General features: G+C 44.1%; 4 protein-coding genes across 16 annotated transcripts; 2 read left to right on the top strand and 2 right to left on the bottom strand.

The window, feature by feature from the left end:
* Nucleotides 1-17470: 17470 nt before the first annotated feature.
* On the bottom strand, nucleotides 17471-76149 carry gra (granulito). 3 transcript variants are annotated; one of them, XM_055633618.1, is made up of 7 exons: nucleotides 71811-71837; nucleotides 49671-49769; nucleotides 48897-48994; nucleotides 38466-38536; nucleotides 31279-31414; nucleotides 29777-29889; nucleotides 17471-17887 (listed from the first exon to the last, which is right to left on the bottom strand). In XM_055633618.1, exons 3-7 carry the CDS (start codon nucleotides 48976-48978, stop codon nucleotides 17804-17806), a joined length of 486 nt encoding a protein of 161 aa, XP_055489593.1. In that variant the 5' UTR covers nucleotides 48979-48994; nucleotides 49671-49769; nucleotides 71811-71837; the 3' UTR covers nucleotides 17471-17803. The 3 variants fall into 3 exon arrangements, with proteins under 3 accessions (XP_055489593.1, XP_055489594.1, XP_055489592.1); XM_055633619.1 differs by lacking the exons at nucleotides 49671-49769; nucleotides 71811-71837 and adding an exon at nucleotides 76027-76149; XM_055633617.1 differs by lacking the exons at nucleotides 49671-49769; nucleotides 71811-71837 and adding an exon at nucleotides 64822-64877.
* Nucleotides 76150-90622: 14473 nt separating this feature from the next.
* Nucleotides 90623-155273, bottom strand: pip4p2 (phosphatidylinositol-4,5-bisphosphate 4-phosphatase 2). Of its 2 annotated transcripts, none has more exons than XM_055633615.1 (7): nucleotides 155012-155267; nucleotides 123772-123920; nucleotides 116130-116236; nucleotides 113201-113324; nucleotides 111570-111622; nucleotides 101840-101930; nucleotides 90623-93237 (listed from the first exon to the last, which is right to left on the bottom strand). In XM_055633615.1, exons 1-7 carry the CDS (start codon nucleotides 155118-155120, stop codon nucleotides 93094-93096), a joined length of 777 nt encoding a protein of 258 aa, XP_055489590.1. In that variant the 5' UTR covers nucleotides 155121-155267; the 3' UTR covers nucleotides 90623-93093. The 2 variants fall into 2 exon arrangements, with proteins under 2 accessions (XP_055489590.1, XP_055489591.1); XM_055633616.1 differs by lacking the exon at nucleotides 90623-93237 and adding an exon at nucleotides 97852-99109 and having other exon boundaries at nucleotides 155012-155273.
* Nucleotides 155274-175126: 19853 nt separating this feature from the next.
* Nucleotides 175127-192124, top strand: otud6b (OTU deubiquitinase 6B). Its single transcript, XM_055633614.1, is given in 8 exon segments — nucleotides 175127-175289; nucleotides 176410-176564; nucleotides 179438-179536; nucleotides 182960-183112; nucleotides 183114-183273; nucleotides 188824-188885; nucleotides 191096-191202; nucleotides 191756-192124. Coding segments are annotated over 8 exon segments (900 nt in total). The 5' UTR covers nucleotides 175127-175210; the 3' UTR covers nucleotides 191841-192124.
* A 2792-nt stretch (nucleotides 192125-194916) lies between these two features.
* lrrc69 (leucine rich repeat containing 69) lies at nucleotides 194917-232663 on the top strand. 10 transcript variants are annotated; one of them, XM_055633605.1, is made up of 8 exons: nucleotides 194917-195140; nucleotides 198222-198348; nucleotides 210724-210796; nucleotides 219091-219286; nucleotides 221496-221567; nucleotides 225697-225798; nucleotides 229473-229583; nucleotides 230785-232641. In XM_055633605.1, the coding sequence occupies exons 1-8, from the start codon at nucleotides 194964-194966 to the stop codon at nucleotides 230893-230895; spliced, it is 969 nt and encodes a 322-aa protein (XP_055489580.1). In that variant the 5' UTR covers nucleotides 194917-194963; the 3' UTR covers nucleotides 230896-232641. The 10 variants fall into 10 exon arrangements, with proteins under 10 accessions (XP_055489580.1, XP_055489579.1, XP_055489578.1 ...); XM_055633604.1 differs by having other exon boundaries at nucleotides 229476-229646; nucleotides 230785-232607; XM_055633603.1 differs by having other exon boundaries at nucleotides 229473-229646; nucleotides 230785-232605.
* The last annotated feature ends 556 nt before the right edge of the window (nucleotides 232664-233219 follow it).

Raw genomic sequence — 233219 nt, 5'->3', positions numbered from 1 at the left:
TAATTGTCCTTCTCATCAGAAACTCCATCATTGCCATCCTCATCAATGTCCTGATTGTCATCACACTGATTACTCACCAGGTCTCAGTCATTGTCTTCCTGGATAGGGCTATTCATAATCTCTTTTAAGAGGTCCATCTGTTTCGAAATGTTCAGCTTCTCTCTCTCTAGACCCTTGGTCATACGATAGAGCTCAAAATGCTTCAAGATTGTTGATCAAATGTGGTTTGTCTTTCTGAAGTTGTGACCAAAGGCTTTGCACTTCCTCCTGATCTGTAAGATGTTCTTTCTTCTGTATGGATCAGCTTTACATGGCGCTGCAGGTAGCGATCAATCAGAAACACCTTGTTACATCCTGGGTGGGGCAAGGTCTTTCACGCACCTCTTCACGCTGCTCTTTCGTGTGTTTCTTAAGTCCGTCAACTCCCCTGTAAACGACACAGCAATCCTTATACTGACATCGATACACGGTGGGGAAATCTTCCCTATCCAAGTTTGAATTTGGTTTCCGGTCACGTTTTTGTCCAGATTATTTCTTCACATCCTTAATATTGCACTTCTTAACTGGTAACTTGCTCTTCTTCTTCCAATATGGTTGAAAAGACTCATCTGAATAGCCATTCTGAGCTTTTATTTTTCTGTCATCTTCACTTGATAAATACCTTTCAGAAAGTTCACTGGACTCCAATCCATCCACAACATAATTTCTTATAGAACAAAATGCTTCATTGCAGTTAACTGTTTTTTTTTTCACATTAAAAGGTTGAGATGCATCTTGTACCTGAACTTTTTCCCAAAAGCATTCTGTATATTCAGGATCTGAGCACAATAACATATCCTTCTTCACTGGGGATTCCCAGTTGTCCACATCCATTGACTGCGAAGTGGCTCCATTGTATGTACAAGGCTGAAAGTCTGCCAACACTGGGACAGGTTGATGCTTCGCAACATTATCATCTTCACCATTTTCAGTCACTGTTCCATTCTGAGGTGAAAGGGTTATTGAACCATCCAGAACTTCCTCCATTGAGTGCTGGATGGGCACAGTCCCTCATTCAAAACAACGCTGTGACTTGAATGCACGTCCAGGATGTAACTGTGGCCCTCTGTTATCAGAGTTCTGAACAGTCCTTCCAATAGCTAGGATTCTGCCTGATTCACCTCTACCCCATTGCAGACATTGGTCTTTGTCTCTGGAACTGGTGTGCTATGATGATCTCGCTGATGACTTCACAATGGCTCTGCTCCCCACGGCCTGCTGCCCTATGTTCCATGCGCAGCGAGTGACGTCACCCCTCTTCCCCATCCCCCCGCTTCTTCAAAAGACGCTTAAAGAACGAGCAAGTGGGCTCTGTACTGCAGCTCCGGAGAGCTTCTGAACGCTCGCGAAATCCCCAAGCGCTGCGCGCTCGCGCATCGGGTTTCCCTGGGAACTCCTGAGCTTTCTCTCTCCCCCCCAACTCTCCCCCCTCTTCTCTCTCCCCAGCCGTTCTCTTCCTCCCCCGGCATCCCTTTTCCTCCCCCCCTCCCATTGAGGGGACGGGACCCGTTGGGTCCCTCTTGATCTAGTGTATATAGATAGATATAGATTAAAGTTCTTTTTTTGGTTGTTTATTATGATATTTACAGAGCATTATGTTTAAATATTGGTTGTGCTGCTGCAAGTAAGCATTTCATTGTTCCCTTTCAGGCCACATGACAATAAAACACTCTTGACTCTCACAACATGCAACTACTGCCTAAAACAAATAAACATTTCTACCAAAATCAATTTATGCATACATTGTTCACCATGTAGGAAGACGACCCTGAAGTTACTTCTAAACTTGGTCTTTTCAATCCCTTTATCTCTCATTGATGCCCACCTCATGCCTGGGGTTGAATCACACATTAAGGAATCTTTCTGCAACAGCTGCAGGCTCCAAACATTTTTCTGTGGCTAAATCTGGAAAATTGAGTTTTTAGCATGTTCATGTTTTACTCAAATGTTTCGACTCTTTGGTTCAGTCTCTTCTTTTTAGTTAAGTTGATACATATAATACATGATTACAATCAAGATGTTCACAGTGTACAGATACAAGAGAAAGCGATAGGCGGACAGTACAAGCTAAAGTCTGATTAAAGATAGTCTGAGGGTCTTCAACGAGGTAGACGGCCACTCAGGACTGGTCTCTGGTTGTTGATAGGATGGTTCAGTTGCCTGATGACAGCTGGGAAGAGACTGTCCCTGACTCTGGAGGCATGTGTTTTCATACTTCTGTACTCTTGCCTGATGGGAGAGGGAGTGATCAGGATGAGACTCACCTTTGATTATGCTGATGGCCTTGCCGAGGGAGCATGAAGTGTAGATGGAGTCAATGGAAGGGAGGTTGGTTTTTGTTATGGTCTGGGTTATATCTCTGCAATTTCTTGTGGTATTGCTGTTTCTCAACCATGCTATAATGCATCCCAACCATCTTCCATCATCTCTTTATGACATCGACATTTTTGACATTGTATTGTATGCTTGAACATTTTAAGGACTAACCCTACACCTGTGTCCTATTTTGGGCTTATTACTCCAAGGCTAGCCAGCAATTATGAGTCAATGTGATTATAATCATGGCTATGATTACACCCACCAATTTTAGGTCCTTCACCCAAATGTCAAGCAGCACTTTCAGTTCACTCTGACTGGGCAATCCCTGCTGGAATATTTGTAGATTTTACATTATTCAACACCCCAAACAAAATGATGCGGCATAATCTCATTAAAACCTTTGATTTTATTAATGAGAGATTGTGGAACCCATTCTCAAATGTGGCTGCACTGAAAAATGCATCTCAATTTTGCAGTTAGCTCCTCAATGACTTTTAACCCATGATATTCATGGATTTACCACAGCACTATTGTTCATTAATATAATGTTAAACAAAGCTGCATCAGTGCCTCAATTTTTTAATTTTCAATTTTTCTTGCTGTAATGGTACATCTCATCTGAAATGCCGAGTGAATGATCCCAATCCCTATCTTCCTGTGGCCTCAGACATCAGTCTGCAGCTCCTTTACTTCATGAAGTAATTTCAGGAACCGTCTGACAGGAATGGGTACTACAAATACAATGGTCTCCAATATTCCAGTTCATGAAATGAAGGTTTGCTCGGGAACAGATTGCACTTCCAACCAAAAAATCTCAGTATAGCATCAATACTGGCAAGACCCCAAAATAATAAAATTGCCCAAGCTGATCCTAAACAATAAAATGGAAAAAAATAACAATGTTAATTTTGGAAGAGAAGGCAAAAGAACATAAATATTTAAGTGGATATAAATTCCAGGAAAGGGAACAATAGTGTTTATGATCCTCATGCACGAAACACAGAAAAGCAGCAGGAACTAGAGAAAGCTAATGGAATGCTGGACGATATTTCAAGGGAGTAAGAGAATAAAGTGAGGGAGTCTGATTAAGTAACATTATTATGTTATTGAGGGTGGTCCAGGAAAGGTTCATTTAAGATGATCATGGGTATGGAGTGGTTCTCTTCAGAAAAGTAAGTTTCGGTCTCTGGTCATTAAAATTAAGGAGAGGGAAGATTATTGAAACATCGTACTGGATGAGATTGGTTCTAGAAGCTCCGTTAAGAGGAAACAACCTAAGGCATGATGCCAGAATAGGAAGGTACCCATTTAAAACTAAGATGAGGAAACATTTTCTTTCTCAGTGTTGTGAATCTAGAGAGCTGTAGAGGCAAAGTCCTGGTCATTTAAGGCTGAGGTAGAGAGGTGTCTAATCAGTAAAGTAATCAATGATTATAGGGAAAGCATGGAAAGTGGACTAGAGGAATTTTAGATCAGCCACAAATCAATCCTAATTGTGTGGAGCAGACTCAAGAGGCTGAATGACCCAATGTTACTATTTATGATCTTAATTCTTTTAGAGTCATTACTGCCGACCAGAAATTTCACTTGGCCACCTAGATAAATATCATGGCTATAAGAACAAGTCACAGGTTGCATATTTTAAGATGGATGATTCACCACCTGGTTCTCCAGAGTATTTTTACCTTCTATTAGGTACATCAGGAATATTTTGGAATACTTTCCATATGCTTGGATGAGTGCAACTGCAAAATGACTCAAGAAAAGTGAGAACATCAAGGATAAAAGCAGCCAATTTGACTGGCATGTGATTGAATATTCTTTCTACTCCAGTGTTGCGTGCACCATCTGGAAGCTGCACATTACAAGGTTTCTTTAAGTACTTTCCAAATCCCAAATCTCAACGATCATGATGATAAAGGGAAAAGACGCATGGGAAAAATCAGTATTTCTAAGTTTCCCTTCAAGGTCACACATCGTCCTCAGCGTTCCTTATTGCTAGGTCAAATCCACAATTAACAGTACCATATAACCACATACATTACAGTAGTTCAAGAAGATGACTTCAGCAATACCTTCTATGGACCAATTAATGCTACAAATGCTCGCCCTACCATCGACATTACAATCTGTAAACAAACATTAGATTTGGTGTACAATTTCTAAACAGAAAAAGATTCAAATCAACCATAAAATAGTAACATAACTTCCAATACAACGTAACTAGATTAGAAGAAACCCTTGTCTTCTATCTGGCTGGTCCCATTGTTCAAGTAAACTCATCACACACAATAATAATAATCTCACCAATACACCATTTATGTTTTCCAATTTCCCCAATACCTTGTTTTGTTGATATAATCCTTTGGCAGGCCATGCCACAGATCAAAGTGATATAGTAGATAAAACATTACAAATGATGAGAATTTTAATAATACTGTTACAAAATGAAATACCAAAATAATTTCCAATGAGATTTATCATGTCAGAATGAGTTAAGTTGTTTCACACAGTAAACGGTCCAATAGAAAATGAAGTTGTGAATTGAAGTAGATGAAGATGCTGTCATAAAGATAGGCGAAGGAATAATGTTCGCAAAGCATGATTGCCAGAATAAGCTATTCATACCCTACTCAATGAGCACTATATTTAACAAAATTAAATCCAAATTCCAAGGGATTAGTTATCCATGATCAATACATGACATTTAAGGGGCGACATAATTGGCGAGTTTAGAAGTTTGCCCTCGACTCACACTCGCAGCATGGTCGACACGAGGTCCTAGGAGGTCTTTGTAACTCTCCTTCATGCTCGAGAGTAGACCCCGCGTACTCGAGGCCTCAGCTAGGTCACGGCGTATTTTTCAACATGCTAAAAAATGCCCATGAGTAAAAAAAAAGGTCTCCTTGAGAAAAAAAAATCTATATTTTCTTTACTCGTAAGTTTAGTCGAAGTAGGTCGTAGTAGGTCGGCATGTTATTCATAGGTAATCGAGGGTAGTCCAATTTTCCCCAAAGCTAGTCGAAGATAGTCTTCAACATAGTCGAAGGAGGTCGGACGAGGTCTTCTACATAGTCGAAGGTCTTCAACATGACACTTTTTTCAAACTGTCCTAAACTCGCCAATTAGATCGCCGCAGTGGGACAGCCGCTTTAATGAAACAACAGAAACCATACAAAAACGTTTCCATCCACATGATAATATTGCTTATAATATGCATACAATATGCATGAAATCTCGTGTATTTTGGCTGATCAAATTTTCACATGATCATCGTTAGTACCACTTCACATCAATTTAGAAATCCAAATTGAAAGACTTGTAAATTAAAAGGCAAAGAAAGGTCATAGCTCTGACAGAAGCGTCTGGAATTTTTCCCATCAATGTTATTGAGCAAGTTGCCTGGTGTACAAATTATAATAAATGGGTATCAATATTTAAAAAATGCAAACTATAAAACAAATTTGATAAATAGCTTAAGACTAATGTAAAGTTTGAAACTGTTTTGATGTTACACATTTTTCATAATTTGCCTCTCAAACCAACGCATTTTCAAATTTGTTAAGCTTTATTTATCTCTCCAGCACATAAAATAAAATAAATCGAAACTTGAATATGAGGTTTATTTAAACAACATTTATATATAAATTAATTGTTCATAGTTGTTTGCTTTGACCTTATTTCCACTCATTTTTCCAGGCCTTTTCTGACACATTTACATCTATGGACATGCTTCCACATTGTGATCAGGCAGCACTCAACTAGTTCACTGTTAAAATAATGTTAACATGAATATACCAAAATCTTCATAACTATCAAGGAACAGTCCAAAGACTTTTATATAAATATATCAAGTACATATTAATTCTAAATGCAGATAGAATTCATTTATTATCAAGTTGGTAAAATGCTGCTGCAGATCTTCTTCTTGTGTATGGTGTGCACAGCCTAAAGTTGTAAGACAACTTGTTCTGATCTTGTTTGTGCACACCAGGTTGATTGCATTCGTCGAAACAGGGTGGGCCACGTGAAGGTTGCAATCCCCCACCCCAATATAATTACTGCAGATAATATACCTTATTATCGTGTCCTCTATGGTCACACATCAAATATGGAGAATGTGCAAATGATAAAATTCTGCAGGCTCTTCATCCTTACACTTTACTAACCTCACCTTGCCCACTAACTCTATCCCCCACAATTGCACACCTCCCCTGGCAATCACCTATTACCTCAGTTTCACCTTCAAGAAAAATAGATATTTTCAATTAAATTACATTTGGGTACCATTGTAGCACCAACTGGTGGTCGGGCCACTGATTAATCACACCCTCATTCATCATGTAGTAAGAGGCACGCGACTGAGGGGCGGGGGTTAGAAAGGAAGTCGAGGTAGTGCCCTGCTGCAGCGACACGCAGTTACTCAGGGCTCCACAAACACTGCTTTGTTTTGGAATTCTTCTTTGTTTAATAAAACTTGGCCTTGTGTTCACAGCGTGTGACTCACTTTAATGGTGACCTTGACATTTTCCAAACTGTGGTTTTGGATCGCACAATGGAAGCAGCTAACAGCCCGCCCGATGCAGGAGCCAGCCCTCTGGCTCAGTAGAACAGCGTTGCGGTTAAATTGCCCGTGTTTTGGACGTCACAGCCCCATGTATAGTTTGAGCAAGCCGAGGCTCAATTTCATATTCAGCACATTACTGCTGACGACACTAAATATTATTACATGGTTGGAGCCTTGGATCAGGACAGGGCCGGTCGTCTCGTTCATTTTCTTGGGCTGCTAGGATTCTGAACATGGGTGGTCTCAGTGATTGCAAGCCGTCAGATCTGATGAGTGAAATGCTCACCTTGATGGACGGTCATCAGCCCAGTTTCCTTTTTGAGCACGTGTTTCTGGAGCACATGCCCGAGGACATCGGCCTTCTCCTCGCGGATGAGGATTTTGCTGACCCCCTGTGGCTGGCTGAATGTGCCGACGAAGCTGTGGCATGCCAAACAGCAGGGTGACTTTTCTATTAGCCGGGTGTTGGCGAGACTGCAACGCAGCCCGCAGCCATTTACTGTGTCGGTTGAGGTTTCCACCGGAAGGCCGGTTTTGAGTGACGTGGGTAGAGGTAGGTAGTGCTATTACCACCAACGCTGGGATCCTGCAGCCCACCAATGCCCGCTTGTATCTGGGAAATGCGGTGGCCCAACAAAGCCGCCAGCCCTGCTCGTGTCCGGGAAATGCTGCAGCCTGCTGCCAGTAGTGGCTGCTGCAGCCGACCAGAGGAATCGCATCTGCACCTGGGAACGTCATTCGGGACGGCGGTTTCTGGTCGACATGGATGTGGAGCTCAGCGTTTTGCCCCCAGCGGGAGTCAGCACACGATCCGGGCCCGCTCTTACCACAGTTAACGGGAGCTCCACCCATATGTACGGTTTTCGCACATTCCCGCTTATTTTCATGGACTTTCACTGAGGCTGCGTGTCCTAGCCATAGCTGGGCACCGATTTTTTACGGGTACAATCCCTGTTGGTTAATTTGTGGGGGCAGCGTCTCAAGCATTCTGGCACGTTTGAGTCGATTTCTCTTCGCCCCGCACCAGTTCATCTGCCTTGCTTCGACCCGGTTTCTGCTGTTGACAATATATACACCCAGATATTGGCGGAGTTTCCTGCCATTCTGACCCCTCGGTTTCAGTCGGTAATTTCCAAACATGGGGTTTTGCATCATATTTTACTACCACCGGACCGCCACTTCATGCTCGTGCACGCTGGTTGCCTCCTGACAAGCTTCACATTGCAAAGGCTGACTTCCGCCAGATGGAGGAGATGGGGATTGTGTGTCGTTCTGATAGCCCGTGGGCCTCTCCACTGCACATGGTTCCTAAGACGAATGGGGGCTGGAGGCCTTGTGGGGATTATCACTGTTTAAATTATGTCACGGTGGCTGATCAATATCCTGTTCCAGGACTTCACGGCCAATTTGAATGGGGCCAAATTTTTTTCAAAGATCGACGTGGTGAGGGGCTATCATCACATTTCCGTTCATCCGGCTGATGTTCCCAAAACTGCTATCATTACCCTTTTTGAGTTCATCCCAGGGCCGGATTTACGTATAAGCTGGACAAGCTTCAGCTTAGGGCCTTGAGATCTAGGGGGCCTCACAGTCGGATTTACCACTAGGCTTCATAGGCTGAAGCCTAGGGCCTCAAAATCTATGGGGCCTCCGGCCAAGGCAGGACACGTGCCATTCAACTGGCCGCGCCCCCTCTCTATCTCAGTCTCCCCCCATTATTCATATGCGGGCTGCCGGGCCCCGCTCTCCACTCGCTCCTCATCCGCCGGCAGACAGGCAGCCTTGGCACATGCGCATTGCTGCGGCCTGCAGTCCTCCCCTGCACATGCGCACAACCACGGCCCATACATCATCGGCCGCACTTCCATTGCAACGTGTAAAAAGAGTTGAGATACTGTAATATAATTTTGCTGTATGTCATTGTGGTATATATCATGTCTTGATTGGTGAATATGTTTAGTTAGCAGCTTTATTTGAAGCAGAAATAATATGTGAATGCTTCATTGAGCATAATTCCGACTGATAACAACGCACCGTCCAAGCACATTATCGCACGCGTCATGCAAGCCGTCTTAAATGACCACCTAAACTGTCATTTGGCAACTTAAAAGCTGCCACGGTTGCCCGGCTGACAACAGAGAAAGAAAATTAAGTGAGAGCCCTGCAAGGTGTATAATATTTTTGACAATGTCATAGGCCTTTCTTACATATGCTGTCACAATGCACTGCAATCTCTAAACAACCCTTCAGTCATTTTCCTTGCCATCCATTTCAGAATAATAATGTTTTAAGCCAATAACTCAACACTAGCAGTGGCAATAAATAAATAAATAAATAAATGCACAAATAAATAAATGCGCTGCTTTCCAGCCCCTTATCTCATTGGCCACGCTTGGCTGCAAATCGGTGTCAATCTGGTGGACCATCTTCCTCTAGTCGTAGGGGTGGGGGATTGGGAGGGGCCTCACAAGTAGAACAGCTTAGGGCCTCTCTTCATCTAAATGCGGCCCTGGTTCATCCGCATGCCTTTCGGTCTCAAGAACTCTGCGCAGGCTTTCCAGCGTCTCATGGAAATAGTGGGTTGTGGTTGCGACTTTTTGTTTATTTATTTATTTAGATGATATCCTCATTGCCAGTCACTCTCGTCAGCACTATGCTCACCTCCGTGCACTCTGTCAGCATCTCAGTGAATATGGACTGTCCGTCAACTTTGCAAAGTGTCAGTTTGGTCTGAGTTCCATCACTTTTCTAGGGCATCATTTTACACCACAGGGGGTGGTGCCGCTCTCGAGTAAGGTTGAGACCATTCGGCAGTTTCCTCAACCACCCATGGTGCGTGGGCTTCAGGAGTTCGTCGGGATGTTCAATTTTTACCTTCGTTTCATGCTCGCGACTGCTCGGATTATGCGGCCGTTGTTTAAGTTCCTGTCCAGCAAGCGGCCTGGTGTGGGATGATGAGACCACGGCTACGTTTGAGGGCGTGAAGGAGGCGCTGGCGAAGACGACGAGCTGATGCTCCGATTGCCACATCAGTTGATGCTTCTGACACTGATGTTGGGGGCGTACTCAAGCAGCTGATTGACAGACGCTGGCAGCCTCTCAATTTTTTTCAGGTTGAACGGAAGTACAGTGCTTTTGATCAGGAGCTCCTTGCACTTCACTTGACCTTTCGCCATTTCCGGAATTTTCTTGAGGGAAGGGACTTTACCGCTTTTACGAATCACAGGTCTCTTACTTTCGCTTTTGCAAATATTTGGATCCCTGGTCAGCAGGGCAGCAGCGCCATTTGGCTTATATTTTGAAATACACGACCTGCATCCAGCACATTGCGGTGAAGAGCAACCTAGCTGCGGATGCGTTGTCCTGCACTGCCATCCATGCCATCCATGAGGTGGCTCCGGGTATTGATTATACTTCCCTGGCAGCTGCGCAGCATGACAATGATGAGCTCCTCGCCTACCACACCGCTATTTCTGGTTTGGTGCAGTTTGGTCTTGCTGGTGCCACGGTCCTTTGTGATGTGTCGACTGGTCAGCCAAAATCCATCCTTCCTGCAGCTTGGCATCGCCAGGTACTCTATCTCGTTCATGCTTTGGTTCATCCTGCCATCCGGCTGACGATTGCTTTGGTGGCGGCCAAATTTATGTGGCATAGAAACATAGAAAATAGGTGCAGGAGTAGGCCATTCGAGCCTGCACCGCCATTCAATATGATCACGGCTGATCATCCAACTCAGTATCCTTTTCCTGCCTTCTCTCCATACCCCCTGATCCCTTTAGCCACAAGGGCCACATCCAACTCCCTCTTAAATATAGCCAATGAACTGGCCTCAACTACCTTCTGTGGCAGAGAATTCCAGACATTCACCACTCTCTGTGTGAAAAAAGTTTTCCTCATCTCGGTCCTAAAAGATTTCCCCTTTATCCTTAAACTGTGACCCCTTGTTCTGGACTTCCCCAACATCGGGAACAATCTTCCTGCATCTAGCCTGTCCAACCCCTTAAGAATTTTGTACATTTCTATAAGATCCCCCCTCAATCATCTAAATTCTAGTGAGTATAAACCGAGTCTATCCAGTCTTTCTTCATATGAAAGTCCTGACATCCCAGGTCTGGTGAACCTTCTCTGTACTCCCTCTATGGCAAGAATGTCTTTTCTCAGATTAGGAGACCAAAACTGTACGCAATACTCCAGGTGTGGTCTCACCAAGACCCTGTACAACTGCAGTAGAACCTCCCTGCTCCTATACTCAAATCCTTTTGCTATGATCAGGGCATGGTCAGCGTATGTAGGTCAGTCACTGGGCCAGAACGTGTATCTCCTGTCAGATGTCTAAGATTCACTGTCATGTCAGGGCTTATATTTCGGAATACACGTACAACCTAGTTGCGGATGCGTTATCCCGCACTGCCATTCATGCCGTCCATAAGGTGGCTCCGGGTATTGATTATACTTCCCTGACAAGAGTGCACAGTTCACCTCCGAGTTGTGGTCTGCCATGGCCCAGCTGTTGGGGACTCAGTTGCATCACACCAAGGCCTACCATCCGCATTCCAATGGGTTGGTTGAGCGTTTCCTCCGCCTTCTCAAGGAGGCTTGGAAAGCACGGCTCATACGTCCGGATTGGGTCGATGAGTTACCGTGGGTGTTGTTGGGAATTCGCACTGCCCCCAAGAAGGATCTGGCTACGTCCTCTGCTGAATTAGTGTACGGTATTCCACTTACAGTTTCTGGCGATTTCATTCTGGTTGTGCGGGAGCAGCAAGAGTCGCCCTCCTCTGTGCTGTTGCGTCTTTGGGAGCAGGTGGGCACACTTTCTCCTGTTCCAACATCCCGGCATGGGGTTGATTTTTCCTATGTTCCGTCTACCCTCAAGGACTGCCCATTTGTGTTCCTGCGTCAGGATGCTCATCGTACGCCATTGCAATGCCCATATGAGGGTCCATTCTGGGTGTTGCAGCACGGCATTTCCACTTTTTGCGTTGGATGTGAGTAGAAAGCTCGAGATTGTATCGTTGGCGTGTCTTAAGCCGGCTCATGCGTACATTGACCAGCTGGTGCAGGTGGCTCAGCCTCGCCATTGGAGGCATCCGCTGTCTAAGCCCGTGCCTCTGGGGTGTCCGAATGAGGATCCTGTGATTATGAGATCAAGCCATTGCATTCGTCCTCCTGCTCGTTTTTGTTCCTCCAGATCTGGAGAGAGGGGGGGGGGGGGGGGGCATGTGGCGCCATCTGTTGGACGGGCCACTAGTTAATCGAACCCTCGTTCATCATGTGGTAAGAGGCATGTGACTGAGGGGCAGGGGTTAGAAAGAAAGTCGAGGGAGTGCCCGGCTGGAGCGACACACAGTTACTCGGGGCTCTGCAACACTGCTATTATTTTGGAATAATTTTTTGTTTAATAAAGCTTGTCCTTGAATTCACAATGTGTGGCTCACTTTATTGCGCTTTACCATTTCCATTGTTTCAGTTCAATTAGGACAAAGAACAAAGGACAAGGACAAAGGACATTTATTGTCACACCAATTGGTGTAGTGAAATTTGAGTTGCCATTTGCAGCACACCAATAAAAATAAAAAACATTAAAGAAGAATTTAGCAATAAACATAAAAACATCCCGCCACAATAGTTCCACTGTGAGGGAAGGCAGCAAAGTCCAGTCCTCTTCCTCTTGTTCACCCATGGTCGGGGCCTATTTGAGGCCTCCGCAGTCGCCTCAACGGCGGTTGATGTTTCAGGCCCTATCGGATGGATGATGGGCGTTGGAAGAACACTCTTCAGCGGCTTGGAGTGACTGGAACGGGTGCTTGTCCACAGGCCATGCTGGTCGGAGCTCCAACACTGGCGATCTCGGCAAAAGATCCCAGGCTCCACGGTGTACAAAGTCAGCGCCCTCGCAGCTGGACGCTCCGCAGACCCCACAGCTCCGCGATGTTGGAGTCGGCAGTCTCAGCACTCCGGAGCTTACCACACGGTGGCCCTTGGTAAGGCATCGCCCGCTCCACGATGGTGCTTTCAGCGCTGCGCTGCTGCCGAAGCTGGATATTCTGGCCAATCCCAGCAGGAAACGCCGCTCCAGTCCAGGTGGTAGGCCACGAGGAGAGGGCGAAGATGTGGCACGGAGGAAACGCGCATCTCCGACCAGGTAGGGACTGAGAAAAAAAATGTTTCCCCCTTCCCCCCCACATAAAAAGACTAGACTTCCAAAACAACACTTAACATACTAAAAAAAAAAAATGTCATTAAAAAAGGTGAAAGGACGGACGGCTGCAGGCTGGGCAGCCATACTCGACGGCGCCTCCACTCGATTTTTCTGGATGTTTTTGTTGATGCCTGTAATATTTTACAGGACCAATTGTATTAGATAATACTTAGGGACGATGTTCCCAATTATTAATTGAAGAGAAAATTTAGAACTGACTTCACAATAGGCTTTCATTAGGAAATGACATCCAACATTCTTCTACATGGTCGGCACAAATAACCAAATGATTTCATTACATATCTCTGGTAGCATCATCCTAACTAAATTAAATTTAACTTAAATTCAATATCAAAATGAATTACCATAGTTGTCCACCAAAAGAAATCAACCACCGTAAAAATTCACGATGACAGTCCATTTAGAAAGTAACTCACTGAGTCATACGATTGCTCCACCCTACATAGAAAATAGGTGCAGGAGTAGGCCATTCGGCCCTTCGAGCCTGCACCGCCATTCAATATGATCATGGCTGATCATCCAACTCAGTATCCCATACCTGCCTTCTCTCCATACCCCCCGATCCCTTTAGCCACAAGGGCCACATCTAACTCCCTCTTAAATATAGCCAATGAACTGGCCTCAACTACCTTCTGTGGCAGAGAATTCCACAGATTCACCACTCTCTGCGTGAAAAATGTTTTTCTCATCTCGGTCCTAAAAGATTTCCCTCTTATCCTTAAACTACGCTTTGATTAACTCCAGAATTATTTTTCTTTTTGATACATCAAGGAGTCGAAGAGGCTGAGAGGAGAGTATTCAATAGTAAACTGTATCCACATTTGGTTCAAAAGAATATGTAAATTCAAAAAAATTTAGAATAAATAATAAACCAATACCAGAATGTATGACAGAGAAAAGTTTGAACTTATATTGTCTGTTTTCATTGAGTGGTGAAAACATTATTTATCAGTTAATAGAAAGCTATAACAGTTGTAATAAGTAAACCAAAGTTTCAAGAGCTATGTTTCAAGGTCAGTTTGTTGTCATATGTACCAATTAAGGTACAGTGAAAATCAAATTACTATACTAAAAAATATATTTTTAAACTACTGGCAGTTATTCCAAGATATATCAAATATCATGTGATATGATTAAAAGCATCAATACATATTCTGTGAATCATGGCATCCCAGACATTTTTCTGGATGTTTTTGTTGATGCCTGTAATATTTTACAGGACCAAGTGTATTAGATAATAATTGATGTACCATCGATCATCTAAAAATTAGCTTGAACATAATAAGTAAACTCTTTCCAGTTGCTGTAAAAGTTCTGACTTAAAATGGTGTGAAGCAGAATATGCAAAATCAATTTCATAACTCAGTAACTTGCCCAATGACAAGACAACAGAGATCAGGTTTTACTGGTTTTTGAATGAGTGCACCAAGAAAAACTGGAATCTTCTCCAGTCAAACAGGAGAGCACTAAGGATTACTAATTTATAATCCCACTAACAAGTCCAATGCCAATTTAGTTATTACAAAAAAAAAAAATGTTATCCAGAATAGCATTACTCACCTGTCTGCATTTGTGTGGGTGGCTCCTACGAAGATATTTTACAACATATAGCATAGGAGATAGAAGCAGCATTCCCTTGAGATCATTCCAATGTCCATTGGCAATCTGAACCAAATAATGAGAACTCCAGTTTTTTGCTCTATTTCCGTACTTGAGTTCCCATAAATTTGGCAATTCCGGCTTTTAATAAACTCAACAGCCGAAGTTTGGGAATCAACACTATAGGTTTGGGAGCCAACAAAATAAGTTTGTACAGCACTATAGGTTTGGAACTCAAAAAGATTCAAACCCCCGAGGGTATCACAACTTTCTAGCTTTGGGAGATCCTTAACAGAATCTATCAAATCCTCAAATTATTTTACATATTTTAATTAGTTTATATTTTATTTTTAACAGGTTCAGAAAACATATCCATTTCCATAATTTATTCTCAAAAGCATGGAATCTTTTTCCAGGAGGCCATACAGAGAAGTCTTGTCGTTCAATCTGTAATACACATGTATCTTTCTTTAAGTAATCTAGTGTACATAACAGTCAGGATGTGGTCTCCCCAAAACCCATCGAAAATTGCAGCATGGCGTTTGGGCCAATATTCCAATCCACAGGCAATCAGGTCTTACAGCTTCCCAATTGGTTACTTTGGAGATACAGAGTGGAAACAGTTGCTTCGGTCCACCGAGTCCACACCGACCAGCGATCGCCCCGTAGACTAGCACTATCCTACATATTAGGGACAATTTACTGAAGTCGATTAACCTACAAACCTGTCCATCTTTGGGAGGAAACCGGAGCACCTAGTGAAACCCCACGCGATCACAGGGAGAATGTACAAACCATACAGACAGCACCTGGAGTCAAGATCGAACAGGGGTCTCTGGTGCTATAAAGCAGCAACTCTACGTCCCGTACTGGTAGGATTGTTTTCAAAAAGCATGGAAGAATTTGTAATATTCCATATCACAAGGTACATGGCATTGGAAAAACTAATGAGATTATATGTAGACAAATTGCCAGAGCCCAATAACCGCCACCCAAGGGTTTTAAAGTGAGAAGCTTTGAACATAGTGGGTCATTATTTGAAGTTTTCCAAATTCACTTAATTCTGACAGAATAGTTTGAACTCTTCCAAGATGGTGCCCAACCCAGGCGACTATTTGCGTGCTGGCCACAGAACTGAAAAGCCGCAAATGTGGCTCCCTTATTCAAGGAGAAATGGAAACAAAGCAGAAACTATGCCAGTTAGCCCATCGTCTGTTGCTGGCAAAATGCTGGAGTCTATAATCAAAAGAAGAATCATGAAAAGCTTAAAATAATCATAAAACTCAATATGGTTTTACAAAAGGCAAATCACATTTGACAAATTTGATGGGATTCTTTGAGGGCAGAGTCAAGCAAAGTCAATACAGGGAACCTGAAGTATATTTAGATTTCTAGAAAGTATTTGACGCGGTGCAACATAAAGGCTGATGAACAACCTAACAGCTCACAATACTGGTGGAAGCCTGTTAGCATGGAATGAAAAAATGGAGTTGGAATAAATGGGTCTTTTTTCAGGCTGGATGGTTATAACTAGTGGAATGCCCAAAGGACCAGTTCTTGTCACTGAAAAATATTTATTTTTTAAATTGGAGGAAAGAGCAGAATGTAAGTATCAAAGTCTGTTGAAATTAAAATAGGTGGGAAGTCATGTTGTTATGAGGATATTTGGATGCTACAACAAGATATAGAAAGGTTGAGTGATTGTGGCTGTGATATTAGCAACTAGCTGTGGATAATGTAAATTTCAAGCAGAGCATGCTACATATGCTTACTTCTTTTCATTTTAAGATCATAATCCATAAGCTATTATTTCAATCTATGAATTCAAAGTTTTAAACCCTTGATGAAAAAATATTCACTTCACTGATTTTAGCCCGAAGAATACATGCCAGGCATGCAATTTGTCTACAATCAATTTGAAATGATCAATGGCTATTATCACTTTCCCCCATTTTTCCACATACTCTACAAATTGAAAAAAAAATCAATATTAACATTGCGACAGCAATGCTGTGTAATGAATCAAGGTGTTACATATAATTTACAAAGCCTTAGAATGGATTTTTAGATTGCATACTGCATGTGCTATAACTTGCTAGACAGATATAATCCTGTGAACTCCGAGGCACAAGTGTTATGGTGGCTATATTGTAAATTGTCATCAGCAGAGGTAGCTCTCATCATTATTTAAACCTTTTCATGGCCCTCTGCTCTTTGGTTCAATACTATATTTGAGTCTTTAACTGGCATTTTCAAATTTCTTATTACAAACTAGGTCACAATATCATATGTAAAGAATGATGATACACCGTAGTTCTCTAATAAACCCTTTTCCTGAAAACAACCAAGTTATTCAGGATGCAGCATCTGGGTGCAACACAGGAAGGGATAAGATGGATGACTCCATGACATTTTTAAAAGGAATTCTGGCTATCATTTCTCTCATTGGATAACTGAGATAATCTTGCATATGAAGGATAATATCAAAGGTGGAGTATGAACTGGTCAGAGGTATGTAATTCACCTTTTTGCGTTCCTGGATAATAAACATTGTAGGTAAAAGGCACATCTCAATACCGTATACTTTAAATGTTTCGAGATTGGCATTGAATGATTGAAATGATATGACAAAATTAAAATAAAAGATTTTCTTTTTATGCATGACCTTGAATATCTTGATATTTCCAAAATGTGAAATGGGCAAGTATAATAAATATTCTTCAAAAGAGAGTATTAGAATTATAGTATTGTCCTTTCTATACAGTTCATTTGCTACATTAAAAAAAATCTTTGTTAACCCATTTTCAATTTATTTCAAGTGCACAAACTCTACCAAAAGTGCTGTTTTACAAATGTGGTACTTCACCATCTTGATTAATTAGAATCAAAAGAAATTAATCATGAAGCTCATCACTGAAAAAAATCTTCTAGCTGTTGAGTAAAGTTGGATGAGTTCTTCCCATAAAGATCCAAAAGTCCAGTAGATATGTTTAGAAATATTAAACAGAATATAAGCACCTTCCAAGCGAGTTCAGGACTTGATTTACAACAGTCATTCAGCCAGCAATTCCATGATGATTCGTAGCCATCCTTTGGTAAGCAAAACATAAACCCCGTCCACTTCCATACAACCTCTCTCTCTGAGTAAGAAGACATAACAATTAGTCCATTATAGAGGATTTCAAATGCAAAAAAATCTATGCACATCAAAATCCATTTTAAACAAATTTATTCCATTATTTTTTATTTATTTTAACAGTAAAGCATTCCAAATGACAATCATGCTGTATTTAGCTGACAAGACTCAAAAATACATTGTGCGACTTTAATGGAGGAAATCTATTATGGACCTTCTCCAGACGAATTTACATCAAGCAACTGGAGAAGTCCTGTGTAAATTCAATCCATTCTATTTCCATTCTTTGATTAAATGCTATATGCAACAAAATTAAATGACGTAGTTTATTATGTTATATATGACAATTTTATTAATACTGTAATTTGAGGGTTTTATTCAAACATTAAATCCTATTAGGCAATAGTAAACCGTCATCATAAGAAGATATTTCAGTACCTACAGGGACAAACAAAACAATTTCTTACATTTATTAAAATAAATGATGCAACATATTTTTCATTCAAATGGAAACCAAAGTTCCCAAAAAGTACGGTTAGGTGTGATCAGGTAATTCCTGACAGTCTGAAGTAACAGCTTCTTGAGATACTGAGGTACATTCATTCATCCAATTAATTTAGTTCATATATTCTATCAAGAAAATACCTTAATTGTTATGTCAGCAAGAAAACAGCCATTTTCAAACTAAAGTAAATTTCACATGAACTTTAACATTGCATTGAGTACTTTGAATAAAAATACTATCCCTAAATGTATTTTCCCATAGTTTCTTTAACATACCATTTGCTCCTGAAACTATCTTGTCATTTACTTCCTAACTTCTTCACAATTTCTTAAAATCTACTATACGATGTGATCAGTTTTTCTACTGTTTGTGCATAATGGAAAATATCCATTCATAAAGGAATTTGATTACTTTGCTCTGAAGTCTAAATGACCAGTAATCATTCTTAGACTATTCTTTTCGTTCAACATTTTCAAATGGATGTTTGAAAAAATCTTTATTTCACCAGTTCCTAATAATCTTCAATTAAGATTTTATTTGCTCACATTTATAATACTCTTTTAGATAGTGATATCCCGTTGACGGAATTATATAGACAAGCATGGGAAAATGAATTAGCTCAACCTATAACGAAAGATATTTGGGATGAAAATCTACAACACATACATCAATGCTCGTTAAATGTCAGACATTATTTAATATAATTTAAAGTACTACATAGACTGCATTTTCTAAAACAAAATTAAATAGAATTTTTCCTAATATCTCCCCTCTCTGTGACAAATGTCAATATTCAGCGGCTAATTTAACCCATACTTTTGTAAATTGGAAAAATTAAAAATTTCTGGACGGAGATTTTTTAAATTATATCCAAAGTTGTTGATATCCAATTGCATCCCGACCCTAAATTAATAATATTGGGAATATCAGAACAATGCCTAAAACTTACAATAAGCCAAAGAAATTTCCTTGATTATAGTATAATAATTGGGGAAAAAAAAAATTAAAATTTTGGAAAAGACCAACAACCCCCACAATCAAAATGTGGATTATGGAGATGTCGGGGACCTTGCATTTGGAGAAAATTAGACTTGTCTTAATTGACAAACCATAATTATTTACTAGAATATGGTCTCCATTTACAGATTATTTGAAGGGGTAGATTGGTCCAGCGCGGGAGCCTGGCTGAAACTTGAATCCAGGATTAGATGAATAGTTACATTTTTTAACCTACAGACCCATCTCCTAAGCTGTATTATTGATAGTTTACTCTATTTTTTTTTAATTTTCTTTTTTTTTCTTTCCTCTCTTTCTATCTATAAATATTAATAAACAATTAGAAGCAGTGTTAATACGTAATTGATAAATGAGGACCCCAGCTATTTTGATAGCTGGGAACCCGGGCCCCTAGATACTAATAATATGCAATCGTTAAACAAAGTCTGTATTGGTTTGGAGTATGATATGCATATGCTTCTAATAAAACAATTAATTATAAAGATTTTATTTAATGTTTTTGTTTAAAAAAAGAACTGCTTTAGCTTGTCATCAGTGGCTTAATGTTCGAACTCTTACTATAAATTCTTAAACATTCTGGGCCTTTCTACTTTCTCTATCTAAGCAAGAATCAACAGCAACCACTATATATTTATTTTTTATATATTGAATATCCTACAATCAATAGATAATAGAAAAAGGAATCTTAGAAAGGATGAACTTTTGTTTGGTCACATAAATCAACAGGAAGAATTACAGGAAAAACTATTTGCAAGATGGAACAAAAAACATAAGAGTGGTGGACATTGTAGATAAAGTAAGTAAATCTCATAAACAGATATAAAGAAGAGGCTGAAATTTCAAATTGAAAGGGTTGAGAAATAATGAATAAATATTAGACTGTAACAATCGGGATGATGGGTAAGAAAGACATCTTGGCATTTTTGACATACATGATACATTGCAAGGCAGAAAATTTAAATGTACAGAGGATGGAAAATAAGAATCCTGCCAATGAGAGCACCGAAATAGAACCATAGTGATTTACTAGAGCCAAATTTCCAGGTCTCCGATCTAGAAATATGTTTGAAACCCAACACGGCAGCTAGGAAATTTAAATAATCAAGTTGCAGAACTCCACCGAGTGGCACTTCTATGGCAGCCTCACCTATAATCTCTGTCTGTCCTTTTCGTCTTTTTTTGTGTGTTTTAAAAGTATGTGTTAACGTTTTCTTTTTTTCCCCCAATCTCTTACCTTGCTGGAGATGCGATTGTTTTCCGGATCGTATCTCCGGTCGCTCTGCAGACTAACATCATGGAGCTGAAGGCCTTGCTCGGGACTTACTTTGAGCCCCACCACGGGCCGTGGACTTGCCATCCGAGCCGATCCCGTGCCTGGGATTGACGCTCCACCCGCGGTCAGTGGACTGTAACATCAAGGAGCTTGCAGTCTCAGGTAGAGACTGAGTCGGGAAGCTCCAAAAGCCGCACGATGTTCGACTAGTCCCGTCCCAGGGTAGAACAGCCGGCGCGGGGGAGCTGAGATTCCCCCCCCCCTCCCTCCCCCCCCCCTCCCTGATGCAAGAGCTTGATTGTCTCAACAAGGAGGCCCGCCGCCGTCTGCGAGAGTAAGATCGTCCCGTCAACGAAAGGTTAAGAGGCTCCCGACCGCTGGAGGACAAAGAAGAGATGAGGTTGAACTTTTTTTTCCCACCTTCCATCACACTGAGGAATGTGGAGGAGTCACTGTGGTGGATGTTTATGTTAAAATGTATTTTGTGTGTTTGGTTGCTTTTTATTGGTATGACTAAGGCAAATCAAATTCCTCGTATGTTGTAAAACAAACTTGGTTAATAAAGTATGATTATTATTATTATGATTATGAATCTGGAACTAAATGTAGTCATACCAGTAGTAAACAGGACATTATTGGATTATCATCTGAAAACATTTGCATATTCTGTTTATTAGCATCCTGTAGGAAAGGAAATCTGTACTTCTTACTTTTTCTGTGACTTAACGACCTCTGCAGTTTGGGGGCAATTAAGAAAGGAGTAAATATAAAGAAATAAAAGGAAACTGATTAAAACAGTTATTAGCATTTCAGAGACGCAGCAAAAAAAAAAAAAAAAAAGAGGCAAGCAGGAAGGCAATATTGGCTAAGTGAAAGAAAGAAACTCTGCAAAAAATGTCTTGTTTGGCTGAAATAGTGGTAACTGAGGAAAATGAATTCAGTGGCAAGAAAGCAGAATTTATGTTGGACGGCAAAGATGACAGCTTCAGCCCCAGTGTCATTTCAACATAGGTCAAGATCAATTGTCCAATGCTGCAGATGAAACCCAGATCTTTACTATCCAAGTGTTCTATGTCACCAGCCAAGTCCAAACTGCTGCCTTTAAAACAATAAAAGCATTTTGTGATCTATCAGAATGCAAGACCATCTTATGTCCTGGCCCAGGTGAATGATAGTGAGCTCATGGAGAAAAAAGCAGTTATCCTGCCTCAGACTCACCCTCATTGAGACAGCGGCCTCACAGCCAGACCAGAATGCTACCATTTCAGAATGGCTCGCCGTCTCCCTTCATTCCTATCTGTAGTAGCAGTAGGTCAGACAGAGGCACTTAGAAGACAGGCACAGAGTGCTTGCACAAGAGAGAACAGTGCACAACGTATCGTAATGTCATTGACTGCTTGCACAGAAACACTGTGGGAGAAGTCTTCCTTGCTCTCAGCTGTAATGTGGGAAAAGTCTTCCTTGCTCTCAGCTGTAATGTGGGAAAAGTCTTCCTTGCTCTGAGCTGCAGGGTCATGAAAATTGTAACCATTTGGGAACCTACATGATATCTGTGGGAGGTTACACAGAAAAGCTGGAGAAACTCAGCGGGTGCAGCAGCATCTATGGAGCGAAGGAAATGGGCAACGTTTCGGGCCGAAACCCTTCTTCAGACTATCTGATATCTGATATCTGTGGGATTTAGGTTTCTTTTTATTATTTAATTGGTAAGATGTTGGTCACTCACTGTAGGGAGAATTATTTTAAAAAAACATTGAGGAGCAAGCTCCTTCCAGACCTCTTGCAAAGTTTGTCAAAGAGAATTCATATTTGCTGGAGTGGGACCAGAAACAACAAAGGGAATGATCAAGGAGAGGAAGGGAAGAAATGTTTCCAAACAAGAATGCTTCCAGATCCTAACTACTCACTGTGCAAAAAGGATTTTCAGGTCGCCTGGGTTCTTTGGTCAATCACCTTAAATCTGTGGCCTCTGCTTCTCGACCCCTCTGCAATAGCAACAGTTTCTCTTTACTTACTTTGCCTGCAATCTAATAATTTTGAAGATTTTTTTAATCAAATCTCCTGTCAACATTTCCTGCACTAAAGAAGAACACCATCCTCTCCAGACCTTCCACAAATCCCGAAGTTCTTTATCCGTAAAACAATTCTAATAAATCTATTCTGCCTCATACTTTTTAAAAGTGCTGTGATTGGACACAACACACAACATGGCTGAACTAGCCTTTTATGATTCAAAATAGTTTTCTTGGTTTATATGCTGCTTTATACCCCAGCATTTTAAACAGTTTTTACAACATACCTTGTCACCTTCATAGATTTATATACACGCCATTCCTGGTCATTCTGCATCATTGGACTTCTTAGCAAATCAGACCTTTAAAATTATATTGCCTCTCCTCATCACTTTGCACTTCTAATCATTAAATGTTGGCCTTAATAACAAGAGGACTTCAGTATAGGAGTAAGGAGGTTCTTCATTAGTTGTATAGGGCTCTGGTAAGACCACATCTGGATTATTGTGTGCAGTTTTGGTTCCCTAATTTGAGGAAGGACATCGTTATGATTGAGGCATTGCAGCGTAGGTTCATGAGATTGGTCCCTGGGATGGCGGGACCGTCATACGAGGAAAGATTGAAAAGACTAGGCTTGTATTCACTGGAGTTTAGAAGGATGAGGGGGATCTTATAGAAACATATAAAATTATAAAAGGACTGGACAAGCGAGATGCAGGAAAAATGTTCCCAATGTTGGGAGAGTCCAGAACCAGGGGCCACAGTCTTAGAATAAAGGGGAGGCCATTTAAGACTGAGGTGAGAAAAAACTTTTTCACCCAGTGAGTTATGAATTTGTGGAATTCGCTTCCACAGAGGGCAGTGGAGGCCAAATCACTGGATGGATTTAAGAGAGGGTTAGACAGAGCTCTAGGGGCTAGTGGAATCAAGGATTATGGGGAGAAGGCAGGCATGGGTTAGATTGGGGACGTTCAGCCATGATCACAATAAATGATCGAAGTACTGAATGGCCTCCTACTGCGCCTATTGTCTATGGTTCCATGTTATATATAAAGCATTCCTCATTCCATCAGCCTAAGTAATCATGACATAAATCATGGTATTCTTCCCTACTTATTGCACTTTCCAGTTCTACAAGTTGAAATTATGTCTGAAAATCAAAGTCATGTCCTCCATATCTATGAAGAAAAGTAGAGGTATATCAACTTTGTATATCATTCTTCAGTCCAATAAATTACCAGTCTTTGTTTACTAACTCATGGCCAATTTCTTATCCGTCAGCTACTGTTCCTACTTTTCCATATGCTTCAATTTTGCAAACAGGAAGTGCACTTCAGCAAATATAATTTGTAAGTCTACACACAGAACATCAAACCTCTTAACTACTTCATCAAAATATTCAGTCTAGTTAGTACAACATGATGGACAAGAAACGGTTACTCAAGGGCCTATTCCACTTACGCGACCTTTTTGGCGACTGCCGGCATCCCGTCATAGGTCACCGAATATTTTCAACATGTTCAAAATTCAGCGGCAACCAGAAGGATGCTACGACTCTTTGATTGGCCAGGAGACTTCTCATGACCATACAGGCGACCCCTGGCGACAAGTCGCGGGTGTCACCAGGGGGCATATCGCCAGGGGGGTCGCCTGTATTGTCATTAGGTCGCCAGGGGTCACCTGTATGATCGTGAGAGGTCTCCTAGTCACCCAAAGAGTCGTAACGTCTTTCTGGTCACCGCTGAATTTTCAACATGTTAAACATTTTTGGCAACCTATGATGGGTGCCTGCAGTCGCCGAATGGTCGTGTAAGTGGGACAGGCCCTTTACCTACATTACAGTTGAACAGGTGCTGAACAAGTGCCGACACCGGCCTTGTATAAAATCATGCCGCATAGAGGTTTTATTACACATGACTATGATACACACAAAGGCCTTGCCTCTGGTGGTTGCACCTTTGCGGATCTAGCAAAGGAAATCAACTGGTTTGCAGATCATAGTGTGAAAATAGATATAATCAGGGGAGTGGGGTAGAGACAATAGAGGAGGTGGAAAGGTTTGGGATGGATATAACACAGATGACCTGGAGGATCTGGCTACAATTGCTGGTCATATTGGTGTAATTTGATCGGGTGATTGAAGTTGGATAAGAGTTTGTTTTTTTTAAATCAGAAAATGGATGGATACCCAATTCTCCAAATCACTTGGTTTGAAACTTGACAATTGGCAATGTGGGGATGGGGGTGTCAGGATTTAAATTGGCTGTCAGCTATCAGAAGTGGGTGGGCTTAAGCTCCTAGAGTGAATAGACAGGGAGACAAATTAAGCGGAATCCAGATGATTGGCAATCCCTAAAGACATTGGCAACAAAGGGAGGTAGGGAACTATTGCTAGGAAAACTACTTAAAAGTGGACCGACCATATAACACTTCAGGCATCTCTCAGACGCTCCCATAAGTTTGAGCAATTGTCAAAAGCAATTATCAACCTACCAAATAAGGGTTCTTTCAGTATGAATGACTCCTGCTGTGTGAGGGCCGTACTGTATACACAGGAATTTAGTGCTGGTGACATCAAAACCCACAAACCATACCGTTTGTCACTCTACATGCCCAAGAGCCTCCTCTGTGTTTACATGTCATAAGAATGAAGGATCCCAAACGACCATCCAGAACGATGCATCAATCACATTTATTACATTCTTGATCAAATTCCCTTTAAATATACAAACATGGAGAAACAATTGAAATTGACTGCTGAAGGCCTCACAATTATTGATCTGGACATCTAGGATTTCACATGATAAGTCATGTTTGGGTTGGAGATAAAGTAATCCAAGAGTGGGAAGAAAGCAAAATCACTCCAAAACTCCTTAAAATACCCATGGATGACTCTTTAGCTAAGAAAGCAACACCACATGATGGCATAGAATGCATGGCACTTGAGTACTATTGGTCTCATCTCATCTCAATGTTCAAATTAGATAATAGACAATAGGTGCAGGAGTAGGCCATTTGGCCCGTTGAGCCAGCACCGCCATTTACTGTGATCACGGCTGATCATCTACAAACAGTACCCCATTCCTGCCTTCTCCCTTGACTTCACTATCTTTAAGAGCTCTATCTAACTAAATTGCCAAGTTCAAAGCTTTGGTCTATTACCACAATCTTTGTGGAATTTGTCCTTCGTGAAAAAATATTTGAATGTGCTGCATCCTTCGGAATTACTGCCTAATTTAACATTAAATTTCTTGTTTGAATCTCTCCAACTGACTTTTGATTAGCATTATCAAATAAACCTCATCAAAATTACAAATGGAATTTTGTATAACTGTGACAGCCAGCCAGCTTTCATCACCCTTTGTTGATCTCTCACAACTCACAATATTTTGCTATTTAACATTTTAGATTTTTAGCTTCTAGTTTTACCCTCATCATATTGTTTGCTGAAATGTTCTTCAACAAAATTTGAAATGTGGTATCTGTCGTTCTTTTGCATTGTTGCTTATAAAGGCAAATAACAAAGTTAGCTATCGAAAAAGCATCATTTATTGAAAGCAGTAGGCTTTCAACTATTGGTAGTGTCTGGCACAACATTGTATCAACAGACATCACTTGATACTCACTTCTTAAAAGGCATACTTACAATTATGTGATTTTCTCTGACTATTTCCCCTTTAAAGAAGTGATAAACCCACACAAACCATCAACTATTTACATTTATAAAATTATAAATTAATTCACAATTTACATCAATATACAGGTGTAACTTCAATAAAGTGTAAAATTGCTTAATCTCTTGGTCTCTTTATTCACTGAATTTGTCATTGCAAAGTGCAATTGATATCTGAAATATGTAGTCCAGGTATTGATAATTTTGATAATTCAAGTCTCTAGATAGACCTTGTGCACATCTGGCTTCATAACTTCTGAAAATGTTGCTTCAATAAAATTATCTTCATAACTGTGAACCCATAGCATTACAGATTCTTGAACACCCTCTTCTTGGCGTTACATGTAAACGGCAAACTGAATATAAACAACTTCAACGGCCAATAATATGTAACTCTTATAATGTAATAAAAAGGAATTGCAGATGCCGGTTTATACCAAAGATAGACACAAATTGGAGCAACTCAGTGGTTCAGGCAACATCTCTGGAGAAAATGGATAGATGACATTTCGGGCCAGGGCCCTTCTCCATTAACTCTTAACGATTACAGATATACACAGCATTCAGCGATGTATCTAATATAACAAATGGAGCCTGGAGAAAAACAGAGTTGTTTCTTAAGACTCTTAAACTTTGCACATCTACTTTCACACAATCACACTGATTTGCACTCTCATTCCCCACAGAGACTATACCTTTATCTTTCTGCTCTCATTTGAAGTTATTACATCATCTTGTTTTTTTCTAATCAAATTATCTCCAATGCAGTTCTTTAACTTATCAAATTCAATCGGTGTTTGATTCTACCTCCTGAACAATCTTCTAAACAAAAGTTGAGAACAGAATTCTTCCACAGAACTAGTGCAGTCATATCTTGCCCATCTGTCACATCTGAGCCAAACACTGGATGACGGTATATGATCACACTGATCCGATCTGTATTTATGCCTAAAATATTCTGTCGTGGAAATTCATTGTCCTATCTGGGACACATGACAATAAACTCTCTTGACTTGACGATTGTAAATTCCTATAGTGTTTCCGCTGATTGGATAACACAACTAAAAAGCTTTTCACTGTACCTCGATACACGTGACAATAAACTAAAGTTGAACTTTTTCATTTTTCGTCTTATAACAGACCTGTTGTCCTGATAATCCTTTGAACTGTTTGTCTTCAAGATGTGCAAACATTCTCATTGTTCTGAGAATAATTCATTGTCCAGATCACTTTAGTTTCCTCACTGGATTATAATTCGCTGCCTCTAAATTTCAAATGCTCTTCCTTCTAAAACACCTTTAATTCTGGAGTCAACTTTTCATTTTATTTTGCAGGTTTGCTTCTTGGCCTTATAGTAGCTTCTGCATTCATTTCTGTAATCGACATCTTCTGTGCTAATATTTCATTGCTGTCATAATGCAATACCCTCTTTATATTGATCAGTGGAGAAATGAACATACATCCAGGTCTTGCTTGCAAATACTCAAACAGTCAGCACCATATCCATGACTCTTGTAGAATACCCTTGGTATGATTTTCATGTCTCCTAAGGTGTATTTTTAGTGACTAGTGCCTTTACGAAAAGTAACTTTCTGCAGGGACTAGCGGTGACACCTTGAATGGACATTCTCAGGGTAGGTGTCTCCCTTTACATACATATCAAGCCTTCCTGCCACTTACCTAACTCAGTTGCAGCTTTCACATGACACGGCTGTGAAAAGGCTATGCTGCCATAAACATTTCCGTGAGTTCGTGCCCTGCTTACATCTTGGAATCATGCAGAAACAAAACATTGTTTTTAAACCTCCAAATTAGTAGCTATTCTGCCAACTCTCCTGAAGATTAAGTGTAGCACATCCAATTCTTGCCTAAATTAGCCTAAATTATTTCAGTTCCCGGCCAAATAATAACTTACACAACACCAATTCTAAAAAGATCTGGAAAGTCTATCTTTTTGCCAATATCTTTAATTAGACTTCATATTCGCCAACTATTTCCTAATTGTGCTTGCCAAATACGTAGCATTTGGGATATTGACAATTTTAATCCCCCTGTAGAACATTTTTAGTTGCTGCATATGACTGAATTCACAAGTATCTCTCATACCTAGTGACATAACTTTCAAGTCACGACCTGCCATCATCACTGCTCTGCCCACAGAATTCCATTTTTTATTTACAGTACTTTGCACTTGTTCACTATCTTGTTACTCCCGCAAGCAGGAATATTCTATCAACATCCTAATGTGCTGTCAGTACAGTCTTTATAGCTGCTTCTCAATCAAATAGACTTTGAGCTAGTAATCAAGTATCCTTTACTGAATGCAGTAGTACTGAACTCTCAAATAATGGCAATGTCTTTCACTATATTGTACCAAATGTCATGTATTGGTACTTATGGTTCTTAAGAGTACATTTACACCTATATATACACACACACACGCTACATCTGATGTTTTGCCTAGGCATTTCTTTGGTAATTATGAAACATGAAGCAGCCATTCAACTCATCAAATCTATTCCATCAATCCTATTATCCCTCCTTGCGATCTTGCAAATTATTCTCACATGAACATCGATTCTTCTTTCATACTTCTATCCCAACCTATACTAGAGATAATTCACCGGAGCTAATTAACTTACCGGCATATCTTTGGGGTGTGGGAGGAAAAAGGACAAATTGGGGGAAATCTATAAAGACACAGTGAGAACATGCAGGCTCCACCTAAAGTTAGAATCCAATTTTGGTCATTGGAAACGTGACTGCAGCATGACTGCAACATATTCTTCCATTCCTGTTTCACAGCGAAACGTCTCAGGTCACTTAAGCAATACCTCTCACTGCTGCATTCTCTCGCCGGCAATCTTTCTGGCAAAACACCCATTATTTAGACATATTCCTTGCTCACTTTACTGATGCCAATCAATGATCCTCAACAATTTAGGCACACAAGATCATATTTCATGTTGATGACTTGGAAAACATAACAAGTCCAACAAATATTTTTGCTAACAATATCTACATTATTAGCACAATTATGTTGACTTCCAAATTAGGCATTCTCCATCCCACATTATCATAAAATGAAAATGTTTTTTGATGAGCAGATAACTAAGTATGAAATAAGTCACAAGTTGGAAGTTAATGATTTGTGATATTCTATTTATGATTTTGTTCTTTTAAAATGTACTACAGAATATTTCAAGAAGTATATTGTTACTTCTGAAAACAGTTGCTAGAAATGGTAATTTACAAATGAGTTGAGGTACATTCTTTTAAGTTTTCTTATTATCTGGTTATCTGGTTACCTTAAAAACAAACAAAAGATCAAAATTGCAAATATTGCTTCAGCACTGTTACAGAAAATGCAATTGACCAATTTTTATCAAATACTGCCAAAGGACACAACTTACTGGCCTCTCTAATACCACAGGAAGAGATGGCAAAAATTCTGGTTTCTCTTTTGAAATTGGCAGGCTGGCAATTTTCATCAAAAATTCTCTGCTGTACGTTATCCTCTCTGCATCTGAAAAGAAGATTAAATTGGTAAACAAATTAAGGATTTTTTTTAGCTATAAAATAAAAAAAGATAAATATAAAGAGAAAGCAGACACACCATTCTGAATTTAACCATGACCAGTTTGAATGACATAGCAGGATTTAAGGGTCAAATATTTAGTTTAGTTTAGAGAAACAGTGCGGAAACAGGCCCTTTGGCCCACTGAGTGCGCCGACCAGCGATTCCTGCATTCTATAACACTATCCTAGCGATAATTTACAATTATACTAAGTGACTTAACCTACAAAACCTGCCATCTTTGGCGTAGCAGTAGAGCTTCTGCCTCACAGCGCTAGAGATCTGGGTTCGATCTCAACTACGGGTGCCGTCTGTGCGGAGTTTGCACATTCTCCCAGTGACCGCGTGGGTTTTCTTGGAGATCTTTGGTTTCCTCCAAACCTCATTCCTATGCAACAAGATCCTTTACTTCCTAATCAGCAGACCTCAATTACTACTCCTCCTCCTTGCTGACCATCAGGACACTGGCACTTCAAGATTATGCTCAGTCCCCTGATCCACTCTCTCAAATACCCACAAATGTGCAGCCAGACACAGCTCCAATGCGATCTTTAAATCCATCAAAGATATCACCTTCATTGGTTGAATAACAGAGAAAGAAGAGTCAGTATAGGATTGATAATCTGGTTGTGTGATCCCTGAACAATAATTTTGTTTTCAATGTTAACAGCATTGATGGTTGACTTCTAGAAGGGAAAGGCAAGGGACCAGGCAACTTGTCTTAATTGACATGATGGGGGTGCAAAAAGTCAACAGTTTCAAGTTCCTGAGTGTACACATCTCTTATGATCTGTCCTGCAGCTAGTACATTGATGCAATCATGAAGAAATCTCACCAATGCCTCTACTTCCTCAGAAATGGAAAAGAATCAGTATGTCACTGAATACTCTATTCTAATTTGATAAGAGTTAAGTGGAGAGCATAGTGACTGGTGCATCATGGCCTGCTTCAGAAATTTGAAAATTCAAAATCTAAGGAGGCTGCAAGTGTGAACATTGCCTGGTGTGTCACAGACACTGAACTTGCCACCATTAAAGGGATCTACAGGAAGCAATGTCTGAAGAAGACAGCTAAGACCCACACCACCCAGACCATGCTCGCTTCTATCATCAGGAAGAAGGTACAGGTGCAGAGAACCATTACAATTATTATTGGCATAAAATTATTATTGCCATAAAGACAGCACAAGAAACGGAACATTCCTGAAGATCGAGTACTATAAGGATCACTTGTTTTGAAAAGGGGCTGCAGTGTTATATTAATGTATTGCAATATTTCATAAATATATCTTTTAATACTACCTCTGAATATATTTATATATATAAATTAAGCAATTACCCTTCTTTGTGCCATCTCCCTGACCAGAATGGCGTCTTTCAATTGGTCGTTCTTGTCCTTTAAGATCATGTTTGCTTCTAAATGATGGAATATTACTCCACTTGTTTTCCCGTTGTGCATATCCACTTGAAATAGTCTGCAAAGTTTTAAACGCTGGTTACTTGCTCAAAACAAAGGTATAAAGCAGGCAAAACATACCAGGAGATTATATAATTTTACAGTGCACACTTGGCTCTATTCCTAGTTCATGAACAGGACTTAGACAAACAGATGATAGGCATCATAGGCTTAAAGAAATTAACTCTATGATACCCAGTTTGTCAAATACGGTTTGTCCCACTGCTGTCAGTGTTCTTGACCCAATTGCCTAACTTGGTGTTCTTTTTATTTATATGCGTACCTGGGAAAATAACTATGAAAACTAAACTCTCAATAATTGGTTTATTAATGCACCTTGATACCTACATGAAAAGAAAATGTCACCTCCATATGGCATACTGTATATACAACTCTCATGTAGTGGTTAACATGACTGCAAAAATAATTGCAATTCAGAAATCAAAAGAATTAAATCATTCAGATCTGATGATGATGATGATGATGCCTTCAGCTAAAACCCTAATTTTGCAGTAATTACTCCTTTTGCAGAAGTAAAATATAAACATGAATGCTCCTAACAATAACATTGGTCCAATTTAAGGCTCAGCATTATAAGCAGCAAATCATCTCATCCAGATGTTTTAGGCTTGCCAACAGTCACAGCATTCAAATAAATGAAATGCATGGAGTTGTTAACCACTATGTATGCTGTGAAAAAGACATGGCCTGTTCATCGAACCGCAAGTTAATATTTTAGTTTGATAAGATTTAATTTGTGTCAAGCAAGATCTCTAGCATTGAAAATGTGCTTAAAAATTAGCATGAATAATCCTTTTTGGCTACATTGCTGTTACCAGTTTAAGATATATTAAACGTGTAGGAAGGAACTGCAAATGCTGGTTTACACCGGAGACAGACAGCATGCTGGAGCAACTCAGCGGGACAGGCAGTATCTCTGGAGGGAAGGAATGAATGACATTTCAGGGCGAGACCATTCTTTAACAAGACATTAGTCTTTTTTCAACTTTTGCACTTGTTTTTCTCTCAACGCCATTTTTTAACCCTCGTTTTATCTTCCACATGATTTAACATTATTTTACATATTTTAAATTTTGCTGACTAGTTTAGACACTGTAGCCTACTCATTGGATTACATCTAACCAAGAGTGCTTATTCTGTGTTGCGCTAGTAATCCTGCCTATGGTGCAGATTAGCCCAAGATCAGAGATAAAATGGTGGTATAAGCATATGAGAGCAAAAATAACCACTGAAGTAAGTACTGGTGAACCTAGGAGCAGTGCATGAATAATTGCCATTTTACACAATTTGTCAACATGAGCACGCTAGCTCTAGAAACTGATCTCATAAATGCAAACTTGAAACAGGCATAGCTATATGATTCATACACAGATCTATTCACACACAGGCACACACTCAAAACACTCTTCACCCAGAGTTGTGAATCTGTGGAATTCTCTGCCTGAGAAGATAGTGGAGGCCAATTCATTGGATGTTTTCAAGAGTTAGATTTAACTCCAAGGGCTAAAGGAATCAGGGGATATGGGGAAAAGTGCAAGAATTGGGGTACTGATTTTAGATGATCAGCCATGATCATATTGAATGGCGGTGCTGGCTCAAAGGGCTGAATGGCCTACTCCTGCACATATTTTTCTATGTTCTATGTTTCTAACAGTGCCATGTATACAGCCATCATCACAGGCTAGTCACTGCCTCTGCACTTCAGCATCTCAAACACACCATAGTTGCTGTCCATAGATTCCTCAATGTGTCAGCCATTCTGATCAATTTATAGATCTCACCACATCCTTAACTGAACATTGAAAAAAAAAAAATCACAATTTCTGAAACTTTGATATTAACTCACTTTGGCAAATCGGACCACTTGGCTGTGCTCCTATCTGCATATAGGCAGCAACTAAAAGTAGCAGCTCCAGTGGTGAGGATGGCACAGAAGTGGTTAGAAGAGGCAGACAAATTACTTTACAACTATTTGGCACTGGTAGACTGGCAATGTTCAAGAACTTGGCAATGAAACTGAATGAATATGCTGATTGTTACCAACTCCATAAAGTGTGCATGGGTGTATCCCCACTAAAACCATAAAAGTGTTCCTTAACCAGAAGCCTTGGGTGAACCAGGAGGTCTGCAATCCACCGAGGACCCGATGCTGGGCATTCAAAACTGGTGATATGGGGTGATAAAAGTCCTGGTATGACCAAGGCAAGGCCGTTGGGAAAGCAAAGAGACACTTTTGGTCTAAGCTGAAGGATCTGATGAATGCTCAGCAGCTGTGGCAGGAATTCCATGCCATTACATCCTATAAGGCGAGACCAAGTAGCAGCTCAAGTCACAACAATGTATCACTCCTAGACAAGCTCAATGTTTTCTATGCTCGCTTCAAAAAGGAGAACACCAATGTACCTTCTCGAGCCTCCACATACACCGATGACACTATAGTATCAGTCACCTATATCACAAGATCCTTCACGAGGGTGAACCCTCGGAAAGCATCCGACCCCAGCTTAAAACCTGCTGAGGACCAGATCTTTGGTATACAATAGGTGAATAGGAATCTTAAAAAGTTCCGCACAACAATGAGAAACAATTGAGAAGGCAAAGAGACGCTATCAGTCCAAGCTGGAGTTTGGTCAGACATTTAGCAACTGTGGTAGGCCAATACCCAGTTCTCCCCTTCACGAGTTCCTGCCCCGCATTGATGTAGAGCTTTTTTATGTCGCCTCTGCCTCCGTGAAAATCCCTCGACTCCATCCAGGAACCCCAACACTCCTTTTAGGCGAGGCAGAGGTTCACTTCCCCTCCAACCTGATCTACTATATCCATTGATCTTTGTGTGGAATCTTGTATATCGGTGAAGTTAAGCGCAGACTGGGCGATCGTTTTGCTGAACACTGATGCTCAGTCTGCCTTGGCCTCGGCGATCTCCCAGTTTCGAAACATTTTAACTCCCCTCCCATTCCCATACTGGTCTTTCTGTCCTGGGCCTCCTCCACTACCAAAGTGAGACCACACACACATTGGAGGAATTTTGCAAGGGCAGCTTACAACCCAGCGGTCTGAACATTGATTTCTCTCATTTTATGTAGACCCTGCCTTCCCTCTCTCCATCACCCCCCCCCCCCCCTCCCCCACCCTCCTAGTTCAACTGTTTGCATCCTTGTATCCCTTTGTCACCTCTTTCCCAGTCATCAATGGGCCATTATGGGCTCAATCCTTCCTTGTTCGTCTGTTACTGGTCCTGCATTGTTCTGGCCTTTTCTTACCTCCAGTTCCCTCCCCCATACTTTCAGTCTGAAGAAGACTCGACTCGAAACGTCACCCCATCCTTTTTCTCCAGAGATACTACTTGACCCGCTGAGTTACTCCATCACTTTATGCCTACCTTCTGAAAGTAAAATCCATGTATTTTAGTGCTAGGTGGCATTTGCTTTGGTTAGCAACTATGCTGATCAGAATTGCAGGAATGGTGGTATATTGGGGATGGAGGGTATAGCTTGGGTGGAGTATTCGTTAATTAGCCAGTCTCAGGTATTCCAGCAGTGATTACCATTCGGAGATGATGCTTCTCCTCTATCTCTAAATGTTTCTTTTCCTGTGCTTTCTGAAGATCTGGTTATTTGCAATTTAGTAAAGTTAGTCTTTCAGAATAGCCATCCCAGAGCGCATCCACCAAACAGCCAGCAATTCAGAGATCTGCTCAGCGATGTATGTAAAACTCCTTTATAACAGTCTTGGACCATTTATTCGATTTTGTTGAGCTATCATGACATATCTGGTATTGGCATTGCACTCGTTAACCTATTGCGTAGCAGTATATGTACCTCTGACAAAAGTCACAAGGCCATGTCTTGCTGACAAGCAGCCAGACCACAATCGAAAGGCCTGGTTACAATGTGGGGAGCTTAAAGGATCCGTGCAAGATTTAAAAAAAAAATCTGAATCACTGCCAGGAAGTCAGGAACAGAACTGCTTATGAACCATGTGTTTGTGAATCTAAATTCCTTATAATTGATACAGATAGCACCCTAGAAATTGAGAGCATCAAAAGTGTCCATGCATTTTGAGGGAATCTTTACGATTTAAATCGAGTGCTTTCTCATCCTGTATATTTATTTTAAAAATATGGTACTGGTGTAAAAGGTCTTTGCATATTTAGCAGTAAATTGTAATTTGACGCACATGTCATCTATTCCTACTTTAAATGTTGGTACAGAAGCTTAAGTTAATGATCTTAATAATTAGTTATTGTTGCACATGTGTGAATGCAGCATGTAACTAGATTCATCCAACATAACAAGCTCCACAAATGTTTGATGTGTCATGGCAACCAAGAATCTCAATACATGAATGAAAAGTGCCAAATGAAGAGCAAGCTTTGCTGCCATGTACATTATTCCAGCTGCAATGTAGCTATCCCAGTTTTTGTCCTTGCAATCTCTGCAGACTTTTTTTTCCTTTTTTTTTATTTCAAATTTCCCACGATCCACTATATCTACCGTTTCCATAAATAGCTACATAATTTAAAGAATGTAGGGATTGTGTTTGTAGAGATCTGGTGTAAAGATAATGATAATGCATAATTTATCTTTGCACTACAAAATATTATGAAGTGAATTATGACACCGAGGGAGGTACACTGCCACAAAGTTAGGGGTTGAGGATTCTTCAATAGTTAAAATAAATTAAGAATCCAAGGCGTTGAAACACCTTAAATTCAAATGATAAAATATTGAACAGAACAAAGCAAATAGTGCTGGAGCTGCCATGTGCTCTGTGGTCATGCCCTAATTGCAATAATTTTTTTTTGCTTGCTAGGCTCCAAACATGAAGTCCTGTCAGTGTGGCCTTTCTTTGAAGCAGACTGGGCCACAAACAGGTCCTGAGGCCCACTGTCGACCAGTCTGATGGCTTTTGACAGCTCAAGCTGCCTGAGGTCAGTTTCATCTTTTCAAAATGTCGCATACAATTACAGTTCTAAAGTGTTCCAGGAAATAAAATCCAATACATTTTTGATACACATTAAATTAAGGTTAATTAATAAGCATCCGTTTAATATGATTGCAAACACAGATTGCAGTCTTAAATTTTCTATTTTAAGAAGCAGCAATTACAAGTTTTGCAGATCAAAGCATTTAAATTTTCTGCACTCAAGTTGCAGAATTTCATCAAATAACCATGACCAAATTTGAATCACCAGTTTTAAACTTTATGTTTATGGTTTATAATATATTTTCCTTATTTCTGTTTGTAAAGCTCAAGCAAACATTTCTCATTTTAATAATGATTCAGGGCTGCCAACTCTTACGCCTTGAGCGTGAGACTTACGCATTTGACGAAATTCTCACGCTGATGACAGAAGTTCTCACGCTCAAAAAAAACTTCTTTTTTTTAAATACATAAATAAATAAAGTCACACTCATCAATGAGATTAGTTTTCTGTCGGCGGGTTCCAATCATACATTATTTAAAATGGCAATGTGGACAAAAATGCTGGAGAAACTCAGCGGGTGAGGCAGCATCTATGTCTGAGTTTGACCCTTCTTCAGACTCAAGCATTTCTCCAGCATTTTTGTCCACCGCTCTATAGATGCTGCCTCACCTGCATTCACATTCCCGTGCAGATGGTGTGATAGGTGAGACACAGCGGTGGTCCCAGCACAGCTTCCCACCCCCAAGGAACCGCTCACACCTCCCACCCTCACCTCCGGCGGCTCTGTGTCCATCGGCCGCTCTGTCTACATCGCATGGAGGTTTAACCACGGCCCGGAGCCAGGAGCAAACCGGGTGAGTGGGGGCGTCGGTGCCTCCTCCGGAGCCACGGGGATGAATCTCGGGCTATAGCTCCGCTCCGATGCCCGACCTGTCCCTCACTATTACTGTCCCTCACCTCCCCAGTGTTGTTGCTGCTTCACTGACACACACTTTCACACACACAACCTAACACACACCCTTACACACACAAGGATTAAAGGGATATGGGCCAAATGCGGATAAATGGGACTAGATGGGGCATCTTGATCTGCATGGACAAGTTGGGATGAAGGGCCTGTTTCCATGCCCTAAGACTATGGCACACTGTCGAATGGGTGTAATTGCTCTGGAGAGGATCCAGGGGTGATTTATGAACATATTGGCAGGGCTGGAATTTTTTTTTATCACTTTGAAGAAAGATTTGATAACTGGGATTCTCTGCAGCAACAAGAGGTGAAGAAAAGACTTGGTTGAGGTGAATAACATTACCGTTTCACTTAATAAAGAGTGTAGCAAGGAACTGCAGATGGTGGTTTAAACTGAAGATAAACACTAAAAGCTGGGATAACTCAGCAGGACAGGCAGCACCTCTGGAGAGAAAGAATAGGTGATGTTTCAGGTTGAGACCTTCTGAAGAGGTTGAAAACCAGCCATAAAACACAATGACTGGAGAGGTCTGTTATCCAACTAAGGGCAGAAATCAGAATCATGTGTTCATCTTTATTGACGTGACACCATAATAAATATGTTACAGAAAAAATGATTTAATGGGGTGGCATGGTGGCACAGCAGTAGAGTTGCTGCCTTGCAGCACCACAGACTCAAATTTGATCCTGACTACGGGTGCTGTCTGTTCAGGATTTGTACATTCTCATGACCACATGGTTTGTGCTGGATATTCCATGTTTTCCCACATCCAAAAGAAGTGCAGGTTTATAGGATAATTGACTTCTTAAATTGTCCCTGGCGTGTAGGATACAATTGGTGTACATGAATATACTGTCATTCATGGCTCTACTGTGGAATGTTATTAGGAATGTAATTTAGCCTAACCTTATTCATACCTAATCCAATTTGAAGCATAAATGTTGCATCCAAGTGAAAGTTAAAAGACTCGCTACAGTATGCACCAGATTGCACAATTTCAAGCTGAAAAATGCAAAAGCTCCCCCCCCCCCCCCCCCCTCCGGTCGCTATACTCCCTCAGGCTTGGTCTCAAATCCCAACCCTTCAGATTTTTTATTTTAAAAATGTTAAACCGCTATTTACAGTATATATCAACATTGAATTAGTCATACCCAGTTCTCTTCATTCCATGAAACTTCATTTTGATGTAAAAGCGGTGGAAGGTAATCACATATTGTCGAATCTGGTGGATAGGTAATTTAAAATTAATGGATTATTAACAATGGGCAGAGAATAAATGTTTTCTTATTGCCATACAAAAGACCAATTGGCAAATGAAATAGAACAGCCACAGGCCTTTGGCCCACCAGGATTGCGCCAATCCAGATACAATACAAATCTTTCCTCTGCCTGCACATGAGCTGCATCTCTATTCCCTGCCTGTTCGTGTGTCTGTCTAAATGACCCTTAAACATTGCTATCAGTTCAACCACTTCCCCTGAAAGAGTGTTCTGGAAACTTTATGATGAAATTGAAGCCTTGGTGGCACCTTCAACCTCTCCAAAGAAACAATTAACAGGGTCTCCTAATATTTGTTTTGTGTCGTGTCATTCGAAGCCGAACATGTAAAGAATTTGATTAATCATTCAATAGATAGATTTGAATTTGTCTTGATCTTAAGGAAATGTGTTGTGTTCCTACCAAGACTATCCAAGTGTTCATAAACCAGAAGCCTTGGATGAATGAGGAGGCCTGCAAACTAATGAGGACCAGATCTTTGGTTTCTAAGTCCTGTGAATCAGGATCATATAAGAAGTCCTGTACAACCAAAAAGAGCCATTGAGAAGGCAAAGAGGCACTTTTGTTCTATGCAGGGCTTTCATGCCACTACTCCTAGAAGGTGAAAGCAAGTTGAACATAGAACAATACTGCACATTAACAGGCCCTTTGGCCCAGTATATCTGCCAAAAGCGGTACGAAGATCACCTCTTATCTGCCTGCACATAATCCATATCCTTCCATTTCCTGCATTCCATATATCCGATGCCCACGATCATATCTGGGTCGACCATTATCCCTGGTAGCATTTTCCAGGCACTCAGCACCTTCTGTGTAAAAATCTTGCTCCGCACGTCTCCTTTAAAGTTTGCCCTTATCACCATAACGCTTTCCTTGGCATTTGATTTTACCATCCTGGGTAAAGGGTTCTGACTATCTACCCTCAGTATGCCTCGTATAAGGTACACTCGTATCAGGTCTTTCTGCAACCTCAGATGTTCCAAAGAAAACAATCCAAGTCTGTCCAACCCCTTCCTCTAACCAATATCCTCCAAATCCAGGCATCATTTTAATAAATCCTGTGCACACTTTGCAAAGCCATCACATTCTACCTGGAATGGGGTGACTAGAACTGCATGAAATATTCCAAATGCAGGATAACCATTTTTTAGCTTCCTATAAAGCTGCAGCACGACCTTGCCTGACCAAAGTTCTAGTCCTATAAAACTGCATCATGCAAGGAGGGAGTGCAGCGTCGGTTTACAAGGTTAATTCCCGGGATGGCGGGATTGTCATATGCTGAGAGAATGGAGCAGCTGGGCTTGTACACTCTGGAGTTTAGAAGGATGAGAGGGTATCTCATTGAAACATATAAAATTGTTATGAGTTTGGACATGCTAGAGGCAGGAAACATGTTCCCAATGTTGGGGGAGTCCAGAAAAAGGGGCCAGTTTAAGAATAAGGAGTAAGCCATTTAGAACAGAGACGAGGAAACACTTTTTCTCACAGAGAGTGGCGAGTCTGTGGAATTCTCTGCCTCAGAGGGCAGTTGAGGCAGCTTCTCTGGATGCTTTCAAGAGAGAGCTAGTTAGGGCTCTTAAAAATAGTCAGGGGATATGGGGAGAAGGCAGGAACGGGGTACTGATTGGGGATGATCAGCCATTATCACATTGAATGGTGGTGCTGGCTCGAAGGGTTGAATGGCCTACTCCGGCACCCATTGTCTATAAGTAGCTCCAGTGACAGTGGTGCATCACTCGCAGACAACCCGAGTACCTTCTATGCTTGCTTCGGAGGGGAATACATCGTTATACCTTCACGGGCCTCTACAGTACACAACAACACTGTGTTTTTTTTTTTGGTCGACATCAGAAAGACCTTTCACAATGTGAAAACCCTTGCAAATCATCTGCCCTTGGAAAGCATCCGGCCCAAGTGACATACCTAACTGTGTTCTTAAAATATGTGCAGACCAGGCACGTGCCATCAGGGTAGGCAAGGTACGCAGTGCCCACTCTGACTAAAATTATAAAATGGTAATTATTAAATATAAATAGTAAAGACACGGAAGAATTATGCCTACCTAAGAGATCAATCTCTTAGGTAGGCATAATTCTCCCATGCATTTCATCCATAGTACATGTAACACGCAAAAGTATGTGCAACTCGCATGCCATCGACACTGCTTCAAGCCTTCAATAGCAAAGGTCCATGAAGGCAGCTGAAATTCTGCCTTTGCACCATGGACTGCGTGCATGTGCTGCGCAGCGTACTGCACATGCGCAGCGCAAGTTTCTTGGCGGGTTTTTCCAAATGGATTGTCATTATCTTAAGAGTATCTTAAGAAACAAAGCGAAGAATTGAGTTTGTGTACAAATGTGGTAAGTAGATTTCTTTGAGCTATATGTTTTTAAATACTTTATTAAGAGATAAGGCTTTGAAGACAAATTACTTTATAAAAGTCGACTGTGCCCATCATAGAAGAGAACAATCTGCGCATGCACGGTTTAAATACATTTTTTTTTTTTAAAGCCAGCTGACAGCTTACGGAGAGGAGAACAATCTGCGCACGAGCGGTTTTCAAGATTTTTTTTTTAAAAGCCAACTGACTGCCTACCCCGAGTAATTACTCACGGCAAGTGCCTGGAGCGGTTCAATGAATACAGTTTCAAGGACATCTTCAAACGCTCACTACAATAGTACGAGGTCCCCACCTGCTTCAATAGGTCATCCTTAATAGCAGTGCTCAAGAAGTGAGAGGTGACATGCCTCAATGACTACCAGCAGTGGGACGTCCATTGTGAGGAAGACCTTTCAGAAATTGGTTATGATGCATACCAACTCTTGCCTTGGTAAGAACCTGGATCAATTACAATTCACCTACGCCACAAATGATGAGCAGTGGAGCCACAAGGAACATCTGATGCTGGAATTGAGGAAAACAAAGTGCTGGAGTAACTTAATGGGTCAGGCAGCATTTCTGGAGGTCTTGGACAGGTAACGTTTCATGTTGGGACCCTTCTTCAGACTCAAATGCAATCTCCCTGGCTCTCTTCTACAGCTCAGTGTAATGTGGCACTGTTGTATAACCCTCATTCGATCATGACTTAGGGAGATGTCTGTGGAGAGTTTGCACCTTCTTCCTGTGATCACGTCGGTTTCCTCCGGATGCTCCAGTTTCCTTCCACATCCCACACTCATGTGAGTTAAGGTTAACTGACCTCAGTAAATTGCCCCTGGTGAGATAACAAAACTATTATGAACAGGAACTTGGTAGGACCCGTTTCCATGCTGTATCTCCAAAACTAATAAAGATAAACATCATCTCCTCTATTTAAGGAAGGGCTATTGAGGCTATTTTTGCTATTGAGGGAGTGCAGCGTAGGTTCACGAGGTTAATTCCCGGGGTGGCGGGACTGACATATGATGAAAGAATGGAGTGACTGGGCTTGTATTCACTGGAATTTAAAAGGATGAGAGGATATCTTAGAAACATATAAAATTATTAAAGGATTGAACAAGCTAGATGCAGGAAACATGTTCCCCATGTTGGGAGAGTCCAGAACCAGGGGCCACAGTTTAAGAATAAGGGGTAGGCCATTTAGAACTGAGATGAGGAGAAACTTTTTCATACAGAGTTGTGAATTTGTGGAATTCCTCTGCCTCTGAAGGCAGTGGAGGCTGATTCAAAAGAAAATTAGATAGAGCTGGTCGAGTCCTTCAAACTGACTCTACTCACCTCTGGACCCACGCACAAGCTTGGTCATACACTAGGCCTAGTGCTTTCGTCTGGTCTCCCAATTTGTAATACAGAAATTATTATTGATGCCTGTCTGTCTGATCATAGTGCAATCATATTTGATGCATCTCTGCCTTTCTCTCCCTCAAAATCCCTTCTCCCTGCTCGCTACTCCCGCTACGTAAACCTCCCCGACCGCCAGTAAGTTCTCTGAGGCTTTCCAATCAGGTTTCAGGGCACACCACAGCACAGAGTCTGCCTTGTTGAAGGTACATAATGACTACTGCTCACCGTTGACTCCAGCGACTGTGCAATCCTGCTCCTTCTCAACCTCAGCGCAGCATTTGATACTGTCGACCACCCATCCTAATTGACCGTCTCCAGTATGGGGTTGGTATTGATGGCACTGCCCTGAGCTGGTTCATCTCCTACCTCAAAGGTAGGAATTTCTCTACTAACATAGGCAACTCATTCTCCTCCCCAGCTAGCCTCTGCTGCGGGGTTCCACAAGGTTCCATCCTTGGCCCCATTCTCTTCTCCCTGTATATGCTCCCTTTAGGCCAAGTCATTCAAGGGCACAGCATTTCCTTCCATTGCTATGCAGACGATACACAACTCTATCTCCCCCTGAAGCCCAAAAACCGATCAAATCTACTTAACATTATCCACTGCCTCGAGGATATAAAGTGTTGGATGGCCCAGAACTTCCTCCAACTAAATGAGAGCAAGTCTGAGGTCATCCTTCTCGGTCCCTCATCTCAATCAAAATGATAGCAGGCAGCCTTGGAAGCCTTACCCCATTACTCAAACCTCATGTCAAAAGCCTCGGCGTGGTATTTGACTCAGTATTGAAATTTGACAAACAAGTCAATGCCGTGGTAAAAGCTAGCTTCTTCCAGCTTCGGACGATAGCTAAAGTAAAACAATTCCTCCAGTTTGATGACCTCAAAAAAATCATCCACACATTTATCTCCTCCCGCCTCGATTACTGCAACTCCCTTTATACTGGCATCAGGCAATCTTCCCTGTCCCGCCTGCAACTGGTCCAAAACGCCGCAGAGACTCCTGACGGGCACCCGAAAAAGGGAGCACATCACTCCGATTCTGGCCTCTGTCCACTGGCTCCCTGTGCGGTTCCAAATAAATTTCAAGAACCTTCTTTATGTCTACAAAGCCCTTAACGGACTTGCCCCCACCTACATCAAAAGTCTGCTTACCCATACCACCTCCAGGTCCCTCAGATCGGCCGACTTCGGGTTACTGAACATCCCGCGGTCTAAGCATAAGCTCAGGGGCGACCACGCCTTTGTGGTTGCAGCTCCTACACTGTGGAACAGCATCTCTCCTTCCATCAGAACTGCCCCCTCCATCGAACTGGGTACTGATTGTGAATGGTCAGCCATGATCACATTGAATGGTGGTGCTGGCCTACTGCATCTACTGTCTATGTATCTATGCACGTAACTTATTGACAATGTCAGAGAACCAGGTCTCTGCACATACCTATGCAAATATATCCTTGACTTCCTCATCATCAGACCTCAATCAGTATGAATTGATAACAACACTTTCTACTCAAAAACACAGGGGTATCTTAGACATAGATAAATCTTTATGTTTGTCGACACCATTGTTGTTCAACATATTACAGCTAATAAAGAGTCAAAGTACAGGGAGGAAATCGATAACCTGATTGAATTGTGCCACACCAATAATAATAATACATTTTATTTTCAGGCACCTTTCAAAGTCTCAAGGACACCTTACAGAAATTAACAGAGGAGAAAAAACATATAGTCGGAGTAAAATAAATAATAAGGACATCACCAGTACACAAATTAAAGACAGAAATCGCTCCAAAGACAAAAAATCAAAAAACACAATGTGAAGAGAGAGCAGCGGCAGCTAAAGCGCGCCAGCGTCCACTCTCCCTTCCGACAGCCATCTTGGACACAGACTAACATATTAACTTACACACAAAAAAAAAAAAATCAGTGGTATCCACTGTGGGGGAAGGCACAATGTCCAGTCCCCATCCCCAGTTCACCCAAAGTCAGGCCTATTGAGGCCACCACAATTGCCTCTACGGAGGCCCAGTGTTCCTGGCCGTTCTGGCCGGGTGCTGTTGCCCCGGCGTCGGGAGGGTCCTCACAGCGGTTGGGGCACCTGGAACGGCCGCGGCTTCTGAAGCCGACAAGGCCGTGCTGGTTTGGAGCTCCCAGGCTCCCGATGTTAGAGTCGGCGCCGCCCGCTCCGCAGACACGCAGGTGTTGATCTCAGCGGTCACAGCTCACCGGAGCTCCAGCGCGTCGATCCAGCGCGGCGACCCAGGCAAGGCATCGCCCGCTCTGCTCCACGATAGCGCTCCAGCGCTGTGCCGCCAACGAAGCCGAGGTGCTGGGCAGTCCCAGCCAGGAAACGGCGCTCCACGCCCGCTGGTAGGCCACGAGGACGGGTCGACGGGGCAGCCCAGAGAAAAAGCTGCCTCACCGACCAGGTAGGGACCTAGAAGTATAATTATCCCCTACCCCCCACATTAAAAAGTCCATTTCTCCAACAGACGAAGCACAGGACTTACTAAAAACTTTTTTTTTTAAATGAATTGAACGAACGGCTGCTGGTTAGCAGCCATTCCCCAAGATGGCTCCCCCTCCTCGCTCAATGATTTTGATCTTCCAAGTTGATTGTCGTCTTCAGGAAGAGAAAGGCCAGGATCCATGAACCTGAATTAATCAGTGGGATAGCACTGCAGTGTGTGTCAACAGCTTCAAATTCCTGGGTGTGCCACTCTGTGAAAATGTCTTGGGACAAGCCAACCGATGCAATCATAAAGAAACCTCAGTTTGTGGAGATTCGGCATGTCGCTGTATATTCTATTGAATTTCTGCAGGTTGACCACATGCTGACTGGTTGTACCGCAGCCTGGTTCGGCAGCTCAAGATAGAAAACATTGTAACATGATTTCAGGACAATAATCTATTTCAACAAGATGGAGTTAGTTATCAACACCACCATCGCAGAAGCTGGCCGAGTTCAGAGCAGATGGAGCTGTGGTGGTGCGCGGCTGCGACCCGACCCCGGCAATTCAGAGGCTCCAACCACAGGTCTGGGGGACGGTGACACCAGGAGCCCGCGGGTCCCCGCTGGGAGACTGCTTTTCGGGGCTTCCGCAACGGCGACTTCTCCCGCCCAAGTTGCGGGGTTGAAAATTACCTGGAGCGGGGCCTTACATCATCGCCTGGCGTGGCTTTAACGGCCGCGGGACTTGTTAGCGCCCGCCGGGGGCTCCAACACCAAGATCCGGAGCGCGGCCTTGCATCGCCCAGCGCGGCTTTAATGGCTGCGGGACTTATTTACCATTGCCCGCCGGGGGCTTTGACTCTGACATCGGGAGGAGAATGAGGAGTGCAGGGGAGAGATAAGACTTTGCCTTCCATCACAGTGAGGAGGAGGAGAATGTTTGTGTAAATTGTGTTGTGTCTTGGTTCTTTTTCTTGTGTGTATGACTGCAGAAACCAAATTTCGTTTGAACCTCAATGAGGTTCAAATGACACAAATAAATTGTATTGTATTGACATGGCAAAGTAAAGCCCCAATCAGCATCAATGGTGCTAAAGTGGAAATGGAGAGAGTTAAGTTCCTTGGCGTTAATATAACCAATGATCTGACATGGACTGACCACATTGATGAGATAGCCAAGGCAGCACACCAACGACTCTACATCAAAGATATTTTATTGTCACATTTACTAATTAAGGTACAGTGATATTCATATTACCATACAGTCGTACTAAAAAAAGTAACAAGACACACAAGTACATAAAAGTTAACATAAACATCCATCACAGCAGATTCCACATTCCTCACTGTGATGGAAGGCAGTAAAGTCTAATCTTCTTCCCTCATTTTTCTCCCGTGGTTGGGGCAGTCAAACCATCCATTGGGGCGATCAAAGTTCCCACAGCCGGCAGTCGAAGCCCCCCCTGCGTCGGGGCGATCGAAGCTCCCACGGCTTCACAGAGACCTTGAGCTTCACAGTGTTAAAATCCACAGGCTCCCGCAGTTGGAGCTCAAAGGTCGATCCCTGGCAAAGGGATCATCAGCTCACGATGTTAAAGTCCTGCAGGCTCCTCTTCTTGAGGAGACTGAGAAAATCCGGCATGTCTCCTATACACTTCTACAGATGCACCACAGATGCACTGGCGAGTTGCATCATAGCTTGGTTCAGGAAAAGTTCTGCCAAACACCGCAAAACATTACAGCAAGTTGTCAATTTAGCGCAGTCCATCGCAGAGACCAGACACCCCAACGTTGAGTTAATCTATACTTCACGCTGCCTCGGAAAAGCAGCAAACATAATCAAAGACTTGTCTCACTCCAGCCATTCTTTCTCCCTGCTTCCTTCCGGCAGTAGGTGCAGAAGTTTGAAAGCACGCACCACCAGACTCAGAAACAGCTTCTTCTCATCTGTTATAGCAGTTCTGAACAGTCCTTCCGTAAGCTAGGGTACTGTCTAATTCACCTTACCCCATTGTGGACATTGGACTTCTCTGTGGAACCAATGTACTACAATGCTAAAAGCTATATTCTGCACTCTGTATAACCTCTTTGCACAATCTATTGCACTCGAGTTTGACTTGATTGTATTTATATATGGTATATCTGTTTGGACAGCATTCAAAACAAAAGCTTTGCACTACATTTTAGTACATGACAATAATAAACTTAAACACCCAGGAATGAAGGAGCCTGCAGAAAAGGGGGGACATCGCCTAGTACATCACGACCTCTCCATTATTGAAAAGATCAACAGGAATAGCTACCTCAAGACGGCAACTAATATCAAATCATCTTGGCCATATTTTGATCTTGCTGCTTCCACCAGGAAGGTGGTACAGGATCCTGAGAGCTGTTACCTCTAGGTTCAAGAACAGCTATTTCTCATCAACCATCAAGCTCTTGAACAACACTGCAAAACCCTAAATACAACTCTACCTTAGCAATTATGGGCTATGTTAGTTTGCACAATGTACTTTGGTTTGCACTATTGTGGTCTGATTACCCAGTATTGATGATAATTTATTATATTATTGATTATTGTATGTGTATTTGTTGTGTTGTTGGTTTAATGTGCATTTAAAGCTGCAGTAAGTGAGAATTTTATTGTTCCCTTCCCAGTGCATATGACAAACACTCCACTCTTTCGCAGAATTGTTTAAGTGGATATTAAGGGCTAAATTATGTGGTTCCTATAACAAGTACATCAGCAATTGGTCATTGTAGCATGAAATTGACAACAACCTCTGGAGTTAGCACAACTGCTGTTAAACACAAAAATCATACATTGCTGTGACCGATTGCCCTTTACAAAATGCACTGCATATTTATTAATTCATGGGATGTGGACATCATACCCAAGACAAGCTTTTATAACCCTTGAGAAGGTGATGGTGAGTATTTCTTGAATCTTTCACATGAAGGTATTCACATATTGTTTTGTCAGGAATTTCAGGAGTGAGACAGTGACAATGAAAGAACAGTAATACATTTCAAAATCAGGAGTCAGAGTACATAGTTGAGGAACCGACATTGATTTTCTAGATTAGCACACTGCAGCCAAAGAGCCCTAGTGGTGGAAGTACTGAATATTTGACGGTGGATTATTGCCTTTCATATGAACTTATGTTGGATGTATTGATTCTTGGATGTTTTCAAATATTTTACATGTGGCTTTCAAATGTGCTGCTGGATGGCTATGATTTCTACCAAGTGGAGGTCACTTTGTTTAAGGATGAATCAAAACATTCATGCCTAATATACACACCAGATTACATACATTTACACTTTAATATGAAATGTATAGCTCCCAGCAAGGCCATCGTCATTCTAATGAAGTAGACCAAAGCATGAATTGCATTGAAGATACATTGAGCGCATCCTCAATAAAATGGCTTGTTGACAGTATCTTTATTTATACCATGGCTGGGATTCATCATGTAGGAGTTGAATAAGAAGTTATTTGAGAAGGCTTTTAAAGCAGCTGCATTTACTCAGACAAAGAGAGGAGGACAACTCTAAAATGATTTCTAATGTGGCCTGGCAAACTACTTGGCTTAGGGGTAATTAGCAAGAGCAGTTAATAGTGACACAACTAACATAGCTGCTATCTCACAGCAGCAGCAACCCATCTTAATTGCAAGTTGAAGTCAGGGAAATTTAACTGCCACAGGGAGACACATTTGCAGAAAAAAATGTGGTTACAGTACAGCCAGGCATATGGATATGCAGGGGGAGGAGGAATATGGATTATGTGCAGTAAGATAAGAGATGGTCTCAGCATCATGTTGGCACAGACACCGAGGACAGAAGGGCCTGTTCTTGTGCTGTACTGTTTTAAGTTCTATGTTCTAAATCCACAATCACAATAAATACTTTAATTCTTCTTATAGGTATAGTCATACTGTCCAGCAGCATATTACACTATGATTATATACTGCTGATATACCACATAAATCTGATTTTCCATATGCATTGAATTTGGCAGATTGGTAATAAAAACAATTGAGTGATAAACAGTGCCACTTACCCATCTCAGCAGATAAACGATGTAATGGTCTTGCTGGTTTGAGGGATTTGCGGATTACCGGTACCTTCCTGGTGGTATCCATGATTATTGGAGAGATCCTATTATAAAATTTGCAGTTTTTTAACAATGCATTAAAATAATCTAATGAAAGCAAAATTTAAACATGTCATGTTAAAGATAACTTTAAAAAATGCAGTAACACAAAAATTAAATCAGATGTAGACACATGAATCATCTCTATGACAATAAATTCTAACATTAAAATGCTTTGAAGCATTGCAAAGATTTGTATGTAAATACATATTTCTCATCAATATATTAGAATTTTCAAACTCTTGAGATAATGTCAATACTATTTATTTGGTACTAAACACAATTTTCTCATTGCGAGATTACAGAAGTTTTACAGATATAATAAATCTATAATAAAGCTGGTCCCTGCTTTCCAACATTCTTAATCATGAATTCTGGATTTTTCTATTTAAAAGAAATCTTGAAAAAGACTACATTTAGGGTTAAATTCTGAACTTCTGAAGATGGTTTGAAAACCAGTGATCTTTATATGTATTTGTGCATCTTCACTGATCGAATGCATCTCTTTTAGATTATCACAGATGCAATTCATTGATTCATTCACTCATTCATTCAAATGACAAAGAAATAAAATACGATGCGGTATCACCAACGTCTTATAAAACTGCAACATGACCTTCCAATTTCTATACTCAATACTCTGACTGATGATTACCAAATGCCAAAAGCCTTTTTGATCACCTTATCTACCTGCGACTCGACCTTCAAGGAACCATGCACCTGTACTCCTAGATCAATTCTTTATCTCTGCTTCCCTCTCTGTTGATATAGCCTTCAGACCTGCATTCACAGAAGTCAGCTTTACAATTATTGCACCAAAACATGTTGGAAACAGCATGCTACTTTTTTTTTTGCTCAATTGGTCAACATATTGATAAAGTTAATATTTGCAGATCCTCTTAATAAGCTTTCCCAGACCAGCTGGATCCTTAAAAGTAAAGGTCCCAGTAGCAGCAGGGACTTGTACAAAGCAATATTGTCATCATACTGGCAAGTCAGAATAAGTACAATTCATTAAAAAGACAAAACAAACTTTGACAACCAACTCATACTCCCATGTCTTAGCTGGTTATTACACCTCCCGAAAATGCTTAATGTTTCTTAATGTCTCTGACAATTAGGCAATATCATTCAAAGTGGTTAAAATACAATTACATTTATGTTTAAGTTAAAAAAAATAATTTAAGATATTAAAAATCTTTAACTAAACCAAATTCATTTCAGAAAACAGAAACCTATACTATTAAACACTTGGTAAGAATGTCTGGATGTGAAGATCACTGTACTAGCCAAGAATGAATCCTGACATGAATATTTCACGTGAAAATGTGACGTGTGCAGATCAGTAGAGGCAAGACAACAGGAGGATGCTTTGCTCTGAAGTTTTAGATAGAATTGGGCAAGCTAGCATTGAATATTTCCACAGATGAGAGCAGTTATCTGATGTACAGTTGATTTGCCTTGCTCCTTGGAAACAACAACAACAAAAAAATCGCATCTTTAACAGTCTTTCACAAATTCTAGTCTCAGTTTGCCCAATCCACCAGCCCAGACAAGGTACCAAGTTTCTGCAGTCAAGATTACGAAGCTTAGGATAAGAATTTCACAGCTCAGCCAAGCTATAACTAACAATAATCAGTGAAGACCAAATTTGAGAAATTATTTGCCAACACCTCGAACAGCATGGGGTGAAGTGCAGACGCTTCTACCTACCGAGGGAATTAACCTCCATCATCCTGACCGTAGTCTACATCCCACCCCAGGCAGATGTCCATCTAGCACTGGGGGAGCTGCACGCCGTGGTCAACAAGCACCAGATGGCTTACCGGGGAGGCCGGGGACTTCAACAACGCCAACCTTAAAAAATAGCTCCCTAACTTCCACCAACACGTCTCCTGCAGCACCAGAGGACAAAACACGCTTGATCATTACTACATGACCATCAAAGAAGCTTATCGCTTTATCCCTCGCCCTCACTTCAGAAAATCCAACCATTCAGCAGTGCTGCTTCTTGAAGAGAGCATCCTCATGAACTGAAGAGAGCATCCTCAGAGGTGAGGACTGTACAGAGCTGATCGGGGAGGCAGAGGAACAACTCCAGGACTGTTTGGAGTCTGCAGACTGGGCAATGTTCAAGGACTCTGCATCGGACCAGAACGAATACGCCACAGTCGTTACAAACTTCATAAGAACATGTGTGGAGGACTGGATCATAACTAAAACCCTCCAAGTGTTTCCTAACCAGAAGCATAGAAACATAGAAAATAGGTGCAGGAGGAGGCCATTCGGCCCTTCGAGCCAGCACCGCCATTCATTGTGATCATGGATGATCGTCCCCAATCAATAACCCATGCCTGCTTTCTCCCCATATCCCTTGATTCCACTAGCCCCTAGAGCTCTATCTAACTCTCTCTTAAATCCAATCAGCGATGCAGCCTCCACTGCCCTCCCCGTTGGCAGGGAATTCCACAAATTCACAATTCTCTGGGTAAAAAAGTTTCTCACCTCAGTCTTAAATGGCCTCCCCTTTATTCTAAGACTGTGGACCCTGGTTCTGGACTCGCCCAACATTGGGAACATTTTTCCTGCATCTAGCTTGTCCAATCCTTTTATAATTTTATGTTTCTATAAGATCCCCCCTCATCCTTCTAAACTCCAGTGAATACAAGCCTAGTCTTTTCAATCTTTCCTCATATGTCAGTCCCGTTATCCCAGGGATCAATTCCGTGAACCTACACTGCACTGCCTCAATCACAAGGATGTCCTTCCTCAAATTAGGAGACCAAAACGGTACGCAATACTCCAAATGTGGTCTCACCACAGCCCAATACAACTGCAGAAGAACCTCTCTACTCCTATACTGAAATCCTCTTGTTACGAAGGCCAACATTCCATTAGCTTTCTTCACTGCCTGCTGTACCTGCACACCAACTTTCAGTGACTGGTGTACAAAGACACCCAGGTCTCGCTGTACCTCCCCCTCACCTAACCCCATTGAGATAATAATCTGCCCCCTTGCTTTTGCCACCAAAGTAGATAACCTCACATTTATCTATATTATACTGCATCTCCCAAGCATCTGCTCACTCACTCAACCTGTCCAGGTCACCCCGCAACCTCCTAACATCCTCTTCACAGTTCACACTGCCACCCAGCTTTGTGTCATCCGCAAACTTGCTAGTGTTGCTCCTAATTCCCTCTTCCAAATCATTAATATATATGGTAAACAGTTGCGGCCCCAACACCGAGCCTTGCGGCACTCCACTCGCCACTGCCTGCCATTTTGAAAAGGACCCATTCACTCCTACTCTTTGCTTCCTGTCTGCCAACCAATTTTCTATCCACGTCAACACCCTACCCCCAATAATACCATGTGCTCTAATTTTAGTCAGTCTCCCCGTGCGGGACCTTATCAAAGGCTTTCTGAAAGTCTAGATACACTACATCCACTGGCTCCCCTTCATCCATTTTACTTGTCACATCCTCAAAAAATTCCAGAAGATTAGTCAAACATGATTTCCCTTTCATAAATCCATGCGGACTAGGACTAATCCTTTTACTGCTATCCAAATGTCCCATTATTACCTCTTTAATAATTGACTCCAGCATCTTTCCCACCACCGAAGTCAGGCTAACTGGTCTTTAATTCCCTGTTTTCTCTCTCGCTCCTTTCTTGAAATGTGGGATAACATTAGCTGTCCTCCAATCCACAGGAACTGAATCTATTGAACATTGGAAAATGATCACCAATGCATCCACTATTTCTAGAGCCACCTCCCTAAGGACCCTGGGATGCAGTCCATCAGGCCCCGGGGATTTATTATCCTTCAGTCCCATTAGCCTACCCAATATTATTTCTCGCCTAATGAAAATTTATTTCAGTTCCTCGACCCCCTTAGATCTTCTGTCCTCCAGTACTTCTAGGAGATTGTTTGTGTCTTCCTTAGTGAACAGATCCAAAGTACCTGTCCAACTCCTTTGCTATTTCCTTGTTCCCCATAATAATTTCACCCGTCTGCCTTCAAGAAACCCACATTTGACTTTGCTACTCTTTTTCCCTTAACATATCTAAAGAAGGTTTTACTGTCCTTCTTTATATTCCTAGCCTTGGCTGAATCATGAGATCCGCATTCTTCTGAAGACCAGATTCTGGGCATTCAGGTCTGGAGATGCAGAGGTCTACAAGAAGTCCAGATACGACCTTGGTAAGGCCATCAAAAAGGCCAAAAGGGACTTCTACTCCAAGTTGGAGGAAGAGACGGATGTTCTGCAACTACGGCGGGTTGAATGCCAGCACCTCCAACAAGGCGAAATCAGGAGGCAGCTCAAATGTCAGGGAAGCATCACTCCCTGACAAGCTCAATGCGTTTTACGATATGCGATAGGGAAAACACGGATATGCCTTCCCGGAGCCCCCATTCGCGGTGATGGTATTTCAGTCAGTCACAGAAGCCGACGTCAGAAGATCCTTCAGAAGGGTGAACCCTCGGAAAGCGCCTGGACATGATGGTATACCCGACCACCACCCGACCCGTGGAGCTGGAGAACGCCAGGTAAGCCCCGGGGCTGGAGACCATCAGCAGAGCCGCGGGGCTGAAGGAGTAACGTGGAGTAACACAGACGCGGAGCAACGGAGCGGCAGAACACCAGCGCGCACCAAGCCAGCTCGGCCCACCAGAAGCACCAACAGACGGCGACGGGTACGAAAACACCGCCGGGGACGCAGAGGTGGGTTAAAGGCCAGGTTAGAGCTAGCCCCGCACAGGGCAGCGATTCCTAGCCTTTTCCTCGCCAACGTGCGCTCACTGGCAAACAAAATGGATGAACTCCGGCTAAGGATCACCTCCCACAACCGGATCAAGGACTGCAACATCTTGATCTTCACTGAAACTTGGCTCAACACTGACGTTCCTGACAGCGCCATCCAGCTATCGGGACGTCATTTACTCCGAGCGGACAGGACATCAGACTCTGGTAAGACCAGAGGGGGGGGGGGGGTCTGTGCATTTATGTAAACAAAGCATGGTGCACGGACTCCACCATCATCGAGAGTCACTGCTCAGCTAACCTTGAATTCCTCTTGGTTAGATGCAGACCGTTCTATCTGCCCAGAGAGTTCACCTCCACTGTTGTGACTGCAGCCTATATCCCTCCTGATGCTAATGCCAAGCTTGCAATGAAAGAGCTGCATACTGCCATTAGCAAACAACAGACGCACAACCCCGAGGCAGCCTTCATTGTTGCGGGTGACTTCAATCACTCCAACCTGAAGACTGTACTCCCCAAATTCCACCAACATGTATCCTTCCCCACTAGAGTAGACAAGACACTGGACAAAGTCTACACCAATATGGCTGAAGCTTACAAAGCCATCCCCCTCCCCCACCTTGGTCAGTCTGATCACGTCTCATTGTTCCTGCTCCCTAAGTACTCCCCACTCATCAGACGGGTTAAACCAACTGTAAGGACAGTTAAAGTCTGGTCAGAGGAAGCGGACTTCACACTTCAGCAGTGTTTTGGAAACACTGACTGGAAGGCGTTTGCAGCCCAGGCCACCCTTGACTCTTACACGGACATTGATTCCTATACATCCTCTGTTCTGGACTTTATAAACTCCACCATCAATAGTGTCACCTCCCTCAAACAGGTGACCATATACCCGAATCAGAAGCCATGGATGAACAGCGAGGTCAGGCTACTGCTGAAAGCACGGGACACCGCTTTCAGGTCAGGCGATGCTCGAGCCTACAGTTCATCCAGGGCTAACCTGAAGAGGGGCATCAGGAAGGCCAAGCATTGCCATAAGCTCAGGATTGAGGAGCACTTCAACAACAACTCCGACCCCCGACGCATGTGGCAAGGCATCCAGGCCATCACGGACTACAGACCCTCCAACATCACCCCCACATCCAGCGACGCCTCCTTCCTTGAGGAGCTGAATCACTTCTATGGCCGCTTCGACAGGGACAATCTAGAGACAGCCATCAAGGCTGTGCTACCTGCCGATCACCAACCCCTCACACTCACCCCCTACGACGTGTACGTGGCACTGAGTAGGACTAATGCACGTAAGGCTGCTGGCCCTGACGGCATCCCCGGGCGCGTGCTCAGTGCCTGTGCTGCGCAGCTGACAGACGTCTGGACTGACATCTTCAACCTGTCACTTGCCCAAGCAGTTGTCCCCACTTGCCTTAAAGCCACCTCCATCGTGCCAGTGCCAAAACACTCCACTGCGACAAGCCTCAACGACTTCCGCCCAGTTGCACTTACCCCCATCATCACCAAGTGCTTCGAGAGGCTGGTCCTGGCACACCTCAAAAGCTGCCTACCCCCCACACTGGATCCCTATCAGTTTGCCTATCGCAAGAACAGGAGTACGGAGGATGCCATCTCAACGGCACTTCACTCCGCCCTCTCCCACCTTGACAACAGAGACACTTATGTAAGAATGCTGTTCATCGATTACAGCTCAGCATTCAACACCATTATTCCATCAAAACTGATCACCAAACTCGGTAACCTGGGCATCGACCCCTCCCTCTGCAACTGGATACTGGACTTTCTAACCAACAGACCCCAGTCTGTGAGGTTAGACAAGCACACCTCTTCAACCCTCACCCTGAACACCAGCGTCCCTCAGGGCTGTGTGCTGAGCCCCCTCCTCTACTCCCTCTTCACCTATGACTGCACACCTGTACATGGTACTAACACCATCATCAAGTATGCAGATGATACAACGGTGATTGGCCTCATCAGCAACAACGATGAGCTGGCCTACAGGGAGGAGGTCCAGCACTTAGCAGCATGGTGCGCTGACAACAACCTGGCCCTTAACTCCAAGAAGACCAAGGAGCTCATTGTAGACTTCAGGAAGTCCAGAGGCGGCACGCACACCCCCATCCACATTAACGGGACGGAGGTGGAACGTGTTTCTAGCTTCAGGTTCCTGGGAGTCAACATCTCCGATGACCTCTCTTGGACCCACAATACCTCTACTCTGATCAAGAAGGCTCATCAGCGTCTCTTCTTCCTGAGAAGACTGAAGAAGGTCCATCTGTCTCCTCAGATCCTGGTGAACTTCTACCGCTGCACCATCGAGAGCATCCTTACCAACTGCATCACAGTATGGTATGGCAACTGCTCTGTCTCCGACCGGAAGGCATTGCAGAGGGTGGTGAAAATTGCCCAACGCATCACCGGTTCCACGCTCCCCTCCATTGAGTCTGTCCAAAGCAAGCGCTGTCTGCGGAGGGCGCTCAGCATCGCCAAGGACTGCTCTCAACCCAACCATGGACTGTTTACCCTCCTACCATCCGGGAGGCCTACAGGTCTCTCCGTTGCCGAACCAGCAGGTCGAGGAACAGCTTCTTTCTGGCCGCTGTCAATCTACTAAACAACGTACCTCGGTGACTGCCAATCACCCCCCCCCCACGGACACTTATTATTTATTTTTTTAATTCAAAATCGTTTGCTATGTCGCTCTTCAAAGGAGATGCTAAATGCATTTCGTTGTCTCTGTACTGTACACTGACAATGACAATTAAAAAAATTAAAATTGAATCTGAATCCGAATCATGTTCTCAAAACCTGTGCAGACCAACTGGCTGGAGTTTTTACGGACATTTTCAACATCTAACTTCTGAGGTCTGAGATCCCCACCTGCTTTAAAAGGGCATCAATAATACTGGTGCCCAAGAAGAGCAAGGTGATGTGCCTCAATGACGATCGACCAGTGGCACTAATGTCCGAGGTGATGAAGTGCAGTGAGAGGTTGATTGCATATCAACTCCTACGTCGACAAGAACCTCAACCCACTGCAGTTTGCTTACCGCCACAACAGGTCAACGGTGGATGCGATCTCACTGGCTCTCCACTCCGCTCTGGAGAACTTAGACTACAAAAACACACATGTCAGGCTGTTATTCATTGATTACAGCTCGGCGTTTAATACCATCATCCTCTCCAAGCTGGTTGCCAAGATCACAGATCTGGGTCTCTGTACATCCCTCTGCAATTGAAACCTCGACTTCCTCATCACAGACCACAATCTGTCTGTATTGGTGGAAACGTGTCATCCTCAATAACAATTAGCACGGAAGCACCTCAAGGCTGCGTGCTCAGCCCCCCTGCTGTATTCATTCTATACTCATGACTGTGTAGCCAGACATGGTGCGAACTCCATCATCAAGTTCGCCGACGACACCACTGTTGTGGGACGAATCACTCATGGTGATGAGTCAGAGTACAGAAGTGAGATCGACCGATTGACCAAATGGTGCCAGCACAACAACCTGGCTCTCAACACCAGCAAAACCAAGGAACTGATTGTGGACTTTGGAAGGGGTAGGATTTGGACCCACAATCCCGTTTATATCAATGGTGGGAAGGATCAAGAACTTCAAATTCCTGGGCGTGCATATTTCCGAAGATCTTTCCTGGTCCTAGCACACTGACTCAATTATAAAGAAGGCACATCCGTGTCTCTACTTTCCGAGAAGATTACGCCGAGTCTGTATGTCAAGGAGGATTCTCGCAAACCTCTACAGGTGCACAGTAAAGAGCATTTTGACTGGCTGCATCGTGGCTTGGTTTGGCAACTTGAATGTGCAGGAGCGGAAAAGAATGCAGAAAGTTATGACCACTGTCCAGTCCATCATCTGACCTCCCCACCATCGAAGGGATCTATCACAGTCGGTGCCTCAAAAAGGCAGCCAGCATCATCTAAGACCCACACCATCCTGGCCACCCACCCATCTGTCCGTTGCCATCAGGAAGGAGGTACAGGAGTTGAAATCTGGAACATTCAGGTTCAAGAACAGCTTCTTCCCCAGAGCCATCAGGCTATTAAACACTACCACAAGCTCTGAACAATAACAGTCTATTGCACTTTTTCTGTTTATTTATTGTATACATATATGATCTATGGTATATAGACACTGTTCTGCATTATGTTTACATATTCTGTTGTGCTGCAGTAAGCAAAAATGTCATTGTCCTATCTGGGACACATGACAATAAAACTATTGACTTGACTCTTGACATAAGCAACTCAGACTTTATAATGTAGATATGACGTTGGATGGAAATCTGTTAAGGTTTTTGTGCTGAGCATTACTTTAAATTGTATGGATGCTAATGAATGTATATTTATTTTGATACATGGGGATAACAGGAGTGTTAATTGAATGCAGCATTGAACATTGGAATGCTCTTAAATAAATAACGCAAAGCATATTATAAAAAAAATCATCGTTTGGAAACATCAGATCTTTGTCTTTCCACAGATGCAGCCTGATCTGCTGAATATCCTCAGCATTTTCTCTATATCAGACTTCCAAGCATCTGTAGACTTTTGTTTTACAATATCATGAAGAATACAAGATATGCAGCACCATCCAGTGCCATCTGATGGTAATACAACAATTGTAAACATCAAGTGAACATCATTAACAACTCCAGAAGATTAAAATGAAAATACAAATGATGTTCTGATGAAGGTACTTCGATCTATAAGCATTCTAAGACTTTCCTACCAAATGGTTAAAGGGTATTGAATCATCCTAAGGATGTAAAAGGAACTACAGGAAATCATTACTTTTCATTTAATTTTTAGGTGCATTATTTTCAAGTGAATTATAACAGCTTTCAGGATTTCTGGCCCTCACATAATAACTGCCATTTCTCTATTTCTCCATCGGCAATCTTTACATAAAATTACCAATAATACTGAAATTCATCTAAAGCAAATTCTGGTATCTTCAACTTTGTATCATCAGCAAACTTGGGTACTGCATTTATGATCCAAAGCTTCAGATCATTGATAACATGAGGAAAAGACAAAATAGTTTAGTTTAGAGATACAGCATGGAAACAGGCCCTTCAGCCCACTGGATTCTCGCCGACCAGCTATCCCTGCACATTAACACTATCCTACACCCACTAGGGACAATTTTTACAATTACCAAGCCAATTAAGCTACAAACCTGTATGTCTTTGGAGTGTGAAAGGAAAACGAAGATCTCAGAAAAAAAACCCACGCAGGTCACAGGGAGAATGTAAAAACTCCATACAGACAGTACCCACAGTCGGGATCGAACCCGGGTCTCCAGCGCTGCATTTACTGTAAGGCAGCAAGTCTACAGCTGCACTATCATAAACGTCCAGGTCTCCTCCTGGATACAAACTAGAAGAAAATCCTTCAAAGTAATAACAACCATTATATCACCAGAATTTGTGTTCAACTACAGATTAAATATTCCCAATTTGTTATTTCTAGTGCGACATTTCATAACAATATCATGAGTCTTTCCACAAAAAATCTACATGTACATCATATCCCTACTTTTATTATATTTTTTTGTCACCCCCTCAAATGAAAACCAATGAACTAAAGTAGCAAATCATTGACAATCAAAAAAAAAAAAATCAACAGGTAAAAACAAAAAATAGAAAATCTCAGCAGGACAGCAGCATTCTGAAAAGAGAAAAATATTGACGTTTCAGACCCAAGACACAAGTTCATAGGTTCTAGGAGCAGAATAAGGCCACTCGGCCCATCATGTCTACTCCACAAATCATGGCTGATCTATCTTTCACTCTCAACACCATTCTCTTCATCAGAATTCTAGCAAGTCCTGGCCATTCCCAACCTTCAAGATACATTTTATAAATGTGCTTTGTAAATTTAGTTCTATCCATCTCTTCCAATAGCTTATCTTTAAATATTATTTATTAACATGATGCCATGAGGATAAAGAGTGAAATGGAAGGAATTTACATTTGAAGTTGCAGGAGCACTGTGAGAAATTTACAAATACTATATGTAAATTTGATATGGCCCGACTGGAAGCAAGGTAGTGCTGTGATAAATAACAGAAAATACTCAGCAACTAAGGCAACCATTAGGTCCTATTGTATTTAGTCTGATTATATTCCAAGAGTGGCTAAACATTTTTGGTTTCCCGACTACTTCAGTTAAAGATAAGGGTAATATCAGTCTTTCTACAATCTCCAAAACCTCTCAAACATTTAGTAACCTCTGAACGATTTGCACCAAGATGTATGTATCCTTGAAAATATCCATAGACAATAGACAATAGGTGCAGGGATAGACCATTCAGCCCTTCGAGCCATGTGATCATGGCTGATCATCCCCAATCAGCATTATTTCTCAATGCAAACATTATTTGCCTTAATTTTGCACAGCGGATCAGCAATCATACGAACAGTGTCACCACACATATTTGCAACTGTTTCTAATCCGTATTCCTGATTCAATTAATTGTCTCCTTGCTGGCAAAGACTTAGAAATCATTTTTTATTCACCCAAAATTTAATAATTTACATATAAATTGCATCATCACAACAATTTCATCATATTATGCAAGGTTACATATTTATTTATTTTTACAGCAGAAGCTAATAAAAACAAAATCATTGGTTGATATATCTAATAATGTGAAATAATGCTGTTTGCAACACCACAATCACAACTCTATTCTGGTCCTCTTTTGCCTAATGCATTAAAACTTGATTTTCTGTTTATCCTGCTTTTAGTAAATGCACTAGACTAAGTGGGATGGGTCCCATGTTCACAGTGGAGGGCTGGTTCCCCAACGCAATATTCCACCTCTTCACCAAGGGGGGGGGGGTCTTTCTGGAGCGCTAGTATGGGTGTTATGGGCCGAAGGGACTGGTTTCCAGAGAGCTAGCCTATGGACATTGTGGGCCAAATGGATTCTTGGGCTGGCAGCTAGGTCACTCAGGCCTGGTGGGCTGGCAGCACAGAAACTGCCAGAAATTCTGCTCAAAACAGGTGAGAGACTCTGTGTGAGAGAGAAGGGAGAGAGGGTGGAGAATCAATTTCACCTTTTTCTGCAGATCACGGCAATGAAGGAGAAAGGTCTATCCTGGCCTGAATCTCACAGGGAGCCAATGAAGGGAGGGAGAAAAATACTGGGGTGAGGTTTAATACTGGCAGGGGGAATACTTACTGATGAGACGAAGGGACTGTTCCTGGGCTAGTACAGGCCTGATGGGCTGAAGGGAGTCTTTAAAAAAAAAAAATCAGAGTAAAATCTCAGTGAAAGGCACTTTTTCTGGACTTTTCCTGGCCTGGCACGGACCTTTTGGGCCAAAATGCATTAAAATTGTAATTTTCATCTACCTCAGCACACCAAATTAGTTACTCAGTTCCAGGCCATAACACTATTTTCAAGAGAATATCTTTGCTCATGCTAAATGTAGTAAAAAGTCTTTGACTAATTGGACACCAAAATTTCCATAAGACACAGGAGCAGAATTAGGCCATTCGGCCCATCGAGTCTGGTCCACCATTTGACCATGGCTGATCTACTTTTCTCTCCCAAACTCATTCTCATAGAATCATAGAGTGATACAGTGTGGAAACAGGTCCTTCAGCCCAACTCACCCACACCAATTTCCCAGCTACTCTAGTCCCACTTATTTGTTCTTGGTCCATAACCCTCCAAACCTGTCCTGTACTTTCCAACTGTTTCTTAAGCGATCGGATATTCCCAGCCTCAACTACCTCCTCTGGCAGCTTGTTCCATACACCCACCACCCGCTGTGTGAAAACGTTTCCTCTCAGATTCCTATTCAATCTTTTCCCTTTCACCTTGGACCCATGTTGTCTGGTCCTCGGTTTCCGTACTCTGGGTAAAAGACTGTGCATTTAACCGACCTATTCCTCTCATGATTTTGCATACCTCTATTAGATCTCCCCTCATCCTCCTACGCCCCATCTAGTCGCGGCAACATCCTTGTAATTATTTTTATTAACCCTTTCAAGCTTGACAATATCTTTCCTATAACATGGTTCCCAGAACTGAACACAATATTCTAAATGCCGTCTCACCAACATCTTATACAACTGCAACATGACCTCCCAACTACTATACTCAATACTCTGACTGATGAAGGCTAAAGTGCCAAAAGCCTTTTTGACCACCTTATCTACCTGCGACTCCACCGTCAAGGACCCGTGCACTTGCACTCCTAGATCCCCCTGGTCCACAACACTACCCAGAGGCCTACCATTTACCGTGTTGGCCCTGCCCTTGTTCGGCGTCCCAAAATGCAGCCAAGATCACATTGAATGGTGGTGCTGGCTTGAAGGGCCGGATGGCCAACTTCTGCACGTATTTTCTATTGCAACACCTCACACTTCTCTGTGTTAAATTCCATCAAGCATTCCTCCGCCCGCCGGCCAATCGATCCAGATCCTGCTACAATCGTTCACAACCTTCTTCACTATCTGCAAAACTACGAAGTTTTGTATCATCAGCAAACTTACTAATCTTGCCCTGTATGATCTCATCCAAAGGGCCAGGAAGCAAGTGGGTAAGATCATCTCTGACCCCTCTCACCCTGGCCACAAACTCTTTGAATCATTTCTCTCTGTCAAAGCTGTCACAGCCAGACATAAAAACTATTTTTTTCCCACGACTAGTAGCTCTACTCAATAATCAAAAATCTGGAGCCTCCTTTTGTTCTGGTATTTTATTTAATTCATATGTTTAATCAATAATGTTTTATTATTAATATTTAATGTTTTACGTATCATTCTTAACTCTCACTGTATGTCATGTTATCATTTGCGAGCGGAGCGCCAAGGCAAATTCCTTGTATGTGAATACTTGGCCAATAAACTTATTCAATTCATTGATGTAGATATGCAACCGAAGCAACCTTCTACCCTCTACTTCCTTCCATGGAGCCAATTTGCTATCCATTCAGCTACCTCTCCTTGGATCCCATGCGATCTAACCTTCCAGAGCAGCACCTTGTCAAACGCCTCACTAATGTACACAACATCTACAGCTCTGCCCTCATTAACCTTTTTGCTCATGTTTTCAAAAAAAATCAATCAGAATTGTGAGACACGACCTCCCACGTACAAAACCATGCTGACTTCCCTACTCAGACCTTGCCCATCTAAATGCCTGTATATCCTATCCATCAGAATACTCTCCAGTAACTTACCAACTACAGATGTTAAGCTCACCGGCCTATAGTTCCCAGCATTTACCCTGCGGCCCTTCTTGAATAGTTCCCAACATTTGTCTGCCTCCAATCCTCTGGCACCTCTCCTATATTTAAAGAGAACTCATAAATTTCCAACCAGGGCTCCCGTAATTTTGTCTCTAGTCACCCGCAATGTCCTTGGATATATCTGATCAGGCCCCGGAGATTTGTCTACCTTCAAACACGACAGTACCTTCAGTACTTTCAGTACTTCCTCGACGGTAACCCTGACTGCTCTCATGACAGTTCCAGTGACTGCTCCAATTTCCTCCGTCATACTGTCTTTCTCCTCGGTAAATGCAGAGGAGAAATACTCATTGAGGAGCATCTGCCATCTCCTGCGGTTCCACACAGAGGTGACCGTTTTTATTCCTGAGAAGTCACACTCTCTAGTTACCCTTTTCTCCTTTATGTATGTATAAAATCTTTTTGGATTGTCTTTTATACAACCCGCCAGAGCTATTTCCTGGCCCCCTTTTGCTCTTCTGATCTCCCTTTTTAGTTTGCTCCTTAGTTCCCGAAACTCCTCTAGGGATGCACTTGATCCCAGCTGCCTATACCCATGCATCCTTCTTGTTTTTGACAAACGTCTCAATTTCCCTCATCAGCCAAGCTTCCTTACATTTGCCTGCTTTGCCTTTCATTATAACGAGGACGTACAGAACCCTTCAGTACACTTTAAAAAAATCCCACGGCCGATTTTCCTTTTCCCTCAAATAACCTGCTCCAGTCAACTTGAGCTAGACTTCTCTCATACCCTCAAAGTTGGCCTTATCCCAGTTCAGCATTTGAACACGTGGACCCTCTCCATTCCGATTTATAACTATCTTAAACCTAAACGAACTGTGGTAACTTGTCCCAAAAGGCTCCTCCACACAAACTTCATTAACTTGCCCTTCCCAATTTCCCAATACTAGATCTAGCATTGCCCTCTCACGAGTGGGGGCTTTCACATACTTTTTAAGAAAACTCTCCTGAACACTTTTGAGGCAATCTAGACTCTGGAGCCAAAGACACACACTTTACTCACCAAGACTCTGGAGCCAAAGACTCACACTTTACTCACCAAACCTCTGAAGCCAAAGACTAACACTTTACTCACCAATGCCACTTCTCTGCAGCTGCATTAGCTTTTAATCCCTTATTTTATTAACTACTTTAGGGTTAATTAGTAAATTACCTGAACCTGCCTTCTCCCTGTAACCTTTGGTGGCACCTTAAGGCAGGAGTTTCCAGATAGGCAGGATGTGATGTTTTGTTTTCAACTTTCATCACATTGTCAGTTAAATCAGAACAAAAGATCACAATCTTATACACAAATTATAGACTGGGCAGATCAAGTCTCTGCTATTTGGCATTTGTCTAAAAAATCTATTGTTGAAAAACATAATTTAATCTCGGATGTTTCAATGATACGCAAGTAAAATTTGGTTCCGTCAAAACCATTAGGCTCTAATGCCTTCCCCTAAGCTACCACGGTACAAGGCTCTAATGCTCCTCCATCACCATCCTCTTCCTAGAAACAACATGTTCAATCACGGTTATGGACACCCATCTTCCTATCCTCTCATACCTGATCTTGGATTAGCCAATCATGTGGCACATTTTTGATCCCTTTTTCACCTTCTTCTCCCATATTTTGCACAAGAAGCTTTCCATCACAAACCCTTAAACCCTCTATTTTGCATCGTCCCTACTTTTTCCTATTGCTCATCAATCCAAATCCTCTCACCATCCCACCACCAGCTCCATGATTAGTTCAGAGTCCTTGTCTCTAATTTCTCACCTAGTTTACTGTGGGCCTTCTTTGAACTCAACCTTTGTTTCCATGATCATTTCCCCACTGAACTGCTTATCTCTAATGTCTCCTTATAATTTGGCATTTGGAACACTCTCCGTTTCAAAATGACACCCTCATTCATTCCATTCCTAAGCCGCCTATTCATCCTCAACCGCCCTTTCCTTTTCAAAGTCAACACATGTATTGTCGATTCTCGCATTTATGACACCTCTTCTGCGACACACTTCAGGTTCTGCCACAATAGCACTAAACAAAGTAATAAAGAACATTCTTTGTGACTGTGACAATGATGTATCATTGTTCTTTAATTAATTATTTTTCAGGATCTGGGCATCGCTGGTAAGGCCAGCATTTTATTTAATTCCAAAGGTGGCGTTGAGCCCCCTTTTTGAACGTCTTCAATCCTCCTGGTAGCGATACTCTGGCAGTTGTTGGATAGAAATTCCAGGATTTAGTTGGACACAGCAACAATGTCGAATTAGCAGTATATTTCCAAGTCAGAATTATGCGTTATTTGAAGGGGAGCCTGTGGGTGATAATTCCATGTACAATGTCCTATTAGTGGTTGAATTTTAGAAACATAGAAACATAGAAATTAGGTGCAGGAGTAGGCCATTCGGCCCTTCGAGCCTGCACCGCCATTCAATATGATCATGGCTGATCATCCAACTCAGTATCCCGTACCTGCCTTCTCTCCATACCCCCTGATCCCCTTAGCCACAAGGGCCACATCTACTCCCTCTTAAATATAGCCAATGAACTGGCCTCAACTACCCTCTGTGGCAGAGAGTTCCAGAGATTCACCACTCTCTGCGTGAAAAAAGTTCTTCTCATCTCGGTTTTAAAGGATTTCCCCTTTATCCTTAAGCTGTGACCCCTTGTCCTGGACTTCCCTAACATCGGGAACAATCTTCCTGCATCTAGCCTGTCCAACCCCTTAAGAATTTTGCATGTGGAAGTGCTACTGTAGTTGCATCTTGCTTTTACATGGCTGATCAGAAGTTGCTCCTTCAATGTCTTATTTCTATTAACGTTTTGGTGAGACTAAAGGGCCTGTCCCACGAACATGCGACCTGCATGCGGTAAGCACAACCAAACCCGAAGCGGGGGCCCCGCGGAGGTCGAGTGGTCCCCATACAGGGTCGGTCCCACCAGCATGCGCCTGCATGCGGTGAGCGTGACCAAGCCGGAAGCGGGTGCCGCGCAGAAGTCTAGTGAGTGACGTGAAGTTCGAACAAAGTCAGCGGGAGGTTTGCAGCGTCTTGACGTCAAGACGCTGCGTACGGCGTCGAGACGCTGCACACGCCCGTCGAGGCGGTGAGTATGACATTGAGGCGGTTGCGGCCGGCAGGCCGTTGCCACGCGGAATTTTTGAACAAGGTCAGTTTTTCGGAGCCCCGCGCTATGTCGGGACCAGCTCCGCACAACTCTATTCGGCTCCGGCGATCGAAGTGGGTCCAGCCCCACGAGGCTGTACGGCTCAAGCGACCACGTTAGGTCGCGCTTGCCGCATGGAGTCGCATGCTCGTGGGACATGCCCTTTACATGCCCATCTATTACATCCATCTTTCTATACCATAACCCTGCTTGTGCTATCATGCTCGAACTTTGGTGTAGTGACAGATTTTATATCGTCTCAAGGATTTAGTCCTGATAGTCACTTTAATTGATGACCGAGGATCAGAAGGTAATCTATAAGCACTCATGAGCTCTCCACGAGACATTCAATGCCGTCGAAAGATAAATCTTCCGAAAACACTCTTAATTAATAGTTTCTTTATTGTAGTAGTACAAACAGTAAGATAATCATAAGGGCTTCTTCTTGTATGTAAATTTCAATCATACTCGTTTTCATGCTCATGCATGGTCAAAAACTGTCTCTTCCCCGATCTTCTTCAAACTAAACTAAACTAAACTCCTTGGGAGAATCCCAGCCGCAAACACGCTTCAGATGACATATAAATCCCACCCACATAATTACAGGCAGATAAAATTTAAAGGGAACTGGTTATAGTCATAACATACTGAGTTAAGCAAAATGGCTACTACATTTGGTTTGGATGAGATTATTCACATTGCTATGAAATTGCAGAAGACAAAGAAGATTATGGGCTGACAAATTGGTAGCTCATGACTATGGTGTCCAGTAACAATTTTCATTGGGCATGCAACTATTCCAAACATTTATTAGAAACTTTGGTAATAATACAGAAATCCACATGTTCAACTTTGCAGTTTAAAAAAAAAAGGTGTTAATGTAAACAGTGCTGATAGAGATCTTAATTTATTATTAGAAATTATTTAATTAGGTGAATAATTAAAATTGTAACAAATCAATTTCAAAGTGATCATCTGTAGGGCTGTCCACTTTAGACTTTAAAACGATACGTTTTTTTTTAAAGTATTATGAACTAGAAGCAATGGGCATCCGAAGAGATTTGGAGGCTTGTGTAAAAAGTACACAAAAATTTAAAAAATTGGAGCATAAAATAATCAAAAGGTTTAATGAAATGCTGTTTTTGATATCTAAAATATTGGTGTACAACGAGATGTAACATATGTCAGAGGTATACCACGTCTGCAGTACTGTAAAGTGGTTCTGAGTGCATTTGGACACTTTGGAGGCAGATCATCTGAGGTTATTAAAGCACAAAAAAAGCATGACATTGTATTTCCAATATTTTCAGTTTTTATTTCAGATTTTCTTTTAGGTTTGGCTTGAACTCCAAGGGCTAAATTACTTTCAGAGATTACATAATCTAAGATGGCATTCACCAAAATTTGGAAATTTAATGAGCGATTTGATTAATAAATGTCAAGGTACCAAGCTGAAGAAACATGGGAAATGCTAAAGATAATTTTTTGTCAAGAATGGAGCGTATAGCATAACAAATTGTGCCAGACCTTTCAGGTGTAAGGTCTTTCATACTCAATAGGTGCGATAGATCCTGAAATTCTCTTCCATTTACAGCAACAGTGATTGGATAATAGTTAATTTTAAATCAATTCACCGGTGTTTATTAACAAATAATATTTTAAACTGTACAGAAAAAGTGGAAACGCCAACGAAATGACACTGAATGACACTAAGCACTCAAGCAGGTCCACACCAAGATTATGACAGACTGAATGAGCGTCAAAATTATATGAAACTGAGTTCAATGCAGGAGGCCCAGGTTCATCCACTTTGTATCCTCAAAAGAAAAATCAGAACATTCTTAATCTGTAGTAGAAGCAGGAATGTGGATGCACATCAGCAAAAATCATTAAACATCAGTGTACAGTTACACATAATAAAAAATGATAATAATAATAATAATAACCATTGTCATTTCTCAAATGACTTTAATGCCAAATGCACTAATTGTACAAAGCAAGACATTGTTGGAGTACTGCATTCAACTTTAAAACCCCAAACCTCATGAAAGTTAGGGATACTGCACAGATTCAACAGAATCGAATTAGAGTTTTAAAAACACGATGAAGATAGATGGCATAAAACAGTGATAACAAAGGAAGCTCCTCCATGAGGAAAATCCAGCACAGTCCCAGTGACCAAGATACCCAGCTATTAGTTTGTCCCATTTGCTCGTGTTTGCATATCCGTGTGTTTTTTTTTTAATGCTGTTATAGTATCTGCCTCAACTACCTCATCTGACAGCCTGCCCCTCTGGTTTGATTTAACGAATTCTGTTTCACAGAAACCAACTGTTTCCTTCGTGCAGACCCAACATTTCTAGAAACCTTTACAAAAGACATACAAACCATTGCCTCAACTGTACTGGTGGAAGGGAAATTAATAGTATACTATGTTAAACTCTGGAATTATGAAGATACAAAGAACTGCAGATGCTGGTTTACCAAAAAAGAGACACAAAAAAAGTGGGTCAGGCAGCATTTCTGGAGAACAAATATCGGTGATGTAGAAACTCAGACCTGTCTAAAGCAGGTAGAATGCTTTCCGTTCAAAAACATCCCCTATTCATGTTCACCAGAGATGCTGCCTAATCTGCTGAATTACTCCAGCGTTTGTGTCCTTTTACTTCTCTTATTAAGGGTTGCCAACTAGTTGGGCATAAATTCACTGGAGTAATTTAAATGCATTTAAATATAACCAAGTTTATTTTGGCAGTGTAAACTCAGAAAACATTGATTGATTAAGAGTACTGGTGGCTGGTTAGCCTTATGCCCGACAAGTAAATTAGGGATGTAGAAACAAGGAACTACATGTGCTGGTTAATAGGGGGGGTTGCACGAAAGGTCACTGGGTCAGAGGGCTCGACGCATGAGCCGCTAAATCCATCTGGAGGACATCCGTCACTTCCGGTATATGTTATTAATACAAGAAACGAGTACTTTCCTACCTGTTAAAAAACGCCAAAATGTTGAATTTTTGCACTGAAAATAATTGTGGGAGTCGGGTTAAGTGTGAGACATGTACCCAACTTTAGAATTCCAAAAGTGAAGCGAAATGAAGGTATAGAGAAGCGAGAACTGAAGGGACAACAGCAGCTAAAGTGCTTGATAAACATTGGCCGTGCAGATATCGGAATTGAAAATATTGGGAATTATCGCGTTTGCTCACTGCATTTCATCAAGTAAGGCATTATTTGTGTATTTCTTGATTCCTTTGGTATCTAATAATTCTCAGAAGTGATAAATCTGGCTGTAAAATTTTCTTCAGATGCGTTTTCATTTTGTATGTAAAAACCCACGGGAATTATGGGCGATTTAAAAAAAATTACAGCCAGATTTATCATTTCTGAAACTTTTTAGATGCCAAAGGAATCAAGAAAAAAACCTTAGTTGATGAAATGCGGTGAGCAAAAGGCCAATGTTCGCTAAGCACTCTGTCTGTTGTTGTCCCTTCAGCTTTCGCTTCTATCTGCCGTCATTTCTCCTCACTTTTAGAATTCTGAAGTAGGCTAAATGCCTACTTATCGCGCTTATCCCGATTTCCAGAATTATTTACAGCGCAAAAATGGACATTTTCGGCGGGTTTTAACGGGCCCGCTACGCTGGAAACAATGGTAAGTGCCTACCTGCAGTTCATCGCGTGTACTCCATTTGGAGTAGCGTAGCAACAGTACGGGTCATGGGTCGTGACCCGACTGCCGTGAAACCTCCCTATACAGAAAAGGACACAAAGTGCAGGAGTACTCAGCGGGTCCAAGCAGCGTCTCGGGAGAAATCCTGACCCGCCGAGTTACTCCAGCATTTTGCGTCTATCTTCGGTATAGGGTGATTTCACCAAAGGTCAAATGAGCGTAGATCCCCCCTCACGTGACCGAAAATTCTGACTGGAGGACATCTCTCAGTTTGGTACATGTAAGTGAATGGGGAAACACGCACTTTCCCACCCGTTAAAAACATGGAAAACGGCCGATTTTTGAGCTGAAATTTTCTGTGCTAGTCGGGGTGACCCTGAAGCACAGCGACCTAAATTTTCAGGCAAAACAAAAGATAGAAAGTGAGGTAATTACAAGAGGGAACTGAAGGTAGAAAGCCGCGGAAATGAACAGCTGACAATTGCCGTGGTGATTTTAAGATCCAAAATATCGGGAATTATCGCATTTGCTCGCTGAATTTCATCAAAACTAAGGCATTATTAACTTACTTTTGATGAAATTAAGCGAGCAAATGCGATAATTCCCGATATTTTGGATCTTAAAATCACCACGGCAATTGTCAGCTGATCATTTCCGCGGCTTTCTACCTTCAGTTCCCTCTTGTAATTACCTCACTTTCTATCTTTTGTTTTGCCTGAAAATTTAGGTCGCTGTGCTTCAGGGTCACCCCGTTTTCCATGTTTTTAACGGGTGGGAAAGTGCGTGTTTCCCCATTCACTTACATGTACCAAACTGAGAGATGTCCTCCAGTCAGAATTTTCGGTCACGTGAGGGGGGATCTACGCTCATTTGACCTTTGGTGAAATCAACCTATAAACCAGCATCTACAGCTCCTTCCTAAACATCTGTGGAGAACATAGTAGATGACATTTTGGGTCGGGACCCTTCTTTTCAGTAAGTTAGGGAGCAAGGCTGCAAATAAGAAAGACTCAAAATGCTGGAGTAACTCAGCGGGTCAGGGAGCATCTCTGGAGAAAAGGAATAGGTGACGTTTCGGATCGAGGCCCTTCATCAGACTGGGAGTCAGGGCAGAACCGGCCCCCTGGTTCTAAACGGTAAGTGGAGCATTTAAATTCAAGAGCATCCCGGCACTTAACGACTGCTGGGGTGTGTGCAGATCACCGCCCTGGCGAGATGCGGGGTTAACTGGCACAAGAGCATTTCAAATCAAAACACAACGTCGACTGCGGAGAATAAAACAAAACACCAGTGAAATAAAACGATCAAAAGGACACAAAGTGCCGGAGTCAGCTCTACAGGTCAGCCTGACCCGCTGAGTTACTCCAACACTTTGTGTCATTCTGTGTATTAACCAGCATCTGTTGTTCCTTGTGTCTGCAAGCATAAGGCAAGTATACAAGTGCTGGAGTAACTCAGTGGGTCGGGCAGCATCTGTGGAGGAGATGGATAGGCGACGTTTCCGATCGGGATCCTTCGTCCTCCCACGGATGCTGTCTGACCCGCTGAGTTACTTCCAGGTTTTTGTGGCGATTTTTCTTTTGGTTATAAAGCAGCATCTTTTGAAGAAACGACTTTTGAAGAGAGGTCTCGACTCGAAACTTCTCCACAGATGCTGCCCGACCTGCTGGGTTATTCCGGGGGGGAGGGACACAAAGTGCTGCAAAGTCCTTGAAGTAACTCAGCTGGTCAGGCAGCATCTGTGGAGGAGATGGATGGATAGACATTTCAGATCGGGATCCTCTGAACTCGGTAACATTACGAGTTACTCTAGGATGTTGTGTGGTGGTGTTTTTTTTGTTTAAATGCGTGGGTAAAGCAGCATTTGCAAGTTCGCTCGTTTTCGTGGTTCTCGATGGAGAATCGGATCGGGTGGAGTCGACTCACCCGGTCTGCGCGACGCCCTTCACCTCCGCCATCGTCGTCGGCGTCGTCGTCTCCGCCGTCTCTCCCTCGCTCGAGCCTTCGCCTCCGCCTTCCCGCGCGACGGCCGCTCTGCCCTTCTTCTTCCTTCTTCCTGCTGCTGCTGCTGCTGTCCCCTCCTCCCCCTGCCCAGTCAAAGGCGCCGGCGGCGGCCCGAGCTCGAGCTCGAGTCAATCCCCCTCCCCCTCCCCCTCCCTCCTTCCCAGCCTTTCGTCAGTCGCACCCGGCACGTGCCTCCCTCCCTCCCTCCCCCTCCCTCGCCCGCTCGCTCGCGCGGGGGGTTTTTCGACCGTTGGTCGCGAGCTCCGCCCCGGGCCGCGCGGAGTGAGGAGAGGGAGGGGGGGGGGAGGGGGGGTGAAGAGAGGGAGCGGGGCAGAGCGCGGGTTGGAGGCGGAGAGGGGAGGAGGCGTCGGTCGGTCCGTCGGTGTTGTTGTTGTTGTCGTCGTCCTGCGGCACAGTCCACACTGGGCTCACCGACAAGGAGAACGTCCGTCTGGGATGTACGAAAACAAACCTGCTGAAGAAGCGCAGAAGGGAGGGTGGGGGGGGGACGAAGATTTATCTTTCTTTTTCAAAAAACAAAAAACAAACATCCTTCCTTGGCTTGCAGTATTTGGATGATCTGAAATGGGGAGTAGAGAGGACGGGTGGAAAAACAACAATCTGGAGCTGCACTCTTTTGATTATCTGGGTTGGGGAAGGACGGGGGGGGGGAATGTTGGGCTGTAGTTTTAGATTATCTGTCCAAGAGAGCAGCGGGGAGGTGTGAAAACCCCCCAAAATGGGCTGCAGTTTAGATTATCTGCAAGAGAGTAGAGGGGAAGGGGTGGAAAACAACAAGGTGGGCTGCAGTCTAGATTATCTGTAAGAGAGTAGATGGAGGATGTGGGAAACAACATGATTCTGGGCTAAAGTCTTAGATTATCTGGGATGGGTAGTAAAGAGGAGGGGTGGAAAACAACAAGGTTTTCCAGTCTTAGATTATCTGGACATGAGATGGAGAGGGGAAGAAGAGGGAGAGATATATTGAGACCAATGCATTAAGCGACAAACTAAATAGGTATCGACAAAATATGTAGGAAGGAACTGCAGATGCTGGTTTAAACCGAAGACACAAAAATGCTGGAATAACTAAGCGGGATCTCTGGAGAGAAGGGAATAGGTGACGTTTCGGGTCGAGACCCTCTTTTGTGCCTCTTAAAATAGGGATCAGGACAGTTTTCCCTCACGACAAAGAGAGCTGAGTTTGTTCAGTTAAACGCAGGTGGATGAGGAGGAAGGGGAGGGTGGGGGGAGTAGGGGAAGTATATATTTTTCCACAATGAAATACTCACAGAGAAGTTGCATTGAGAGGAGGGGGTTATAAACTGGATAACCGACGGGGCCGTCACCTGGAACGGTTGCCCCTGGCGACCACAACAACAGGTACCGCAGTGACGTGAGGCATGTCGTCCGTCGGTGTGTCAGCGGCTGGGGGACATCCTTCCCGGGGCATTCCTGCCCTCTCCCCTTGCTCACTCACACAGCGGGACTCACAGCTACCTCCCACGGTCCATGGTAGGGCCCTGGGGAACCATACAGAACAAAGGCACCCAGAGGTGCAAGTCCAATGATCCATGAACCTGACAGGTCATCAGGAAGACATATGATGGCACATTTGCCTTCGTCAGCAATTGCACATTTGCCTTCATCAGCAAGAGGAGAGGATTTGGGACATATCACAGCCCGACAAGACCCTGGTAAGGCAACATCTCAACTGCAGAGACACAACAAACTGCAGATGCTGATTTCCAAATTTTAAAGTCACAGGGTGTCTTATAGAGTGATCTATAGAGCTTATGGAGGTGAACAAAATCACGAGGAATAGATCTTATGGAGACGTACAAAATCATGTGAGGGATAGATCTTACGGGATGTGTACAAAATCATGAGAGGAACAGAAATGTAGTATTTTGCCCAGAGTAGGGAATCTAATCATTTAATTTGATATTTAATAAGTAGAAAATCCCATCCGCACATTCATCAGACCCCAAAGCAGAACTCTGTAGGGTGATCATAGATCTTATAGAGGTGTACAAAACCATGAGAGAGAGAGATCTTATGGAAGAGTACAAAATCATGAGAGAAATAGATCTTATGGAAGTGTACAAAATCATGAGAGGAATAGAAACACAGTATTTTGCCCAGAGTAGGGAATTTGATAATTTAATTTGATATTTAATCAGAAAATCTCCTCCCCACATTCATCAGACCCCAAAACAGAACTCTATTCAGGTGATCATAGACCAGCAGTTGGCAACCTTGTTCTGCATAGGGGCCAGGATGCATGTCTGTGAGCGGATGGCGGGCCACATCTATCACGTGTACACATGGCAGGCATCCAATCACTTGTTCACAGAAGGTGCACTGCCGTGCCGGCAGCATTGCGCAGGATGCAGTACAGCCAGAGCTCGGCGCTCGGTGGGCCGGATGATTACGGGGAAAAAAATTCGCCTGCAGGCAGGATGATTTCGGGTACGGGCCGCATTCGGCCCGGGGGCCGTAAGTTGCCGACCCCAGTCATAGATCTTTAGATCTTATAGAGGTGTACAAAATCATGGGGAATAGATCTCACAGAAGTGTACAAAATCATGAGAGGAATAGATCTTATAGAGATGTACAAAATCATGAGAGGCACAGAAACACACAGTATTTTGCCCAGAGGAGGGAATTTAATAATTTGATATTTAATAAGTAGAAAATCTCATCCGTACATTCATCAGACCCGAAATGGAATTTAATGGAAACCTGACGGGTAACCCTTTTTTTTACAACTGGGATGGTGGGTGTATGGAACGAGCTTCCGGTGGAGGAAGTTGACGCAGGTACCATCTCAACATTTTAGAAACATTTAGACAGGTAGATGGATAGAGTAGGTTTCGGGGGATGGGGCCAAAAGCAGGCAGGTAGGACTAGTGTAGATGGGGCATGTTGATCTGCGGCTTTAGTGCTGGAGTAACTTGGCAGGTCAGGCAGCATCTGTGGAGAACATGCACAGGTGACATTTGTGTCGGGACCCTTGTTCAGACTGATATATGGGGAGGGAGAAGGATAAATTCTGCATGTGTAGCTTACAACCAAACAGTATGAACATTGAATTCAATTTTAGGTAAGTACAACCCGCCTTCCCTCCCCCCCCTCACTAGAGTGAAGGTAAAGATACAGAGTGCCTTTTTCCCACAACAACCAATCAGGCGATTGAACACTCCAAATGCCAATTAAACTCCAAACTACAAAACGTCTTGGTTGCACAAGGGATTTTGATGCAATTAATGCAGAGAATTTATACCCAACAAATAGAACAAACAGACGACCCTAATAAGAGTCTGAAGAAGGGTTTCGGCCCGAAACGTCACCTATTTCCTTCACTCCATAGATGCTGCTGCACCCGCTGAGTTTCTCCAGCATTTTTGTGACCCTAATAAGAGATGTATTGCCAGAGTTTAACATAGCGTACTGGTAATTTACCTTCCATGAGTACTGTAAGCACAGTAACTCGAACAAACTACCTCTGGATCTTGGTAAACACAAAATGCTGGAGTAACTCATTCTGGAGAGAAGGAATGGGTGACATTTCGGGTCAAGACCCTTCTTCAGACTCGCTTTACCTCCAAAGGGTATCAACTGACGGGTCAAACAGAAGAATCTAAACCAAGGTTTATTACAACTTAATCTTTATTTGCATTCAAGTTACTTAAGTCATGCAAACTACTGATTTCTAATAACTTCTCATTTGCTTTACTATAGAGAATAGGTGCAGGAGTAGGCCCTTCGGCCCTTCGAGCCATTCAATGTGATCATGACTGATCATCCCCAATCAATACCCCGTTCCTGCCTTCTCCCCATATCCCCTGACTCTGCTATTTTTAAGAGCCCTAACTAGCTCTCTCTTGAAAGCATCCAGAGACTTGCCTCCACTGCCCTCTGAGGCAGAGAATTCCACAGACTCACCACTGTCTGCGCGAAAAAGTGTTTCCTTGTCTCCGTTCTAAATGGCTTACTCCTTATTCTTAAACTGTGGCCCCTGGTTCTAGACGTCCCCAACATCGGGAACATGTTTCCTACCTCTAGCATGTCCATACTGTACCAGTTTATAATTTCTTTCACTAATCACAAGATTCATGACGGACTCACATATTACCTGTATGAATGAATTGTCCAGATTCACTCTTTCAGTAGGGGATAGTCTTCTGAGCTTCAAACTAGGGCCCCTCCTTGCGATGGTTTTTACACCATTTTTTCCCGTCAATCTCCTTAAGGAAGCCTTTGTTCTAATCCAAGGTTCTCACGGCTCTGAAGTCAATCATTTCAAGTTGTCATTTATCCAAGGCTGAATAAACAAAATGCATCTTTGTTCCTTCCTTATCAGGCTAGATTGTTCTTTGTTATGTTGCTGGCTCATTTTTTCCCACATTATAGTCCCTATGCAAAATGGCCGTTCACAAACTCTTTACCTTCTCAAGGACACACTACATAGCCGTGAAGTTATTTTCTGCTGGGCTCGCACCAGATGTCAATCACGTGACAGTTTTCACTGCGATTCTTTGTTTTCCTGGTCCCCGCACTTCTCTCTGTCTCTCCCTAGCTAGCAGTACCTTCCCAAAGACTGTTGGGATACTTGACATCAAGCCCCTGGCTACAGGAGGAAAAACTACACCAGTTATGCTAAATCTGTAAAATTAATTAGCTAATGAATTTTTGAGACAGTTTATATTACAAATTGCCACGTTTTGCTTTAAGCATGCAACAACAAGTGCAGCATTCTAAAGCAAATTAGAACCTTAAAGAAATATTTTTCAAGGGAAAATAACCTTGAGTCTCACATGATAAACTATAAATGACAGTGGTCCATTTGTAGAGTAGGCGGTAGACTCCAGTGTACCGTTATCGATGTAGGATTAGAGTTGAGCAAATTGGTTCAAGAACCTGATAGTTGCAGTAGTTGCTCCTGAACCTAAGGGACTTCAGGCTTAAGTAGCAGTGAGAAGAAGCCATGGCACAGATGGCGGGGATCCTTGATAATAGAGGATGTCTTCTCGAGACAGTGCCTCGTGTAGATGCGTTTGGCGAGGACTGCCCACGATGGATGGGGCTGAGTCCCACACTCTCTCCAGTGAGTTGGAATTGCCGTACCAGGCCGTAATATAACCAGTCAAGATACTTTCCACAATTTTTTTTAAAACATAAAATACTGGAGTAACTCAGCAAGTCGGGTAGCATTTTTGGAAGACACGGATAGGTGATGTTTCAGATCAGGACCATTCTTCAGATGAAGAAAGGTCCTGACCCGAAACATTACCTATCCATGTCTTCCAGAAATGCTGCCTGACCCGCCAATTTACTCCAGCACTGAATATTTTTGTAATCAGCATCTACAGTTCCTTGGATCTACTTTTTACAGTACATCTATCGAAGTTTGTTAGCATATTCAGAGACATTTTATGTTTGTGAGGCATGAACTTGGGAGTAGTATTATGTTCAGTTTTGGTCGCCCTGTTATAGAAAAATGCCATTAAGTTGGAAAGAATGCAAATAAATTTTACGAGGATATTGCCAGGATTTAAACATTGGAGCTAGGAAGAGGTTGGGCGGTCTAAGAGTTCATCCCTTGCAGCTGAGTGGTGAAGTTATAGAGGTGTATAAAATCATGGGGGGAGTAGATAGGGTGAGTGGACAGGCTTTTTCCCAGAGTGGATGAATCAGAATTATAGGTTTAAAGCATAGGTTTAAGGTGAGAGGGGACATTTTCATTCAGAGTGATAGATATATGGAATGGGCTGCTAATAGTTAAGGCAAATAAAGTAACATTTAAAAGACATTGGACCAGATACAAGTATCGGAATGGTTTAGAGGGATAAGGGCCAAATGCAGGCAATCGGTACCCTTCGGCCATCGCATCCATGCTAACAATCATTTCGTACACCAGTTGTATCCTACACTACGTACAAGCCCGCAAGTCTTTGGAATGTGGGAGGAAACTGAAGCACCCAGAGAAAACCCAGGCAGACACAGGGAAAACGTGCAAACACCTTACAAACAGCACCCAGGTCTCTGGAGCTGTAAGGCAACAACTTTACCACTGCGCCACTGTGCCGCCCAAACCCTTTGTAAATAATTTGATGAGAGAATTACAGTATAATCATGCTGGTGTATAAACTTAAGCTCTTCATAAAATAGAACCATTGAACCATGCCAAAAACCTATTCAATTTCCAGGAAAATAGCAGCAATAAGCATAAAACATTGTTATGATTAAGCCGCTCTGGATGTTTACATTCAACTGATGACAATTTAGCAATTGCAGAGCAGGAAGCAACAAAGAAAGGGAATGCTGAGCTATACTATCAAAACAAGAGATTAAATCTGTCGCTTTTCTGTGTATTTAACTTCTCTCTTCAGTCTGCAATGGGCATTTTACAGTTGGTCTAATTCTACAGAAAGATGTTAACATCTAATTGAAGTTCCAGTATCAAGAAATTGCAATATGTCTGATTCAATCTGAAATACAAAGACGGATTGTAAAGCTCTGATCATTCATCCTTACAAAACAGTCAATGAAAGAAGTCCTTGGTACACATGTTTTCAGGGAAAGTTTTATATAATCCACTTCATGTTAACGATCACATTTTGTATCAAACAGAAATATGGAACATTTTGATAAATCAACCTCTTGCTTTCAGATCATTTTCAGAATTAGTGTTATTGTTGAGATAAGGATTATTCTTTGATTGTTAGGGTTGTTTTGGCAATGTTCGGGTAATCTGCTTGATCACTATATTTTATGACAAAGTTTTTGCTATAATTACAATTAATGTAATCCTTACATAGAGAGATAGTCATATAATACAGAAACTGGCCTTTTAACCCAATTCATCCATGATGACCAGCTTTTATAATTGAGTTGTACCTGTCACCATGTACCTGTCTAACTGTCTTTTAAACATCACTATTGTACCCACCTCTGCAGCTTCCTCTGACATCTCATTCCTTATATGTACCACCTTCTGTATAAAGAAATTGCCCATCAGGTCTCTTAAATCTTTCCCCTCTCACCTTGAACCTCACTCACATTCAATTCTGAAAAGATGAAATAATAATAGTTACTCTAAGGCAATCGTAAGTGCATGACTGCTATAATTGTCTTTCACATGCAAGATAAAGAGCAATGCCATTGAAGTGTAAAGTTAGGGAGATCATGAAATAATACTTGGAGACGGCAATTTAATGCAAGGCTTCCCACAGCCTTTCTATACTATGTATAATCTTAAAATCGTTTGTCTTTTCAATCAATGCAAAATACTGCATTCTCAAACCTCTATTCCTGGCACTGGGATTCAGCAAACTTTAACCCTATGCCACAATTTATCAACCTGTCCCCGATAAAAGTAGACAATAAATCTTTGTTATCGGGTATTATAATTGGAAAATACCAAGCCAGGATGCTTCTCTTCTAAATATATGTAATATTATGAGAATACAAAATATTAGTTTCAAGATCAAACAAAAGTGCCATATTCAGTATTTCTGCATTTATTTAACCACTACTGTCTCTTCATTGTGCTATCTTTTCAGGTAGATTTTACGATCTTGCCAACATATCAAGAAATTCGGCTAGTTTGTACTATATACCATTTTTCTTCAGATATGGCACTCACTGATAAGATGAATGAAAAAAATTGCTTGATTTCTGAGAAACCTTTCATAGGAACCCACATGGCAAATATTTCTATTGATTATGCTTACAACACCCTATTCTCCCAGACTAACAATCTCTGAATTGAAGGATACTCAATTTTCAACTCCGTCTACTTCATTAATTTGGAAAGCAGATAAGTGCAAGGTGTTGCATTTCGGCAAGTTAACCTAGGCCAGGACCTTAACTGTGAATGATAGAGACTTAAGAAGAGCTGTAGAGCAGAGGGATCTTGAAATACAGGTGCATAGTTCTCAGAAAGCAATATCACAGGTAGCGAGGGTGGTAAAGTAAGCTTTCAGTAGGCTGGCCTTTATCAGTCAGGGTACTGAGTATAGAAATTAGGATAGACACAAAAAGCTGGAGTAACTCAGCGGGACAGGCAGCATCTCTGGAGAGAAAGAATGGGTGATGTTTTGGGTCGAGACCCTGCAGTCTGAAGAAGTTACTCCAGCCTTTTGTGTCTATCTTCGGTTTAAACCAGCATCTGCAGTTCCTTACTACACATAGAAATTAGGATATTATGTAACTATTGTACGAGCCATTGGTGTGATAATATTTAAATCACTGTGTTCAGTTTTGATCACCCTGTTATAAGGGTGGTGTCATTAAGCTGCTAAAAGTGCAGAGGTTTACAGACGTTGCCAGGACTCGAGGGCCTGAGATATAGGGAAAGGTTGGAAAGGCTTGGACTTTATTTCTTGGAGTGCAGGAGGTTGAGGGCTGATTTTATAGATGTGTGTAAAATCATGTGGGGAATAGATAGGGTGAATGAGTCTTTTACCCAGGGTAAGGGAATCAAGAACCAAGAGGTTTAGGGTTATGGAGGCAAGATTTAATAGGAACCCAAGGGTAATCTTTTTCACTCAGAAGGTTATGGGTATATGGAATGAGCTGAGGTTATAGTTGAGACGGGTACTATAACAGCATTTAAAAGAGGAAAGGTTAAGTGGGATATGAGCCAAACGCAGACAAATGGGACTAGCTTAGAAAGGACATCCTGGTCAGTATTGATGAGTTGGGCCAAAAAGCCTGTTTCTGTGCTGTATAACTCCGACTCTAAGATTGGTTGGTCTGTACTATATATTCCAGAGCAGTCATAGTATCATATTGGACAATCTCCTTGAAAGTTCACAAACTTTTTTTTCAGTTTCTTACCTTGCCGGAGACGCGATGTTTCCGGGTCGCGTCTCCGGTAGCTTTGCGGCCTATCATCTATAACCATATAACCATATAACAATTACAGCACGGAAACAGACCATCTCGGCCCTACAAGTCCGTGCCGAACAACTTTTTTTCCCCTTAGTCCCACCTGCCTGCACTCATACCATAACCCTCCATTCCCTTCTCATCCATATGCCTATCCAATTTATTTTTAAATGATACCAATGAACCTGCCTCCACCACTTCCACTGGAAGCTCATTCCACACCGCTACCACTCTCTGAGTAAACAAGTTCCCCCTCATATTACCCCTAAACTTCTGTCCCTTAATTCTGAAGTCATGTCCTCTTGTTTGAATCTTCCCTATTCTCAAAGGAAAAAGCTTGTCCACATCAACTCTGTCTATCCCTCTCATCATTTTAAAGACCTCTATCAAGTCACCCCTTAACCTTCTGCGCTCCAGAGAATAAAGACCTAACTTATTCAACCTATCTCTTTAACCTCGGACTGACCTTGGGCTCCACCGCGGGGCACGGACAATATTGGAGACGATCCTTTGCCTGGGATTGCTCCAACCGCGGCCTGCTGACTTACCATCAAGAGCTCGCAGTCTCGGGAGAGGCGAGTCGGGAACTCCAACGGACACAGAGGCTTGACCAGCCCCGACGTGAGGTTCGATCACCCGGCGCGGGGGAGCTGACATCCCCCGATGCAGGATCTGGATCGCCCCGACGCGGAGGGCCCAAAACGGCGCCTGCTACAGGAGTGAAGATCGTCCCGTCAACAGAGGGCTCGAGGCCCTCGACCGCGGGAGAGCTAAGGCAAGAGATTGAACTTTTCTTCGCCTTCAATCACAGTGAGGAAAGTGGAGTCTCTGGTGGATGTTTATGTTAAAATGTGTTTTGTGTGTTCTGTTGCTTTTTATTTGTATGACCGACTTGGCAAATCAAATTCCTCGTATGTTGCAAAACATACTTGACGAATAAAGTATTATTGTGATTGTGAAATCATTTCAGTACAATTGGAATTTAAATCATAATTTGATTTGCTTATATAACTTTGACCATCACAACTGTTAACACTGCCACCTACTGGCAAATTAACTTAAACATTGATAACGTGTTCTCAGCAGTGCACAAAATTAAAGGAAGTGTAAATACAAGAAGGTATGTACCTAAATGGAGAATTACTCGATACTTGCTGAAAAATTATTCCATACTGTGTTTCATGAGACCGCACACATAATTTAATCAATACTCTACATAGAAAAGTGAACATTTGTAATTTTGAAATGAACCAGAATTCATCTGGCAACATTTAAATGTTGTCCAGAAATTAATATATTCCTAATCTTTTTTTCTGGAACAAAGGAGAAATTCTAACCTCTTACACTTACATCTAGCAAAAAATGCCTTTAAATTAACATCAGAAGCAGTGTTAAAATACCAAGTCAAGGAACAAATGAATTGAATGTTTTTATCATTCAAATTTTCATCTGGATGGTCAATTTTCTCATCATGGACAAATTATATCATGTTCCTGTACATCACCTTTTTCTCAGTAATCAAAATTATCAAGAGATGACTTTAATCTAGCTGCATTTTCCAGTTGTGCTCCACATGATAAAGATCACTGTAAGGCAAGTGCTGTGCTGAGCTTCACCAGAGTTAAATTATACGCACATTATTGTGAGGTGCTTACAAAGCAGAATTTCCTGCAGATTACCTGCCGAAGATTTGCAGCAGAAATTTGCCCCTCATGGGAAATCTAATTTGTGAACTGTTTCTTCCAAACAGGGATATAGGGTGACAGAGCAATGAGCAAGCAATGACAATTTGCATTTTCCAACTCAGCTGTAATGTTGCAGTAGTCAGAATGCCTATTTGATGTCGGCTAGGTGCATAAGCAAAATCTGCAACAGGCATGTTTTTGTAAATTCTGAAAATCAACATGATTTTGTTCCAAAAGCCAATGATCCTCCTTCTAAGAGGCGAGACAAGTTTACAGGCAGCATTTTATTGTATATGCTAAATCTTCTGAGGCCCCAAAAGTTGCACCACTAGGGGCGCTGCACTGGCAGCAGCCTCTGCCTACAGCCTGTCTGTTTTTTCTGTCTTTTTTTATTATTTTTAGTTAGACCAAAGTGTTGTGTTAGGGGGAACTTTAACTTTTCTATGTGGGGGAGGGGGGCAGGGTAAGGGGGAAACCGTCTCCCAGTCTCTTCCTGGCGGGGACGCGACTATTTCTCCGAGTCGCGTCCTCGCCCCCCACCTCGCGGCCTACCAGCTGGATCGGAGCGGCCTTTCCTGCCGGGGACCGGGAACCGGACCAGGGCTGCTACAACGGCGGCGCAGCGCTGGAGTCACCGCGGAGCGGGCGATGCCTACCCGGGTCGCCGTTGGAGCTCCGGATCGTTGGGCCGTTGCTCCAACATCGTGGAGCTCTGGTGCGGAGAGCTTCCAACGCGGGCGGCGCTGAACGGCATCGTGGAGTCCTGGGGCGCCTTGCAGAGGGTCTCCAGCAGCAGTCTCCACCCGGCGCGGCCTACGGACATTGGAAGCAGCAGACTCCGGTAGGAGGGGGCCGACTCTGTGTCCACGCCGCTGAGGACGTCCCGCAGCCCCGACGTCGGACTTTTAATACCCCGGCGTGCGGTCCTGAACATCGGGCCGCCCGTAGCGGCAACTGCGGAGGGCTTGGGGAGACCCTGACCACGGGGAATAGTCGAGGAAGAGACTGACTTTGGTGCCTTCCCACACAGTGGGGAACTTTGATTCTGCTGTGTGGGGATGTTTTATGTCAACTCTATAGTGTGTTGTGTCCTGTTGATTTTTAATGTATGGCTGTATGGAAATTCATTTCACTGTGCCATTAGGCACACGTGACAATTAAAACTATCTTGTATCTTGTATCTTGTATGTTCACTGCTGCAAAGTGCTGTGCATGCTGTCTTTATCATTTTTCTCCCACCATGATAGCTGATGTTTGAAAATGCAAGAGGACATGGAAATGCTTGAATGCCTGAGAACATGGTTCAAAGATGTGAAGCTTGCTTCATCTTTCCTTCACCTACAAGGAATTTGCCTTGGTGCTCCGCCCACAAGTGACAACATGACATACAGTGAGAGTTAGGAATGATAAATAAAACATTAAACATTAATAATAAAACATTATTGATTAAACATGTGAATTAAATAAAATACCAGAGCAAAAGGAGGCTACAGAATTTTGGTTATTGAGTAGAGCTACTACTCGTGGGGAAAAAAGCTGTTTTTATGTCTGGCTATCGCAGCTTTGACAGTCCGGAGTTGCCTTCCAGAGTGAAGTGATTCAAAGAGGTTGTGGCCATGGTGAGAGGGGTCAGAGATGATCTTACCCGCTCGCTTCCTGGCCTTTGCAGTGTACAATTCGTCAATGGGGGGAAGGTTGCAGCCAATAACCTCAGCTGATCGGACGATTTGCTGCAGCCTCCATACCATGATGGAGAAGGTGAGGACAGACTCTACGATGGCCGTATAGAATTGGACCATCATTGCTTGTGGCAGATTGTGCTTCCTCAGCTGCTGCAGGAATTACATCCTCTGTGGGCCTTTTTGAATGTGGAGTCGATGGTAGCCCCCCACTTAAGGTCCTTGGAGATGATGGTTCCCAGGAACTGAAAAGACTCCACAGATGTGACTGTGGTGTTGTTGATGGTGAGTGTGGTGAGGGGAGAGGGAGCTCTCCTAAACTCTACTATCAATTCCATTGTCTTAAGAGCATTGAACTCCAGGTTGTTGCGTAGGCATCAGCAGCCAGCTGTGTCACTTCCTGTCTGTAGGCAGATTCCTCCCCATCCAGGATTAGTCCAATCAGGGTTGTGTCGTCCGCAAACTTGAGAAGCTTGACAGAGGAGTCAGTCGAGGTGCAGTCATTGGTGTGAAGGAGAGGGGAGAATAAGCAGCCTTGCGGTGCTCCTATGCTGAGGGTTTGCGGGTCCGAGATGTGCTTTCTAGCCTCACGCTGCTTCCTGTCTGTCGGGAAGCTGGTGATCCACCGACAGAGAGGTTCAGGCACAGTCAACTCGGATAGTTTGGAGTGTAGTAGCTCTGGCACAATGGTGTTGAATGCAGAGCTAAAATCATCAAACAAAATCCTCGCATTAGTTCCCTGGGGGTCTAGGTGCTGGAGGATGAAGTGCAGGCCCAGGTTGACTGCATCATCCACAGATGTATTGACCCGAAATGCAAACTGCAGAGGGTCCAGCAGGTGGTTTGTGATATTTTTTAGCTTGGCCAGCACAAGCCTTTCAAGGGTCTTCATGACTACAGAGGTCAGTGCGACCAGCCTGCAGTCCAGTGTTTCCATACCTCAACATTTTTTTTCCTGAAATAGAATTCCAAATTACCTGGAATTTGATGGTATTTCCCGGCCTGGTAAGCCTTCCCCAACTGCGCACGCATGGATATCGGGCCCACTGCGCATGCGCAGGGAGTAGACTTCCCTACCGCATCACCGCCGCTATTTTCAATTGTAACGCGGCTGACAGGCCACCCCCAACTGCGCAGGTGCGGATGGTCGTAAATACAGGTACATGCTTTTTTTCCCGCAAATCATCCCGCGGGCCTGATTGGACCGTTTGGCGTCTACCCACGCGTGTGCAGTGGGCCCAGATTCTGCACGTGCGCAGTTGGGGCGGCAGTCGCACATGCTCAGTTGGGGAAGGCTTACCAGGCCAGGAAATTTCCCGAAATTATTTCATTTCCTTAAAATTACCTGAAGACAACTGGAATTTCCTGAATTTCAGGTAATTTCCTTCAAAGTAGAAACATTGCTGTAGTCATTAAGACCAGTAACCCTTGCCTTTTGGGGTATTTTTGGAATGAGAGTGTAGTGTGGCAGTTTGCCTTGAGATTATATACAGACAAATGGCAGTTAGAAGAGAGTAAAAGTGGAATATAATATGCTGCTGAGATGTGGTGAGGTAAAAGGTTTCACTTGTTTTGTGATGCCATTAAAAGCTTATATAGAACTTCTCAAATGAGTCACTCAATGAATGTCTAGTTTACATCTCCTCCATTATTCATTGACTTTATACCTACTTTGGGCCCAACTTTAAAAATTAGAAACATCGAAAAATAGATGTAGGAGTAGGCCATTTGACCCTTCGAGCCAGCACTGCCATTCAATAAGATGATGGCTGATCAGCTAAAATCAGTGCCCCGTTCTTGCTTTTCCCCCATATCCCTTTATTCCTTTAGCCCTAAGAGCTTGATTCCTTTAGCCCTAAATCTAACTCTCTCGTGAAAACATCCAGTGAATTGCCCTCCACTGCCTTCTGTGGCAGAACATTCCACAGATTCACAACTCTCTGGGTGAAGACATTTTTTCTCAGCTCAGTCTTAAATGGCCTTCCCTTTATTCTTAAACTGTGGCCCCCTCGTTCCGTAATCTCCCAACATCAGAAACATTTTTTCTTGCATCTAGCCTGTCCAATCGTGCTAGTGAGGACAGGAACAGGGGGATAGGGGATCTGAATGTGTGGCTGAGGGGCTTGTGCAGGGAGCAAGGATTTAGATTTATAGACCACTGGGATCTCTTCTGGGGTAGGGGTGACCTGTACAAAAGGGACGGGTTACACCTTAACTGGAGCGGGACCGACATTCTGGCAGACAGGTTTGCTAGCAAAGCAACAGTTAATAGATTTATGATTAGTTTGGTACACATTTTATTTTTGTTATGTAGGTAATTATACTATGTCAACAGCAAGAACCAAATATTTTCCTGACATGTTTTTGCTTAATCAAAAAGATCGTATGCAATGTTATACAATAAGATTTAAAAAAATGAATAAATTAAGCATCATTTAAAAAGGAGGAACTGAAGGAAATTCACATTAGGCAGGAAATTGTGTTGGGTAGACGGGACTGAAGGCTGATTATTCCCCAGGGCCTGATGGTCTACATCTCAGGGTACTTAAGGAAGTGGCTCTAGAAATCGTGGATGCATTGATGATCATTTTCCATTGTTCAATGGATTCAGGATCGGTTCCTGTGGATTGGAGGATAGCTAATGTTATCCACTTTTTAAGAAAGGAGGGAGAGCGCAAACAGGGAATTATAGACCAGTTAGCCTGACATCAGTGTCGGGAAGATGCTGGAGAAAAGATGAAATAAAAGATGAAATAGCGGCACATTTGGTCAGCAGTAACAAGTTTGTTCCGAGTCAGCATGGATTTACAAAGGGGAAATCATGCTTGACTAATCTTCTGGAATTTTTTGAGGATGTAACTAGGAAAAATGGACAAGGGAGTGCCAGTGGATGTAGTGTACCTGGACTTTCAGAAAGCATTTGATAAGGTCACACATGGTATTGGCGGTCTTCTTCCGAATGAAACATAAACCAAAGGAATAGTTAGATCTCAAGCCGGGTGTCAGGGGTACGGTACTGACATGGATAGAAAATTGGTTGGCAGACAGGAAACAAAGAGTAGGGATTAACTGGTCCCTTTCAGAATGGCAGACATTGAGTAGTGGGGTACCGCACGACTCGGTGCTGAGAACGTAGATATTTAAAATATACATTAATAATTTAGATGAAGGGATTAAAAGTGACATTAGCAAATTTTCAGATGATACAAAGCTGGGTGGCAGTGTGAACTGTGAGGAGGATGCTATAAGGATGCAGAATGACTTGGACAGGTTGGGTGAGTGGACAGATGCATGGCATATGCAGTTTAATGAGGATAAATGTGAGGTTATCCACTTTGGTGGCAAGAACAGGAAGGCTGATTATTATCTGAATGGTGTCAAGTTAGGAAAAGGGGAAGTATGACAAGAACTGAGTGTCCTTGCTCATCAGTCACTGAAAGTAAGCAAGCAGGTACTGGCTCTGGCCAGCAGCGGCCTCTGCAGTCTGTCCGCGTTTTTATTATTTTCTGTCTGTGTTTTAATGTAGTTTTTGTTATTTTTTGTTGGGGTGTGTGTGTGTGTGGGGGGGGGGGGTGGGGTGGGGGGGGGGGGGGGGAAACTTTTTAATCTCTCCCCTGCACTGGAGACCCGACCTTTCTCTCGTCGGGTTTCCTTTGTCGTTGAGGCCGCAACGAGGAGCGGCCTCCAACAGGAAGAGACCGGGGACTCTGGTGCTACTCACCGTCGCCGTCGCGGGGCTGGCCGAGTCCGGAGCGGTTGGAGCGGTGGAGGAGCGCTGCTGCTGCTGCTGAGTCGGAGGCTGCTGCTGCGGGTCTGCGGACAGCGGCGCCGGGAGCCCGCGGATCCCTGGAGAGAGACCGCTTTTCGGGGCTCCTGCAACGGCGAATTCTCCCGCCCGAGTTGCGGGGTCGAAGAGCTCCTGGAGCGGGGCCTAACACCATTGCCCCGCGCGGCTGGAACGGCCGCGGGACTTTACGAGCGCACACCGGGGGCTCCAACACCAAGACCCGGTGTGCGACCTCGCACCACCCGGCATGGCTTCAATGGCCGCGGGACAATCGCCATCGCCAGCCGGGGGCTTTGACTTTGACTCTGACATCGGGGGGGGGGGGGAGAGTGCAGTGGAGAGATAAGTTTTTTTTTTGGCCTTCCATCACAGCTATGTGATGGATGTTTTATGTAAAATGTAATTATGTTGTGTCTGGGTCTATTTGTGTGTAATGTATGGCTGCAGAAACGGCATTTCGTTTGGACCTCTAGGGGTCCAAATGACAATTAAATTGACTCTTGACTCTTGACTCTTGAGGTACAGCAGACAGTGAAGAAAGCGAATGGCATGTTGGCCTTCATAACAAGGAGTTGAGTATAGGAGCAAATAAGTCCTTCTGCAGTTGTACAGGGCCCTAGTGAGACCACACCTGGAGTATTGTGTGCAGTTTTGATTTCCAAATTTGAGGATGGACATTCTTGCTATTGAGGGAGTGCATCGTAGGTTTACGAAGTTAATTCCTAGGATGGCAGGACTGTCATATGCAGATCACCTGCCTAAGATTTGCAGCAGAAATGTGCCCCCCCATGGGAAATCTAATTTGTGAACTGTTTCTTCCATACAGGGTGACAGGGCAATGAACAAGCAATGACAACATGCATTTTCCAACTCAGCTGTAATGTTGCGGTGGTCAGAATACCTATTTGTTGTCCCCGAGGTGCATAAGCAAAATCTGCAACAGGTATGTTTTGGCAAATGTTGAAAATCAACATGATTTTGTTCTAAAAGCCAATGATCCACCTTCTAAGAGGAGAGAGAAGTTTACGGGCAGCATATTATTGTACATGCTCAATCTTCTCAGGCCCCAACCGTTCACTGCCGCACAGTGCCTGCTGTCTTTTATCATTTTTTTTCTCTCACCATGATAGATGATGTTTGAAAATGCGAGAGGACATGGAAATGCTTGAATGACTGGGAAAATGGTTCAAAGATGTAAAGTTTGCTTCACCTTTGTTTAATTTAATTATGGAATACAAGTAATGCATATATATCCGTCAGCAGTAATCTTTTTGTTAAACTCCAGGACTTCTTGACAACTAAATGGGCGTAATCTTCTAGTATTAATCTTCTACCCTGGATTATACATTGCATGGTTCCACAGAAAGAAAGCTGATAGTGCTTAATCAGAAGTGAATTCATGTAGGACGTATACATACACTTAGAAATGGATAAAATAATAAAATGCAGATATATATAAAGTCAGGAAAGAATGTGTCATACTTTAATGCTGCATGTGAGAAAATAACACGCTTTTGGTGTGAAGACAGTAAAGGACTATTTTGAATGAGAGTGAAGTGTGGTAGTTTGCTTTGAGATTATATACTGACAAATGGCAGTTAGAAGAGAGAGTAAAAGTGGAATATAATACGCTGCTGAGATGTGGTGAGGTAAAAGGTTTCACTTGTTTTTGTGATGCCATTAAAAGCTTATATCGAACCTCTCAAATGAGTCACTCAATTAATGTCTAGTTTACATCTCCTCCATTATTCATTGACTTTATACCTACTTTAGGCCCAATTTTAAAAATTATAAACTTGGAAAAATAGATGCAGGAGTAGGCCATTTGGCCCTTCGAACCAGCACCGCCATTCAATATGATCATGGCTGATCATCTAAAATCAGTACCCCGTTCCTGCTTTTTCCCCATATCCCTTGATTTCTTTAGCCCATACAGCTTGATTCTTTTAGCCCTAAATCTAACTCTCTCCTGAAAACATCCAGTGAATTGGCCTCCACTGCCTTATGTGGCAGAGAATTCCAGATTCACAACTCTCCGGGTGAAGAAATGTTTCTTCATCTCAGTCTTAAATGGCCTACCCCTTATTTCTAAACTGTGACCCCTGGTTCTGGACTCCCCCAACATCGGGAACATTTTTTCCTGCATCTAGCCTGTCCAATCCTTTAAGAATTTTATGTTTCTATACGATCTCTCATCCTTCCAAATTCCAGTGAATACAAGCCCAGTCGACCCATTCTTTCATCATATCTCAGTCCCGCCATCCCAGGTTTTAACGGTGATCCTACGCTGCAATCGCTCAATAGCAATTTTTTTTTCCTCAAATTAGGAGACCAAAATTGCACACAATACTCCACGTGCAGTCTCATCAAGGCCCTGTACAACTGCAGTAGGACCTACTTGCTCCTAAACTCAAATCCTCTCGCAATGAAGGCCAACATGCCATTAGCTTTTTGCTCTATCTGCTGTACCTGCACCTGCTTATTGCCAGAAAACTCTTCCTGACCGCATATCTTGACTATTGGGACTGAATTACAGTATATGCATAAACAGACACATACATAGTTCACAGATTTCCACTCAAACACTGAATGCAATATCCATTTTAGAAAGTTTAAAACGCGAACTTAAGGATAACATGTTCTGTTACTACAAAAATGTTGGTCCTATATTGTTTTGCATTAATAAGGAACAGTAGTCAACAAATGTTTATACGTTTTATTACCTTATTTATAAAATACTGCATGCACTTCAGCAAAGCAACAGTTAATGGATTTATGATTAGTTTGGTACAAATTTTATTACATTCAATGGCTGATGTTTTTATTTTTTTAATGTAGGTAATCATACTATGTCAACAGCAAGAACCAAATCTTTTCCTGACATGATTTTGCTTAATCAAAAAGATGGTATGCATAAAAATGTGCTGGCATAAAAAAAAAAAAAAAAAAAAAAGATGGTATGCAATGTTATACGATAAGATTAAAAAAATGATTAATAAATTAAGCATCATCTAAAAATGAGGAACTGAAGGAAATTCACATTAGGCAGGAAATTGTGTTGTGTAGACTGATGGGACTGAAGGCTGATTAATCCCCAGGGCCTGATGGTCTGCATCTTAAGGAAGTGGCTCTAGAAATCATGGACACATTGGTGATCATTTTCCAATGTTCCATAGATTCAGGATCAGTTCAGGATTGGAGGGTAGCTAAAGTTATCCCACTTTTTAAGAAAAGAGGGAGAGAGAAAACAGGGAATTATAGACCAGTCAGCCTGACATCGGTGGTGGGGAAGATGCTGGAGTCAATTATAAAAGATGAAATAGCGGCACATTCGGTTAGTAGTAACAGGATTGGTCCGAGTCAGCATGGATTTACGAAGGGGAAATCATGCTTGACTAATCTTCTGGAATTTTTTGAGGATGTAACTCGGAAAATGGACAAGGGAGAGCCAGTGGATGTAGTGTACCTGGACTTTCAGAAAGCCTTTGATAAGGTCCCACATAGGAGATTATTTGCCAAAATTAGAGCACATGGTATTAGGGGTAGGATACTGACATGGCTAGAAAATTGGTTGGCAGACAGAAAACAAAGAGTAGGGATTAACGGGTCCCTTTCAGAATGGTAGGCAGTGACTAGTGGGGTACCGCAAGGCTCGGTGCTGGGACCGCAACTATTTACAATATACATTAGTGATTTAGATGAAGGGACTAAAAGTAACATTAGCAAATTTGCAGATGACACAAAGCTGGGTGGCAGTGAAGAGGATGCTATAAGGATGCAGTGCGACTTGGACAGATTGGGTGAATGGGCAGATGCCGATTAATGTGGATAAATGTGAGGTTATCCACTTTGGTGGCAAAAACAGAAAGGCAGATTATTATCTGAATGGTGCCAAGTTAGGAAAACGGGAGGTACAATGGTATCTGGGGTCTTTGCTCATCAGTCACTGAAAGTAAGCATGCAGGTACAACAGGCAGTGAAGAAAGCTAATGGCATGTTGGCCTTCATAACAAGAGGAGTTGAGAATAGGGCCAAAGATGTCCTTCTGCAGTTGTACAAGGCCCTAGTGAGACCACACCTAGAGCATTGTGTGCAATTTTGGTCTCCAAATTTGAGGAAGGACATTCTTACTATTGAGGGAGTGCAGCGTAGATTCTCAAGGTTAATTTCCAGGATGGTGGGACTGCCATACGTTGTCTGGGCTTGTATTGACTTGAATTTAGAAGGATTAGAGGGGATCTTATTGAAACGTATGATTATTAAGGGATTGGACACTCCGCAGCAAACATGTTCCTGATGTTGGGGGAGTCCAGAACCAGGGGCCACAGTTTAAGAATAAGAGGTAGGCCATTTAGATCGGAGATGAGGGAAATCTTTTTCATCCAAAGTTGTGAATCTGTGGAATTCTCTGCCTCAGAAGGCAATGGACGCCAATTCTCTGGATGCTTTCAAGATAGAGTTAGATAGAGCTCTTAAAGATAGCGGAGTCAAGGGATATGGCGAAAAGGCAGGAACGGGGTACTGATTGTGGATGATCAGCCATGATCACAGTGAATGGCGGTGCTTGCTCGAAGGGCCGATTGCCCTACTCCTGCACCTATCGTCTATTGTCATTTACTATTGCCACCATAATACTCTGAAGATCTCAATGCAGGTATTTCAAATGCTGTATTTTTACAAAGCAATTACCTAAAAATATTAAAGTATTGAAAATATAACATACAGAACTTGGTTTTATTGCTCAACTATTATGCATTTTTTGTTTAATTTCACAGGAGTAATTTGAAAACATCAGGCCTGGACAGAGAAATTTCAATGGTGCATGTGTGAAGCTTGCAATTTGTTGCATCACATTCCTTCGTTTTGGCTGCCAGAAAAAGCATACTGTAGAGATTGTATGACACAGTTTAACCAAAACAAAACTGGGATACATTCCAAGTAACATATATGCAACATTTGTCTTAAGCATATGGCAATTTATCAGCAACAAAAACATGTACGCTTGCTGAAACCATTGTGCAATATGCACATTCTGACATCATTATCCTCCTTGGACCTAACCAGTCTATAAAGTTGATTTGTATTAACATGAGAATGTCTTTTATTCTGAAAGATTTGTAGATCATCGGATGTTCTGTGCTGGATAACTGATCAGTCTATGCAAAGGTGTGCTCGGGATAGCTAACTTTTATTGCTCCCCAATAACAAGCTCGGATTAGGCAGATTAGGCCTATGAGATAGGCAAAAACCCAGGAAACATATGTTGCTGGGTAACGTCTCGCAAATTCTTGGGTCCCAACCTGCAAGAAAAACATAACAGTTAAATTAATAAAACCTATGTTAAGACAAGTACTTACTCTATTATGAGCTATCATTCCCCATCATCTGGTGGAAAGCTAATCATAACAGATTTAAATAATCCATAAAAAGTTAATTATTAGTCAGCAGTCACAAATTAGTTCATAAACTGGGTAAAGTCAGCCTGCGGTTTCGGGTGCCTTCCACCGCAAGTATAACATCCCGGGCGACATAGCAAGACCACCGGGGTCCCCGTGGATTGTTGTCGGGTCTAGGAGGCGGCGCAGACGGAGGAGGGAGAGGAAGCAGAAGCGAGGCCGCAGGTCTGGAGCTTTGCTAAGGCTAAGGAATCGACCACACAAGCCACCTCTACCGAGCCTGTATCTCTCCAACGCCAGATCCCTGGTTCACAAAATGGACGACCTGGAAGTGCAACTCGCTGGGAATCGGTATGTTCGTGACTGCTGTGTTATGATCATCACCGAATCCTGGCTTCACCCGGGGATACCTGATGCTAGCATGCAGCTAGCAGGTCGCTTTCTGCTCCGCGGGGACAGGACTATGGACTCCGGTAAGAGCAGGGGAGGGGGTCTCTGTATATACGTGCATGAGAATTGGTGCAACAACGGGACAATCATAGACAATCATTGTTCCCCTGACCTCGAGTACATGTCTGTAAGATGCCGGCCTTTTTTTCTACCGAGAGAACTAACAGTCGTGATTGTCACGGCTGTGTATATTCCACCTGACGCCAATGTAAACAAGGCGCTCTCTCTCCTGCTGAACACCATTAACGAACAGCAGCGGGACCACCCCGAAGGTGTTCACATAATCGCAGGGGACTTTAATAAGGCCAACTTGAAGACTGTACTGCCGAAATTCTACCAACATGTCAAGTGTTCTACTAGAGGGGTGAACACGCTGGATCATGTTTACACCAATATCAAGCACGCGTATAGAGCCATCCCCCTCCCCCAACTCGGCCAGTCAGACCATCTCTCCCTCCTGCTCTCTCCAGCCTACACCCCCCTCAGACGCAGTGCCAGGCCCACCATAAAATCTGTTACAACCTGGCCTGAAAATGCACTCTCCAATCTACAGGACTGCTTTACCCAGACAAACTGGGACATATTCGAACACCAGGACCTGGAAACTCTCACAGAATCGGTGCTGGACTATATCAAGTTCTGCATCGGAAATGTGACTGTAGACAAAAACATACGGGGTTTCCCCAAACCAGAAACCCTGGGTGTCCAGTCAGGTCCGCACACTCCTCAGAGCCCGCGATGCTGCCTTCAGGTCAGGTGACAGAGCTCTGTACAGGGCTGCTCGAGCCGACCTGAAAAGTGGTATTAAAAAGGCCAAGGCGGATCACAAGAGGAGCATAGAGTCCCACTTGTCCAGCAATAATACACGGGAGGTATGGCGGGGCATACAAGACATTACCAACTACAGAGGCTGTGCCACAAAGTCAGAAGACCTGAGTGCGCCGCTGACAGAAAAGCTAAATTGCTTCTTCTCCCGCTTTGAAACATCACAACAGCAGCACTCACCTGCTACAGCCCTGTTCCCACCCTCACCTGGCTCCTGTACTACCCCACTCACTGTCGGGGAACACGATGTCAGACGGGTGCTCCTGGCAGTGAACCCCAAGAAGGCTACCGGCCCAGATGGAGTCCCTGGTAAGGTGCTCAAAGCGTGCGCCCACCAGCTCACTGCCATCTTCACCAGAATTTTCAATCTCTCCCTGGCCCAGGCAGTTATTCCGTCCTGCCTAAAATCAGCCACAATCGTCCCTGTGCCGAAGAAGTCTCCCATCACCAGCCTTAATGACTACCGTCCTGTTGCCCTCACTCCGGTAATCACGAAGTGCTTCGAGAGATTGGTCCTCCAGCACATCAAGGACTATCTACCACAAGACTTCGACCCCCACCAATTCGCTTATCGCCAAAACAGATCCACAGAAGACGCCATCACCGTAGCTCTCCACTCTGTGCTGAGCCATCTGGAGCAGGGGCAGAGCTACGTCCGGATGCTCTTTGTGGATTTTAGTTCAGCCTTTAACACAATCATCCCGGACATCCTCATTGGTAAACTGGTCACTCTCGGCCTCCCCACTGTCACATGTGCCTGGATTAAGGATTTCCTCACAAACCGGCCCCAGACTGTGAGACTTGGCCCCCACCTCTCCTCCACTCGCAGGTTGAGTACCAGTTCCCCACAGGGCTGTGTGCTAAGCCCCCTCTTATACTGTCTCTACACCTACGACTGTAGTCCGGCCCACAACAACAACCGCATCGTCAAATTTGCTGACGACACTACTGTGGTCGGACTTATTTCAAAGGGAGACGAGGCAGCCTACAGAGAGGAAGTCCTGAAGTTGACAAACCTGGTGCTCTGAAAAAACAATCTGGCTCTGAACACCAGGAAAACAAAAGAGCTCATTGTCGACTTCAGGAGGCACAGCACCGACTTAGTCCCCCTACACATTAACGGCGAGTGTGTGGAGAGGGTCAACACCTTCCGGTTTCTCGGCGTCCATATCGCGGCTGACATCTCCTGGACGGACAACACGACAGCGGTCATCAAGAAGGCTCAGCAGCGGCTGCACTTCCTGAGGGTCCTCAGGAAGCACAACCTGGACTCTAACCTGCTGCTGACCTTCTACCGCTCGTCCATCGAGAGCCTGCTGACATACTGCATTACAGCATGGTATGGCAGCTGCACCATGGCAGACAGGGAGAGGCTTCAGAGGGTAACCAGGACAGCGCAGAGGATCATTGGTTGCCCTCTCCCCCCTCCCTGATGGACATCTACACCTCCCGCTGCCTTAGCAGGGCAAAGAAGATCACCAAAGACAGCTCCCATCCTGCGTTTGGACTGTTCGACCTGCTGCCCTCTGGAAGGCGCTATAGGTGCATCAAATCCAGGACAAACAGACTCAGGAATAGCTGCTTCCCGAGAATTATATCTACCATAAATTCAAATCCACACATGCACTGACTACACCGCCCAACAGGACTTCCATCTGTATATATGTATGTAGCGCCGTAGAATTTGTGCACCTATTCCCCCCCCCCCCCCCCATCTCCCTTCTGTTTTGTTTTTCTGTTTCTTGTTTTTTGTGTAAAATTGTATGTATGCACTGAGTACGAGCAGCTTTCAGTTTCACTGTACATGTATAGTGACAATAAATGGCATATCTAAACTAATAGAAAGTTATCTATCACACAACACAGAAAGCTATTCATAGCACCTGGAAATGAATTAAATATATTTCTACGACCACTTCTGATCAACTGAGAAAAATAAAAGGAGTCAAACATAATATAAATATCAATGAGGGAGTACATTTTTAACAATCTGGTTCTTTTTTTTCCCCAAAAGGCATTAACTTCTTCCATGATAATTCCTAAGACACTTCACATGCAATCATACTACTACCATTTTTTAGGGAATTTTTTAGCATTCTAATTTTATTCCTTGCTCTTTACCGTGTGGAAACTGGTCAGGTGCTTTTTTTGGAATGCCGAGGGCTTTCTGCAGACCACTTGGCATTTCCTCAAAGCAATATCAGCCTCACAGTAAATGCAAAATAGCAAACACAGAAAAGAAAAAAAAAGAAAATTGCATTGGCCTACTAACCCTGAGTACCCAATATTAATTACTGATTCTCCAGGTCAGGGTACCTACCCACCAGATGGTTGTGTTCCTTTTGAGTATACACAATGTGATGAGAAATTAAAAAAAGAGAAATTAAGCTGTCAGTAGAGTAGTTTGCTACTTATTATAAAATTAAAAAGGAAAAACATTTCTTTGGTTGTGGAATGCTACAAAAAGGATGTGACATTACGATAGAAGGCATTGTTCAAATCACCTCTACTTTAGCAGTTATATGTCTGATTTGGGGTATAGGAAAAAGATAATTGTGCTTGAAACAAATCAGATTAGCAATGATAATTTTGCTCATCGGAAATGTTTATGAGAATAGAAAAAGAGGCTTGGACTTCCTTGGGAAAGAGTGGACTTGGAGGTAACAAAACTCAAGAGTATGAAATGCATTAACATTAACAGTTAAAATTATAGGTAGAAAAAGACTGAAGTATGTACCCAAAGTATAATCAAGTAACAAAAAAAAACCCACTATTAAATCATTTAAATGAATTAAAGACAACAGTTTTAAGGGGGTAGACACAAATGACCAAAGGAATGGGTGACTTTTTGGGTCAAGAAATATCAACCTCACAGTAAATGCAAAATAGCAAACACAGAAAATAAAAAAAAATAGAAGGGTCTCGACCCGAAATATCACCCATTCCTTCTCTCCAGTGATGCTGCCTGACCCGCTGATTTACTCCAGCGTTTTGTGTCTAACCCCTTCAAACTGTTGTCTTTAATTCATTTAAATGATTTAATAGTTTTTTTCTTTTAATATTTATTTTCTCATTATTCTTCACTGCCAGTGAGTGGCTTGTCATTATACTATATCCCTGCAATAATAAAGATTGATTCTGTGATGTGTGCATTTGAAATTAGATGGGCACAAAACCCAAATCTGTGCAAATGATTTGCCTTTTTTTTTGTAATATGAGTATGATAGAGTCAATAAAAATCTAGATATATATTACTTAGTACATGTGCAAAAAAAAAAGTGCTGGAGAAACTCAGTGGGTCAGACAACATTTGTGCAGGGAATGAATTGACGATTATTTGTGTCAAGAGCCTTCTTACTTCGAACATGTTCCAAGTTTGTTTTAATCAATGGAAAGGATAATTTTTCAAACATATTCCATAAACCTTAAGACAAATCTGGGTAAATGTGAAGGAATTAGTTTCCAAAGTTTGGATGAAATCAGGGTTATGTGTAAACTAAACCAACTATTATTTGGGGAAATTGTCGGATTGACAATCTGAATCACACACAAGGTGGATGGTGCAAAGGACTTCAGATGTTCGCACTACCTCATTCTGAATGTGTTTCTTTCCTGCATTCCTCACACACTACTGCAGTAGAGTGTGACTCCCTGCAATTTCACTGCAGTTTCAGTGGGAAATCAGTTGAAGGAAACTGCCAGGTTAGATCGGCCACATGATCAATGAATGTATTCATTTCAAAAGACAGTAGCAGCTCAGTGAGAAAGGCAAGTATTAGCTGAAAGTAGTTAGTCATTTGAATTTTTTTTAAAATTCAGAGTATTTTCCAATGTTTCAAAAAATGTCAGACATTTACAAACATTCTAGATCTTTTGACAGGTTGGCTTAACTAGATGAAGGAGGTCCTACACTCCAAAAGTTTTGCCAATCTTTACTTTTTTACATTAGAGATACAGCGTGGAAACAGGCCCTTCAGCCAACGTCCACCCCGTGTACTAGCACCATCCCACACATTAGGGACAATTTACTTAAACCAATTAACCGACAGTACGTCTTTGGAGTGTGGGAGGAAACCAAATCACCCAGAGAAACCCCACACGGTCACAGGGAGAGCGTCCAAACCCCGTAAAGACAACACCCGTAGTCAGGATCGAACCAGAGTCTCTACTGCTGTGCCACTGTGCTACCCTAGTGCTTGCTTCCAAGATCAAGTTCCAATGACAAGTGGGGCAGGGGAATGGCGAGCAGATCTTGCCCAATAATCACTGAAGCAGGCCAGATGGAAACATTCTACATTTTGTGCACCATCGAACTAAGCAAATCAAACATCAAGTGTGCTGCAATTTATCTTATGTAGAAATGAACTTTCTTGGATAGCTGGTTCTCCAGGACTGATGTGCTTGAATGCTGAGAACAAAATTCTGCACTCTGTATCTTCCTCGTTGCTCTATCTATTATATTTGAGTTTGACTTGAATGTCGTTCACATGGTACATCAGATCTGTTTGGATAACATACAAAACAAAGCATTTCACAGGTAATCATGATGCAGTTCTATCGGACTTTGGTTAGGCCGCATTCAGAATATTGCATGCAGTTCTGTTCACCCCATTGCAGGAAAGATATGGAAGCTTTGGATAGGGTGCAGAGGAAGTTTACCAGAATGCTGGCTGGATTAAAAGGTTCCAGCTACAGGGAGAGGTTGGATAGACTTGAATTATTTTCTCTGGCACATTGGAGACTGAGAGGAGACTCGATAGAAGTCTATAAAATCATGCGAGGCAATAGATGGGGTAGACAGTCAGAACCTCCCACCCCCCCCAGGTAGAAATATCAAACACTAGAGGGAGTAGCTAAAGGTGAGAGGGGAACATTTTAATGGAGATGTGCAGATCAAGTCGTTTTTGGCACAGAGGGTGGTGGGGGCCTAGAATGCATTGCTAGGGGTGGTGGTGGTGGAGGCAGATACGGCAGTGCTGTTCAAGAGGCTTTTGGATAAGCACATGGAAATGCAGGGAATAGAGGGATATGGATCATGTGAAGGAAGATGAGACCAATTTAACTTGGCATCATGCTCGGCACAAACATTGTGAGCCAAAGGGCCCGTTCCTGTGCTGCACTGTTCTATGTTCACTGTACCATCAGTACGCATGGGGCGGCATGGTGGCACAGCGGTACAGTTGCTGCCTTACAGCGAATGCAGCGCCGGAGACCCAGATTCGATCCTGACTATGGGTGCTGTCTGTACATAGTTTGTACATTCTCCCCGTGACCGCGTGGGTTTTCTTCGGGATCTTCAGTTTTCTCCCACACTCCATAGACGTACAGGTATGTATGTTCATTGGCTTGGTAAAACGTAAAAATTGTCCCTAGTGTGTATGGGATAGAGTTAATGTGCGGGGATTTCTAAACTAAACTAAAGTAAAACACAAATATTAAGTTCAGAAAATGACTTCTCAATTCGAATCGTGCCGCTGCAACATAACCTATCAAATCCAGAAATGTACTCACAAGAATAAATTGAAGGATTTCCAACAATACTTTTCCATCCTCAAATTACCTTTGAGGCTGAACCTTTCCAAATGCATCTTTGCACTCTAAGTGCACAGTAGAGTTGCTGCCTTACAGCGCCAAAGACCCCAGTTCGATCCTGACTACGGGTGCTGTCTGTACAGAGTTTGTACGTTCTTCCCGTGACCTGCATGGGCTATCTCCGGGAGCTCCAGTTTTCTCACATACTCCAAAGATGTACAGGCTTATTGGTTAATTAGCTTGGTATAATTGTAAATTGGCCCTAGTGTGTGTACAATAGTGTAAGTTTGTGGGGATAGATAGATAGATCCTTTATTGTCATTCAGACCTTTCGGTCTGAACGAAATTATGTTGCCTGCAGTCATACACAGAATCAATAATAACAAAACATACAATAAACACAAATTAAACATCCACCACAGTGAGTTCACCAAGCACTGGTCGGCGCGGACTCGGTGGGCCATTGTCACCATCTCGGTTACAATTTCTACCCATAGCTGCCGTTACATATACCAAGGTTTCTGACCTTCCATCAGGTCTTAAATATTTTCACCCTCTGATAAGCACCAAACCACCTGTCTGCAAATATCATGGTCCATAATCACTGAGGCAGTAATATAAAAAATAATTAAATTTCTCTAGTTACAGTCAAGTGTGCTGATTCTAATGGGTAACATAATTAACATTATACTGCCCATATTGGGTAATATTGCTAAAACAAACAATTGGGTTAGATGGTCAACATGCATTAAAATATACCACTGCATACTAATGTTAGCAAAATTAAACAAACTCTTGTTTTGAGAAAATAGGAATGTTTAAGAACCAGGTATATATATATATATATATATATATATATATATATATATAGCAGTTTGCACATCTATAACTCTGTTATAATGGTTACAATTCCTTGTTTTAGTTAATTTTTAAAAATAAATAAAACCATATATAACGGAGCTTAGTATTGGTCAAGAAATTCATTTCTTTTGTCCTTATTTGTTTTAGAATTATAAACGCACAAGGGATATCTATTTAGAACTGCATATATGTTTGCTATCTAAAATTATTTAATCCTGTTTATATGATACATATTTTCTGCAGTCATTATGAAATTAAGAATGCTTTCAAACAGAAATACAGGTCCACCACTGATTTTCTGGCACCCTTGGTTCCAGAGCCTTGCTATATTATTCATTTTGCTGGACAAACAGAGGTCACAACCTTGGGGGGGGCATCAAGGACGGCCGCGGAAGTTGGTTATGGTAACAGATCTGCCGGCTCCACCTGGGCCGGAGGTCTAAATCCCTGGCTAATTCCGATCGGCGCAGACGTCCCGATGGCCACCTCACCCAGCCTAGGCGTCACATTTTCAAGGGAACTCTTGGTTAGTAGAGGTGTCAGAGATTACGGGGAGAAGGCAGGAGAATGAGGTTAGGAGAGATAGATCAGCCATGATTGAATGGCGGAGTAAACTTGATGGGCCGAATGCCTTAATTCAACTCCTATCACATTACATCTTTGGGGGGAGGGGGGATTTCAAGTGCGCTCTTGTAATTTTGGCCGATTAAAGGACCTCCAGTTGCCGGAAAATCGGTGGTGGGTCTGTAGTCATAATTGAGAATTCACTTACAGCCCATCGAGCAAAACAGGAGCAACATAAAACACAGTAAACTTCACAGGATTAAGTTCTACTTACAGTTAAACCAACTCCAATGAAAACACATATCATTCCAACAGTAACATACGCACAGCAACGCCTCCGCGGCAATGCACTGCCAACAGATGATCTACGAGAAACCAAAATAAAATGTGATTTATGTTGCAATTGTACAGGTCTCGCCAACAGTCTGTCTGTCCTTTCTTCTGTTTTTGTTATTTTAAGTACGTGTTAAAAGTATGTTTTCGTGATCCTTGGTTTTTTTCATGTGGGCGGTTGGGGGAGGGAAACATTTTATTTTCCAATCACTTACCTCGATAGAGAAGCAAATTTTTTTCCATATCGTATCTCCGTCCCCACCGCGGCCTGACATCGTGAAATTGGCGGCCTTTCCCAGAGACCGACCCGGCACTCTAAGCCGCATGAGTCTGCAGAACTTTAACAGTGTGGAGCTTGCGATCCCCTTGCCGGGGATCGAAGTTCAAACCGCGGGGCCTGTGGACTTTAACATCGCGAAGATCTGGTAAGAAGAGGCCGACTCGGGAACTCCACGCCCCGCAGAGAGTTTCAACCACCCTGATGTGGAAGTTTCGATCACCCCGACTGGGGCTTTGATCGCACCGGCTGCGGATGGTTTGACTGCCCCGACCGCGGCAGAACAAGAGGAAGAAGATGGGACTTTATTGCCTTCCATCGCAGTGAGGAATGTGGAATCCAACGTGATGGATGTTTATGTTAACTTTTATTTTATGTGGTTGTGTGTCTTGTTGCTTTTCACTTAGTATGGCTGTATGGTAACTTAAATTTCACTGTACCTTAATGGGTACATGTGACTATAAACTGATCTTGAAACCTTGATCCATATTTTTTAAAGAATACTTGCATAATCTGACAGACAAATCTAATTTACGAAAAACACTTGTCAACTGAAGATTCTACTATCTTAGTTTACAAAACAATGTCACAGGATTACATTTCAAAGGATGATATATTACATTGTTTTATTTAAAAATCGGTTTTAATTCCTACTTATATTAATGAGGTTTAAAAAGAGGGAATACATTTTATTTTTTCGCTCAGATGCACACACTATTAGTTGACAAATGACCTCTCCAAGGTCATAGATAGTATTACGGGCAGTTGTTAGATAATACAAAGCAGATATGCCATCAAAACCAGTCTGAAGAAGGGTCCCGACCCGATCATCACCCATGCATGTTCTCCAGAGATTCTGCCTGACCCACTGAGCTATTCCAGCACTTTGTGCCTTCTGCCATCAAATACTGGACATGAGAACTTTGATTGTCAACAGCAGGAGAAATGCACACCATCCCGATCTATAACCTCGTCACGCAGCATGTCCCTCATTACATCTGCCATCAAGCCTGCAATCATTGTTACTTCAATGAAGACCTCAAAAGGGTATGCCAGGAGCAGTGTGGAATACCTGAATACAAGTCACCAAACTGTAGCAGCTCCAACAGAGGGTGACATGCACACTAAATTTCAAAAGCAACATTCGATTGATAAAGCTAAACAATTCAGAACTAACAGACCAAAGCTCTGTAAACTCATTACATCTGGCTATAAGTGGAAGAGCCAGTTCAACAGATAATGGAAGGGGTCATCTCAAATAAACATTCCCTTCAACAATAGCCTACTCAGTAATGCCCAGTTTGGGCTTCTCTCAGGCCATTTGTCTCCAGACATCACCACAGCCTTAGCTCAAACACACAGCTACGTCTGAAGAAGGGTCTCGACCCAAAACGTCTTCCTTCTCTCCAGAGATGCTGCCTGTCCCGCTGAGTTACGCCAGCATTTTGTGCCTATCTTTGGTGTAAACCAGCATCTGCAGTTGCTTCCTACACAGCTCAGGATTTTAATCCAGAGATGAGGTGAGATTGCCTGTCCACATGTCTACAACAACAAAATAGCATTTGACCAGGTGTAGGCATCAAGAAGACCTGGCAAAACTAAAATGGACATTAAGGGGAAACCCTTTCATATGTGTTTAAGAAGGAACTGCAGATGCTGGAAAATCGAAGGTACACAAAAAAGCTGGAGAAACTCAGCGGGTGCAGCAGCATCTATGGAGCGAAGGAAATAGGCAACGTTTTGGGCCGAAACCCTTCCATCAGTCTGAAGAAGGGTTTCGGCCCGAAATGTTGCCTATTTCCTTCGCTCCATAGATGCTGCTGCACACGCTGAGTTTCTCCAGTTTTTTTGTGTACCAATCCTTTCATATGGTTGTGGTGTGACACAAAATGCTGGAGTAACTCAGCGGCTCAGGCAGCATCTCTGGAGAAAAAGAATAGGTGGCGTTTCAGGTTGGAACCGTTCTTCAGACCTGAACGCCACCTATTCTTTTTTTCTAGAGATGCTGCCTGACACACTGAGATACTCCAACATTTTGTGTCTATCTTCGTTATAAACCAGAATCTGCAGTTCTTTCCTAAACATATGGTTGTAACTGTTGGATCTCGATCATCCTAATCCCAGGATATTGCTGCTGTAGTTCCTCAGGGCAGAGCCCTCGGCCCAACCATATTCTGCCGTTTCATCAATGATTTTCTTTTCAGTATTAAATCAGATGTAGGCGCGTTCATTGATGATTGTATGGAGTGTTCAATTCCATTTATAACTTCCTAAAAAATAAAGCACCTCATGCAGGAAGACCTCCACTAGTTTAAGTTACTTTAAAGATATCGTGCGGAAACAGGCCCTTTGGCCCACCCAAGTTCTCCCTGTGACCACGGCTCCTGCCACACTCCAAAGACATATAGGTGTATAATAATAATAATGATGGATGGGATTTATATAGCGCCTTTCTAGATACTCAAGGTGCTTTACATTGCGTTATTCATTCACTCCTCAGTCACACTCGGTGGTGGTGAGCTACTTCTGCAGCCACAGCTGCCCTGGGGCAGACTGACGGAAGCGTGGCCGCTAATCTGCGCCTACGGCCCCTCCGACCACCACCAATCACTCACACACACACATTCACACGCTGGCAAAGGTGGGTGAAGTGTCTTGCCCAAGGACACAACAACAGTATGCACTCCAAGCGGGATTCGAACCGGCTACCTTCCGGTTGCCAGCCGAACACTTAGCCCATTGCGCCATCTGTCGTATAGGTTAATTGGCTTTGGTAAAGAGTGTTAATTGTCCCTGGTATGTAGGACAGTGCTAGTGTACGGGCAGATCGCTGGTTGGCGAGGATCGGTGGGCTGAAAGGCCTGTTTCTGCGCTGTATCTCCAAACTAAACTAAAACTAAGATGGATAACTACCTAATTTATGAAAAACAATTCCAGATAGGCAATAAATGTTGACTCTGCCAACAATACCGTTATCCCAAATAACCAATAATGAAAACACTGAAGATAAACACAAAATGCTGGAGTAACTCAGCGGGTCAGGCAGCATCTCTGGGGAAAAGGAATAGACGATGTGTAGAGTCGGAACCCTTCTTCAGACCTCCGTCCCGAAACGCCACTGATTCCTTTTCTCCACAGAATCTGCCTGACCCTCTGAGTTATCCCAGCATTTTATGTCCATCTGCCATAGGGCTTAGGAAGATCGGCATATCCCCAACAACTCTCGCCAACTTCAACAGATGCGCCGTAGAAAGCCCTTTCCCGAGATGCATCACAGCCCAACACCCGGACTTCCATCTATTCTATCCACGTACTGAAATTTGGAACTGTAATGTGTATTGTAACTGTAATTTTTAACATTTTTTAAAAACATTTTTAATATTTAATATAATCTTTAAACATCTGCCTAAGAATACTACCTATTCATCCTTCACCATTTTGCCTTTATAGATATGTATATAGCGCCGCAGAATTGTGCACCTATCCCCCCCCTCTCCCTTTTGTTTTTGTTTTCTGTTTCTTGTTTTTTTTTGTACTAAATTATATGTATGCACTGAGTACGAGCTGCTTTTAATCTCATTGTACATGTATAGTGACAATAAATGGCATATCTATCTATATATATATATATCTATCACAGTTTGGTTTGGGAACAGCTTCATCCAAGATCACAAGAAATTGCAGAGAATTGTGGATGCAGCCCAGATCATCAAACAAATCAGCCTCCCTTCCATTGACCCCATCTACACCTCACGTTGCCTCGACAAGGCAGGCAGCATAATCAAGGACATCGTAACCCGGCCACTCCCTCTTCTAGCCTCTCCTGAGGAACTGAACCATCCTACCAACAACTAGGGAGCTGTCCTGAGCTACGATCTACCTCCTTGGAGACACTTGGACTACCTTTGTGTGAACTTTACTGGACTTTTTCTTGCACTAAACATTATTTGCTTTATCAAGCATCTGTACACTGTGGATGGCCCGATTGTAATCATATATTTTCTTCCCGCTGACTGGTTAGCACGCAACTAAAGCTTTTTATTGTACCTCGGTACACATGACAACTAAACTAAACTAACATCTGCAGTTCTTTCCTACACAAAGAAAACACCATTGGTGATACAGAGGTCATACTATTGATTTAAGTTCATGAGCACACCTCATTGGTATTTGATAGCTGGTTAAGTGGCAATGGAGCTGTATAAGTTGCATGCAGTGCTATTCTAGGTCACTATTTTCAGACCAGTTTGCTTATCCCGCAGACCTATAGTGCCTGTAATGTGTTTATTGTACAGATGCACAATGCACACCTCTGCAGTTCTTCCCTACACCAAAGCAAAACTGTACAGAGGTCATACTATTGATAAGTTCAACAGCACACCTCATTGGTATTTGATAGCATGAGCACACCCTCATTGGTATTTGATAGCTGGTTAAGTGGCAATGGAGCTGTATAAGTTGCATGCAGTGCTATTCTAGGTCACTATTTTCAGACCAGTTTGCTTATCCCGCAGACCTATAGTGCCTGTATTGTTGGAACAGATGCAGATTAATGCACACCTTCAAAGTGGCCAAAGTTCCCTGTACCAAATTCATGCAAGTAAGCCACAAGATAAACAGGCAAGCTGTTCCAATAACTTGTTGCAGCTTATCCAAAGCTGTGCATTCCTGCATTGCAACCCCACATTGGCCGTCTTTTGGTCATAGGTTTGTACGGTGATAGGAGCAGAATTAGCCCATTTGGCCCATCAAGTCTACTCCCCCATTCAATCATGGCTGATAATATATTTTCCTCTCAATCCCATTCTCCTGTCGTCTCCCCTGACCCCCGTACTAATCAAGAATCCCTCAATCTTCACTTTAAAAATATCCATTGACTTGGCCTCCATAACCGTGAATCCCACAGATTCACCACCCTCTGGGGATCATGACAGAAGCCTCCTCGTGGCAATCCCCGGAAACGATGACACGATGCACTCTGTGCCGCATCAGGCGACCAATTCTGTCAACATGTTGGATGACGACAGAAGCCAACAGCGAGCTACACGCTATCTAACACACGAGCGAACAATCCACCCTCTGACTAAAGAAACTCCTCCTCATCCCCTTTTATGGGGTGAGGTTAGAGGTTTAACAGTAAACACAGAAAGCTATAGTAACTCCAGTAGGAAGATTTGGACAAGTCCCTCAATAAGATGGTTTAATCCACTCCCCACAATAAGGGGGATTATTCTGAGGCTGTGCTCTCTGGTCCTAGACTCTCCCACTAGTGGAAACATCCTCTCCACGTCCTCTCTATCCATGCCTTTCAATGAGGTCCCCCCCTCATCCTTCTAAGCTCATGAATCTCCACATCAAGGATTCTGCTTAGGCGGGTGCAATGCAGAGGATTCCCCAATCCACAACTCTTATGACCTCCCCGCTACCTTCAGGTAGATGGTACAGGAGCCTGAAGACTGCAACGTCCAGGTTCAGAAATAGCTCCTTCCTCACAACCATCAGGCTATTAAACTCGACTCAAACAAAACTCTGAACATTAATAGTAAGATTAAACGAGAACTTACCAGTTTGAAGTTTGATCTTTATTTTATGAGGAGTATAGTTGAGGGATTACGTGAAGACCCCGTCCATTACGCATGCGTGTCAATCTTCAAAGCAGCGGTGTGAAATCACAGAAAGCAGTTGTTGAACTGCACATAGTAAGATAAGAGAACCATAATACCAGTTGAACTTTATGATAGAGGGCTGGGAGTGGAGGGCACGTAATCCCTCAAAGTTACTCCTCATAAAATAAAGATCAAACTTCAAACTGGTAAGTTCTCGTTTAATCTTACTATTTTACTTCGGAGTCACGTGAGTGACGTGAAGATTTTAAAGCTCTGTGATCTCATGCCGTGGAACCGAGTACAGGCGTCATACACTGCATCAGTAGGCCAAATGATGAGTAAACATTAAGAATGCATTCAGACATGACATAGATATAGACATGTTGATGCTATTAATGAATAATAGTGTCAACCTGGAGGAAGTATGAACCATACCTAACATAGAGTTGGCAAATACCCCTGATCTGGCAATAGGTTTATTCTAACTATTTGGACAGATCAATAGTTTGACCATCCTGCAACCACTAGGATGTGGTCCATCCCTGCTGCTGAGGTATAGCGGTCCTGGTGGAGTGAGACTCAATGTCTCTCCTGTATATGCCAGACCCACATAACCATCTGGAGAAGGTTCGTAGTGATTCCTTCAAAAAGATATTATGTAACTAATAATATTGCTGTCAGTCTATAAAGCTCTTAGGAACCTTGACATACTGGTGTAAATGCGTGATCACACACAGCCCAAGGTCCATGGGATATGCAACTCTAGTTTGGTCTTGTGTCCCTGTCTAATCTGCTTGATTAATCATAAACAAAACATGTTATTATAGCCCGCAGATATGATCATCCTATCCAGTGTTGCAATGACTGGACCCGTAGCGCTGTACTCAGTGCCAATGGCGTAATCACTAGTACGTGAGTATGACCATGGGCAGGGATGTTGCTGGTGCCCATCGGTGAAGTGACGTAGTAATAATAAATAATAATAAATTTTATTTTTGGGCGCCTTTCAGACATCTCAAGGACACCGTACATAGATTAACAGGAATATAAACATATAATCAGAAAATAAATAATAAAGACATCACAGAAACACAAATTAAAAACAGAAATCAGTCTAAAAACAAAAAATCAAAAACACAATGTGAAGAGAGAGCAGCAGCAGCTAAAGCGCACCAGCGTCCACTCTCCCTTCACGGCAGCCATCTTGGACAAAGACTAACAGGATTACTTACAGACAAAATACAGACAAAAAAATCATCCCAAGTTCACCCCAAAGTCAGGCCTATTGAGGCCACCGCAATTGCTTCTACGGAGGCCCAGTGTTCCTGGCCGTTCTGGCCGGGTGCTGTTGCCCCGGCGTCGGGAGGGTCCTCTCAGCGGCTGGGCCACCTGGAACGGCCGCTTCCTAGCTGGAGACCGCGGCTTCCGAAGCCGACAAGGCCGCGCCGGTTTGGAGCTCCCAGGCTACCGATGTTGAAATCGGTGCCGCCCGCTCCGCTCCGCAGACCCGCAGCCCGGAGGTGTTGATCTCGGCGGTCCAGCTCACCGGAGCTCCAGCGCTTCGATCCAGCGTGGCGACCCAGGCAAGGCATCGCCCGCTCCGCTCCACGATAGCGCTCCAGCGCTGTGCCGCCACCGAGGCCGAGGTGCTGGGCGTTCCCCGCCAGGAAACGGCGCTCCAAGCCCGCTGGTAGGCCACGAGGACGGGTCGACGGGCAGCCCGGAGAAAAAGCTGCCTCACCGACCAGGTAGGGACCTAGAAGTAAAATTGACCCCTACCCCCCACATTAAAAAGTCCATATCTCCAGACATCACTAAACAGGACTCACTAAAAACTTTAAAAAACGAATTAAAACGGACGGCTGCTGGCTGGCTAGCAGCCGTTCCTCAAGATGGCTCCTCCTCCGTGTTAGTACAATGTTAACAACCCATATCTCTGCGTCCGTAAACCTGGGAGGTTTTAAGCTGACGATACCTTCATTCTCTGGATATCAGAGGGTGACCGGACAGAATGGTTTATGTACTCATCAGTCAAATGATTAGGAGGTACTTAAGGCACAGTAATGGAATAGTAACTTAATGTTATAATCCCATAAAACTGAATTTTAATGTGTCAGTCATCCGTGCCGAGTTATATGTTTATTTGCACTTTATCTGTTTATTTATTCATGTGTGTATATATTCATATAATGGTATATGGACATACTGATCTGTTCTGTATTCATGCCTACTATAGGAAAGCAAGAATTTCATTGCCCTATCTGGGACACGTGACAATAAACTCTCTTGAATCTTGAATCAGGGGTCATAGTTTAAGAAGGAGTAAGCCATTTAGAACAGAGACGAGGAAACACTTTTTCTAACAGAGAGTGGTGAGTCTGTGGAAATCTCTGCCAAGAGGGCGGTGGAGGCAGGTTCTCTGGATACTTTCAAGATAGGGCTCTTAAAAATAGCGGAGTCAGGGGATATGGGGAGAAGGCAGGAACGGGGTACTGATTGGGGATGATCAGCCATGATCACATTGAATGGTGGTGCTGGTTCGAAGGGCCGAATGGCCTACTCCTGCACCTATTGTCTATTGTCTATTGAATCCATCATTGACGTGAGTATCCTTATTATGGGGAATGGATGAAAAAAATCTTATTCACATTGATAAGAAATCTTACCTTATAAATCTTATTGTCCAAATCTTTCCACTGGATTACTCCAGCTTTTTGTGTCTAATGTTAAACCTCTAACCTCACCCCAAAACCAACCGCTCTTTAGCTACCAGATTTCTCAGGATTAGAAAAGGTGGGAAGGAATTCAGGATGTAAACATTTATCACCATACACCATGTGTAACTTTATTTGCTTGCAGGTCCTGCCTTTCCATTTAACTGCAGTGTCATGAGATGTATCGTGAATTTTGAATTATCTATACATAATCTAATGATACCGAAAACATTTCAAAAGTGTATAAGGAGAAGGTTGAAGTGAGAAACCTAATGCACAAATGGCAGCTGAATCATGGACTGGTCTTTTTCTGACCTCCCCTCACCAACATGACCCAAACATGGGTTTGGCTGAGACCTATTCAATCAGGTCTCGAATGCTCTCAGCCAACTATCCAATCTTGCCTACCCACCCAGATTATGCATTCCAGACAGAATGACAGGTCCCAATGAGTTAATTCCAAGTCATGGGCTTCAAAAGCAAGCCAACACAGTTGATGGGACATCATCAGAATCAGGGGCTGTCCCATCAACATGCGATTGCATGCGTCTAGCGCGACCAAACGGAAGCGGAGTTCGCGCTAAATTCGCAGTATCTACGTGCTAAGTTTGCGCAAAGTTCGCGCGTGACGTAATTTACGTCAAATTCACCAATCAGCTGGGCAGGAGGCGGGCCGACTGAATTTGGACGTTGCACGGCGTCGGGCGGTGACCTCATCACGCAACGGCACGCCGGCCGGTGACGTCATTACGCAACGCCACGCACTAGGCGTACGCCGTCAAGACGCTGCGTATGACGTCAAGATGCTGCGTACGCCATCGAGATGCAGCGTACGGCCTCAATGCGGCTGCAGGCCGACAGGCCGTTGGCGCGCGGGAGTTTCGGACAGTGCTAGATTTTTAGAACCCTGCACGATGTCAGGACCAGCCCCGCACAACTCCGTACGCCTCCGCCGATCGAAGTGGGACCGGCCCCGCACGGCCGTACGCCTCAAGCGACCACGTTTGGTCCCGCTAGACGAATGCAATCGCATGCTGGTGGGACAGGCCCTTTACAGAGATGAACTGAACTTACATTCTTTTGCAGTGTGGGCATTTTGCCAGTGTGTTGAATCTAACTTCCATCCACTGTAAATAAACCAAAAAAAAGATGATTTATTCTAAATGTTTTTAATGCTCATAAATACAATTCAATTTCTTAAACATTGATAAGATAGTTCAATATATCTTTCAAGTACAACATTATATATTTGGTTTAGACAGGCCCTTTGGCCCACTGAGTCCGCGCCGACCAGCGATCCCCACACACAAACAGTTTCTTCCCAGCTGTTATCAGGCAATTGAATCATTCTACCACAACCAGAGAGCAGTCCTGAACTACTATCTACCTCATTGGTGACCCTTGGAATATCCTTGATCAGACTTTGCTGGCTTTGCCTTGCACTAAATGTTATTCCCTTATAGTAGGCCCCCTCTCGGTCATGACTGACCATGGGTGATGCATCCTGGTCAGATGCAAGCCTGGGCGATGTCATATGGAGGACAGGCTGTTGCCCATGCAGCATGTCCCCCACTCTCCACGTCGCTGATCGATCCAAAGGAACAGCCGGGCCGTTACAGTCTGGCACCAGCGCCGTCGCAGGAGCTGCCAGAGCGAGGTTGTAGACAACGACAAACTGCCTTAGGGGCTCCAACTTTTGAGGTTTACTCCTGGAACCTTTCCCATGACTGGATATGGCCACAAGGCAGTGGAGGTTTTAAATTAGAGTTTTCCCACTCCTAGATAGACTGCCTTCCCAGGCTGATGAGCCCCGTCTGCCCGAGACTGGTGGGGGCGGGAGCGTCTACCTTCCCGTGCAGGTCTATAGCACCTGCCCACTGCACATTCCCTTATCATGTATCTGTACACTATATATGGCTCAATTGTAATCATATATTGTCTTTCCGCTGACTGGATAGGAGGCAACAACAGTTTTTCACTGTACCTCATTATATGTGACAATAAACTAAACTGTAAACTATCCTACACACACTAAGGACAATTTACAATTATACCAAGCCAATTAACCTGCAAATCGGTACGTCTTTGGAGTGTGGGAAGAAACACAGAGAAAATCCACACAGGTCATGGGGAGAACGTAAAAACTGCATGCAGACAGCACCTGTAGTCGGATCAAACCCAGATCTCTGACGCTGTAAGGCAGCAACTCCACCGCAGCGCCACCTGTATTATAATATTTCCCATGAAGTAATAACAAAGTCTTAAAGGGCCTGTCCCACTGTACTAGGTAATTCAAGAGCTCTCCCGAGTTAAAAAAAAAACAAACTCGTGGTAAACACGTAGAATGTACGCAGCGGGTACGTCGGAGCTCAGGACGTCTCTTAGCGGCTCGTAACGTTAACGGCAGGTGCTCGTGAAACGCGGTAAGCTCATGAAGATTTTTCAACATGTCCACGAGAGCCCCGAGTACCTACTAGCAGCTATTACCGTAATTCTCCGAGTTCGAATCAGGGGAAACTCGGGAGAACTCTTGAATTAGCTCGTACAGTGGGACAGGCCCTTAAATCACTTTAAAAAAAACGAGTGCACTGTGGGCGGCTTGATTGTAATGATGTACAGTCTTTTCGCTGAGTGGACAGCACACGAAAACATGCTTTTCACTGTGTATGCAACAATAATAAAGAACATAGCACCGACATACATACCAGAAAGGTGTTGCCACAATGCCCACATACTACACGGGTACCTTCAGGTTGTACTGGCATGGCAGGCTGAGCCGGCTGTTCCTCTGGGATCAGCATCACTGGGCCCAAATTTATTATCCGTCTGCTGCATGGAACAAGCGCTACATTAGTTATCTGTGGATAATTTTTGATAGCAATCTCAGAATTCTTTACATTCATTAAGAGTTGTACAGCTTGGAAACAGGGCATTCGGCCCAACTTGCCCACACCGGCCACCATGTCCCAGCTACACTATTCCCAATCGCCTGCATTTTGCCCACATACCTCCAAACCTGTCCTATCCATGTACCTGTCTAACTGTTTCTTAAACATTGCGATAGTCCCAGCCTCAACTACCTCCTCTGGCAGCTCGTTCCGTACACCCACCACCCTTGGTGTGTAAAAGTTACCGCTCAGATTCTTATTAAATCTTTTTCCCTTCACCTGAAACCTATGTTCTCTGGGACTTGCAATCATGCAACTAAAGTTAGTTCCTTGTACAGCAGACATGATGACATTGCGGAGCTTGTCCACTGTAGATAGATATGAAACTCAATGTAACATAGTGTTTAAGAGGGAACTGCAGATGCTGGAGAATCGAAGGTTACACAGAAAGGCTGGAGAAACTCAGCGGGTGCAGCAGCATCAATGGAGCGAAGGAAATAGGCAACGTTTCGGGCCGAAACCCTTCTTCAGACTGATCAGGGGTGGGGGTGGGTGGGGACAAGAAAGGGAAAAGGAGGAGTAGCCGGAAGGCTGGAGGGTGGGAGGAGACAGCAGGGGAGCTGAGGAAGGGGAGGAGACAGCAAGGACTAACAGAATTGGGAGAAGTCGATGTTCATGCCCCCGGGGTGCAGACTCCCCAAACGGAATATGAGGTGCTGTTCCTCCAATTTCCGGTGCTGCTCGCTGTGGCCATGGAGGAGACCCAGGACAGAGAGGTCGGAGGCGGAGTGGGAGGGGGAGTTGAAGTGCTGAGCCACCGGGAGGTCAGCTAGGTTATTGCGGACCGAGCGGAGGTGTTCGGCGAAACGATCGCCCAACCTCCGCTTGGTCTCACCGATATAGATCTGCTGACATCTAGAGCAGCGGACGCAATAGATGAGGTTGGAAGAGATGCAGGTAAACCTCTGTCGCACCTGGAACGATTGCTTGGGTCCCTGAACGGAGTTGAGGGGGGAGGTAAAGGGACAAGTGTTGCATCTCCTGCGGCCGCAAGGGAAAGTGCCCGGGGAGGGGGTGGACTGAGAGGGAAGGGAAGAATTGACAAGGGAGTTATGGCGGAGGTTGGGCGATCGTTTCGCCGAACACCTCCGCTCGGTCCGCAATAACCTAGCTGACCTCCCGGTGGCTCAGCACTTCAACTCCCCCTCCCACTCCGCCTCCGACCTCTCTGTCCTGGGTCTCCTCCATGGCCACAGCGAGCAGCACCGGAAATTGGAGGAACAGCACCTCATATTCCGTTTGGGGAGTCTGCACCCCGGGGGCATGAACATCGACTTCTCCCAATTCTGTTAGTCCTTGCTGTCTCCTCCCCTTCCTCAGCTCCCCTGCTGTCTCCTCCCACCCTCCAGCCTTCCGGCTACTCCTCCTTTTCCCTTTCTTGTCCCCACCCACCCCCACCCCTGATCAGTCTGAAGAAGGGTTTCGGCCCGAAACGTTGCCTATTTCCTTCGCTCCATTGATGCTGCTGCACCCGCTGAGTTTCTCCAGCTTTTCTGTGTAACCCTCAATGTAACATAGTTCAATTACAAATTAAATGTTCACAATGAGTGATCAAAGGCCGGCACAGTGGCATAGTGGTAGAGTCGCTGCCTCGCAGCGCCAGAGACCCGGGTTCGATCCTGACTACGGGTGCTTGTTTGTACGGAGTTTGTACGTTCTCCCCGTGACCTGCGTGGGTTTTCTCCAAGATCTTCGGTTTCCTCCCACACTCCAAAGACGTACAGGTTTGCAGGTTAATTGGCTTGGTGTAAATTTAAAAGAAAGATTATCCCAAGTGTGTGCGCAGGGTAATGTTAATGTGCGGGGATCACTGGTCGGTGCAGATTCGGTCGGCCGAAGGGCCTGTTTCCGCGCAGTATCTCTAAACTAAACTGGTAAAACTTCTCTTTAAAAGAAAAGCAAATAAGCAAATAACCACCTTGGGTTTCACACTTCTGGAATTACGGGATGGAGTGTGATTCCGATAAGTGCGAGTTGTTGCATTTTGGTAAGACATACCAGGGCAGGACTTGCACAGTAAATGGTCGGGCCCAGCTGCTAAACACAGAAATCTGAAACTTTGCCAGATAGTTTGATCAGATAACTGGTTAATTTTCAATTACATCAAATGATAAGTAAATAGCAATTTTGTCACAACGATCTTATCATTGATTTATTTAAGAATATTTATCTCATTACCTCAAGTTTGGTAAAACAACATCGCAAATGTCCCTTTCTGTCAATCTACACACAATACAGGTCCACCACCGATTTTCCGGCACCCTTGGTTCCAGAGGATTGCCAGATTATCCGTGTTGCCCAACCAACAGAGGTCACGGGAGGAGTCCAGCGGTACCGGAATGGCTGCTGGGAGGCGGGGTGGGGGGGCAAGATACCGACCCACAAAATCTGCATCGGACGTCAGCTCCGGGAACAGATCTGCTGGCTCCGGCCGGGCCTGAGTTCCAGAGCCCCGACCGCAGGGGTAAATTTGACCCGACGATCGGCCTGCTTCACCCAGCCTAGGCGCCACATTTTTCCGGGGACTGATTTCAAGTTCGCTCCCTGAATTTTGTCTGGAGTAAAGGAGGTGCCGGATCACCATTTGCCGGAAAAATCGGTGGCGGACCCGCACTTTAGGATTTCAGCCAGTTCTTCATTTAAGAATGGCAACTTAACGCCTAGAGTGCAGCAACTCAATACCAACCAGTTAGGCCTTGGACATTCAATGCGCCGTGATGTGTCCTTACAGATGAGCAGGCAATTACAAGGACATCGTACATACTTCTTTCCAGCAGGAGGGTTTTTGATTGGCTGGAAAATATATGAAGCTTTTAATTTAGAACAATAAATGTTTCTTCTACATGTATTTCAAATATAATGCTACAAATCAAACGTTCAAATATATTTGTTCATATTACTATACAGTAAACGCTCCTTATAACGGACCATAGAGAGGGGGATGGTGTCCGTTGTTGCCGATTGTCCGCTATAACCAAGTATGGTATTATCCACCGGGTGGCGCTTTGATGGCAGCCTCACCTACAGTCTGTCTGTCCTTTTCGCCTTTTTTTTGTTATTTTTAGTGTGTTTAAAAAGTATGTGTTAATGTTCCCTGGTTTGTTTTATGTGGGGGGTGGGCGGGGGTAATTTTATTTCAATCTCTTACCTTGCCGGAGATGCGATTGTTTTCTGATCGTATCTCCGGTCACTCTACTGACTAACATCGTGGAGCTGGAGGTCTTGCTCGGGACTGAATTTGAGCCCCACCGCGGGGCGTGAACTTACCATCCGAGCCGATTCCTTGCTTGGGATCGACGCTCCAACCGCGGTCTGCGGACTTTAACACAGTCTCGAGTAAGAGACAGACGTCGGGAAGCTCCAAAACCCGCACAACGTTCGACTAGCCCTGACCCGGGGTAGATCGCCCGACGCGGGGGAGTTGAAATTCCCCCCCCCCCCCGATGCAGGAGCTTGATCGCCCCAACCTGGAGGCCTGCCGCCAGCTGATCGTCCCGTCAACGGAAGGTCAGAGCCCCCCCGACCGCTGGAGGACAAAGAAGGGAGAGATTTAACTTCCATCACAGTGAGGAATGTGGAGGAGTCACTGTTGTGGACGTTTATGTTAAAATGTATTTTGTGTGTTTTGTTGCTTTTTATTTGCATGACTGGCAAATCAAATTCCTCGTATGTTGCAAAACATACTTGGCTAATAAAGTATGATTATGATCATTTTATAAGTAGTCCAAGTGTCAGGGGTTATGGGGAGAAATGTCAGGAGAATGGGGTTGAGAGGGGAAGATAGATCAGCTGTGATTGAATGGTGGAGTAGACTTGATGGGCCACATGGCCTAATTCTGCTCCTAGAACCGATGAACTTATAAAGTCGTAAAAACAAACAACTGCATTTGCTGGTTAATACACAAAAGGACACAAAGTGCTGGAGTGACTCTCAGCAAGTCAGACAGCATCTCTGGAGAACATGGATGGATGACGTTTCAGGTCTGGACGCATCTTCAGACTGTCGGTCCGGAACTGGGCCTGGAATCCAGGCGAGTTAACCGAGGGGAGGAGAGGCGATGGTCGCGACCTGTTGGAGTGCTGTTAAGGGGCAGAGCAGGTAGCCGGTGGCAGGTGTGGCCTGGAATTGGCCGAGGAAGCTGTGTGGGCCGGCTGTGGGGAAAGGGAAAAATAGTACCGAAGCAACGTAACAGGATCTAGAACCACCTGAACCTACCTGATCTTCCGGTTGCTAAACACTTTAATTCTCCTTCCCATTCCCACACTGACCTTTCTGTCCTAGGTCTCCTCCATTGTCAGAGTGAGGCTAAAGGCAAATTGGAGGAACAGCATCTCATATTTTGCTTGGGCAGTGGTATGAATATAGAAACATAGATCAATAGGTGCAGGAGTAGGCCATTCGACCCTTTGAGCCAGCACTGCCATTTAATATGATCATGGCTGATCATCTAAAATTAGTACCCCGTTCCTGCTTTCTCCCCATATTCCTTGATTCCTTTAGTCCTAAGAACAAAATCTAACTCTCTCTTGAATACATCCAGTGAATTGGCCACCACTGCCTTCTGTGGCACAGAATTCTACAGATTCACATCTCTCTGGGTGAAAACGTTTTTCCTCATCTCAGTCCTAAATGGCCTACCACTTATTCTTAAACTGTGACCTCTGGTTCTGGAACTGTGACCCCTGGTCCTCCTAATGACTTCAAGTAACCCCAGAATTCCCTCTCTCCCTCCCCCACCTAAGTTGTGCCAGCTTCTCATTTTCACCCAACAACCAGCTAACAATGGCCTGTTTCCTTTATCATTGTAGGTACACAAAAAAGCTGGAGAAACTCAGCGGGTGCAGCAGCATCTATGGAGCGAAGGAAATAGGCAACATTTCGGGCCGAAACCCTTCTTCAGATGGGTCTCCAGCTTTTTTGTGTACCTTCGATTTTCCAGCATCTGCAGTTCCTTCTCAAATCCTTTCTCATTGTTACTTTTTTTGCATATCTTTCATTCATTGTTCATATAGATGAGGATTTCGCTACATCATCATCTATATCTCTCGTTTCCCTTTTCCCTGAAGAAGTGTCTCGACCCGAAACACACCCATTCCTTCTCTCCATAGATGCTGCCTGTCCCGCTGAGTTATGACAGCTTTTTGTGACTATGTAGAACGGAACCCATTCATCACCCAAAAAACACAAGAACACCTAGATCTCTCTGTACATCGCCCAAATGCAGACTCTCCCTTTAAGATAATAATCTTCCTTTTGATTTCTCTTACCAAAGTTCATGACCTCATTTATACTCATTAAACTCAGTTGCCCAGTCTTTTTTCCCCTGTCTCAATCTGTCTATCTATATCCTGTTGCGGAAGTACAGTATCTTTTTATAGTGTATCTTTATGCCTATTTTTGTACCCTCGCCAAATGTAACCTTGCATTCTGTTCCTTCTTCCAGGTCATTAGTATAAATAGTGAAGAACTGTCGGCTAAGAAATAATCCCAGCAGTATTCCACCTGTTACCTCCTTCCAGTTGGAAGAGAATCCATTTCATCCAGCTCGCAGTTTTCTATGACATGGCCAGTGTTCAGCAGGTTTTTTTTTTTTAAGTTTATTTTAGAAATACTGCGCGGAAACAGGTCCTTCGGCCCATAGAATCCGTGCAGACCAGCAGTTCCCATGCACTAGCACCATCCTACACACACTAGGGACAATTTACAGTTTTTACTAAAGCCAATTAACCTACAAACCCTTTTCCTTTTTGGAGTGTGTGGAAAACAGGAGCACCAGGAGAAAACCCACGTGGTCACAGAGAGAACGTACAAACGGACAGCACCCACAATCAGGATTGAACACGGGTCGCTGCTGCTGTAATTCAGCAATTGTACTCCTGCGCCACTGTGCTGCCCTGAGTGAAAGAGTCTTTTACCTAGAGTGGGCGAAATCAAGAACCAGAGGACACAGCTTTAAGTAGAAATATATAATAGGAACCTGGGAGGACAACCTTTTCCACACGGGGGTGAGAACAGGTTGGGCCGAAAGGCCTGTTTCATGCTGTATGACTCGTAGAACATGGTACTGTACAGCACTGGAACAGGCCCATCGGCACACAATCTCTGTGCCAAGCCCAACTCTAATCTGCCTCCACATAATCCATGTCCCTCCATTCTCTGCATAACCATGTGCCTATCCAAAAGTCTCTTAAATATCTCTGTCATATCACAAGCACTTTCAAAACATGCACAAACTTCTTTACTGTTTCGCGAGCTTCTTCAAAAGCGATCAGATTTGAATTTCTGGATATTCTTTGTACGTCATCAAGACAAAAATTTAAATTAAGTGACTTATTAGTCGTTGCTAATCAAGAAATAAACGTACAGTTTATGGCCACTGTCTTCAAAAGTTAATTTGGCTATTCATTAGTTATTTATTTTATTTATTTTAAATGGTAATTATGTACAGCAATGTTTAAATCTCACCATTCACCATTCTTCCACATTCCCAAACTTCATACGGCTGTGGAGGCCAAGTCAATTTATGTTTGTAAGGCGGAGATTGACAGACTCTCGATTAATAAAGGTGTCAGGGGATATGGGGAGAAGAGTTTTGAGGGGGGAAGATAGATCATCCTTGACTGAATGGCAGTCGACCTGATGGACCGAATGGCCTAACTCTGCTCGTGTAACTTATAACTATTTTGTGACAAGGATGATGCAAAACACAGGTTGTGTCAAACACAGATGACCTTTTATTTTTGCAGCGGTGGCACAGTGGTAGAGTTTCTGCCTTACAATGCTTGCAGCGCCAGAGACTCGGGTTCGATCCCGGCTACGGGTGCTGTCTGTACTGAATTTGTACGTTCTCCCCTTCACCTGCGTGGGTTTACTCCGAGATCTTCGGTTTCCTCCCACACTCCAAAGATGTACAGGTATGTAGGTTAATTGGCTTGGTGTATGTGTAAATTATCCCTAGTGTGTGTAGGATAGTGTTAATGTGCGGGGATCGCTGGTCTCTGCGGACTCAATTGGCCGAAGGGCCCGTTTCCCTGCTGTATCTCCAAAACTAAAAACACAGATGACCTCATTCTTCCCCATAATCTGACAATGTGAATCATGGTTTCATTTACATAACGTGTTGTGACAGAACTTGCTGTCATCAGCAAACTTGGCTCTTGACTCCTTTGCAAGATCATTTCTAGCATGGAATAGTAACAAGGAACATGAGTATCTTGCCCAAGAAATGCTTAGTTAAAGAGAGAAAAATCAGGAAGGGAGGTGAAGAAGTAATATGCAGAAATAATCGTATACAGACAGAAATGCCAATTCATATTTGTGTAATAATGCATGTGCTTTAAAAAAAAAATTAATTCCATCTTTTCAGAGTCACACCAGAGGCTATAATTAGCTTATTACTCCAGCTGGGATAAGCTATGCATTTATTATTTTGATGTTGGAAAAGTTAAAAATTAATTAAAATTTCAGAATGACTACAGACAAGAGGCGTGTCCAAGAATTTAAATGTGATTGCTTTAGAAATGGGCACTTTAACCAGTTGTATATTATGCACACATGCAAGTTCACACATGCCCTTAAAGTGCTCAAGGGTTATTGAAGGTTGAGGCATGTCAATGTCAGTTTGAAATAAATGTTTGATCTGTCAACTTTTTGCTGAGGCGCTACAAGGCTGAGAACTATATTCTGCATTTTGCATCTTCCCCTTTGCTATACCGATTATACTCGAGTTTGTCTTGATTGTATTTAAATTATGGTTCATAAGTTCGTAAGAGATAGGAGCAGAATTAGGCAATTTGGCCCATCAAGTCTACTCCACCATTCAATCATGGCTGATCTATCTCTCCCTCTCAACCCCGTTCTCCTGCCTTCTCCCCATAGCCCCCGACACCCGTACTAATCAAAAATCTATCTATCTCTGCCTTAAAAATATCCATTGACTCGGCCTCTAACACTATACCACACACTAGGGATAGTTTATAATTTTGGTAACGTGGCATTATCTGATCTGTTTGAATGGCATGCAAAACAGTTTTTCACTGTACCTCTGCACATGTGTCAATAATAAACCCAAAACCTTGCTCCTGCCTATCACATCTGCCTTCCTTAGTTGGGAAAGTGATAGAGAGTAAAATGAGCACCTATTGAGGGAGGAAACCCTTCTGAAGAAAGGTTTCGGCTTGAAACGTCGCCTATTTCCTTCGCTCCATAGATGCTGCCTCACCTCGATGCTCCATAGAGGGATATGGTTCAAACACGGGCAGATCATGTATTGTCTTTCTGCTGACCAGATCGCTCGCAACAAAAGCTAGTCACTGTACCTCGGTGCACGTGACAATAAACTAAACTGAACTGAAATGGGACTAGTGTAGATAGGGCATCTTGGTCAGCATGGGCAAGTTGGGTTGAAGTGCCTGTTTTCGTGCTGTATGACTGACTCTAACTCTGAAATCCATTTACCAAATGTAAGGCAAGGGAGTTGAAATAAGAAATAGTAATTACATACAAGTGTAAAATGTAAAATGATGTTGTCTCAATAGTTCAGCAGTGATTACATATTTGTCACATATGTACTTGTCCATGGCTTACAACTTTGTCAAAGGGAAGTGTTTTGGAACAGAAACACAGAAAATAGGTGTTGGCCATTCAATGTGATCACGGCTGATCATCCAAATTCAATATCCCGTTCCTGCTTTCTCCCCATATCCCTCGATTCCGTTAGCTGTATATCTCTAACTCTCTCTTGAATGCATCATGAATTAATGATGAGGAACAGCAGTGTACCTACAATATCTCCTTGCATTCCCCCCCCCCCCCCCCCCCCCCCCCAAGCTGCACACTGAAGTTATGTCCTTGGTTATAAACTTCGCAATAAACCAGCTATTAAGACATCTCCAAATAAACTGAAGTTTTGACTGAATCTACCTTGCATCCAGAATAAATATTTTTTCTGGACAGTCGACAAATAATAGTAAATTATCCATTCATCGCAGATCCTTAGGGAAATACAGCAACAACTTTTTCACATGGAAAAAATAGGCCCTGTCATGAAAAGTGATTTGTATTCAAGGGATTTAGAAAAACTAAGCAAAGGCAGATGGACTAGAATATGATCACGAAAAATTGTTACGCAATAAGTGAAGGCATGCAGGTCTGCTTTGGTAAAATTGTAAATTGTCCCGAGTGTGTAGGATAGTGCCAGTGTACGGGGTGATTGCTGGTTGGTGCAGTCTTGCTGGGCCGAAGGGCCGGTTTCCGCGCTGTACCTCTAAAGCTTAAAGTAAAGTCTAAAGAGTGGCAAAGATGGAAAAGAAAAATATTATTTTGCCCAGTATTACACAGAATTATTTCAGGATAACTTTGTTTTCAATATTAACATAGAACATAGAACAGGAACGGGCCCTGCAGCCCATAATGTTTGTGTCGAACATGATGCCGAGTTAAACAGATCTCATTTGCCTGTACATGATCCATATCCCTCTATTCCCTGCACCTACACGGGCCTATCTACAAGCCTCTTAAACAATACTATCGCATCCGTCCGTCTGTCTGTCTGTCTGTCTATCTATCTATCTATCTATCTATCAAGACTCCCCTCAATATCCGATGTTGCAGAGAAAACAATCTGAATCTATCCAACCTCTCCCAATAGCTGAAACCCTCTGACCAGGCAGCATTCTGCTAAACCTCCTCTGCACCCTCTCCAAAGTCTCCACATCGTTGCTGTAATGGGGCGACTAGAACTGCACTCAATATTCCAAATGCAGCCCAGCCAAAGTCCTACAGACCCACACAAAATTTATAACTTTAGGGAAATCTTTAAGGTATTTCGCAATTCTATAAATATTCATGTTTTATAAAATAAAACATTTAATAAAACCTTCAAATGCCAGGGGTGGTACAGTGGCACAGCTGGTAGAGCTGCTGCCTTACAGCTCCAGAGACCCAGGTTCAATCCTGACCTCGGGTGCTGTCTGTGTGGAGTTTGCACGTTCTCCCTGTGACCGTGTGTTTTTTTTTCCCCACATCCCGGCGATGTGCAGGTTTGTGGGTTCATTGGTTCATTGTGGGTTAATTGGCTTCTGCATATAGTCCTGAGTGTGTAGGAGGCCAAACTGGGATAACAAGGTATGATGTATGATGTGATAGTAGATCGGAGTGGACTCAATTGGCCGAAAGGCTAGACATGGCATAAAAACGATTTTTAAGCTTGAAAATTAGAAAAAAATATAGATTTTTTGTTTTAAATGCAATTTTGCCTCAGGCAATCTATATTTTATTGCATGCTGCTTCTCAGTCACAATGTTATATAGTATTAAGATATTCCTACCGTGGCTTCATTACAAACTGTGCATTTAACAACATGCTGATGAAGCTTGCTCTCCAAATTGATCAGGGACTGGCAAACACGGCAGTTTATTACTGGGACTCCTCCAACATCCGGACTGGCCACTGGACTGTAAGGAGGTGGAAGTTCTCCTGTTTAAAAGAAGACGTCACAAACATTCAACGCGTTAAAAAAAAAAAAACATGATTATAACAAGAGGCAAAAGAACGTTTAATAATCATATGTACCAAAATGGAACAATGAACCTCTTAACTTGCAGCAGCACCACAGGTTTGCGAACACAATACTCCAGAGATGGCATCATAAACAAATTACAAACTAAATTCAATAAATAAAAATCCCCATCTGGTGCACAACAAAACAACGGCGAAAGTCCTCCAATCCTTCAATCCGTTCCTTCTCTTGCTGCCCGTCCCGCTGAGCTACTCCAGCATTTTGTGTCTATCTTCGGCCATAGTCTCTGGTATCTGCCTCCACCACCACCCCCGGCAATGCGTTCCAGGCCTCCGCCACCATCTGTGTAAAAAGCCAGCCCCGCACATCTCCATTAAACTTAGCCCCTCTCACCTTGTAGCTGTGCCCACCAAAAACCAAGATAGTTCAGAGTTTAGTTGGAGTCAATAGCCTGATGGTTGTTTGGAAGAAGCTATCCCAAACCTGGACATTATAGTTATCAGGAGCTTATACCTTCTTCCCGAAGGATAGAGTGAAAGGAGAAGTGTGGCCAGGGTGGTGTCTTAATGATACTGGCTGCCTTTTTGAGGCAGAGCCTCCTACACATCCCTCAAATGGTCGTGTGGGGGGGGGTGTCAGTACCCATGATGGACCAGGCAGCCTTCACCACTTTTTGCAATCTCCTTTGTTCCTGGGCGTTCGAGTGGCCGAACCAGGCCGTGACACAACCAGTCAATAAGCTCTCCACCGTACACGTGTAGAAGTTGAGAGAGTATTCATCGATGTGCTGAATCTCTTCAATCGTCTGCGGAGTGAGAGTCGTCCCTATGATTGCATCGATGTTCAGGAAACGTTGCCACACACCACAATTGGGCCTCAGCCAACTGGAGTTTGGAAAGGGCCCCTGGACTTTTGCTCATCATACTAAGTCTCCAAAACACATACTTTGTGCCAGCTAAGCAGAGAAGCAGATTCAGATCAGCGTCCCATACAGCCAAGTAGCCGGCCAATATTCTTGGCAAAAGCACCCTTATTCCACAAGGGCACAAGGACATGATTCTGAGCCCATTATCTTTTGCTTCTCAAACTTGGTCCAGAAGACCATACGACACAGGAGCAGAATTAGCCATTCGGCCCATTGAGTCTACTCCGTCATTTAATCATGGCTGGTCTATTTTTCCCTCTCAACCTCATACTGCAGGTCACCTGGTCGTTATTGGTGGAAAAGCAAATTTGCAGATGACACAAAGCTGGGTGACAATGTGAACTGTGAAGGGGATGCTATGAGGATGCAGGGTGACTTCAACAGGTTGGGCGAGTGGGCAGATGCATGGCAGATGCAGTTTAATGTGGATAAATGTGAGGTTATCCACTTTGGTGGCAAAAACAGGAAGGCAGATTATTATCTAAATGTGTCAAGTTGGGAAAAGGGGAAGAACAATGGGATCTGGGCATCCTTGTTCATCAGTCTATGAAAGTAAGCATGCAGGTACATCAGGCAGTGAAGAAAGTGAATTGCATGTTGGCCTTCATAACAAGAGGAGTTGAGTATAGGAGCAAAGAGGGTTGTGAGTCTGTGGAATTCTCTGCCTCAGAATATGTTGGAGGCCGGTTCTCTGGATGCTTTCAAGAGAGAGTTAGATAGAACTCTTGAAGAAAGCGGAGTCAGGGGATATGGGGAGAAGGCAGGAACGTGGTACAGAATGTGGATGATCAGCCATGATCACATTCAATGGCGGTGCTGGCTCGAAGGGCCGAATGGCCTACTCCTGCACCTTTTGTCTATTGTCTAAAAGATAACACTTCCTCGTGTGTATCAACGCTTCGATAGGGGACGGCACAGTGGTGCAGCGGTACCAGGTCCCGCACGGTGGAACGTGTTTCTAGCTTCAGGTTCCTGGGAGTCAACATCTCCGATGACCTCTCTTGGACCCACAATACCTCTACTCTGATCAAGAAGGCTCATCAGCATCTCTTCTTCCTGAGGAGACTGAAGAAGGTCCATCTGTCTCCTCAGATCCTGGTGAACTTCTACCGCTGCACCATCGAGAGCATCCTTACCAACTGCATCACAGTATGGTATGGCAACTGCTCTGTCTCCGACCGGAAGGCATTACAGAGGGTGTTGAAAATTGCCCAACGCATCACCGGTTCCTCGCTCCCCTCCATTGAGTCTGTCCAAAGCAAGCGTTGTCTACAGAGGGCGCTCAGCATCGCCAAGGACTGCTCTCACCCCAACCATGGACTGTTTACCCTCCTACCATCCGGGAGGCGCTACAGGTCTCTCCGTTGCCAAACCAGCAGGTCGAGGAACAGCTTCTTCCCGGCGGCTGTCACTCTACTCAACAACGTACCTCGGTGACTGCCAATCACCACCCCCCCCGGACACTTATTATTATTTATTCAAATCATGTGCTATGTCGCTCTTCCAGGGAGATGCTAAATGCATTTCGTTGTCTCTGTACTGTACACTGACAATGACAATTAAAATTGAATCTGAACAGGCTCTCTTGCCAAACTTGCCTCTGCCGACCAAGACACCCCATCTAAATGTTATTGCATGCCAGTTCTCAGTCACAATGTTATCTATAGTAACAATGTGATTATATATAGTCCAACCTGCCTGAATTTGGCCCATATCGCTCTAAATCTTTCTTATCCACGTACTTGTCCAATTGTCTTTTAAATGTTATTATAGTACCTGCCCCAACTACCTACCCTGGCAGCTCCTTCCAAATACCCACCGCCATTAATGTGAAAATGTTGCCCCTCAGGGGATTCCTATTAAATCCTCCCTCCCTCACCTTAAACCTATGTGCTCTGGTTTTAGAAAGTGGTGAACACAGCCCAGTCGATCACTAGCTCATTACTTCCTTCCATCCAGTCCATGGTCGCCTTGCGTTGCATTTGGAAAACTGGAAATATCATCAGGGATGCCGACCACTTCTACTTTCTGGGATAAGGGCACAGAAGGTTGAAAACCCAGATTCATGATTAGTGCGGTTGTCAAGCATTAGGGGGAGAAGGCAGGAGAATGAGGTTAGGAGGGAGGGATAGATCAGCCATGATTGATTCGCGGAGTAGACTTGATGGGCCATATAGCCTAATTCTGCTTCTATCACTTATGAATTATGTGTAGGAAGGAATTGCAGATGCTGGTTTAAATCAATTACAGGTGCACAACCTTTTATCCGACGATCCAAATAACGAAAACCTCCGAATAGCGACATTTTTTCGGTCCTTGAAGAAAGGTCCTTGAAGACGTTCACCGAGGGTGGCCCGCAGAGGTGACAGCGGAACCTCCGGTCGGTCCTCGAACAAAGGGGAACTAAATCCCCATTCATAAAAGAGAAGGTGAGGGTATATTGCACGGGAGGGTTAATAATTGACAATATGCTGCTGCCTGCCCGCTGGGTTAAAAAGTTCCCACGGTAGACACGATACACAGTGTATCGTGAGTCTTGCGTGGGAACTTTTAAACTCAGCGTGCAGGCAGCAGCAAATTGTCGCTCCCTTCAGTTTCACCCCACCTATACCCCTCTGCTCCCCGGCCATGTGTGTGACCCCTTCCCTCCCCTCTCCAGCTCCCCGCCCATTGCACCGGCGTGGGGGCTTTGCACTGTCTTCACTTCGGCGATGCCAGCAGGTCAGTGCCAGTCACCGGAGATGTCAGGACCAACGGGACACCGACCCCCAGGCCCACCGCAAGCACGGAGATCCCAGAGACCCACAGCCTGCAGCAGCCCAGCCCCGTTCCAACTCCAGAGGAAAACTGCAAACTGGCTGGAGACGTCAGGACCACCAGAAGCTGCTCCCCGATGGGCCGCTACGGCGACAAGTGGCAGTTCGCCCACAGCCCGAGCTGCGCCCTCTCATCGGGACACCGACCCCCAGGCCCACTGCAAGCACAGAGATCCCAGATCAGCAACTCCAGCCCAGCCCCGTTCCAACTCCAGAGGAACACACAGTGTATGGGCAGAAGCGGATAGTGTGGAAGGTACTTCTTGTTCTTGGGGTAGCGCAGCTCGGGCTGTGGGCGAACTGCCACTTGTCGCCGTAGCGGCCCATCGGGGAGCGGATTCCTCTGGAGTTGGATGGGGAGGGGGGGGTATTGTGCTGTTTGATCGCCCCCTACTATCCCAGGGACAGGGAGACAGGACATTCACCGAGGGCGGCCTGCAGAGGTGACAGCGGAACCTCCGGTCGGTCCTCGAACAAAGGGGAACTAAATCCCCATTCATAAAAGAGAAGGTGAGGGTATATTGCGCGGGAGGGTTAATAATTGACAATCTGCTGCTACCTGCCCGCTGAGTTAAAAAATTCCCACGGTAGACACGATACACAGTGTATCGTGAGTCTTGCGTGGGAACTTTTAAACTCAGCATGCAGGCAGCAGCAGATTGTCGCTCCCTTCAATTTCACCCCACCTACACCCCTCTGCTTCCCGGCCATGTGTGTGACCCCTTCCCTCCCCTCTCCAGCTCCCCGCTCATTGCACCGGCGTGGGGGCTTTGGGTGCAGTCACCGGAGACGTCAGGACCAATTGGACGTCGACCACCAGGCCCACCGCAAGCACAGAGATCCCAGAGACCCACAGCCAGCAGCAGCCCAGCCCAGCCCCGCTCCAACTTCTTCTGCCGGGATCAAGGCGCAAACTCGCGACCTTGCGGATATGAGCCGAGCACTCTACCACTGAGCCAGCCATTAAAATCTACGCAAAAAAATTTCCATTCCGAAGACCAACAAATTCTGAATTACGATAGGTCTCTGGTCCCAAGGCTTTCGGATAAAAGGTTGTGCACCTGTATAGACACAAAATGCTGGAGTAACTCAGCGGGACAGGCAGCATCTCTGGAGAGAAGGAATGGGTGACTTTTCAGGTTGAGACCCATCTTCAGTTTGAAGAAGAGTCTCGACCCAAAACGTCACCCATTCCTTCTCTCCAGAGATGCTGCCTGTCCCGCTGAGTTACTCCAGCATTTTGTGTCTACTTATGATTTATAGTCAGACTTAAGACCAGCTTCCTCCCCACTACTCCCAGACTCCTGAACCAATCACCCATTTCACCCGTATTCCCCAGAGATGCTGCCACACACTCTTAACTCCACCTCATTTGGTTATTGTACTTTGTATTTTGTGCACCTCTTTGGATTGCAGTACAATCTTGCCCCATTCTGCTGTTCTGTACTCATTATTACATTATAATAATAATAAATACTTTATTGATCCCCTCAGGGAAATTCAGATGTCCAGAAGCCCCCAACCAACAAACCCACAGATTCAGAACGAACGCAGACAGAAAATACATAGAATACACTGTGGACACGACCTGAGAGCAAGAAATACTTAAAAAGACCAATAAAATTAACAATTAAAAATTAAAAATTGCCAGAATGCATCCCCCTACAGCCTAGCGGTCCGAATTATAAAATCTGCTGGCTGCAGGGGTGAAGGATCTCCTGAACCGCTCCGTTCTACAGGGCAGGGAGAGGAGCAGGTTGTTGTTCCGAGTGCTCTTTTGACTCTCCAGAATTACATGGAGGGGATGCCTGGGGTTTTCCAGGATGACCTGCACCTTGTGCCTGATAACGCCTCTCAAGCACATCCATCCCAGAGTCTACTCTCCCCTCCAGCACTGAGCCACCTCGTTTAACCAGCTTATATGTCGTATTTATCATTGAGCAAAAACTCTTTACTCTGAAGACAGGCACAAAATGCTGCAGTAACTCAGTGGGTATCAGGCAGCATCTCTGAAGAAAAGGAATAGGTGACGTTTCACGTCGAGACCCTTCAGTCTCGAAATATCACCTATTCTTTTTCTCCAGAGATGCTACCTGACCCGCCGAGTTACTGCAGCATTTTCAGTTGATCAGTGTAAACCAGCATCTACACTTCCTTCCTACACATACTCTTTATTCTGTGAGCTTTATGCGAGTAAAGTATTTCATAAGGTCATAAGCGATAGGAGTAGAATGAGGCCATTCAGCCCATCAAGTCCATACTCCGCCATTCAATCATGGCTGATCCATCTCTCCCTCCTAACCCCATTCTCCTGCCTTCTCCCTACAAACTCTGACACATGTACTAATCAAAAATCTATCTATCTCTGCCTTAAAAATATCCGCTGACTTGGCCTACATTGTCCTTTCTGGCAAAGAATTCCACAGATTCACCACATTGCATCCCGGTGTATACTGGTATATAAGGAAGGCAATAGACAATAGGTGCAGGAGTAGGCCATTCGGCCCTTCGAGCCAGCACCGCATTCAAGTTGAACAAGATCAAGTCAAAATAAACAACAGACCAAGCCAGGTCCCAAGGACTAGGTATACCTCTGGAGGACTCTAATTTCCAAAACTTTATCTGAAGCACACGAGACGTCTGACTGGTAATAGGACACACAATCACTCGGGCCTGCCCTGTCTTTCATTATGCCGAAACAAGGGACTGCAGATGCTGGTTGACAAAAACAGACACAAAATGCTAGAGCAACTTGGTGGGTCAGGCAGCATCTCTGGAGAACATGGATAAGTCTGAAGTAGGGTCCAGAACCAAAACGTCACCTACGCATGTTCTCCAGAGACGCTGCCCGACCGCTGAGTTACTCCAGCACTGTGTGTCAGTCTTTGAGGAAGATCAACTCCATTACCATAGATTTCTGACTGACCCCCATAACGTTTTCCAATAGGTTGTCATTTTTAAAGGGAAAATATAAAAAAATCATGTGAGGCATTCTGGCTACAAAGTCCCTGGATGCCGGCTGCAGAAGTGCAATGAAGAATTGTCCTTTTCTGCTGATAAAGGATAGGAGTCAATGAGAGGTTTACCGACTCCTTCGGAAACTTATTTTGGTTTGTTCAACTTGATCTCCCTGAGGCTGGAACTATCCCAACGTTCAACAAACAGCTAGACAAGTACATGGATAGGACAGGTTTGGAGGGATATGGACCAAACGCAGGTAGGTGGGACTAGTGTAGATGGCTGCTGTGTGGAAGGTGGGCCAAAGGGTCTATTTCCATTGTATCACTCTATGACTTTCTGAATCTATGGCTTTGCCTTGCACTAAATGTTATTCCCTTATCATGTATCTATACACTGTAAATGGCTTGATTTTAATCATATAACCATATAACAATTACAGCACGGAAACAGGCCATCTCAACCCTTCTAGTCCGTGCCGAACAACTTTTTTTCCCTTAGTCCCACCTGCCTGCACTCATACCATAACCCTCCATTCCCTTCTCATCCATATGCCTATCCAATTTATTTTTAAATGATACCAATGAACCTGCCTCCACCACTTCCACTGGAAGCTCATTCCACACCGCTACCATTCTCTGAGTAAAGAAGTTCCTCCTCATATTACCCCTAAACTTCTGTCCCTTAATTCTGAAGTCATGTCCTCTTGTTTGAATCTTCCCTATTCTCAAAGGGAAAAGCTTGTCCACATCAACTCTGTCTATCCCTCTCATCATTTTAAAGACCTCTATCAAGTCCCCCCTTAACCTTCTGCGCTCCAGAGAATAAAGACCTAACTTATTCAACCTTTCTCTGTAACTTAGTTGTTGAAACCCAGGCAACATTCTAGTAAATCTCCTCTGTACTCTCTCTATTTTGTTGACATCCTTCCTATAATTGGGCGACCAAAATTGTACACCATACTCCAGAATTGGTCTCACCAATGCCTTGTACAATTTTAACATTACATCCCAGCTTCTATACTCATGTAATCATGTATTGTCTTTCTGCTGACTGGATAACACACAACAAATGCTTTTCACTGTACCTCAGTACAATAAACTAAACTGAACTGACTTCAGATTTCCGATTCTGCTGGCAACTGAGAATTGATCAAATGACATGATCCACATTTTCCCTCAGGGGCACTTACAATCTAAGATACATTGATTGACGTCAGTTGATCAAACAATGCAACTCACGAGAGATCTCATTAAAAGGCCAGTCAAACTATGACCATAAAATGCAGCTTCTCCAGTCTTCCCTAGAGTCATTGTTATGCATTCTGTTTAAATATAGGCATTTCCCATGAACTTGGCGTGGAATCATACTTTAGGTCACAACGTCCCAGATATTAAAAGGAACGCTACTAGCTACGTGGACCTACACCAAAATAAGGCTGAAATTTAACTATTCACTTAGATTTCATTTCAGAGATGCAGTGTGGAAACAGGCCCTTTGGCCTCCTGAGTCTGCACCAACAAGCGATCACCCGCACACTAGTTCTGTCCTGCACACTAGGAACAATTTTTACAGAAGCCTGCAAACCGCACGTTTTTGGAGTGTGGGAGAAAACCGGAGCACCCGGAGAAAATCCATGAGGTAACAGGGAGGACTTGCAAACTCCGTGCAGACTGCACCTGTAGTCAGGATCGAACCCAAGTCTCTGGCGTTGTAAGGCAGCAACTCTACCGCTGCGCCACTGTGGTACTGATACTCGGAACAAAAGGAATCTATAGGTTGAATCATAATTCAGGTTATCTAAGTTACTCTGGCATGAAGTATAATAATTGACGTCAATTAAAAATCGCAAAAGGAAGGTTGTGTAAAAGTGCCAGACGATTCTGAAAGATTAGAACAGAATCCGAGTTTCAGTAATATTCATAGAATCATAGTCATACAGCAAGAAACAAGCCCTTCGGCCCAACTCATCCATGCTAACCAAAAACTTGAATTGTCCAAAAATGAATCTTTATCAATTTCACAAGTGTCTTCCAACAGCCTATTCTGCTTTTAACAAATATTTATCTGAATTACATTTATATAGCTTAGTGTAGGACAGTTTCTGCAAGTTGTTTGTAACTTTGTTTAATCTGCTGTGCAATAGTCAGTTAGATGGCAATCACCCTTTTTCTCAAATGTTTTTCTGCATTGTCTCACTGTGAACCAACTGAACCAGTTCTATCCGCAAGTTAAGAAACATCTTATTGAAATCTAGGTTTTATAATTTGTTCCTTTGGAAGAAACATAACTATAAAACAAACCCACTTATCTATTTGTTTACGAAGGAACTGCAGATGCTGGAGAATCGAAGGTTACACAAAAAAGCTGGAGAAACTCAGCGGGTGCAGCAGCATCTAAGGAGCGAAGGAAATAGGCAACGTTTCGGGCCGAAACGTTGAAGAAGGGTTTCGGCCCGAAACTTTGCCTATTTCCTTCGCTCCATAGATGCTGCTGCACCCACTGAGTTTCTCCAGCTTTTTTGTGTAACCATTTATCTATTCAACAGGCATGCGCGATAAAGCATACATTGTTCGACCAGTGTGGCCAATTCAAGAAAAGACAATAGAGACAAAACGCTGGAGTAACTCAGCGGGACAGGCAGCATCTCTCGAGAGAAGGAATGGGTAACGTTTTGGGTTGGGACCCTTCTTCAGACCCTTCTCTCCAGAGACGTTGCCAGCCCCGCTAAGTTACTCTGGCATTTTGTGTCTATCTACGGTGTAAACCAGCATCTGCAGTTCCTTCCTACACAAGAAATGACCCTGCGAAAATGGGATTTTCTCACAAATCCCCAGCATAAAGCGGACTCAAACTGTAGATGACCGTATCATAGGTTGACACAAAATGTTGGAGTAACTCAGTGGGCCAGGCAGCATCTCTGGAGATAAGTAATGGGTGACGTTTTGAAGATGGGTCTCTCCAGAGATGCTGCCTGGTCCGCTGAGTTACTCCAGCATTTTGTGTCTACCTTCCAGTTAAACAAGCATCTGCAGTTCTTTCCAAAACGATGACCATATCATCTTACATTTCCAAAGAGCAGCTTCCTGGCGTGGTTTCACATTTAATAACCTTTAGTAAAAGCCGCAAAAGGAAGTAATGAATGATACAGGTACAGAAACCATTGTTTAGTTTAGTTTAGAGATACAGTGCGCAAACAAGCCTTTCGGCCTAATGGGTCCGCGCCGACCAGCGATCTCCGCACATTAACACTATCCTACACATAACCCAACAAGGACAATTTTTTAATTTTACCAAGCCAATGAACCTACATAGTTGCACGCTTTAGAGTGTGGAGATGGTGTGTGTGGAGTGTGCGTGGAGTGTGTTTGTTTTGCTTTCCTTCCCAGATCCCAAAGACGTGCGGGTTTGTAGGTCAATTGCAATCCGTAAATTGCCCCTTAGTGTGTGAGGAGTTCATTGTTAATCTGTGCAATTCTCTGCCAGAGAAGGCAGTGGAGGCCAATTCACTGAATGTTTTCAAGAGAGAGTTAGATTTAGCTCTTGGGGTTAACAAAATCAAGGGATATGGGGAACTGGGTACTGATTTTGGATGATCAGCCATGATCATATTGAATGGCAGTGCTAGCTCAGAGGGCCGAATGGCCTACTCCTGCACCTATTTTCTATGTTTCTATGTAAGTGGGGTAACCGATCTAGTGTGAACGGCGTGGACTCAGTGGGCGATGGGGCCTGTTTCCGTGGTGTAACTTTTTTTTTTGTTTTTAAGTTTTAAAATATCACAGCCACAATCCACAGGCAATATTAAGAGGCTTGGAACTTTTTTTTTTTTTTTTTTTTTTTTTTTTAAATGGTATTAGTTAAGGAGGAAATATTGGCCAGTAAATTGGGAGAATTCCCAGCTGCTCCCTGAACACTGACACATGATATTTTAATGCCAAACTGAACTGGCATGCAGGAGCATAGTTTGAAACCTAAACCAAAATACAGCAGTAGCGACAATGCAAATAACTCAGTGGCACTGCACAAGTGTTGGCCTGGATTATGTGCTTAAATCTGAGACTGACTTGGCTGATATGATAAAGAAGCCTTCACTCCTTATGGCCTAAGATTCGAGAATCTCATCAATTGCTTATCACAGACAAGGAATTGAACCATCTTTGCCGGGAGCTGCAGAGACATGGACGAAACAGGCTCTTCGGCCCAACTTACCCACACCGGCCAACATGTCCCAGCTACACTAGCCCCACCTGCCTGCCCATATCCCCCCAAACCTGTCTTATCCATGTACCCGTCACAATGTTTCTTAAACGCTGTGACAGTCCCAGCGTCAACTACCTCCTCTGGCAGCTCGACCCACACATCCACCGCCCTTTGTGTGAAAAAGTTACCCCTTGGATTCCTATTAAATCTTTCCCCCTTCACCTTAAACCTTTGTCCATTGGTCCTCGATTCCCTACTCTGGGCAAGAGACTCTGTGCATCTACCCAATCTAGTCCTCTGATTTTATACAGTACACCTCTGTAAGATCACCTATCATCCACCTGCACTCCAAGGAATAGAGTCCCAGCCTACTCAACCTCTCCCAATAGCTCAGACCCTCTAGCCCTGGCAGCATCCTCGTAAATCTTCTCAGTACCCTTTTTACATGATTTCATATAATGTTTTAAATCATTGATAGATTGATTGAAATATACAGCATGGAAACAGAGAGAGAAAGAGAGAATGAGAGCGAGAGAGGAAAAGAAGTGAAACTGCAGACAAATTGGCCCGACATCAGCAGTAGGGAAAGTGCTTGAATCTATTATTAACCAAATCCCTGAGAAATAATAATAGAACTGGTCTGAGTCAACATGGGTTCATGAAAGGGAAAATCATGTCTTCTGAAGCGTAGCGGCATGGATGAAAAAAAATCTTGTTCAATAAGCAGTAGTCTGGGCATAGACACAAAATGCTGGAGTAACTCGGCAGGTCAGGCAGCATCTTTAGAGAAAAGGAAACGATAACGCTTTGGGTTAAAACCCATGTTCAAGCTCAAAGCGTCACCTACTCCTTTTCTCCAAAGATGCTGCCTGACTCGCTGAGTAACTACAGCTTTTTGTGTCTATCTTCGGTGTAAACCAGCATTTGCAGTTGCTTCCTAAACATATAGTCTATGTTGCCTTACAGCGCCAGAGTCGCGGGTTCAATCCTGACTACATGTGCTGAAGGTACAGAGTTTGTACACTCTTCCCGTGACCGCGTGTATTTTCTCCGAGATCTTCCGTTTCATCCCACACCCCAAATACGTACAGGTTTGTAGGTTAATTGGCTTGGTATAAATGTAAATTGTCCCTAGTGTGTGTAGGATGGTTTGAATGTGCGGGGATCGCTGGTCGGTGCGGACTCGGTGGGCCGAAGGGCCTTTTTCTGCGCTATATCTCTAAACTAAACTAAAAATTTTCAATGCACAATGTATCGTGATAGAATTAAAGCCTGTGCTTTGCCATTAATTAAATCACAGATAAAGTTGTTCAGCTTTCACAGCATTCTCCTCCTTCCATGTGAGGTAAGCTATCAGGAAGTCAGCCAAGTAACAATACTCAGAGTGAACTAAGAGATAATACATTCAAGAGGCAGAAACTGCTATTCAATTTGGATCAAAACAAATACAAACAGACAAAGGGCTCTGCTTTTCAATGTAGCAATCTTACAACACAGTTAATCAAGGCAAAGCTCACAGGACTTATACCCCCACAGCAAAAGGTAAATAAGAAAAGCTTGATCAGAGACATTGATTCAAGAAGTTTAAAAAAAGACTCAGCCTTTAAAATTGAACATTATTTGTGGTTCTGGTTACCTATTCATTGAAATAACTGTAAAATTCCTGAAAGAGTGTTGAGGTAGACCACGGAGATGATGTGAGGTACCTGCAATTTAATTTAGATGGAAAGATAAGAAGCTTCATTAAACATATAACAGACAACCTCTATGTTTTGAAGGGCCCTGACATGAAACGCCACCCATTTATGTTTCTCCAGAGATGGCCCCCTGAGTTACTCCAGCTTTTTGTGTCTATCTCCGGTTTAAACCAGCATCTGCACCCCTTTCCTACACACCTCTATGTTACTGCAGTTCAGGTAACAGACATTCCGCCTTGCAGAATTCAAAAATCAGTTCCAAAAAGACAGATATGGAATAACAATTTGCTTTTGTTGAAGTTATGTGAAGGGAGGGGGGGAATGCATTTTTTCTCCCCAAAATTGCATACACAGATGATGTGAAAAACAAAATTCAAGACCTCCCACCCACCGGTAACATAGGGGTCATCGATGTAGAATGGGGAAGAATGCTTACATAGGCTATAATATCACAAGTAGAATTAACTTTGCAGCAGCATATGAATCTCAAGGATAGATTTTCATCTTAAAATGACTGAGTTACCTCTTTAACAGAACACTCAACAAACTATGGATATTTATACACCGGAGATGCCAACGACAGCTGCGCTTCCAGCTGATATCCAAGATAATCAATTGTGGTATTTGCAGGATGATAACTTCATAGGCCACATAAATGTAAATTCAATGCATCAAAAGCAGAAAGTAAAACTTTGAAGGAAACATGGTTAATCAGCTGGGCTAAAATCTGCTCGGTGGTACTTCAGCTCAAATTTATACAGCATACGGTCATACAGCACGGAAACATTCTTCGGCCCAACTTGGTATCATAGAGTCAGAGTGATACAGCGTGGAAACAGGCCATTGGCCCCAACTTGCCCACACCGGCCAACATGTCCCAGCAACACTTCCACCTGCCACCTGGAGCGTTTGGTCCAAATCCCTCCAAACCTGTCTAACTGTTTCTTAAATGTTGGGATAGTTGGGACAGGCTTTTTGGCCCAACTTAGTGTCATAGAGACATACAGTGATACAGCAAGGAAACAGGCCCTTTAGCCCAACTTGCCCATGCCGACCAAGGTGCCCCATCTACACTAGTTCCACCTGCCTGCATTTGGCCCATCTCCCTCTAAACCTTTCCTAACCATGAACCTGTCCGAATGTCTTTTAAATGCTGTTTTAGTATCTGCCTCAACAGGAAGCAAGGTAGGAGAGGGAACTGGGGTCTGGTCTACCCTGAAGGACAGCTGCGGGCGGCACTCCCGGGGCGGGCGAGGAGAGGGACATCACATCCAAGGAAGGCAATGGGTGGAGACCTTGCAGCAGCCTGGGGCTTGCCCAGGATCGGGCACCGCTCATAAGATCTAGAGCATGGTACACAAAAATACTGGAGAAACTCAGCGGGTGCAGCAGCATCTATGGAGCGAAGGAAATAGGCAACGTTTCGGGCCGAAAACCCTTTTTCAGACTGATGGGGGGTGGGGGGAGTGGCAAAGAAAGGAAAAAGGAGGAGGAAGAGCCCGAGGGCTGAGGGAGAGCTAGGAAGGGGAGGAGACACCAAGGGCTAACAGAATTGTGAGAATTCAATGTTCATGCCAGGACTTTGAAAATGGACACAAAACATGGGGCCTCTTGCATACAGGCTCAGTAGACTATTTCTGTACATTTACTAATCGAGAATGAGCTTCAGTTTGGGAATACTGTACTGGCATGAATGTAAGAAAATAATTTCACCATGCGTTTGCACGTGACAATTAAAGCGCCGCTGAACAAGTGAACCATTGAAGTTGCAACACAAGTTGAGAGGATGGTTAAGAAGGCGTATGGCATAATTGCCTTAATTGGTTGAAGTATAATTTTATTTATTAGAAGTACAATACAGTGGTACCTTTTTACAGGTTCCCAAAATTATGTTAACATATTACATTCTCTGTACAACATCCTTTTTTTTTTCTTTTTTATAAAGAGAAAAGTAGGAAGAGAAATGGAAAAAGAGGTAGTAAAGAGTGAAGGATAGGCTAGTGTGCGTGAGTACAAGGCAGAAAAATAAAATAGTGAAAAAAAGAAATAAGTGAGGAGGGAAAGCAGGAGGGAGTTTATTCAATCGCCACGAGGAGATGATTATTTATGTTCTAGATCGTCTTTCACCCATTCCTGAAACTTTTAATTTTCACGATACTGTAGCACCAAGAAATCAATAAATGGGGACCGACTCATTAAGAATCGGTCTTGTTTATCTATTAGGAGTCGTCTCATTTCTTCCAAATGTGCTGTGTCCAGCATATTACTAATCCACATTTTAAATGTCGGTATATTAGCATTTTTCCAAAATTTAAGTATGTTTTTTTGCTATTATTAACCCATAATTAAAAAATGAGTTTTGGTGTTTATTTAATTTGTTCCCGTCTCCTCTTACTCCAAATATAATTATTTCAGTATTAGGTTCCATTTTTATCTTAAATAGCTTTGTGAATATATCAAATATATCACACCAAAATTTATGAAGTTTTGTACAAGAAACAAAAGAGTGTGTAATATTGGCATTTTGAGAAAGACATTTATCACAGATGGGAGAGATATTTGGATAAAATTTATTCAACCTAGTTTTTGAATAATATAATCTGTGTAATATTTTAAATTGATTTAAATTGTGTCTAGCGTTAATCGAACATTTATGTATATATATCAAATACTTTTCCCATGTTTCTTTTGAGATTTTTGTCATTAATTATTTTTCCCAGTCTTCTCTAATTGCCTCTGTTGATGGTAATTCTATGTTTAAAATACTGTTATATAGGTATGATATTAAATTTTGTGACTCCACCTTGATATTCACTGCTTCTTCCAATGGATCTAAAATTATACTTTGAAATCTTGGTATATATTTCTTCATAAAATCACATACCTGTAGATATTTAAAATATTGGTTGTTATTCAATTTAAATTTTGATTTTAGTTGTTGGAATGATTATAAAGTTCCCATTTCATACAAGTCACCTACCTTTTTAATTCCTACTCTTTCCCAGTATAACATTTGGGAAGTTATGTTGCAAATGTACAAATCTTTGGTTTTATACAGCTGCAAGATTGTGTGTAGTTCTTAGTTTAGTTTAGAGATACAATGCAGAAATTGGCCCTTCGGCTCACCCCCTAGTCCCCGCCGACCAGCGACAATTTACAATTATACCAAAGCTAATTAACCTACAAACCCGTACGTCTTTTTGTCCCGGAGGAAACGGACGCAGGTCACGGGTGAAGGTACAAACTCCGCGCAGATAAGCACCCATAGTCAAGATTGAATCGGGGTCTCTTGGCTGTAAGGCAGCAACTCTACTGCTGCGCCACCATGTTGCTGTCGCTGCATTACAGGAAGGCTTTGGAGAGGGTGCAGAAGTTCGGTGGGATGTGGAGGAAGGAATTGCAGATGCTGGTTTAAACCGATGATAAGTCACAAAAAGCTTAGAGTAACTCAGCGGAACAGGCAGCATCTCTGGAGGGAAGGAATGGGTGATGTTTCGGGTCGAGATCCTTCTTCAGACATCTGACTATTTTAGGTTCAGCGGGATATTGCCTGGATTAGAGAACTTTAGCTACAAGTGAGATTGTGGCTGGATTAACGTGGGATTTTTTTTTCTAGAGGGTTTTGGATGCTGAGGGACAATAGACAATAGGTGCAGGAGTAGGCCATCCGGCCCTTCGAGCCGCAGAGAATTCCACAGACTCACCACCCTGTGAGAAAAAGTGTTTCCTTGTCTCCGTTCTAAATGGCTTACTCCTTATTCTTAAACTGTGGCCCCTGGTTCTGGACTGCCCCAACATCAGGAACATGTTTCCTGCCTCTAGCATGTCCAAACCCTTAACAATCTTATTTGTTTCAATGTGATCCCCCTCATCCTTCTAAACTCCAGAGTGTACAAGCCCAACTGCTTCATTCTCTCAGCATATGACAGTCCCTCCATCCCGGGAATTAAACCTTGTAAACCTACGCTGCACTCCCTCAATAGCAAGAATGTCCTTCCTCAAATTAGGGGACCAAAACTGCACACCAATTGACATCCCAATTGAATATATAGATATGTTGCCATTGATAGGTTAGGTGGTCAAAGTTATAATCAGAGGTCATAGTTTTAAGCTGAGAGGGGGAAAGAATACAGGAGACTTAAGCAAATTTTTTTTCTACAAAAAATGGAACATGCTGCTAGGGCAGGTTTAGTTTAGGTTACAGATACGACGTGGAAACAGGCCCGCCGAGTCAATGTCGACCAGCGATCCCCGCACACTAACACTATCATACAGACACTATAGCTCAAACACACATACCATAGTCAGGTTTGAACCCGGGTCTCTGGTGCTATCAGGAAGCAACTCTACCGATGCACCACCATACTAGAAGCAGATGTGATTACCACAATTAAGAGACATTTACACAGACATATGAACAGGCATGGAGTGGAGGGATTTGGACCTTGTCCAGGCAGGCATGCAGTTTCATGTCGAGCTCAGACGTCATGGGAATGACTCAAACCTGCGAGAGCAGCAAAAATGGGTAGGAAGGAACTGCAGTTGCTGGTTTACACCGTAGACACAAAATACTGGAGTAACTCAGCAGGTCAGGCAGCATCTCTGGAGAGAAGGAATAGGTGGCGTTTTGGGTCGGAATCCTTCGTCAGACTGTGTCTGACTTTTCGATCATCGGTAGTCCGAAGAAGGTTCCGATCCGAGACGTCACGTATTCCTTTTCTCCGGCGATGCTGCCTGACCCGCTGAGTTACTCCAGCATTTTGTGTCCATCTGCGAGAGAAGATAGTTAAATTTACCCGCCAGGTTCTGAAATTTCCTCGTACTCTCTCTCACTTCCTCAATTGAAACTTCCTTAATGTGAAAATAAAACTTGCCTCTGTAGTCTCCTTTAATATTTCCCTCTCTTAACAATTCTCTTACCATCCTCAACTCTTTAGTTCAGCATTCAATTTTAATACCTCTGTGAAGCAACATGGAATGTTGAATACATCAAATAAATTATTCAAAAAATGTATCTTGTTTATCTCATACTTTTATGTCTTCATTTAAATGCTTCATTTCAATTATCTTTCTCATGTCAAATATTTATTGAAATTCAACAATAATGATACAGGGATGGTTTTCACACAGCATGAAACTTTTTTGTGAGTCACAACTGCCAGCTGGAAGCAGCCATTACACAAACCATTTTCACAGTTAAGTCTCGTATTAAATTTAGCAAGTTATCAGAAAAACATGGAGACACAAGGAACTGCAATTGCTGGAATCTTGAGTAAAATACAAAGTGCTGCAGTAACTCAGCAGGTCAGACAGCATCTGCGGAGAAATTGGATGGGTGACGTTTTGGGTCGGGACCCTTTTACAGGCTCAGACTGCACCTGAAGAAGGGCCCAGACTCAAAATGTCGCCTATCCATTCCCTCCACCGATGTTTGCCTTGGTTGTATGTATAGTATCATCTGGCAAGCATGGAAAACAACATTTTTCACTCGGTACACAAAAATGCTGGAGAAACTCAGCGGGTGCAGCAGCATCTATGGAGCGAAGGAAATAGGCAACGTTTCGGGCCGAAACCCTTCTTCAGACTGAGTCGCCCATTTCCTTCGCTCCATAGATGCTGCTGCACCCGCTGAGTTTCTCCAGCATTTTTGTGCACCTTCGATCTTCCAGCATCTGCAGTTCCTTCTTAAACATTTTTCACTCTCTCATTTCACTCCTCCCATTACAAAGAAAGTACAGGAGCCTGAAAACTAATGTCCAGGTTCAGGAGCAGCTTCTTCCCTATAACCATCAGGCTATTAAACACTACAACCTCCAAACAAGCTCTAAACTACATAGACATAGAGGCATTGTTTTTGTCTTTGCACTGTTGGTTTTTTTTCCATTGTATTATCTAAAACATATGAGAGGTACTTCAGAATACTCTAGTTTGGAGATCCAGCGCGGAAACAGGCCCTTCTGATCACCGGGTCCGCACTGACCAGCGATCCCGCCCATTTACACTATCCTACACCCACTAGGGACAAATTTTACATTTACCAAGCCAATTAACCTGCATAGCTGTACGTCTTTGGAGTGTGGGAGGAAACTGACGATCTCGGAGAAAACCCACGCAAGTTACAGTACTATCGTTGCATATGCTGCTGTAGGTAAGAATTTAATTGTTCCGTTTCTGGACACATGACATTGATTCTTGCTATGGCCATGTTATGGTAATTTTTGGTCCTTCACAGAAAACATGTTTGCATCAATCTGTAGTGTGCATGGTTAGGCATATATGTTACCATGGTCCAGGATTTATTGACACAGGTTGATCATACGCTGAATAATCCAACCACATTTGTGTTTGGAAGTGGAAAGAACTAATAGAAATTGCATTCATTGCAACGTGTGTAAAGAGTTGAGATACTGTATTATAATTTTCCTGCATGTCATTGTGGTATATACCGTCCTGATTGGTGAATATGTTTAGTTTGTGACTTTATTTGAAGCAGAAATACTATGTGAATGCTTCATTGAGTATAATTCCGACTGGTAACTACGCACTTCGTCCGAGCACATTATCGCACGCGTCATGCAAACCGTCTTAAATGACGACGTAAACTGTCATTTGACGACCTAAAAAGCTGCCGAGGTTGCCCGGCGGGCAACAGGGAAAAAAAGTTAAGTGAGAGTCCTGTGATCACGGCTGATCATCCAAAAACAGTACCCCGTTCCTGTTTTTCCCCCATATCCCTTGATTCCATTAGCCCTAAGAGCTAAATCTAACTCTCAATGTAATGACATGTGATTTAAATGAGGTGCATCCCAGACAGTTAAGAGAAGCATCCCTCCCCCATCCTAGTTCTCCGATCAGTCTGTGTCCTCCTGATTAAATCATACATTGTATACCTCATTGTCACCTTTCCCTATCTAGTACTACATATTCCTTGAGCTTCGTCTCCTTCGATTTCTCGTTTTCACACTTTACCCTTCCATATCTCTAGTTTCCCTATCCCCGACTCTCAGTCTGAAGAAGGGTCTCGACCCGAAACGTCACCCATTCTTCTTCCCTCTAGAGATGCTGCCGGTCCCGCTGAGTTACTCCAGCATTTTGTGTCTATCTTAAGAGAAGCAAGACAGACAGGAGCAGAAAATCACACCCTTGACCAAGTGAGGTCAACCATTTTCATAGGAAGAATAGTAAAACAGAAGGTAGACAAAAATGCTGGAGAAACTCAACGGGTGAGGCAGCATCTATGGAGCAAAGGAAATAGGTAACGTTTCGGGCCAAAACCCTTCTTCAAACTGATGTGAGGGTTGGGGGCTGGGAAGAAGAAAGGAACAGGTGGAGCAAGTGGGCTGAGGGAGAGCTGAGAAGGGGAGGAGAAAGTAGGGACTACCTGAAATTAGAGAAGTCAATGTTCATACCACTGGGGTACAAACTGCCCAAGCGAAATACGAGGTGCTGCTCCTCCAATTTGCGCTGGGCCTCACTCTGGCCATGGAGGAGGCCCAGGACAGAAAGGTCGGATTCGGAATGGGAGGGGGAGTTGAAGTGCTGAGCCACCGGAAATCAGGTAGGTTATTGCGAACCGAGCGGAGGTGTTGGGCGAAGCGATCGCCAAGCCTACGCTTGGTCTCACCGATATAGAGCAGCTGACATCTAGAGCAGCGGATGCAATAGATGAGGTTGGAGGAGGTGCAGGTTAACCTCTGCCGCACCTGGAATGACTGCTTGGGTCCTTGAATGGAGTCAAGGGGGTGAGATAAAGCAACAAGTGCAGCATTTCTTGCGGTTGCAAGGGAAGGTGCCCAGAGAGGGGGTGGTTCAGGTGGGAAGGGATGAATTGATCAGGAGGGAGTGGTCTCTACGGAAAGCAGACAGGGGTGGAGAAGGGAAGATGTGGCAAGTGGTGGGATCATGTTGGAGGTGGCGAAAAGGATTATTTGTTGTATGTGACGGCTGGTAGGGTGGAAGGCAAGGACGAGGGGGACATCGAAAGATGACGCTCTCACCACGACTCTTCTATACCCCGTGACTGCTCTCACTCCCCATCCCCGCAATCGCAACAAGGGCCGAGTCCCCATAGTTGTTTCTTTGATTAGAAGCCAATGATCGATAGAGTGCTACATGGGTCGGTGCTGTGTCCATTGTTATTTGTTATATACATTAACAATTTCATGTTATGGCACCGTTGTGCAGCGGTAGAGTTGCTGCCGTACAGTGCTGCAAGAGACCCAGGTTCAATCCTGACTATGGGTGCTGCCTGTACGGAGTTTGTACGTTCTCTCCGTGACCGTGTGGGTTTTCTCTAAGATCTTCGGTTTCCTCCCACACTCCAAAGACGTAAAGGTTTGTAGGTTAATAGGCTTTGGAGGAGTAAAAAAATGCCCCGAATGTGTGTGTGTGTAGGATAGTGTTAGTGTGGGGGATTGCCGGTTGGTGCAAACTCTGTGGGCCGAAGGGCCTGTTTCTGTGCTGTATCTCTTAATGTCCTTAACATTGTCAGTAAATTTGCAGATGACACCAAAATTGGAAGTGTATCAAAATGTACAAAATTAAACTTTGGCATGTCACAGTGAATGGTAGAGCCCTCAAGAGTGTTGAAGAGCTGGGAATAAAAGGACATGGAAATAGCGAGTCAGGTGGACAGAGTGTGGAAGAAGTCGTATGGTATGCTGGCCTTCATTGCGAAATGTATTGAGTGCAAAAGTGGCAAATCGCGATGTAGCTGTACAAATCGTTCGTTGTACCACACTTGCAGTTCAGGTCATCCACCTATGGGGATAATGTCATGATATAAACTAAACTCGATTCAATTTGGAAAGGGTGCAAACGCAATAGACCAGGATGTTCCCTAGACTTGCAGTCTTCAGTTACAGGGTGGGGCTTGGATCTTTTTTCTTTGGAGCGTAGGAATCTGAAAAATGATCATATTGAGGTGTCCAAGATCATGAGGGGCATGGATCAAGTGTATGCGCATAGGTTTTATTTCCCCAGGGGTAGAGGATTCTAAAACGAGAGGGTATAGGCTTAAGATGAGAGGGGAGAGATTTAAGAGGCACTTCAGGGCAACTTTTTCAAATCAATGTGCTACCAGAGGTAGCTATCAGATTACCACTTTTAAAAGGGATTTGGTCATGTATAGGCAGAGAGAAACTGCAGATGCTGGTTTAAATCGAAGATAGACACAAAAAGCTGGAGTAACTCAGTGGGCCAGGCAGCATTTCTGGAGGGAAGGAATGGGTGACATTTCGGATCAAGACCCTGAAGAACAGTCTCGACCCGAAACGTCCACCCATTCCTTCTCTCCAGAAATCCTGCCTGTCCCGCTGAGATACTCCAAGTTTTTGTGTCTATCTTTATCACAATAGACAATAGGTGCAAGAGTAGGCCATTCGGCCCTTCAAGCCAGCCCCGCCATTCACTGTGATCATGGCTGATCATCCACATTCAGTACCCCGTTCCTGCCAAAGGGCCTGTTTCCATACTGTATAGTTCTATGGCCACAGATTGCAAATGTTCTAAACTTTGAAGAAGATGTCTGAAAGAAATGTCTTTTTGTAAACCAGCATCTGCAGTTCCTTGTTGCCAGGAAGATAAGACAGTTAAGCAAGCAGATGGGATACTTCACTTTATTTCGTTATTTTTTAAGAATATGAGATGGGAACTTAACGCTTCTTAAAATACCTGTTAGATCACAGATTAGTATGGGTGTCAGGTATTGTGGGGAGAAGGCAGGAGAATGGGGTTGAGAGGAAAAGATAGATCAACCATGATTGAATGGCATAGTAGACTTGATGGGCCGAATGGCATAATTCCGCTCTTATAACATGACCTAATGGAGTACTAGTTTCTGATCTTTAGAAAGCAGGCTGAAGAGAGACTTAACTGCGGTGTATAACATTTCATGGAGTCTACTTGGATGAATAGGAAACATCTATTTCACTCAGCAGAGTGATTGAGAGACTGTGACATTCAGGGCAGAGATGAGCAAAAATTGATAAAATTATTTCAATGCCTTCCTTCTGTACTTTGATCCAATGCATCCATTTTAAAATTACAATTAAAATAGTAAGATTAAACGAGAACTTACCAGTTTGAGGATTGATCTGTATTTTATGAGGAGTTACGATGAGGGATTACTTGAAGAGCCCGCTCAGCACGCATGCGCGGCATACTTCAAAGCAGCGGTGTGGAATCACAGATAGACACAGTTATTGAAGTAAACATAGTAAAGACAAGGAGACATCAGTTTATCAGTTTGACCCATATTATTGAGGGTGGGAGCGGAAGGCACGTAATCCCTCATCGTAACTCCTCATAAAATACAGATCAAACCTCAAACTGGTAAGTTCTCGTTTAATCTTACTATTTTACTTCGGAGTCACGTGAGTGACTACGTGAAGACTTCAAAGCTCTGTGATTTCAAACCGTGCAACAGGTATTACTTCACGCACTGCCAAAGTCCTTGAGGGAGGAAGTGTGTTATCGTAATCAACCAATGAATCTGTTTGTAGAAAAACACAATGGTATTTTTTAACAATAACAACAAAGAAATTAAATTGCTCCCCTGGGCTTAAATTAAATATTTGCAGTCTGTAAAATCTTTTCTGCAAATAAAACAGGTTTTGCCAACGGCTTATTATAAAATTTCTGAACGGTCTTTCCCCCGACCATCCTGCTGTAGCCAGGATGTGGTCTATAGGCACGTCCATTCTTTTAGCCGTTGACGTGGATGCTGCCCTGGTGGAATGAGATTTGTACATGTTAGTATTTATCCCAGCAGCTTTTAGCACCTGCTTGAGCCATCTCGCAATGGTTTGGCTCGTCACCCGACCATAAGGTTTTTTATGACTGACCCACAAGACTTTACATCTCCCTCGAATATTTTTGGTTGTGTCTATGTAGGATAGTAGGTGGGTCATGGCACATAACCGTGGTTCTGGCGGGTAAGCCCGGAATTCCACGACTGTATTAGGTGTTCCTGGTCTGCTCTCTTTGATCAGTCCCTGGATAACGACAGAGATCTGGTCTGGAGCTGTGAGCATGCTGTCCAGTCGCAATAGGTGTAGTGACTGGACCCTCTGTGCAGATACAAGTGCCATCAACATGAGTGTTTTGAGGTTGAGGGATCTGGCTGGTGGCCATCCCCCGAGGTATGTCAGGACCACACTGACATCCCCTATATGGGTGTACCTTGGTCTAGGAGGTTAGAGTTGTAAATACCCTTCATTAGTTTGACCACCAGCGGGTGGGACCCCATGGCCTGTTGTCCTGGAGCTGGTTTTAAATAGACAGACAGGGCACTTCTAGCTGTGTTGATGGCCCTGTAGCCGAAACCTTCATCGTGGTGAAGGTTCGCCAGGAATTCCAGTACGTTGGTAACTGTAGCTGTTGAGTAGGTGGTCCCTGTATCCAAGCAGTACTTCTCCCATTTTTTGATGCTGGACAAGTGCTGTTTTTTAGTGGATGTCCGGAGGGATGCTGACATGGTGTTGACGGTTTGTTCTGATAATCCCAGTCCCAGAAGTGGTTTGTGCAGAACCTGCAACCCAGGAGTTTGATTTTTTCATGGCACGGGTGGCTTGTGCCCGACACTGGGTGTTAATAACTCTGGGTCACTGGGGAATACCATCGGAGTTTCAACAACCATGTCATGGAGTATTGGGAACCATGGCTGCGTAGGCCAGTCGGGTACTATCAAAATACCTGAAGCAGAGTCCATTTGTATTGTGTGTAGTCCCCGACTGATGAGGCAGACACTTCATGACACGATCATAATGACCTGTATGTCGTTTTGGTGCCTGTACCTTTGCTCTTTGTAAGTTTTGACAGTGCAAAGATCCGAATTCTGTAGCCGGAAATGCTGCTACCATTTTCCCAATTACTCTGTTACTTGTCGAATAGTTGGTAGTACGTTGACCATTAAATTGTTGCATGATTGTGCCAATTCAACTGTTTTGTCTCTTGGCAATGTTACAGTCACGTAGACTGAATTAATTGTGAAGCCCAAGTAGTCCATGATTGTGGATTGCTTCAACTTAGATTTATCTGGATGTAAGACAATCCCAGGGTTTCAAATAACTGTTTGGTAGCTGATACAGCTAACATAGTCAATTCCATGGTCTTACCTATTATTTAAGATATCATCAAGATATGCCATGACAATATGTTTTTGTCTTCTGAATATTGCCAGAGCTGGTTTTAGTATCTTGGTGAATAATCTTGGGCTGATGTGAACCCATTGGGTAACGCTTTAAACTGCCATAGCTGCCCCATCCAGGTAAATTTCAGGTATCTGCGATGATCCCTGTGAATGGTACTAAATAGTAAACATCTTTAGTTTTGCCATGAAATATCCTTTGGAAATTAGTTGTTTGGCAGTAACAACCGTTTCCATTTTTAAATGTATATACTTAACAAACATATTTAGTGAAGTTAAGTCAATGATGATGCGCCATCCACCATCTTTTTTGGGTATAGTAACGAATATTTGACACGAATTCCAAGGGTTCATGTTTTCCCATGATACCCTTTGTAATTAGTCTCACCAGTTCAGCTTGTCCCTCTCGTTTCTTTAACGGAGAGGGAAAATACCCTCTGGGGTGAATGTTGAACTGGTGGCAATTTTTCTAGTATGAATTGTATTTTGTATCCACTAATGCCATTGAGTATATACTGATCACTTGTGATAGACTCCCGTGCTTCTTAAAACAGGTGTAATCTCCCCCCTGTTAGAATTAAGCCCCTATTTTCTATATGCTGGTAGGAACCAGACCCACCTACCTCCATGGTTATGGGTATTCTTCTGTTTCCTGCCGGTCCAACGAGTCTTGCATGTTGTCTGACGTGGCGGTGATGTTGGGGGGTGGCGCATTTTCCATGGGGTCCGCTCTGGGCCCTGGTCTAAAGAAGACTTTCGGTGATAGAATGCGGACCCCGAGCTTTACACCAGTCCCATATGGTAGACGTCGACTGATGGACGCGATGGGGTGCTGCTGCTTAGGAATTATTGTTTTTGGTTTGCTCGTCCCGGGGCCTGCCCTCATGAGACCGAAAGCTTGTTAAGGCCTCTCCATATCCTTCATATGCTTTGTGAGGTTTTTGCCAAAGAGCAGTGGGTCTGGCTCAGTGGCTGGGGTTTTGCACAACCCTGCAAATTTAGGATTTTATGGCAGGTTTTATGATTTATTTACGAAGTTGTGGTCATCTCCGTATTTGTCCACGGAACGAGCAAACGATGTGATGGCTGACGTCAGGAGCCTGAGGATCCGCTGCAGTTTTAGCTCCTGGTTCCGAATGTTTGCCCCAACGTACCCCCACTTTTGGCTGTTTACAGCCGGCACTTTAAGGGACTCACGGTTCTCTGGAGCTGTATACGCCTCATTGACCACCTCTCCTGTAGGGCCTTTAACGGCCTGCTGCACGTGGGGCTGCCACGTAGCGGTCCACCACACCTAGCAGCTCTTCCTGTTCCTGCACCCCTTGCATACTCCCGACATCTTCAGCCAGCGTCCCCTCTTCTTGACCAGCCCATCCTGGTCATCAAAGCTACGCTCGGGTAAGGAGGAAGCAATGGACAGTGCACTAGACACTGTGGAGGGAGTGCCTGAACTCCCCCTGCGAGAGCGCCCCTCACAAGCGCGTCTCGCTGGAGCTCCTGCTCCAGGAGCCGCTCCAGCGACTCAGGCGGCTGTCTCTCCCCCGGGCGGGTGGAGAGATGTCCCCGTCCGACAAGTCGGAAGCCACCGGCCGGACGCCTCTTCTGTGGCATTACATCCAGCCCGCTGCTCAGGCGCCAGCGGGCTGGGCTCAGCACGGTGTCAGGAAATAGCGGAGCACCCTGTAAGCAGTCCTACCGCCTTGTTGCTGCATCCCCCCCCAGATGGAACGCTCCTCCGTGGAGTCGAGCGGGGGACAGGTTTGTCCAAGAGCCTTTCTTCGCTGCCTGAAAGGCAGAAGGCTCTCCTGTGAAAGAAAACCCGACCTCAGAGCTTACCTGACGGTCCGTTCTTTCACCCCGTAGCGGGAGCGCCTGACTCCCGATGCGCCGCTGTTGCACTGCTGGCGTAATGCCGCGCATGCGTGCTGAGCGGGCTCTTCACGTAGTCACTCACGTGACTCCGAAGTAAAACACAAAGTACTTGTGCTCTAACAGCAGGATTAGCGCTCAACCAAGACAACCAAGTTCAAAGCCAAAGTACTCTCTAAACTGATTCTACCAACTTATGCCAAGGACTATATCCAACTCCATATGCAATAATCAGCTACCTACATCTTTTTTTTTTAAACTGATTGTGAAGATGCAAGTATATTATTGGGGTTGTCATGTGGGCACCTCCCCTCACTGGTGTTTCGTGGAGTTAGGCCCACGACACCATGGGAAGGATCAACAGTTGGTTCTGGCATCGCAGAACAATCCCCTCAATACCTGATCTTACCACCTATGCTACCGGTATCTACCAAATACAGGAAGCTACTGGTTGATTCACTCAATGCTAAACACTGATATCCTATCCTCCACTTATCCTAACCCATGATTAATCTCATAACGGGCCTGTCCCACTTGGCGATTTTTTCGGCGACTGCCGGCATAGTTGACTGGCGTATCAGGTCACCGAAAAATTTGTGGCGTGTTGCGGCATCGTGACGTATTGACGCGCGGCGTTTTTTCAAGTGTCGCAACATTTTTTTTGGTCTCCGCTGGATTTTGAAATGTTCAAAATCTTTTGGCGACACCGATATGACGCCGGCAGTCGCCGAAAAAAAAAGAATCGGCAAGTGGGGCAGGCCCTTAAGGCCACAAATATCAATCTCGCATAAGCCTGGGATACACTTACAGTGGGCTTGTCAGTGTATTTTGGGCAAATGCCACTTGTAATTACCAACGCTGTGCACTATAGATGTTCTCTCTGCACAATACAAGTGTCGCTAACATCATTTTCTAACTACAGGCTCCGCCACTGTTAATCGTGCGTTAAGTTTAAGCCAAAACAAAATCCGAGCTGTGCTGAAATCTTGCGTTGCCACATTTGCGTGCTAGTCCAAAAGGAAAATCTACTGTGATCCACTACAATTGTCCCCTTTTCGCTCTACATTATACAGTACCTATACTTGAGATTGGCTTGATTGTATTTATGTACAGTATCATCTATTCATACAGCCATACTGTGATACAGCATGGAAACAGGCCCCTCAGCCCAACTTACCCACACCGGCCAACTTGTTCAAGCTACACTAGTCCCACCTGCCTGTGTTTAGCCCATATCCCTCCAAACCCGTCCTATCCATGTACCTGTCTAACTGTTTCTTAAACGTTGGGATAGTACCAGCCTCAACTACCTCCTCTGGCAGCTCGTTCCATACACCCACCACCCTTTGTGTGGAAAGGTTACCCTTCAGATTTCTATTCAATCTCTTCCCCTTCACCTTAGACCCATGTCCTCTGGTTCTCGATTCACCTACTCTGGACAAGGGACTCTGTGCATCTACCCGATCTATTCGTCTCATTTAATTTAATTAGACAGCAAGGTAAAACAAACCTTTTTACTGGATCTCAGTACATGTGACAATAATAAACCTAAACCTGACCTGCAACACAATGAATAGAATACAAGGGGAAATTAAACATACCAGAAAAAAGATTCACTCTCAAATTTATAGGCCCTAGGCATCTTTTTTTTCCAGAAATTCTTTTACAAATACATTTTAGTTTCTATTTGTCTCAATTTTTCCCCAAATGGAAATTATTTCTCTGATAAGATTGGATTAGGCACCAAGGACAGGACATGCCCTAAGAACACCAACATTTGCAAATCAGGTTGACCATAAGTGACTGCAGCAAAGATTAATAGAGGATGATTCAATGATTCATTGGGGTGGCACAGTGGAGCAAAGGTAACGTACAGCACCAGAGACCCGGGTTCGATCCAAACCTCAGGTGCTGTCTGTATGGAGTTTGCACATTCTCCCTGTGACCACGTGGGTTTTCTCCGAGTGCTCCGGTTTCCTCCCACACTCCAAAGATATGCAGGTTTACAGGATAATTGGCTTAGGTAAAATTGTAAATTGTCCCTAGTGCCGGAGGAGGCTGTTGAGGCAGAGACTATCGCAATGTCTAAGCAGCAATTAGACAGCTGCATGGATATGACAGGTTTACAGGGATGTGGGCCAACGCAAGCAAGGGTGACTGGTGTGGATGGGACATTGGGCAGGTTGTGCCGAAGAGCCCGTTTCCACAATATATGATTCTACGACTAGTGTGTGTAAGATGGAGCATGTGCACGGGGCGATCGCTGGTCGGCGCGGACTCGGTGGGCCGAAAGGCCCGTTTCCACGCTGTATCTACAAACTAAACTAACACGAAAGGGGTTCCGCCTGTAAAGGTTGATTGTAACAGCATACCCAATTCCATAAGTGTTTTCAAGGCTCGAATGAACAGAAGTATCCTAATAACAGGACATCCTACTTCAATATTTGCATATAGAGTCATTGCCACCTTTTTAAAAACAGGGAACACTTTTTCAGAAATATGAATACCGAATGAATATTCATTGTTCGATATCTCTCTACATTTCCCTTTCCCGGGACTTTCATTCTGAAGAAGGGTCTCGACCCAGAACGTCACCCATTCCTTCTCTCCAGAGACGCTGTCTGTGCCCGCTGAGTTACTCTAGCTTTTTGTGTCTATCTTATGAATATTGCATGATCAGCTGGCACCCGAAAACCTGTTTCCTGATGTACTGCAAAAACAACAGAGGAATAGGTTTATGGACGAGTTCAGAACACAATCCTCTGAGGATCACCGCTCTCCTCCTCTGACGAGAGTTCTGTAAAACCCTTTCTCACTGCACCCCCTCCGTGCATGCAATTGTCCCATATCTCTCGTCTCCCCCCCCCCCCCGCGATCCTCAGTCTGAAGAAGGGTCACCTATTTCTTTTCTCCAGAGATGCTTGATTAGTACAGAGATTCTTGATTAGTATGGGTGTCAGAGGATATGGGGAGAAGGCAGGAGAATGGGGTTAGGAGGGAGAGATAGATCAGCCATGATTGAATGGCTTGATGGGCCAAATGTTTGTGTCTGACCTCTTCCTTCGCTTCAATGCCCCTCAAACAGAGTAGTGGCCTGGCTTGGCTTCCCCCATGTATGAGGGATTCACTTCAAACATTTCCTTCATTTGATTTTTTTTTAAATCATCTGACCCTTTAACCTTGTACTTCGTCTTTTTTGTGTGACCTCGTTCACAGTCTGGTCCCCACCTTCTGATCCCCGAAGCCCCTCCCGTCTCATTCCCCAACCTCTTGCCCCCTCAACATTGTTAAATCCATCATGATTTCGCCTGACATTAATGTTGTCATTCAGAATTCACACAAGGTCTGCACCAGTTCTTAACCGCGTCAAACTGACACCAATCAACAACATTAGGGGCAGAGGTATCAAATGAACAGTGGGATTTAATCATGTCAATGGAAAGCATTTTTTGGGGCAAACTGAAGCATTTGCCTTCTAGGCGTTTTCGAAAACAATGTAAAAACAATAAAACATATGGTTTGACTTCAACCTATGCCTGTTGTGCCATTATATTCAGACTGATCTCACGAGGATTTGGCAAAAATCTCACGCGTTTGTCGTAACTTCGGGATAGAAATGGATTTTCGATACGTGGCCCTCAACAATAGACCTCTCGCTCTCTCTCTCTCTGCACAATACAAGTGTCGCTAACATCATTTTCTAACTACAGGCTCCGCCACTGTTAATCGTGCGTTAAGTTTAAGCCAAAACAAAATCCGAGCTGTGCTGAAATCTTGCCGCAGCCGTTTTCAACACGTAAAAAAAAAAAAGCCCTTACGCATTCACCATGGAGATTGATGACTTGCGTTATACTTGTGACAATGTCTCCTGTAAACACTCTCAGAGCCTAGCAGAGCGTCGCAGAGTTGGGGTTTGTAGTGTGTCCTTCATTAAACAGCACTGCCTGCTCCCCATATACGCCCCCCCCAACACCCACCCACTGAAAATTAATGCAGTTGTTTGTTTTTTTGTCTTACAGCATAAACACCATTGCAAACTCCAGCAATACGTTGCAAGCGATAACCAGCTGAGAGGTCTGGAAGCTCTCTCTGTCTCTCCACGCTATATTTTATTAGACAGATTACAAGGGGGGCAGTCTGCTTTATTAAACAACAATGCCTGCTACATCATCGCTTCCCCCCACATTGAAAATTAATGGGTTGTTTTTGTCTTAGAGCAGAAACACTATTGCAAACTCCAGCAATACATTGCAAGCGATAACCAGCTGAGAGGTCTGGAAGCTCTCTCTCTGTCTCTCTCTCTCTCCACACTAGCTTTCATTAGAGGGGCAACAAGGACATGTAATTGCAGTTTGTTTCCCCACCCCCAAATATTAATTCATCTTTCACTTTAATTATTGTTTTTTTGATGAAGCAGCATATATACACTCACCCCGGGGACTGGGCTCCTCGACGTACAGAGGCGTTGTAGGAGTGGTGTTGCCAGAGTTGTTTGCAAAGAGCAGAGGCGACCGCTCATCCACACCGTCAGTATCAGCCATGACTACTGCGGCCGGCGGACTGCGAAACAGCGTCTAGAGGAGAGAGCGAAGCAACACGCTGCCCACAGGGGAGGGGCTATACGCAGTCACAAGCAAAGATCTTGGAGCAGAGCTGCTCTAAGATCTTTGGTCACAAGGTGAACACAACATCTGATTATTCCGGCTAAACACTCTGGTTAACTGGTTCGGGCTGTTTTCCCAGGGAGGGGGAGGGAGGGAGAGGGTGGGAGGAGAAAAGGGAGAGAAAAACGGGAAGCAAGGAGGGAAAAAAGAGAGGAAGGAGAGAGAGAGAGGGGAAATGAAAGGACAGAATGAAATAATGGAAAAGGGGAAGGAAAAGGGGGAAAGGAAAGGAGAGAGAGGTGAAGGACATCGGGGAAAGGGGGAAGCAAATGGTGAGAAGGAAAGGGGCGGTGGTGGTAAAGGAAATCAAAGAGGGGAGGGAGGAAGGAAAGGGGAGAAGGAGGGGAGGGATGGGGAGAATGAAAGAAAGGAAAGATGAAGGGGTAGGATGGGGAAGGGAAGGTGAATGAAAGAGGAAATGTAAGAAGTATGGGGGGAGGGGAGACGGGGCTGAAAGGAATGGGGTGAAGTAAGGAAGGAAATGGGTGGGAGACAGTGGAAGAAAGGAGAGGGAGAGAGGGGAAGGATGGGGAGGAAAAAAAAGGAGAGGGTAGGTGGCAAAGGAAAGGAAGATGAGACACCGGTGTTTAATTGTTATGTTACACAAGCAACAGAACAATGAAATTCTTACTTGCTAAATTCAGCTTTTGTAGATACATAGACAATGGATACATAGACAATAAGGGCCATTCGGCTAGCACCGCCATTCAATGTGATCATGGCTGATCATCCACAATCAGTACCCCGTTCCTGCCTTCTTCCCATACCGCTTGATTCTGTTAGCCCTAAGAGCTCTATCGAAACTGTCTTTTGAATGCATCCAGTGAATAGGCCTCCACTGCCTTCTGAGGCAGAGAAATCCACAAATTCACAACTCACTGTGAAAAAGTGTTTCCTCGTCTCAGTTCTAAATGGGTTACCTCTTATTCATAAACTGCGGCCCCTGGTTCTGGACTCCCCCAACACTGGGAGATTGTTTCCTACATGTAGCGTGTCCAATCTCTTAATAATTGTATATGTTTCTATAAGATACCTTCTCATCCTTCTAAATTCCAGTGAATACAAGCCCAGTCACTCCATTCTTTCATCAAATGACAGTCCTGTCATCCTGGGAATTAACCTCGTGAACCTATGCTGCACTCATTCAATAGCAAGAATGTCCTTCCTCAAATTAGGAGACCACAACTGCAAACACAATACTCCAGGGGTGGTCTCACCAGGGCCCTGTCCAACTGCAGAAGGACCACTTTGCTCCTATACTCAACTCCTCCTGTTATGAAGGCCAACATGCCATTAGCTTTCTTTGCTGCCTGTTGTACCTGTATGCTTATTTTCAGTGACTAATGTCCTAGTACATTAGTCACTGAAAATAAGCATACAGATACAACAGACAGCAAAGAAAGTACCCAGGTCTTGTACTTCCCCTTTTCCAAACCTGACACCACTCAGATAATAATCTGCCTTCCTGTTATTGCCTCCACAGTGGATAACCTCACATTTATCCACATTATACTGCATCTGCCCACTCACCCAACCTGCCCAAATCACTCTGCATCCTCATAGCATCCTCTTCATAGTTCACACCGCCACCCAGCTTTGTGTCATCTGCAAATTTGCTAATGTTACTTTTAATTCCTTCATCTAAATCATTAATGTATACTGTAAATAGCTGCAGTCCCAGCACAAAACCTTGCAGCACCCCACTAGTAAGCATACAGGACCATTAAGGCAATAACACAGAAATAATATACAATAACTGATAAATACACTGTGGCAGCACAGTGGATCAGTTGTTAGAACTGCTGCGTCACAGTGCCCAAGACCTGGGTTTGATCGTGACCTCAGGTGCTGTCTGTGTGGAGTTCGTATGTTCCCCCTGTGACCATGTATGTTTGCTCCGGTTTGTAGGTGTATAGGACTCTGTAAATTGTTCCTAGTTTATGAGAAAGTGGAATAACATGGAACTAGTCTGAAGGGGTGATGGATGGTTGGTGTGGACTCGGTGGGCCGAAGGACCTGTTTCCGTGGTGTATCTTTAAACAAAAAAATAATGATCAATAATACTAGGTAATCAGACCATAATAGTGCAAAACTCAAGTCGGAAGTGCAACAAAACAAAACCCAAGGTAGATCATAATTGTTGTTAGAGGTTAGTATTTTGCTGTGTTCAAGCATCTAATTACAGAACCAGGGGCTACCGTTTAAGAAAAAGGAGTAAGCCATTTAGAACGGAGACGAGGACACACTTTTTCTCACAGAGTGGTGAATCTGTGGAATTCTCTGTCTCAGAGGGCGGTGGAGACAGGTTCTCTGGATGCTTTCAAGAGAGAGCTGGATAGGGCTCTTAAAAATAGCGGAGTCGGGGGATATGGGGAGAAGACAGGAACGGGGTACTGATTGGGGATGATCAGCCATGATCAGATTGAATGGCGGTGCTGGCTCGAAGGGCCAAATGGCCTACTCCTGCACCTATTGTCAATTGTCTAATGTTTGCTGGGAAGAAGCTGTTCTTGATGCTGGAAGTCGTGGTTTTCAGGCTCCTGTACCTTCTTCCTGATAGAAGTAGCGCGATAAGAGCGTGGCCATGAAGGTGTGGCTCTTTGATATTGGATGCCTTTTTGAGAGTCAATATAATTGTAGATCCTTTTGATGGTGTTGAGGTCAGTACCTGTGATAGACCGAGCACTTACTACAACTTTCCTTGTTCCAGTGTGTTTGAGTAACCAAAACAGACCTTGATGTTCTTGACTGAAACGCATATGGATGTTCGGCAACATACTGCATCTCCACAATCTTCTGGTTGTTTAACCTACGGTTTAAATTCCATTTGGAATATTTTAGAGGGCCAAGAAACCAAGAACCAAGAAGTAGAGATGTACTAGGGGGCGCCACATTGAAGGCAGCCTCTGCCTACAGTCCATTTGTTTTTCAATCTTTAAAAAAAAAATTTAGTCAGTTTTAAAGTTTGTTTTGGGGAATTTTTAACTTTTCTATGTGGGGGAAGGGGGTAGGGTAAGGGGGAAACTGTTTTCCAGTCGCTTCCTGGCGGGGACGCGACTATTCTCCTCGCCCCCCCTCCTTGCGGCCTACCACCTGGATTGGAGCGGCCTTTCCTGCCAGGGACCAGACCAGAGCTGCAACAGCGGCGGCGCAGCGCTGGATTCACCGGGGAGTGGGCGATGCCTACCTACATCGCCGTTTGGAGCTCCGGAGTGCAGGGCCTGCTGCTCCAACATTGCTGAGCTGTGGTTTGGAGAGCTTCCAGCGCGGCCGGCGCTGTCTTCAACATCGCGGAGACCTGGGGCCCTTTGCGCGGCCTGTGGACTTTTGGAGCCGCGGACTCCGGTAGGAGGTGGCCGGTTTTGGATGTCCAAGCTGCTGAGGTGGTCCTCCAGTCCTGACGTCGGACTTCCATCACCCCGGCGAGCGGGCCTGAACATCGAGCCAACAGAGGAAGACGACTGAATTTTTGTGGCCTTCCCTCACAGTGGGAATTTGATCCCGCTGTGTGGGGATGTCTGTGTTAAAATAAAACTATCGTGTCCTGTGCTCTTTATTATTTGTATGGCTGTATGGCGACTACACATTTCACTGTACCAATTGGTACGTGTGACAAATAAATGTATCGTGTAGATGAGTTTTCTTTGTGATTGCATGAACGTGCTGGGCCCAGGAGAGATCTTCAGAGATTTGCACACCTAGGAACGCAAAGCTGTTGATTCTCTCCACCGACGTCCCATTGACTTCAGTCTGAAGAAGGGTCCCGACCAGAAACGTCACCCATCCTTTCTCTCCAGAGATGCTGCCTGACCTGCTGAGTTACTCCAGCATCTTCCGTTGATGAAGACAGGTTCATGGATCCCCAGCTTTTCCCTCCTGAAATCAACTATCAGCTAGCTCCTTAGTCTTGTCAACGCTGAGCGCAATATTGAGTAGGAAGGAAATGCAGATGCTGGTTTAAGCCAAAGATAAACCCCTGACTCTCATTCTGAAGAAGTCGCCTAATCCTTTTCTCCAGAGATGCTGCCTGACCTACTGAGTTACTCCAGCTTTTTGTGTCTATTTGAGAACAAGATTCTTGTTCTGGCACCATTCCATCAGACTATCAGTCTTCCTCAGGTACGCTGACTCATGGTAATCTATCATTCTTTCTGTTATTGTACTCGTCAGTACAAGGCACCAGAAATAATACAGAGATTACAGTTTTAGAGATCTTTCTCTTTAATTCATTTAGAGATACAGCACGGAAACAGACCCATCAGGCCATCTAGTCTGCACCAACCAGTGATCAATGCACATTAACATTATCCTACAAGTACTAGGGACAATTTGCACTTATTCCAAGCCATTGAACCTGCAAACCTGTACGTCATTGGAGTGTGGAAGGAGTCCGAAGATCTCTGAGAAAACCCACGTGGTTCACGGGGAGAATGTACAAACTCCATACAGAGAGCACCTGTAGTTGGGATCGAACCGGTTCGCTGGCGCTTTAAGGCAGCAACTCTTCCCCTGCGCCACCGTGCCGCACTACCTAACTTTCTGAATTTAAGTTGCAGAACCCAATTCCTGTGCTGTGTATGTCATGGTTACCAATATGTCTCCATTGAAGAGGGAGCTCCGTCATCCCAGAGATCTATGGCTCAACCTGGGACTCAGAGTGGGTGGAATAAAAAGTGGGTTTTGTAAGTAATGTTTGTCCAAAATATCAGCCAACGAGGCAGTGGTGTTCAAGAAAACAATTACATTGACTGTAAAACATGACAAGATGGTGCCCAACCCAGGTGTAGTGGCCATTTGGCCTGATTTGCATGTCATTGATGAAGGCATGTGCCTTTAAATTTTAGACTGCCCGTTATATTGTGGGTGGGATTTATGATGTGTTTTTGGCCGTGTTTGGAGCCAAGATGCTTGCACAGGTTTAGTTTTTAGTGTAGTTTGGAGCGAGCCAGGGAGAAGGTTAACCCTTTGACCATGCAGGCCAGGCGAGCCATAAAGGAGATCTTGCGAAGTGTAACAGAGACATGAGGAGTTTTTAATGTTTAACGTAATAAGCTGGAGTTCGATGAAGATTGCAGTAACATCAGAAGAAATTTGGAAGCATCTTATTGTTTTCTATCAACAATAAAGCAGTTATTCATCAAAATACTGTTTTGAAGACTTATCTGTGAAGAATCTCTGAAGGTCTTTGTGAATGAGCATGTATGCGTATTGAAGATATTCCCCTTATCCCTGCTTATCCTTTTAGCGGCTAGGGAATTAATTTCCCGAAAGATATGAAAATCTGCCGCTACATTTAGTCGAAGGGAACCTCCGGCAGGGGGGGTTAAATACCAGTCCCAGAGAGAGGGACAGAAGATTAAATGTGACAGACTCACAAAGTGTTTTTCAAGTCTGTAAGGGGCATTCTAGCCACACCGACCTTTGGATTGTTTTGAATCTTGTGATAAGCGCATTCCATTTGAATTAGCATCATCTTTATGCACCTGGGGTTTGAGATGTTCTCTACATTATCAGTATGTTATGGTTTTGATGGAAATGTTGGCAAAACAAAGCAAGAGGTACTAGCAGAACAGTTTGTTCGTTAATTTAAAGACTTGGCAACCTGCCAAGCCATCTTTAATATCATGGATCCAGAAGAGGAAGAATGTGCCACGCCAGATGAACCACGAGGTGGTGTTGAGAGATCAATTAGACAACTTAAAGAAACCCAAAAAAAGGAAAACTCAATATGGGAACAAGTTAATGAATCGATAGATAGCTACAGAGAACTCGAGTATCAAGAAGAAACAGATAATACACATACTGCCTGCTTGAAAGAAACTGAGAGAGAGAGAAACAAATTATGGATACAATTAACAGATTAATTGAGAAACAGAAGAAGCTAACAGAATCAGAACAGAACGAGATCAAGGCGATGTCTAATATGAGACAACTATGGAACCTCTACCAGGAGGTTGGCAAGAAACAAGATCTACTGCTATGTTCACAGCCGTCTCGGGAAGAACACAGAAGACACACCCAGAGGTGGGAAGACAGGCTAAAGATATTTAATGGTATTGTGGATAAGGCAGAGATGTGGTTATCTGAAATTATATCACAAATTACGAGCTTAGTAGCTGGAAGTGCGAAACAACAAGGTGCCAGAATGGAAGATGAAAATTCTAGCAGTGAAGAGTCTGACAGTTCAGATGATGAGTCTTCTGCGAAACCCAAAGCACAAGTTTTTGTACAGTGCTGTACCACCTCCTAAAGTTCAGAATGGAAAAGCAGGTGTGACCAAGAAGAAACTTGCCGTAGGAGCGAGTAAAATGGAAATCAGTGACTTGTCAGACGACAGCTCAGACAGTAGTGATGAAGAATACTCTCTAGAATTTAGGAGATTGAGAGGGGATCTTATAGAAACTTACAAAATTCTTAAGGGGTTGGACAGGCTAGATGCAGGAAGATTGCTCCCGATGTTGGGGAAGTCCAGGACAAGGGTCACAGCTTAAGGATAAGGGGGGAAATCCTTTAAAACCGAGATGAGAAGAACTTTTTTCACACAGAGAGTGGTGAATCTCTGGAACTCTCTGCCGCAGAGGTTAGTCGAGGCCAGTTCATTGGCTATATTTAAGAGGGAGTTAGATGTGGCCCTTGTGGCTAAGGGGATCAGAGGGTATGGAGAGAAGGCAGGTACGGGATACTGAGTTGGATGATCAGCCATGATCATATTGAATGGCGGTGCAGGCTCGAAGGGCCGAATGGCCTACTCCTGCACCTAATTTCTATGTTTCTATGTTTCTAAGAGGCAACCCTAAAACCTGCCACAACAATTGCACAGACAAAAGCTGACTCCACGCTGGCCTAGGCGGCTGCTGCCGCTCAGAAGCCTGCGGCCAAGAAGGCCAGTACCAGCTCGGACAACGAGTCCGATTCTGAAAATACCGAAGAATCTTCAAGCGATGAAGAGCCTCAGTTGAAGACCCCCATAGCCCAACTACGAATGGCAAATTACTGCCTGCAAAGTCTGCGGCCAAAAAAGCCGACCGCAGCAGCAGAGGCTGCAGTAGCAGCTCAGATAGTTCAGGATATAAATCTGGTTCTTCAGCCAGTTCGGTATCAAGGGCTTCTGCTCGATTGGGAGTTAAAGCTGAGCTAGCTGTTCTCTCAATAAAAGCGGACGCCTTGAGAAGGAAACATGAGATTAAGGAAGAACAAGAAGACATGATGCGACAGAAGACATGACAGCAGGAGGAGCTGAGGCGACGAAAGGAACAACTGGAATTAGACACAAAGATGGCGGAGGCCAAAGCAAAGAAGGAGCGACTGGAAAGTGAGGGGTCAAGATACAGCTCCAGATCGTTGAGGACGATGAGCTCTGGACCAAGAAGAAAAACTGCTCAAAGTGAATTAGCAGTTGGATTAAGTCCACAATCGAGGTCTACCAGATTTCTAGGCTTTGAAAACCCATTGGAATAGAGTAAGATGGGTAAAACTGCATCTCAGCAAATGAGTGCTAGATTGAAACAAACTACAATTGGAGTGTCTGTGGATGCTCGAGACAAACCAATAGTGGACCACGCTCTTTCGAGGCCTGGTGCACAGGCTCGAGCAAGCCAATTTGAATCACAAAGGCCTGTTTATCAACAAGCATGAATTATCAGGATGGATTATTGGCACTGTTGAATAGGCAATCTGAATTCAACGAGATCATAGCTCGACAGAGTACCTTTCTAATTATACCACCAGTAGAAATTCCTATGTATGGTGGAGATCCTTTGCAATCTGCAGCTTTCGTAAGGGCATTTGAAGAAATATTAGAAACGAAATGTATGGATGAAAAAGAGCGCTTACGATTTCTGGTGAAGTACACAAGGAAGTGTGAAAGAGCTTGTAGAAAGTTGTCAGAAAGAGCAAGGCCACCATGGCTATGAAAAGGCGAGAAGATTACTTGAAGAACGTTTTGGTGATGAACACAGGATTGCTAATGCTTACATGGAGAAGGCCCATGCTTGGAAAGAAATCAAGCCGGAAGATGGGGAGGCATTGAGTAATTATGCAATATTTCTGAGCTCGATGCAAAATCGTTGCAGCTCGATGAAAAATCTCGGCCACATGGAAGAAATGAATCTTCCGAGTAATACTAGAATCATCTTTAACAAACTGCCCAGAAGAATGAGAGAAACGTGGAGCGATGAAGCAGGCAAAATTAGAGATGAAAGGAACCAAGTAACCAGGCTATCAGACCTGGTGGAATTCTTGGACAGGGAAGTATGGAACATGTTAGAACCACACTGGACTATTGAAGATTACAAACCGATTGCAACTAACAAAGGTTCTACCTTTATCAAAACTGAAGAAAGATCTGAACCTATGAGAAGTAGTTTTGCTATCACGACCATACCTGTGGAAAAGACAGATGTAATGAAAGGAAATGTATCTACTATCATGCAAATAGTATTTTGTTTGTTATGTGATGAAGTTGGTCACACCGTAAGATGGTGTCGAAGATTCAAGATGAAAGAATATGAAGAAGAGACGGATTTCTTGAAAGAGAAGGGAATCTGTTTTGGATGTTTGAAAAAAGGACATATGGTAAGAGACTGTTAGAGTCCTATGATTTATTATAAGTGCAATCAATATCATCCTGAAGCACTTCACACTGAAAAAGAGCTACCAGAGCACTGGGAAGAAGTAGAACTGGAACAAACGGATGATGAGCTACCAGAGCAAATAGAAGAAGATAAACCGGAGCAAACAGAACAGGGTGAGAAGCCAACTGCTAGAAATGCTATCACCTCGCCTCAAGTAACTGCTCATATTGGGGCTGGGGTAGGAGCTTGTAATTTTTCTATCTTACCAGTACAGGTAAGGAACAGTAAGACGAATACCATGTTGCAAACATATGCTTTTCTGGATCACAGAAGTTCAACTACCTTTTGTACAGAAAGCCTGAGGAAAAGGCTGAATATCACAGGAGAAGATACTAAGATTCGATTACGTACCATGAATAAAGATAAAGAGAACAGGAGTCATTACATTACGAGTATGGAGATATCCAGTTTGGATGAAGATAATTTTATACCGATATCTGAAGTGTATACACATGGAACTATGCCTGTTGGTCATCAAAATATACCAAGACATGAAGACTTAAAGCAATGGCCTTACTTGAAGGATGTCAAGATATCTGAAATAAATTCGAGTGTTGATCTACTTATCGGATTGAATGTTTTGAAGGCTTTGGAACCTATACAGATTGTTAGGAGACAAGGTGATGGACCGCATACTACGAAAACCCGACTTGGATGGGTTATCTATGGCTCCTTGAAAAAGAACCACGAAAACGAAAATCAGATGAACTGTCCTGCCATTGCTGTTAATCAAATGTCTACTGATGAATTAGAAAAGCCGGTGATGAAGTCATACAATAATGACTTCATTAGAAGTACCAGCAATGAATCTGAAGAGATATCGAATGAAGAGTTGAAGTTCATGGATATTATGAACTACTCAGTGAAAACTGACGGACACTGTTGTGTGGACTTACCTTTCAAACAAGAAAGTGTCAATCTGCCGAATAATCGTCGTATGGCAGAGCAATGTACCCAGAATTTGAATCGCAAGTTTGGCGAGAATAGTAAATTTCATGAAAGAAGAATCTCTTTCAAGAATAATTTCTACAATGATGATTGCTTAAAATCCATGTCTACTGAGCAGGAAGCAATTCTACCAGTAGAACATCTGACTTGTCTTTGCAATAAGGGAGGATTCACACTTTCGAAGTGGAACAGCAACAATTGTGAAAGCATTCCATTAGATGATAGAGCCAAAGAAACCAGAGAGTTGGATTTGGACAAAGACGATCTGCCAATGGAAAGAGCATTAGGAGTTACTAATGTTGTACAACTGAAATATGTTGACACTGAAGAAAATCCTGCGAATGAAGTTTCCAGAAAACTGACAATGAACCGCTTCTTAAGCGAGAAGAGATGGATCAATGAACTAAAATCTCTCTGCAAGCCAAACAGAGAATGGCCAAAGCTTGAGCTGGGATTTGAAATCTCTGCTAATGATCCGGAAATTAAATCAAACTTAACGGTGAACTTTATTGTTAAAGATCCTGTTATTCTTTTGAAGGATTTTCATATTTCAACATTACTGTTACAACACATCCATGAGTTGATCGGACATGGAGGAAGACATTTCATGCTATCAAAGCTTTGGACTATTATGTTTTGGACTGTATACTGGGTATCATGCCTGATTTTAAGGGTTTGGTGTACACGATACGACTTTGAACTAAAACCACTGTTGTAATAAGATTAATAACCAAGTTATGCTTGCTTCTAGAAGGCGAGAGTGAAGATGGAAGAATCGATGAAGAATTCTGATTGCAGATATATAGTGCATGCTATTTTTTCCTCGTTAGTATAGTGTTTAGTATCCCCGCCTGTCACGCGGTAGACCGGGGTTCAATTTCCTGACGAGGAGCCACAGGGTTTTATTCCCTGACCTTTTGTTTTTGATATATGTTAAGCCTTTATGGCCACTTTTTTAATGTTTATTAGTAATTGCCTCGTAATATACTCGGAACAATTAGGGGCAGGTATGTAGTGGCCAATTGGCCTGTTTTGCATGTCATTGATGATGGCATGTGCCTTTAAATTTTAGACTGCCCGTTATATTGTGGGTGGGATTTATGACGTGTTTTTGGGCGTGTTTGGAGCTAAGATGCTTGCGCTGAAGTTTAGTTTTTAGTGTAGTTTGGAGCAAGCCAGGGAGAAGGTTAACTCTTCGACCATGCGGGACAGGTGAGCCATAAAGGAGACCATGCGAAGTGTAATGGAGACATGAGGCGTTTTTAATGTTTAAAGTAATAAGCTGGAGTTCGATGAAGATTGCAGTAACGTCTGAAGAAATTTGGATGTATCTTATTGTTTTCTATCAACAATAAAGCATTTATTCATCAAAAGACTGTTTCGAAGACTTATCTGTGAAGAAGCTCTGAAGGTCTCTGTGAATGAGCTCGCATGCATATCGAAGATATTCCCCTTATCCCTGCTCATCCTTTTAGCGGCTAGGGAGTTAATTTCCCGAAACATATGAAAATCTGCCGCTACACCAGGCGACTCTTTGTGTGTAGGAGGGAACTACAGATGCTGACCATAGATAGACACACAATGCTGGAGAAACTCTGCGGGCCAGGCAGCATCTCTGGATAGAAGGAATGGGTGACATTTCAGGTCGAGACCCTTCTTCAGACTCTTTGTGTGCTGGTCGCAGAAGTGGATCTGCAATTACGCATTACAATCGCTCCACTCTTTTAATCTGTACACTGTGGATGGCATGATTGCAATCATGTATGGTCTTTCCGTTGACTGGTTAGCATGCAATAAAAGCTTTTCACTGTACCTCGGTACACATGATTATTAATTTGAGTTTATTAAGTAAACTCAAACTCAACACAAACTCAAACTAAATTTTTTTTAACATACATTTTGAAAATAATCTAGCCCTTGCTTCTACCAAAATGTTGGATATTTGTTTAGTGATACAGCGTGGAACCAGTCCCTTCGGCCCACTGAGTCACGATCACCCATAGACTACTGGTAGCTCTATCCTACACATGAGGGACAATTTGCAGAAACTAATTAACCTACAAACCTGCACGTCTTTAGAATGTGGGAGGAAACTGGGGCACCAGGAGAAAACCCACAGAGCCACAGAGAGAACATGCAAACTCTGCACATTTAGCACCCCATAGTCAGGATTGAAACTGGGCTCCTGGCACTGTAAGGTAGAAACTTTACTGCTGCGATACTGTGCCACCTATGGAATCCCAGCTGACATTTTTCATCTGTTTTGTCTTGGGATGGCATGACCTTGTACTGGGAGAGGGAACAACTGCAAAGTGTGGCAGGCAGATGTAGGGATAGACTATCATGCCTAATGTTGTGCTCGTGTTGAGTACGTATTGCCTTCAATAAATCCGTGGATTGTTACCTTGTCGTGGAGGAGAAGCTTGTGTAGTCCTGAGATCCTGAGAGCGATGCCGTCTGGAGCTATGCTCCTGGTAGGGCCACTCATGGCAATAAGGTCGAGGGGAGGTCTCTGACAAAGAGCAATCCAACCAATACCTCAATGGTGGAACAGGCGGAGGATGATGGCTGAATTTAGTGGAACGTCACAACGGCTGGGAAGGCGGATGAAGGCTGCAGCAGGAAAGGGTCCCCGGTCATCTTGGATTCAATGCCACTGGATTCTAACCCAGATCTGTCAGGGGCCGTGTGGTGGCTGTCTGTGCACCAGTATCCCCACGTTAAACAAAGTCACGCACAGGTGTCCTCGATGAGAGGGGAGTCATACTCGTTTCGAGTGACCACCGATGATGAAAGAGTAATGACAGCTCTGGATAGACACAAAGCGCTGGAGTAACTCAGCAGCTCAGGCAGCATCTCTGGAGAGAAAGGATGACTGACGTTTCGGGTCGGGACCCTTCTTCAGACCCATCCTTTTTCTCCAGAGATGCGGCTTGACTTGCTGAGTTACTCCAGCACTTTATGTCTATAGTCGGTATAAACCAGCACCTGCAGTTCCTTTCCACGTAATGACAGCTCTACTTCGGTAAGTTACCTTTGTCGGCAGTAACACTAAAGGGGCTGTCCCACTGCGGCGACCTAATTGGTGAGTTTAGAAGAGTTTGCCCTCAACTCATACTCGCAGCATGGTCGACACGAGGTCCTAGGAGGTCTTTGTTATGCCCCTGTCCCACTTAGGAAACCTGAACGGAAACCTCTGGAGACTTTGCGCCCCACCCAAGGTTTCCGTGTGGTTCCCGGAGGTTGCAGGTGGTTGCAGGTAGTGGAAGCAGGTAGGGAGACTGACAAAAACCTCCGGGAACCGCACGGAAACCTTGGGTGGGGCGCAAAGTCTCCAGAGGTTTCCATTCAGGTTTCCTAAGTGGGACAGGGGCATAACTCTCCTTCATGCTCGAGAGTGGTCCCCGCGTACTCGAGGCCTCGGCTAGGTGGCGGCGTATTTTTCAACATGCTGAAAAATGCAAGTCGCCATGGATCGCCATGGAAAAAAATCTTTTTTTTTAACTCGTAGGTTTAGTCGAAGTAGGTCATAGTACATCGGCATGTTACTCGTAGGTAATCGAGGGTAGTCGAAGGTGATCGAAGGTAGTTGTAGATAGTGTTCAACATAGTCGAAGGAAGGTCGAAGCAGATCGAAGGAGGTCGTCTCCACACTCCACTATTCGGTGTCCAATTTTCCCGAAGCTAGTCGAAACTAGTCTTCAACATAATCGAAGGAGGTCGAAGGAGGTCTTCAACATGACACTTTTTCAAACTCTCCTAAACTCCCCAATTAGGTCGCCACAGTGGAACAGCCCTGTAACAACACACAGGCACTAGACTTCACTAGTCCAGTGTGTAGATGACATGTCCATGTACCTTTAATATAGTGACCTCACCACTACTAACCACTCCCCATATCTGAAGTATAATTGCAACCTCCCCACCCATTGATCCCCCTCTAGCTCCGGTGACAGACCACGTACAGCTAGGGCAGCAACGGTTATGTGATATCAATAAAAGTAGTAAAGACACAGTGTGTTCTTGACACCTCTTTACATGGTGTCAGAAGTGGGATTCGATCCCACGCCTCCTGTTTGTCGGTTTTCATTTACGTTTGACCCAGTTCCCTATCCCTTGTTCTCTCTCCCGTGCCATGGCTACCTCTTGCCACAAGCCCGATGTGCTTGTCTTCGAGTCGGACATTGCCCATCGGTGGGGTGTCTTTTGACGCGATTTCCAGCACTACGTGACGATCGCCCATCCTGCTGCCACCGCTGAAACGCGGGCTTCTCTGCTCCTCAACCTGGCTGGTCCCGATGCCCTGGAACGATCTGAGTCGTTTGTATATGCTGCAGGTGAAGATGCTCGAGACCCGGTATGTCTTATAGCTAAGTTTACAGCAATGTGTGACATCCCCACCAACTGCATTTTAGAGCGTTTTAAAATGTTCAGCCTGCGTTAGATCCCTGGAGAGTCAATCGACAACTATATCGCCGCGTTGCGACACATGGCCAGGCGTTGTCGCCTGGACGCTCTGACCCCCGATCAAGTGACCCGGGACATCCTAGTATATGGCCTTCTCGATGTGAAACTAAGGGCTGAACTTCTGCGGAAGCCCGACCTGTCTCTGGACGAGGCTCTGCACGCCTCCCGCATGGCTGAGGCTGTCACCTCGGCACTGTCGCCTGCTGATCATGACATTAACTTTGCCACTGCTGCTGGCCGCCGGCGGAACGCTGGCCCACCACGGCAACAGGGTTCCCCTGCACCCGGGGGCGGAAACCCATGACGTTGCCCCAACTGCAATTTTGCCTCCCATCAGTTTAATGTGTGCCCTGCCTTGGGCAAAACATGCAATTTTTGCAAGAAGTTAAACCATTTCTCTGCAGCTTGCCGCTCTCGTGGGAAGCCGGCCCCCCCTCTTCGGAGAATGTTAATCAACCTTGCTCAGGCTGATAGCGAGCCTGGTTCCCAGTCTCAGCCTGACGAACTCCCTTACGTGGGCCACGTTTTTACTGCCTCGGGGCTGAAGCCTGACCCGCAAAAAACGGCTGCTGTCTCCGGGATGTCCTCACCCACCGATGTGCCCAGCCTGCAGCGTTTCCTGGGCATGGTCAACTACCTGGGAAAATTTATCCCCGACCTCAGCGAGCTGAGTGCGCCCCTGAGGGAGCTCATCAAGAAGGACACTGCCTGGGCCTGGTTCCCGCATCACCAACAAGCCTTCGATGTCCTGAAGTCTAGACTAGTCAGTACCCCCACTCTCAAATTCTTCGATCTACAGCGTCCCATCGTTCTCACCTGCGACGCTTCCAAATTTGGTCTGGGTGCCACCTGCCTGCAGCTCCACGATGGCCGGCAGCTGCCCGTTTCCTATGCGTCCCGCACCATGACCTCTGCCGAGCAGCGCTACGCTCAGATTGAGAAGGAACTGCTTGCCGTGGTATTTGCTTGCTCCAAGTTCAAGGACTACATTCTGGGCAACAACTTCACGATCGAGACCGACCACCAGCCGTTGGTCACCATCCTAAACAAGCCGATCCACGTTGCCTCTTCCCGGCTGCAGCGCATGATGCTGCAGCTACAGCGCTTCACTTTTAAAATTGTGTATCGCAAGGGCAAGGACATGTTCGTGGCCGACACGCTGTCCCGCGCACCACTACCGTCCACTGATCGCCACCCATACGCATCATCTGACCTGATGGGGCTTAACATTAACATTGTGCCTTCACAGCAGATGCAGTCCCTGGTCAAGCACACTGCCAAGGATCCTGCCCTGCAGCAGCTTGCCAACGTCATTTGACAGGGCTGGCCAGACAGCCGTTCATCGTTGCTGGCCGGTGCCGTGCCCTACTTCCTGGTCCGTGACGAGCTTGTCCTGCACGACGGTGTGGTGGTGAAAGGACACAAAGTCGTTGTGCCCGCCGCGCTGCGGGACCACTATTTTCAAGTCGCCCACCGCGGTCATCCTGGGGCCGAGGCCACTCTGTCCCACGCCCAGAATCAGTTCTACTGGCCCGGCATGGCCCAAGACATCCGGGAGAGGGTCTCCGCCTGCGCTACCTGCAATAGCCTCGCTCCCCATCAGCAATGTCAGCCGCTTCTGCAACAGCCTGCCCCTGAACTGCCATGAAAGGCAGTCGCCACTGACATTTTCGAATGGCGTGGCAAGTACTTCCTGGTCCTTGTTGACTCTTATTCCAGCTGGTTCGAGGTCGACCAGCTGCACTCCCTCACCTCTTCGGCCGTCATCGGGAAGCTGCGCCGCCACTTCACCACTTTCGGCTCCCTGGCGAGCCTCCAATCTGACAACGGCAGCCAGTTCACCAGTGCCGAGTTTCGGGGTTTCGCTGCCAGCTGGAACTTCCGACACTACACCAGCAGTCCAGAGTACCCGCAAAGCAACGGCCTGTCCGCAGTGCTAAGGACTTGTTGGAGCATTGCAGACTGTCCGAATCCGATTTTTACCTGGCCCTCCTCCATCTTCGGAACATCTCCCGCGACACTGCCTTGGGCTCGCCAGCTCAGCGGCTGATGGCTCGCACAACGAGACCTCCACTCCCTGTGACCCAGCAGTCCCTCGTGCCCTCTGTTCTCCAGCCTGCTGCTGTCCAGGAGCGCATTGCCCTCAAGCACGCAGTGCAAAAGCGCTCCCACGACCAGTCCTGCCGTCCCCTGCCGCGTCTATTCCCCGGCCAAGTCGTCCGGATGCAGTCCCCCTCCGGTCACTCCAAACTTGCCACCGTCGTCGGTGATGCTGGTTCGCCGCGGTCCTACCTGGTCGACCACGACGGTACCATCTACCGCCAGTCCCGCCAACATCTGCGGCTTGTCAACGAGCCCCCCCCACCGCCTGCCGATCCTTTCTCCCCTCCGTTGTCCGCTACACTGCCCGCCGCCCCACGCATGCCTCGCTCCCTGCCATCTCAGCTCGTCCAGCCCCGCTCTCCGCCTGACAGCCCTCGTTCCCCTGCCCGTCCAACCGCTGCTGCGCCTGCGTCCCCTCCTCTGCCTCTGCCGACTCCTTCTCCTCCAGGATCCCCGGTTCGGTCGCCCGCCCCAGTTCCGGCTCCTGCTCTTCCTGCAGAGGGGGGGAGATGGCGAGCTGCGTACCCGGTCCGGCCAGCTGGTTAAGCCGCCTGTCCGCTATGGTGATTTTGCTTAGCTGGTTGCTCATCTGTTTGTTTAACTGTTTGCTTACATGCTCGCAGCGCATGAGACGTGGTCGCCCCGTCACTACTGTATTGCTTTGTTTCCAAGGGGAAGGATGTAGATGACATGTGCATGTACCTTTAATATAGTGACCTCACCACTACTAACCACTCCCCATATCAGAAGTATAATTGCAACCTCCCCACCCATTGATCCCGCTCTAGCTCCTGTGACAGACCACGTACAGCTAGGGCAGCAACGGTTATGTGATATCAATAAAAGTAGTAAAGACACAGTGTGTTCTTGACACCTCTTTACACAGTGGACAAATAAAACAAAGTGCTGGAGGAATTCAACGTGTCAGGCAACATGTGTGGGGGGAAATGGACCAGCAACATATTGGATTGAAGAAAGGTTCCAACCCCAAACTATCCATGGCCATTTCCACCCTAAATGCTGCCTGACTTGCTGAGTTCTTCCAGCACTTTGTGTTTTGCTGCAGATTTCAGCATCTGCAGTTCCTTTGTGCATATATATTTTAGAGCCCAGTGGTGTCTTTTGCTTTTTCAGAGATCCTCGTACAGTAAAAGGGGATGCCTGAAACAAACCTAAAAGTGATATTTTAAGTTGTCTGCAGTGTAAAACCTAGATGAAAAAGCGAATTATGTGTGTTAAAGCACATGGTATGTGTTGACAAATTGTTTCATCGAACAGTACTGCACAGGAACAGATCCTTCAGCCCACCATGTCTGTGACGAATATGATGTCAAGTTAAATGTGATCCATATCTCTGCATTCCCGGCATATTCATGTGCGTATCCAAAAGCCACTTAAACCCTACTATTGTATCTGCCTTCACCACTCACAGCTCCACATTTCCAGCACCCAACATGGAAAGAAATTGCCCTGTACATCTCCTTTAATCTTTGTCCCTCTTGCCTTCAAGCTATGCCCTCTAGTCCTTGATATTTCCGCACAAGGAAAACGGTTCTGATTGTCACCACTATCTATGCCTCTCGGAACTTTATTTACTTCCTTATGGTCTCCCCTCAACCTCTGATGCTCCAGAGAAAACCAGCCTAGTTTGTCCAACTTGGATTGTGTTTTAGAAACATAGAAATTAGGTGCAGGGGTAGGCCATTCGGCCCTTCGAGCCTGCACCGCCATTCAATATGATCCTGGCTGATCATCCAACTCAGTATCCTGTACCTGCCTTCTCTCCATACCTCCTGATCCCTTTAGCCACAAGGGCCACATCTAACTCCTTCTTAAATATAGCCAATGAACTGGCCTCAACTACCTTCTGTGGCAGAGAATTCCACAGATTCACCACTCTCTGTGTGAAAAATGTTTTTCTCATCTCGGTCCTAAAAGATTTCCCCCTTATCCTTAAACCGTGACCCCTTGTTCTGGACTTCCCCAACATCGGGAACAATCTTCCTGCATCTAGCCTGTCCAACCCCTTAAGAATTTTGTAAGTTGGTTTTCTGCTTCATTTAAACATCTAACAGTGACCTATTGTTGTCATGTTGGCAAAGAAAAGTCAGGGAGTATTATTTATTAACAAGGAGCTGCAAATGCTGGTTTATACCAAGTAAAAGCACAAAATACTGTCTGAATGTACTACTGCTATGCACTTGTACTGTATCTGAGATGCTTATCTATGAGATATCTAAATGTTTATGTATAGCAATATATACTGAACTGTATACAAAAATGAATTTCTCTGTACCTCGGTACATGTGTCACTGAAGTATCATTGAACCATTGGTAAGCTGGAGTTATTGAAATGATGGAGTTACTCAGCAGGTCAGGCAGCATCCCTGGAGAACATGGATAGGAGACTTTTCAGGTCAGGGCGCTTCTTCAAACTGATATAGCTATGGATATGTTATAGATTAGGGAGCAATTGGACTCTAGAAGTTTGAAGAGCTATGTATCTTCCAAATATAACAAAAAAATGTCCTTATTTTAAGGGTTAACCCATGATGAGCGTTTGATAGCACTGAGCCTGTATTCACTGGACTTTACAAGGATGAGGGGGTTCCTCATTGAAATGTTCAAAATAGTGAAAGACCTGGATAGAGTAAATGTGGAGAAGATGTTTCGACTAGTGAGAGTCTAGGACCAGAGGCCATAGCCTCAGAATAAAAGGACGTACCTTTAGAAAGTAGATGAGGAGGAATTTCTTTAGTCATTCGAAGGTGGTGAATCTGTGGAATTCATTGCCTCAGATGGCTGTGGACACCATCAATGGATAAGAAGGAAGAAAGGTTTTGGCCTGAAACGTTGCCTATTTCCTTCGCTCCATAGATGCTGAGTTTCTCCAGCATTTTTGTCTGCCATCAATGGATATTCTTAAGGCGGAGATTGACAGGTTCTTGATTAGTACGGGTGTCAGGAGTTATGGGGTGAGGGCAGTAGAATGGGGTTGAGAGGGACCGATAGATCAGCCATAATTGAATGGCAGAGTAGACTTGATGCTTCTGCTCCTAGAATGTATGAACTATTCCAGCCCCCAGGTCATTTTAGTTTGCAACTTGAGTTTAACTATGTAAGAATGCTCAATTAACATTTCACTTTGGTGTGTGGTCCTGCATTTGACACAGAAGCACGGTCTGGTTGTTTTAGTGACATGTTTGAAAGGCAGAGCTGGATTCTGTGTGGTGCAGCTTTAACTTTAACTATGATTGTTGGAGCCAGGGCTGAAAGGGGAAGGTGCGGCCTGGCCGGGAGAGGGAGGCGAGTTGGGGAAGGAGGGGAGGGGGTGAGAGGAGAAGAGGAGAGAGGGCAGGAGAGAATGAAAGGGGAGAATCAACCTCTATAATCTTTGGAGAGAAGGGGAGGGAGAGAAGGAGAAGGGGAGGGAGAGAGAGAGAGGAGAGAGAGAAGGAGGGGGAGAGAGGAGGAGAAGGGGAGGGAGAGAAGGAGAAGGGGAGGGGAGAGGAGGGGAGGGAGAGAAGGAGAAGGGGAGGGAGAGAAGGAGAAGGGGAGGGAGAGAAGGAGAAGGGGAGGGAGAGAAGGAGAAGGGGAGGGAGAGAAGGAGAAGGGGAGGGAGAGAAGGAGAAGGGGAGGGAGAGAAGGGGAAAGGGGGGGAGAGGAGGGGAGGGAGAGAAGGAGAAGGGGAGGGAGAGAAGGGGAGGGGACAGAGCAGGGAAAAGGGGAGGAGAGAAGAGGGGAGGTGTTGTGTTGATTTGCCGCGCCGCCGCTTCTTGCACAGCACAGGCCGCAGACGTGCCTGCAGTGGCGGCCATGGAGGAGATAGACACGGAGGAGGAGGAGGAGGACGAGCTGTTGAAGAGGCACCGCAAGGAGAAGAAGGAGTTGCAAGGTGGGCGGCAGCGGGCTGGCGATGGCCGGGGCCTGGGTGGAGGGTCGGGGCCCGGCCCGGGGCAGTGAGCGGCCTGGTCCCGCCCTGCTGCCGCTTCACCCCCGTTCGTCCCCTTCCCCGCTTCCCCTCCTCCCCCCTCCCCTCCCCCCCTCCTCCCCTTCCTCCCCCTTTCCCCATCCTCCCCTCCTCCCCCCCTCCTCCCCCCCCCCCCCTCCTCCCCCATTCCCCTCCTCTCCCCCTTCTCCCCCTCCTCTTCCCCTTCCCCCCCTCCCCCCCCCCTCCTCCCCCCCCCTCCTCCTCCTCCCCCATTCCCCTCCTCCCCCCCCCCCTTCCTCCCCATCTCCCCCCCACCCCCATTCCACCCTTTCCCTTTCCGCCATCCCCTTTTCCCCTTCCCCATCGCCCCCTGCTGTCGGTTTACCTCGCCCTGAAATCAATGTACCCCCCTCATCCCATCCTGCAACCAGTTACCCCATCACCCCCATCCTGCAGCCAGTTGACTCCCCCATTCCATCCCACCCAGCTGCCCATTTTACCCCCTTCCTGCCCCCCTGGCCAGTTTACCCCCTCCTGTCCAGCCCTGCCATCAATTCACAGCCCACCCTGTCCCAACCTGCAGCAGGTTTACCCCCCAACCCACAGCCAGTTTACCCTCCTGCCCTGCAATCAATTTCTCTCTCCCCCCCCCATTGCTGCCACTTTACCCCCCCCCTGTCCTGCCCCCCTTAGCCAGTTTACCCCCACCTGACCCATCCTTGTTTATCCCTCCCTGTACCGTGCGCTGCCAGTTTACCCCCCGCCCCTCCTCACAGACTGTTTACCCTGACCTGTCTCGTCCTGCCACTGGTGATCGAGCCATAGAGTGATACTGCGTGGAAACTGGCGCAACTGGCCAACATGTCCCAGCTACATTAGTCCCACCTGCCTGTATTTGGTCCATGAATTATTCCTCAGAGTTTGAACACTTAATGATTTCATCAGCTGAATGATTCATTTACATTTGCCTCCACGTAGGCAGGTCCTGCATCACATTATTCAATGTATGTAGACGTTTAAAAAAACTTGACATGCTAAAAGCAAAGTGCTAATTATCTTACTATGCTTTTGTTTTGAATTGCAGCTAAAATACAAGGAATGAAAAATTCTGTCGCTAAAAATGACAAGAAAAGAAGAAAACAGCTAGTGGAAGAAGTAGCTAAAATTGAGTCTGAGCTGGAACTAAGGCATGAGGAGGAACTTCAGCAACTCTCGTTGCCACTTGATAAGTCTAGTATGGTGAGAGATCATAAGTGATAGGAGTAGAATTAGGTCATTTGAGTCGACGCTGCCATTCAATCAGGGCTGATCTATCTCTCCCTCCCAACCCCTTTCTCCTGCATTTTCCCCATAACCTCTGACACCTGTACTAATCAAGAATCTATCTATCTCTGCCTTAAAAATATCCACTGACTTGGGCTCCACAGCCTTCTGTGGCAAAGAATTCCACAGATTCACCACCATCTGACTAAATAAATTTCTCCGCATCTCCTTCATAAAAGAATGTCCTTTAATTCTGAGACTATGACTTCTAGTCCTAGACTCCCATTAGTGGAAACATTTTCTCTATCCAAGCCTTTCACTGTTCTGTATGTTTCAATGAGATCCCCCCTCATTCTTCTGAACTCCAGCGGGTACAGGCTCAGTGCCGACAAACGCTCATCGTAGGTTAACCCACTCATTTCTGGGATCATTCTTGTAAACCTCCTCTGGACCCTCTCCAGAGCCAGCACATCCTTCCTCAGATACGGTGCCCAAAATTGCTCGCAATATTCCAAATGCGGTCTTACCAGGGCCTTATAGAGCCTCAGCATTACATCCTTGTTGTTGTACACAAGCCCTCTTGATATAACTGCTAGCATTGAGTTTTCTTTCTTTGGTATTTTGTTTAGACTCGTTTTGCAGAGAAATCTTTCCTTTTTCAAATAAACCACTAAAAAAGGATGGAATATGCACTATTCCAAGTATGTCATCTGAAAGTTGTAGGTATCAATGCACAATGCGATCTCGGATTGAGAGTTTTAATCAGGATATTCTCAACCATTCTGCTTAGTGACATAAAAGCCAGAATGCTAGATTTATCATATATGGGTAGAGTTTACTGGGTATTAACTGCAACCATGAACATCTGATTATTTTCGCAATATTTTGACTGAAGATTTTTGGATTTAACTTAATCTTGACCTTATTATTTATGATACATTCTGAATTTGTGGCTAATAGAGTGATACAGAGTGGAAACCGGCCCTTCGGCCCAACTTTCCCATGCCGACCAACATGTCGCATCTACACTTGTCCCACCTGCCTGCGTTTGGTCCATATCCTTCCAACCTGTCCCTATCCATATACCTGTCTAAATGTTTCTTATACATCATGATAGTCCATGCCTCAACTACCTCCTCTGACAGCTTGTTCCATACACCCATCACCCTTTGTGTAAACAAAAAAGTTACCCTTCATGTTCCCATTAAATCATTTGGACGTTCCCACTGAATTTGGACGTTGCACGGCGTCGGGGTGGTTACGTCATCACGCAACGGCACGCCGGGTGGTGACTTCATCGCACAACGCCACGCGCTAGACGTACGCCGTCAAGACGCTGCGTACGGTGTTGAGACGCTGCGTACGCCCGTCGAGGCGCTGCGTACGGCCTCAATGCGGCTGCGGGCCGATAGGCCGTTGCCGCGCGTGATTTTTGGACAGTGTCAGTTTTTCGGAGCCCCACGCGATGTCCGGACCAGCCCCGCACAACTCCATACGGCTCCGGCGATCGAAGTGGGACCGGCCCCGCGAGGCCGTACGGCTCAAGCAACCACGTTAGGTCGTGCTCCGGACAGACCACTCTCCGGACAGGCCCTTAAGGCAGCAACTCTATCACTGGGCCACAGTGTCGCCCAAATAGAGCGTTTAACAACATTTTAATATTAACTACTTACCTGGTCCTCGTGCTGTAGATCATACAGAATCTACTCGCCTTGCACTTTAAACCCTTTCTCCCCACCTGTACTCGAACCGATTTATTCACTCCCCTGGTAGATAAATGTGCTGGAGAAACTCAGCGGGTGCAGCAGCATCTATGAAGCGAAGGAAATAGGCTCACCCAACAAAAAGGCTAACCCAAGCATTCGTTCCAGGTGGGACAGAGGTTCACCTGCATCTCCTCCAACTTCATCTATTGCATCCGCTGCTCTAGATGTCAGCTTATCTACATCGGTGAGACCAAGCGTAGGCTTGGCGATCGATACGCCGAACACCTCCGCTCGGTCCGCATTAACCTACCTGATCTCCCTGTGGCTCAGCACTTCCTCCCCCTCCCATTGCGAATCCGAAAAAAGCCTATTTCCTTCGCTCCATAGATGCTGCTGGACCGGCTGAGTTTCTCCAGCACTTTTGTCTACCTTCGATTTTCCAGCATCTGCAGTTCCTTCTTAAATAATTCTTCACTCCCCTTCCACCTACATTCCTCCCTCCGGCTTCACAATTTCCCACTCTTCAATCCTTTAGTCTCACTCCATTGTCCATGCCTGATCCGCTGAGTTACTCCAGCACTTTGCGTCTATCAAGTACCTGTTATCTGATTAGAGCAATTTCATCTGAAAATAACGGATAGTTTTATATAACCCCCTTTCGACTGTGTTCACCCATTACCTGCCACACCTTGTCCTGCCCAATCTCTCATCTAGCTTTCTTCTCTTCCCCCCCCCCCCCCCCCCCCAACAATCAATCTGAAAAAGGGTCGCGCCCCAAAACATCGCCTATACTTTTTTTTCCAGAGATGCTGCCTGACCCGCTGAGTTACTCCAGCACTTTTCTTTTCTTTCTGTAAACAAGCATTTAGTAGTTCCTTGTTTTAACATTTTGATGCTGCTTGGGGCAAAGTATAGATTGTCTAAGCTCAATCAAAAAGATTTGTTTTTAATGGGTGTGGTTGTGTTGGTTACGGCACACCGGATGTGTTTTAAACCAGAAAGCATTTAATCAGCAAAATTCATTTGATAACATGACATTTGAGCTCAGAATTTTGGGTTTAAGCAATGTAAATAAATACCCCAAAATTTGTCTTTATCCTGTATCTGTGAAATATTTTACATTCTTATTTTCTTTCTGTGAAGGTTGAATCTTCGACCAATGGAATTGCAAATTTGGAATTAGAAATCGGTAATGAGAAAGAAATTAAACAATCACGGGTGTCCAAAGCACAGAAGAGGAGGGTATGTAGTTTACTTCTTTAACTAAATATCCAATAAGAGTCATACCACACAGAAACAGGGCCTTCGGTTCATCTTACCCATAATCTATACCAGTCCCACCTGCCCGCCTTTGGCCCTTATTCCTCTAAACCATCCCAATCTATGTACCTGTTTAAATGTCTTTTAAATGTTGTTATAGTTTCTGCCTCAACTACCTCCTCCAGCAGGCTCATTATAAATATATATCCGTCACCTTCTGTGTGAATTAGAAATTTATTTTTTACCTCTTTGATGCTTTAAACCATTGATAGGCTGCATTTGCTTTGCTCTTAAATGCAATGGTGACAAACAACAAAGAGATATTTAGTTATACAATGTGGAAACAGGCCCTTCGGCCCAATTTACCCACACCGGCCAACATGTCCCAGCTACACTAGTCCCATCTGCCTGCGTTTGGTCCATATCCCTCCAAACCTGTCCTATCCATGTGCCTGTCTAACTGTTTCTTAAATGTTGGGATAGTCGCAGCCTCAACTCCCTCCACTGTCAGCTTGACCAATACCAGATGGGTGTGTATCCTGAAAGATACAGTGTGACACTGTCCTCGAGAGTGCATCTGATCCTGAGAAACATGTGCTATGAACTGCTGAGAATGGTTACTAGCTCTACTGTTCGCATCTCTGTATCCCTTCGTTATCACCTCCTCCCTAGCCAACAATGGGCCATTGTGGGCTCCAACCTTCCTTGGTCATATGTTGCTGGCCCTGATTTGTTCTGGCCTATTCCTATCTCCAGTTCCCACCTCTGCTTTCAGTCTGAAGAATGGTTCCTGCCTGAAATGTCACCCATCCATTTCCTCCAGAGATGCTGCCTGATCAGCTGAGTTACTCCAGCACTTTGTGTCTACCTTCACTTTAACCAGCATCTGCAGTTCCTTCCTACAGCATAAACAAGTACCCAATCTATTATCTGATGAGAGCAGTTTCATCTGGAAATAACGGATAGTTGTATATAAAAGTAATTTTTACTCGGGTGTGTGAAACATAGAAACATAGAAAATAGGTGCAGGAGGAGGCCATTCAGCCCTTCGAGCCAGCACCGTCATTCATTGTGATCATGGCTGATCGGCCCCAATCAATAACCCGTGCCTGCCTTCTCCCCATATCCCTTGATTCCTCTAGCCCCTAGGGCTCTATCTAACTCCCTCCTAAATCCATCCAGTGATTTGGCTTCCACTGCCCTCTGTGGCAGGGAATTCGACCAATTCACAAATCTCTGGGTGAAAAAGTTTTTTCTCACGTCGGTCTTAAATGACCTCCCCTTTATTCTAAGATTGTGGCCCCTGGTACTTGACTCGCCCAACATTGGGCAAATTTTTCCTGCATCTAGCTTGTCCACAGCTTTTATTAGGTATGTTACAAAACTTACCTTCAGCGGCGCTGCAGTTCTGTTGCTGCCCGTGTGCGCGACTTTGGCGCCTTTGAGAGGGGGCGGGTTTACAATGCAATTTTTCTGCAGCCTATTTAAATCGATCTCTGTCAGGCTGTTTAGTTGCTAAAGAAAAATTCGTTTCGACTGCCGTTTTATTAAGTTTATTAAAAATTAGCGCTGAATAATTTAATTGTTGGAGTAAAATTAAAATAATCTTCAAATGCCGTCAACGCCGACAATGGGACGGATCTCACGTAGGGGACAAGGCAAGGTATTCCATTTATTTTTTCATCTAAACTTGCTTCTTAGAATGCCTTTAATCAAAATTTCAAGTTGCGAAAACCTGATTATGTAAATATACGAACCGTCAGTATTTTTCCTGCCGATATGGGGTATAAATTCACTGCAACTGCAACGTTCCAAACCAGCGCGTTCCACAAAATCCCACTACAAGATGATTTAAATGCCCATTAATTTACAGGAATTAAACGCTAAATTCCTTCCATTTGGCCTATAAATTAATGACATTGAGATTGAAAAATCATGTTATATTGTGAATTCTTGTGTGAATGTTATTTGGACACTTAGGCTTTTTAAAAATGTTAACCTTTTCTTAAGAAATGGATAGATGTTTAGATCTAGTAATTGAATTTTGTAATTAGCTACAATTGGGTAACTAACTAATTATATGCTTTAATTTCAGGTCATCCAAGTAAGATTGTTTCATATTTTTTTCAGAATGCTTCAATCTACAATAACTGAAATTTTCATTCAGTTCTCTTAATTTTTAAGAAAGTTATGGGCTTTTGACTGTCCTTGATCACAGCTTTTTGTGTTAAGTCAATGGAAAAGCAATAGGGAACAAGATGCTAATTTCAGAGTATGAAAATGGCCATAACGTTTTTAATACTGAAGATATGAAAGTGAATTGGGTGTCAAATTAAACTTCTTTTTATGTTTTATCTGATGGGATAAATTGCAGACTTGATTTTTAAAATCTCAAAATTTTGTAACATTGCTACTTTTATAATTTTATGTTTCTATAAGACGTCCCCCTCACCCTTCTAAACTCCAGTGAATACAAGCCTAGTCTTTTCAATCTTTCCTCATATGACATTCCCGCCATCCCAGGGATCAATCTCGGATGCAATTGTGTATTACAAATGGAGTCTAATCTATCCTATTTCCAGGCTACAGTTGTATCTTCCATACTGATGCTAAATTTGTAGCAGAGATTGTAGACTTTTAAGTTCGAAATGGTGTAGGGAGGAACTGCAGATGCTGGTTTAAACCGAAGATAGACACAAAAAGTTGGAGTAACTCGGCGGCACAGGCAGCATCTCTGGAGGAAAGGAATAGGTGAAGTTTTGGGTCGAGACCCATCAAAATGCTGCTGAGGTTTAGATTTATTGTCACATGTGCCGAGGTACAGTGAAAAGCTTTGTTTTGCATGCTATCCAAACAGATCAGATATACCATACACAGATGCAATCAGTAGAAACTCGAGTACAATAGATAAAGCTAAGGGGAAAGAAATAAGAATAAATATTTGTTTTAAATATTCTCTTTAAGTAATATCTAAATATTTTAGATACAGGCCTACCACTGATATTCCGGCACCCTTGGTTCCAGAGCCTTTCTGGACTAAACTCCAAGAGGAGTTGAATGGTACCAGAACGGTACACCTAGGGCACTGAGGCTATGGGAACAGATCTGCCGGCTCCAACCTCGGGCAGCAAATTCGTCCTGCCGATAGGCTGTGGAAGACCCAATGAGGTTGAGATCGGTCGCATCACTCGGCCTAGGCGCCACATTTTCAGGGGGGTCTTCTGGGGTGGGGAGGGGGGGGAGCAGGAGGAATTTTAAGTGCGTTCTCCTAATTTTGTCTGGATTAAAGGCGATGGGCCATCAGTTGCCAAAAAAATAATTAGTGGACCTAATACCTTGTGAATTGACATTTTATGTAATACATGCTGCAAACTTGTACTTCAATCCTGAAATATATATTTTCAGGAGAAGAAAGCTGCTCAGGATAAAGAAAGAGAAGAGAGGATAGCTGAAGCAGAAATTGAAAACCTGAAAGGTGCCCGGCACCTCGAAAATCAGAAGCTTGCTGAGATTCTGGCTGCTAGAAAGCTGCAGATTAAGCAGATCCCATCTGATGGTCCACTGCATGTACAAAGCTATTGAAGACCAACTCCAAACCCAGAGCAGTTTGCTGGCACTTGTCGAGCTGAGGGCACAGGCAGCTGAATACATGAGAGGTCACATGGACGACTTCCTACCTTTTCTGACCAACTCTAACACAGGCGACATGTATACACCTGGTAAGTATTTTATATGATGCTCCAAACATGTAATAACATTTACTGATTTTAATTAAAAGGGAAACCTACAAATTTGGGTCTGAAGAAGGGTGTCAACCCAAAACTTCACCTGTTCCTTCTCTCCAGAGATGCTATCTGACCCGCTGAGTTACTCCAGCTCTTTGAGTCTATCTTCGATTTAAACCAGCATCTGCAGTTTATTCCTACACAACTATGGTTTGTACCTCTGTTTCACAAAGGAACAGCTTTATAATGATTCAAGTGAGTTAGACAATAGGTGCAGAAGTAGGCCATTCGGCCCTTCGAGCCAGCACCGCCATTCAATATGATCATAGCTGATCATCCCCAATCAGTACCCCGTTCCTGCCTTCTCCCCATATCCCCTGACTGCACTATCTAGTTCTCTCTTGAAAGTATCCAGAGAACCGGCCACTTCTCCGAGGCAGAGAATTCCACAGACTTACAACTCTCTGTGAGAAAAAGTGTTTTCTCGTCTCTGTTCTAAATGGCTTACCCCTTATTCTTAAACTGGCCCCTAGTTCTGGACTCCCCCCAACATTGGGAACATGTTTCCTGCCTCTAGCGTGTCCAAACCCTTAACAATGTTATATGTTTCAATAAGATCCCATCTCATCCTTCTAAACTCCAGAGTGTACAAGCCCTGCCGCTCCATTCTCTCAGCATATGACAGTCCCGCCATCCCGGGAATTAACTTTGTAAACCTACGCTGCACTCCCTCAATAGCAAGAATGTCCTTCCTCAAATTAGGGGACCAAAACTTCACACAATATTCCAGGTGTGGTCTCACTAGGGCCCTATACAACTGCAGAAGGACCTCTTTGCTCCTATACTCGACTCCTCTTGTTATAATGGCCAACATGTTGCATAGACCTTCCTCCTAATTTTTGATGATGATGTGCAATTTTCTATGTTCTAACCCTATGCTAACCCCTTTTATCCTCCACATATATCTGTAAACTTCAAACCCTATTAAAGTAAGCTGCCTCCTAACTGGGCACTCACGAGAATATAGATATGCAACAGTGCCGCTGCAGGTAGTGCCACTATTTTGTTCTTTCGTTTTAGTTTAGTTTAGAGATACAGTGCAGAAACAGGCCCTTCGGCCCGCAGAGTCCGTGCCGACCAGTGATTCCCGCACACTAGCACTATCCTACACACTCTAGGGACAATTTACAATTTTACAGAAGCCAATTAACTTACAAACCTGTATGTTTTTGGAGTGTAGGAGGAAACCGGGGATCCCAGAGAAAACCCACACGGGTCACGGGGAGAACCTACAAACTCTGTACAGACAAGCACCTGTAGCCAGGATCGAACATGGGTCTCTGGCGCTGTATTGCCCCTGTCCCACTTAGGAAACATGAACGGAAACCTCTGGAGACTTTGTGCCCCACCCAAGGTTTCCAGGTCGGGACACTGTCTGACCTGCTGAGCTACTCCAGCACTTTGTGTCAATTTTCTAAACCAGCATCTGCGGTGTCTTGTATCTACATAGTGACGGAATTTTATTTTAACCAAATTTCAAGACTAACTTTACTGCAAGTTACGGCTGCTTGGGTTGCGTACATTTTCCCCTTGCAGAATTCGCAAATCATTGGCTGAAAATAGAAAAAAACGTCTCAACCCAAAATGTCACCTATCCACGTTCTCCAGAGATGCTGCCTGACCTGCTGAGTTACTCCAGCACTCTGTGTGCTTTTAATTTAGTTTAATTAATAGATACAGCGCGGAAACCAGCCCTTCAGCCCAGAGAGTCCACACTGACCGGTGATCCCCGCACATTAATACTACCCTACACACACAAGGGACAATTTACAATTATACCAAGCCAAATAACCTGGAGACCTGTTTGTCTTGGGAGTGTGGGAAGAAACAGGAGCTGCCCGGTGAAAACCCATGCGGTCAATTGGAGAACGTATAAACTTTGTACAGACGGTTCCTGTAGTCAGGATCGAACCCGGGTCTCTGGCACTGTAAGCCCTGTAAGGCATCAACTTTACCGCTGCGCCACTGTGCTTCCCAACACACAAAAAAAAGCACAACATTTTTCATCAACGTTGTCATGAGGCATGTGCGGATGATGTGGAATGACACACTCTGTAACGTGGGCTTTGCCTCCAACATGTGAATAAACAGATGATTATATAAATTTTTCAGGTGGAAATTACAGAGAAAGAAACAAAGTAAACACTCCGGATCATCAGTATTGGGAAAGTTTGAGATGTAACATGTTTTGTTTTAAGAACTGAGGCAGGAAAAGGAGGATTGGGAAGAGAGAATAAAATTTGTTCTCTCATACCTTGCCCATTATTGCAACATTTCCATGCCTCTGCATTTGTTCAAAACTAGTCACATCTCTAACTTTTTCCATTGCTTACCTGAAACAACTTTGTTTCTCTCTCTCTCTCCACAGAGCTGCCTTGATTCCTGAGTATGGGATTTTCTGTTTTCATGATAAAGTCTTTTAAAGGTAGGCCAAACATGGATGTAAAAAGCTTATTTGGCTCGGATGAGTAACTAAATAAAGCACTTTTACTTCACACAATAATATTCAGGTACAAATGAAATGAAAACATTTAATTTCATTCTATTGTTAGAATGGCAAGACTGGTTAATGATGCAGATGAAGATGTTGGTTTACTATTGTCACATGTATTGAGATGCAGTAAAAAGCTTTTGTTTGCATGCTATCCAATTACATCAGATAATATATACATAAATATAAGCAAGCCTTACAACAGGTGGAGCCAGGAGAAAAATACTGGAATGCAAAATATAGGTTTCACCATTGTAGTTTTACAGTTCCAGAGGAAAAAGTGCAATGTCTGCTTAGTAGTATTGAATTGAATTGAATTGAATTCCTTTATTGTCATTCAGACCTTACGGTCTGAACGAAATTTCGTGCCTGCAGTTATACATACAATAATACAATAATAAACAACAATAAACACAAATTAACATCCACCACAGTGAGTCCTCCAAACACCTCCTCACTGTGGTGGAGGCAAAAATCTTAGGGCTGCAGTCTCTTCCCTCTTCTCCCTCTGCGCTGAGGCTATTCCCCACCGGGCGATGGTACAAACAGTCTCGCAGCTCACCGAACCCCGCGAACGGGCCGGTTCAAACACTGCGGCCCGGGGTGGTCGAAGCCGCCGCACCTCCAGTCCAGCACACGCAGCCGCCGGCCCGCGGCTGAACCCAGGACTCTGGACACCGCCGCCAGAACGTCGTCCCAGCCACCGGACCGGATCGCCCTCACGTGAGTACCGTTCCACCCTCGGGCTGGGCCACTCCGACGGGAGTGCCGTTCCTCCCTCGGGCTGGGCCACTCCGACGGGAGTGCCGTTCCTCCCTCGGGCTGGGCCACTCCAGCGGGAGTGCCGTTCCTCCCTCGGGCTGGGCCATTCCGACGGGAGTGCCGTTCCTCCCTCGGGCTGGGCCACTCCGACGGGAGTGCCGTTCCTCCCTCAGGCTGGGCCACTCCAGCGGGAGTGCCGTTCCTCCCTCGGGCTGGGCCACTCCAGCGGGAGTGCCGTTCCTCCCTCGGGCTCGGGCCACTCCAGCGGGAGTGCCGTTCCTCCCTCGGGCTGGGCCACTCCAGCGGGAGTGCCGTTCCTCCCTCGGGCTGGGCCACTCCAGCGGGAGTGCCGTTCCTCCCTCGGGCTGGGCCACTACAGCCCCTCACCAGGGCCGCTCTCACGGGAGCACCGTTCCATCCCGGGCTGGGCCGGGAGCGAGCCCAGGACGAGTCCTGTCAGCTGCCTCCAGAGTCCCGAGGTCGCCGGCTCCGCTAGGCCTCAGCGTAGACGGAGGCAGAGAAGGGGGATACGACAAAAAGGTCGTATTCCACGAAGGGAGTGACAGCAGCCCCCGTTTCACCCCCCACCCCCCTCCCCACATAAACACAGCCTAAAAACCAAAAACATAACTAGACTGCATAATTAGTAGGTTGGAAGATTGGCACTAGCTAATAGGAAAATAGTACAGAAGCCTGATATCAGAGGGGAAATCGTGTTAAAAATCTTGTGTGCCACTGTCATTTTTTCCCATTTACGTTCTGTTCTCATATTTAGAATGTTTTGGTTTTATAAATACATTACTCAAGAGATAATAACACAACGGGTTGCTTAATGGCTTTGCATTTTCTCCTTGGAATATACCTGAGCTACCATCCTGCCTGAAAATGAGAATTCCTCAATCACTTCTTAGCAATCCCCTGCCATTTAAATGTAATTGCTTTCAACATTTTGGAATAACAAGTTTAGTTTATTGTCACGTGTACTGAGTGAAAAGCTTTTGTTGCGTGCTAACCAGTCAGCAGAAAGACAAAGGTAGACACAAAATGATGGAGTAACTCAGCGGGTCAAGCAGCATCACTGGAGAGGAGGAACAGAGCGGAAAGCCAATATCTGATTACAATCGATCCATTTACAGTGTGTAGATGCATGATAAGGGAATAAAGTTTAGTGCAAAGTAAAGCCAGTAAAGTCTGATCAAAGATTGTCTGAGGGTCACCAATTAATAAATAACACATAAACCACAGTTTAAATTGTTTTTGGATCTTTAAGGACTTCATCCGCATTTACGTTTAATCTCTGAAGAACATTTGGTACTTTTATTTTCTGAAAGATGGTGGGTATGGGGAAAGAAAGAGTAATATTGGAATAGTGATAGTTTAATGGTGAGGAGGCTTGTCCTCTAGAATACTGCTGCTCCTATTTTATTTTTTCTCTCTGGGTTTTAAAATCTGCCGCACTTCCTCTCCCCAGACATTTGTCCCTGTAACTGCAGGAGATGCAAATATCATCCCTGCACCTCCCTCTCACCTCCAGTCAGGGACTTCGACAGCTGAGGCCGGCACAGTAGCGCAGTGATAGAGTTGCTGCCTTACAGTGAATCCAGGTTCGATCCTGACTACGGGTATTGTCTGTACAGAGGTTGTACATTCTCCCATGGCCTGTGTGGATTTTGTTCGGGTGCTCCGGTTTCCTCCCACACACCAAAGGCGCACAGGTTTGTACGTTAATAGGCTTTGGTATAATTGTAAATTGTCCCTAGTGAATGTAGGATAGTGCTAGTGTACAGGGTGATCGCTGGTCGGCACGGACTATGTGGTCTGAAGGACCTGCATTGTATCTCTAAAGTCTAAAGCTCTTCCAGGAGAGGCAGAGGTTTTACCTGAGCCTCCTGCCACCTTATCTCCCGCATTTGGTGTTATCTGTGGCCTCCTCTCCATTGGTGGGAGCAAGAGGTAGACTAGGCGATCGTTTCGCCGAACATTTGCCAGGACCAGATGGAGCTGCTGGTTGCAAGCCACTTGTTTCCCTTCCTATTCCTGTACCAACCTAGCTATCCTCAGCCTCCTCCACTGCCAGAGTGAGACCACGTGCAAACTGGGAGAGCAGCAAATACAAAATGACCAAAAGAAAAGAATAATTAGCGTGGAGGAAATCAATTGGTTTGTATCACACTGTTGTCTTACAATTTGTTCTTGTTGTCATACTTTACAAAAAATACCTCTAATTTCAGATGAATTTGAGAAGTACTGTCATGAAGTAGCCCATACAGTGGCATGGGGCGGACAACTGGAGGTAAATAACAGGCCCTTTGGCCCAACTTATCTATGGGGTAGTCTCATTATGGGCTAGTCCCATTATCCTGCATTTAGCCCGCATCCCTCTTAAACCCTCCCTATCCATATATTTTCAGATCATATCCTAACATTTTAATAATAGAAACAAATTGTCAACATACTCTAGTTTAGTCACTGGAATAATGTCCTTATCATAAGCCGCATGATAAACATTGTGTACCAATCCTCCTGGTACTGAGGAGGAGTATAATTTAGCAGATTTGATTGAGATTATAATGCACATTCTTACGGGGTGGGTAGGGTTATTAGGGTTACCCCCCCCCCCCCCCCCCCCCCCCCCCCATATTTCAGAGCACCATAATGTTTGGGACACAGCAATGTCATGTAAATGAAAGTAGTCATGTTTAGTATTTCGTTGCATATCCTTTGCATGCACTGACTGCTTGAAGTCTGTGATTCATGGACATCACCAGTTGCTGGGTGTCTTCTCTGGTGATGCTCTGCCAGGCCTGTATTGCAGCCATCTTTAGCTTTTGCTTGTTTTGGGGACTAGTCCCCTTCAGTTATCTCTTCAGCATATAAAAAGCATGCTCAATTGGATTCAGATTGGGTGATTGACATGGCCACTCAAACCATTTTTTAGCTTTGAAAAACTCCTTTGTTGCTTTAGCAGTATGTTTGGGATCATTGTCTTGATGTAGAATTAACTGCCGACCAATGAGTTTTGAGGCATTTGTTTGAACTTGAGCAGATAGGATGTGTCTATACACATCAGAATTCATTCTGCTACTACCGTCAGCAGTTGTATCATCAATGAAGATAAGTGAGCCAGTACCTTCAGCGGTCATACATGCCCAGGCCGTAACACCTTCACCACCGTATTTCACAGATGAGGTGGTCTGCTTTGGATCTTGGGTAGTTCCTTCTCTCCTCCATACTTTGCCCTTGCCATCACTCTGATACAAGTTAATCTTCGTCTCATCTGTCAACAAGACCCTTTTCCAGAACTGTGGTTGCTCTTTTAATTACTTCTTGGCAAATTGTTACATGGCCATCCTATTTTTGCAGCTAACCAGTGGTGTGCATCTTGCAGTGTAGCCTCTGTATTTCTGTTCATGAAGTCTTCTGCGGACAGTGGTCATTGACACCTGACTCCTGAAGAGTGTTTCAGGATCTGTCAGACAGGTGTTTGGGGATTTTTCTTTATTATAGAGAGAATTCTTCTGTCATCAGCTGTGGAGGTCTTCCTTGGCCGGCCAGTCCCTTTGCGATTAGTAAGCTCACCAGTGCTCTCTTTTTTCTTCATGATGTTCCAAACAATTGATTTTGGTAAGCCTGAGGTTTGGCTGATTTATTCGTGTTTCTCAGTATCATAATGGCTTATTTGACTTTCATTGGCATAACTTTGGTCCTCATGTTGATAAACGGCAATAAAAGTTACCAAAGGTGATGGAAAGACTGGAGGAAAGACTAGATGCTGAGAGCTCTCTTATACCTGCATTGAGGGGGCATTTAAACACACCTGAGCAATTACAAACACCTGTGAAGCCGTGTGTCCCAAACATTATGGTGCCCTGAAATGGGGGGGGGGGGGGGGGGGGGGGGGGGGGGGGGGGGGGGGTATAAACACAGCTGTAATTTCTACATGGTGAAACCAAAATGTATAAAAATGGCCTTTATTAAAATCCGACAATGTGCACTTTAACCAGGTGATTTTTTTCTATTACAAATCTCAAATTGTGGAGTACAGAGGCAAATAAATAAATGATGGGTCCTTGTCCCAAACATTATGGAGGGCACTGTAGTAATTGCAAATCATCTTGGCTTTACAGTTTTCCTCTGCCTTGAGCATCTCTAATTATATATTTCAAACAGTTGTCAGATTTTTTTAGAACACTGAAGAATAATTTAAATCTTTATTGCTCAAAGTGATGGAGTTACTCAGGTCCAACAGCATCCCTGGAGAACAAATAGGTGACAGTTTTGGTTGACCTGCTGAGTTACACCAGCACTTTGTGTCCTTTTGTATATTAACCAGCATCTTCAGTTCTTTGTTTCTATATTCTTAGTTCTCTCTTGCTTCTGTTTAAATGGAATTTGTATCCTAAGGATGAAAAGACCGTAGATTGTTTTTGTTTGGTTGTATTTAAAAGTTGCAAAAATAGATATCTAAGTTTATCTTGTACATCTCTGTTCAATTTCTTATAGTTGAGGGCTTTATCACACGTCTTGAAAATGCCAATGGAGGTTATACAAGCAGACTCTACTCCAATCACAATCGGTGAAGAATATGGGAAGAAACCAATCATTCTTGTGTGAGTGATTTTTAAAAAAAAAATTAAATTACCAAAAAAACACTTCAATATTATAGGGTGGCATGGTGACGCAGCGATAGAATTGCAGCCTAACAGCACCAGAGAACTGGGCTTGATCCTAACCATGGGTGCTGTCTGTACAGAGTTTGTACGTTCTCCCCGTGATCTACATGGGTTTTCTCCGGGTGCATACAATCAGTAAAATAACAGTAAAGTTAATCAGGAGTACACCCGAGTCTGAGAACCAGGGTGGGGGAGGGTCTACAGATGCTGCAACTCTAAATATAAGCACTAACATTATTTTGGCTAAGTGCAGATCAAATACTAAATAATAGATTTAACATTCAAAATATTTGCAGAATTGCTAGCAGTTCTTTTAATAGAAACTCTTTTGCATTTTTGTTAGTTAGTGGAAAGACCTATTTTTACAGTAGGTTGTTAATTCCAAAAATTTGACTTGGAGTTGGGTTATTATAAGACGTTGATCTTGTTTATTCCTTTAAACTGTTGCTTTTTGTACACTCGTACATTTTGAAACTTTCCTTGCTTACAGGTACATGAGACACGCATATGGATTAGGAGAACATTATAACTCCGTAGAACAATTAAATGAAGCAGCTACCGAAGATGTAAGCTAATTACCATCAGTGTTTCCATATTAATCAGTGTTTCCATATTAATCAGTGTTTCATTTGCTCAATGTTGTACTTTTCCTGTGGAGTTGAAAATCAAAGTTGTGCACAGTTCATATGGAAAATTGGAGAAGAATAATGCATATCCAACTTGTTTCTCTTGGCTGCATCACTTTATCGTGAGAGGACCTGTAAAAGCCAAATGGAGAATGCATGCTATGAATGTTTTAATGATTCTGTCATTCTGAGTGTACTGTGCATCACAATACAAATAAAAGTAGCAGAGATTATGTAATCTCGTCAGAGAGTTCTTTAACTTTTTCGTTGAAATGTAAAAGGAGGCCAGATACCCGGTGGATCTTTTTTAAAAACAATTCATGGTTTTTGTGTCATTGTGTTTTGAAATACAAATTTGCTTGCCGTTTTGTTTTCCTGAGAACGGAGAGAACACATAACTTGAAGGCAACATCGTGCCAAATCTTCACATTGTGTTTGGTTTAGTTTAGTGATACAGCGCGGAAACAGGTCCTTCGGCCCACCGAGTCCGTGCTGACCAGCGATCCCGGCACACTAACACTATCTTACCTACACTGGGGATAATTTACACATGTACCAAGCCAATTAACCTACGAACCTGTACGTGTTTGTCATGAGGGAGGAAACTGGAGCACCCTGGGAAACCCCACACAGGTCACGGGGAGAATGTACAAACTCTGTACAGACAAGCACCCGTAGTCAGGATCGAACCCGAGTCTCTAACGCTCCAAGGCAGCAACTCTACCACTGCGCCACTCATTTGGGTGATTAGTGATTGGGTTTGAGAGCGAAATAGAATCTGTAGTCTGCATCACAGTTGCACCATGGTTAAGTCGCTGATTCGTATTTGATGATATGGACTATTGACTAGGAAGCATGACTTTGATACACAATTTAATGGTGGAAATTAAATTCAAGTAATTTGACACAGAAATCTAGAAGGGTTTCCATGAAATTACTGAATTCTTGTCTAAAAAAACATCTTGGTCATGGGCCCCATTTGGGAAGAGAATCTGATACTGGTGGACTGTTAACTGTCCTTTGAAACAACATGGATCAGGTCCCACTGATGGATTTGTGCACACTCTGTCCCACCCTACCTCTTTTCCAGCTTTCTTCCCCCTACTTCAGTCAGGCTGAGGAAGGGTCTTAGTCAGAATCATCTGTCCTCAGGATAAGCTGTCTGACCCGCTGAGTTTGGGGGGGTGAATGTAAGGCAGCAGCTACGCCACTATCATTTCAACTTTTTAATCAACTTTAGAATCTTCGAGACATGCAGCGGAGGAAGAGGCCATTGGGCCCATCAAATCTGTGCCAACCAAACATCCACTGCATCGACACTACACTAACCCCATTTTAGTCTCCCCAGATGCCTATCGACTCGGCCCACTGAGTCCGTGCCGACCAGCGATCATCCCGTACACTAGCGCTCTCCTACACACGAGGGACAATTTTACAATTTTGTACCAAAGCCAATTAACTTAAAAACCTGTACGTCATTGGAATGTGTGAGGAAACCGGAGATTTCAGAGAAAACACACGGCGTCACGGGAAGAACATCCAAACTATGTACAGACGGCACCTGTAGTCAGGATCGAACCTGGGTCTCTGGCGCTGTAAGGCAGCAACTCTATCACTGCACCACTGTGCTCCCTTGGCTCTCCAGTACTTTGTGTTTTATTTAGAGGGATAGACAATAATTGTTTGCTTTGCTCACAATGTCTACATCCCACGAACAAGTAAATTAAAAAAAAAAGTCCTACGTATGTTGCAGTTGACAATTATGTGCTTATTTGCAGTAGCTTCACAATATTAGAAACAGAAAAATAGGTGCAGGATTAGACCATTCAGCACTTCGAGCCAGCACCACCATTCAATATGATCATGACTGATCATCTAAAATCAGTATCCCATTCTTGCTTTTTCCCCATATCTCTTGATTTTTTTTAGCCCTAAGAGCTAAATCTAACTATCTCTTGAAAACACCCAGTGAATTGGCCTCCACTGCCTTCTGTGGCAAAGAATTCCACAGATTCGCAACTCTCTGGGTGAAGATATTTTTCCTGATCTCAATCCTAAATGGCCTACCACTTATTCTTAAACTGTGACCCCTGGTTCTGGATTCCCCCAACATCGAGAATTTTTTTCCTGCATCTAGCCTGTCCAATCCTTTAAGAATTTTTCATGTTTCTATCCCCTCTCATCCTAAACTCGTGTGAATACAGGCCCAGTCGACCCATAGGTCAGTCCCGCCAACCTGGGAATTAATATGCTGAACCTACGCTGCACTCCCTCAATAGCAATGATATCATTCCTCAAATTAGGAAATCAAAATTGCACACAATACTCCAGGTGCAGTCTCACCAGTACAACTGCAATAGGACCTCCAAGATCCTAAACTCAAATCCTCCTGCAATGAAAGCAGCGAAGAAGCCATTAGCTTTCTTTGCTGCACCTGCATGCTTACTTTATTGTTCAATAGGAGCACAATAGCTATGGAGGTAAGCAGGTAACAGAAGTACATTTAAGTTGGTAGACACAAAATGCTGGAGTATCTCTGCTGAGTTGCTCCAGCATTTTGTGGAATTCCCTGCCTCAGAGGGCGGTGGAGGCCGGTTCTCTGGATGCTTTCAAGAGAGAACTAGATAGGGCTCTTAAAAACAGCGGAGTCAGGGGATATGGGGAGAAGGCAGGAACGGGGTACTGATCAGCCATGATCACAATGAATGGCGGTGCTGGCTCGAAGGGCCAAATGGCCTACTCTTGCACCTATTTTGCCTATTTTGTGTCTACCTTTGATTTAAACCAGCATCTGCAGTTCTTTCCTAGTACATTTAAGTAGATGGATTTAGAAAGGCTTTTGTAGATTTGGGAAACACTGTTAAAAATTGGATGATCATGGGATTTGGGACACAGCTTTTTGTGTCTATCTTTGATGAGTGATGGGACGGGACTGCAGGTTGGTCCTCCGGCCGCTAGAGGGGGTGCGCTCCGACGGTCGGATGGGACGGGACTGCAGGACCGGGTGACGGTGACGGCCGCTAGAGGGGGCGCGCCCCGCCGTCGCCATGGAGACGCGCCGGCCGCTGGGCCATGGCGGACTCGCTGGTGCTGCGGGCGCTGCGGGGCAACGCGCGGCACCTGGACCTGGGCGGCAAGAAGCTGCGGCGGGTGCCGAAGGCGGTGGGCCGGCTGCAGGCGCTGACCCGGCTCCAGCTGAGGAATAACCTCATTACCGAGCTGCCGGCGGAGCTGCAGGCACTCGACAACGTAAGGGGGGGGGGGGGGGGGGAGGAGAGATAATGCAGTGGCTGGGGGTGGGGGGGGCAGGGCCGCCATTACCGGCCGTTCCCGAAGCCGCACCCCTCTAATCGCATAAACCCCGCCCATTGTCCAGGACCACGCCCCTCTATTTACATAAACCCCGCCCATTGTCCAGGACCACGCCCCTCTATTTACATAAACTCGACCACGCCCCTCTATTTACATGAACCCCACCCACTGTCTGGGACATAGAAACATAGAAAATAGGTGCAGGAGTAGGCCATTTGGCCCTTCGAGCACACACCACCATTCAAGATTCAATTTAATTGTCATTTGGACCCCTTGAGGTCCAAACGAAATGCCGTTTCTGCGCCCACTACTTTACAAATACCCCCGCTCAACATAATTTCAGGAACACCATCCCATCGCTGTGATGGAAGGCCAGAAAAAACTTATCTCTCCACTGCACTCTCCCCCCCCCGATGTCAGAGTCAAAGTCAAAGCCCCGCCCCGATGGCGATTGTACATTAAACCCACGACCACGGTTGGTCGAGGTCGCACCCCGGGTCTTGGTACAGGACCCCCCCTGTGCGCTCGCACAGTCCCGCGGCCATTCCAAGCCGCGCGCCCATTGTTCAGGCCACGCCCCAGGAGCTACATCGACCCCGCCACAACGGGCGGGAGCAAAACCGTCGCCATTTGCCCTGAAAAGCCCCTCTATTTCCATGAACCCCACCCACCGGTGCCTGGGTCATAGAAACATAGCAGCCTAGGAATCCCCGGAGGTAGGGCCACAGCAGCGCCCTCCAGCTCACACTCACCATTCAAGCTCCAACGGTGAGGTGAGCCGTCGGCACCAGAGTCCCCTTGAGTCCAAACGTTGGAGGCCGCTCCTCGTTGCAGCCCCAACGACAAACAAACAGACCCAAGACTCCCGCGCAGGGAGAGATTAAAAGTTACCCCCCCCTCCCACCCACTGTGATGGATCAGGCCAAAAAAACCAACTCAGTATCCCACTCTCCCTTCCCCCATACCCCCTGATCCCTTTAGCCACAAGGGCCCCATCTAACTCCCTCGAAATATAGCCATTGAACTGGCGGCAGTCATTGAAGGTAGGCCGGGCAGGTGCAGCAGGCAGCACACCGGGAATGTGTTGGAGCCCCCGGCTTTGCTCGCAAAAGTCCCGCGTATAGGAGCAGCCGCGCTACTGCAGTTGTACAGGGTCTTGGTGAGACCACACCTGGAGTATTGCGTACAGTTTTGGTCTCCAAATCTGAGGAAGAAGTCATTATTGCCATAGCCCTGAAAAGACGGTTCCCAGCACTGATTCCTGGGATGTCGGGCTCACCGTCTTATGAACAAAGACGGATAGACCAAACCCGCTCTCTAGAATTTAGAAGATTGAGAGGTCGGATCGCATAGAAACTCCACCACCGCTCTTAAGGGCTTGGACAGGCTAGATGCAGGCAGATTGTTCTTGATGTTAGGGAAGTCCAGGACAAGGGGTCCCAGCTTACGGATAAAGGGGAAATCCTTTAAAACCGAGATGAGAAGAACTTTTTTCACACAGAGAGTGGTGAATCTCTGGAACTCTCTGCCAAAGAGGGTAGTTGAGGCCAGTTCATTGGCTATATTTAAGAGGGAGTTAGATGTGGCCCTTGTGGCTAAGGGGATCAGGGGGTATGGAGAGAAGGCAGGTACGGGATACTGAGTTGGATGATCAGCCATGATCATATTGAATGGCGGTGCAGGCTCGAAGGGCCGAATGGCCTACTCCTGCACCTAATTTCTATATTTCTATGAACTTCAACTACCTTCTGTGGCAGAGAATTCCACAGATTCACCACTCTCTGTGTAAAAAAATTATTTTCTCATCTCGGTCCTAAAAGACTTCCCTCTTATCCTTAAACTGTGACCCCTAGTTCTGGACTTCCCCAACATCGGGAACAATCTTCCTGCATCTAGCCTGTCCAACCCCTCAAGAATTTTGTAAGTTTCTATAAGATCCCCCCTCAATCTTCTAAATTCTAGCGAGTACAAGCTGAGTCTATCCAGTCTTTTTTCATATGAAAGTCCTGCCACCCCAGGAATCAGTCTGGTGAACCTTCTCTGTACTCCCTCTATGGCAAAAGAGGGGACCACGCCCCTCTATTTACATAAACCCCAGCCCACTTTCCTGGACCATGCCCCTCTATTTGCATACACCAGACCACGCCCTTCTATTTGCATAAACCCATGACCACGCCCCTCTATTAACATGGCCCCGCCCACGACCCTTCTGTTACAAACCCCGCCCACTGAATATCTAAACTTGCAGACTTTGATGCCCCATGGCGTGTTGTGAGCTTCTCGTCAATAAAATGCAATTTGAGGAGGGGTTTTTTTTCCCTTCAGCAGTCTCGCAGGGTAAGATTGGTTTGTATGAGCTCCAGCAATGTGAACTCAGAGCGTCGACGACGTCTAGGTTGGTCAGAAGACGATTGAATTGAAAGAATGGGGTATGAGGGACGTAAATGATGCTGCCACTAAATCGAAGAGGCTGGTTATAATTAGACTAAATATGACATGCTTTTAGAAAGGGGATGAGGAGGAATTTGTAGGGAGGAACTGAAGATGCTGGATTCAATCGAAGGTAGACACAAAATGCTGCAATAACTCAGCGGGACAGGCAGCATCTCTGGAGGGAAGGAATGGGCAATGTTTCGGGTCGAGACCCTTCTTCATTTCTTTAGTCAGAGGGTGTTGAATCTGTGAAATTCATTGCCACAGAAGGCTGTTAAGGCCAACCAAGTCAATGGATATTTTTAAGGTGGAGATTGATAGGGTCTTGATTAGTACGGGTGTCAGGGGTTATGGGGAGAAGGCAGGAGAATGGGGTTGAGAGGGGCAGATAGATCAGCCATGATTGAATGGGGGAGCAGACTCAACGAGCCAAATGACCTAATTCTGCTCTTATCACTTATGAACTTATAAGTAACATTGTTACCCAGGAATCAATGTTGCAACAAGTTGTTTGGCATCTCTAGTGACAATGACAGTTTCAAAATGTTTCAAAATACATGGGAAATCTTTACATCTGTTTTATAGTTGACTGATCTCAACCTGGGAAATAACTCACTTGAAGCACTTCCAGAAGTTCTGAAGCATCTAACACAATTAAAGAAGCTACATCTGTTTGGTAACAAACTAGGCAATTTGTCACCAAGTGTGTTAGGTAAATATAACAAATACTCCCACTTCATACATTTTTTTACTATATTATTTCATTATAACATTTAGTTTGTATTATTTTGTTAATTATTAAATATTACACTATATGATAAATTTCCCATAGAAATAAGGAACTGCAGATGCTGGCTTACAAAAGAAGACATTAAGTAACTCAGCGGGTCAAGCAGTAACTCAGGAGAACATGGACAGATAATGTTGTCGGAAGGAACTGCAGATGCTGGTTTAAACCATAGCCTCAGAATAAAAGGACATACCTTCTGAAAAGAGATGAAGAGGAATTTCTTTAGTCAAGGGGGTGGTGAATCTGTGTAATTCAATGCCACAGACAGGCCAAGTCAATTAAGACGGAGATTGATATTCATGATTAGTACGGGTGTCGGGTTGTGGGGAGAATGCAGTAGATTGGGCTTGAGAGGAAAAGATAGAATAGCCATGATTGGCGGCATGTACTTGATGGGTCGAATGGCCTAATGCTGCTCCTACAAATTATGAACTTATTACAATCCTGTTAAAGTTTAGTGTCATCAAAAACTTAGATTTTTCATGTAAATTTCAAATTTTGTTCTTACTACACTTGACTTTTTTCAACGGGCTCTTTTCCTGTACCATCTGTTCCTAATGATGCTTACTAGCTGTAAACAAAATTCCTCAGAACAATCTGCTATTTTGTGAGTGTAACAGAACCCCTGAAAATGTTGGAGAAACGAGTGTTCCTTGTTTGCTCCAAAGCACAAGATGATCTTCTGTGATGTTGGAAACAGTGAGTCAGAGGGCACTGTCTGCTTCTTGGCGTAGGCAATGTCTTGCTGGAAAACGATGCCAAATTAGTTTAGCCTCGAGACACAGCATGGAAACAGGCCTTTCGGCACACCATGTCTACGCCGACCATCGATCACCCGTTCGCACTAGTTTTATGTTGTCCCACTTTCTCATCCACTCCCCCAAGCACTAGGGGTTATTGCCAGGGGCCAATTAACCTATAAACCTCCATGTCTTTAGGATGTGGGAGGAAGCCAGAGCACCCAGAGGAAACCCACAAGGTCACAGGGAGAACGTGTGAACTCCACACAGAGAGCAACTGAGGTCAGAATCAAGAGTTTAGACTTTAGAGATACAGCGTGGAAATAGGCCTTTCGGCCCACCGAGTCCGCGCCGACCAGCGATTACCCCTAGCACTATCCTACAAACTAGGGACAATTTACAGAAGTCAATTAACCGACAAACCTGTTCATCTTTGGATGGTGGGAGGAAACCAGAGCACCCAGAGAAAACCCACACGGTCACAGGGAGGATGTACAATCTCCTTACGGGCAGTACCCGTAGTCAGGATTGAACCTGGATCTCTGGCATTGTTAAGCAACAACTGCGATGGAGATAATGAGGTCAAGGAATGGTAGGGAAGTGTCGGAAATGGTCCAGCTGCGCCATCGTGCCACCCTGAACGGGTGCCATAACCTTGGCAACAATAAATAATGTCTTGCAGGGAAACAATTATTTGGGAATAACAGTTTCTGGTCTGCATTTGGAGCTAGGTTTATCCATCAAATATAGGCAAAAGATTCCTCCATGTTGTAAAATGAGTTTATGATAGTGGAAGGTCAAATAAAATGTTTTAGTCAATTGATGATGTTCCAGTTGACTAAAGCTGGATCATCTTAACAATTAAGAAAGCTGCACTTCGAGTCATAGAGTCATCCAACAAGAGAGCAGGCTCTTTGGCCCATCTTACACATGCTGATCAAGATGCCTCATCTGAGCTAGTCCTATTTTCCCATGTTTGGCCTATATCCCTCTCAACCTTTCCCTTCCATGTACCTGTCCAACTGTCTTTTAAATGCTGTTTTTGTAGTACCTTCCTCAACCCCTCCTCTGGTAGCTTGCCCCATACGCTGAGTGAAAAGTGTATGGGGCAAGGTCCATGTTCACAAGCTATAGGAGTAGAATTAGGCTATTTGGTCCATCGAGTCTACACCGCCATTCAATACTGGCTGATCTCTGCCTCATAATCCCATTTTCCTGCCTTCTCCTCATAACCCTTGGCATGTTCTAATCACAAATTTGGCTATCTGTGCCTTAAAATCCTGTTCCTATTAAATGTTGGTCCTCTCACCTTAAACCTATATGATTTTATACACCTCTGTCAGATCACTCCTCAGCCTCCTGCGCTCCAAGGAATAAAGTTCTAGCCTGTCCAACCCCTCCCTATAGCTCAGCCCTTCAAGTCCTGGCAACCTCCTTGTAAATCTCTGCACTCTTTCCAGCTTGTTTGGTCATAAACTAGCCAAGCTGTCATCAAGTGTGTATAGTAGATAAAACAATGCTTCCCATTCTCCCTTGCGCGTGCCTTCAACACAATTTGGATGAGAGAAAAAAATTCACAGCAGTCTTCTTCAATAAAATCAGAGAGGTCTGGGTTGTAGACCATTACTGCACTCGCTTCCCTGTGCCTTTTTTGCAGATCCAGGAGGTTGTAAAACTAAGGAGCGAGAGGTGAAATGCATCTAGTCTATCAGGATGGGGCATTTGTGTCTCACGACTGACTTTTGACTTGTACGTAGCCATCAGTTCTCCATGGAACCAGTTGCTAAAGACCAACATCTTTCACAAAACTTAGACACAAAGTGCTGGAGTAATTCAGCAGGTCAGGCAACATCTCTGGAGAACATGGAAAGGTGACATTTCAGGTCAGGACCCTCCTTAGCTGAAGAAGGGTCTCAACTTGAAATGCCGCCCTATAGAGGGGTCAATGTTCTCCAGAGATGCTGCCTGGCCTGCTGAGTAACTTTAGCACTTTGTGTCTTTATTGATAAACCATCATCTGCAGTTCCTTGTAACTGCATTCCACAAAATCAATTGAACTTATCTCTTTCCACATCAACAGGTTTTTAAACAATCATTTGAAGGTAGAAATTGCCCCTCAGTTTCCTCTTCAGTTTTCTATTGGCTTGATGAGTGGTGTGGGACATTACTTTCCAACAATAGGTGTGATTATTGCCTGTATAGATACATATGAGTAGGAAGGAACCGCAGATCCAGGTTTACACCAATGATAGACACAAAATGAAGTAATTCAAATGGTCAGGCATCATCTCTGGAGAAAAGGAATAGGTGACGTTTCGGATCAAGACCCTTCTTCAGACTGATCAGTAGGGAGGGAAACTAGAGGTATGAAGGCTTCCCTCACCCCCCACTCTCAGTCTGAAGAAGGGTGTCGACCGAAACAGTACCCATTCCTTTTCTCCAGAGATACTGCCTGACCCGCTGAGTTACTCCACCATTTTGTGTCTATCTTAGATACTTATGAATTGTATCCAACTGCCCAATTTTGCCACAAATGGGAACAGAAACCTGGCAAAAAAATAGAATTAACTGTTAGTCCCTCAACTCCATGGTACGTTATGCCCTAATGTGCCACCTCATCTCCTCTAAGACGACTTAATCCAATTTATCCAATGCAAAGAAAAATGATTTTGTGTATATATGAATCACTGAATAAGATGAATAGCAAATTGACTCAATTTTAACATGAAAATATACTATAAAATGAAGGAATCTAAATGGAATTATATTTTAAATGTTGCAGTATTGTACTTCCGGTGGCGCTGGTGCCAGCAGCCTCCACCTTCAGCTGGGTATCTTTTTGTTTTTTTTGTTTTTTTAGTTATGTTGATGTGTGTTTTTTATCATTTTTTTAATGTCTTCATATGGGGGAAGAGGGCACAGTGCGGGGGATACCGTCCTTCAGCCGCTTCCTGGTGAGTACGCGACTATTATTCGAGTCGCGTCCTCGCCCCCCCCCCCCAGCGGCCTGCCTGGATTGGCGCGGCCTTTCCTGCCGGAATCGACCAGAGCTCCAGCAGCGGCTGGACAGCGCTGAAACATCGCGGGGCTGGCGATGCCTTACCGGGGGTCGCCGTCTGGAGCCCGGAGTGCTGGACCTGCTGCACCGACATCATGGAGCTGCGGTTTGCGGAGCTTCCAATGCGGGTGGCGCTGATCAACAACGCGGGGTCCTGTGACTCTGCCCGGCTCGACCTGCGGACTCGGGAGCTGCGGACTCCGGCTGCGGGAGGCGGCTGATCGGGAGATCCGGGCCGCTAGGAGGAGGATGTTCACCGTCAGGGATCCGCGTCGGCGTTCCACTGGCCCGGCGTGAGGGCCTGAACATCGGGCCACCCGGGGCGGCGACTGCGGGTGCTCGGAAGGCCCCGACCACGGATGAACATCTGGGAAGATCGGAGGGGAGGCTGGCTGGACAATGGTGCCTTCCTCACCTTGGTGCCACTGTGTTATGTTGCGTCGTGGACTTTCTGTGTTTGTGCTTTTTTTTTAAATTCTATTTTATTTTTTTAATATGTTTTAATATTTATTATTTATTTATTTTTATGATACTGACTGTAAAGGGAAATTCATTTTGTTGTCTCTAATTGAGACAATGACAATAAATTTGAATACAATACAATACAATACCATAATTCTTTGAGCCTGGGAAATAACTTGGAATTAACCTTTAGAGGGCACTCTTGTATCATACATTTGGAATTTATCTTTATCATTATGAATGAAGCACATCAGTCAATATCTAACTTACATTTGTTCATAAGTTATAGGGGCAGAATAAGGCCATTCAGCCCATCGTCTACTCAGCCATTCAATTATGGATGATATATCTTACCCTCTCAACCCGAATCTCCTGCCTTTTCCCCAATACCCCTGACACCCTGAAGCTTCTTTTATTTGTAAGAGATAGGTTTGTTTGTTTAGTCTAGTTTAAATCTGTGAAATCCAAGTGGAATTTATCCTAGTAAACCTTATCCTATGGATTGGAAAGGTTTAGAGGGATATTGGGTAAACGTGGGCTGCCAGGTGGGACTAGTGTAGATGGGGCATCTTGGGCAAGTTGGTTCAGTTTCTGTGTTGTATGACTCTGTAACTGCAACTCCAGAACTTTAATCAATGATCAATCAATTACTGATACTTTATTGTCACAGGTTCCTCTAGGTACAGTGAAGGTAGACAAAAAAGCTGGAGAAACTCAGCGGGTGAGGCAGCATCTATGGAGGAAAGGAATTGGTGCTCCTTCGCTCCATAGATGCTGCCTCACCCATTGAGTTTCGCCAGCTTTTTTGTCTACCTTCGATTTTTCCAACATCTGCAGTTCTTTCGTAAACATTTCGTCTAGGTACAGTGAAATGCTCTGTTTTGCATACAACACAGTAAAATCAAAAAGCAGGCCTCACCTAGGCAAATGTCGCTACATTTCTGGCGCCGATATAAGTTCATGGTACAGTCCCTTAATTTGCCTGTATCCGTTGCCCATTCTGTGATTTAGCTCAGCTCCCGCATTTTTCCTTTTAATTTATTTCTCTCTGGGAGTGGAGGATGTGCCCAGCTGACCATGTCTACCTGCTCTGCATTTTGTTAACTCCAAGTTCTTTTGTTTATGTTCGGTTGAGTTGCATCACAGAAGATAGACACAAAATGCTGGGGTAACGCAGCATCTCTGGAGCGATGGAATGGGCGACGTTTCGGGCTGAGACCCTGCTTCAGACTGAGAGTCCGGGGACTCCCCGCTACCTGTCCCGCTGAGTTACTCTCGCATTTTGTGTCTATCTTCGGTGTAAACCAGCATCTGCAGATCCTTCCAACACGAGTTGCATCACCGCTTGGTATGGGAACATAGAGGTAGAAACAAGGAACTGCAGATGTGGGTTTACAAAAAAAAAGACACTAAGTGGCTTCAGGTAACTTAATGCTTCAGGCAGCATTCTGGAGAATGTGGATAGGTTACGTTTCCCGGTTGGATTCTTCTTCAGCCACTTCAGGTTTGGGAACAGCTCTGTCAAAGATTGCAAGAAATTGCAGAGTTTGGATGTAGCCCAGTCAATCACACAACCAGACTCCCCACCTTTGACTCCATCTACGCTTGATTGTATGTATGTACAATATTATCCAATTTGATTGAATCGCATGCAAAACAAAGCTTTTTGTTGTATTTCGATACACGTGATAATAATAAACCTAAAACATAAGTCACTCTCTAACTGCTTTCCATTCACTCATTGACCAAGATAATTTTGCTTGCAGTTCATCTCCATGGTTCATAAATTCAAGTCATAGGAGCACAATTAGGCCACTCGGCCCATCAAGTCTACTCCGCCATTCAGTCCATCAAGTCTACTCTGCCATTCAACCATGGCTCATCTATCCTTCCCTCTCAACCCCATTCTCCTGCCTTCTCCCCATAACGTTTGACACCTGTACTAATCAAGAATCTGTCAACCTCAAAAATATCCATTGAATTGGCCTCCACAATGAAATCCACAGATTCACCACCCTCTGATTAAAGAAATTCCTCCCCATCTCCTTTCTAATGGTCACCCTGGTTTTACCCCATCAATAGACAATAGGTGCAGGAGTAGGCCATTCGGCCCTTCGAGCCAACACCGCCATTCAATGTGATCATGGCTGATCATCCTCAATCAGTACCCCGTTCCAGCCTTCTCCCCATATCACCTGACTGCTATATTTAAGAGCCCTATCTAGCTCTCTCTTGAAAATATCCAGAGAACCGGCCTCCACCACCCTCTGAGGCAGAGAAAACAACAGACTCACAATTCTCTGTGAGAAAAAGTGTTTCCTCGTCTCCGTTCTAAATGGCTTACTAGTTATTCTTAAACTGTGGCCCCTAGTTCAGGACTCCCCCAACATCGGGAACATGTTTGCTGCCTCTCGCGTGTCCAAACCCTTAACAATTTTATATGTTTCAATAAGATCAGAGTATACAAACCCAGCCGCTCCATTCTCTCAGCATATGACGGTCCCGCCATCCTGGGAATTAACCTTGTAAACCTACACTGCACTCTTGCAATAGCAAGAATGTCCTTCCTCAAATTAGGGGACCAAAACTGCACACAATATTCCAGGTGTGGTCTCACTAGGGCCCTGTACAACTGCAGAAGGACCTATTTGCTCCTATATTCAATTCCTCTTGTTATAAAGGCCAACATGCCATTCGCTTTCTTCACTACCTGCTGTACCTGCATGCTTACTTTCATAGACTGATGTACAAGGATTCCCAGATTCCATTGTACTTCCCCTTTTCCCAACTTGACGCCATTTAGATAGTAATCTGCTTTTCTGTTTTTGATACCAAAGTGGATAACCTCACATTTATCCACATTAAAGTTCATCTCCCATGCATCTGCCCACTCCCCCAACCTGTCCAAGTCACCCTGCATTCTCATAGCATCCTTCTCACAGTTCACACTACCACCCACCTTTGTGTCATCTGCAAATTTGCTAATGTTACTTTGAATCCCTTCATCCAAATCATTGATGTATATTGCAAATAGCTGCGGTCCCAGCACCGAGTCTTGCAGTACCTCACTAGTCACTGCCTGCCATTCTGAAACGGACCCTTTAATCCGTACTCTTTGTTTCCTGTCTGCCAACCAATTTTCTATCCATGTCTCCTGGTCACTCCTGGAACACTGATGCAATCATAAAGAAAGCACAATCATAAAGAAAGCACATTCCTGAGAAGATTACGGAGAGTCGGTATGTCAAGGAGGACTCTCTCTAACTTCTACAGGTGCACAGTAGAGAGTATGCTGACCGGTTGCATCGTGGCTTGGTTTGGCAACCTGAGCGCCCTGGAGAGGAAAAGACTACAAAAAGTAGTAAACACTGCCCAGTCCATCATCGGCTCTGATCTCCCTACCATCGAGGGGATCTATCGCAGTCGCTGCCTCAAAAAGGCTGGCAGTATCATCAAGGACCCGCACCATTCTGGCCACACACTCATCTCCCCACTACCTTCAGATAGAAGGTACAGAAGACTGCAACGTTCAGGTTCAGAAACAGCCTCTTTCCCACAGCCATCAGGCTATTGAACTCAATTCAAACAAAACTCTGAACATTAATAGCCCATTATCTGTTTATTTGCACTTTATCTGTTTTATTTATTCATGTGTGTATATATTATACAATGGTATATGGACACACTGATCTGTTCCGTATTCATGCCTTCTATAATTCTGTTGTGTTGAAGCAAAGCAAGAATTTAATTGGCCTATGACATGACAATAAATTCTCTTGAATACCATGTGCCCTAATTTTGCCCACTAATCTCCGATGTGGGGCCTTATCAATCAGAGACACACACCCTCTTGTACCCGTCCCGCTTTAGATCTGATTATCTCCAGTATTTTCTAATTCTATCACAATCAACCCAACCCACCCAGAAAATCTACAATTCCCACATTGCCCTCATTCACCACCCCATATCTCAATAAAACAGGGCGGAAGCAAGTCATCCTTCATTTGAAGAGGATGACCATGTATCTTTTGCTTGCAAAAAATACTTTTTTGTAAAAAAAAATTCCCGATACATAAAACCAATAGAATTGTGACAACTCTTTTGTTCATTGATTTAGTCCAGTTCTAATCTGAAAAATTCCTGAGCTCCCATTAATGACTAACTTAAACCAATTGATGCTACAAGCCCACATAAAATAGGCTATTACCAATGATTTATGCACCCTGTGAAAAGTAGCGGTGTGAAGGTAAATCTATTACTGAATGTTCACAATGATTCAGTCCACAAAAAAAAAGGTTCTCATTGTGATCGCACTGTCACTTTCAATGTTGTATGCCAGCTTTCTTCCTCTGCCTTGTAATTAATTTTGGATATCCCTCAGTTTGTTGTGTTATTGAGGTTAATGTTTAGATCATATTGCTGTGCTTGTCCCCTTAATTTTTAGAGACCAAATGTGAAGTGCCAACTTCCAGATATTTTTCCTCACCAATTTTCTGCTTGTGTGATCAGATGGAGAGAGGTTTAGCCAGTGGAATAAAGATCAACACCTAAGTTGTTAAGCAGAAATAGTCGTGCCTAAGATAGACAGAAAGTGCTGGGGGGGGGGGTTGGGAAGTGAGAGAGAGAGAGATATTGAAACCAATGCAGGCGTCAAACAAAATAGGAATTGACAAAATGTGTAGGAAGGAACTGCAGATGCTAGTTTAAACCGAAGATAGACCTAAAAAGCTGGAGTAACTCGGCGAGTCAGACAGCATCTTGGGAGAAAAAGATTGGGCGCCATTTCGGGTTGGAATCCTTCTTCAGATTGAAAGTAGAGGTGGAGGGGGGGAGGTTGAATTAAATTGGGGGAATGAAAAGGCCAGAACAGCTCAGGGCCGTCAACAGATTACCTCATGAATGGTGGAGCCCATAATGGCTAATTTTTATCTGATTGAATGTGTGATAACGAGGGATTCAAGGATGCGAACATTGCAACTGGTAAGACAACTAAGCTGGGGAAGGATAGGAAGGGGAGGGGGGGGGGGGGGGGGGGGGGGGGGGGGGGGGGGGGGGGGGGGGGGGGGGGATGCAGGAGTTACTTGAAATTAGAGAAATAAATATTCATACGGCTGGGCTGAAAGGTGCCCAAGCGAAATATGTCTGTTCCATTTTCTATCAGTTACACATTCTATTTACATACCTGACTGTTCTCAAATATAATTAAAATTGACAGCACAAATTTACATAAATATGTAATGTTTTAAATCAGAAGTTAATATAAAAAAGCACAACCCAATTAATGAAAGGACCCGATCCGAAACGTCTTTCAGAATGCTGCCTGACCCACTGAGTTATTTTGTGTTCAACTCATACGTTTGCTATTTAAAAAATTTAATGCATAATTTTGAATTGTGGATTAAATGTTGATAGAAATAATTATTTTTTTCAGACATAACTATCCATGTTATCAATGGGATAATGTAATTGTTTGTATACTATATACCCTATCATAATAATTGTCTATGCCATATGCACAACAAATTAAAAGATGCAAAATAGAAAGGAATGGAAAGTTAAACAATATAGAATCTATCATCAATATCTATCACAAAACAATTACTCAGTACTATGCAAAGGCAGATTTTTTTCCCCCCCTGACGTATAGCTTCAGGTTGGCACAGTGATGCAGCTGGTAGACTAGGGGTTCAATCCTGACTTCAGGTGCTATCTGTGTGGACTTTGCACGTTCCTCCGGTTTCCTCCGGTTTCCTTCCACATCCCAAAAACGTGTGGGTTTGTTGGTTATTTGGCTGCTGTAAATTGCCCATCATGTGTACTGAGTGGATGCGAAAGTGGGCTAACACAGAACTAGTGTGAATGGGTGATCGATAGTCGCCATGGACTCGGTGGACCGAAGGGCCTGTTTCCATGGTGTATCTTTAAATCTATATTACTAAAAGTCTGATCTTGACCGTTTTTGGCTCGCTGTGGTGTGATTTCTGAGAGAATTCTGCCACCCACGGCCGTAATTCACTAGGACCTCATGGCGACCCACCCAAGGCACGAGAATTCTCGCTACTCTCCATGGCGGCTTCATTCTGGTCGCTGCTAATTCTTCAACATGTTGTAAAATTTGCGGCGACCATAATGAGGCCATGACTAGTTCCCAGAATGCGGGAACTCCTCATGACCATGAAGGCAACTCCCCGGCAACCACCTGCGAACATGTGGCGACTGCATAGTCTCCTGCAGTCGCCTAAAAAGTCGCCTAAGTGGGACAGGCCCATTACTCCAGCATTTTGTGTCTACCTTCAAAACTACTGCTTATACTACTTATATCAATAATCCTTATACATCCTTACATTGCTTTCTCATCACTCAGCTCATCTGCTTCTTTTCACGCATTATTTTGATTTTATATTTTGTTTCTTTTCCTCACAATCTTATCAAAATTGATGTGAGTTGGGAGAGTTGTTTGTGAGCCACTTAAACAGACTGCTCTCGGGAAGATTTCCAGAACATACCAAATGTTTTTACAGTCAACTCATGAGGCAAGAAACTGCAGAGAATTGTGGACGCAGTCCAGACCATCACACAAACAAACCTCCCTCCCATTGTGTTTCAGTTTTAAAAAAGGACTCAATGTGCTGCAGTAACTCAGCGGGTCAGGAGGCATCTCTGGAGAACATGGATATGTGATGTTTTGGTCAGGACCCTTCTTCATATGCTGAAAAATATTCAGCCAGGATATCTGGGATAAGTCCTCTGCTTTGTTAAGTAATACCAGGTTGTTCACCCATTAGAATAGGCTTGGTCTAATATCTCTTGTGAATGTTGCCACCTCTGAGATCACAGCAGAAATATTATTGCAGTCAAACGTTCCATTAGATTTGAAAGCATGACAACTCAGTCAAAAGTAAAATTGCTATAAGTTGAGCGATGAGAAGTTATATCGCAATACAGAAGCAGCAAGAGTGGGAAAAAATGTTTAATTCACAATACAAGTAAGTTTAAAGGCAATTTGATAACATTATAACATACAGCACGGTTACAGCTCTGAATTGTTAATATATCTACCACATATTTAAAATCATGAGGGGGATAGATAGGGTGAATGCAGAGTAATTTACCCAGAGAAACAAAATCAAGAACCAAGGACATTAGTTTACAGTGAGAAGGGAAAGGTTTGACAGGAAATTGAGGAGCAAATGTTTCACGCAGAGGTAGTTGATGCAGGTAGTATAACAGCATTTAAAAGACATTTGGACAGGTACATGGATGGGAAAGGTTTAGAGGGATAAGGGCCAAATGCGGGCAGGTGGGACTAGCTAAGAGGAGCATCTTGGTCGGCATGGGTAAATTGGGCCAAATGGCCTGTCTCTGTGCTGAATGAGTCTACGACTCTAGGACCTGTTGTCATCACGCCTATAAATAAACATTCTCTATTTCCAGTGCCTTAGTTCGCACTACCCCAACCAAAACATTAATATTGCTGTTTACTAAATTTAATAACGGAGTTCCCGGAAGGAAAAATAAATTCTCAACTGTTTCCATTTCTGGTACCGAAATGCATCTAACGCATAGTACGCTTAATTCATGAAGATACATTTTTACATTTGTGCTATAAGACAATAAACTTCTGATCAATACCACAAATTGTAAGCTCTCTGAAATCAAGCTTATCCAGTATTAGTGCAGGAAGGAACTGCAGATGCTGGTTTATACCGAGCATAGATAAAAAAATGCTGGAGTCACTAAGCGGGTCAGGCAGCATCACTGGAGGGAAACGCCACCTATTCCTTTTCCCCAGAGATGCTGTCTAGCTTTCCCCATAGATGTCCAAGCATTTTGTGTCTCTCTTTCCCAGTACTAGTTTGAGCCAGAAACTAAAAGGCAGTAAATGCAGACCTTAAATCTCCTTTCTCTTAAAACTCTACTTGGAACTTTGTACATTAATAATGCAGTACGGGCAATTGACATTGTGCATATGTCTAGAGTGCTATTTTGTACAGTTATTTAAAACTTTTAAATTCACATTTTCTTTTGTCATTTCAGAGGGCTTAGGAAACTTAGTTTTCTTGAATCTGAATGACAACAAGCTGACAACTCTGCCTGCTGAAATGGACAGGTACTAGAAGTGACTTTTCGTTATATTATTACAGTAATAAGCTTTTATACACTGGAATTTAGAAGGAATGGAGGGGATCTTAATGAAACATATAAGATTATTAAGGGATTGGACACGCGAAAGGAGGGAAACATGTTCTCGATGCTGGGGGAGTCCAGAACCAGGGGCCACAGTCTAAGAATAAGGGGTAGGCCATTTAGAACGGAGACGAGGAAACACTTTTTCACCCAGAAATCTGTGGAATTCTCTGCCTCAGATGGCAATGTAAGCCGAGTCTCTGGATGCTTTCACGAGGGAGTTAGATAGAGCTCTTAAAGATAGCGGAGTCAAGGGATATGGGGAGAAGGCAGGAACGGGGTACTGATTGTGGATAATCAGCCATAATCACAGTGAATGGCGGTGCTGGCTCGAAGGGCCGAATAGCCTACTCCTGCACTTATTGTCTGTAGTCTATAAGGGTCTCCACCCGAAACATCACCCATTCTTGCTCTCCAGAGATGCTGCCTGTCCCGCTGACTTACTCCAGCTTTTTGTGTCTACCCCCCACAGTCAAATGGTCACAATAAAGGACACTGTCTCTACATTTATCCTGATGGTGAAGACTTTAGCCATGGTGAGGGGGGACCTGATTGAAACTTACCAAATTGTGAAAGGCCTGGATAGAGCGGATGTGGAGAGGATGTTTCCACCAATGGGGAGAGTCTAGGACCAGAGGTCGTAGCCTCAGAATAAAAGGACGTACTTTTAGAAAGAAAAATATTGAGGAAAAATGTCTTTATCTGTGGAATTCATTGCCACAGAAGGCTGTGGAGGCCATCATTGGGTATTTTTAAGGCAGAGATTGACAGATTTATGATTAGTATGGGTGTCAGGGGTTATGGGGAGAAGGCAGGAGAATGGGTTTGAGAGGGAATGATAGGTCAGCCATGATTGAATGGCAGAATAGACTTGATGGGCTGAACTCTGCTTCTATAATTTGTGAATTTATGATGCCTTCATACGTAATTCCAGCTTTGCCAATAGCGTATTGCTGACTTCATCCATCATCTTCATACAACTATTGTCTATTCTGAATAGTCTGGGAACTCAGATGTAATCCTAACCCTTACCAGATAGTTTGCTGCTTTGGTTTAACTATGACAACGTTTATTTGAAATAAAGTCTTGGACGTTCTGGCTTTGATAACTACAATATACTTTATAGAGCAGTGGCGGGTCTCAAGGAGTGTCCCAACCTAATATGTCACCTATCTATAGTATGTCCTCCACAGGTGCTACCTGACCTGCTGAGTACTCCAGCACTTTGTGCTGTTTTGTGTAGACACTCACTAAACTATAGAGAATCTTAAATGTGCATGGTTAACCAATTCTTGAATCTCCAATTAATAAAAGCTCCTGATAATTCATTTTCAGAAAGTTTGACTTTTTTTCACGAGACTTTACTTTACTTTAGACCAGAGTTTCTGAACCTTTTTACCCTTGCGGAACCCTTGAAATAATTTTCATGTCTCAGGGAACTCCTACTTAAAAATGATTATATATCTTTACTAATCTCTTTCTTTCTCTTTCATAAACTTAAAGTTCATAACGCAAACATAATATATTTTTTTGATAACTGGTTTAAGCAAAAAATAAATTATGTTTTTCTCAAGTTAATTGACAATGCAAAAAAAAACTGAAATCAAACTGCTTGTTCAAAACGGAAGCAAATAAAGGCAAACAGAAGAACTAACTTTGGAGGAGAGAGAGAGAAGGAGAGAGAGAGAAAACAACACACATAAACTTTTCATAAACTAACAAAAACATACATAAATAAACTTTTGATAACTTAACAAAAATAAACATAAACATACTTAAATTAAAAAAATTCATATAAAATCACTAAATGATGGGTAAAAATTACTAATTAACGTGGGTGAATGAGGGTCTATACCTGCATGCCAGGAAGCACAGACAAGACTGATGGAAACCGTGCATGCGTCTGTACTCGAGTGAGTCACGATGATACACTCCTGTACAGCTCCTGTCCACTGACCACTAAAGGCCGTTTCACACTGGCGCCGTATAGAAGTCGCTAAATATGCTAAATAGAAGTTGCTAAACATGCCGTACATGTATAATAGTAAGATTAAACGAGAACTTACCAGTTTGAAGTTTGATCTGTATTTTATGAGGAGTTACGATGAGGGATTACGTGAAGAAGCCCGCTCAGGGCGCAGGTGCGGCATGCTTCCAAGCAGCGGTGTGGAATCACAGACAGACACGTATTTGAAGTAACATAGTAAAGAACAAAGAGACATCAATTTATCGGTTTGATCCATGTAATGAGGGTGGGAGCGGAGGGCACGTAATCCCTCATCGTAACTCCTCATAAAATACAGATCAAACTTCAAACTGGTAAGTTCTCGTTTAATCTTACTATTTTACTTCGGAGTCACGTGAGTGACTTCGTGAAGATTTCAAAGCTCTGTGATTTCAAACCGTGTAACAGTTTATACACTCACTACCGAAAGCTCTTGAGGAAGGAAGTGTTATTGTAATCAACCAATGAATCTGTTTTGAAAACAAAACGGTATTTATTAACAATAACAAAAGAAAAAATAGCTCCCCCGGGCTTTAAATTAAACATTTGCAGTTTCTAAAATGCTGACTGCAAATATATCAGGTTCCACCAACGGTTTATTATAAAATGTTCTGAATGTGGCTTCCCGTGACCATCCTGCTTTCTTGAGGATTAAGTCCACAGGCACATCCATTCTGGCCGCCGATGATGTGGATGCTGCCCTGGTGGAATGAGATTTAAACAGATTAATGTTAATTCCAGCAGCTTCCAAAACCTGTTTCAACCACCTTGAAATGGTTTGACTTGTTACCCTGCCATGTGGTTTCCTGTGGCTGACCCATAAGGCTCTCTCACTTCCTCTGATGTTATGGGTAGTGTCTATGTAAATATTTATGTGGGTCACCACACACAATCGTGGCTCTAGTGGGTATGCCCGGAATGCCACTAGCGTGTTTGATGTTCCTGGCCTGGACTGTTTTATCAGACCTTGAATAGTGAAAGTGATCTGATCTGATGTAGTGTCCATGTTGTCCAGTCGAAGTTTATGTAAGGACTGGACCCTCTGTGCAGATACTAGCGCCATGAGCATGAGTGTTTTTAAAGTCAACTGCTCTAAGCTGAGAGATCTGGCTGGTGGTCTGTCCCGAAGGTATGTTAGTACAACACTGACATCCCAGATTTTTGTATATCTCGGGGTGGGGGGCTTGCTGTTAAATATGCCCCTCATCAGTTTTACCACCAGCGGATGGGCTCCCATGGCCTGATGTCCCGCAGGTTTGAGGTAATTGAAAAGAGCACTACGTGCCGTGTTGATGGCACTGTAGCTCAAATCTTCACGATGATGTAAGTCTGCCAGGAATTCCAGAACATCCGCTACTGTGGCCGTTTTATAAGCAATCCCGGTTTTCTGGCAGTACGTTTCCCATTTTTTGATGCAGGTGAGGTACTGCCTCTTCGTGGATATCCGTAGGGATGCTGACATGGTGGCGATGGTTTGTTCCGATAGCCCCAGATCCAGGTAAGGTCGGTTTAAAATCTGCAACCCAGGAGATTCATATCTTTGTGGCATGGGTGGCTGATGCCTGATACTGGGTGAGTCAGTAACCCTGGATGACTGGGGAATACCATAGGTGTTTCCACCACCATGTCCTGGAGAATTGGGAACCATGGCTGTGTAGGCCAGTCGGGCACCACCAAAACTCCAGACGCTGAATCCGTCTGGATTTTTCGAAGCACCCGACTAATGAGGCAGAAGGGGGGAAAAGCATAAAACACAAACTTTCCCCAATCTAACGTAAAAGCGTCTACCGCTGCTGCCTCCGGATCTGGTTCCCACGCGACATAGACTGGTAGTTGGTGATTCAGTCTTGATGCAAATAAATCTATATCTGGCTTCCCATATTGCTTTACAATTTTAGCAAATGTTTTAGGATTTAACATCCATTCGATGTTATCATTGAATTTCCGTGACCTGGTGTCCGCCACTATGTTTAGCTTACCTGGTAGATAGGTAGCTGAAAGCCAAATATGTCTTTCGACACACCATTGCCAAATCATATTAACCAATTTGTCGCATGATAAAGATTTGATGCCGCCCATATGGTTAATATAAGCCACCACCGTTGTATTATCTATTTCTAATCTAACATGCAAGTGACGCATATCAGAAGCATATGCTTTCAAACCATAAAAGGCGCCCAACATTTCCAAAGTGTTAATGCCCAGTGTAGATAGTAATGAGGATTCTGAGTTAGTCCATCTACCACCTGTGCTGGATATGGAGTTAGTTGCTCCCCAGCCTTGAGCACTAGCATCGGTTTGGATTACTAACGTAGGATTAGTGATAACTATAGGACTATAACCATGCCAAATATATTGAATCCACCACTGTAGCTCTGCTATTGCTTCAGGGGGTATAGTCATAATCCGATCATAATGACCTCTGTGCCATTTTAATGCTATTATCTTTGCTCTTTGCAAATTTTGATAGTGCAAAGGTCCAAATTGGATAGCTGGAAAAGCTGCTACCATTTTCCCAATTACTGCAGCCACTTGTCGGATAGTTGGCTTTCTCTTTACTTTTAAGTTTTCACATGATTGTGTTAATGCAATCATTTTTTCCCTTGGCATGGTAATCGTCATTTGGACTGAGTTAATTGTGAACCCCAAGTAGTCCATAATTGTGGATGGATTTAACTTAGATTTATCTGGATGTAAGACAAACCCTAGAGTTTCTAGGAGCTGTTTTGTAGCTGATACTGCTGCTACAGCCAATTCCATAGTTTTCCCAACTATGAGGATGTCGTCCAAATATGCCATGACTATATGGTTTTGTTTCCTTAACATTGCCATGGCTGGCTTCAATATTTTAGTGAATAGTCTTGGAGCTGAAGTAAGCCCATTAGGCAGTGCTTTATACTGCCAAAGCTCCCCCATCCAGATAACTTTAAGATATCTGCTATAATCTTTATGTATCGGTACTAGATAGTAAGCATCTTTGAGATCGATGCTGGCCATATAGTATCCTTTGAAAATCAATTGTCTAGCAGTCGCAAATGTTTCCATTTTGAAATGTATATACTTAACAAACACATTCAAGGATGTTAAGTCAATGATGATGCGACATCCACCATCCTTTTTACATTTAGTAAATATATTGGAAACAAATTCCAAGGGCTCATGAATAGTTTTTCCTATGACCCCTTTGTTTATAAGCCTTACCAGTTCCGCTTGTCCCTCCAGTTGTTGTTTGTTGGAGAGTACAAATGTCCTCTTAGGCATGTGTTGAACTGGCGGTATACTCGAAATAAACTCTATTTTATAACCTTGAATACTATTAAGTATATATTTATCATCTGTGATCCTCCCCCATGCTTTTTTAAATAAGTGTAACCTTCCCCCTGTTAGTAATTCACCCTTATTCACAATATGCGGGTAGGAACCAGATCCACCTACCTCCATGGTTATTGGCGGGGTTGAGGTTTTCTCTTTTTGAATGTTTTCTGTTGACGAGCTGGCGATGTTTGGGGGAGGCGCATTTTCCAGGGGGTCCGCTGCAGGCCCTGACCTAAAAAAGGTTTCTGGGGATAGTGCGGCCCCAAGCTTTGACCAGTCGCATATGGATGATGCCGACTGGTGGATGCAGCGGTGTGCTGCCGCCTTGGTGTTATAAACAGCTTCGGTACAGGTGCTGGCGGTGTTGCCCTCATGAGGCTAAAGGTTTTCGAAGCCTCCTCCATTTCTTTCAGTTGTTTATTTAAATCTTGTCCAAAAAGAAATGAGTCGGTCTCTACAGTGGGAGCCTTACACAATCCTGCAAATTTAGGATTCAGTGCCGGCCTAATGTTATCTCTCCTGAGATTGTTCAGCTCATATTGCGTGGTGCACATGAGCGCCAAGACATCCTGTTGATGAGCTGTCATTTCTGTGGTCTCGACTCCCCGTGCGTATGCTGTTATCGCCGCCGTCAGGAGGCGAAGTACCCGCTGGAGTTTGACCTCCTGAGTGCGGATAGGTCCACCCACGTTACCCCATATCTGAGGGTTGAGGCTCTTGACCTTCAGGGCTTCACAGTTGTCCGGGGCGATGTGCTCGTCCAGCACTTGGGCGAGCACCTTTTCCTGCAATGGCTTATTTGATAGATGATTGATACTTGCAGCCATTCTAGGTTGCAGTGGTGCTCCAACCCGTGGGGTAGCAACGAATCGTGTTACTACCCCTAGCAGCTCTTCCTGCACACCCTGCTCTTTGTCGGTACCTTCCGCCTGCCCCATATTCAGACCAGCCTGCTCCTGGTCACCGATGCTGACCTCCCAGTCCTGGTCCGAGGTCGCAAAGGGGGGTGCCGGACTCAGCACCATGGAGGGGGCGCCTGTCCTGTCTGACCGAGAGCGCTGCTGCTCCCGGTAGACCATCCCCTCCAGCAGCTGCATGATGCTGCTTAAGCGGCTGTCTCTCCCCAGCTTGGGGGTGGACATGTCCTCCTCCGACGAATCGGAATCGACCGGCCGGTTAGTTTTACAGGTGGCTTTCCCAGCCCGCCGTGTAGGCTCTGGCGTGACTGGGCCCGGCTCGGTCTGAGGAATCTCAAACCGCTGTTCCAGCGGTAGTGCCGCTGGCTGCTGCCCCGCTGGAATAGACTCCTCTGGCGGAGTTAAAGCTCGGGCAGCTCTGGTCGCGAGTCTCTTGCGTTGGGACATGTTTTCCTGAAACAAAAACCAACTCCTACTCGCTCCGTTCCCAACGCACCCTTCACTTACCTGAAAGTGCGCTTTTAAAGTGCAGCTGGAGAGCCTGACTCCAGCTGCCGCCGCTGTTGCACTTGCTGGCGTAATGCCGCACCTGCGCCCTGAGCGGGCTTCTTCACGAAGTCACTCACGTGACTCCGAAGTAAAATAAAATTACGAATATGAATTTAAACACAAAATTGACTCAAAAATGCATTTACATATGATTAGCCTATTTATCACTATTTCTCTCGGAACCCCTAGCGACCTCTAGTGGAACCCTAGCGTTCCAGGGAAACCCGGTTGAGAAACGCTGATTTAAACTTTAGAAATACAGTGCGGAAACAGGCCCTTCAGCCCAACGAGTCCGCGCCGACCAGCGATCACCCCGTACCCTAGCACCATCCTACACACTAGGGACAATTGGAGCTGATGCAGCAGGACTCGGAGCTGAGACTGCGGGACCCGGAGCTGGGGCGGTGACCTGGAGCGGAGACTGCGGGACCCAGAGCTGGGGCAGCGGCCCGGAGCGGAGACTGCGGGACCCGGAGCTGGGGCGGTGGCCTGGAGCGGAGACTGCGGGACCCGGAGCTGGGGCGGCGACCTGGAGCAGAGACTGCGGGACCCGGAGCTGGGGCAGCAGCCCGGAGCGGAGACTGCGGGACCTGGAGCTGGGGCGGCGGCCCGGAGCGGAGACTGCGGGACCCGGAGCTGGGGCGGCGGCCTGGAGCTGGGGCGGCTGCCCGGAGCTGATGCTGTGGCGGGCCGTCTCGGAGCTTCCGGCTTTCGGCGGCGGCGACATCACCACGGAGGTCCGCTGGACTGGAGGGCGGCATCTCCGGCCTGGATCGATCGCCTCAGCGCAGAGGGAGAACAAGGAGGGAAGAGACGGAGACTAAGACTTTGCCTCCATCACAGTGAGGATGTGCTTGGTGAACTCACTGTGGTGGATGTTTAATTTGTGTTTATTGTATGTTTTGTTTTTATTGGTTCTGTGTATGACTGCAGGCAACATAATTTCGTTCAGACCGAAAGGTCTGAATGACAATAAAGGAATCTAATTCTAATTCTAATCTAATTTACAATTTTTACCGAAGCCAATTAGCCCACAAACCTGCAGGTCTTTGGAGTGTGGGAGGAAACCAGAGTGCCCGGAGAAAACCCATGTGGTCACAGGGAGAATGTAATACTCCGTACAGACAGCACCCGTAGTCAGGATCGAACCCGGGTCTGTGGCATTGTAAGGCTGCAACTCTACCGCTATGCCACTTTACCGCCACCTTGGTGTAAATTAGTTAATATTCGATTAAATGTAAACCACATCAGGCTTTATTGTCCCTTGAAGTGGAATCATTTTGAATTTGAATGGTGGTGCAGGGGAACTCTCACTTAAAATACAACATCATTTCAATTTGCTTTGTCTCAGTTTAGCTCTCAAATAATCCCTGGTAAAGAATATTTTATTTATGGAATGTGCCACTATTTCACTGTTTTATTATGTTGCAGGCTGTTGGAACTCAAGTATCTTTACGTCAACAACAATCAACTGGGTAGCATTCCGAACAAACTTTGTCTCCTGCAGCATCTTTGTGAGCTGCACTTAGCAAACAATAACCTTAGATTACTTCCACATGATATTGGATATTTGACTAACCTAAAGAAGCTTTCTCTGCCAAGAAACCAAATCGAGGAGCTTCCAGAAGTAAGTTATTGTGAAAGAGCATTACTACATATGTACGTCTCTGACTAACATTAATTTCCACAGGGATTCTCACAACTTTTGTTTTGCTCCTTCATGGAAAAAGTTGATGCATTAGTTTTCCTAGGTTTGTGTAGTTCTTCTGATGTCACTGCAAAATAAGTAGAACGCAAAGTTTGGGAGCGACTCAACATCGCTGAAGGGCATGCTGAAAGGTGGCACACTGGCGCAGCGGTAGAGTTGCTGCCTTGCAGTGCCAGAGACCTGAGTTCGATCCTGACTATGGGTGCTTGTCTGTGTGGAGTTTGTACGTTCTCCCCATGCCTGCGTGGGGTTTCCCCAGGTGCTCCGGTTTCCTCCCACACCCCAATGACGTGCTGGTTTGTAGGTTAATTGGCTTCGGTAAAAATTGTAAATTGTCCCTAGTGTGTAGGGTAGCGATAGTGTATGGGGATTGCTGGTCGTCACGGACCCCTGGACCAAAGGGCCTGTGCTGCATCTCTAAACTAAACAAAGCTAAACTTGTAAATCTAACAACAATATCATAGTCAAGAGTGTTTTATTGTCATATGTCCCAGATAAAACAAAGAAATTCTTACTTGCAGCAGCACAACAGAATATGTAAACATAGTTCAGTGTAAACAATATAATAAATGAGGAAAGTTCAGTGTGTGTGTCATGTATATACATACACAAATACAAAAACAAACCAACAACAATAGTGCAAATAATAAGTCTATGTAGTTCAGAGCTTATTTGTGGTGTTTAATATCCTGATTGCTGTAGGGAGGAAGCTGTTTCTGAACCTGGACTTCACAATGAGAGAATGTTGTCAACCTGAGCCGGCTGACAAGATCTTGACGTGATGTCTTAGTTGAGAATTTGGCAAGTCTTGGCAAAACAGCACTCTTTCAGTCATGTCTGTTTAGGATATGTACTCCTGCCCTGATTTGATGCATTATGTGAGGAATCAATCAACTGGGTTAGCTAGTATGTATAACATGATGTTTGTCAAATCCCAAATAAAATGCCTGTTAAATATAATTATATAAGTCACTCATAGCTAATAACCATTGTGAAGATATCTTGAAAAAAAAATTGGATCACTTGTCAAAAACCTCTGTTTGTGATTTATTCCTGAGTGGTAAATATACCTGTTCCATATACGTCCACCACCTATTTTCCGGCACGCTTGATTCCAGAGCCTTGCAGGATTATCTGTTTTGCCGGACCAGCAGAGGTCAGGGCCTCTGAGAATAATCGAACGGTTCCAAAACGGTCCACCTAGGCCACCCAGGGGCCAAGATACTGGCCTCGGAAGTCATCAATGGTACCCGGCTAGGCTGGACTTCCAGAACTCTGGCCACAAGGGGCAAATTCGACTCATCGATTGCCACGGTTGTCCGACGAGTCAGCGGAAAGACTATACATGATTACCATCGAGTTGTCCATCGTGTACAGTTTTAGTTTTAGACATACTGTGTAGAAACAGGCCCTTCAGCCCACCGAGTCTGCGACGGCCAGCGATCCCCATACTCTAGCACTATCCTACACACTCGGGAAAATTGACGATTTTTTTTTTACCAAAGCCAATTAACCTATAAACCTGTACATCTTTGGCCTGTGGGAGGAAACCGGAGCACCCGGGGAAAACCCACGTGGTCATGGGGAGAATGTACAAACTCCGTCAGGCAGCACCTGTAGTCAGGATCGAACCCGGGTCTTTAGCGCTGTAAGGCAGTAACTCTACCGCCGCGCCATGCTGATACAGAATAAAGGGAATAATGTTTAGTGCAAGGTAAAGTCCAGTAAAGTTTGATTAAAGATAGTCCGGGGGTCTCCAATAAGTTAGCTGGTAGCTCAGGATCGCTCGCTAGTTGAGAGCATGGTTCAGTTGCCTGATGACAGCTGGGAAGAAACTGTCCCTGGTTATCTCTATTGCCTTCTCTTTTAATTTTATTACAAGAGCTGAATTATCACTGCTCAATAAAATAATTAAAAGTACATGATTTTTTTGTACACAAATAAAATATTTTCAGCCTTGAAACTAGACATTTAGTCGAATGTGAATCTCTTCTGCGATTTCTGTTAAATCCTGTTAAATTATGTTGTGAAGCTGTTCATTATTTATAAAGGGAAAAAGAAAGACCAGTTGTTTTCTAGTTTTCTAGAAGTAAAGAAAGTAACTTTTGCTACTGTGTCAATTTTCTAGGAATTGAGCAAACTATGCAATTTAAAAGTTCTCGATGTGGCTGGAAATCTGTTAACTATCTTTCCAACAAAGGTAAATCCTAATCCCTAAATACAATTATGATACATTGTTTTAACACATTTGATCTAATCCTTATGACCACCAGAGGGCAGTGTTGCAGCACAGGTGGTAGAGTTGATGCCTCAGTGGCCTGGGTTCAATGCTGACCTCCGGTGCTGTCTGTGGAGTTTGCGTCTTCACTCTGTAAGCATGTTGCTTTCCTCTGGCTACTTTGGTTTCCGCCCTACATCTCAAAGATGTGTAGGAGACCAATTCCAATAATTGGCTGCTGTCAGTTCTTGCCGAATTTGGGGAAATTGGTACCAAAGAGGGGAGAATAAAAAAACAGAATTAGTCCATGAGTCATACAGCATGGAAACAGGCCCTTCGGCCACGCCGAACAACATGTCCAATCTCACTAGTCCCACCTGCTTCCATTTGGCCCATATTCCTCTAAACCCATCCTATCCCCATGTCTAAATGCTTTTTAAGCATTGCCATAGTACCTGCTTCAACTGTGTTCGATACCAAACTTGTCAAAGCTTTTCGAGTAGATATTTGGTTTCTGTTGTGTCTAAAACAAAATTAAAATTGGTACTATGAACGATGAAGATTTTAATGCTGAAAATAAAATCACGATTTGCAAACACAGAGGTAGATATATAGAGTTACATACAGCGTGGAAACAGGCCCTTTGGCCCACTTACCCATACCGGCCAACGTCCCATCTACACTGGTGCCACCTGCCTGAATATGGCCCATATCCCTCCAAACCTGTCCTATCCATGTACCTACCTAAATATTTCTTAAACATTGTGATAGCACCTGCTTCAACTATCTCCTCCAGCAGCTCATCCCATACACCTAAATCTTTCTCCCCTCACCTTAAACCTCTGTCCTCTGGTTCTCGATTCCCCTACTCTGGGCAGGAGACTCTTTGTGTTTACTGGATCTATTCCTCTCATGATCTTATACACCTCTATAAGACCGCCTCTCATCCTCCTGCGTTCCAAGGAATAGAGGCCCAGCCTGCTCAACCTCTCCCGAAAGCTCAGGCCCTAGAGTCCTGGCAACATCCTCGTAAATCTCCTCTGCACCGTTTCCAGCTTGACAATATCTCACCTATAACATGGTGCCCCAAAGTGAACACAACACTCAAAATGTGGCCTCGCCGATGTCTCATACAACTGCAAATGCCCCCCCTCCCCAACGTTTATAATCACTGGTCCCTGAACAGACTGCTGCCCTTGCAGCATGAAATGTAGATGGAGTCAATGTCTAATAATGACAAGAAATTTTGATTCATAGCTCCACATCTAAGAACTAGCGCTGACACCCAAAGCTCGCAGCATATGCACAGTTATTCAGCAATGGAAACACATTACAACATATTTACCAGCATATTGTTTTCCTACAAGACAAAATGGTGCAGAGTGGCTGGAAGCCACAACAGGCTGGCAACAGTCAATTCCATTGTCTCAGTAGCCGGGAGGAGAATTCACTGCCATGCAATGATTTGCTGGTTTGTTGTTTCATTCACGTCTGGCCGCTTTGCATAATTTTAAATTTAATGTCTTGTCTCTAGGCAACTACTATTTATTCATGTTGTACTGACAAAGCAATCTCGCTCTCTACTTTGGCTAGCAGCAGGCAGGGATTATTGCAGGTGATGGTTTTCACATATCTAACCCTCCTTCTCAAATCCAACTTCTCCCTCGTCGATGGTAGACAAAAATGCTGGAGAAACTCAGCGGTTGAGGCAGCATCTATGGAGCGAAGGAATAGGTGACGTTTCGGGTCGAGACCCTTCTTCAGGCTCCCTCATCTATAATATGTCTTGATTGGGTAAAATGCAGCTTTAGTTTAAGATGGACACAAAGTGCTGGAGTAACTCAGCGGGTGAGGCAGCATCTCTGGAGAAAAGGAATAGGTGACGTTCCAGGTCGAGACCATTCTTCAGCTTTAGTTTAGTTTAGTTTCTTGGTTTCCTGGTCCTCCAAAATATTCCAAATGGAATTTAAACTGGAGTAGAGGGACACGGCATGGAAACAGGCCCATTGAGTCCGTGCCGACAAGTGATCCCCGTACACAAGCACTATCCCACACACCATGGACAGTTTACAATATTTACCGAAGCTAATTAACCTACAAACCTGTGCGTCTTTGGAGAAGTGCGAGGAATCCGGAGCACCCGGGGCATCCCACGCGGTCTCAGGGAGAACATTCAAACTGTATAGACAGCACCCGTAGTCAGGATCGAACCGGGGTCTCTAGCGCTGTAAGGCATCAACTCGACCACTGTGCCCTAAGCTTGATTAAGTGAGCTTCTCTTACTTACCCTCTCCCCACAGTAGCTATAGCATTATAACTTCATACTTTCATGTAGTTACTTATTAGCCTAAGCTGGAATTTTGGCCAGTTCTTTCATGTGGTGCAGACTACCACTGTCTCTGACACAATAGTCTCTGACCTCTGTGGAACCCATTGCCACAGAGGGTTGTGGAGGCCAAGTCAGTGGATATTCTTAAGGCAGAGATGGACAAGTTCTTGATGAGAACGGGAGAAGTCAGGAAAATGGGATTATGAGGCAGAGATCAGCCATGATTGAATGGCGGATGTTGATTCGATGGGCCAAATGGACTAATTCTACTCCTATAACTTGACAACTAGTGAACATGATAATGCCAAATTGAATCAACTAAATTGAAGGCCAATTAACTGCAATTTTTCAGCAGATCAAAATGGGACTCTCTATCACCCACAGTCTTCATATTTCTCCTGTAGCTCAGCCTCTTCACTTCTTCACCCTTGTTCCCTGCGTTCTTTACCTCCTCCTCCCCTTCACTCTATCATCTGCATTGATTGTCCTCCTGCTATCCTCCTTATCTTCCTTGTCTTCCCGCTTCTCCTACTTCAGGCAAAATGGCTGCATACTGGCAAGACGTAGAATATAACTATTTTTCAATCTGTCTCGTCTCTTGGACTTATGCAGATCCTTGAAACTTAAGCGTTCTAATCCCCAGTTCACTTTCATTTTAATGTACAAAAAATGCTATTGTAACAATCCTCCAATTCAAGAGTGGGCCTTCCTGATGATTTGCAGTTTAGTTTAGTTTAGCAATACAGCACGAAACAGGCTCTTTGGCCCACCGAGTCCACGTCGATCAGTGATCCCTGCACATTACACACACTAGGGACAATTTACATTTATACCAAGCCAATTAGCCAATTAACCTTTAAATGATAAACAATTCAGATATGGAGAAAGGAAAATTGAAGGCTAAAGAAACATTTTGTTACATATTATGAAAAATTAATGTTGTTTATTTGTTGCCTCTACTTCCATTCTCTTTTATACTAATCATCGTCTCGTTTAGTTTAGAGATACGGCATGGAAACAGACCCATCGGCCCACCGAGTCCGCACCAGCCAGCGATCTCTGCACATTAACACTACTCTACACACTCTAGGGACAATTTACACTTATACCAAGCCAATTTACCTACATACCTGTACGTCTTTGAAGTGTGGGTGGAAACCGAAGATCTCCGAGAAAACCCACGCAGGTCACAGGTCGAACATACAGACTCCGTACTGACAGCACCCGGGGCTCTGGCACTACAAGTGCCGTAAGGCAGCAACTCTACTGCTGCGCCACCGTGCCGCACTAATGCTTTTCCAGTTGTCAAAAAGGTGGCGATACAGATATCGTTCCTTGTTGTTGGTGTCTACGACAGATTGTTGGTCAAAGGCCAGACTGCCTAATTTGATTCATGTTTTATTATTAGATTTTTATTAATTGTTTGGTAATCGGGTGGTGGGTGCATGGAACGAACTGAGGGGGAGGCAATTGAGGCAGGTACCATCACAACGTTTAAGAAATATTGAGACAGGTACATGGATAGGACAGGTTTAGAGGGATATGGACCAAATGCAGGCTGTTGGGACTAATGAGAATGGGGCATTTTGGGAAAGTTGGGCCGAAGGGCCTGTTTCCATGCTGTAGGACTCACTTACTCTATAACATTAAAAAATTCTAAACATTTAAAAATCTAGTTTTGAACTTTTTAGAGGTGCCATACTGATGTGTACCATCATCAAATAAAACATTCATCATAGCAAACAACAATATTTTCTTAATTTTGTACTTTTAATTCCAAAGTTGTTGGAGCTGAAATTGGATGAACTTTACTATGAGCAGAATCCACTGTTGGAAAAAAATCTGATTTCATCAGCACAACAAAATGAAGTTTTATCTCTTCAGGTAATTGTTTGTATATTATGAGGATATAATGTGGTTACTTTTCAGCATTATTGTGTAACCTGCTGGAATGCAATTATAAAGATATTCGTCTCATTAAAATGACACCTCACTTGCTCTGCCAGATTACTGTCCAGGTACTATCGCAACGTTTAGCAGAGGCTCTTGCAATGTTTATGAAACATTAGACAGGTACATAAATAGGATAGGCCCAGACCATCAAACAAGCCAACCTCACTTCTATAGACTCAATTTATACCTCACGCTGCCTCGGCAAAGCCAGCAGCACAATCAAATGACCTCACCCTGGCCACTCCCTCTTCTCCTCTTTCCCAACAGGCAAAAGGTATAGACGTGTGAAAACACACACCTGCAGATTCATTGTGTTCATTGCAGAATACTTTCGTTCAATTTCTGCCACAAATCAATTACATTTCCTGTAATCTGGTGTTCAGTTCCTTGGCCAGTTTTTCAGGAGTTGCTGAAACGTAGGACTTGAATTCAGCAACCCTAGTGTAGACATTCTGCACTCTACTCAAGGAAGGTGGAGCCCACAATGGTCCATTGGTGGCTGTGGAAGTGGTAATAATTAAGGGATACAAACTGTGAAACTAGCAAGGCTACTAGGGTGGGAGAGAGAGGGAATGCAAGGGCTACTTGAAGCTAATATTCATACTTGTGAGTTGTGAGCTGCCCAATTGGGATGCAAGTATTTATGTGAGATGGAAAATATAAATGAAAGCACATGATGAGCCAGAGTAACTCAGCAGGTCAGGCAGCACCTCTGGGGACATGAGGATCGGCACATGTCGCTGCTTCAGACTGTGATTGTAGTGGGTTGGAGGAGAGAGAAAGCTGGAAGAGATGAGAAGCAGGAAAAAGCCTGGCGAATGACATGTGGGCACAAAATGCTGGAATAACTCAGCGGGACAGGCAGCATCTCTGGAGCAAGAGAATGGGTGACGTTTCGGGTTGAAACCCTTCTTCTGACTGACATGTGGATACAGGCAAGGGTTTTATTTTTGATAGCCAGATGGCTGGATAAAGGCCAGAGATAAAAAGGGAAAAGGTGAAAGATAAGGGCAGGAGAGATGCGAATTGTACGGATAGAGAAAGGAATATAGGTAGAAGTGGATGGGGGAAGGGGAGAAATAAGTCCAGCTGAGTTAGCGGGGAGGGGGATGGACTAAAGAAGTAGATTAGGTTAACTAAAATTGGAGAATTTAATGTGCATATTGTTAGGTTGAATATGAGGTGTTGCTCCTCCAGTTTCGTGTAGCCTCACTCTGACCATGGAAGAGGATTGGTTTTTCCCACACGCAAACTGCAGCAACAACACCTCACATTCTACTAACAACCATTGGTAGGTTACAACCCAATGGTATGAATATAGAATTCTCCAATCTAAGATAACTAACTAACTGACCAAAACCCCACCACCACCACCTTAACTTTTTTCCTCTCTCTCTCCCCTGAGCCACACCTGGATGTGCACCCATTTCTCACACTATCCCCCCCCCCCCCCCCCCACCCCCCTCCTCCCCCCCCCCCCCCCCCCCCCCCCCTCCCCCCCCCCCCCCCCCCCATCTGGCTTAATATTTCATCCCTCTTCTCCCTTTATCTCCTAACCTTTTGTTTTTTTCCATTTCTGGCCTTTGCCAATCAAACCCCACTCACCTTTTTTTAGTTCAGTTTAGAGATACAGCGGGGAAACAGGCCCTTCGGCCCACTTAGCTCGTGCCGCCCAGCGATCCCCGTACACTAACACTATCCTACACACTATTGACAATTTACAATTTTTACCAAAGCCAATTAACCTACAAACCTGCACGACTTTGGAATGTGGGAGGAAACCGGAACTCCCTGGAGAAAACCCACACCGTCACGGGGAAGAACGTACAAACACCGTACAGACAGCACCCATAGTCAGGATGGAAGCCGGGCCCCTGGCACTGTAAGGCAGCAACTCTACCGCTGCAGCACCGTGCCGCCCCTGTATACACCTATCACTTGCCAGGCTCTCGTCCAACTTTCTTCCTCCAACTGCAAGCAGACCAAAGAAAGATCCTGACCCGGAACGTTGCCTATCCGTGCCGAGCGGTATCTTGGCCTTGCAAGTGTGGCGAGCCGGGAACATATTCGAGGCATTATTACAAATCACTAATTTGAAACAGAAAAATGGAAACTAGCACCTAAGGGAACGAGACAAGAGAGATATTCAAATAAATGCAAGCCTTGAAATTGAAGGAAAAACATGTTTTTTCTACTGCATATGTTCTAGACATTTCACCCCCCTGGTGATTAGCTTAAATTACATCCAGACAAAAATTCTCTGCAAGAGGCTTGCCTTTATAAAAACAAAAACACATATTTGCTAAATTTCCTACTATATTTAATACACTTTGAGTTAGGGGTGGTGCAGGGAAGGAAGTGTTTCTTTTTAGGAAGTTGGTATTCTCACTTTTTCCCCCCCCCCCCGCTCTTTCCCCCAAAATAATTGTTCCAATCTTTACTGGTGTTGCACAATGACAGTGTACAATGATTTGTAAGGATGTTTCTAAGGCGGAGATCGACTGATTATTTATTAGTATGGGTGGCAGGGGTTGTGGGGAGAAGGCAGGAGAATGGGGTTGAGAGGGAGAGATAGATCAGCCATGATTGAATGACGGAGAAGACTTGATGGACTGAATGGCCTAATACTGCTCTTAGAACTTATGAACTTATGAACTAAATGACAACTAGCTTCATGAGGAATTGAAGCTATAAAACAGTCACCAATTCTGCGGAAAAGTCAGCTCAATGTGATAGGTTTTCATGGCATACAGTAGCTTAAGTTTAGTTTAGTTTAGAGATACCGCGTGCAAATAGGCCCTTCGGCCCACCCTGTGCGCAAAGACCTGCAATCCCTGTACACTAGTTCTGTCCTACACACAAGGGACAATTTACAGAAGCCAATTAACCTACAGGTCTTTGTAGTGTGGGTGGAAACCGGTGCACCCGGAGAAAACCTACGCAGTAACAGGGAGAACATACAAACTCCATACAGACAGCACCAGTTGTCGGGTTCGAACCTGGGTCACTAGAAAACTATTGGCCACTTTATGTCAGGCTTCTGAGTGAAGGAGCAGGAGGATATAATTTGGATAAGGTGCTAAATTGGTTCTTCGGAGATAAGTGTATGTTGTTTCAAAATATGATCAATCATTTCAAACCAAAAACTCCATTAAACACCTGTCTAAATGTTTCTTAAACGTTACGATAGCACCAACCTCAACTACCTCCTTTGACAGCTCGTTCCATACACCCACCACCCTTTGCGTGAAAAGGTTACCCTTCAGGTTCATATTAAATCTTTCCCGCCTCACCTTAAACCTATGGTTCATGATTCCCCTACTCTCGGCAAGAGACACTGATTGGGGATGATCAGCCATGATCACATTGAATGGTGGTGCTGGCTCTAAGGGCCGAATGGCCTACTCCTACACCTATTGTCTATTGTCTATTGACTCAGTGCGCCTACCCAGTCTATTCCTCTCACGATTTTGTATAGCTCTATAAGATCAATGGATCTCACCTATCTCCTGCTGCTCCACACATTCGTTCAAATACACATTATTAGTCTCTTGTGTTATTCCATCATCGCTCTCCTAATTGCATGTTCTCTTTCTTCGTCGAAGGAGATTACAGCAAGATATATCATGGATGAGATGACGAGCAATACAATAAATTCCATTTTTAAACATTACTCGGAAGTGAAAAAGATATTGGAAAATGCGAGCAAGTGTGCTGTATGTGGAAAAAGTTTTCTCAACACATGGCTTGAATGTGTGACGTTTGTTGATCTAACACGGGTAAAATGTTTTGCGTCAAACATTAATGGAAATAGATGTGTCTTGGTTGAAATAACTCAGACTGATTGTTAGGGAGGAGAAGAAAGCTGGAAAAGGGGAGAGGGAGGACAAAGCATGGCAGGCAATAGGTTGACACAAGTGTGGGGGTGGGGGTGGAGGGGGAGTAGTTTGACAGACAGATGGTTGGAACAGTGCTGGTGCAGGATTCCCAAAAAGTTAATTTGCAAGTTGAATCGGTAGTAAGGAAGGCAAATTCAATGCGAGCATTTATATCAAGACTGGAATACAAAAGCAGAGATGTAATGCTGAAACTCTAAGGCACTGGTCAGACCGCATTTGGTGTACTGTGAGCAAATCTGGGCCCTATATCTGAGGAAGGATGTGCTGGTTCTGGAGAGGGTCCACAGGAGGTTTACAAGAATGATCCCAGGAATGAGTAGGTTAGGATATGATGAGCGTTTGACAACACTGGGCCTGTACTCGCTGGAGTTTAGAAGGTTGAGGCATTGAAACTTACAGGATAATGAAAAGCATAGATAGAGTGGATGTGGAAAGGATGTTTCCACTGCTGGGAGAGTCTAGGGTCAGAGGTCACAGCCTCAGAATTAAAGGCTGCTTATTCAGAGGTGAGGAAGAACTTCTTTCGACAGAGGGTAGTTAATCTGTGGAACTCATTGTCACAGAGGGCTGTGGAGGCCAAGTCAGTGGATATTTCTAAGGCAGAGATAGACAAATCCCTGATTAGAACAGGTGTCAAGGGTTATGGGGAGAAGGCAGGAAAAAGGGATTACGAGGCAGAGATCAGCCATGATTGAATGGTGGAGTGGACTCCAAGTGCCAAATGGCCTATTTTCTACTCCTACAACTTGTGAACTTGTGAAATGCCAGAGATAAGAACATTCGACATGAGACAGGTTTGAATAGTTGTGGATTGTGAGGTCAGGGGGAGATAAGTAGCAGGGAGGAGGGGTTTGAGGGGTAAAATAGTGGGAGTCCAAGTGGGGGCCCAGGTTTGTTTTGTGATTTGTATTCTGTTGAGTTTTTTGACATATTGGGATGATCAATTCTTGTTTTCACATTGCCCGTAACTGAGTTCTATAATATATTTATTCATATTTGTGTTTTTCTTCTCCTTCAGAAAATTAGAATGACCAGTTCCACACGTGTTATCCCGGTCCGAGCCTTCCTTTGTTCATATAGTTGTTTCAATGAACCAGGCCACCACTACTATGGGATAGCGACACCATAATACAGGATAATGACTATTAATAAAGTGAAGAGAGAGTTCAAGAAAGTTGCAGAGTGGTTAATTGTCATATGTAGTGACAATGGAAGAATGCAATTCCTACTTGCAACGCAACGATGAAAAACATTGTAGTTGTGAACTGTTTATTAAATACTGTCATGGTGGAGCAGAGGGCGGACACGGTGGCGCAGCGGTAGAGTTGCTGCCTTACAGCGAATTGCAGCGTCGGAGACCCGGGTTTGATCCTGACTATGTGTGCTGTCTGTACGGAGTTTGTACGTTCTCCCCTGCATGGGTTTTCTCCGAGATCTTCGGTTTTCATCCACAGTCCAAATACGTATAGGTTTGTAGGTTAAAGCCCTGTCCCAAGGTACGAGTTCATTCCAAGAGCTCTCCCGGGTTTAAAAAAAATCAAACTCGTGGTAACCACGGAGAATGAAGGTAGCGGGTACGTCGGAGCTCGGGACGTCTCTCAGCGGCTAGTAACGCTAACGCCAGGTACTCGGGAAGACTCAATAATGGCAGGTAAGCACAGGAAGACTCGTGAAGATTTTTCAACACGTTGAAAAATGTCCACGAGAGCCGAGTACCGTCGAGTGGCCATTACCGTAAATCTCCGAGTTCGAATCAGGGCAAAGTCGGGAGAGCTCTTGGAATGAACTTGCACCGTGGGACAGGGCTAATAATCGGCTTGATAAATGTAAAAAATGTCCCTAGTGGGTGTAGGATAGTGCTAATGTGCGGGGATCGCTGGGCGGCACGGACCCGGTGGGCCAAAGGACCTATTTCCACGCAATCTCTAAAACTAAAACTAAAATACAATTAAGATCATAATTCTAAATAATAACAAGGGGAAGTTCATAAAGATGAAGTCCAGGTTGTTCTTACGTATTCACCAAATGGCAAACAGGCTGTTTCAAAGATGCACACAAAATGCTGGAGTAACTCAGCGGGACAGGCAGCATCTCTGGAGAGAAGGAATGGGTGACGTTTCGGGTCCAGGCCCATCTTCAGACTGAGGGTCAGGGGAGAGGGAGACACAGAGATGAGGAAGTGTAAGGTGTAACGAGACATCAAAAGAGATGAAGGGTCCAGGACATTTTTTAATAGATCATTTTTAGCTAGGAGAAGGTGACAACGAAGCATACAGAGATAACATTTAATCAAGCGGTCAGGCTGGTCGGAGAACTAGGAAAGGGGAGCGATGTCCCATTCTACACCGTGTTTGGCCCATATCCCCCTAAACCTGTCCCACCCTTGTACCTGTCTAAATGTTTCTTAAATGTTGCGACAGTGCCTGCCTCAACTCGTTCCACACACCCACCACTCAGTGTGTAAAGGTTACCCCTCAGGTTCCCATTCAATCTTTCCCCCCTCACCTTAAACCTATGTTCTCTGGTTCTTGATTCCCCTACTCTGGGCAACAGACTTTGTGTGTCTACCCGATCTATTCCTTCCCCAAGGGTTTTGTATACCTCTACAAGCAAAGGAGAACGGTGAGTAAGGTGGTGAAAAAATCCTAGCGATATTTTGTGCTAATTTTAAAACAACACAAACCGGAAGAGGACAAGATGAGAGTTTTAGTAATAGGATAGATAGATAGATAGATAGATAGATAGATAGATAGATAGATAGAGAGAGATAGATAGAGAGAGAGATAGATAGATAGATAGATAGATAGATAGATAGATAGATAGATAGATAGATAGATAGATAGATAGATAGATAGATAGATAGATAGATAGATAGATAGATAGATAGATAGAGATAGATAGATAGATAGATAGATAGATAGATAGATAGATAGATAGATAGATAGATAGATAGATAGATAGATAGATAGATAGATAGAGATATTCCAAGCTTTTGTTCGTAAAGCTCCATGTTGTATGTGCCTTTTAAAACATGTGCTCAACTGCCCAGCCCCTACCACTGATTTGTGCTCCCGTAGTCCCAAGTTCCTTGGTTCCTGCAACTCATTTTGAACGGTACAAATCAGTTTATTACAATACACACCAGGGTGCAATGAAAATCCTACTTCACGTGAAGCCAACACGAGTACTGGCAAATACAACAATAAGTGCAACAAAGATAGACACAAAATTGTAGAGTAACTCAGCAGGACAGGCAGCTTCTCTGGAGGGAAGGAATGGGTGACGTTTTGGGTCGAGACCCTTCGAAACATTACCCATTCCTTCTCTCCACAGATGCTGTTTGTCCCGCTGAGTTACTCCAGAATTATGTGCCATCTTCGCTTTAAACCAGCATCTGCAGTTCTTTCCCACACAATAAGTGCAACAATGCGTGCAAGATTGCAGTGCAAATCT

The sequence above is a fragment of the Leucoraja erinacea genome, chromosome 4, assembly GCF_028641065.1.
Source record: "Leucoraja erinacea ecotype New England chromosome 4, Leri_hhj_1, whole genome shotgun sequence".
Lineage (NCBI taxonomy): Eukaryota > Metazoa > Chordata > Chondrichthyes > Rajiformes > Rajidae > Leucoraja > Leucoraja erinaceus.
Note: the sequence above shows the minus strand (reverse complement) of the source record. Positions and strands in the feature narration are given on the sequence as shown.

What these genes read in the sequence shown, in the direction of transcription:
- pip4p2 (XM_055633615.1), bottom strand. Translation starts at nt 155,120, where the DNA reads ATGGCTGATACTGACGGTGTGGATGAGCGGTCGCCTCTGCTCTTTGCA. An exon ending in CGAGGAGCCCAGTCCCCGGG is followed by an intron (nt 123,921 to 155,011) that starts GTGAGTGTATAT and finishes TCTTTTAAACAG; the next exon opens with GAGAACTTCCACCTCCTTAC. An exon ending in CAGTTTGTAATGAAGCCACG is followed by an intron (nt 116,237 to 123,771) that starts GTAGGAATATCT and finishes TATATTTTCCAG; the next exon opens with CCAATCAAAAACCCTCCTGC.
- gra (XM_055633619.1), bottom strand. Translation starts at nt 48,978, where the DNA reads ATGGATACCACCAGGAAGGTACCGGTAATCCGCAAATCCCTCAAACCA. An exon ending in TCGTTTATCTGCTGAGATGG is followed by an intron (nt 38,537 to 48,896) that starts GTAAGTGGCACT and finishes CCTATCCACCAG; the next exon opens with ATTCGACAATATGTGATTAC. An exon ending in CTGTGGTATTAGAGAGGCCA is followed by an intron (nt 17,888 to 29,776) that starts GTAAGTTGTGTC and finishes CTTCTTACTCAG; the next exon opens with AGAGAGAGGTTGTATGGAAG.
- lrrc69 (XM_055633603.1), top strand. Translation starts at nt 194,964, where the DNA reads ATGGCGGACTCGCTGGTGCTGCGGGCGCTGCGGGGCAACGCGCGGCAC. An exon ending in AAATCGAGGAGCTTCCAGAA is followed by an intron (nt 219,287 to 221,495) that starts GTAAGTTATTGT and finishes TCAATTTTCTAG; the next exon opens with GAATTGAGCAAACTATGCAA. An exon ending in CGTTTGTTGATCTAACACGG is followed by an intron (nt 229,647 to 230,784) that starts GTAAAATGTTTT and finishes CTTCTCCTTCAG; the next exon opens with AAAATTAGAATGACCAGTTC.